The sequence below is a fragment of the Myotis yumanensis genome, unplaced genomic scaffold, assembly GCF_028538775.1.
Source record: "Myotis yumanensis isolate MYYU_CA2020_CCGP unplaced genomic scaffold, mMyoYum1.0.hap1 SCAF_20, whole genome shotgun sequence".
Lineage (NCBI taxonomy): Eukaryota > Metazoa > Chordata > Mammalia > Chiroptera > Vespertilionidae > Myotis > Myotis yumanensis.
The window spans coordinates 5,937,982-6,226,323 of NW_027223771.1; the positions used below are offsets into that span (position 1 = coordinate 5,937,982).

General features: G+C 49.0%; 1 protein-coding gene and 1 pseudogene across 2 annotated transcripts; one reads left to right on the forward strand and one right to left on the reverse strand.

The window, feature by feature from the left end:
* Positions 1 to 210: 210 nt before the first annotated feature.
* Positions 211 to 155,740, reverse strand: SLCO3A1 (solute carrier organic anion transporter family member 3A1). 2 transcript variants are annotated; one of them, XM_070400307.1, is made up of 11 exons: positions 155,381 to 155,740; positions 119,645 to 120,110; positions 45,765 to 45,863; positions 40,981 to 41,244; positions 40,103 to 40,267; positions 38,755 to 38,953; positions 37,394 to 37,532; positions 32,825 to 32,997; positions 31,580 to 31,644; positions 8,265 to 8,507; positions 211 to 798 (listed from the first exon to the last, which is right to left on the reverse strand). In XM_070400307.1, exons 1-11 carry the CDS (start codon positions 155,558 to 155,560, stop codon positions 716 to 718), a joined length of 2,076 nt encoding a protein of 691 aa, XP_070256408.1. In that variant the 5' UTR covers positions 155,561 to 155,740; the 3' UTR covers positions 211 to 715. The 2 variants fall into 2 exon arrangements, with proteins under 2 accessions (XP_070256408.1, XP_070256407.1); XM_070400306.1 differs by lacking the exon at positions 211 to 798 and having other exon boundaries at positions 7,133 to 8,507.
* LOC138998526 (F-box only protein 31 pseudogene) lies at positions 57,321 to 58,850 on the forward strand (annotated as a pseudogene).
* Positions 155,741 to 288,342: the final 132,602 nt, after the last annotated feature.

The window sequence follows — 288,342 nt, forward strand, 5'->3', positions numbered from 1 at the left end:
AATTGTTTTTGTTGCTACTTCATAACTGTAATGTTGCTACTGTGATGAATCGTCATGTCAATATCTGATATGCAGGATGGTCTTAGGCGACCCCTGTGAAAGGGTCGTTCGACCCCCAAAGGGGGCGCGACCCACAGGTTGAGAACCACTGGTCTAAGGAACCTGTTAAGGTCGTTCTAGCCACGGACACAGAAGAGAATAGAGGCCGAGGAAGAAGTAAAATAGTGCTTTTAATATAATTGTCAGCAGTCGTACAGCACGTACTTGACATCACGTCTCTCTAAACGGCTCATCTAGAAAATAGAAGCTGCAAAAATACAGACCAGCACACTCAGCATCTACGGAGCGTGCGCCCCTCCCTCCCGGACACGGGGACCCTGGGCCCCGATGGGCATCCGGCCTCGGGGATTCGGGAAGAGCCGTTGGGTGCCCGGGGCGGGAGGCATCCGGAGGGGGTTTGCTCAAGCGTGTCAGCGGGTGCTCCTCGCGGGCGCCACCGAAGGGAGACGGGGCCAGGGCACCGTTCCTCTCCCGTGACCCACGGAACGTGCCTGCTGGGAGGGTGTGGAGGCCTCCTGGCCCAGCCGCTCGGAGGGCTGGGCACCGGCTGGGCACGGCCCCGGGCTCAGGGCAGGCGGAGCTCGCTCAGTCGCCCGCGTCTGTGGGTGTGTGGGCGGCGGCGGCGGCTGCTGCAGAGACAGGGCCGGGTGGGCCCTCAGCTTCTCACAAAGGAGTCTTCCGAAGGCGACTGGGACCCGGGCCCGGCTTTCTCGGTCTCCATGTCCCGGTACTCGGTGCCTGAGGGGGAGGAAGAGCCAGAGGAGAAGAGAGGTCGGTCTTTTCTGGTTCTCCTACTTGAACATATATATCTATTCACTGATGTCAGAGAGGAAGGGAGAGGGGAGAGAGAGAAACATCCGTGATGAGAGAGAATCACTCATCAGCTGCCTCCTGCACGCCCCCCACTAGGGACGGAGCCTGCAACCCGGGCCTGTGTCCTGACCGGGAATGGGACCCTGACCTCCTGGTTCCTAGGTCCACGCTCAACCACTGAGCCACACCGGCCGGGCTCCTATGTTTGAGGCTTACACACCAGCACGTGGCTTTCCAGGGATGGAGAAGATGGAAGCCGTGTCAGTGAAAGGCTGGGTTTCGCTGTGTGACCCCAAGGACATAGGGGCCGAGCACGGAGACCTTCCTGAGCGTGTTCACCTGCGCAGCGGTGCCCACAGGGGAGGGAGAGATGACACCCAGTCAGGGACGCATCCTCCTCCCACGTGAATCGGCAGTGACGGGCCTTGCGAGGCGTCACTGTCATCGCCACGGAAGGGGCGGCCGGGCCCGAGAAGACACCGCGCCCCCTGTGGGCTCTCCTGCAGCCTCAGGACCAGCAGCCACAGGCATTCCCGCGGCCGAGGGACCATGACCTTGGAGCGCAGGCTTCAAGCCCACCAGTGAGCCCTGGCCTCCTTACAGGGAACGGGGAACCTGCTCGCCCCCGGCTGGCTTACAAGCTGCGTGGGGCTCACTGAGGTGGGCACAGCGGCCCCCGAAATCCCTGCCCGTTCACTTGTCCTGCAGGCTCCGACCCGGGACGCCAGGGGGCAGTGTGGACACGCACCGAGGTCCTCAGGACGTGGCCGCTGAGGTCTGGCCTACAGAGCAGCCCGTCCCTCCCAGGCTCACGTTCTTACAGTCGGGGTTCTGCCCCAGGTCCTGGGGGGCAGGGAGTTAGGGGGCTGGGATGGACGCAGGGGCGCTTGTGCACAGAATGAATGAGGCGGAGGGTCGTCCAGTGGCGGATTCGGCCAGGGTGGGAGGAGGGAGTGTTTTTTGAGCGTTCCGACGTTTATTGACTAAAGTAAAAAGGAGTTTTTGTTGTAGATTCCTGTGTCCATAGGCAACATGTTGCTGAGGTTTTCTCCCCCGGCTCTGGGCTTGCTTCTCTGCGAAAGTCTAGACTTCGGGGGGCTGGCGGGGGGCGGGGGGCGGTGTTTCCTGGTCGTGGGTGCCCCGCTGGCCTCATTGACGTTCCTCAGCGCCGTGCCCCCGTGTTGGTGGCCGTGTGTCCCCTGCCCTGTCACCTGTCCGCTTGCTCTGTGTCCCCTCGTGATGGAGCAGAAAGCGCGGGGTCAGGAGTCGGACGGGCCTGGCGGTGGCTCTCGGGGACTCTGTCACGAGCTCCGTGACCGCGGGAGCTGGGGTTCACTGCGCCTGAGTGGGCAGGTCGCACGGTGGGAAAATGCCGCCTTCCTATGGGGCTGCTGCGAGGCCGCTGCGGGGAGCACGGGCTCACGGCACCGGCACCTGGGCACCGGCTGTCCACGGCTCGAGTCTCCAGCCCCTTCCCCGTCACGTGCGGGACTGGAGTCCAGCTGATGTGCTACATGGGCTTGTCTGGTCGGGACACTTCCTACGCGGCTCACGTCCAGCCCCTCTGTGACCTGAGTCCACAGCCAGTGCGGCCGCTCTCTCCTCATGGGAGCTTGTCTGCTGTGCGTCGGCCTGAGGTTAAGAAACACGTATCTGGGGGATGTTACGGCGGTGCAGCCTCAGCCTGCGGGACGCTAACCCGCCAGGAAATGGGCCACGGGGTCCCAGTGGCCCCTGGTAATAAGGACTGTAGCATAAATTCTGAATACTTCCCTTAAGGTAATCCTCCACCACTGAGTGTTGGCCTGAGCCGTTCACGCAGACAGCGAAATGGCTAAAGACTGTTTCCAAACGCCCAGCATCTGCTCATGGAGTGAGGCCGGCAAGCAGGGGCCGGCGTCGGTGTCCGAGGCCCGGCCAGCGCCGCGCCCCTGAGGTCAGGGGAGTGACCCCTGGTGACACCAGGCAGGGGAGGTCTGGGGTTTGCGTGGAGCTGGGGCCCGGCACCGAGACCTTTCTGAGGGCGACTCCCTGCACCTCGCTGCTCAGAAGGGAGAAATCTCCCGCCTCCCCTCTCGCCTGTCGGCTTCTGGGCTCTGCGGGGGAGACACAGGCCCTGAGGGTTGCACCGGGGGCCTGGGCGGGTGTGTGTGCCCCACAGCCCATCGGAGCAGAGATTTCCTGCAGGAGGGGAGGGTCCCTCCGTCTTGCCAAGCCGGGGTGAGTGCCCAGGAGAAGAGCGTGGGCTCGGGGCTCGTAGACCTGGGCTGAGTCCCCGTCTGCCTTGCGACCTCGAGCCCCTTCGGGAAGCTTCTCAGGCCTCGCGTTCCTCTCACAGGCCGACATTCCTAACAGCTCCTGACTCAGGCCACCGTTGGGGACCCACGAGCTGATGCAGGCGGTGAGATGGGAAGCGCTAGATAAACGTCAGTGACCGTGATCAGTTTTTATTAGCGATGACCACCTCCCGCTTATGGGGCCGATGCTGCGGGCAGGCGGGCGGGATGGGACATGCTCATCAATAGCTCCATCCGCTCCTCCTTCTCTGGCGTCTACACTTTCCTCCCTCGCCCCTTCCCGCCTCTTACAATAGGAGGAGAAACCCTGGCAAGAGCGGCCACTTACCTCACTCTCGGGAGACGGGGTCCCCGAGCTAGACCCTGGCTTCAGGAAGGTCAGAGCTGGAGGTCACCTGGCTGGGACCCTCCCCGCCACGACCTCGGCTGCCCAGGCCCCCACACGCTGCCTCAGGCCCCGCCTGTGTGGAGGCGGCTTCCCTGGAGCGGCCCAGCCCCGTCCGCACCGCCTGCGGCCACTCCCTGATCCCATCTCAATGCTCTGGGCACCTCGAATGCTCTCCCGGCCCGCACGGGGCGTGGGAACTCTTGCTCCACAGGGGCAGGCACCTCTGCTCTTTCGTCCTGGTTTCTAGACCCCCCAGGCCTGCCTGATTCTCCACATCATGAGCAGAACTCACAGCCACGAATCACACAGCCCTTCCTGCCCCCAGACAGACAGACCCCCGTCTTTGTACTGTTCTGTTCCTTTTGTTTGTGTTCAGTTCTCTGTGGCTCATTGAACTGTGACGTCGTAGCAGACAGGACCTTGTTTTGTTTTGTTTTGTTTGTTTTAAACCTTTATATCTGGTCCAGAGCCACATTCTCATAAAGGAATGTGTATGTGCTTAGGAAACTTCAAGCTGGTCCTGGCCGGTTTGCTCAGTGGTTAGAGCGCCGGCCCATGGACTGCAGGGTCTCAGGTTCGATCTGGTCAAGGGCATGTACCTTGGTTGCAGGCTGGATCCCCGGGCCTGGTGGGGGCACGTGCGGGAGGCAGCCAATTGATGTCTCTCTCACATCGATGTTTCTCTCTCCCCCACCCCCCTTCCACTCTAAGAATCAACGGGAAAACATCCTGGGTGAGGACGTGGAGCCGCCACCCGGTGCTCTGAGTGGTGTGTCCGTCTCCACGGCAGCACAGGTCTCTGAGGTCCGGGCGTCTGCTTTTCCGAGTCCCGTTAGGCTTTCTGACTCGGGCCGTCCCTGCTGTGATGGCCCAGCCCTGAGTCACCGACCGGGGTGGGGAGTGGGATGTGGGGTCGCTGTGCACACGCAGGAGGTGCCCGGTGATGCCGGGCAGCGGCATCCGGACAGAAGGCCCTTCTCTGCTGTCCCAGCCGGAGCCCCGTCGTTCCCAGCGGGACTGGGACCAAAGGCTTCCTCGGGGCCAGTGGCTCTGAGATGAGTCAGCCCTGCAGCTGCTCAGAGCCCGGACCGAGCAGGGAGGGGCCAGGGCCATGGACGAGAAGATACGGGTGATAGTTACGCCCCAGTGAGGTTTCCAGGTGGAATTTAATGTCAGGAGCACCCTCTCTCGGGAAAGCTGGATTCTCGCCTAGAGTGTGACCAGGTTGTGGCTGAGGGGAGGCCCTTGAGAGGGTGGTGGGTAGACTCAGAGGAGCACTGAAGCCCTACTGTGTGTCCGATATGTGCTGCTCGACAGATACCTGCTTTTCCCATGTCCGTGCAGCAGGCGGAGGGGGAATCGGCGCCTGAGGCAGGGGCAGCTCCAGGCCCCTCCTGGAGGCAGGGAGGTGGGGTCGGGGTGTGAACCTGTGGGCTGCCGCCGACCAACCTCAGAAACCGTCTCTAGAGGACGCTTTGCGCTGCAAGGAGGCGAGGGCAGCGGGTGCATGGAGCGCGCACACGCCTTCCTTCCTACTCAGAGGACAGAGTGTGACAGGCTCCGCGGAAGCTCTAGGTTTTCCCTCTTTATTTGCCTGTTAGGCACGAGCAGACTCCTCGGGCCCTGAGAGGGGGCCGCTGTGGCCGTCTGCAGCGACAGGTCCCAGGGGCGTCCCAGCTCCCTGGGAGGCGTGGAGCAGGGGGCAAGCGCACAGTCTGGGTTGAAGGAAGGCAGCAAGCAGGTCCTCCCCACTCCCCCGCCCCCCTCCTTTGCCAAGAGAGAGTCTTAAGAACGTGTGTACTTCCTCTGCAGGAATCACGTCTGGGCTTATGGTCAGGAGTTAAAACCTGTCAGAAGGTGCAGCGAGGAGTTCCATCCATCCCAGGCTCGCTCGGCTAGGATGCTGGGGCGCTGGGGGCGGCAGAGGGAGGGCCCTGGCATTCTCGGTCTAGGCTGTCAGTCCCTGGCGTGTCTGTTTCTACTGGACCCATGGAGTCTGACCAGGAAATCTTTTCATTCAGAAATGCCACTCGAAACCAGACAGCCAGCCACGGGCTGGGCTGGCAGTGTGTGTCCACGGCTCTTTGTAGCACAAAGAGAAGCGTGTGTACGCTACGCTACGCTAGGCTTTCTTCCCGCAGCATCTGAGGAATTAACATTCTCAAAGGTGGCACACTGAGCCCTTTACATTTCCATCCAGTGGTTGCTAACACTGAGTCCGGAGTTGTTTTCCTTCGCTCCCATTCATCCTAAAATCGTAGGGAAAAACCCCAAAATGCAAGGAGTTTTCAAAAACTTAAAAAAAAAAAAAAAAGAAGCCAACAGCTCCGTGAAATGCCAGGTCATGGGCTTCTGTGAGTGCGCCTCGCGTGGGCAGCTGGTGGTACCTGAGGGGGCGGCAACCCATCAGCAACACCTTTTCCAGACAAAACTCCCAGCTGCACAGCGTGGTCGCGGGGCCTCTGGAGTGACAGCCTGCATAGGGTCATAGGGTGTCCCCCAAAGTGCATGCACACGGCAGCAGCTGGCAGCGCAATGTGAACAGGAAATGCACTTTAATCAGCACTGCCTTGATGATTACTTTTGAGCCACATTAGATTTTATGAATTAGCTGGAGAACAACACAACCTCTTGCTGGTTACACATTGGTGAGTGAACCAGGACAGACAGACAGGCTCCAGGGGAAAAGGCCGTTTCGAAGCATCCTGCCCCAGATGGCTGGCCCTGGAGACCCCGCACCCAGGCAGCGGACCCCGCACCCCGCACCAGCTCTCTTGGCCTGGGCTGTCCCTCAAGCCGCCCCCTGCACGGTGCTTGTTAAAAAATGGGCACAACACCCTTTTCCTCCCCGATTCTTTCATTAATCTTTTATTTTTTCCTTCTGTGTGACTGCAACTATGTACCTGAGGCAGAAAAGCAAAGCGAGCAACCAACCTTTGAGTCCTTGCCAGGGTCGAGGTCAGCCCGGACAAAGGTCACGGAGGAAGGAGGACAGGTCAGTAACCTGGGCTGTGCGTGTGCGTGTGCGTGTGCGTGAGCTGACACAGCTCTGTCCCGACAGTTCTGGGAATGGCCCCCGAAGGCCCAGTCTCCTGCTGCAAGAGGTTTTCCTATGACTCTTACCCAGACGGCGACAGGGCCGCTGTGAGCTGTTCGAGGTTGTCAGCTCACACACACGCACACACGCCTCTTAGTTCAAGGGCGACCCTGACACCAGTGCGCTGGACATGCAGTAGCGTCCAGGAGCCTGTGGGCTTATTCATGACCACACTCCCCAGAGGACAGGCCCACACCCACGCGTGTCTCCTCCACGGGCGGCCTGAGCGCCTCGCGGGACATGGAGCACACACACAGCGGCCTCTGTGACAGGCGTCACGGAACCGGGGAGAGAGCGGGAGGCGGATCTGCAGCTCATCGCATGGCCTCCCTTTGTCTCCCACGGGGCTCCTCCAGAGGCGGCTGCACAGCCACGCTCTCAAGCACTTTTTCTCTACTTGTCACACATTGTAAAGTCTTGTTTTTGCACAATGTCCGAATGAGGGTAAAATGATAAAAAAATTACAATAGATTCATCTCATCCCTTGAATCACATTGTATTTTTGGTGCATTAAAAAAGGGAGAAAGTGAAAGCCACCAGCGTAGGAAATCCGGCCTAAGAACTGTGTCAGTGACTGGAGGGTAACACAGGTTCAGTCGTTAAAAATAGTATCAGAGGGTTATACATACAACAGTTGGAAATTCATAGGCATTGCATTATTTTTTTAAAAAAAATGGCAAAATGTTTGGCAAATGTAAGCAAATGACTTGGGCTGGGTTGGGTTTCACCGGCTCTGAGAGAAGCCAGTCATAGCCAGTGAGGCCCCTGCTTCCTGAGGTCGCTCTGCGGGGCTGGGCCCCGCCCCTGGGAGGCGCTCCGGGGGCAGGCGAGGTGCTGGCCCTGCACCCGGCCCCTCGGGCCCTCGGTCGTGAACATGGAAATGGAGCTGGTGAGAGGTGCCAATTACAGACTCCAGCACGGATCACCCGTTAGCATCGCTGAGAGAGCTCGGGCCTTGAACCTCATGCAGACCGGGTGAGGCGTCTACACAGTGACCCATATTGCGAAAGTTAGAGTGGGGGAGGCTGCCCTCCTCCCGCCTGCAGGCTCCCGCCCCCACGGGAGGAGGGGCCCGGGGTGTCACTAGTGCTTTTCCTGGCCATGTTGTCAACGTGTGGTTTTAGTAGACTTTCTTTAAAAATAGTTGTCTTTTGTCTGTATGCTGTATGTGTGTTCAGGAATGTCCGTCCTCCGAGCTGGCCACCACTGTTCCCTGAACTTGGCAGTGCCCGTTGCTTGCAGCTGTCGGCATCCCGAGACCCCGCGCTGGATCCCAGAGCAGGTAGGTCACGCGTCAGACACGTGGTCCCAAGCTCTCATTCTGAATGCCGTCTGGCTCTGATTTGGAGAAAAGGATAAAGTCCTGTGTGTGTGTGCGTGTGTGTGCGTGTGTGTGTGGTTTTTGGAAACCTTTTTTCTTTTTGTAGGAAAATGACCCTTTGATTGCTAGACAGAGTTCGCCCCCTGAGTCACTATAGAACGGACTCCATGTTCTCGCACCACTCGTGGTCTTCGAGGTTATAGATAAACTTTGTCCTATGCGTCTGGCTGGCGGGCATGGGGTCCCTCCCCAGATTGTCTAGGGTCAGAGTAGAGGCAAAGAACTCACTGGTGCTCAGGCCGCCCTCGTGGTTCTTGATGTAGCGTTTGTAGTTCTTCCGCAGGCACTGCCAGGTGGTGGTGTAGAGCAGGAAGGCGAAGGACTTGAGCGCGATGGCGATGCTGACGTACAGGTGGCGGTAGACCACGTTGTCGTAGAGGACGCAGGCGCCCTGCTCCCCGCAGAACGTGCTCCAGAACAGGCAGGTGGAGTCGATGCCGGCCCCGAAGATGAGAGGAGGAGGGATGAAGCCTGTAGGGGAGAGAACACTCACTGTCTGGCTCCGACGGCCGCGCGACGGAGCCGGCCAGGTCACAGCTGGGGCTCCGAGGCGCACCTGTGAGGCGGCCAAAGACCTGAGTCTGAATCCCAGCTCTGCCCTCTGCCTGCTGGTCAAACCTGGGTAAGTGGCCTGGGTTTCCTGGTCTGCACCAGGGGGGCCACAACACCTGTCCTGGTCACCTCAGGGGGTGGGGCTCCCTGAGGGACACATGCGGTGTCACCGGGAAGGACATCCCTGCCGAGGGAAAAGCAGAGAGGCACCGAGCTGTGCGTAGGGGATCCCAGGGTGCGAGTGCTTTTCAGCGAATGAACTGGGAACCGGAAAGGACCAGAAGCTGAATGAGTCCCCGACACCGTGTGGAGGTCTACACACACACAGGTCCTATGTGCTGTGTGCACACTAACATGGAACTACACTGCTGTGGAGGTGAAGACGAAACACAGCACATACTGCACCGTCCCCCCCGGAGGGCAGTGCCGCTCAGAATCCTCTCCTGCTGAGCGGGGAACTGCTAAGCTCCGTACATGACAGCACCTGAGGCAGCAACAGCCGGTCACTGGAAAAGGCGGATGGTGTGGAGGCTGTGACCACAGTTAACGGACAGCTCCCTGGTTCTCTCTAGGTCAAGGCCACAGTGTGATGCCCAAGCTCAAAGGCCCTGGATGTACATGAAAATAACCGAGGTGTGACAACTGAGAGAAGAAAATCAAAGGTTGGTGTTGACCTGACACTATTACTGTGAAACAACACAATAGCAGGTGTTTCAGGCCTGTGATGGCTGGGAAGAGAGGTGTGTGACACAATTAGACTATGGAAAAGCAATAGATGGTTATGGAAAAGAGCAGGGAATTAGAGACAGGATGGACGAACAGTCTGCACTGCATTCACTAATAGATCTGCAGATAGAAAACTACACCCAACTTGACACTCCAATCTAATCTCATCTCGTCTACTATAGAAAAGTTTAGGCTAATCTGGCTATGCGCCTTCGTGGGCTCAGTGGGATTAGTCCTACCACCAACCTCACAGTCTACTGTAGTGTAGCGTAGTGTACTGTACTGTAGTCTGTCTGGCTCCATCATGCGGTCTGGGAAAAGCCCTAACACCTACCTCACACTCTAGTCCAGTCAGGTGTAGTGTAGTCTAGTGTAGTGTAGTGTAGTGTAGTCTGCCTGCTCCATCCTGGGCTCTGAGAAGAGGCCTACCACCTACCTCACACTCTAGTGTAGTCTAGTGTAGTGCAGTGTAGTGTAGTCTGCCTGCTCCATCCTGGGCTCTGGGAAGAGGCCTACCACCTACCTCACACTCTAGTGTATTCTAGTTTGGTGTAGTGTAGTCTGGCTGCTCCATCCTGGGCTCTGGGAAGAGGCCTACGACCGACCTCACACTCTAGTGTATTCTAGTTTGGTGTAGTGTAGTCTGCCTGCTCCATCCTGGGCTCTGGCAAGAGGCCTACCACCTACCTCACACTCTAGTGTATTCTAGTTTGGTGTAGTGTAGTCTGGCTGCTCCATCCTGGGCTCTGGGAAGAGGCCTACGACCGACCTCACACTCTAGTGTATTCTAGTTTGGTGTAGTGTAGTCTGCCTGCTCCATCCTGGGCTCTGGCAAGAGGCCTACCACCTACCTCACACTCTAGTGTATTCTAGTTTGGTGTAGTGTAGTCTGGCTGCTCCATCCTGGGCTCTGGGAAGAGGCCTACGACCGACCTCACACTCTAGTGTAGTCTAGTGTAGTGTAGTGTAGTGCAGTGTAGTCTAGTCTGTCTGGCTCCATTCTGGGCTATGGGAAGAGGCCTACCACCTACCTCACACTCGAGTGTAGTGTAGTGTATTGTAGTCTGTAGGGCTCCATTCTGGGCTCCGGGAAGAGGCCTACCACCTACCTCACACTCTAGTGTAGTCTAGTGTAGTGTAGTGTAGTGTAGTGTAGTGTAGTGTAGTCTGCCTGCTCCATCCTGGACTCTGGGAAGAGGCCTACCAACTACCTCACACTCTAGTGTAGTCTAGTGTAGTGTAGTGTAGTGTAGTGTATTGTAGTCTGTCTGTCTCCATCCTGGGCTCTGGGAAGAGGCCTACCACCTACCTCACACTCTAGTGTAGTCTAGTGTAGTGTAGTGTAGTGTAGTGTATTGTAGTCTGTCTGTCTCCATCCTGGGCTCTGGGAAGAGGCCTACCACCTACCTCACACTCTAGTGTAGTCTAGTGTAGTGTAGTGTAGTGTAGTGTAGTGTAGTCTGCCTGCTCCATCCTGGGCTCTGGGAAGAGGCCTACCACCTACCTCACACTCTAGTGTAGTCTAGTCTACTAGTGTAGTGTAGTGTAGTGTAGTGTAGTCTAGTGTAGTGTAGTGTAGCGTAGTGTAGTGTAGTGTAGTCTGCCTGCTCCATCCTGGGCTCTGGGAAGAGGCCTACCACCTACCTTACACTCAAGTGTAGTGTAGTGTAGTCTGCCTGCTCCATCCTGGGCTCTGGTAAGAGGCCTACCACCTACCTCACACTCTCGTGTAGTCTAGTTTAGTGTAGTTTAGTGTAGTGTAGTGTAGTGTAGTGTAGTCTGCCTGCTCCATCCTGGGCTCTGGGAAGAGGCCTATCACCTACCTCACACTCTAGTGTAGTCTAGTCCAGTCTAGTGTAGTGTAGTGTAGTCTGCCTGCACCATCCTCGGCTCTGGGAAGAGGCCAACCACCTACCTCACACGCTAGTGTAGTCTAGTGTAGTGTAGTGTAGTGTAGTGTAGTGTAGTGTAGTGTAGTCTAGTGTAGTGTAGTGTAGTGTAGTCTAGTGTAGTGTAGTGTAGTCTGCCTGCTCCATCCTCGGCTCTGGGAAGAGGCCTACCACCTACCTCATACTCTAGTGTAGTGTAGTGTAGTGTAGTGTAGTGTAGTCTGCCTGCTCCATCCTGGGCTCTGGGAAGAGGCCTACCACCTACCTCACACTCTAGTGTAGTCTAGTGTAGTCTAGTGTAGTGTAGTATAGTGTAGTGTAGTCTAGTGTAGTGTAGTGTAGTCTAGTGTAGTGTAGTGTAGTGTAGTGTAGTCTAGTGTAGTGTAGTGTAGTCTGCCTGCTCCATCCTCGGCTCTGGGAAGAGGCCTACCACCTACCTCATACTCTAGTGTAGTGTAGTGTAGTGTAGTGTAGTGTAGTCTGCCTGCTCCATCCTGGGCTCTGGGAAGAGGCCTACCACCTACCTCACACTCTAGTGTAGTCTAGTGTAGTCTAGTGTAGTGTAGTATAGTGTAGTGTAGTCTAGTGTAGTGTAGTGTAGTCTAGTGTAGTGTAGTGTAGTGTAGTGTAGTCTAGTGTAGTGTAGTGTAGTCTGCCTGCTCCATCCTCGGCTCTGGGAAGAGGCCTACCACCTACCTCATACTCTAGTGTAGTGTAGTGTAGTGTAGTGTAGTGTAGTCTGCCTGCTCCATCCTGGGCTCTGGAAACAGGCCTACCACCTACCTCACACTCTAGTGTAGTGTAGTGTAGTGTAGTCTGCCTGCTCCATCCTGGGCTCTGGGAAGAGGCATACCACCTACCTTACACTCAAGTGTAGTGTAGTGTAGTCTACCTGCTCCATACTGGGCACTGGGAAGAGGCCTACCACCTACCTCACACTCTCGTGTAGTCTAGTTTAGTGTAGTGTAGTGTAGTGTAGTGTAGTCTGCCTGCTCCATCCTGGGCTCTGGGAAGAGGCCTATCACCTACCTCACACTCTCGTGTAGTCTAGTGTAGTGTAGTGTAGTGTAGTCTGCCTGATCCATCCTCGGCTCTGGGAAGAGGCCTACCACCTACCTCACACTCTAGTGTAGTCTAGTGTAGTCTAGTGTAGTGTAGTGTAGTGTACTGTAGTCTAGTGTAGTGTAGTGTAGTGTAGTGTAGTGTAGTGTAGTGTAGTGTAGTGTAGTCTGCCTGCTCCATCCTGGACTATGGGAAGAGGCCTACCACCTACCTTACACTCAAGTGTAGTGTAGTGTAGTCTGCCTGCTCCATCCTGGGCTCTGGGAAGAGGCCTACCACCTACCTCACACTCTAGTGTAGTCTAGTGTAGTCTAGTGTAGTGTAGTGTAGTGTACTGTAGTCTAGTGTAGTGTAGTGTAGTGTAGTGTAGTCTAGTGTAGTGTAGTGTAGTCTGCCTGCTCCATCCTGGGCTCTGGAAACAGGCCTACCACCTACCTCACACTCTAGTGTAGTGTAGTGTAGTGTAGTGTAGTGTAGTGTAGTCTGCCTGCTCCATCCTGGGCTCTGGGAAGAGGCCTACCACCTACCTTACACTCAAGTGTAGTGTAGTGTAGTCTGCCTGCTCCATCCTGGGCTCTGGTAAGAGGCCTACCACCTACCTCACACTCTCGTGTAGTCTAGTTTAGTGTAGTGTAGTGTAGTGTAGTGTAGTGTAGTGTAGTCGGCCTGCTCCATCCTGGGCTCTGGGAAGAGGCCTATCACCTACCTCACACTCTAGTGTAGTCTAGTCCAGTCTAGTGTAGTGTAGTGTAGTCTGCCTGCTCCATCCTCGGCTCTGGGAAGAGGCCAACCACCTACCTCACACGCTAGTGTAGTCTAGTCTAGTGTAGTGTAGTGTAGTGTAGTGTAGTCTGCCTGCTCCATCCTGGGCTCTGGGAAGAGGCCTACCACCTACCTCACACTCTAGTGTAGTCTAGTGTAGTGTAGTGTAGTGTAGTGTAGTCTGCCTGCTCCATCCTGGGCTCTGGGAAGAGGCCTATCACCTACCTCACACTCTAGTGTAGTCTAGTCCAGTCTAGTGTAGTGTAGTGTAGTCTGCCTGCCCCATCCTCGGCTCTGGGAAGAGGCCGACCACCTACCTCACACGCTAGTGTAGTCTAGTGTAGTGTAGTGTAGTGTAGTGTAGTGTAGTGTAGTGTAGTCTGCCTGCTCCATCCTGGGCTCTGGGAAGAGGCCTACCACCTACCTCACACTCTAGTGTAGTCTAGTGTAGTGTAGTGTAGTGTAGTGTAGTGTAGTCTAGTGTAGTGTAGTGTAGTCTGCCTGCTCCATCCTCGGCTCTGGGAAGAGGCCTACCACCTACCTCATACTCTAGTATAGTGTAGTGTAGTGTAGTGTAGTCTAGTGTAGTGTAGTCTGCCTGCTCCATCCTGGGCTCTGGAAACAGGCCTACCACCTACCTCACACTCTAGTGTAGTCTAGTGTAGTGTAGTGTAGTGTAGTCTGCCTGCTCCATCCTGGGCTCTGGGAAGAGGCCTACCACCTTCCTCACACTCTAGTGTAGTCTAGTCCAGTCTAGTGTAGTGTAGTGTAGTCTAGTGTAGTGTAGTGTTGTGTAGTCTGCCTGCTCCATCCTGGGCTCTGGGAAGAGGCCCACAACCTACCTCATACTCTAGTGTAGTCTAGTCTAGTGTAGTGTAGTGTAGTGTAGTCTAGTGCAGTGTAGTGTAGTTGCCTGCTCCATCCTGGGCTCTGGGTAGAGGCCTACCACCTACCTCACACTCTAGTGTAGTCTAGTCCAGTCTAGTGTAGTGTAGTGTAGTGTAGTGTAGTGTAGTGTAGTCTGCCTGCTCCATCCTGGGCTCTGGGAAGAGGCCTACCACCTACCTCACACTCTAGTGTAGTCTAGTGTAGTGTAGTGTAGTGTAGTGTAGTGTAGTGTAGTCTGCCTGCTCCATCCTGGGCTCTGGGAAGAGGCCTACCACCTACCTCACACTCTAGTGTAGTCTAGTGTAGTGTAGTGTAGTGTAGTGTAGTGTAGTGTATTGTAGTCTGTCTGTCTCCATCCTGGGCTCTGGGAAGAGGCCTAACACCTACCTCACACTCTAGTGTAGTCTAGTGTAGTGTAGTGTAGTGTAGTGTATTGTAGTCTGTCTGTCTCCATCCTGGGCTCTGGGAAGAGGCCAACCACCTACATCACACTCTAGTGTAGTCTAGTGTAGTGTAGTGTAGTGTAGTGTAGTGTAGTGTATTGTAGTCTGTCTGTCTCCATCCTGGGCTCTGGGAAGAGGCCTACCACCTACATCACACTCTAGTGTAGTCTAGTGTAGTCTATTCTAGTGTAGTGTATTGTAGTCTGTCTGTCTCCATCCTGGGCTCTGGGAAGAGGCCTACCACCTTCCTCACACTCTAGTGTAGTCTAGTGTAGTGTAGTGTAGCGTAGTGTAGTGTAGTGTAGTCTGCCTGCTCCATCCTGGGCTCTGGGAAGAGGCCTACCACCTACCTTACACTCAAGTGTAGTGTAGTGTAGTCTGCCTGCTCCATCCTGGGCTCTGGAAAGAGGCCTACCACCTACCTCACACTCTAGTGTAGTCTAGTGTAGTGTAGTGTAGTGTAATGTCTGCCTGCTCCATCCTGGGCTCTGGGAAGAGGCCTACCACCTACCTCACACTCTAGTGTAGTCTAGTGTAGTGTAGTGTAGTGTAGTGTAGTGTAGTGTAGTGTAGTGTAGTCTGCCTGCTCCATCCTGGGCTCTGAGAAGAGGCCTACCACCTACCTCACACTCTAGTGTAGTCTAGTGTAGTGTAGTGTAGTGTAGTGTAGTGTAGAGTATTGTAGTCTGTCTGTCTCCATCCTGGGCTCTGGGAAGAGTCCTACCACCTACATCACACTCCAGTGTAGTCTAGTGTAGTCTATTCTAGTGTAGTGTATTGTAGTCTGTCTGTCTCCATCCTGGGCTCTGGGAAGAGGCCTACCACCTTCCTCACACTCTAGTGTAGTCTAGTGTAGTGTAGTGTTGCGTAGTGTAGTGTAGTGTAGTCTGCCTGCTCCATCCTGGGCTCTGGGAAGAGGCCAATCACCTACCTCACACTCTCGTGTAGTCTAGTTTAGTGTAGTGTAGTGTAGTGTAGTGTAGTGTAGTGTAGTGTAGTCTGCCTGCTCCATCCTGGGCTCTGGGAAGAGGCCTACCACCTACCTCACACTCTAGTGTAGTCTAGTGTAGTCTAGTGCAGTGTAGTGTAGTCTAGTGTAGTGTAGTGTAGTGTAGTGTAGTGTAGTGTAGTCTGCCTGCTCCATCCTGGGCTCTGGAAACAGGCCTATCACCTACCTCACACTCTAGTGTAGTATAGTCCAGTCTAGTGTAGTGTAGTGTAGTCTGCCTGCTCCATCCTCGGCTCTGGGAAGAGGCCAACCACCTACCTCACACTCTAGTGTAGTCTAGTGTAGTGTAGTGTAGTGTAGTCTGCCTGCTCCATCCTGGGCTCTGGGAAGAGGCCTACCACCTACCTCACACTCTAGTGTAGTCTAGTGTAGTGTAGTGTAGTGTAGTCTGCCTGCTCCATCCTGGGCTCTGGGAAGAGGCCTATCACCTACCTCACACTCGAGTGTAGTCTAGTCCAGTCTAGTGTAGTGTAGTGTAGTCTGCCTGCTCCATCCTCGGCTCTGGGAAGAGGCCAACCACCTACCTCACACGCTAGTGTAGTCTAGTGTAGTGTAGTGTAGTGTAGTGTAGTCCTCCTGCTCCATCCTGGGCTCTGGGAAGAGGCCTACCACCTACCTCACACTCTAGTGTAGTCTAGTGTAGTCTAGTGTAGTGTAGTGTAGTCTAGTGTAGTGTAGTGTAGTCCGCCTCCTCCATCCTCGGCTCTGGGAAGAGGCCTACCACCTACCTCATACTCTAGTGTAGTCTAGTGTAGTGTAGTGTAGTCTAGTGTAGTGTAGTGTAGTCCGCCTCCTCCATCCTGGGCTCTGGAAACAGGCCTACCACCTACCTCACACTCTAGTGTAGTCTAGTGTAGTGTAGTGTAGCGTAGTGTAGTGTAGTGTAGTCTGCCTGCTCCATCCTCGGCTCACGGAAGAGGCCAACCACCTACCTCACACGCTAGTGTAGTCTAGTGTAGTGTAGTGTAGTGTAGTGTAGTCTGCCTGCTCCATCCTGGGCTCTGGGAAGAGGCCTACCACCTACCTCACACTCTAGTGTAGTCTAGTGTAGTGTAGTGTAGTGTAGTGTAGTCTGCCTGCTCCATCCTCGGCTCTGGAAAGAGGCCAACCACCTACCTCACACGCTAGTGTAGTCTAGTGTAGTGTAGCGTAGTGTAGTGTAGTGTAGTGTAGTCTGCCTTCTCCATCCTGGGCTCTGGGAAGAGGCCTACCACCTACCTCACACTCTAGTGTAGTGTAGTGTAGTGTAGTGTAGTGTAGTGTAGTCTAGTGTAGTGTAGTGTAGTGTAGTGTAGTCTGCCTGCTCCATCCTGGGCTCTGGGAAGAGGCCTACCACCTACCTCACACTCTAGTGTAGTCTAGTGTAGTGTAGTGTAGTGTAGTCTAGTGTAGTGTAGTGTAGTGTAGTCTGGCTGCTCCTTCCTGGGCTCTGGGAAGAGGCCTACCACCTACCTCACACTCTAGTGTAGTCTAGTGTAGTGTAGTGTAGTGTAGTGTAATGTCTGCCTGCTCCATCCTGGGCTCTGGGAAGAGGCCTACCACCTACCTCACACTCTAGTGTAGTCTAGTGTAGTCTAGTGTAGTGTAGTATAGTGTAGTGTAGTCTAGTGTAGTGTAGTGTAGTCTAGTGTAGTGTAGTGTAGTGTAGTGTAGTCTAGTGTAGTGTAGTGTAGTCTGCCTGCTCCATCCTCGGCTCTGGGAAGAGGCCTACCACCTACCTCATACTCTAGTGTAGTGTAGTGTAGTGTAGTGTAGTGTAGTCTGCCTGCTCCATCCTGGGCTCTGGGAAGAGGCCTACCACCTACCTCACACTCTAGTGTAGTCTAGTGTAGTCTAGTGCAGTGTAGTGTAGTGTAGTGTAGTGTAGTGTAGTGTAGTGTAGTGTAGTGTAGTCTGCCTGCTCCATCCTGGGCTCTGGAAACAGGCCTATCACCTACCTCACACTCTAGTGTAGTATAGTCCAGTCTAGTGTAGTGTAGTGTAGTCTGCCTGCTCCATCCTCGGCTCTGGGAAGAGGCCAACCACCTACCTCACACTCTAGTGTAGTCTAGTGTAGTGTAGTGTAGTGTAGTCTGCCTGCTCCATCCTGGGCTCTGGGAAGAGGCCTACCACCTACCTCACACTCTCGTGTAGTCTAGTTTAGTGTAGTGTAGTGTAGTGTAGTGTAGTGTAGTGTAGTGTAGTCGGCCTGCTCCATCCTGGGCTCTGGGAAGAGGCCTATCACCTACCTCACACTCTAGTGTAGTCTAGTCCAGTCTAGTGTAGTGTAGTGTAGTCTGCCTGCTCCATCCTCGGCTCTGGGAAGAGGCCAACCACCTACCTCACACGCTAGTGTAGTCTAGTCTAGTGTAGTGTAGTGTAGTGTAGTGTAGTCTGCCTGCTCCATCCTGGGCTCTGGGAAGAGGCCTACCACCTACCTCACACTCTAGTGTAGTCTAGTGTAGTGTAGTGTAGTGTAGTGTAGTCTGCCTGCTCCATCCTGGGCTCTGGGAAGAGGCCTATCACCTACCTCACACTCTAGTGTAGTCTAGTCCAGTCTAGTGTAGTGTAGTGTAGTCTGCCTGCCCCATCCTCGGCTCTGGGAAGAGGCCGAACACCTACCTCACACGCTAGTGTAGTCTAGTGTAGTGTAGTGTAGTGTAGTGTAGTGTAGTGTAGTGTAGTCTGCCTGCTCCATCCTGGGCTCTGGGAAGAGGCCTACCACCTACCTCACACTCTAGTGTAGTCTAGTGTAGTCTAGTGTAGTGTAGTGTAGTGTACTGTAGTCTAGTGTAGTGTAGTGTAGTGTAGTGTAGTGTAGTGTAGTGTAGTGTAGTCTAGTGTAGTGTAGTGTAGTCTGCCTGCTCCATCCTGGGCTATGGGAAGAGGCCTACCACCTACCTTACACTCAAGTGTAGTGTAGTGTAGTCTGCCTGCTCCATCCTGGGCTCTGGGAAGAGGCCTACCACCTACCTCACACTCTAGTGTAGTCTAGTGTAGTCTAGTGTAGTGTAGTGTAGTGTACTGTAGTCTAGTGTAGTGTAGTGTAGTGTAGTGTAGTCTAGTGTAGTGTAGTGTAGTCTGCCTGCTCCATCCTCGGCTCTGGGAAGAGGCCTACCACCTACCTCATACTCTAGTGTAGTCTAGTGTAGTGTAGTGTAGTGTAGTCTAGTGTAGTGTAGTGTAGTCTGCCTGCTCCATCCTGGGCTCTGGAAACAGGCCTACCACCTACCTCACACTCTAGTGTAGTGTAGTGTAGTGTAGTGTAGTCTGCCTGCTCCATCCTGGGCTCTGGGAAGAGGCCTACCACCTACCTTACACTCAAGTGTAGTGTAGTGTAGTCTGCCTGCTCCATCCTGGGCTCTGGTAAGAGGCCTACCACCTACCTCACACTCTCGTGTAGTCTAGTTTAGTGTAGTGTAGTGTAGTGTAGTGTAGTGTAGTGTAGTCTGCCTGCTCCATCCTGGGCTCTGGGAAGAGGCCTACCACCTACCTCACACTCTCGTGTAGTCTAGTTTAGTGTAGTGTAGTGTAGTGTAGTGTAGTGTAGTGTAGTGTAGTCTGCCTGCTCCATCCTCGGCTCTGGGAAGAGGCCAACCACCTACCTCACACGCTAGTGTAGTCTAGTCTAGTGTAGTGTAGTGTAGTGTAGTGTAGTGTAGTGTAGTCTGCCTGCTCCATCCTGGGCTCTGGAAACAGGCCTACCACCTACCTCACACTCTAGTGTAGTCTAGTGTAGTGTAGTGTAGTGTAGTCTGCCTGCTCCATCCTGGGGTCTGGGAAGAGGCCTACCACCTTCCTCACACTCTAGTGTAGTCTAGTCCAGTCTAGTGTAGTGTAGTGTAGTGTAGTGTAGTCTAGTGTAGTGTAGTGTTGTGTAGTCTGCCTGCTCCATCCTGGGCTCTGGGAAGAGGCCCACAACCTACCTCATACTCTAGTGTAGTCTAGTCTAGTGTAGTGTAGTGTAGTGTAGTCTAGTGCAGTGTAGTGTAGTTGCCTGCTCCATCCTGGGCTCTGGGAAGAGGCCTACCACCTACCTCACACTCTAGTGTAGTCTAGTGTAGTGTAGTGTAGTGTAGTGTAGTGTAGTGTAGTCTGCCTGCTCCATCCTGGGCTCTGGGAAGAGGCCTACCACCTACCTCACACTCTAGTGTAGTCTAGTGTAGTGTAGTGTAGTGTAGTGTAGTGTAGTGTATTGTAGTCTGTCTGTCTCCATCCTGGGCTCTGGGAAGAGGCCTACCACCTACCTCACACTCTAGTGTAGTCTAGTGTAGTGTAGTGTAGTGTAGTGTATTGTAGTCTGTCTGTCTCCATCCTGGGCTCTGGGAAGAGGCCAACCACCTACATCATACTCTAGTGTAGTCTAGTGTAGTGTAGTGTAGTGTAGTGTAGTGTAGTGTAGTGTATTGTAGTCTGTCTGTCTCCATCCTGGGCTCTGGGAAGAGGCCTACCACCTTCCTCACACTCTAGTGTAGTCTAGTGTAGTGTAGTGTAGCGTAGTGTAGTGTAGTGTAGTCTGCCTGCTCCATCCTGGGCTCTGGGAAGAGGCCTATCACCTACCTTACACTCAAGTGTAGTGTAGTGTAGTCTGCCTGCTCCATCCTGGGCTCTGGTAAGAGGCCTACCACCTACCTCACACTCTCGTGTAGTCTAGTTTAGTGTAGTTTAGTGTAGTGTAGTGTAGTGTAGTGTAGTGTAGTCTGCCTGCTCCATCCTGGGCTCTGGGAAGAGGCCTATCACCTACCTCACACTCTCGTGTAGTCTAGTTTAGTGTAGTGTAGTGTAGTGTAGTGTAGTGTAGTGTAGTGTGCCTGCTCCATCCTGGGCTCTGGGAAGAGGCCTATCACCTACCTCACACTCTAGTGTAGTCTAGTCCAGTCTAGTGTAGTGTAGTGTAGTCTGCCTGCTCCATCCTGGGCTCTGGGAAGAGGCCAACCACCTACCTCTCACGCTAGTGTAGTCTAGTGTAGTGTAGTGTAGTGTAGTCTGCCTGCTCCATCCTGGGCTCTGGGAAGAGGCCTACCACCTACCTCACACTCTAGTGTAGTCTAGTGTAGTGTAGTGTAGTGTAGTGTAGTGTAGTGTAGTCTGCCTGCTCCATCCTCGGCTCTGGGAAGAGGCCAACCACCTACCTCACACGCTAGTGTAGTCTAGTGTAGTGTAGCGTAGTGTAGTGTAGTGTAGTGTAGTGTAGTCTGCCTGCTCCATCCTGGGCTCTGGAAACAGTCCTACCACTTACCTCACACTCTAGTGTAGTGTAGTGTAGTGTAGTGTAGTCTGCCTGCTCCATCCTGGGCTCTGGGAAGAGGCCTACCACCTACCTCACACTCTAGTGTAGTCTAGTGTAGTGTAGTGTAGTGTAGTGTAGTCTAGTGTAGTGTAGTGTAGTGTAGTCTGGCTGCTCCTTCCTGGGCTCTGGGAAGAGGCCTACCACCTACCTCACACTCTAGTGTAGTGTAGTGTAGTGTAGTGTAGTGTAGTGTAGTCTAGTGTAGTGTAGTGTAGTCTGCCTGCTCCATCCTGGGCTCTGGAAACAGTCCTACCACCTACCTCACACTCTAGTGTAGTGTAGTGTAGTGTAGTGTAGTCTGCCTGCTCCATCCTGGGCTCTGGGAAGAGGCCTACCACCTACCTCACACTCTAGTGTAGTCTAGTGTAGTGTAGTGTAGTGTAGTGTAGTCTAGTGTAGTGTAGTGTAGTGTAGTCTGGCTGCTCCTTCCCTGGCTCTGGGAAGAGGCCTACCACCTACCTCACACTCTAGTGTAGTCTAGTGTAGTGTAGTGTAGTGTAGTGTAATGTCTGCCTGCTCCATCCTGGGCTCTGGGAAGAGGCCTACCACCTACCTCACACTCTAGTGTAGTCTAGTGTAGTGTAGTGTAGTGTAGTGTAGTGTATTGTAGTCTGTCTGTCTCCATCCTGGGCTCTGCAAAGAGGCCTACCACCTACCTCACACTCTAGTGTTGTCTAGTGTAGTGTAGTGTAGTGTAGTGGAGTCTGCATGCTCCATCCTGGGCTCTGGGAAGAGGCCTACCACCTACCTCACACTCTAGTGTAGTCTAGTCTAGTGTAGTGTAGTGTAGTGTAGTCTGTCTGTCAACATCCTCGGCTCTGGGAAGAGGCGTACCACCTACCTCACACTCTAGTGTAGTCTGCATGCTCCATTCTAGGCTCTTGGAAGACGCCTATCACCTACCACACACTCTAGTGTAGTCTAGTGTAGTGTAGTGTAGTGTAATGTCTGCCTGCTCCATCCTGGGCTCTGGGAAGAGGCCTACCACCTACCTCACACTCTAGTGTAGTCTAGTGTAGTGTAGTTTAGTGTAGTGTAATGTCTGCCTGCTCCATCCTGGGCTCTGGGAAAAGGCCTACCACCTACCTCATACTCTAGTGTAGTGTAGTGTAGTGTAGTGTAGTCTAGTGTAGTGTAGTGTAGTCTGCCTGCTCCATCCTGGGCTCTGGAAACAGGCCTACCACCTACCTCACACTCTAGTGTAGTGTAGTGTAGTGTAGTGTAGCGTAGTGTAGTGTAGTGTAGTCTGCTTGCTCCATCCTGGGCTCTGGGAAGAGGCCTACCACCTACCTTACACTTAAGTGTAGTGTAGTGTAGTCTGCCTGCTCCATCCTGGGCTCTGGTAAGAGGCCTACCACCTACCTCACACTCTAGTGTAGTCTAGTCCAGTCTAGTGTAGTGTAGTGTAGTGTAGTGTAGTCTAGTGTAGTGTAGTCTGCCTGCTCCATCCTGGGCTCTGGGAAGAGGCCTATCACCTACCTCACACTCTAGTGTAGTCTAGTCCAGTCTAGTGTAGTGCAGTGTAGTCTGCCTGCTCCATCCTCGGCTCTGGGAAGAGGCCAACCACCTACCTCACACGCTAGTGTAGTGTAGTGTAGTGTAATGTCTGCCTGCTCCATCCTGGGGTTTCGGATGAGGCCTATCACCTACCTCACACTCTAGTGTAGTGTAGTGTAGTGTAGTGTAGTGTAGTGTAGTCTGCCTGCTCCATCCTGGGCTCTGGGAAGAGGCCTACCACCTACCTCACACTCTAGTGTAGTCTAGTGTAGTGTAGTGTAGTGTAGTGTAGTGTAGTGTAGTCTGCCTGCTCCATCCTGGGCTCTGGGAAGAGGCCTACCACCTACCTCACACTCTAGTGTAGTCTAGTGTAGTGTAGTGTAGTGTAGTGTAGTGTAGTGTAGTGTAGTGTAGTCTGCCTGCTCCATCCTGGGCTCTGGGAAGAGGCCTACCACCTACCTCACACGCTAGTGTAGTGTAGTGTAGTGTAGTGTAGTGTAGTCTGCCTGCTCCATCCTGGGCTCTGGGAAGAGGCCTACCACCTACCTCACACTCTAGTGTAGTCTAGTGTAGTCTAGTGTAGTCTAGTGTAGTGTAGTGTAGTGTAGTGTAGTCTGTCTGTCACCATCCTGGGCTCTTGGAAGAGGCCTACCACCTACCTCACACTCTAGTGTAGTCTGCCTGCTCCATCCTGGGCTCTGGGAAGACGCCTACCACCTACCTCACACTCTAGTGTAGTGTAGTCTAGTGTAGTGTAGTGTAGTGTAGTGTAGTGTATTGTAGTCTGTCTGTCTCCATCCTGGGCTCTGGGAAGATGCCTACCACCTACCTCACACTCTAGTGTAGTCTAGTCTAGTGTAGTGTAGTGTAGTCTGCCTGCTCCATCCTCGGCTCTGGGAAGAGGCCTACCACCTACCTCACACTCTAGTGTAGTCTAGTGTAGTGTAGTGTAGTGTAGTCTGCCTGCTCCTTCCTGGGCTCTGGGAAGAGGCCTACCACCTACCTCACACTCTAGTGTAGTCTGCCTGCTCCATTCTGGGCTCTTGGAAGACGCCTACCACCTATCACACACTCTAGTGTAGTCTAGTGTAGTGTAGTGTAGTGTAGTGTAGTCTGCCTGCTCCATCCTGGGCTCTGGGAAGAGGCCTACCACCTACCTCACACTCTAGTGTAGTGTAGTGTAGTGTAGTCTGCCTGCTCCATCCTGGGCTCTGGGAAGAGGCCTACCACCTACCTCACACTCTAGTGTAGTCTAGTGTAGTGTAGTGTAGTGTAGTGTAGTGTAGTGTAGTGTAGTCTAGTGTAGTGTAGTGTAGTCTGCCTGCTCCTTCCTGGGCTCTGGGAAGAGGCCTACCACCTACCTCACACTCTAGTGTAGTCTAGTGTAGTGTAGTGTAGTGTAGTGTAATGTCTGCCTGCTCCATCCTGGGCTCTGGGAAGAGGCCTACCACCTACCTCACACTCTAGTGTAGTCTAGTGTAGTGTAGTGTAGTGTAGTGTATTGTAGTCTGTCTGTCTCCATCCTGGGCTCTGGGAAGATGCCTACCACCTACCTCACACTCTAGTGTAGTCTAGTGTAGTGTAGTGTAGTGTAGTGTAGTGTAGTCTGCCTGCTCCATCCTCGGCTCTGGGAAGAGGCCAACCACCTACCTCACACGCTAGTGTAGTGTAGTGTAGTGTAGTGTAGTCTGCCTGCTCCATCCTGGGCTCTGGGAAGAGGCCTACCACCTACCTCACACTCTAGTGTAGTCTAGTGTAGTGTAGTGTAGTGTAGTGTAATGTCTGCCTGCTCCATCCTGGGCTCTGGGATGAGGCCTATCACCTACCTCACACTCTAGTGTAGTCTAGTGTAGTGTAGTGTAGTGTAGTGTAGTGTAGTCTGCCTGCTCCATCCTGGGCTCTGGGAAGAGGCCTACCACCTACCTCACACTCTCGTGTAGTCTAGTTTAGTGTAGTGTAGTGTAGTGTAGTGTAGTGTAGTCTGCCTGCTCCATCCTGGGCTCTGGTAAGAGGCCTACCACCTACCTCACACTCTCGTGTAGTCAAGTTTAGTGTAGTGTAGTGTAGTGTAGTGTAGTGTAGTGTAGTCTGCCTGCTCCATCCTGGGCTCTGGGAAGAGGCCTATCACCTACCTCACACTCTAGTGTAGTCTAGTCCAGTCTAGTGTAGTGTAGTGTAGTCTGCCTGCTCCATCCTCGGCTCTGGGAAGAGGCCAACCACCTACCTCACACGCTAGTGTAGTCTAGTGTAGTGTAGTGTAGTGTAGTCTGCCTGCTCCATCCTGGGCTCTGGGAAGAGGCCTACCACCTACCTCACACTCTAGTGTAGTGTAGTGTACTGTAGTGTAGTGTAGTCTGCCTGCTCCATCCTGGGCTCTGGGAAGAGGCCTATCACCTACCTCACACTCTAGTGTAGTCTAGTCCAGTCTAGTGTAGTGTAGTGTAGTGTAGTGTAGTCTAGTGTAGTGTAGTCTGCCTGCTCCATCCTGGGCTCTGGAAACAGGCCTACCACCTACCTCACACTCTAGTGTAGTGTAGTGTAGTGTAGTGTAGTGTAGTGTAGTGTAGTGTAGTGTAGTCTGCCTGCTCCATCCTGGGCTCTGGGAAGAGGCCTACCACCTACCTCACACTCTAGTGTAGTCTAGTGTAGTGTAGTGTAGTGTAGTGTAGTGTAGTGTAGTCTGCCTGCTCCATCCTGGGCTCTGGGAAGAGGCCTACCACCTACCTCACACGCTAGTGTAGTGTAGTGTAGTGTAGTGTAGTGTAGTGTAGTGTAGTCTGCCTGCTCCATCCTGGGCTCTGGGAAGAGGCCTACCACCTACCTCACACTCTAGTGTAGTCTAGTGTAGTCTAGTGTAGTGTAGTGTAGTGTAGTCTGTCTGTCACCATCCTGGGCTCTTGGAAGAGGCCTACCACCTACCTCACACTCTAGTGTAGTCTGCCTGCTCCATCCTGGGCTCTGGGAAGACGCCTACCACCTACCTCACACTCTAGTGTAGTGTAGTCTAGTGTAGTGTAGTGTAGTGTAGTGTAGTGTATTGTAGTCTGTCTGTCTCCATCCTGGGCTCTGGGAAGATGCCTACCACCTACCTCACACTCTAGTGTAGTCTAGTCTAGTGTAGTGTAGTGTAGTGTAGTCTGCCTGCTCCATCCTCGGCTCTGGGAAGAGGCCTACCACCTACCTCACACTCTAGTGTAGTCTAGTCTAGTGTAGTGTAGTGTAGTGTAGTCTGCCTGCTCCTTCCTGGGCTCTGGGAAGAGGCCTACCACCTACCTCACACTCTAGTGTAGTCTGCCTGCTCCATTCTGGGCTCTTGGAAGACGCCTACCACCTATCACACACTCTAGTGTAGTCTAGTGTAGTGTAGTGTAGTGTAGTGTAGTCTGCCTGCTCCATCCTGGGCTCTGGGAAGAGGCCTACCACCTACCTCACACTCTAGTGTAGTCTAGTGTAGTGTAGTTTAGTGTAGTGTAATGTCTGCCTGCTCCATCCTGGGCTCTGTGAAGAGGCCTACCACCTACCTCACACTCTAGTGTAGTCTAGTGTAGTGTAGTGTAGTGTATTGTAGTCTGTCTGTCTCCATCCTGGGCTCTGCGAAGAGGCCTACCACCTACCTCACACTCTAGTGTAGTCTAGTCTAGTGTAGTGTAGTGTAGTGTAGTCTGTATGTCAACATCCTCGGCTCTGGGAAGAGGCGTACCACCTACCTCACACTCTAGTGTAGTCTGCATGCTCCATTCTGGGCTCTTGGAAGACGCCTATCACCTACCACACACTCTAGTGTAGTCTAGTGTAGTGTAGTGTAGTGTAGTGTAGTGTAGTGTAGTGTAGTCTGCCTGCTCCATCCTGGGCTCTGGGAAGAGGCCTACCACCTACCTCATACTCTAGTGTAGTGTAGTGTAGTGTAGTCTAGTGTAGTGTAGTGTAGTCTGCCTGCTCCATCCTGGGCTCTGGAAACAGGCCTACCACCTACCTCACACTCTAGTGTAGTCTAGTGTAGTGTAGTGTAGCGTAGTGTAGTGTAGTGTAGTCTGCCTGCTCCATCCTGGGCTCTGGGAAGAGGCCTACCATCTACCTTACACTTAAGTGTAGTGTAGTGTAGTCTGCCTGCTCCATCCTGGGCTCTGGTAAGAGGCCTACCACCTACCTCACACTCTAGGGTAGTCTAGTGTAGTGTAGTGTAGTGTAGTGTAGTGTAATGTCTGCCTGCTCCATCCTGGGCTCTGGGAAGAGGCCTACCACCTACCTCACACTCTAGTGTAGTCTAGTGTAGTGTAGTGTAGTGTAGTGTAATGTCTGCCTGCTCCATCCTGGGCTCTGGGAAGAGGCCTACCACCTACCTCACACTCTAGTGTAGTCTAGTGTAGTGTAGTGTACTGTAGTGTATTGTAGTCTGTCTGTCTCCATCCTGGGCTCTGGGAAGATGCCTACCACCTACCTCACACTCTAGTGTAGTCTAGTCTAGTGTAGTGTAGTGTAGTGTAGTGTAGTCTGCCTGCTCCATCCTCGGCTCTTGGAAGAGGCCAACCACCTACCTCACACGCTAGTGTAGTGTAGTGTAGTGTAGTGTAGTGTAGTCTGCCTGCTCCATCCTGGGCTCTGGGAAGAGGCCTACCACCTACCTCACACTCTAGTGTAGTCTAGTGTAGTGTAGTGTAGTGTAGTGTAATGTCTGCCTGCTCCATCCTGGGCTCTGGGATGAGGCCTATCACCTACCTCACACTCTAGTGTAGTCTAGTGTAGTGTAGTGTAGTGTAGTGTAGTGTAGTGTAGTCTGCCTGCTCCATCCTGGGCTCTGGGAAGAGGCCTACCACCTACCTCACACTCTAGTGTAGTCTAGTGTAGTGTAGTGTAGTGTAGTCTGCCTGCTCCATCCTCGGCTCTGGGAAGAGGCCAACCACCTACCTCACACGCTAGTGTAGTCTAGTGTAGTGTAGTGTAGTGTAGTGTAGTCTGCCTGCTCCATCCTGGGCTCTGGGAAGAGGCCTACCACCTACCTCACACTCTCGTGTAGTCTAGTTTAGTGTAGTGTAGTGTAGTGTAGTGTAGTGTAGTCTGCCTGCTCCATCCTGGGCTCTGGGAAGAGGCCTATCACCTACCTCACACTCTCGTGTAGTCAAGTTTAGTGTAGTGTAGTGTAGTGTAGTGTAGTGTAGTCTGCCTGCTCCATCCTGGGCTCTGGGAAGAGGCCTATCACCTACCTCACACTCTAGTGTAGTCTAGTCCAGTCTAGTGTAGTGTAGTGTAGTCTGCCTGCTCCATCCTCGGCTCTGGGAAGAGGCCTACCACCTACCTCACACTCTAGTGTAGTGTAGTGTAGTGTAGTGTAGTGTAGTCTGCCTGCTCCATCCTGGGCTCTGGGAAGAGGCCTATCACCTACCTCACACTCTAGTGTAGTCTAGTCCAGTCTAGTGTAGTGTAGTGTAGTCTCCCTGCTCCATCCTCGGCTCTGGGAAGAGGCCAACCACCTACCTCACACGCTAGTGTAGTCTAGTGTAGTGTAGTGTAGTGTAGTGTAGTCTGCCTGCTCCATCCTGGGCTCTGGGAAGAGGCCTACCACCTACCTCACACTCTAGTGTAGTGTAGTGTAGTGTAGTGTAGTCTAGTGTAGTGTAGTCTGCCTGCTCCATCCTGGGCTCTGGAAACAGGCCTACCACCTACCTCACACTCTAGTGTAGTGTAGTGTAGTGTAGTCTGCCTGCTCCATCCTGGGCTCTGGGAAGAGGCCTACCACCTACCTCACACTCTAGTGTAGTCTAGTGTAGTATAGTGTAGTGTAGTGTAGTGTAGTGTAGTCTGTCTGTCTCCATCCTGGGCTCTGGGAAGATGCCTACCACCTATCTCACACTCTAGTGTAGTCTAGTCTAGTGTAGTGTAGTGTAGTGTAGTGTAGTCTGCCTGCTCCATCCTCGGCTCTGGGAAGAGGCCTACCACCTACCTCACACTCTAGTGTAGTCTAGTGTAGTGTAGTGTAGTGTAGTGTAGTGTAGTCTGCCTGCTCCATCCTGGGCTCTGGGAAGAGGCCTACCACCTACCTCACACTCTAGTGTAGTCTAGTGTAGTCTAGTGTAGTCTAGTGTAGTGTAGTGTAGTGTAGTGTAGTGTAGTCTGCCTGCTCCATCCTGGGCTCTGGGAAGAGGCCTACCACCTACCTCACACTCTAGTGTAGTCTAGTGTAGTGTAGTGTAGTGTAGTGTAGTGTAGTGTAGTCTGCCTGCTCCATCCTGGGCTCTGGGAAGAGGCCTACCACCTACCTCACACTCTAGTGTAGTCTAGTGTAGTCTAGTGTAGTCTAGTGTAGTGTAGTGTAGTGTAGTGTAGTGTAGTGTAGTCTGTCTGTCTCCATCCTGGGCTCTGGGAAGAGGCCTACCACCTACCTCACACTCTAGTGTAGTCTAGTGTAGTGTAGTGTAGTGTAGTGTAGTGTATTGTAGTCTGTCTGTCTCCATCCTGGGCTCTGGGAAGATGCCTACCACCTACCTCACACTCTAGTGTAGTCTAGTCTAGTGTAGTGTAGTGTAGTGTAGTGTAGTGTAGTCTGCCTGCTCCATCCTCGGCTCTGGGAAGAGGCCTACCACCTACCTCACACTCTAGTGTAGTCTAGTGTAGTGTAGTGTAGTGTAGTGTAGTCTGCCTGCTCCTTCCTGGGCTCTGGGAAGAGGCCTACCACCTACCTCACACTCTAGTGTAGTCTAGTCTAGTGTAGTGTTGTGTAGTGTAGTGTAGTGTTGTCTGCCTGCTCCATCCTGGTATCAGGGAAGAGGCCTACCACCTCCTTCACACTCTAGTGTATTGTAGTGTAGTGTAGTGTAGTGTAGTCTGCCTGCTCCATCCTGGCTCTGGGAAGAGGCCTACCACCTTCCTCACACTCTAGTGTATTGTAGTGTAGTGTAGTGTAGTGTAGTCTGCCTGCTCCATCCTGGCTCTGGGAAGAGGGCTACCACCTACCTCACACTCTAGTCCAGTCCAGTCTAGTCCCTGTCTCATATTTACCCCAAGTCTCATGAAGTTTTCAGATTTATCTTCCCATTGTTCTTAGCCTAACTGTTTTTCCTTCTGTTTGGAGCCCTGTATCTGTTTAGCATTCAGGCACCTCTACATTCACCGCTGCTGGGTGACTGCTCCCTTCTCATGTCAGCCTCCACGACTCCGCCAAAGAGCAGGGCTCTTCTCACGTATGGGAATCTCCTCCCGGCAGCTTTCCACACCTCATGTGCTAAATAAATGTTGTGTTTTCCATGAACATGTGTATGGAATGTTTTAAGCACTTTCTGCATTAAGGGTCCCATCCCGGCTGGCCTACCTCTATGGTTGAGCATCAACCTATGAACCAATGGTTCATGGTTGGATTCCTGGTCAGGGCACTTTTCCAGGTTGTGATCTTGATCCCCAATGGGCGTGTGCAGGAGGCAGCCAATCAAGGATTCTCTCTCAACATTGTTGTTTGTACCTCTCCCTCTCCCTTCCTCTCTGAAATAAAAAATATATTTTAAAAAAGTAATGCTCCCCAACTTGCTACCAGATATTACACATTCACGTACCTCTCCGTCCACCCTACCTGGAGTGAATGTGGGTAGAAGGGCATCTGACTTGTACCTTGTACCTCAGTGAACAGTCACCATGGTTATTCCCCTGCCGGGGCTGTCCTCATAACAGCACAACGTCAGAAAGGCTGCGATGCTTTACTTTAAGTTCTTGCTGTACCCATTCTTACCTGGGCGCTGTCACACCTACAACACATCTCTTTTCCATGACTTAGAAATAAGACGATTAAAAATCTGTGGTACGTCTACTCAATGGAGTACTACGCTGCCATAAAAAGGAAGGAACTCCTACCATTTGCGACAGTAAGGATGGACCTGGAGAGCATTGTGCTGAGCGAAATCAGTCAGAGAAAGATAAATATCACATGATCTCACTCAGATGTGGGATATAATGATCAACATAAACTGATGAACAAGAACAGAGACAGAGAAGCATTGATCAGATGCTCAAACCTCAGAGGGAAGGTAGGGGAGGGCGGGGGTAAGGGGAAGAGATCAAACAAAAGACTTGTGTGCATGCATATAAGCCTAACTAATGGACACAGACACCAGGGGGTGAGGACATGAGCAGGGGGTTGGGGGGGGCTATGGGGAGATAAGGACACATATGTAATACCTTAATCAATAAAGAAAAAAAATAAGAATACACCTTATAAGTGTCCCCGTGTGCGCCAACATCGTGTATTACTGACAGTGTTGGGGAGATTCTAAGACCTTTCCCTGGGCACTAGTAAAGGGAAATGACCAGGGCAACTGATCAGAAAGGAAGTGAAGGGGCAGATGCTATGTATTTGCCATTCCCCCAGGATCTCACCTTCCTAATGAATCCAGGGTGGATGTTTTCCTCTTTGATATACCCATTACGTGGGAATTGGTCTTATCATGAAAGTAGTAACCACACATATTACAGACCTCTTCCCCAACCATATCCTGTAGCCTTTTTTTTTTTTTTCCTTTTACAAACACGCTGATAGATATTTCTAAAATTCATTCTTTGTGCTCATCTGTGGCTTATACTTTGAATAATGAATATTTATTCTGAAAACAGAGACCATGGTCATTTCCCTTTCCACCCCGATTTGCCAATAAGGTTGATGAAAGAAGACCACTGCCCTATTATTCAAGAAAGAAAAAGTTATCCTCTCTTGACCTTGGCCTTGACCAAGCTCCGTTCCTGAAGCATCAACCATGTGTTAGAGGGAGAGGGTGGGGCATGGCTGAGAGCTGGGGTCCCGGGTTGGTCTTTCTGGATTTGCCCCAGCAGGGCCCGGCCCAGGACCCTGAGAGAATCGTGGGCCAGTCCCACGGTTTTCCCATCGTAACGAGGGGGCCTAACCTTAACCCCCTCTATCCACACCTCACCCTGGAGTGGAGGCTCTATAGCGTGAAGGTCACATGGCCCATCCCAGAAACCTCAGGGGCATGAACCAAATCAGTTTGGAGAAATTTAAAGGATGCAGTTTCCATTTGCAAGGCACCGAGATATCTCTCTCTCTCTCTCTCTCTCTCTCTCTCTCTCTCTCTCTTCCCCTCCCCCTCCCCCAGCCAGCAGCCCAAGTGAAGCATGTCACAGGATGCTCAAGGGTTGCTCTAGGAAGGTGCCAAATGACACCATCACTTTCCCCCCTTTGGTGCCATCACTTCTTCCTCCTCATGCCCAGGAGAAATCAGAGTTGACGTGAATGAAAACTTTGCCACTTCCTGAGTTGAGGTCTAAACCCTGGGCAAAATGCGCATACTTCAAGTTTCTCTGATTCTTCTATAAGGTCTCTAAAGTTTCTATAATGAAACGTCATAGGACAAATAAGACAAATTCAAGCAACGGGACCATTTCACTGATATCCACTCACCTGGGCCGCAGCAACCGACTCATTACTGAGGGAATAAGGAGAGGATACGTACCCAGCAAGCGGAGCAGGAGGAAAAGAACTCCCAGCGCGTAAGACTTGAGTTCAGGGCTGACTGTCCTACGTGCGCAGCGACGAGGAGGCAAGAGAGAGATTATCGTCACTCCACGCAGTGGTTCTCAACCTTCCTAACGCCGCGACCCTTTCACACAGTTCCTCATGTTGTGGTGACCCCCAACCATAAAATTATTTTCGTTGCTACTTCATCACTGTCATTTTGCTACTGTTGTGAATCATAATATAAATATCTGATAGGCAGGATATATTTTCATTGTTACAAATTGAACATCATTAAAGCATAGTGATTAATCACAAAGACAGTATGTAATTATATATGTGTTTTCCGATGGTCTTAGGCGACCCCTGTGAAAGGGTCATTCGACCCCCAAAGGGGCCGGGACCCGCAGGTTGAGAACCGCTGCTCCACGGTAATTAACAGGCCCTGAGCCACGCCCTGGGCCCAGCAGCGCCCTTCCTGGGAAAGTTATCTGGGTTTTTCCCTCCACTTTCCCTGCCTCGAGTCTGGAAAATAATGGTAACTGCAGTGACAAGATACATTTTTAATAAGCAGGGCTCATCTTGTCATGGAGACAGAATGCAAATCGGGCCCCTTCAGGCTTCACTGGAAGGCACCTCGCCTTGGCCAGGACAGGGAAGCATCTCGGGGTGACAGGCCCCACGTACCCGGGAACGTCCCCTGGGAAGACGTTCGCCCTGGGGGTCAGGCCAGAACCACGACACAGGGTCACTCTCGGGCCCTTTGAGAAATCGACGGGACTAGCACGACTTGGCCCCGGGCGGCCCAGGGCGGTTAATCCAACTCTCTCGTTTCGTTACCTGCCCCCCCCCACTTTCCCCAGGAAAGCACCTCACAGTGTCACGCTTCCTTGTTGTGGACAGTCCCCACCTCTGGCTCGGTGCCCCCAGAACAGGCCCTGGAAAGATCTCTCACTTTCTGAACCTCAGAGTGCCATTCTCTGGGGAAACCGCCCTGTACCATTTCAGCGAGGAGCTCGCAGGCCCGCTCTGCGGAATGTGCGTGGCACACAACCCAAGCTCTTCACCTGGGACCGGCTCCCTGGGTCCTATTTTTGCACGTTCAATTGCGGGGACTGACTCTCTCCCGTGGGCCCTGCTTCTACACGTGGTGTGAGGCCAGTGGGACCGATTCCCAGCAGCCTCGGACCGGCGGGGAGGGGCCGTGAGGCGGGTCACAGGCCCGGGGGCCTTACCAGCTCACCTGATGAGGATGATGACTGAGGGCGTCTGGGCCATGGCCCCGATCATGCTGCAGACACACATCACGCACAGGAAGGTGAGGAAGGCCTCTTGGCAGCCGGGACTGGGGCACTTGCCGGGGACCACGGTGGCGTTCTCGGGCGGGCCGGTCAGGCACGCACAGCCCGTGAGATTCTGAAAGGAAGCAGCCAGCCCTTCTCAGTGGCACCACCAGCGCCTCCATCCCAAGCCATCCATCAGCTGGAGCCGCGCAGCCCCATTACGCCGTCCGCAGCCTCCCATTCATCAGGCCTGAGCAAACGCGTTCGCGTTTTAAGGAGGCTGCAGAACGCACGCAAAGAAAGGAATATTTATGGGGGGAGAGCTGAGCCCCGTCTCCTGTGTATTTCATTTCCCTGCTCAGGGATCCCTCTGTCGGCTGCGCTGTAGACAAACATGCCCCCTCCATACAATTAGAGAGGAGATTGCGCTTCCACAATATGATAAAACCTTGCCAATTAACACTGTAATTACCTGCCAATTTGTCCTCTCCCTCTCCTTCATGCAGTTATAATTATACCGCAGTGTATTAAAAGAAGTAAATCAGGCAACCTGCATCCTGCTGCTGGTCCGGTGCCCAGTGTGGCACTTGGAACAAAGCATGCGCCCTGTCAGGTGTGACGTGGCTGCCATTGTGGGGCCCAGAGAGGGGGGAGCTCAGGGAAGGCTCTCGAGGGGCCAGAAGGCAGAGAGATGCCGGGAGCTCAGGGCGGTGCTGGGGAGCAAGCTACAGCCCCGGAGCACCCTGATCAGCGTATGATCAGAGAGGAGGAGGAGGAACAGCCGCTGTCGCCCACGTGGCTTCCTGGATTCCATGTGCCCAGCCGCCCAGTCCCAGGCACCGCGCTCCCGCTGCAGGAATTCCTGATGGCAACGGGAGGGGCAGGGCTGGGAGAGGCAGTGCCTGGCGAGCAGCAAGCCAGTTAAGGCTGAGTAATAACAGTGCAGGGCCCTTTAAGGGATGCGGCATGAAAACAATCACAAGCAATGCACTGCTTTCCTTTCCAGGGCTGCTCAGCCTTCAGGGCACACGGGTGCGTCCTCCTGAGGGTCACCCCCACTTTAACCTCCTCTGCCCAGCCCCTCCCTCCTTGCCTCCTTCTTCCCCCTTCTTTTCTTTCCCCACAGAACATGCGACAGGCTTTGCTTATCCCACAAAGTTACCTGGAGGCTTGCAGGGATGTCCAAAGCCGCTATGCCCGCCTCCAACAGGGCCTCCCTTTATGACTATGCCCTGCACACGGGCTTATCCAGGGGCTGAGGTTGGGGGACACTGTTGGGCTGGATCCTCTGTCCTGAGCAATCTGCCCAGAGCCGGTGCCTTTGTGTGATTACAGCACCAGAACTTACCCCCCAGACAGATCTGCCTGGGTACGAAATGCCCTAAGTTTAACGAGAGTCACAACACTGCGAGAGCTAAAGTTCTGCAGCCATCGGAGTGCCCACCTACAGGGGTTGGTTACACAGCCTCTAACAGATTCGCAGTGGAATACTATACAGCTGTCAAAAAGGTACGCGAGTGTTCTCTACATACTGATATGAAAAGAACTCCAAGATAAGTCACTGACAACAAACCCCCACAAACAACAGGTACAGAATAAGACCCTAAACATTAAAACCCAGAAGGATAACCTGTAAGAAACCAGTAATAGTGTCACCCACTGGGCAGAGTGGGGGTTGAAAAGTGGGAGGCCGAGGTAGAAAGGAGGGTTTTCACGCCCTCCTTTCTATACTTCCTGATTTTTGAACCGTACGAATGTATCATTTCTTTAAAAGATTAGAAAGTCTAGAACTTTAGAAAATAAAGAAACCAACAGACGAAGAATAACACAGTCACTGAGAATCATATGCCTGTGCCACGACTCAGACATTCATTTCCATTGAGAAATGTTTCTCTTCACATCCAATGATGGGGATAAATAATTACAATAAAGCCGAGACCATACAAATAGAAGAATGACTCTCTGGGATGTTGGATTCGTTTCTGCTGCTGAAGGAGGCAAACGCGTGCTATTTTGACAGTGCACATTACAAACACAAAATACGCGTCAGCAGTGTCAAAAACACTGGCGAATAAAGTTGTTTTTGTGTGGGTTCCCTGCACATTCAGTACGGATGGATCAATTTCCATTAATCGTACAAATAAACTAATTTCTAGGTTGGAAGATTACTTTTCTAAAGGGACAGCGATGGGGGAGATGATGTTCTATGTGTTGAATCTGATGTGAGACGTGGGAAGTGGAGCCCGGCCGGTGTGGCTCAGTGGTTGAGCATGGACCTAGGAACCAGGGAGTCACTGGTTCGATTCCCGGTCAGAGCACATGCCCGGGTTGTGGGCTCCATCCCCAGTGGGGGGCGTGCAGGAGGCAGCCGATCGATGATTCTCTCTCATCATTGCTGTTTCTACCTCTCTCCCCCTTCCTCTCCAAAATCAATAAAAACATAAAACAAAAACAAAATTTGGGAAGTGGAGAGTCCCTCCCAACAGTCTGGAATACGGATTTGCTTTTCTTTCTGAAATGCAGTCAGCTGCGAGGAAGGACTGGCAAGCCCTCGTCCTGTATCTGGAAAGGGTTGCGGCCTCCCCTCCTCTGTGTGACCTGCTCCTCACGGAGGCGGCAAAGGGCCAATGAACGGCCTGGACGCTGTCCTGAATGACACCTGCTCCCCTGTGTTCTAGATGTTATGATTTCGGGACCAGAGAATGCTCTGGAGTGGAGATCCGCTGGTCTCAGGGCACAGCCTCCACTTAATTCTCCCAACAGGACAATACCCAACACCAATTTATGATACAACTCCTTGAATATTAATGACATTGGTGTCATGAGGAAGAATAGCTTGTGTTTTTTACTTTCACCCTCTCCGGGCTCCTTCCCTTTTTAAAAAATTCATTTCCACTCACATCAAGAAACTGCTTTATCATCTAATTTAAGAATCAGTTCTTCTCCCCCCCCCCCCCAATCCACGGTTATTTATTTTCTCTATAGAAAAAAATGTTAATAACGGGCTAGGAATCTAAATGCTAAAAGCAAGGGAAATACATCTTTGGAAATGAAAATAAACGATCCGTGTTTCCTACCGCAAAAAATGGCTGTTCCCCAAAGACACGGGATGAGGCAAGGACAGGAAGCAGGTAATTTCGACTCTCGGTGCCTTGAGGGCAGCACTCAGCCCTCTTCTTCTCTGGCCTCCCACCGGGGCGGCTCTGGGCCCCCAGGAAAGAGCAGGGTGGATGCCAGCAGGCCACTCCGTGCAATGAGACAGCTGCCTCCAGGACAGACAGGCACCAAGAACCCCAAAGACAAAGGAGGGGAGGGAGGGTTTCACACAGGGGGGGCGGTTGGAGTCGTCCCGCTGCAGGGGAAGCAGGGAAGCATGTGTTGTGTGGGACAGGCTGAGCCTCACAGACTGAGAGGAGGCGCGGCTGGGACAGACACATGCTGAGGACGCGGCTGGGGACAGACACACGCTGAGGACGCGGCTGGGGACAGACACACGCTGAGGACGCGGCTGGGGACAGACACACGCTGAGGACGCGGCTGGGGACAGACACACGCTGAGGACGCGGCTGGGGACAGACACACGCTGAGGACGCGGCTGGGGACAGACACACGCTGAGGACGCGGCTGGGGACAGACACACGCTGAGGACGCGGCTGGGGACAGACACACGCTGAGGACGCGGCTGGGGACAGACACACGCTGAGGACGCGGCTGGGGACAGACACATGCTGAGGACGCAAACCCAGGGCCGGCTGGCTCTTCCCTCCCAGCTCACAGAGCAGCCTTGGCAAGGGGCCTTTAGCCTCACAGAAATCATTCTGGCTGCAGCGTGGAGGACAGACCAGAAGGGGGCCACCCTGAGCTGGGAGACCAGTTAGGCAACCACAGCCCTGGTCCAAGCGAGAGATGAGGAAGGCCCCTAGCAGGGTGGGGGTGGCGTGGATGCGGAAGGGCAGGAGAGACCCTGTAGGTAGGATCCCCTGGAGCTGGTGACCAGTCACTTGGCATGGGAGGCAGCAGGCTCCTGCCAGCTGCGTAATTCCAGCCAAGAAGGAAAGAGCCACAAAAGGTACCGTGGGAGATGAAGACGCAGAAGGCCAAGGGCGCTGTATGGGGAAGAAGCTGAATTGACGCCACAGTCTCCGCTGTGGAAGAGGGCTCCCTGTCATGGCTTCCTAGCCTTCCCTTGCATACTCCTGTTGCTGGGGAGCTCATTACCGCAGAGTCGTCCTCCCCCACTGACCCTGGTGAGTGCCTCGAGCCACAGTCTTTTTCTCTGGCTCCACATGGGCAGCTTCCTCTGACTGTTTTCTTTCCTTTGCTCAGAGACGCTTTTGGGAAACCAATTGGATTTAGCAAGAAGGGCCCAGCAGTCCCCTCCTCCTACTGATGGAAAACCCTTCGCCGGAGCGGGGAGGGCTGAGAGAAGACCCAGTGTGGTTGCCCACGCCTGCCCCTGACCTTCGGGTTTAAGCTGCTGCAGCTGCCCACGTCCCCGCTCCCTCCCGCGCCCTGAGGAAACCACATACCGTGCTGTTGCAGCCAGCGAAGCAGGCAGACAGGTAGGTGACGCCGTCCGCCCCGCACACGGGAGTGAAGGAGTCGGTTTGGCATTCACAGTTTTTATTGCAGGGTGAGTAGGGGTCCAGGGCTGCGCCAGGCGCTGAGCTGAAAAGAAAGAAAACACGGAGCGGGTCAGAGAAAGGCCGCCTTCCCCAGGACCCCCAGGGATATCTCTCTGCTGGGATAAGTCACCCCCTTGCTTTTCCTCCTCTTAACCCGCTTGTCCTGCAACATGCGGCCCAGAGCCACCGCTGAGCGTCTGGGGGCTGCTCCCTGCACCATGGAGCCAGGCTGGCTGGCTGGTGGGAGCTCTGCTCAGGGCCGCCTCCTCCATGCTGCCTCTCCGGATTACCACAGCCTCCACTGGGCCAACAGCTCCACCCAGCACAGCTGACCACTAACATCTCCCCTCTTCAGTCCTTATCTCAGTTTGATTCCTCCCAGCAGACAGCAAGCCTCGTGGTGCCTAACAAACTACTATGACGAGGCTGCTTCAGTAATTACTGTCTGCCTGAGTGTGCTGATTTCCTGCGAAAAATAACACTGAGATATTTTAAATTTGCTTTTGTACCACTAAAGGCACAGTGACCTTGAGCAAGCAAATTGCAAAGAGGAAGGGGCAGAAGGGGTGTTTTTAGTGTGTAAGAGGGAAGGGTCTCTCCTTGAGCCCAGCTCCACTGCAGCTTCTGGCTTAACTGCAGAAGTGGGCCTGGTGGCCTGCCTGGAGGAGGCGGCCAGGGAGGAGAGGAACTGCAGGCCAGCTGTGCCACAGTCTCAGCTCCAGGCCGGCTTCTCAAGGCAGCCTGAGTCCCATGTAGAAAAGGGGAAGCTGTCAACACCGGCATCTAAGGGTAGTAACTAGACAGTAAGAAAAGTTCCTTCGCTTCGCCTCTCCCTTCTCTCCTTTTTATTCTCCCTCCCACACTTACCAATTCCTACCCTGCCAGAGCCTGTAATTACCATGTGAGCGTAATAATAGCTCCATTAGTCTAGGGAACTGTTGATGCCTATTCCATCTTTTACTTGAAGCTGAATATTACAATAAAATCATTTTTATTTCCTATCTTCACATTATTCCCACAGTCAAACATGAGAAGCCGTAATGTGAGTCCTCCGGGGAGTGATGTCTGACCGACTCCCCGGCGTCTGTCCGCTGCCCTGGGCGAGCCGTCGAGGGAGTGGTCTGCCTTCCCCGCCCAGGGGTCACCCGATTCTCTGACCTTGGGAGTCAGATGCAGAGGCGCCATCCACTCCTCCGCCCGGGTCCCTACGCGTGAGAGGGAGCAGCCTGCGGGGCCGACGGGCAGAGCAGACATGCGGGACTTACGTGTTTCCATAGGGAACCGTGACCCCGGCCACCGGGCCCGTGTCGCAGCCCAGGAAGAGGAAGGAGACGTAGCAGGCCGTGGACACCAGGTTGACGAGCATGGCCATGCGGATGGCGCCCAGGGCGGACAGGCTGAGCTTCTTCACCAGCAGGCCGCCCAGGAAGATGCCCAGGCAGGCGCAGGGGATCGCCGTCATCCCTGGAGGGAAGGGGCGGGCCATGAGCAGGGGCAGCGGGGCCTCCCTCCCGGCCACCCTCCCGGTGCCCAAGTCTCCATCAGGGGCCTCATCTCGGCCCTCAAGGAGCTCACAAAAGCTGGGGAGACACACACGTACCAACTCCGTTGCCAGGCGTCTGAATGCCCCCCTATCGTGTGCATGGGGTCCCCGCACAGAAACACAGCTGGTGCGGGGATGACCGAGAAACAAAGACATATTCCAGGGACGCACATGCGCTCTGAGAAAGGAGGGCCAGGAGCCGGGGCGCTCTCTGAGCTGCTGAGTGACGGGCCCGGGGCTGCCACTCACAGGGGATGTCCCTCCTCTTCTAACCAGGCCGGGTGCTCCGCGGAGGGGCCAGGAGCTGTTTAGCCAAAGGGCCCACAACCGCCAGCCCCAGACAGCGCTTGAAGCAGCCCCAGAGCCTCATAGGAAATAGCACCAAGCCAGTCAGTATATTCTGGGGCTCTTGGTGAGTAACTGGCATACATTTCTCTCTCTCTCTCTCTCTCTCTCTCTCTCTCTCTCTCTCTCTCTCTCTCTCTCTCTCTCTCTCTCTCTCTCTTATAAACAGAGCCATCTGCAAGGCAGCAGGACCAAAACCTGTTACTTACGATTCCCAGAGACTCGTGGGATTTTAGGGGGACCAACGGGCTTCATTGAAAACTCGAATGTAAATGACCATGGGCGTCATTTGTCCACGTGGTGGATTGTGCGGCCAATTTCCCCGCCCAGTAGGCCTCCTCCCTGCCATCAGCAGATTCTAGGTCAGTCGACTGTATCAACCAGCTGCTACGTGCTCAGGGAATGCAAATTAATTTTAATATTAGAGTCAGAAAAATATAATCAGGGAGGTTGAGCTCTGTAAGAAAATAGCACAGAGTGGAAGGGAGAGGGGGGAGAGAGAGAAACATCAATGATGAGAATCATCGATCAGCTGCCTCCTGCACACCCTCTGCTGGGGATCGAGCCCACAACCCGGGCATGTGCCCTGACCGGGAATCAAACTTGGTTCATAGGTCGACACTCAACCACTGAGACACACCGGCAGGGCTCTGGACGCTCTTGCCGTATTGATTATGAGCAGGACACAGCCTCCCCCACTCCCCCGGGGGCTGAGGCGGACTCACCGAGCAGCTGGTTGGCAGAGGAGGTGGTGAGGTTAAACTGCTGCTCCAGGTACTTCCCCAGGAAGGCAGCGAAGCCGGCCACCACCGCGATCTCCATGCAGGCGGCCAGGACGATGCAGGTGAACACGGGGTTGGAGAGCAGGTGCTTGGTGACCTTGGGGATCACTGAGGGGAGAAGCAGGGGCCAAGGTCACACGCACGGCACTCCCAGGCCCTCTGGCCCTTCTTGCCTGGGTCAGTCAACAGCAGTGGAATCACCCGGCTCCTCAGGCCCAAATCTATAGCCCGTTAGTCACCCTCAGCTCCAAACTCAGGCTGACAAGTACTAAAACGGGAGACTATAACATGCCTGTTATTACAGTTTAGCGGGAACAGTGTATGTTTCATAAGCACAACTTACCAAAAATGTTTATAAGCAATCACAACTTATCCTCCCCCCCCCCCCAAGGAGACTGGGTTTCTCAAAAGGGAAAATACACCTAAATTACATGTTATAAATAAATTACAAGTGTATAACTATGTTCTACCAACATACCTATATCTATATAGGAGGGGGTGAGATATATAGAGAGATATATATCTATATCTATATAGATATAGATAGAAATAATTAACATTTACAACTGTATGTGCACTTAAACTGAACAATTCCAAGAAAGAAATGAAATTCCAGGCTCTCCCATGTCCATTCATAAATATATAACCTCCCCCATCCTTGCCTCCACCACCTCCACAGCCACCTCCCTGGACAGAGCCGCCAAGTCATGCAAAACAAGGTCGATTCTGCCTCCTGTGCCCCCTCAGCCTGTCCTGGTTACCAGCGTCCCCCTGCCCTGGATCCCCCCATAACCTGGCCGCCCGCGGACGAGGCGCCTTACCTTTCAGCTGCTGGAAGCAGGAGGCGCTGCTGTCCGGCTCCAGCGGGTGCCGCAGGACCCCGTTGCTGGGCGGGGGCCTCTCGTACTCCCTCTCGGGGAGCATGGCCTGCTCGCTCTCCACGGCGGGGTCGGAGTGCAGGGGCAGAGACTGGGGGAACCCGAACATCAAGAGGGAAGAGAAGAAGAGTAAGGCACCGCAGAGCAGAAAGCCGGCCCACCAGGCTCCAATCCAGCGGGGGTCGTCCGGGGTGATGTCCAGGTTACCTGCAACCAGGAGGAGTGCGGTCAGCGGAGGGGGCGTGGCGGGGCCTGCACTTGGCCGAGGTTTTGACTCAGTTGCACAGACGGGCCGGGAGCTCTGGGAAGGGCCTGAGGTAGGGGGACTGGATGCCGGCAAAGCAGCCTGTCGTTTCATATCGGTGCTCCCGTTCTTCCCAAACCCAAGACGGATCACGTTCCCCCTTCATTTCAGATGCTTATCTACCCTGTACTGTATCGGGCTAAACAAAACCAGCGAGAAGCCAGACACCTTCTGGATTTAGGCTGGAATTCTCTGGCTCGGTGTGCTAACACACACACACACACACACACACACACGCAAACATTTATTATTCAAGGGTATAGTTTTACTAGGTATACTCATTTGCACCTTCCCCTCCCAAAGCAGTTAATCTGAGATCCCATTCAACACCCCACTCCCTAAAAAAAAAAATTACACACACACACACACACACACACACACATTTAGCAAGAGGAAGGGAGAGGGAGAAGGAGATTGAACACCGGTGATGAGAGAGAAACATCGATCGGCTGCCTCCTGCACATCCCCTACTGGGGATCGAGCCTGCAACCCGGCATGTGTCCTGATCAGACTCAAACCATGACTTCCTGGTGCATGGGCCGACGCTGACCACTGACCCACACCGGCCAGCACCCCACTCTCTGTCTGAAATCTGGTTCAGAGATCGTAAGGCGTGGCACAGAAGTCAACAGCCCAGACGCCTGGGCTGAAATCCCGCCCACTTCTCGCTGTGTGACCTCAGGCCAGTGATTTGAAGCCCGGGCGTCAGCTGACCTATCCGTACCACCGTGATGACAACGACAGCATGTGCCGCACCACGCTGGGGAAGATCGAGTGACCACAGGAGAACTAAAGGGCTCAGAAGATGCCTGGCGCGAGCGTGAGCACTGAATCGATGAGAACGTCACATTTATGGCTGGGGCGCTGCCTCCAATCTGCCACGGGCAGGTTAATTCAAACCTCGTGGGGCCTGTGGTTTGGGGCCAGGCCTCTACTGGAGAGCTTGCAGCCGGCTCGTACGCTTAGAGGCAGCGGCCCTGAGTGCCGCTCTTACACTGTCGTTTCTTTGATTTAGGTGAAGGCATCAAGATAGAAACCACAGCTTACTCCCTGGTGCGGGTTTTTTCTCTCTCTCCATGGCAGCGCTCCAGATGAGCTGCTTAGAAATGTCTCTTTGCTGAGAATTTCATGTCCCCGGAGCCTGGGGGGACTCTTGGAGACCGGGCCACACACAGGAGCTAAGAACCAACAGGGCTGGGGCCCGGGCCGGGCGGATAGACGGACTTGGGAATAAAAAGGACCAGAGACGCCAGATGACCAGCATCTCTCAGAGGCTCTCCCTGCAGACTCTGTAGCCAGCACCGAGGCAAATGCCACCATCATTTGCTGCGGCTCAGGCACGGTGTCTTCACCATGCCTGCCAGCCCTGCCGACGGCCCTGGACAATAGTCTTCTATGATCCCCATTTTCCCCAGCTGGGGAGAGCGAGGCTCAGGAGGTCAGGGACCAAGCCCAAGTTCAAGGAGCGGAAGGTAGGATGCAGGCATTCAGGCGCCGGCATGCTCTGACCCCCGCCAGGTGGCTTTGTGCATGCTGCCGGCGGGGGGGGGGGGGGGGGGGGGGCGGTTCGTTCTGGTATCGGGGGTTCCCAAGACCACTGAGGCTCGGACCTGGTCTGAGAAACGCCTTCTCAGATGCCTCCTTTCTCTCCCCATCTGCACAATGAAGGGCACTGTTAGGGGGCATTTCAGCTCCTTATGGTGGAACTCCCTCCACCCGCACAGGTGACTGTCCAGCATTCTGGACGTGGAGGGGGAACTGTCCATGTCGGCTAGTGAGCAATGGTGCGGCAGACATCACCAAGGTCTACACTGGGGTCTTTTCTTCTGAAAACAAGGAGGACGTGGCCTTGCACCATCGTTTTGGCAGTAAAATCTGAGAGGCGGGGGGGGGGGGGGGGGGGGGACAGGTCACGCCCCTTCTGAGGGGAGGTAGGTACATATAATCCGGCGTGCCACTCGCCATGCTCCGTGCCTCTGGTCATGGGAGCATGTGAAGGCTCCTGAGGTGGTACCAGAGGCTGCAGGGAACAACTGTCCCTGCTGACCTGCACTGTGCTAGGCAGGCACGTTCCCTCCTTCATCTGCCCCCAGCAGGGCCCCCGAGGGCCGCTGGCGCCTCCCCACAATCCCAGGCCGTGCCCTCCCGGTCCCGCTGGCTCTCAGGGGAATTTCAGAGGCATGTGCTGGGTGGGTGGCCCCTTATATTCACGCTTAAGGACACACTCCCACAGACCGGACAGTCCTAATGTGGGGCTCGGGCTTGGTGAGGAAATGATAGGGGAGGGTCACCCCTAAAAAAACGGAGGGCCCCTCCTTCAAGCACAGCCCCAACCCACTCAGAGACAGAGCGCCTTTCAGTCACAGGCTGAGAACAACCATCGCTCCAGAACTCACTGGCTGTTTCTCCAACACAATACATTGGGTTCTCCTGCCCTCTGCAGGTGAGAAGCAGAACCACAGGCCCATGGCCTTCAGAGGGGAGGCAGACAAAGACGGGGAGTGACTCCCATTCCTGACACACACCAGGCAGACCCACCATGAACTTGTTAGGGGGAGGCTGTCGTCAGCAAGTCGGACATGGGAGGCTCCACGCTGCCCATGAGCCTGGGCCCCGGAGCCTGGACCACACTGGGCCCCGAGGGGTGAGATGATGGACAGAATGAAGTGGAGACAGCACGTGTGGCCACGGGGACAGCATGGTCAAGGCTGGCACCCCGAGGGGACCAGGAGCAGACAAGCTAAGCCGCCTCCAGCCAGCTGGCCAGCCCTCGCTACGAGGCACTAAGATGCCAGCTCATGCCCCGGGGGAGCGTGGGGACGGGCCTCCTGAAGTGGAAATGCCCTCACCCCGACCCAGGACGCCTGGGCTTATACAGACCCACCCCTTGGGTCGGCACGCCCCTGCCCCTCTCTCGGCCTCAGTTTCCTCATTTGCACAAAGGAGGAGCTGGAGAGAATGACGCCTGAGGTTCTCTTTGGTTCCAAGATTGTGTTTATCCACAGGCCTTGATTCAAGGGGCCGCTGCTCATATGCCAGGCCTGATGCTGCCTGGCCATGCGGCTCCCCCTCCCAGGCAGCTCCCCTCACTCTGGGAGGGCGCCCCTCCCCCACCCGCCTGCTGTCCCCGCTGGTGTGGCCTCTGGTGAGGCGGCGGAAGCTGGCTTTTTTATCATATAAGTAAGATGGCAGCCGACTCGCTTCACGTGTGGTTTCTCGGACCCTCGTCCCCTTGGAATAGGGTTCAAAGGGCCAATCAACTCCGCCAATGCAGCCTTCCTAGACCCAGGCCTTTGAAGAATAAAGAAGTAAGGCTGCTTTTTTTTCCCCCTTGGAAATTTGTAACATCATTAGCTACAAGTAAATATATCAGCGGGATTAATGGAGTGAATCACAGTGACTTGATTGGATTTAAAGCCGAATTATTTCTTTGGGGTGAATCAGTAAATTTGGCACTGCCGAGCGATGATGGATGGAGAACGCGGGGACTGGGAGTTCTTATTGATCCCGGGGATAGATCGGCAGGAAGAGGTGGGATTGCTTCCCGCACGCTGTTTTCAGAGAGGCCACGGGGCTCCACACTCGTGTGACGGCTCAGGAATAGAACACCCTCTCTCAGGCTTGAGGTAGAGCGGTGCCACCCAGGCAGGCAGTGACAAGGCAACCCCCAGCGGTCCCCACCCTTGGCATTCGCATCCTTGTATAGTCATCCCTTCTCTGCGTGTTGCACACAGAATGCAGCAGAGGCAAGGAGAAGTCACTTCTGAGACTGGGTTATAAAAAGACTGTGGCTGGCCCAACTGGTCTGGCTCAGTGGCTGAGCATCGACGCATGAACCAAGAGGTCCTGGTTCAATTCCTGGTCAGGGCACATGCCTGGGTTGTGGGCTCGGTCCCCAGTAGGGGGCGTGCAGGAGGCAACCGATCGATGTCTTTCTCTCATACATATTTCTATTGCTCTATCCCTCTCCCATCCTCTCCATCTAAAATCAATAGAAACATATTTTTAAAAGAGAAAAGAAAAAGGTGCAGTCCTCACATAGGTTAATGGACCAGCATTCGATGAGCACTCGCGCATGCCTGGCATCTCCACATCTAGTTTCTCATTCATTTCTCACAACAGCCCAGCGAGGAGGCTACAATCACCATTGCCATTCATTTACAGATGAGGGCAAAATCCACCTGAGGGAGCTACTCAGCCTCAGCAGATACTGGCAGAGCACGGACTTGAGTCCAGGCCCCCTGAACCCGACTCGTGCCCCTTCCTTCTGATCTCAGGCAGGCCGCCAGCTGCACCACAGGTGCACACAGTAGGGCTGCCCCCAGCTAGGACGGTCTCAGAACCACAGGCTGACCGCTCCATTCCCAGGCCCAGGCAGGGGGAGGCTTGTGATGGTGTTCAGAAAGCGAGGGGTATCTCTTACTTGTATCAATGAACACAGCGTCCACGTAGATTTTGGTACAGAAGGAGCCCAGGATGAACCCACAGGCGGGTCCAAACACCAGCATTGTGAACAGGATTCCTGGAGGAAGAACAGGAGACACAGATTAGATTACAAAGCCCAGGGCGTTCCATGAGCAACACAGTCAAAGGGCAAGGACACGGCTCTCTAATCAATAGGATGAGGTGTCTGATTATATAAATCACATTGTAGGAATCAGCCTAAGATCCTAGAGGGGAAAAGCCTGCATTTCTAATTTTCAGAAACCCCATGGAGTACTCTGTATTGTGCAGGTATCCTATAATATTTTTAAAAAATATTTTTATTGATTTCAGAGAAGAAGGGAGAGAGACAGAGATAGAAACATCAATAATGGGAGAGAATCACTGATCGGCTGCCTCCTGCACGCCCCCTACTGGGGATGGAGCCCGCAACCCAGGCAAGTGCCCTGACTGGGAATTGAACTGTGACCTCCTGGTTCATAGTCGACACTCACCCACTGAGCCACACCGGCTGTGCGAATCCTATAATATTTTGATTGGTCAATCAAAATCAAAATGTTTGTGGGTCCCCCATACACTTATTTTCCAAGAATTTCACCCCCAACACATGAAGCATATTAAAATACAGACATGTCAATCACCAAACCATTTTTCTGCCATAAACATTTTTGAAAGAATTTCTATAATTTTGCTTTTTCCTTTATTTGGCACTATGTAATTTGTTTAATTTACGGTTGGCGACGATTTCTCAGCACCCATTGTGCAAACTCAGGAACCCTCGGACGGAAGAAAAACTGAAGCCACAAATTATTTCCAAATGTGATGAGATGTTTATGGGCATGAAACTTAGCAAGAAACAAATCTGACATGATGGCGTGCTCTGAGAACATCGGATTAGGTAGGTGTCCATTTCGATGTTGCAGATTTTAGCCTTGCTATCTGCTGTTCTGACAGTGGCTCAGGAGTCATGCTTCCCTGCTGAGTTAAAAAGATGGTGCTAGCCCGGCCTGTGTGGCTCCCTGCCCGGGTCCCAGGCCCAGCTCCGGTCCCTGCGGCCACCGTGGCCTCATGGGACAGCCTGATTTGCTGGCCGTGACCGAGACAACACTGGCAGGGGAGGGACCAGAGGAGCTGAGGGCTGTGTGCGTGACACAGGAAAGATCACTTCAGGGGAAGCCCGTGCTTTCTTCCGAGGGGGGGTTTGCTGATAAAACCTCGAGGAAACAGACGAGGATCTGGCCAGTGCACGTGGGTGCGTGCTTCGGCCTCGTTATGACTGAAAGTGGTCTAGTTGGTCCTCTGTTTTGTCTGCGTATGACGGAAGCACTCAGAACGGGGCACAGCCCCCTATTAACCTGCCCTGAGGCAATGTCTTTCTTCAAGCCGTCCCTTCTGAGGTAGCTGAGCTCAAACAAAAATACTCATGACCACTGACAAGGTTCATGTCACCATACTCTTGTTATAAATGGAAGAACAGAGCTCAGAGAGATTAGTCAGTTGCCTCGGGGACACACGGCTCGTACATGATAGAGGGACCTTTGAACCCAGGCTCCAGGGCCACCGAGGTTCTAGAGAAAGACCAGGAGGGGAACCCTGGGACAGCAGTGAAGCCGCTGGGATCAGCCAGACCTCCACTGAGCGTGGGGGTAAGAAGAGCTGCCTTGCAGCACACTGGGGATTAGAGGCAGTGCAACACAACTCGTATCCTAGAGCCCTTTCTGTGCCTCAGGGATGGTGAGTCCCAGGAGGGCGGCCTGCATGCGGTCTCCCCGTAGGCAGGAGTCTGTTTCCTTAGCTGGACTCAGAGTCATTCTAAGTCCTTCCAAGTGGGTGGAGTGCACAGGGCGCCCAGGTCGGCTGTGGCTCTTCGCCACTAGATGGCAGCATCAGCCTAGAGAAGACAGTCTGGGCTGTGTCCGCCACTTCCTAGCTGCCCTTTGAAACATAATGCGGACTCCCCGACTGCCATAATACTGTTCTCACTCCCATGTGCCCTCCATTGATACAAGTGTGTTCCTCTGTCTTCGAATATGCAGGCTGAAATGTCCCCCCTGAGAAGGAGCGTTCTGCACCACACATGTATGAATAAAACACGCTCCATAAACAGCAGGAAGCCTGCGAAACATAGGGTACATATGACCCAGCCTGTGTGTCTCAATGGTTGTATGTTGACCCATGAAACAGAAGGGGCACATGGCCAGGTTGCAGGCTTGGTCCCCAGTTAGGAGGCGAGCAGGAGGCAGCTAATCAATGGTTCGCTCTCATCACTGATGTTTCTCTCTCTCTCTTTCTCTCTCTCTCTGATGAATAAAAATAAACTGCTGCTACTTGTTGAAGAAGTTCTTTCTGGTTATCACATGAACACAGCCTGACTCTTCAAAGGACCCCAGGGCCATGGGGAACTTTCCCAGGGGCCTCTGGGAGACAGCAGGGCCGCCCAGAGGCAGGCCCAGCCCCGGCAGGCGGAGCTGTTGGCCACTTCTTGGTATTTCTCATTCTCATTCACCCGAGTGCTCAGGTGGTCACCCCAAGGGCCCTAATTTTGTCCTCACTGCCTAGGACCCACCGCCACTTCTGCCTGGCCACACCGATGCCACTACCAACAGCGACGCAAAGTAAGTCCCCTCAAAGTGCCCTCGGGGCCAGGGTCCTCAGACACGTCTGTAACTTGGTCCTCACAGCTGCTCTGGGACGTGGGTCTCTCCCCCTCCAGTTTACAGATGAAGCAACTGAGGCACAGAGAAGTTAGGTTTCTGGCTTATGGCCCCACAACGGGATAGGAGCTCAGATTCTGTGGGCCCTCACGCCTGCACTTCCTCCAACCCACCATTTGGCAGGAGGAAGCGGCCCCAGAAAGGCTGTGGGCCATGGAAATCCTTCAAATAAATTCTGAAGGAACCCGTGTCTGCAGGGCTGAGTTCCCTCGCTGAGCTTTAGCCTGCCTGTCACTTGGAAGCCGAGTGGCCTGAAGGCGACAGAACGGACTCAAGCACATCTACATATACCCATCCCCTTGCTCAGCGTGGGGGGACCTCGGGGCCTTCCTTTACCTGCCCTCAGCTCAACAAGACTGTGGTCCCCCATCTATGGAAATGGGAGCATGCTCCGGCATTTCCTCTTATCTGCCACTAGAGGGCGCCAGATACCTGCTCATGCCAGGTACTGCTCTTCCCCTGTGGCTGGAGGTTTGCGTTCCAGGTCGGAGGGTTCCTGGCAGGAGGGCACTTTGGCAAATGATTGGGCAGATCTGTGGGCATTACTGAAGGGCCTCACACTGTGTCTGGCAAGAAAATGACCACTTCCAAATGCCCGCGCCTTCGAAATCATATTCTCCTATCAGACAATACGATAATAATCATATTATCCCAACCACTCACTGTGCCTTGACATCCTCAACTGGTATGATCTGTGGGTGATTAATCTTCCTAAAATCTCATGCAATCATACCCTCCCCCGCTTGGAACCACCAGGGGCGTCCTTCTTTACAACACAAAGGCCACACGTTGGCCTGGCAGCATCATGGGTAGGGGCAGACCCGCAATGCCAGGCTGCACAGCCACCGACCAGCCTTGGTGACCAGCCCCTTAGAGCAGAACTGGAAACTACCCCGATCTGGAGCAACACCGTGAGCCTCCTTTTCATGGCAAATCACTCCGGTTCTTCATGGAGAAGAGGGAACAGGAGGCAGCTATGCAAAGGCAGAGAGCAAAGTCTGTTCGGGCTGTGCCACTCCAGTGGGGTGAACTGAGGGGCTGGATGGCGCTCCTCCCACCAGAAGCCCTGGGCAGACGGCAACTGGAGCCTCCAGTTTCTTTCCTTCCTTCCTTCCTTCCTTCCTTCCTTCCTTCCTTCCTTCCTTCCTTCCTTTCTTTTTTAAAATGCATATGTTTATTTATTTCAGAGAGGGAGAGAGAGACAGAGACAGAAACATCCATCGGCTGCCTCTGCACGCCCCCCACGGTGTGCCCTGGCATGTGCCCTGACTGGCAATCAAACCGTGACCTCTTGGTTCATAGGTTGACCTTCAACCACTGAGCAACACTGGCCGGGCGATAGATATTTCTAAGGGATGAAAAACTTCAAATATACAGGTAGAGAGAACAGACTAAAATAATGAAGACCCAGAGACCCATCACGAACTCAACCTGTCGTCCATGAACTCATGGTCAGTATCCCACATGCACACCCATCTGCGTCTCCTACCTCTGTGTTACTCAAGCAAACCCCAGACACCATTCAGTCCCCTACCATTTCAGGACCCATCTTTAAAAGAGGAAGACACAACCACCACGCTATGATCACCACCCCCCCCGCCCCCCACATTGACAGTGACACTTCACATGCTGAGACTTTGCAACGGGGTAGGGGTGGGGGGCATGCAGAACAAGCCCTGCAGCTCCCAGCAGGGCTTTCCTAAGAACACGGTGTTGAGAAGGAGACTGAATCGGACCCTCGTGTGCTCCCCACTCCCCTTTGCCTCTGGGGCGGGCGGGGGGGCGGGGGGGCGGCTCGCAGAGCTGTTTCTGAATGAGCCTGAGGCCCACGCCACGGAGCCGATCTCCTTCACGCTCTGACCGCCCGGATTCTCATTTGGGCAGCCGCCCAGTTTGCCTTCTACACAATTTTCCGCTTTACTTTCTTAGTATAAAAGCATAAACTATGTTATCGTCGTAACATAGTCATCTTGACTAGTTTACGTTTTATTTTTAGCCCTTTGGGGAGGGGAAGGCAAGAAAGGAACGCAGACAGTGGGCTGGTGTCACCTGGGTGGCCCTCAGCCACCTCTGGGGAAGGAAGGCTTCCCCGTGAGCCACGCGGGGACGCATCTCGAACTGCAGAACTGTGGGGGGCTGGGGCTTTCAGATGAGAGAGGAAGATGAGTGGGACGGGACACGCTGCTAAAGGCCACCTCCTCCCCCCGCAGGCCTGGCCCCCTCGGCCCTGGGCCCCGTGGATGGGGGTGAATTCTGACGGAGCTGGGACCAAGGGCTGAACGGCACTAGATCACACGAGAACCCCCAAATCGATGCCCCTGTCCGCAGAGTATTTCATTTCATCCCGACACTCCTATGCTCTGGCCCTGGTTGGCCGACTCAGATCACCTCTCAGCCTCCCCACCACCGCTGGGACAGGTGCAGAATTCCTGCTGGGAGGGCTGTCCTGGGCCTTGTAGGATGTTTAGCATCACCCCTGGTGCCGACCTGTTGGGGCCCCTCGTCTTGACAACCCCAAACGTCTCTACTCCAGCTATTGCCAAGCCCCCTGGGGACAGAGTGCCCTGAGAACCGTGGGTTCAGGGCTCACTAGGGCAAGGAACTCCGTTTATTCCTTTTGCTTCCCTACAGCCCAGCACAGATGAGGGATCCCCAAAACTCGTGCATCCCTCAGAGTCACCCTGTGAGACAGGCGTGGGACCCATCACGTCCCAGACGGGGCCAACGGGGCCCAGCAAGGTTCCAATCTCCTGGGTCACAGGGCTGGTAGCCCCACAGCTGCCCTGTCCCCCAGCCCTGGGGAGCGGCGGGAGCTGGCTGGTAGGAGCGTCATCCGGGACTCTCCCACTTTCTAGCTCTGGGCGCCAAAGGAGCAAGGCAGCTAATGCCACTTGGGCCAGAACGTTCCACGTGCCCGCAGCTGTAATTAATGAGGAGAGTGGGGACCTCTGAGCTCCGGGATCAAAGTGCCTGGAGCCCCGTGGCCCCCCTGAGCATGAGAGGAGCAGGGTTCATTTAAAAAAAAAAAATCTTTCTAGCAGCTAAAGCCTGAATAAAGGACAATGATTTGAATGAGCTTCGCAACACGCGGCGGCCAGAGGAAGCCGGCACCCCAGTGCAGTCGGGCTGTGAATGAATTTAGTTACAGACTGAAGTGCTATCTTAATTAGGTTTAGAGTCTGGTTTCCTTGTGGAAGAGGAAAGTAGAACAGAGTAAACCGTCTGATTCATATTTGAAAGTGGGAGGGAGGCGGGGTGGGGGAGGGACCGCCATGGCTTGCGCTCTAGAACCGACAGGCTGAGCAGAAAAGCCTCATTTTTTAACTCCGCCGCTGCAGGCCGGCCGCTAGCCGACAGCGAGGACCACAGCGGCTTCCCGCGCCTGTACGCTGAGCGCCATCCTGCCTGCCCGCCGGATGTCACACGGCCGTGTCCAAGCAGTCAAGTGGCCACAAAGGAAAAAAGTGCCTGTGCCAATGCTCCCAGTTCTAGAGGCCCAGAGGTGAGGACTGTCCACCGGTGAGGCCGAATGAGCTTCCTGTAATGGCTGCTGCCGACGCTTGACCCCAGGCGGGTGCCTCGAGCACACCATGCTCGTAGGTCTCCCGGCTGCGGGACGCCCAGTGCTTGGAGACCCTAGTACAGCTCGAGTCTGAACTGCTCAGTCCACTTTCCCTGCCTTTGTTTCAATGGACAATTTGCAAACACTCTCAGATGAGCCGTGTGGCCTAAACCAGATGACATAAACACAGGACACTGATAAATACGTACAGCCCTGTAAATGTATTTGCTGTTCCTTATGATTTCCTTTATAACCTACTAGAGGCCCGATGCATGAAAATTCGTGCAAGAGTACGCCTTCCTTCCCCCAGCTGCCAGCATCGGCTTCCCTCCGGCACCTGGGACCTGGGCTTCCCTCCTCCAACCACTGGCAGGCACCCGGGACCCGGGCTGGCTTCCCTCCAGCCCCGGCTTCACCAGGAAGGACGTCTGGAAGACATCCGGTCTAATTAGCATATTATCCTTTTGTTATTATAGATTCTTTCCTCTGGCCTGCTTTACTGTAAGAATGTAGTATATAATACAAATAACATACAAAATATGTGTTAATCAGCAATGTTTTGGTAAGGCTTCCAGGCAACAGTAGCTATTAGCAGTGAAGTCTTTCCTTCCTCCCTCCTCCTTCCCTCCCTCCCTCCCTCCCTCCCTCCCTTCCCTAGACCAAGAGGGAGGCTGCTAGCCTTCGAAGGCATGGCTCCCTCCTTTAAACTCACCAGTCACGCTCGCTCACCAGGACTATCACACAGCTTTTCATCCACTTCTACACAGACACAGCAGGGGAGCCGCAAACATTTTAATATTAGACTGTGGTGATAGCTGAACAACTCTGTAAATTGTGCCCATAAAATGAGTGAATTTTATGGCATATAAATTATGCCTCAATAACAGTGTTTAAAAAAAAAGAAAAATGTTCTTAAAAAGAGCCGTAAAAGGGTTTGAGCACATGGCCCCTGGTTAATTACCCCGGGAAGCAGGCCACATGCTGATGGCAGCTCAACTACTGAATGGTGGAGCCACTCTCCTCTTCTCCAAAGAAAAACTGGAATTAGCCTGGCCGGTGTGGCTCAGTGGCATCGACCTATGAACCAGGAGGTCAGTGTTCGATTCCTGGTGTCAGGGCACATGCCTGGGTTGTCCGCTCGATCCCTGGGGAGCGGGGGGGTGGGGGGGGGATGCAGGAGGCAGCCCATCAGTGATTCTCTCTCATATTGATGTTTCTATCTCGCTCTCCTTCTCCCTTCCTCTCTGAAATCAATTAAAATATATATATATTTTTAAAGAAAAACTGGAATTAGATTCCAATCCATCTAACTGGAAGCTCTGGCAAACGTTCAGAAGGTGGGGGGAGGGAGAGGATGTTAGAATTTTAGTAAAAGGAGCCTTCCTCCTGGGCTCACACCGGGGCGGGGGCACTGCCTGGAGCCCCAGCAGGTCCCATTAGGCCTGTCCGTCCAATGCAGGACCCGTGGTCGGAACAGCTGCAACCCCAGTCACTAGCAAGCGCAGAGTAATAGAATTCCTAAGTGCCATTCATCTCATCTGTAACATGACCATACCTCATTACCTACCTCATAAGACGGGCCTAAAGCAGGGATGGGGAACCTGCCAAGGGCCATTTGGACATGTATAACACAATTCGAGGGTCGTACAAAATTATCAGCTTAAGCATTAGCTGCTCCGGTTGGTCAAACACTTCGTTAACTCACCCCTCATGACCTGGCAGGGGCAGACCCAATGATTTCTCGGGCCTTATACGGCCCGCGGGCCAGACGTTCCCCACCCCTGGTCTAAAGGGCTCAGTGAGATAATCCACGGGAAAACCAGAAACTTGGACAATGCCTGGCTCCATGATTTTTTTATTTTATTTCATTTGGGAACAAGTGTAGGCAGAGCCCTCACCTTGGCCCTGGCCATGAGTTTCTGTGATGTCATTCAATGTTTACAGTGATCCTTTGTAATGGCTCTGACTGTTCCCCTTTTATAGGAAAAAACAGGCTCCCAGAGGGTAGGACACGGACAGGCAGCACAGTGGGATCTGACTGGGGAGCACTTGTCACTCTCCTAGGCCGTGAGGACAAGAGCCCTACCCATGCGCCTCGGGTTTGGGCTGAAACGGGTCTAACTGGTTACCTACCCACACGAGGGGCCCAACTCAGCACCTGTCACATTCACAAAACACCCAGCTTTTCAGACGCCCACACCCTCTGTTGCCTTGTAGCCCCAGTGAACATCGCAGCACCTCAGGTCCCCACAGGGTTAAACCCTCCAGCGTGGAGCTCCATGCTGTGAGCAGGGCCTGAACTAGCCCTCGAGGGCTATTTTTAGCTCCCCATTTTCCCTGTCCTTTTTGGGTGATCTGATAGCGCAGGCTGAGCTCATGCTTTCGTCCTGGTGTTTTCTTCTCCCCAGCTCCCACCTGGAGAAATGCTGAGGCTCCAAAGGCCTGGCCCAGTTTCAGAGCCGCTCCTGACACGCAGACAGGCCCCGAAGGAGGCAGGCGCTCGCCCAGGGCTGCCCTGCTGGGAGGCAGGGTGGGTGGGAGCCCAGGGCGTCCAGACACATTGATTCCCCAGTAAAGCCTTCACGAGGATCACAGAGTGTCCTGGCGGAGGGACCACAGTAACCCCAGAGACCTCACTCGGGGGCTAGGCACCTGAGCAGGAGCCCAAGAGAGTGCCTGGCCTGTCAAACTGCTTCTGGGGGTCCCTGGATCTCATCACCCTAAGAGCTTGCTGGTGCCTGAGAACCCACAATTAGATATTCTCTCCTCGGGCCAACTGGTCTCCCGGTCACCTACCACCCTTTCCAAGTTTTGGCAGAGTCCAGCCAGAGTTATATTCCCCTGGACACACGGATCACACCAACCCTTTCCCAAATTCATCAGTGATTTGGCATTGGCTCCAGGAGAAATTCACACTTCCCTGTGTGGCTCACAGACACCCATCCTTGAACATGCCACACTCAGACCGCTGTGTCCCTGCACTTCTCAGAAAGGCTGGTCGGACCTGGACGGGGGTCTGGCTGCCCCGAGCCATCCCACAGAATCCCTACGGGACTCAAGTCACCTCCCTCAGGACGCTGTCCCTACCTGCCCCTCTGAGCCTGCAGACTCTTTATTCCTTTCCACGTAAGACAGGCTCAACTCAAGTTTGCTGCACTGAATTAACCTAAGGCATCTGCCTTCAATTAAAATATGCAAATCCACCTGGAAAAGAAGCCTTCCTTAGACTCTGGCACTCCTGTGCAACATGCTTGCTGGGTGCAGATCTGACAGCAGAAGAGGGGCGCAGGGAAAAGGGAGGAGGGCCCAGAGGTAACTCTGGACAGGTCCTGGGCAGCCGCCTGGTAGCCCGAGGTTCCCTCTTTTCATACCGGCCCCCCCAGCTGAGGGTGTTCCTGATCTTGTTGTGTATGATGGTGTGATGGGATGATACTAACCAAGCCATGGTCAGGGCACAGGCCCGGGTTGCGGGCTCCATCCCCAGTGTGGGGTGTGCAGGAGAAAGCCCATCAATGATTCTCTCTCTCCATTGATATTGATGTTTCTGTCTCTCCCGCCCTCTCCCTTCCTCTCTGAAATCAATAATAATAAAAAAGATAAGAGGAAAATGGGGCTCTTGAGAGTCCACATGTGGAACCACAGTGCCCCTTATGCAACTTCTGACTGACGTCTATCGTCCTCATCAAACTGTGAAGCCGGAGTGCAAAGACCGACAATTTAGTCCATGGTCACGCCGACCTCCGGGACTAGGGACTCCGGTGAACAGCCGTCTCCCAAGACGGGAGAATCCGAGCCGCAGCCCGTGGCTCCCTGCGGGAGGCCCTGAGAGAGGGCTCTTCATCGACTCAGAGTTTAGCCTGGACGAACCCAGGTTCCATCCGCTCCTTACACAGCTGTGAGCCTGGGGTCTAGGCCTTAGCAGCTGCTGCCACGGTACTTAACCTTCCTGTGATGCCTACAGGATGCCGCAGAGCACATGCTGTCACCTGATTCTTTCCCAGCTCCTCCGAGCAGAAAGCATTTTTTTTTTTGAGATGAGATAACAGAGCCTCAGAGAAGTGAAGAGGCTGCCCCTGTCCCCAGGGTGGACGCCATGCCACGCGGGGTCTAGGGACTCTGCCCAGAGAAACTCCCCAAGTCCCTCGGCAGTGGCCCTGCCTTTGCTCTGAATTTGCGGCCGGGAACACAGGGACCCGGAGCCCGGATCCTGGCTTCCCTCGCTGGGCGTGACTGTGTCATTTGCTCTTTCAAGTCCCACCCTTGAGGTCATTGCCCACTGCTGCCCGGAACATCTGCCCAAAATAACACTGACATCTGCATGTCACAGACAAGACTCGCGGCTGGGAGATCACAAAGTGCCTGACCCCGTGGCAGCTCCTTGTTTCTGTGTGACCTGGGGGGGGGGGGACAGCGTCCCTGGAAAATGTGTGTCTTCCTGGAGCAGTTACTCCCCCTGCACCAGCACACACAGGGGGCCACACTGTTCAGGTCAGGGTGGGTCCGGAGAAGACATCACCGCCCCTGAGCCTCTCCCTGACGCTCCTTAGAGTGCAGCTCTGACCTCAGCACTCCCCCTCCCCGGCCAGGCGTGGCTCCCCGTGACCTCTGCCTCTTGTAGAAAAAAAAGCAACTTCGTTGGCTTATGTGCACGCATACAAGTCCTTTGATTGACTGATCTCTTCCCCTTACCCCCACCCTCCCCTACTTTCCCTCTGGGGATTGGTAGTCTGATCGCTGTTTCTCTGTCTTTGGATCTGTCCCTGTTCATCAGTCTATGTTGTTCTCTGTAATCCATGAACGAATGGGATCATGTGGTGTTGTCTTTCTCTGACTGGCTGGTTTCACTTAGCATGGTGCTCTCCAGTTGCATCCATGTTGTTGCAAATGGCCGGTATTCCTTCTTTTTTACCGCAGCGTAGTATTCCATTGTGTAGATGTACCACAGTTGTATTTTTCTTTTTTACTGCATTTCTGTGAAATGTCCGTCCTCCCCACCCCCCAGAGGCATATCCCTGGAGGCATCTCCCTACAGAAAGCAGATTAGCGACTGCCTGGGGCTAGGGCGGGAGCACAGGGAGGGGGCACTGGGAAAGGGAGGCGACTGTTCATGGGTTTGGGTTTAAAGTCCTACAATTGGCTCCTCTCTGAGGGGGCGTGGCCAGGCCCTGGGGGGCGTGGCTGGGTCTAGGGCGGACGAGCCAGCTTAAAACCCTGCGGAGGCGCAGCGGCCCACACTGTGGTGGCTGTTAAGCGTGGAGGCATGGAGGAGTGCGCTTGCCTCTGCCGCGTGGGCTCTTCGCGGGGATGTCGGTGTTGTCAGGGGCGCCAGGGCCCAGCTGAGACGGCAGCGGCCCACAGCAAGCCGGCCCGGACCCCGACCCCGGCCCCGGCCCCGGCCGAAAAGCGCATCGAGGCGGACGCAGCAGCACGGTGCTGGGCGGGGAGTGGAGGAATCGCGAGCCCCATGCCGGCCCTGCCGACCCCGCGCTGCTCGCTGCAGGACCTGCCGGTGGAGCTGCTGGTGGAGATCTTCGCCTCGCTCCCCGGCACCGATCTGCCCAGCCTGGCCCTGGCCTGCACCAAATTCCACTGCATCCTGCACATCGACAGCATCTGGAGACGGCGCTGCCGGGAGGAGTATGGCTTTCGTGAAACCTTGCAGAACCTAGAGACGATCGGTATGTCTTATCTAGAAGTCTATGCAAAGCTGCTCCACCCATACAGACACATTTTGGGTTTGTGGCAGCTAGAGCATGGCTATAGAACACTGCTGAATGTAGCGGTGGATGGCTTATGCATTACTGGTTGGACGTACAGGCCTTTCCTTAATACCCAGGGGGATGGCCCAATTCAATTTGAGCCCTCATTTCGAATTCGCCTGACGGAGAGGAAATCAGCCACGGTGGAGTACATGGACGACTTCCACAGCTTTTCCCACCGCCGCCACATGCAGATTCAGAAGGACAGGTTCAGCATCCAGTGGATCAAGACAGACCACCAAAAGGATTCACCAACTTGGCTTAGGGGAGAACGGGTTCTGGTGCTGTCGCAGGAGGACAGACAGCCATGTGACTGCCTGACCTACCGCCGCCTCTACCTCCCGCCGAGCCACCCGGACGACCTCATCAGGCCAGGCCTCTTCCAGGACAAATACAGTCCCTTCGGCATAAAGATTGCCATGCTCAGCTTCCACGGGAAGCATGCTAGGGTCACGAACATCACGGGATTCTCCATCGGGCTGTTAGAGATCCACCTCAGGCGCCGCATCCAGCTGCCAGATGGCGGGTTCTTCCGCAACTTCAACGAGCTCTCCCGTGTGGTTTGGAAGATTAACCAGGAGGTAATCCGGGAGCAGCAGCAGCAGCAGCAGCAGCAGCAAGAAGACAAGGAAAGCGAGGGCCATGGCGGGCAGAGCCCTGCCCAGCCCAGCGTCGGGGAGTCCGGGGCTGCAGCTTCGGAGGAGCAGCCTGTCCCGTTTGTTCTGCCTGCGGGCGTGCGCTCAAGAGACCAGAGCTACCCCCGGACCTGCAGGATGTGTTTCTATGGCGTGGACATGGGTACCTTAGGATGTCCCTTCACTTACCCCAGGCGCTGCTGCCCTGGAGTCTTCATCCTGTTCGATGAGAACCACTTCGGGTTCATCTGGCTGGAGGCGAAATTCTTCATCCTGTACAGCAGAGTCCAGAACACCTTCCAGAATGTGGAGGCGCCGTCCCCGCAGGCCTTCCTGGACATGCTCTCAAACATTCAGTCCAGACCCCCTGGCAGGAGCAGCTTGTATGCACTTTGAAGATTTGACCTTCTGACCGGGTTACCCACCTTTGTTTGTTTGTTTTTTTAATCCTCACCCGAGGATATTTTCCCATTGATGTTTAGAGAGAGTGGGGGAGAGACGGAAAGACAGAAATAATCCATGTGAGAGAAACACATCAGTTGTTTGCCTCCTGTCCAAGCCCGGACCAGGACCAGCAATTGAGGTAGAAATAAACCTTAGACCAGTGGTCTCAACCTTCCTAATGCTGTGACCCTTTAATACAGTCCTTCATGTTGTGGTGACCCCCAATTTCACTGTTACAAATTGGACATAATTAAAGCATAGTGATCAATCACAAAAAAATAAAAATAAACTTAAAAAAAAGCAACTGCGCTTTCAAACCCCATTTGGTTCCATCAAGCAAACCCAGAGCTCTGGTGTGTTGCTCGTTGTGCTCTTCTTTTTTAAAATATGTTTTATTGATTTTTAGAGAAAGAGGAAGGGGGAGGGAGGGATAGAAACATCAATGAGAGAGGAGCATCATCGATTGATCGGCTGCCTCCTGCATACCCTCTCCTACTGGGCATGTGCCTTGACCAGGAATCGAACCAGCAACCTCTTGGTTCCTGGGTCGACACTCAACCGCTGAGCCCCACCAGCCAGGTCACTGTGCACTCCGAGCCCTTTCCTGTGCACAGGATGAAGTTCAAATGCTCTAGTGTGGGGTTTCAGCCCCACAGACTCCCATCCTGCCTTCCTGTTTGTTTGCTCTAAAAGCAAGCTGCCCAAAAGCTGTTTCCTGGCCCCTGTGTCTTTGTTTATGCTGTTCCCTCTCCTAAAATCCCTTCCATCCACATCCTGACCTGGCAAGTCACATCTCTGCTTCAAGTTCCAGGTCCAATGTCACCAAGGCTTTCCCCTCGCTGAGAACCCGAGCACAATGCACTTCCAACCTAGTTCTATCTGCAAAACCAGTGGCCAAGGTAACTCTGGAAATTATGAAGAGAACACGAGGAAAACTGGACAGGAGGACATGGGGTGGGAAGCAAATTTGGAAGAGTGGTCAGAGAAGTTTGCTCCAAGGAGGTGGATGTGAGCTGGGGCCTGACAGGCAAGAAGAAGGCAGTGTCTGGGGCTAAGGATTCAACGTGGAGGGAAGAGCCTAGGGTGGGCGTGCCCTGACTGGGAACTGAACCGTGACCTCCGCTTTCATGGGTTGACACTCAACCACTGAGCCATGCTGGCCAGGAAGGGCCCGTTTCTATGCGTCTCTGTACAGTGCACCTCGCCTCCCTGGGGGCAGGCTGTGCAAACACATTGCATCACAAGCTTATGTACATGGGAAGTCCTCCCCATGTGCATTACTTCTGTTTCTGTTAGAGCTCATAGTAGACGGCACTGCCATCTTTGCTGTAAACTATCATCCCTTTGGCCCCGCACACCCAAGGGCAGAGGGTGTGGCCCACAGTGGGGGCACTTTCACGCCTGCTCAATGCCCGATGGAGACCACCAAGTTCATAACAGAGGGCAGACCACAGGCACAGGAGGCCACGCTCACTGGGGTGTGACAGTCACTGAGTGTCGGTTAGAATCATCCACATTGTCACGGGCGAGGAGAGGACTAGCCCCCTGGGAACACCTGGATGACCAGGATTCTGGAACCGCTGGATCCCTTCTGAGCTCCAGGAAATTCGGCCAAGAGTCGCTGCCCCCTCTTCTTGGCTCTTGTACAATGAAAAGGCTCCACGGGCTGCTGTGCTCCTGCTGAGCGATGCCGCTGCCACGATGGGTGACCCCGCTGCCACTTGCTCTCCCCCCCCTCACTGTGAGCACTCCCCCTGATGTCTTCCCGAATGGCCCGAATGTCTGGAATCCCTCGGAAACTGGCCACTGCTGCTGTCACTGGTCTGTCAGACCCCTACCAGCCTTGGATTTGTCACTGGCTGTTAACTAGCTAACTTTCATTAAATGCTGGTAGAGATCGACTTCTGTGGGGGCTGATGGGACTCCACTTGTTCGCTAAATGGAACAACCAGGTGTGTCTGCTGACATCTCCTGCGGTTTCGCTGTGGCCAAGGGGTTGGTGGGTAAATTCCTGGCCTTTGAGGTATTGGGCAGATTGCTTTCTGTTGTCATGGTGACAGCCGAGCCAGGGCAGTGGCCAAAGATGCCCACCCCCTGTGAGTTCTCAACACCAGCACAGAGCACAGAGCAGTGGGGGGTGGGTTTGGGGTACAAGGTGGGGCCTGAGTCTAGTCCTCACTCATAACCTAGTCACTGTGTGACTTCAGTCAAGTGACTCGAGACATTGGTCATTTCTACTTTGCAAGATGCCTTCGAGGCTTAAGAAAGGAACTCACTAAGCTTAGATGCTGGCACCCAGAAGGAGCTCAATAAATGCAATTTGCTTGTGCATTATAAAAAATACTGAATCATAAGGTATAGAAAACAAATGGCTAGAGTTAAGGAACAAGGACATTTGTTATTTATAATGCTGAAAAGCTGGAAGCCACAAAATGACCTACGGTAGGAGACAGGGCAAATTAATCAACGGCACATTCATATGATGGGCTATTGTATGGGTCTTTAAAGCACTGCTTAAAGACAAAGTATTTGGGTTGGAAAAATTCTCATATCAGCGGAAAAAGAAAGATAAAATGTTTAAGTAGCAGAATCCCAATTATGTAAAAATATACCCTATATATGCACATGCATTTAATCTTTAAAAGATAAACACAAATTATGATAGTAATTTCTGGATGGTGGAATTGTTAAGTTTTTGAAAATCTCTTCTGATTTGGGGTGGTGAACACACAATACAATATACAGATGATGCATTATAGAACTGTACACCTGAAACCTATATAGTTGTATTAACCAATGTCACCCCAACAAATTCAATAAAAATGTCTTCTGAATATAGTTGACCCTTGACTAGCATGAGGGTGAAGGGCAATGACCCCTCCCCAAGCAGTCAAAAATCTACATATAAATTTCGACTCCCCCAAACTTAACTACGATAGCCTGTTGACCAGAGCCTGACAGACAACATCGTTGATGAACACATGTTCTATATATGTGTTATATATACATTCTTACCATTAAGTAAGCTAAAGGAAATGTTAAGAAAACCATAAGAGGCCAAGACCGGTTTGGCTCAGTGGATAGAGCGTCGGCCTGCGGACTGAAGGGTCCCGGGTTCGATTCCGGTCAAGGGCATGCACCTTGGTTGCGGGCACATCCCCAGTAGGAGGTGTGCAGGAGGCAGCTGGTCGATGTTTCTCTCTCATCGATGTTTCTAACTCTCTATCCCTCTCCTTTCCTCTCTGTAAAAAATCAATAAAAAAATATATATATAAAAAAAGAAAGAAAACCACAAGAGAAAATACATGAACAATATAGCATTTAATGAAAAAAATCCACGTGTAAGTGAACCTGCGCAATTCAAACGCATGGTGTTCAAGGGACCCCTGTCTCTCTCTGGACTTTAAAGTACCAATGAGCATGTAACATTTTAAAAGGCAACACATTCCCAATTTGTAAATGCAGAACTAAGGGGAAGCAGGATGGGAGGCTGGTACATGGACATTTTAACCATGTCCATATGGGCATGGAATATTCAGCCAGAAAAATCCCTAGGAAGGCAAAAATGGACCTTTTATAACGATAAAAGACCTATTTTTTAAAAAATATATTTTTATTGATTTCAGAGAGGAAGGGAGAGGGAGAGAGAGATAGAAACATCAATGATGAGAGAGAAGCATCGATCGCCTGCCTCCTGCACGCCCCCTACTGGGGATCGAGCCCCCAACCCAGGGAATGTGCCCTGACTGACAATTAAACCGTGACCTCCTGGTTCATGGGTTGGCACTCAACCACTGAGCCACACCAGCTGGACTGAACATATGCATCTTAAGACCTGCTGCTGACTTCCTATGCCCTAAACGGTCATCGGAGCCCCTGGCAGAGGAGGATGGCTCCCCGTAATATAACATTAACCTTGACTTCTCCTTGACCTCTGTCCTATGCTGGCGGGATTCTCAATGCGCTGCATTGTGCTTTTATGTCTCTGGTTTTGCATCTTGGCACACGCTTTGCATAGAGTGTCTGCCTCCTCGCTTGTCTAACTGGTGAACCCTTATTCACCCTTCAAGGCTTAGCTGAGGTGGCCCCTTCCTGTGAGGCCTCCTCTGAGCCCCCTGCCGGTACCCTCACGTGACGGTCCATGAACCCATCTCTGAACTCTTACTGAGCAGGGCAACACTGGGCCGAGGCAGGCAGGGGCTCCTGAACCTTGTGGTGCGGGCACAGTGCCCGCCACCAGCCTTACAGGGGTTCAGAGATACACGAACAAGCTGAAAGCCTCGCCCCGTTAACTGGCCCAACAGTCTTCTTGCTCCAGGAATCATTTTCCAGCTGCCGCAACGCAACAGCCACAGGATCTGTCTAGCTACCCTCCGCCCTCGTCTGCAACAACAGCCTCTTTCACTTTTCTGGTTAATTTTAGGTTTGCTGGGCAAAATGACCCGAAGAGGTTTTGCACAGCCCCTGCCTGGCACACTTCAGACACCAGGTAAATACATATTAAATGGCAACAGCAAAAGGAAGAGTAAGAACAAAAACAAGTGTTTTCCGAAGGAGAGATGGCAAAAGTTGGGTTGAGGTGGGACGTACAGGAAGTCCTCAATGCTGTCAGTAGGTTCTGTGACTTTAAGTGAAATGTGTAAGGAATCTAATTTTCCCACGGGCTGATCGATATCAACAGAGTTAAGTTCCTAAGGCATCTCATCAATGCGTAACGAGACAATGCAGAACAAAAGGACCTTATTCTGGAAGCTGCTGTTCTAGGAGACCACCTGGCTGAGGAGGACAGCCCGGCTTAGGAAAATGTGTTAAAGACACTCGGAGCTGCCTGGGGCTCACCCAGCGCAGACCTCTTACCTACCCCGGCCACTCGCAAGAAGATGCGATCTGCTCACTGTTTAAAGCTGAGCCCCGTGGCTATTAAATTAAATAAACCTCCCCACTCCATCCTGCCAGCATCCAATTAAATGATTCGAATGTGTTCAGCATCACTTAGCAGGGAATCTACGGTGCAGCGATGTTCTAATCGATTAAAATTAAGTGTTTAAATGTCATTTCACTCACCCTCCACGCGTATATGCTTCAAATCCTGAACCCCTTTGTGTATCTAAGACACGTGGGTCCATGATTGCATATGTGAGGCTCACTGCTCCTGCTTGCGTGGGACACCAGTGGTCCAGTGGCCTTGGTTAAGGACGGACCACCTTGTCATCCAACAAAGACCCGGGTGATGCCCAGCTGGCGGGGCTCAGGGGTTGAGCACCCACCTATGAACCAGGAGGTCACGGTTCGGTTCCCAGTTGGGGGAATCCCCTGCAGGAGGCAGCCGACTGATGACTCTCTCATCGTTGATTTTTTTTCTCTCCCCCTCGCTCTTCCTCTCTCTGAACTAAAAAACAAACAATCAAAACACAGAAGCTGAGAAGGAAGCCTCATGCATCAGCATGTCCGGGACACCTGTGAATGTTCTAGCCACGGCGTGAGCTGTGGAGCAGTAAAGCGTGCGCTGCGAGAACTTCCGGTGGCGGGCTGTGTCTGTAGGGGATTCCCCAGTGGCTTTCGCACCCAGAAAGGGAATGAAAGGGAATGAAGTTAACAGCACGCTTTTTGGCAACTCAGAAACTGGTGTTATAGCAGCAACAAGACAGCGTTAGGAATCTGCATGGCATTTGCCTGATGCTGGGATGGAGGGTCAAGGTTGGTCTATAGCAGTGGTTCTCAACCTGTGGGTCGCAGCCCCTTTGGGGGTCGAAGGACCCTTTCACAGGGGTCGCCTAAGACCATCGGAAAACACATATATAATTACATACTGTTTTTGTGATTCATCACTATGCTTGAATTATGTTCAATTGGTAACAATGAAAACACATCCTGCATATCAGATATTTACATTACGATTCGTAACAGTAGCAAAATGACAGTTATGAAGTAGCAACGAAAATAATTTTATGGTTGGGGGTCACCACAACATGAGGAACTGTATGAAAGGGTCGTGGCATTAGGAAAGTTGAGAACCACTGGTCTATAGGATCCATGACACAAGTTCTAGGCTGAGTGTTCTAGAAGCTGACTCCCTACTGAGGGGCCTATGACTTTGTCACTGAGATTTCTGTTGAGAGAAGCCTGGGTGTGTAATCAGAAGTCTGGGCTGGGTAGTGAGCTTCAACATTTCTTAAAAATGTCTCCACGCACAGCCTCTGAGCCTCTGGTTCCTACCTACTCACAAGTGAGTTGTTTGGAGGGTCTAATGACTCAGGCATGAATTTCCCACGTCGGGCCAAGAAGAAAAGACAGTTTTGTTTGGCAGGAAAACACAGCATTTGGCACAGACATTATTACCAAAACACCATGTGGTTGAAGATGACTGTGGGGGAAAGGCGATGGTTGTGAGCGTGGAGGATCCAGGCTCTCAGTCTTACAGATACAGGCAAGCACTGCAGGGTACGTTGCTACAGGAAAGCTCTGCGCACAGGCTTTCTGGTGGATTCGCTGCGGTGTCCGCAGACTCAGAACACAGCATGGCCCCCAGAACGCATTCAGGTCACTGTTTGTTGAAATAAACGCATTCAGGTCACTGTTTGTTGAAATAACGAGCCTCTGAGATGGCTGGCAGGAGAATTTGCACCAGGGCTCCTGAGGCAAGGTTAGCCGCACAGCCCCAGGCCTGCCCGCCCTACTGCCTCTCCTTGGAGGTCGCAGCCTAAAGATCTGGTGAGAGAACTGTGCTCTCCCTCCACACACAGCACAACCTGCACTCCACCGCCTTCTCCACCTCCCTCCCTTCTGCCTTCATCTCCTTTATACCCGCACCACCCCTCACTCACTCCTCCGCTCACTCGGGGGGTGGGGAAGCCCACCCAGCCCACCCAGCCCGAGACTCTAGGTGACACTGAACACTGCAGCCTCCTTTCCTGCTGTTCCCTCCACTGAGAACATCAGGCCCAAGTCCTCCCCTCTCCTTTGGCCCTGGGATTCCACATCCCCCCAGACACACTCCTAGATGCTCCCGGTGAGATTCGGTTCCTCACACCTGCCCCCCCCCCCCCGCCCCCGCCTCAACACATCTCCCCTCATCACGGTGCCTGCCCAGGGTGTGGCCCTCTGAGTTTGAGACAATTCTAGATGACATTTGTCACCAGCCTTCTCTTCGGAAGCTCTGCATTCTGGGCCTCGTCTTGGCCCAAGAGCGCTGCTGCACAGACCCAACGTGAAAGGAGAACCATATGGCTATGCCCGCGGGGGAGGACAGCTGTCTCACCACCACCAGCTACGATGACCACTGATTGACTAACTCGGCATTGTTCCTACGCCAAAACCTTAGATGCCAGAGCTGGCATCCGCTTACAGATGATCTATTGGGGCACAGAGGTCTTACCCACTTGCCCAGCGGCACATCACCCATAAGTAAGAGGCAGGACTCAGAGAAAACAGCTCAGTCCAGCCCCAAACACTGTGCCCTTCTCACAGCCTCGGCCACTCCCAGGAGTGAAGGTGGCTAAGGGAGACGCGGCACTGGCCCCGGACACTCCACATGGCTGCCCTCCACCTCGAGTCCAAGTGAGGGGCCCATGAAACCCCTGGGAGGCCTTCAGGGGCAGGACAGCTGAGAGCAAGGGCAGCGCCTTGTGTGGGGCTGTAGAGCGAGTTCATGGTCAGATGGCGGGTTTCGCCCAGACAAAACAGGCTCCCCAGCCTGCTGTGCACCGCACTAGCCCTGAAAGGTTAACGTAATTAACACTGTGGATTCCTTCTCATGCTTTTCAAATTCTTCTCCTACTGCTATTATTTCTCCACTGACTCATCTCTTGGAACAAACCCTGTTTAGCTCCTTGAATTTTCTTCTCATTCAAATCTCGACCGGCTCCCTGTGTCTTTTCTCTTCCTCACCCCTGGCTTTCGCTTTGGGCCCAAGCAGGCACTGGGAATCGGGGTGCAACATTTCTTTAAAGGGTAACAGACATTCACAGCGTTCACAAAATGCCTCCTGGGTGACCCAGCGTGGAGGAGATGCCCAGCTGCAGCTAGTCGTACATGTATGCGATTCCAACACTCATGTTGGCTACTAATGAAGTGGAAATTCCATAGGTTGGCACCTGCTTTTCAAGCAGTCAGACCCCTGAGCCAAGGGTGATTCTCATTTTCGTGGCACCGCAGTGTCCTCAGACCATGAGCACTAAGAGGCCGGGAGGTGGGGGTCATAGGAGTCATGGCTTGGCCTCTACTCCCCCCTCCCGTGGCCAGTGTGACGTCATGCATGCTGCTTAACCCTGGCACAGTCTCGCTTTCCTAATCTATCAATCCACTCTCTGGAGTAGATGATCTCTCAGACCCCGTGACATCTAGAATTTCCTAAATCTTGCTCCCTTAGGTCAGAGTTCTTCAAAGTTCGCCCTGGGTTTCCTTGGCTCAGTCAGCAAAAATGATAGAGAATTTCAGTCTCTTCTGGATTGTGCTATTTACCGGGGCTCTGGCACCAAACGCAGTCAGACAGGCCCATGCCCATGCCGCCGCCATCTCGCCTCTCCACTGTGGACGCCCAGGATGAAATTTTCTAATTTGCAAAGGTGTTTCCCCCGGGGATTTGTCTAAGGAAAGCATCGATGCATAAATCTCAAGGCCAGGGAAGAAAAAAAGAGAAAGGATCGGCTGTGTCTAACATGCAGCTTTCGAAAACCAACTAACCCTTGGGGGCATCGTGCAGAACAAAGTACACAGAGAGAATCAACAGGGCGGCGGCATTAAATTATTCAAGGCGACATCATTAAAGCAAACTTGGCTGTGCTGGTGGGGGCCTGGGCAGAGCCCGTGTTCAAGATAAATGCCCAATGCCTTTGGGACTCCTGTCTCCAGCTGCTGCCGAAGGATGGCCACGGCCGTTTTATTAGCGCGATAACGCACCTTCAGAAGTGTGGCCGGGTGACGGGCTGCCGTTCTGAACCACTCCTGGGTAACTGACCTGCAGCCTTAGGGCTCACGGACTCTCCACCTGAGCCAAGAAGGCGTCTGACTGAATCACACTTTTTTTTTTATCTTTTATCGTCCCAGGCAGAGCGTTCTGTTAAAATGCATGAAGGCCAGCGAGCAGCCCTCAGCCGGGACAGGGCCAGCTCCTGGGGCACAGGCCACGCACCTTTATCTTTAAGTGCATCCTAGAAAGTAACGCATTGACACAGGGCCAGCTTGACCACGTATATGTGTGTGGGGGGGGGGAAGACTGGGAAAACCAGACACGACTGTCCTTTATCCCTGCGTTGCAGGAAAACAGATGATTCTTTTTTTCCCTTCTCAGCCTTGCTTATGTTTCCAAATTCCCTATGTGGAGTATGTATGTGTTCCTTTATGAGAAAATATAAACATTTTCAAAAACAAACGCTCGCATGGGTCTCTGCCCAGAAAATGACTCTGTTTGGAGGAGGTAAACATGCACATTGGACCATTTGTATATGCAAACCGACCGAGCCCCGTGATAATCCTGCCTTGGTCCAATGCAAACATTTTAAAAGCCCAGCGCACAGGGACCTCGCCACTCATGCTCACTGCTGGGCAGGGCCTGGCCCGGGGGCAAAACAGTCCCGGACAGCCTTCTCTCCTCGCCAGGGACAAATCCCCAATTTGGCATCTTCTGGAAGCGAACCAGTTCCCTCTTTCCCGGGTCAGACATCTGATCTGCCAGCAATGGGCCGCCGAGCATTTTTATAAACATTTCCCTCCTGATGGAAGCCTCCCCGCCACCGTAGTGAAACTTCCCCAGAAGAGATCCCATTTCCTGCCTCTCCTTCAAGAAATTACTTGGCAACAGGACGTAATTTAATTAAAGGATTTACTTAAATATATACTCTCTGGGGCCTAAGCAAATGGGGTATTTTCTAAGCAACTGGCAGTTTTGGGGTTGTCTGACTGCGGGATTGGGCTTTCTCTGATGATTAAAAACATACATGAGCACATGTGTATAGGACCTATACTATACTATAGGTGCACGTGCATACACACACACACACACATACACCTGCTTCTGAAGCAAGAAGTCCAGATGTCCTGGTCAATATACCAGCAAAACCCCAAATGCCCTCATTTCCAGACCCTACACAACTCCTTGGGAATTCCCAACCTTCCGGCATTCTGCACTTGGCCTCAGAAAAGATGGAAAAAGCCCCCCTGGCAGGGTGTTCTCCATGAATATTAAAAGCAGTAATTTTCTTGTAGAATAAACTCAACTTTTTAAAAAATGTTTTTATTGATTTGAGAGAGAGAGGAAGGGAGAGGGATAGAGAGATAGAAACATCGATGAGAGAAAAACATGGATCGGCTGCCTACTAGGGATGGAGCCCGCAACCCGGGCATGTGCCCTGACCAGGAATCGAACCAGTGACCTCTTGGTTCGTGGGTCAACACTCAACCACTGAGCCACACTGGCTGGGCTCCACTTAAAAAAAAAAAAAAAAAAAAAGAATGAAAACTCCAATCCTGACCATTCCATAGCCTAAAACCTATCCTGTATATTTCTGCTGTTTGAATATTGCAGTAGGTCCAATATCCCAATAGTCTTTCTGGGTTAGGACATTTCCCAATATTGAGGGCTGGCATTTGTCTTGTCCTTCCCTTTCCTCCTTTTATTTATTTCTGTTTTATTAAAAATGTAACCCCAGGGCCTAGGGGCTGTAGGCCGTCAATACATATTTGTTGAATAAATGCATTTGCTGAATGGAGCGTGGCAGGGGACGTCCTGTGAGTGTCAAGGAACAGGTGCCTGTCTGTCTCCGGGGGCCAGGAGCCCAAGGTCAGGTTAGAGGACAGATTTCAGCTCCGTGACTTCTCTCTGCTATTATGGGGTCCGGAGGGGGAGGTGCTGGTGCCCACTAGACCACACCCCATCCGGAGATTTGAAACAAACCCCTGAACTTCCCGGGAGGTCTGCAGCCTGCACCTTTGTGCCATTCATCGCGGCTCCGTCATCACCTGAGGTACGACTGACCAGCTTCCCACGCCCGTGCCTTCCACTCTCCCTCTCTCCAAGGGGCTCAGCAGCGCGGGGTGAACAGCAGCAAACCAGCAGAACGGACTGGTCTCCTGCCCACTGTTGTCCTGGGCAGGAAATCTGAGGGAGATTCTCAAACAGGCGGTTTGTGTATGGCGAGAACACTGTGATGAGGAGTGAATATAGGCTCTTAAAAGTCCACTTAAAAAAATAAAGAAAACCCTTGTCCTGGCTGGTTTGGCTCAGTGGGTAGAGTGTCGGCCTGTGGACTGAAGGGTTCTGAGTTCGATTCCAGTCAAGGGCACATGCCCGGGTTGCAGGCTCATCCCCAGTAGGGGGTGGACGTGCAGGAGGCAACCGATCCATGATTCTCTCTCATCATTGATGTTTCTCTCTCTCTCCATCTCCCTTCTTCTCAGAAATAAATAAAAAATATATTTAAAAAAGAAAAAAAATGAGAACCCAAATCCTGACCACTGGATAGCCTAAAACCTGTATCGTATACTTGCATGCCAGATGTCCCTTTCACGCATGCTCTGATGTGTCTGCCTGACACGCGCCTGGCTTCCTTAAAAGTTAAACTCAAATCCAAGTTGCAGAAATGCCCACTTGGCATGGCCCTCCTGGTCTCCCCCACGGCTGAGATAGAAGAGATTCTCTTATGCTTCCCTGTGCGTGATGGGCTGTGTATGAACTGTTTGGCTTCTAAAGAAAACAGGCCTTTATGTTTTCATTCAGGTCACAAAGAAACATGGTGGACAGCGCCGCACAGAGGAAGACCCCTGTGGACTCCAAAGCAGAGGTCTGCCCAGGCTTCCGGGGCAACTCCTGCAGCTACTGTAGCCCCTGAGAGGCAGTGCGGTGTCGTGGTCCGGGGCATGTGTGAGGGAGACAGAGAAACCAGAGTGAGACTCCCGCTCTGCTTGCTGGCTGTGTGGCCTTGGGTGAGTTGCTTAACCTCTCTGAGCCTCGATTTGCTCATCCACAATATAGGAAAAATCATGACAGCACCCCCTTCACGTGGCTGATCTGAGGATTGTATGTGGGACAACGTGTAGAACAGCCTCAGCCTGTATCCAATAGCACTTCCTTCTCCATGAATGACAGCAATGCGTTGTTTAACGAGTTCACTAGGAGAGGAGATTTGTTTTACATCGCCAGGGGATCACTTCAGTTTGACATAACAGCAGCCCTGTCAAAAACGCAATGCACTTACTGGGCTTTGCTTGTTCTTAGAGAGCTCGTGACAACACCCAGTAATCTCCGAACAAAGCTCCCATCTGACTATAATCCACTCGAGACACTCCGGCGGGACAACTGTCACCGTCTCGCACGCACTGTCTATTGTTTTCAGAATCCATCTTTTCCTGCTTAATAAAAACTATGACAACTGCCACCTCTGTTTCCTTGTTCTTCCTGAGTATTTTTTTAAAAATATATTTTATTGATTTTTTACAGAGAGGAAGGGAGAGAGACAGAGAGTTAGAAACATCGATGAGAGAGAAACATCGATCAGCTGCCTCCTGCACATCTCCTACTGGGGATGTGCCTGCAACCCAGGTACATGCCCTTGACCGGAATCGAACCTGGGACCTTTCAGTCCGCAAGCTGACGCTCTATCCACTGAGCCAAACCGGTTTCGGCCTGAGTATTTTTTTATTGATTTCAGAGAGAAAGGGAGAGGGAGAGATAGAAACATCAATGATGAGAGAGACCCATTGATCGCCTGCCTCCTGCATGTCCCACACTGGGGATCAAGCCTGGAACCCCGGCATGTGCCCTGACCGGGAATCAAACCATGACCTCCTGGTTCATGGGTCGACACTCAACCACTGAGCCATATAGGCTGGGCTTCCAGAGTCTTTTTAAAGAGCCAGATAACGGGCCTACAAGCTCGTATCTCTAAATTCACTTAAGAATCTGAAAAGCGGAGCTCAGGGTGCGCTTTGGGTCCCCCGTGCTGTTTTTTTAATTACCATGCTCTCCAGTGGCTGTGTGACCCTGTTCGCCCCTCCTTTCCATTTTCAGGCATCCTCACCAATGAGAAAAATAAAGATGTCATAGGAGCTGGCCGGGTCTACTGTCCTCTGTTAAACTTACCACCTACTCTGGTCATTTCTGTCCCCTCGGTGAGAAACTTCTTAAAGATTCCAAAGAGGAAGAGCCCGTTCAAAAAACAAACAAAGATAAACAAAAAACTGCCTTTTTCTTCCTCCCATTCTGCAGATAAGAAAACCAAGGCTCTAGTGTGTTGCCAAACCTCTTTCACCAATCAAGCATCAGGCTGGCGCTGTCCTGCTTAAACTGTCTAGTGACACCACTTGAAGAGGCACTGGATGCACAGCCAGAGTCCTGTCCCCACATGTGGTGACCGGAGGTGACATTGGCTTAGACAGGGGCAGGGCAAAGAACCACACCAAAGCTCTGAGCGGTGTCACCCGTCCGAGCCTATGACAGGTCACCCTAGCCCCAATAAACGCCTTTATGAGCTAATTAACAGTTCATAAAATCTGCTAAGTAACTTACAAACCCCTGTCCTATTCCTTCAGCGTTTCCCGCTGGCAACGGGCCTTTGGGAAACATTAGCTCCCGCTCCGCGATGAATCACCCGGCACTGGCAAGGCAGATAGCAGACACTCGTGGACAGGATAACCTAGAAGGTTCTTTCTCCTTTGCTGGCTGAGAAGACAGTCTCACGTCACCCCGGTTTAGGAGCAACGCAAGGAGATCACTATGGGAATGGTTAGGGAGGAAGAGAATTGACAGTGACCTTAACCCCAGGCTAGTTTTCCTCCCACAATGAATGGGATGGACCTGCCTGGCAGAATTATGTCGAAGGTTAGAAACTGAGAATGGACAGTGCCGCGCCCAGTGCCCAGCGCTGTTCCCAAGCCACTGGTGGCTGCCACCAGCATGGTGCCGGGCTGGTAGTGTTGTTGTTTGCAGCTCGCCCCGACTGCTCTTCAGAAGAACCCTATGAACTGCCATCCACGGCCTTCAAATAAGAACCTAAGGCTGAAGGAGGGGCTGACTACATGGCTCACCTTTCAATCGTGATGGACCTGTCTCCCTTTCCCGTGTATCCATCGCGCCACTCAGCAAAGCAGCCTCTAACTGCACATCTGCCGTCCTGGCTGAGCCCCGTGGCAGACGGCAAGGGGTGTGGCTCCGAGACAGATGCCGTGAGTAAATAATTGATGGATGAATTCATATACAAAAGAACACATTTAGTTTTATGTCTCTTCTCACAGAAAGAGACATTTCTCACAGAACCATTCTAACGAGGCAAGAGCCTCTTCCTGCATCTCAGATCTTCCCCTGGTTTAGAGGGAGTGGGCTAAGGCCTCTGAGTTCCTTGCTGGTTTTATTGGTGACTACTTACCGGGGACTATAACCCTGGACCCGTGGTCGGCAAACCTTGGCTCGGGAGCCACATGCGGCTCTTTGGCCCCTTCAGTGTGGCTCTTCCACAAAATACCACATGTGGCCGCGCACGTATGGTGCGATTGAAACTTCGTGGCCCATGCGCAGAAGTCGGTATTTTGTGGAAGAGCCAGTATCTTGTGGAAGAGCTACACTGAAGGGGCCAAAGAGCTGCATGTGGCTTGCGAGCTGCGTTTGCCGAGCCGCAGTTTGCCGACCACTGCCCTGGACTATTATCTTGGTTCTCCCCTACCAAGGTGTTGCCCTCCTGGGATTAACCCCAGATTCAGGTCTTAAAAAACGTCCTGACCTCTAACGGGAGAATGTGGCTTATTTCTATTCCCAGGAATCCATCCTCTGGGACAATCAGTCCCCTCCTTGTAGTTGGGACTCATCCTGGGGAGGACAGCGACACATGGACAGTTCTTTGGGGACACATGTTCTGAGGTGCCTGCATCCACGCCTCTTCCCGCACATGGTCCCCTGTGATCTGTGCTTTGGCACCGGGGGTCTGAGACACAGGCTCCCTGCCCTGCACGAAGACCACTAAGACCCTCTTGCTTCGTCCACACCTGGGCAGGGCATCACCAAGCTTTAGGTCTGCCCCAGAGGGCACCCCGTAAAGGCACCCAGGCAAAGCGGAGCCACCCACGAGCAGTGGGCTGTCTTCCCACGTGACATGGCGGGATCTCCTGGCGCCATGGGCAAGCTCTGCGTGCGGCTCACCCGGACAGGGGTCAGAGGTCATTTTCACGCCAAAGGACAAAGTCCTCCCTTTCCCGCCTGCTCATGACACTCTGCCATTGGGAAGAATCTGGAAACTGACCCACGGGCCTCAGAAGGAGGGTGATTCATAGAAGAATCGTCCTCCCCCCAATCTCTGTCAGGAAAATCTTGATCACCCCTCAAGGCTCAGCTCACGTCTTCCTGCTGTTCTATGAGCACCACCTGGGCCTAGGGCAGGGCTTGGCCATGGCAGTGATGAACGAAGTTTATAAATAAAAAGAAGTCTCTAAGCCAAAAAAAAAGGGGGGGGGGGTAGGGGTAGCATTTAGTGGACACCAGACAATGACAAGCTACACACTTTATGGACCTCGCTCTGAATTTCATGTGATCAGCACTCTCCTTATCCCAAGTTCTACGTGAGCAAACCGAGGCTTGGAGAATGAGGTCAAGTGCACAGTTTGCCCAAGGTCACAGGGCTGGTAGGTGGCCCAGCCACAATTCACAGGGAGGCAGTCAGGCTCCGGAGCACCACAAAGGTCCCTGCTCCACTGTCTCCTCTGCAGCAGCCAAATGGGTCCCAGAGAGAGTCCCTAAGCGCAGAATGCTGACGGCGCCACAGTCCGGGGCCGGCCCCATACAGTTCTTCAGGACACAACCCTGGCACCTCCCCGACTGTGGAGGGAAGGAGGCCCCACGGAAGGATTTCAGACCGACCTGACTCACCCCGACTCAACTTCTGCCTGCACGAGTGAGACAGAGCGAGCAGGCCACGCTCAGAGCCAGAGGAGCGCCAGCCTCGCAGCCCCCACTCGGAACAGCGCCACCCTCTCAGGACACGCACACCTGCCCTCCTTGCTAAGGCCACGCGTGCTTCGGGTAAGATATGTGGTTCCCAGAAACAAGCCTTTCAGCTGGAGCCTCTAAAAATAGCCTCCGGGGAAAACGTCCCCACGTGGTGCCCTGTCCCAGGCTGGGCACGAGGGCGTGCGGCAATGGCACAGATGCTGCAGTCACGCTGCTGTGACAGGGACACGGGTCACACCCCGCAGCCGCAGGGGCCGGGCTCTGTGGTTTGCAGAAGTCTGGGGGGGAGGTGGAGGGGACACTGGGGCATCCCTGCACTCGGTCCCCCTGCCCCAAGGCTGCCCTCTGGGTTCACCTGGTCAGGTGCAGCCCAGGGTGAGACAGGGCCACCCCTCAGGGGTCCTCCTCCTGCCTCCCTCTGCCTGGCTCGCCGTGCCAGGGTGAGGTCAGGCTACCAGGGGTTGGTACGGGCGCCGATTTAAACCCGGCTTCGGAACTCAGAGCTCCCAATTCTTGCAGAAGGGGGTGGCGGTGTCACGGGTGCTGGCCGCCGGCTGCCGCTCCTGACGCACGGGCAAGGCTGTGGGGGCATGAGTATCGCATAGGCTGGGAGGCGGTGCCAGCCCCAGGCATGGACTCTGGGGGCTGGAGACCCGAGGTCACTGCTCTAGTCACTGCCAGGGCCCGGCTCCCCATTAGACCACCCGGCACAGTACCGGGGAACGGCGCTGACAGGAGCCCTCAGCCAGGACACCCAAGTGACTTGCCCAAGGCCACACGGCAGCTTCCCAGCAGAGCGTCTAAGTCCACAGTGTATCCTTGGCTCCCATCCAGGGCCCTCCCAACGCCCCCCCCCACCCCGGCCCCGCCCTGCACCTGTTCTCCTCAGTTCCCCAAGGCCTCCATCCTTCACATCTGGCTCTGCATGAGCCATGGTCTAGCCCAGTGGTCGGCAAACTGTGGCTCGCAAGCCACATGCGGCTCTTTGGCCCCTTGGTGTGGCTCTTCCACAAAATACCACATGTGGGCATGCACGTACAGTGCGATTGAAACTTCGTGGCCCATGCGCAGAAGTCGGCATTTTGTGGAAGAGCTGGTATTTTGTGGAAGAGCCACACTCAAGGGGCCAAAGAGCCGCATGTGGCTCGCGAGCCGTGGTTTACCGACCACTGGACTCTAGCCTGACCCATGTCATCACCTCCCTGCTCTAGCTCTGTGGCCTCCGTTTGGAGCTACCCTCCCCTGCAAGTGTGACCCGGCCTTCTCCACCATCACCCCCTTAGCCTCCCTCCAACCTCTTACTGTTTGGGGGCTCCCTCTGCACGTCAGCCGGCTCCTGCGTGTCCCAGACAGCTCACCCCCCTGGAAGCCTCCAGCCTTCCAGCCTGGTTTGCTGAACCAAACCCCAGCATGGGGTCCCCGTGAACATTTTCCAACCCGAGGAGTCGCCTCCCCCTCACTCTCCGCTCACCGATCCTGGAGCCAATCCTCCAGAGCATCACTCAGGAATTCCTCGGCCCCAAACGCCCCCTCGGGCCTTCTCTCACCCTTTCCCACCCCCACAGCCACTGCCCGCTGTACTTGTTCCTAAGACAATGGCTACTAGGTGCAAACACCCCTTCGCCATCCTCTGCACCCCCAAGTATCCACCTCGACTCCCATTCCCCTGCGCTCCTCCTGGCGGGGAGCCTCTCCCCCTTCTCCAGACCATGCTTCCTGCAGGACCCCCTCCTCCCTGCCCGGACAGCATCTGGTCCCCCTGACAGCTTTGGACATTTACTGGACCCTCAGCTTCCTTTTACTATCCACTTCTGCTCCCCCACCCCGTATCCCAGCCCCTCCAGCTCTACGGAAATGACATTCCTTACAATCCTCAGGACCTTTGAGGAATCAGCTCCAATAACCACATCGTAACCCTCATTGTCCCTCATCTCCCGGCAGCTCTCTCACTCCTTTGAAAATGACACGTAGGTGTCATTTGTATGGCTCCCTCTTAACCTTGGATTTTTCTCTGTCTGGTCCTTGTCCTTCTTCGGCCCATGATACAAGGTGTTGCGTGGGTGACTTCCTGTGTTCTTTTCTTAATACTCATCCAAGGATAGTTTCCCATTGATGTTTAGAGAGAGTGGAAGGGGAGAGACAGAGAGAGAACCATCCATGGTTTGCCTCCTGCACGCACCCCGACCAGAGCTAGGGAGCAAGCCTGCAACTGAGGTACGTGCCCTTGACCGGGAATCGAATCCGAGACCCTTCAGTCTGCGGGCCGACGCTCTATCACTGAGCCAAACTGGCTCCTCCCCCTCATCCTCCTCATCCTCCTGCTAGCAGGCCATGTTGCTGAATTCCCAGAATGCTTGGGGCGGAAGCCACCTGCCCCCTCCTCCCTCCAAGGAGGACAATGGCCTCACAGTGTCCATTCCCCTCCCTGCCTCCTGCACAGAGCCCAGCACGCAAGGCACCGAGTCCTTTCTGTTCCTTTGATTTTGGAAGGAAGGAGTGTGCGTGGGCAAGCGGAGCCGGAAGCAGGCCCTTCAGTGGAGCGGAGGGCAGGTTCCCTTCCTCCTGCTGCTCTGACCGCCAGCCCCGTTTTCTTTGTGCTGTTTGAACAGCACTTCTACCAGGCCTGGCTGCTCTCCTGTGTGTGCAGAGCCCGGGGCAAGTCCAGTCCAGGGCTCATAACAGCGATGAATTATGACTGTAATTGAAACTCCAGGCCTGGAAGGAGCCCCCCGTCGGTGGGCACTGCCGCCCATGCGGCCCTGCAGAGAGGGCCCGTGTTCCTTGCAGCTCTTTCTCCGCCTCTCTGTGCCCACGCTTCACATCCGTGCCCAGGAATTTAGCTCAAACCCGAGTGGTGCTTAAAGAGCCAGCAGGTGGCCCGTTCCCACTCAGCCGGTGACCTGGGGGAGCTGCCCTGGACCCTGATTTTCCCTTTTTCTTCGGTGGCAACAAGGGCACTGCCTTTGCCCCACATGCATCTCCTCGGCCACGGAGAGGAGAGGAAATGCAGCTACTGCCTGGACTGGAGAGATGTGGAGGCCTCGGGCGTGCTCTCTGGAGGCAGGCTGTGCCCTCGTGGTGCAGAAAGGATGGGCGGGGCAGTCCAGTGAGGCCTGGTCAGCACTGTTTCTATGTGGGTGAGGGCCTACAACACCCCTCACCTTTGCATAGTGTCCAGCTCAATGCCGGCTGGGCCTCTGCTGCCCATTAGGGAAGCACTATTTTTACATCGCTTGACAGAGTGAGAAACTGAGGCTCAGAGAGGCTCAGCGCCCTGCCCAAGGTCGCAGAGCCGCGTGGGACAAGCCCAGGAAGTAGACTCAGTAAGTGTGGCAAAGTCCAAGCCCTTCCCCGACACCCTCCTGTGAGCACCATCTTTAAGTAGGGATCGTTGTTATAATAACCACGGTTCCCTCCATGACTGCCCAGCGAGTCTCGTCCCATAATGCACAGCGGACTTGAGGCCGAAGGCAGCGAAGGTGTCATCATGCAGAGATCAACGGGGCTTTCCGAAGAGGAAAAATACATCTAGCCAAGTACTCCACGCCCCTGGCATCGCAACAGAGCTGTGCGAGAGGGGTTACACGCAGTGTGCTCAGCAGCCAGGCAGGGACGCTAGTTTCTAAAGGAAGCAAGTGCCTACACGGAGTCCCACAATTACACAAAAATGTCTGAGATTTATGATTCTAGACCCGTGGTCGGCAAACTGCGGCTCTCGAGCCACATGTGGCTCTTTGGCCCCTTGAGTGTGGCTCTTCCTAAGCCTTAGGAGTACCATAATGAAGTTAATAACAATGTACCTACCTATATAGTTTAAGTTTAAAAAATTTGGCTCTTAAAAGAAATTTCAATCATTGTCCTGGTGATATTTGGCTCTGTTGACTAATGAGTTTGCCGACCACGGTTCTAGACGAATACCAGTGAATATGCCAGTGATTACTAGTTCCCCATAAGCACATCCTAGGAAGAAGTGAAAACAGTCTCCTATACCGAATGAAGCTGGGAAAGGCCAGGCTGAATGAAGTGAGACTGGTTTCCTGTGCAGGACTTCTCAGGGCCTTTAATATGAAGCGCCATTCTCCCACAGCGATCTTTATCAAGGCCATGGATTTTATTGTTGCTGCTTCAATGGAGCCCCTTCCCAGAATAATATTTGAAACACTTCAAGGAAACACTGAACAGAGAGGTTACCACACTTAAGCATCCACTTAGTACACTAGCACCTATAATTCAACAAACATTTTCTGGGATCCTGTGGTCCATGCTGGGGGTACAAAGAAAAGCAGGGGTACCAAGTGCCACGGAGGTTTGCCGGCTCAAGGCAACTGCTCCCCTGTCCACCATGAGCCTGCCTCCTTAGCTGGCAAGAGCCGGGTGAAGCTGGGAGTTCAGAGAGAAGCAGTGGAGGCCGGGGGAGAAGCACCCAGCAGTGGAGAAGCCCCTGGGCCCAGGCCCCTCTCCATGAGCACGGGGCTTGGAAAGGTTGTGTGGAATGCACACGGTTACACGCGTTCCTCGTTTCCTATCCCTTGCACACCTGAATTCATCAGGAGGAAACGAAGGAACGCAGCATCTGTGGGGCCAGCTTTGCATGGCTCCTTTCTTCTTTCCCTTTCGCCCTCATTCCTACTCCACAGCCCCGGGCTCTGAAGTTTAGGAAGCTGGGAGTAGACGAAGAGTAAGCCCTCTGGTGGCGCACGGCCCCATTCAGACCTCAGAACATCCCTGCGAAGGGGATTGCTATTCAACCAGAGGAGAAAAGTGAGACTTGCGGCATCTGGGGGACCTGCCCAAGGTCACACGGGTCGAAGCGAATCCAAAGGCCGGTCTGGTGCTGAGGCTGCCTCCTCCCTGACATGCCAGTGCCTGGTTCATTGACTGCCCAGACTGCCCTAGAGCAGCAGGTCCTGCTGAGACCTCACCATCTGACCAGCACTCGGCGGAGACTGGGTAGGCTGGTGGCCTTCATTCAGCCCAGGGCGCCCATCAGGCCCCTGAGTGGCAGGAAGAGGGAGACGCAGCGCCAGGGCACTCATGTTATCTGTTCTGCTGCTGAGCCGTGTGCTCTGGGCCACAGCCCAGCAGAACGGCCTGCTGCTGATTTCAATTCCAGAGCTGTTCCTCTGGAAAACATTCTGATGGCGCTGCTTAAAGGCTCGCCGACCTCCCAACTGTAACTGAGCGAGTAGCTCGGCAAAGGTCAACATCAGGGGCAAACCGCGGCCCTGGACCTGAACTTGGGTGGTGGCTGGGGTCACCGAGAAGAAAAACAAGTCGGTGATGAGAAATGTCATCGTAAACAAGTGTCACTCCAGTAGAAAAGAGTGTCAGCGTAACACATTTTTCATTCTCCCTACAAGTAACTTTGTCTATGATAAAGTACAAACCCATTTTACACAACAGAAAGCCGTACAATCTTTTCAAATAAAGCCCCTGGAGCTGAAGCATGCTCTTCGGGGTGGGCAGGGCATTTATTTTGCTGACTTGACCACAACTGATCCTTTCAATTCAAAAAGCACATTTGCTTTTTGAAAAGATTCGCTGTTGGTTTCCGTTTTACATTCACATCAATGTTCTTAGCTCTAATTATTGCTTCCTATGCATAGTAATCACAGTTGCCAACATCGCTGAAGAGTATCCCTGCAAAAACAGCCTATAGCTGTTCGATATAATCCTTATGTGTGACGAATTCGAACCCAGAATTTTAAACCTAACTCATGATTTCAGTGTCATCGTTGATTCTCCAAACCTGTGAAAATCCATCTGGATTATTTTAATCGGTAGCTCAGACACAGGTTCAATGTTTACAAAGAAATATCCTAACTATGTGTTAGCCAAGTGTACATGCCAATCAGCTAGGTATTTCATAAATACTACTTTATCCTCACTAAACACATGAAAAGCATGTGTTAACAATCCTGACTTTGAAGAGCTGGATCCCCAGTAGGGGACGTGCAAAGAAGCAGCCAATCAATGATTCGCTCTCATCGCTGATGTTTCGATCTCTCTCTCCCTCTCTCTTCCTCTGTGAAATCAAGAAAAATATATATTTTTAAAGATTTCGAAAATAAATAAATTTGCACTCTTTTTGAGCTACTACCCTGCCAACCAGGAGAGCTTAGATCCTTGGGTAAAATACTCATATTAACTTCAAGATCTGCTTGTTTTATGCTTTGGGGATTATGTTCACACATTTAAGTGATGTCTCAAACATTACACAACAGGAAAAACAAATGCAGCACTCCCCCTCCTCCACCCACATCGCTTCTGACTTTCAGGGAAGACTGCTGATACCGAGGTCTCTAAAACCTCTGCGGGGTTCTTACCACCAAGCGAAACAGTCCCACTGCCTTATGCCTCTCTGCCCACCCGAGGCCACTTGTGCGCACATGTCCCTGAGCGGTTCTATGACCCGCCAGGAGGCAAGACCCCTTCCACCTTCTACCTTTTCAAAAAGACGCCCCGGCTCTGGTGAACCTTAAACTACCTCTGACAAGCCCTCTTCTTCTCTCAGAGGTTCTCCTTGGGGTCTTCACTGCGTCAACCTTCAAGAGACCTCCCAGCCTCAATACTGCAGCCTTGTACCCAACACACGTCAACTCAAGCTCCAAATCCGCAGTGATTGAACGCCGCTGCCTTTTCCCTAGGAAACAGCGACGGCATATTTGGTGTGTATATATTATCCGCCCAACTTGAACATGAACCAGACAGGGGCTAGGAGGGCAAACAGTATCTCCCTTCTTCTACGCAGCGTCTGGCATGAATCAGGCCTTTACCAAGAAGCCATGAGGAATGACGCTGTCCGGAGGGTTTAACGCAGACATACTCCAGCCCTCTTGCGTGTCAGCTGCTGGCATGCTCCCTGTTTCTAAATAAACGCTTGTACAATGCACACGAGGCTGGATCGGTATGATATGACTGGACAGTTACATAACTCAATGTAGCACCATTCCCAAAACATCCTTTAATGGGCCTTTCTGCTACTTCCTGTGGAGATTGCTTCGTCTCAATCAAGGAGTCTAGACTTCTACATCAGGGACCAAGCAAAGGGAGCTATTGCTAAAAGAATGATAGTGTGGGGTTTCGACAGGTGTCTTCACTGGCATTTTCTACAGCGGGAACTTCACCACTAGACGTGGTAGCTGACTGAGGTGGACTTCGTCAGTAAGGAGAAGACCAACATCGATCCTGTCTATTAAGTTCACTGGGCCTGGTCCTTTGGGATACTCGGCCTCACATTTTGGAAAGAGTGATGTCTTGCCCGGCCGGCGTGGCTCGGTGGTTGAGCGTCGACCTCAGAACCTGGCAGTCATGGTGTGATTTCCGGTCATGGTTTGATTCCCGGTCAAGGGCACATGTCCAGGTTGCAGGCTTGATCCCCAGTGTGGGGCGTCCAGGAGGCAGCCAATCAATGATTCTCTCTCATCATTGATGTTTCTAACTCTCACTCCTTCTCCCTTCCTCTCTGGAATCAATAAATATATTTTTTTTAAAAAAAAAGAAAAGAAAAGAGTGTTCCCTTTATCAACCACCGCAGTCATTTAAATGACCAGGAAATTGGTTTTCAGTTTGTCTGTCTTTTCTGCTGTTTTTTCTTTTTGTTTGTTGACTCAGCAAACCTTAAAATACTTGACAAAAAGGAGTCCTGGGAACAGGAAAGACAGGGTCAGGCAGAAATATATCTGATCTAAGCAGAAGACGGTCGCCAGCGTGAACCTCAGCACCTCTCTTTTCCTCTATCGGAAAAGCATCTTTCCCCTTGAACTAACTCAGTAGCTGTGCTCAGCCCCATACGACTCACTCACATCTGACGAAGGGACTGTGTTATCTGGTTCACACGGACTTTTAGCTCCTGTCACAGATCCTTCGCTGCTGTCGCCTCTGTGCAAATCGTGGTACGTACGGCAAGACCATTCAGTCTTAGAACGAGAATGAGGAGCAAGCCCTGCTTTGCCCAGTGCAGAGGGCACACGGCAAATTCTCAGGAGCTCCAGCTCCAGCAGGCAGATGTGAGACCTGATTAACCTCTCTGCTGACAGTTTTCTTAAGAAAGAAGAGAAAAAGCATTAAATGTGTTTATGCTATGCTGCTGTCAGCCGCAGGCTTCACAGACTTAGAAGAACTGTTGCCAGACTTTCACAAAGCCATCACTTCATTTGGATATGCCCTAAGCAAGTACAATGGGGCCTTGACTTACAAGTGTCCCGACTAACGAGTTTTTCGAGATACGAGCCGTCTCTCGGCCGATTTTTTGCTTTGAGTTGCAGCTAAAATTCGCGTTACGAGCCAGCTTCAGATACCCCACCGCTAGTTTGCGCAGCGAGCATCACAGTGAACGCCACAACATCAGCCCAGCATCACGTGTCTCGCTCGTTCACTTTTTGATTTGACATACGAATAATTTGAGTTATGAGCTCCGTCACGGAACGAATTAAACTTGTAAGTCAAGGCCCCACTGTACTGCGCTCACGTGCCTTTTCAGGGTGAAGCCCACTGGATGGCTTCTCCCTCTTGGTATCTGGGGCCCAGGGCTGATGCCCGGATGTGCCTGCCTAGGAGTAGAACCCCAGCCCAGTCAGGGACAATCGACACTGTGGCGGGAGGTGCCTTCTTCCCCTGAGAACGTACATTTGGACTTAAATTGATGGGCAAACCATGCATCCACTGAGCATGTGCTCCCGGGGCTGAGATCCCGAGTCCCAGCAGCTAAAGGCTCAACATTGACCTTCAGTTCCTCACCCAGGGCGCAGTGGGATGGTCTCTGAAGTGCGTTAGGAAAGGAGGCAGCTCTGAAGACCCTTAGTCACTCAACCTTCTTGGAACTCACACTTTGCATTTCTAAAATGCAAAGAGAAAGAGCTCAGTAAATACTGGCTGGCTGGCCGGCTGCCTCGGTTAGACCAGAAACCCTGAACATAGGCCCAGCGTTAACATTCTAAGACTTTAAACCGTCTGCGTTGATAAAAAAACACACATTTATTCTATGTCCTTTCGGGTAACCTTCAACTCACTAAGACATTTCCCTGCGGGTGTATCTGAGACCAAGAGCCTGCCCAGCAGTTAGGTCTCCTTATCACATCAGCGTCTGTCCTTCCGCTCCTGGCTGCTCCAAGAGATAGGCTGGCAGAGAGGTCCGCACACAGCAGGCCAGTGGGCCCAGGAGGTGGGGGGGGGGGGGGGGGGGGGGGAGGCGCCTGCATGCTGCCACCTGAAACCCAGGCTGAACAAGGAGCCATTCAAGCCAGAGGGTCTGGTGGACCCCAGTGACCCGAGGCAGGCATTTCTTCCCCGGCATCAACTTGGCAGCACCCCATAATGTGTGCTGGTGGGGAGCCCCCAGCAGGATGCTCTCCCCTCTGTGGCCCTTTCCCTGGTGGGAAAAGAGGGTTTCCAGAGATGATGCAAATACAGCATTATTTTCCCCTGGTCCTTATAGCATCGTCACTGCTTATTAGAGAAAATGGGTTAAGGTGCTAAATTTTCATAGGCATTTCTGATTAGGCATTCATAGTTATGTCTCAGGAATGAATGGCTGAGAATGAGATCTGTGAGCAGAAAATAGCTAGAAGATGATCATGACAAGGTGAATCACATGTTTAGAAGACAGAGGGACAAAGATAGACACACTGATCAGTTTTGCTCTAAATTATATTCCCTGAAGGGAAATGAACAGTCAGCGTGCAAACATCCTACCCAGATTCAGCAGATCACAGAGCATCCCAAGTTGCCAAGGCAACACCAGCTGCGCACGAGACGAATACAAGTGTACATTCCTTATTAGAATAAGAGAGTTCCCTTCTAGTCCAGCCGATGTGGCTCAGTGGTTGAGCGGCGACCTTTGAACCAGGAAGTCACTGGCCAGGGCACATGCCTGGGTTGCCAGCTTAATCCAAAGTAGGGAGTGTGCAGGAGGCAGCCGATCAATGATTCTCTCTCATCATTAATGTTTCTCTCTCTCTCTCTTTCCCCCTCTCCTTTACTCTCTCTGAAATCAATACAACTATATTTTAAAAAAGAGAGTTCCCTTCTATGTCTGCCTTGCTAAGAGGTTTATGCTTTGTTTTTTCTTGTTTTGTGTTTTTAATCATGAATGCATACTACACTATATTAAAAGTTTTTCCCCCCTACCTTATGCATAGATAAGATTTTTAAAGAAAAGATTTCAGGGAACATAACTGCTTTTATCTCGCAAGGTCAGAAACACAGACTTGCTAGGACTAACTCTCCAGTCTCCCAGCCAGGCTAGGCCTCAGCATCCAAGGCGAGGGTCTGCCCTCCCGCTGGGCACCTCCAAGGACACACAGGCCTGCGACTCCTCTGCGGCTGCCTGTTGGAATGCCTCAACACTGTTTTGGTCTAAAGTTATCCCTAAATTTCCTCTGGGGAGGAAAATTCTTACCTGAACTTGAACTCCGATTAGCTGCCTCGAACACTAACTGTCCAATGTGACAGTTAGGAAGGGAAAGGGAACCACATTTCCCCGCAGGATCCGTACAAAGAGTGAATGAGGTCAGCGGCAGCATCCTCATGTTCTATTCAAAACTCACACCTCTGGGAGGTTCAATAACTTGTCCCAAGTCTCACACCAGCAAGGGATGGGGATGGGTCTGTGTGGCTTCCACGCCCCGTGCTTTCCAGGGTTCCTGGTGCTGCCTCTGACCCTCCAGGTACCCAGACAGAACTACCGCGGGCTCCTCAATGCAGACCCCCAGGGCCGGCAGAGCCACTCTCTTTCCTCATTTCGGTCTTTCCAAGGACTTTATACATTAGTGGCCAGGGTTCCAAACCGCCTACTCTGTAGACTCCGGTGAATAGTATAATTAGGCACAGGAAATGGTTCATTGTTGTTAGTCTGCAACCTAACAATGAAGGTCAGGGGCTGCTCAGGAAGTTGATTTTTCCCTTGGGGACGAGGGGCTGAGTGTCCTTAGAGAGCTGTGAGCACCTAGGCTGGGCTGCCAGGCACCCTCCCAGGCTCGGAGAACAGGCAGCATCCAGGCCTGGCCCCAAGGCAGCAGGGCCCTGGGCAGAGAGCACCCATCCAGACTACGGGGTCCTCGGGTCCCCGTTAGAGGTGCTAAATCCAAGTACCTTGCAAAGGAGGAACTCAGGCACATCAGCCACTCCTCAGTTAAAGGGCTTTCATGACTTGTCTCGTTTAATCCTAGACACATCCCCAAATGGGAGCTGTATTATGCCATTTTTACAGATGAGTGGATGGAGGCTCAGAGAAGTGACTTATCCAAGAACCTCCCGCTCCCCAAACCCTGGGTGGTGAGAGCTGCATGCAGAGCCCAGCCACTCCTCTGCTGGTCCTTCACCCTGAACTCCATCAGTCGCCTGAGTTGACAACTGGCTTCCCACCACACGCTCCTCTTTGAGGACAACGCGGTGTTATTGTTGGGAATGTGGCCTCTGACCAGACTGCCTAATTCAAATCCCGGTTCAGCCTTTCACAAGTTCTGTGACTTTGGGAAAGTCATGGACACAGCTCTGGGCCTCAGTTTCCACTTGTGTAAAATGAGGACAACAACAGGACATTCTTCAAAGGGCTGCTATGCAGATTAATGGGATAATACCTGCAAAGGTCTTAAAACAATGCCTGGCACACAGCAGGGGGTGTGTATTAGTTATCTACCTCTGTGTAACAAATTACCCCCAAACCTAGAGGCTTAAAACAACAATAAACATGTATCATCTCACACAAGGAGAGGGCAGGAATTTGAGTGATGCCGGCTTGTGCTCTCTCAAGAGACCATAATCAAGACATCAGTCAAGACTGCGGGCATCTGTAAGCTCGACTAAAGTCGGAACGTTTTCCAGGAGAGCTTATGCACATGCCTGGCGAGCTGGTGCTGGCTGGGGGCAGGAGGCCCCCGTTCTCCATGTGGGGGTGTCCTTACCACACACAGCCAGCTTCCCAGTGGAGCAAGGGATCCCAGAGAACGGGGTGCAAGCAGCCACATCTTTCACAACCTCACCTTGGACATCACACGCCACCACATCTGCATTGTTCTGCTGGTTACACAGTCCGCCCTGTCCATGTGGGAAGGGCTGGACAAGGGTATGAACACCAGGAGACCAGGATTATGGGGGGCCAAGCTCGCAGGCTGGCTACCACAGGACCAGGTCTCTTAAATAAAGAAAGGACTTGGATCGTAACTATTCTAAATGCCTGGCATACAGCGAGATAATCAATACACATTTATCAGAAGAATGGCGGTTGGGACGAAAAGAGGGAAGGCGCATGTCATCCCTGCCAAGTTCCATTCTAGCTCTTGTTCGCTTTACTGTCTGCTTTCTGAGCCATTTCCAAGGAAGGGACTATGCGTTCTCCAGTTAGCCTCTAAAGCATTCTCTCCATACGTTCGTTCTCAAATTTCATCTCCGTATGAAAGTGTTTAGAGTGGTAACCTCAAACCCAAAGTGCTATGCAATCATCTTTTTCATGCAAATATACCAAAATGAAATGCTTCCCCTGATTCCAAAGACTTGGAGCAGAGCAGCCTGAAGTTTTGTTGGTTGAAAGGCCTGGACTAAAGGGACGATGCGGGCACTAGTGTGTGTCCCAGGACAATGGTGGGAAAATTCCTCCGCGCACAGAGGCAGCCTATCAGCTTCCTCCTCCCCCGCCAGGGCTGCACTCAGCAGATAAGCTGGCTGAAACCCACGGAAGGCTGCTCACCACAGCCCAGGACCCGGAGCAGGCCCGGGAGGGAGGACCAGGGGCGGGGGAAGCCTCCGAGGGGCCAAGATTCTCAGACTCCTGCTTCTTGGCAGCTGTCTCCCATCAGATCCCTGCCAGAGACCTTAGACCCGGGACATGTCCTAGCAACGGCCCTAGGACAGCCTTTCCCAGTGTTCCAGGATGATGCTGTCAACTGCACCCCTGCCCTCACCCACCAGAGGTGCCCCCGTGCCCCCCTGGGAAGCACCGATGGTGAGTGAGGGGGTGTGCAGGAGGCGCACAGCGCCACAGCTGGTCACCCCGGGCATTGCGCTGAGGCAGGCGTGGCTGACAGTCCTGAGGAGCTGTCATCCTTCCCAGGGTCCCCTCCAGGAGCCGAGGGCATACATGACACACCTTGGCTTCCGCTACGAGCGCAGAGGGCTGGGAGGGCACCGTGTGCGCAGAGAACACGTCACTCTATGCCACGCTGCTGAGGGCTCACTCCTGGAAGATGCCAACGTGGCTTCCATGATCACAGGTGTGATGTTTGCAGCCTCAACAAATCCTTGACTGTACAGGGAAGGAGTCATAAGGCAACAAAAACCACGGAACTGGGGCCAAGACAGTGGTCACTGCTGGTCATAATCTTCAGTAGGTCAAAGCTGATGACACCACCAGGGCCCTGCTCCCAGCACGAGTGCACAGTGAACACAGGTGACTATGGGGTAGAGATAGTCATCTCGGGCTGAGAGGGGATTTGCTAAATCTTGATTGCGTGACAAAGTCATCACGGAGTCCAGAAAATCTTCCTTCCCCATTTTACCCTGGCTTCTTTGATGCTCGTTTTGTTCACTGCCTCCTCCCGCCACCCCCCCCCCCCGCCACCCCCCCCGCCCATGACTTTCAAAATCTACTGTATGTGTAGCAAAGGGGTGACAAGCACTGTAACACAAAATACATGTAATGCCCGGCCAGTGTGGCTCAGTGGCGGAGCACTGACCCATGAACCAAGAGGTCATGGTTAGATTCCCAGTCAGGGCACATGCCCAGGTTGCAGGTTGGATCCCTAGTAGCAGGCGTGCAGGAGGCAACTAATCAATGATTCTCTCTCATCATTGATGCTTCTATCTCTCTCTCCCTCTCCCTTCCTCTCTGAAATCAATAAGAATATATATATTTTTAAAAGTTCACTTAAAAAAAATTATTCCAGCTAAGGAAAGCATGGATCGGATATAATATTAATAATACAAATGCAAGTAATTACAAAAAAAGGGCAGGGCAGGGCAGTTTGTTCTGCAAATAATTTGAAATGTGGATTTATATTCAAAATCATTAACCATGAGCATCACTCTAAGCGCATATTTTTATGTTTGGAGATAGCCTATAAAATACTGATTATTTCATCTCTATCTCTTTTTATGTACATTTCTGCTTGTTCTGTAATTACATTCTATATTAAGAAACACAAGTATGAAGTTTACATGGAAAGTGTTATTGGTACTCACTGAAACTTTCACGGATGGGTTTAAGCAAAAACATTAGGAAGCCCTTATCTACACGCACGCATTTCATACACCATCTTATCTCTCAGGAAAAAGGTGCAAAGGTATCTAGACTGTGGAAATGCTGGACTTAAAATTACTTGTAAATCTCCTGTAAGAGGAGCAGAAGCAGCCAGAAAATCCGCTTCAATAAATTTTCATTTTTTCCCCTGTGCTTGTGCAAACAGCGCTGGAGAAAGTTATCAAACGTAACGTTATCTCCCTCTGAAGCCGCAGAAATGGTCTGGAGGGAGGATTTATGGCTCCGAGATGGGTTCCCAGCCCTGCCCTTGAGAAAAGTCAACAAACTGGGGGACCACAAATCTCTCAGCTCGGCCAGGCCAGCAAGTCAAACGAAGGCGCAACCCTCTCTTTTCAGGGGGAATAACCGAGTGCAAATTGGACCCTGCAGCTCCCCATCTAGATAAACACAAGCCTTGTTTGGTTGGGAGAGGGTTAGGGGTTCAGCCGCGGGACTGAAATGCATGTGACCTGAACCCCATCCCCTCTCGCAGCGTCTCACCCTCTCCTAGCAACCATGGTCACTTTCCTCCATTTTAGTGGCTTAGTTTCCATAGACGCGTTTACTACACAAGCCACAGGAGCATCTGGCCCCACACTGGGCAAGGTCAGGATTCAGGAACGCAGCTCTGGATGAGTATCTGACACCAGGACACAAGCCAGAGGTCTGTCCACGTGCTCTGAATTCCACTTTCTTCCCCCGTTCCGGCTACTGTGGCCGATTTCCTGGCGATCTCACGCTCGTGTCCATGACGCTACTTTATTGCTTTTTGTCACAAATATTAAGCCTTGATTTTCACGAAGTTCCAGTCCCTATGGCCTCCCCGTGCCACAACCCGGCAAATGTGCTTTTACTGCCGCCAGAAAGCAATAAGTAATTTATTTTTCAAAGTGTGCTGAGCACTCAGGGGAAATTCCGCCTCCTGCTTCTTTCTGACTGGTTTCGGCGCTCAGTCCATCCAGGGGAGTCCATTCCAGATTAAGCCGGACTTGGTGAGGAAGGGTACACAGGGGCAGCTGAAGAGGATGTCTCTAGAGCAGCGGTTCTCAATCTGTGGGTCGCGACCCCTTTGGCGGTTGAATGACCCTTTCACAGGGGCCGCCTAAGACCATCCTGCATATCAGATATTTACATGACGATTCATCACAGTAGCAACATTACAGTGATGAAGTAGCCACGAAAATAATTTTATTGTTGGGTCACAGCATGAGGAACTGTATTTAAAGGGCCAGAAGGTTGAGAACCACTGCTCTAGAGCTAAAAGTGTGCCCACCCAGGGCTCTCAGGGTCACGCTTCTAATTCTTCCCCAGGCCCGGCTGGCATGGCTCAGTATCTGAGCATCGACCTATGAACCAGGAGGTCACGGTTCGAGTCCCCATCAGGGCACATGCCCGGGGTTGTGGGCTTGATCCCCAGTAGGGGGCGTGCAGGAGGCAGCCGATCCATGATTCTCTCTCATCATGGGTGTTTCTCTCTCTTCCTCTCCCTTCCTCTCTGAAATAAATAAAAATATATATTATAAAAAAGTAATGGAGGGAGTAGGGTTAGGGTTAGGGTTAGGGTTAGGATTAGGGTTAAGGTTAGGACCACCCAGAAAACGTCCATCTAGGAACCAGGAAGTGGGCCCCCACCAGACACCGAATCTGTTAAGTGCCTTGATCTTGGAATTCCCAGGCTCCAGAACGGGGAGAAATAAATGCTTGCTGTGCAAGCCACCCAGGCTGCGGTATCTTTGTTACAGTAGCCTGAACAGAGAGCGTTAAAGCCATTTACCGAGTTATTTGAAAGCGGAGTTCAAAAACACCAATTATGTCTGCTTTGTCACGCTGCCCCTCTCCCCCCAAAACCGACACAGATCTTTTGTCTTCTCCAGGACTAACGTTGCTATTTGGAAGTCAAATGTCATACAAATAGGACGTGCGGTGCAGCAGCCAGGTTCTCCGCAGAAGCAAGGGCCTGGGTTTTTAACCTTCTGTCAGTGCCACCTTCTTACTCGGTTTGAACGCACCTCCTCACAGGAGACGTGCGGGCTGCTGGCTTTGAGCAGTGAGCGTGGCCCAGGCCTGGCTGCCTTCCTCCCACCGCTGAGGCCTTCTAAGACACAGGTTAATTGGGATGTGAGAAGGTTACTGCTCCTCAGGGACCCCTTCAAATAAACGTTTCTAAAATTTGCATGTGAAAAGCACATCTCTGCCCAGTGCTTTAATACAAAGCCTAGTTTCCAAAATTCAGGTGTGGGGCTCAATACCTGGGGAGGGGGGGGGAGTCCAAGGCTCAACTGCAAAGAATTGTAACCCTGGGAGGTGGCTCCAATGGGCAAGCACCCCTTTCAGCCCAAGCACCTTGTGACCAGGGTGATGCTGCACTGTGTGTGGCAGGAAGGCCGTCTCGCTGAGACGCTGATGCTTGAATCCTGCTCAGCTTACACTCCGGGCTGTCTGCCTCCCCGCTCCCTGACTGCGAGCCCCATGGGCATCGGCGCCAGTGCTGGCCTCGGTCCGCACAACGCTCGTTGTCCCAAATCTGTCACCAGGAAGGAGAACCCTGACCTCATCTCAGGCCGAGGGGCAGCCGCCGTGTGGCTGGGGCCACCAGGCTGAGGCCTTGTTTCTGTCTGGGTCCTTTGTCCACCTATTCAACTCAGCCTGTTCCTTCAGATCCGACCTGCCCACAATTAGCCCGGCACAGATGCCTGCGCCTGCCAAAATGACCAGGCTCTGAGGCCTCGGGGGGACTCGCTGAGAGCCAGGCAAGCATGAACCACACCGCTTCTCAGATCTGCGCCTCCCTCCCCCTTTCAAAAGGAGCTCGGAGCTGGAATCAATATCCTCACAGCTGGACAGGCTCACAAGGCCACGGCCCACTCCTTGCTGATGCCTCCAGGAGGAGGTATGCAGCTGGAGGAGAGGCGATTCAGAGCAGACGTGCCCACCCTCCGTCCTAAGAACCGCCGTGAACACACACAGAGACACACACACACATGCACACACTCTCAGACACACAGACACACGCGCTCACGCACCCCTGCTAACTTCCCTCAAGGCCAGAAGTTCCCTTCCTATTTGCTGCTTCCCAGCAGGGTCTGCCTCCCGCAAGCAAGGCCAGGCCAGGGAGGAAGGAGGAGGCTGGCCAGACAGCAAAAGTGAAGGGGAGCATCCATCCGGGTTATTACACTCCGGGCTGTTGGTGCCGGATATTTCTGGAGAGCCCGAAGCGGAGAAAGCCTCGAGGCCCAAATGAGATTGTTCCTCCTGACGGGAGGATTTATTTCGACCTGTTGGGCCTGGTTTAAGGGCCCTTCTGCGGCACTACTTGAAATTCAGGGATTTGGGCCCTATCTCGGGCTTGTAACTCATAACAGGACATCCGGCATCAAGGAGGCTAAATGTGTCCCATTATTATTATTAGACAAATTGTATTTTATTTTTTAAAAAATGTATTTTTATTGATTTCAGAGAGGAAGGGAGAGGGTGAGAGAAACATCAATGATGAGAAGGAATCACTGATCAACTGCCTCCTGCACGCCCCCTACTGGGGATCGAGCCCGCAACCTGCATATGCCCTGACCGGGAATCGAACTGTGACCTCCTGGTTCATAGGTTGATGCTCAACCACTGAGCCATGCTGGCTGGGCCCTGCTTCATAACTTTTAAAGTTTCCCCTCCAGTCAGTACCTCCTGTGCCACCGGCTATTGTAGCTTGTGGCATTTTCGGAGAATTTTCAAATGACCAACAGAGAACATTCTTGGGCCCTGTAACTCTGGGAGGTGGCTGCCCAGGGATCCAGCCAAACTGAGCTCAACTCACAGCTGAGCCACATCCCACCTCGTGACCTTGAGTGACCCTCTCCGGTCACCTGACTCTGGGTTCCTTCCCCCACGTGCTGGCAGCGATAGTCCCTTTGCCCAAGGGTTTTCATAAAACTCAATGCATTCATTCATTCACTCCACACACATTTATTGAGGCCCTTCCAAGTTTTCAGAACCGTCTTAATTTTTAAAGATATGACCGTGAACGGTGCCCTGTCACAAGGCTTGCATCCCAGTGAGGAACAACAGATAAACAGATATGTAACATGCTAAGTGGAGGCATGTGCTGGGAAGAAAAAGAAAGACAAGTAAGGAGACCGACAAGGTCGCAGGGGGAAGGTATTCAGGAAGGCTTTATGACGGGGTGACAGATGGAGGCCTGAGGAAGTGGAAGCAAGTGCAAACCCTGGGGGTGCGAGCCATAATGGATTGGACAGAAAAATGCACTGAAAAGCGCTTGACAAATGGGAGTCATCTCTGGAACCCCACACTCGGCCTGAGGTGTTCCCAACCAACCTCCAGGCCTGACACACGCTGGTGCTATCTCCCCTCCTTTCCTCAGAGGGAAACCAGAGAGCCCCCGGCCATGCGCGTGCGCACACACACACACAGCCCTCTGAGAAGATCTGCCATTAATGCACGTGTCCTTCAGAGCAGAACTGGGGGAGCAGGCCCGCCCCCCTGATGCCAAGGGGCAGAGCAGGCCTGCGAAGTTCAAGGCTGGTGCTTGGCAAGGCGGGTCCTGGGGCTGCCTCTGTTATCACACCCTCGCCAGCAGTCAGGACTTAATGAATCTTCTGGAAACGCATTTTGTAATTCTACTGGGGTCGTGGATAATGTAATTAGGAGATAAAGAAATTGCCTGGAAGGAGATGAACTCCAAACTCATAGATCGCATTTCAGACAGGTCCGCTGGAAGCCGAGGGTTCTCGGAGCAGAATGGCAAAGTTCATTCAGAAAAGGGCCACTCCAGGGAGAAAGTAATGTACTCACTTCTGAGAACAGCGTGGAATAAAGCCGGTGGCTGAGCGGGTGCAGGAGAGGCATGAAGAGAATAGCTGGTAGGGGCCAGAAAGGGCGATCGCAGGTGGCAAAATCAGATGACGAACCAGCTAGTCATATAAAAAAGTGAGAACAATAATGGTGAATCACTCCTGTATCAAAAGGATGTCTGCTGGGCCCGGCCAGCGTGGCTCAGTGGTTGAGCGTGGACCAGGAGGTCACAGTTCAATTCCTGGTCAAGGTATATCCCCTGTTGTGGACTCGATCCCCAGTAGGGGGCATGCAGGAGGCAGCTGATCTATCAATGATCCTCTCATCAATGTTTCTATCTATCCCTCTCTCCCTTCCTCTCTCTCTAAAAATCAGTAAAAACATTTTTTTTTTAAAAAAAAAGGATGTCTGCTGGATGAGTAAGAACTCTATAAAAGTACAATCATAATTTAAAAGGACTGAGTTCAGGAGCTACGGGTGGACTTGGGAAATGGTTCAAGGTGTGAAAGTCACCCTGAGTCCGAACTGGTCTGAATACGTCCAATTAAAGCGGCCCTCGGCCACCTGGCGCTTGCACACAGAAGTTCACAGCAGTGCTACTGGTAACAGAGAGAAAGAGGAAGCCACCGAAATGTCCATCAATGAATGAATGGATGAACAACCGGTGATATATCCATATACTGGTATATTATTGGCATAGAAAGGAATGAAGTACTGAAGCATGTTAACACGGACGATTCTTGAAAACATTCTATTACGTGAAAGAAGCCAATCACAAAAGGCTACATACTGTATGATCCATTTACATGAAATGTCAAGAGCAGGCAACTCTGTAAGGACAGAATGTAAATCCGCTGGCGCCAGGGCCTGGGGGAGAGGATAGGGGTGATAAAAATGTTCTAAAACTGGATGGTGCTGACGCTGCGCAACTATGCATGACTAAACCAATGAACTGCACACCGGAAGGGCTAAATTCTATGGGGTGTGAATTATATCGCAATAAAGCTGTTTGATTTTTTTAAAAGGGCTTTTTCTCTGTTTGTCTAACAGTAAATTAATACAGCACAGCAGCTAACGAAACACCGCAAGCCGAACTTCCATTCCTCCAACAGCCCCCCAGGCAGGCCATGTTCCCGCCGTTTCGCAAGTGAAGAAATGAAGGCTAAGGTAGGGAACTTGCCCTGAAGGACCCACCGAAGACGCGGAACTCAAAGCCAGGGCTGCTTAACTGCATGCTCAGCCTTCCTCCAGGACCAGGCAGTGGAGGGATGCTGGGGGTGGATATGAAAGGGAGCAGGTGGGCACGCCGTCACTCACTCTCATTTATGCACCAGGACTTGGGGAGCACCTCTCATGTGCCGGACCCTGCTCTGTGCACTGGGAACACGCAGTGAATTCAACCCAGTGCTTGTCTCTATGGCACCTGCAATTTGGTGGAGCAGGAAAGAAACGAAACATATAAATAACTATGTAACTGTGTCTGGTAGCACGCAGTTGTGTGGAGAAAAGTAAAAGTGAGAATAGGGGTCAGGGAGTGCAGGGCTGGGAGTCTGGACACTAATTTATACAAGGTTGACAGGGAGGGCCTTTCTGATCATGTAATACCTGAGCAGAGCCTCCACCAAGGGAGGGAGAACTGCGAGGATCTGGGGAGTGGGTCGAGGGAACAGCACATGCAAAGGCCCTGGGGTTGGAAAAAGCTTGATGTGTGTGAGGAACAGCAAAGAGGCCGTTGTGACCGCAGCAGGGAAGGGTCCAACCTCGTGGGGCCATGGTAAGAGGCTATTACTCTGAGCTGGAGGTTTCACACTGGTGTGGGAGGCACCAGGGGCCTTGCTCGCCGAGGTCAGGGATCATATTCACTGTTGTTAGATCACACTGATGGCTGCGGTTTGCAGCTGAGACTGACAGGGTGCTGGGGCAGAAGTCAGGAAACTGGTGGGAGACTAGACCAATAGTCCAGGGGACAGAAGTCACAGGCTCCGAAACGAGGAGACACACAGTTGACTGGACAGAAGACACATAGGTCTCTCCCATCACATTCTCAGTCAGGGTGTCGGCTCTCTCCCCAGGGTCTAGGCCCAATGGGGAGACGGGCTCTCTCTCCTAGACACATAGAAGGCCGGTTCCCTTCTGCGGGTCAGACAAGGTTAAAGATCCGGTGCCAGAGGCGAGCTTCCTTTGCCAGATAAGCCATTCAGCCCGAGCTGTTTGCTTTTCATCCTTTGCAAAATGCTTCCCTTTGAAAAATTCCACTCACTCCACTTGCAGACAGATATGCCAGCCGACCTGCGGAACGGGAAGCAAAGACCCCCCGAGCAAGGGCAAGCGGCTGCCCACACGTGGGAGCAACCTTAACGGCTGACATTCGATTTTCAACCCCGACACCGGGGGCCTGTTTGGCCTCAGGACCCCCTCAATCATTTGCTCCCAGACACGGGCCAAGCTTCTGGGTCTCAGGCCTCCTGCTGGGAGGCCACGGAAGTGCTGTGAGCTCAGCCACCCGCCGGCCCCAGCAGGCAGGCAGAGATAAGGGAATGACAACGGCCAGACTGGAACTCATTTTCATCCTTCAAAGGCTGTCTCTGACCCCAGTGCACCCCTGAGCTGGGCCTTCTCACCATCTGCCTGGGGACCCCCTCTCTCCTCCTCCTGTCCTTGCTTTGAACCAAGAGCCCCAGCCCTGGGCTTGGAGAGTACATGCCCCCAAGAGGCAGCTGCTTTGCCAGCAGTAAAAACACTGCCTCCGGCTGACAAGGAACTTGACCTACAGGTCATCGCTGGAGCACCCTCGCCGGTGACTGGGATGGATTTAGAACCTGCCTAGTCATTATGGACTTGCACCTCTGCCCCGACAAATGCCGGTAATTACAGTCTCCAAACACCCTGACAGGTGGCTCTCATCTGTTTTTGGTCGTTACTCATTTCTTTATTAAGGGCATATGCACCAGGCATGGTGCCCAGGCAAGCGGAATATGAAGATGGCGTTCGTTGCCCAAACCTCTAATGAGCACCTGCCATGGGTAGCTCGGGAATACAAAATGCTGTCCCAGAGCTGGGAAGGGCACGCACGGGAGGAAAAGCAGCCCCGGGTGGCAGTGCAGAGCACAGGGTTCAAATCCTGCCTGGGTTCAAATCCCAGTAAAGCACTTCCCAGGCTGTGTGGCTTTGTACAAAGTACTTAACCTCTCTGGGCCTTCATTTTCCCACCTGCCAAATGGGGAGATTAGACCCACGCCACAGTACAGACTGAACAAGGGAACGTTTATACAGTCCTTGGGAGAGCAGCTCCTAGAATGAGAAGGAGCTGCTATGATTCTTAGGCCTGAGCTACATGGGAAGCAAGTGGAAAGGTGACGGGGACATGATGGGGGACAGACAGTGGAACCAGGGTATGAGGGTCACAGAGGGTTGACCAGGGTCCACAGGCAGAGGGAATGCAGCTCAAGGCACAGAGGCGGGGCAGGGCCTGCCAGGAATTGGGAGGTGTGACGGTGTGCAGCCTGCGGAGCCGGTTTAGGGCGCAGTGTCCCGGCTGGCGGTGGCCCCCCTCGGATCCTGTGTAGGAAGGGGCAGTGACCAGTGCTGTGCAGCCCCTCTAACCTGCTCACTCCATCCCCGACTCGCTGGGCTCTAACCACTAGAGCCTCCATTCTGATCCAATTCCTACAGGGCCACTTTCTGGGCCTGTGGTGTCAACCGGTCCGCTTCCCTTCCTCTGAAGCCCGGAGCCTGCGGCCACTTCCTCCGGGAAGCCTGCCGGCCCTGATTGGGCTCGGCCCCTGTCACCCTCCTTCACAGCCCCATCACAGTCGCCATAGAAACAGTTTTTGAAGTTTGACCTCTGGGAGGTGCAGAGGTGAGGAATTGGATGTGAGGAATGGGGTGAGGTTCAGCAAACACCTCTGCTTCTGGATTTGGCTAAGCTCGCGCTCCCCAAACCCCGCAGGCTAGCAACACCTCTCGGGGGCGTGACGCAGGATCACGCGTGGCCCTGAGGACGGCTGGCGATGACTTTCACACGCCAAGCGGGAGCAGAACCAGCTTGGCAGGGGGTGGCCCTCACGAGCAGGACGGGGATGGAACAATGCAGGGCCTCACACCCACTTGCTGGCTCCGGTCAAGCTTGCATTGGGGTGTGGAAGGTGGAGCAAGGAACACAGAAGTCACTCGTCACTCGGCTTTATCTGCATGAGGCTGAGTTCTGCTGCTGCTCCCACGCCCTGCTGGGAGCATAAAGAGCACTCACGGGGACCCCAGAGCCCCCTGCAGCCTGGCCGCAGCCCTTCCCGTCACCTGCTTGGGGAGCAAACGTAAGAAGCCTCCAGGGTGGCACTGCGTTGCATAGACCAACCACAGGCCACAAAGTCACCTGCCTGCCAGCCAAGCCCGGGGTACACGCGACGAAAGAAGATTCGGTGGGAAGCGGGCAAACAGAGAAAGCAAGTCCTGTCTGAAGTGCAGCCATTACTGCTCAAGAGAAGCCCAAGTCCAGAGTTAACGTTGAGAACTCACTTTTTTTTATTAGTTTTTAGAGAGAGAGGAAGGGAGAGGGAGAGGTAGAAACACGGATGAGAGAGGAACATCATCCATCGGCTGCCTCCTGCACGCCCCCTACTGGACATGTGCCCTGATGGGGAATCGAACCTGTGACCTCTTGGTTCCTGGGTGGAGGCTCCACGGCTGAGCTCAATAGAGGGTGACTAGACAGTATTTTAAACTTAAAAATGACACAGGAGAGAATTGTGTTGTTTTATTTTTTTTAAGCAAGTACAAGCCTAGCAGAGACTAGAAGTTATGTAACTTGGCCAAGGTCACCCAGCCTCAACTCTCAGAGTTGAGAAGCAGCTCTCCCCAAGGCCAGCAGAAGGAGGCCCCCTCCCAGGGTGACCCCAAACTCCCCCATGCAAAGCCACTCGGTAACCCCATCTCCCCCCTCCCCCCCTCCCCACTGCTTCCCAGGGACTCTCAGAGCCTGGGGCTCAGTCCTAACTGGTCACTTATTCCATGTCACACACACACTCTCTCTGGAGCGAAACGAGCTCTCGGTCACTTCCCAGGGGGACAGTACAACCCTGTCACCAGGCCAGTGGAGCAGGCCTGCTTTCTCCCTGCCCTAGAGCAGTTTCACCAACAAATGGGGGGGGGGGGGGACGCTGCAGAATTAATTTCCCATTGTAGCTGCCTAACGACCTCTAATTGCATGGCTGCAGGCTTGCACATTAATGCAGGGCGGGGGGGGGGGGGGGGGGGGGGGGGGGGGGGGACTGCCCATAAAGTTAAAAGGGCGATTTCCTTCCCACCATCCACCTCTGCCTCCCTTTCAATAAATCACTCTCCTAACAATGGCAGGTGGCGAAGTCCAAGGCCAGAGGTCAAGGAGCCCTGCCCTGGAAGGATCCCTCATTAAACCGTCAGCAGCCCCTGCCCGGGACGTACTCAAGGGCGCCAGGGAATGCCCAGGGCGGTCTTCAAGGGGCAAGAACAACTCCAGAGGCAGCGGTCAGGACACAGAATATGCACCCGGCCGCCCCCGAGAAAATGAGATGTCCTCACACCCACCGATGACTGGTGGGGTGGGGGGGTGTATGTTACAGGAGCCGTGGGCGCAGGAGGCTCTCAGGGTTGCCAAGGGAGCCCTGAGCCGTGACAGCAGCCATAGGGGCACTGACCGCACAGACAGGGGGCAGAGTGCTTTCCCGAGCGCATGTGCGTGTGTGTCTGAGAACCCAGACGGGGGGCAGGGCGGGGCCGGGGGCACTCTTGGATCACCTGGTGACACTTCTCTGCACAACACGAAGTGCCCTTAGTTCAAATATTGCTTGGAAATTCAGTTGCAATGACCGGTCCTCGCACCCTGGGAGAGACTGGCTGGCACTGGAAGGGCCCGGGTGTGGGGTCGGCTAGCCCGGGTTTGAGCCTGGCTGCAACCCCAGAGTCCCTGAGCCTCCCTCCCTCCCCTCTTGTGGACCCTGGACTTGGGGGAGGCGCCACATAGCCCACATGCACTTGGGCTTAGCAGATACTATTATGGATTGCCATGTTTTTTTTTACTGGCACCAGGCGGATGCCAGGCCCCTGTGGAAGGCACTGGAAACTGATCAGATGTGGCCGGGGAAGTGCGGAGACCCGACTCCTCCAGTGCCAGGCGGGGACTGCTGTCACCAGGAGTGGCCCCAGGAGGGACCCAGTTAGAAGGCATGGGGCCGAGACAGCAGGACAGCATGGGAAGGAAGGTCTTAGGCAAAGTGCGTGAGGGGAAGGTGCGGAGAGAGTACTGGGTGGGAGGGAAAGAGGGAGGCAGGGGTGGAAACGCAGGCCCCACAGCAGCCTGCCGGGGTGGCCAGCCTGCCTCTGCTCCTCCCCAGCTGGGTGGCCCTGGGCAAGTGACTTGGCCTCGAGGTGCTCAGGGCTGAGCCGGTACCTGGCCCGTGGGGAGGGCTCCGTGACTGTTGGGTGTGACACGCCAGCAGCAGGCTGGGCTGGCCTGGGCAGCCGGCTGTGGGATGTGGAGCAGGAAGAGGTCTAGGGCGGAAGTGTGGAGGAGGGAGGGGGGAGAGGGGAGGGGGAGTAGGCCAAGGAGGGGAGGAGCACCAGCTCTGGACCAGAACACGGGGGGGAGGGGGGGAGCAGCAGCCTGGCACCCCCTCTGGCTCCACCTGCTCCCTGGCATGTAGCCCATCAAAGGCTCCACCAAGGGGAGCCAGAGCTGCCAACATTCCCCGCCTCCGCCAGGCCTGCTGGGGCCAGTGAGCAAAGGGGACAGGAAGGCCGCCCTTCTGCAGAGCTGTGGGGGGACCCGTCTGGCCTGCAAAACCGGAGTGTGGGTGAGTCCTGCCGTGGAGCCGCATTCTCCCCCACAAGGCCGGCAGCTTCCAGGAGGGACCAGGGCAGGCGCCAGGCCCAAGGTCAGCCCAGGGAAGGGGCAGCATAAGGGGCTAAGTTTAGAAAACCTTGGGCCTGCCCTCCCACACCACAGGCTAAAAGCTACCGCTGACCTAAGCATGCTTCCTTTCTCCGTTCACCCTCTGGTCCATGCCTCAGCAGCTTCTCAGTGTGCCATGCTCCGTGCCACAGAAATGCCCAGTGTGGAATGCAGACCCTGCTGAATAGAACTGCGGGCCACTGAGGGGCAGGCTCAGACCTGGGTCTGTGGGCCTGGGTTCCAATCCCGGCACCAGCATACAGGAGCTGGGTGACTGTGGGCAAGTGACTGCATCTCTCTGTGCCTCTGGATTTTTATCTATAAAATAGGAACAACAGTCCTACTTCTTATGGTTGTCTTGAGGGTTACATCAGTACATAGTATGTAAAACATGTAGACAGCTTGGCATTTGTCACTGTAAAAGAAATCGTTCTGAAACCATGACGCAAATACCTCGATACCAAAAAGACTCTTCTATTTAAATTGCAGCGTTGCACATGAGCTGATCCAGCCTACACACAGCTGCTGGATTAATTTCCCTCAAATGCCAGTTCACCCCCTCATTTTTCAAGTTAAGGGGTTATGAAGTGAGTACGGGGAAAGTTGGTTGTGGGGGGGTGGAGAGGAGGAAACTGACATTTTCGAGAACCTTCTGTTTTCCTGGCCCTGTTTGAGAATTTGAGAGATGACACCTCATTCAACTTCACAGATAGGATGACCCCATGTTAATGATGAGCAAGTGAAGGCTCAGAAAGCTAGATGGTTTGTGCAGGGTCAGCGGCAAACCCAGCATCTGAACTCAATGACAAAGCCTATTTCTCTTCCAATAATAGTAATAAAAATACTAGGAGAAGGAAGGGAGCTAGTAATGATGACAGCTACTCTGAATGCTTCACATGCCTTCATCCTCAGAACAGCCCTATGAGCTAGATACTAGGATAGTCCCATTTTACAGATGTGAAAACAGAGGTTGAATAACTTACGCAACGCATAACTTGGAGGTGGTGGCGTTCTTCTAATAAGTTGTTCACCGTCTCAAATTAAAACTTTGCACAATCTGCTCTCTTGGAATGCACTCTTCCCTTCTCCCCTTCCCCCCAATTTAACAGCCTCACGCCCCTCTGTAAAGTGCAGTTTGCAAACCCTCTTCCACCAGGCTGCCTCCCCAGATAGCCTACGTGCTCCAAGGCAGGGAGCGTCACAGCTTGCCCCCCCTACACCTGCTCCCCGCAGGGCCTGGCACCCAGCGAGCACCGTCTCCACACCGTGTGCTCCAGAGGGAACGCGAACGATGCCAGCTGGGCACAGGAGTCCTTATTAACGCCACCACTAATGAGCCCTCCGGAGCTTAGGAGCAGAAACACACTTTAACGCAAGTGAGCTGTTTCCTTTTACATCGGAAGACCGTCGGTGATTTAGCTACAAGATGCAGCTCACACCGTTGACACGAAGACGAAACCTAAAGGAAAGGGAGACACGGGTGCCCAGCCCTTTCAGGACTGACAGGCCTGCTCTGCAGATTCTGGGAGCAGAGCCTGGATGACATGTCGGAAGTACCTGCACCGAGCCAGTGACTGGGAGGCCTTTGGTGTCCCATAATCCCAGGGACCGAACTTGAGAAACACAATTTGGGACATATAGTGCCTATGAAGGCAACAGCAGGAAATACTAGAATTCAAGAACGTCCTGGGGCCACAGCAAAGGAGGACGGGTGGCCTCTGTGACCAGGAAGGTCTGCAGGGACAGCCCATCCTCGCAGGGACAGGAGTGGGCTAAATTTTAAGGTGAGGGGTACCGTGTGGCAAGAATGACCTTTGCCCTCATTAGCCTGCCCTTCCGCCCCTACCCCGGCGCACTGGTGTCTGAGCCTCGGGCTCCCAGTTTTCCTTAGTCGATCCAAGATATATAGTAAGTCCTCATCTAACGCTGTTAATAGGTTCTGTGACTTTAAGGGAAACAACATAGGACAGTGATGGCGAACCTTTTGAGCTCGGCGTGTCAGCATTTTGAAAAACCCCAACTTAACTCTGGTGCCGTGTCACATATAGAAATTTTTTTATATTTGCAACCATAGTAAAACAAAGACTTATATTTGTGATATTTATTTTATATGTTTAAATGCCATTGAACAAAGAAAAATCAACCAAAAAAATGAGTTGACACGCGTGTCATAGGTTCGCCATCACTGACATAGGACAACACCAATTTTCCCACAGGCTCACTGATACAAGCAGGAGTTAAGTTCCTACGCTATAAAAAACGATGTTGAACCAAAAGATGTTGTGAGAGGATCTGCTGGACCACATTTCCAAAAGCTCATTATGTGGCTTCTCCTCTCCTAACTTAAAAGGCCACTCTCAGGGCTCAGACCCTTAGTATTTCTTTTTTTTTTTTTTTTTAAATATATTTTTTTATTGATTTTTTACAGAGAGGAAGGGAGAGAGATAGAGAGTTAGAAACATCGATGAGAGAGAAACATCGATCAGCTGCTTCCTGCACATCCCCCACTGGGGATGTGCCTGCAACCCAGGTACATGCCCTTGACCGGAATCGAACCCGGGACCCTTCAGTCCGCAGGCCGACGCTCTATCCACTGAGCCAAACCAGTTTCGGCAAGTATTTCTTATTTAACATAAGAAACCCGTTCAGGAAATTCACCGAGGATGCCAAACAGTGGGAGCGGCCTGCCTCCCAAGAGCGTCACCATTCCAAGTCCAAGGTGCTACTGTGACAAGGCGATGTTACAATCGGGGTCCGAGGAAGGGCAGTAATTGACAACATTACAAAAATCAGTGGCAAGAACAACTGGACTCCCCATTGAAAAGAAGTTTAGTGACAGAACAAAAAAGGGAATAGAAAAGAAACCTCCTATTATGCAGTAATGGAACTGCTCGATGCTTGTCAACCTCTTCCCTCTGCCGGCTTTGAAATAGTACCTGTCACAAATAACAAAGCCATAGCGAGGGTTTAAAATGTATTAAGAGTGGCCTTCAGAAGAGATCTCACTGGGTTTGTGGTTTTGTTTTTGCTATAGCTAGACTCTGAGAACTACAAACCTAGAGTAACTATGTCAGGGAATATTGCAATAGTCTTGAAAAGCAGCAATTTGTCAAAGAAATGGTGAGTGGTACCCAACTGGACTCTTTATTTTAAAACAAAGAAGAAAGGTGAGAACAAATGTTGGGAGAAGCGGTCCTCACTGGGTCTCCACACTCCTGCGTATCTTGCTAGCTGTGCCAAGAACACAGACAACGCCTAGCCAGTGTGGCTCAGTGGTTGGGCATCAACCTAGGAACCAGGAGGTCACGGTTCCCTGATCAAGGCACATGCTCGGGTTGTGGGCTTGATCCCCAGTAGGGGGCGTGCAGGAGGCAGCCAATCCATGAGTCTCTCTCATCATAGATGTTTCTATCTCTTTCTCCCTCTCCCTGCCTCTCTGAAGTCAATACAAATATATTTTTTTAAAAAGAATATATACACTGAGCAGATACCTGCTGATAGTAAGAAATTATTATTAATTCCTAAGGCATGACAACGGTATTGTGGTTGTGTTTTTAAAGAGTCCTTACCTCTGAGAAATAAATACTAAATATTTACAGATAAAATGAAATGTCTGAAATGATGGGGAGGAGAGACAAGAAAGGCCATGTGTTGAAATCATCGGGCGATGGGCTCAGAGCTTCATTCAAGTCTCCTTTCTGCGTCTGGGTAGGTTTCAAATTCCCATAACGCACAATTATCCCACAAAATCTCAGTGTTGGGGCCAAACCCAATCGGTAGACATTTTCCACTCTTATTACTAAGAAATATGACTTTGGCCTTAACGGGTTTGTCTTAGTGGATAGAGTACTGGCCTGTGGCCTGAAGGGTCCTTGGTTTGATTCTGGTCAAGGGCACGTACCTCAGTTACAGCTCGATCCTTGGCCCCGGCCGGGCGCATGCAGGAAGCAACCAATCAATGTCTCTCTCTCACATCGATGTTTCTCTCTCTCCCCTCCCTTCCACTCTCTCTAAAAACAATCAATGGAAAAATGTCCTCGGGTGAAGATTAACAAAAAAATACATAAAAGAAATATGACTTCGGACAAGTTACTTAATTCTGCGAGCCTGTTTCCTACTCTGTGCAATGGACGTGCCGGGGATGAAATGAGAAAACGTGAAGGGCCACGCTGAGCTCTGCCTGGCACAGGGCGTGCACTGGACCCAGGGAGGCCTCGCCCCCACGGCTAAGTCACTGCCGTTGCAGACGCCAAGCGGGGGCACCTCATCTTCCCCCCTGACTTTAAATTAAAAACCTGCTTAATGTTCATGGGTTATTGGCTTAATAGTCTCCAGCAGGAGCGAAATGCATTCTGTCTTCTGTGTGATAAATAATCTGTTTCCCCCTTCGTCTACACACACACACACACACACACACACACACACACACACTGCTAGGTGGCCCCTCTCAGGCTGGCCCTCCGTGACCCACAAGCAATCGGCCCCCCTCCCCAGCTGAGAATGCCCCCAAGTTCTGAACATGCTCCTCCCAGCCAGCCCGCCGGCCAGCGCCTTCCTTTCTGAGCCCAGCTGGGAGGCGGTCATGTTCTCTCCTAACCCGAGGACTGCATCACATCAAGAAACAGATGTGACACCTACGAAACCTGCAGTTTGCAGAGCCCTTGCTTTGAGAACACACAGAAGGCAGTTTTATTTTGTCCTCCAACAGCCGCGATGGTTGGAAGACGGCGCGTCTCTTTCCAAGGCACCGAGTCAGTACTCGCACCATGAACTACGCCTGAGCACAGGGTCAAGGTTTTCCGCTCGGCAAGTGCGCGCGCGTGGGGTCCTTCCGAGTAGCCTGGTGCCACGTTCTGCCCTCACTATGTGTCCAGCTCCTGCTTTTATGACAGTCACTGCCAGTGTGCGGGGAAGCAGAGGAAACGGACCCATCACTGGAGAAGGAAACCCCGGGCTCGGGTTCCCCTGCTGTCCCTACTGCTGGCATCTGGGCCCTGAAAAAGCAGGCAATGAAACCAAACTCAAATAACCGTTTTGAGAGTCACAGCAGATAAGATGTGCAGAGACCTGGTCCGGGCTCTGGCACACATAAAGTGCTTTCTCAACATTTGTTGATATTATTATTATTATTATTATTATGACTCTTCCAGGCTGGTGATAGGCCTGATTCATCTGAGTATCCTCAGCACCTTGCAGGGTGATTGGCACATGGTAAGTTCTTAAGGAATGTTTTAAATCCATAAGTGAATGAATGGAATGGAGACAATTAAATTTAACAAATCTATTAAGAAGGAGTCAAGTTCGCCTGGCCATTGGGGCTCAGTGGTTGAGTGTCAACCTACGAACCTGGAGGTCATGGTTCGATTCCTTGTCAGGGCACATGCCCGGGTTGCGGGCTCCATCCCCAGTAAGGGGTGTGCAAGAGGCAGCTGGTCCATAATTCTCTCTCCTCATTGATGTTTCTCTCTCTCTCTCTCTCTCTCTCTCTCTCTCTCTCCCCCCCCTCCCTCTCCCTTCCTCTTTGAAATTAAAAAAAATGTATTTTTTTAAAATGGAGGCAAGTTATTTTAAGTCTCAAAATGCAGTACTATTATCTAAAACATATACATTATGTTATGTTATTATACATAACCATATTGTTACTGTTCACTGGGCATGTAATAAATTTCCATTCCATTCCAGCAGATGCCTTTGCACTTTTGTAACAAAGGTTCCAGAACAATGTGCACGCCTCCAGGTCTGAAAACGCCCAGAGCCTGCTTCGGAGAGGTAGCAGGTGGAGGACAGCGTGGAGACAGGCCAGACTGGGCGCAATCAGACTCATCAAAGGTGGGTGAAATGGTCCAGGAGAGGGGTACAGACAGCCTGGCTGGGGGCAGTGAGGGGAGGTGCAGGGGGCACTGGAGAGCCAGACACACAGGATGTTTCAGGAGCCAATCTCAGTAAGAGGTGGTGGCTTTCAAATGCCGGGCGTGAGAGGGAAAGGACTATGTGAGTCAATAATAAAGCAAAATTGGGAGGAAATGAAGAAGTTGAAATTTGGACTCGGTGAGCTTAGCGCACCTTGGGACACCAAGTAGAGATGTCTTTTAACGAGCCTGAAACACAGCGCATGGAGACGTTCATAGCAACACTATTCACAATGGCCAAGAGGTGGAAGCAAGCCAAGTGGCCATCAAGGAGTGAATGGATACATAAAATGCGGAATATGCATACAATGGGCTATTACTCAGCCTTTCAAAAAGAAGACAATTCTGGCACAGGCTCCAACATGGGTGAGCCTTGAGAACACTGTGCTAAGTGAAAAAAGCCAGACACAAAAAACCACATGCTCTGTGATCCCACGTTTATGAGATAACTAGAGCAGGCACACCCGTAAAGACAGAAAGGAGGATGGTGGCTGCCAAGGGCTGGGTGTTGCTTGAATGGGTACGGAGTTTCAGTTTTGCAAGATGAAAGCTATGGGATCTGTTGCACAACCATGAATGTAAGTAACACTACTGAACTGTACATTTGAAACATGGTTACGATGGTGAATTTGGTGTTCTGCATTTATCACAATTAATAAACATTTTAAAATTATAAGGTTAAAGCTGGAAATATGGATCTGGAGTCATGAGCCAGGGGAGCTCAGTCCTCCAAACTGCCCGCTTGGCACCAATATTCCTTAGTCTCTCAGACCCAGTTTCTGCCTCTGAATCTGCTGTCCCTCCCCCCAGGCAGACCAGTAAGATGGTTTGTTGATAGGCCACCAACAAGGACTCATGTAGGTAAGAGTGCTCAGGTACCTGGACATCACCCCTCCAGGATGCTGTAAGGAGGCCTTGCTCCTTCCCATCTCTGTAAGTACCTTCTGCTGCTAACACAGTTCGTGTCAAAGAACATTCTATTTTGAAGATTTTCTGAACACCCCAGGGCTAAACAGTTGTGGAGGTGGATTATTTGCCTGTACTGAAAGGCCTTGGAAACTATATTATTCTAATTTACTGATCTCTACTTGTCCTTTAAGATTTCTGTCTTATGTGTTCATTCATGATCCATCAAGTGTGTGTGTGTGTGTGTGTGTATATAAATAATTTTTTTTTGAGGAAGGGAGAGGGAGATAGAAACCTCAATGATGAGAGAATCATGGATCGGCTGTCTCCTGCACACCCCCCACTGGGGATTCAGCCCACAACCTGGGCATGTGCCCTGACTGGGAATCAAACTGTGACCTCCTGGTTCATAGGTCGACGCTCAAGCACTGAGCCACGGCGGCTGGGCTCCATGAAGTCTTACTTATGCTATCTTCTTACCCTGTCTGTGGCAGGTGTGATCTAGTGAGTTAGAGAGTTGGTTTAGCCAAGCCTGGGAGTGAAGAAACTTAAGTCCAAGTTGCCAAACAGCCGTGCATTAAGCGCAAGTGGGCCTGAAACACGCACAAAGTCGTCCGCTGAGCGCATTGCCCGCACTTTACTGCAGGGAGGCTGTGAAAACACATCACGTGGGTGCTGAGGAGGCAGGCTTTATCTGATGAGAGTTTTAAAAATTCCCACGGAGAAGCCAGGCCCTGAGCGCCTTACACCCGGCAGAACTGGCCTGCCTAGAAACGCATCGCCAGAAAGACATCACATACAGTACTGCTGACATGGCAAACAGCTACCTATTCAGTAAGAGGAGAGGGAGGGAGAGAGAGTCACACACACACACACACACACACACACACACACACAGATAAATGCCTAGGTCAGTGGTTCTCAACCTTCCTAATGCTGAGACCCTTTAATACAGTTCCTCATGTTGTGGTGACCCCCAATTTCATTGTTACAAATTCAACATAATTAAAGCATAGTGATTAATCACAAAAACAATATGTAATTATATATGTGTTTTCTGATGGTCTTAGGCGACCCCTGTGAAAGGGTTGTTCGAACCCCAAAGGGGTTGTGACCCACAGGTTGAGGACCGCTGGCCTAGGTAGTTGAGTTAAGCTCATTTTATACTTAGCACAGCACACTTGGGTACTATGTTACCCTGGTGGGGGCATAACAGTGTCTAAGGATGTGGGAGGAAGGAAGCAGATGTGGAAAAGACATGGTCTATGGGCTAATGAAGACCAGGATAGTAATCCAGGCCTTGCCATGAACCAGCCCTGTGACCCCGGACAAACTGTGACCTCCTGGTTCATAGGTCGACGCTCAACCACTGGCCTCAGTTTCTTCACCTGTACAATGGGAACAACAACCCCTACCAGCCTGGGCTTTCTGAAGAAAGACTGAGAGACCACATGCAAAGCGCCCGTTCTCTGACGCCACATCGCAGTGACCTCATACACAGAGCTGGTATATTCGCTGTCACCACGGTCATTATTCAAACACACGTGTCTAAATAAGCAGGCAGCTGTTCAAGCATCTCCGTGACCGCAGTAAGTCCTACAACTCAACACTTGCTCACAACCAGTAACAAGGCCCACATTAACAATAAATAAATAAAAGCATCGAGGTGGGACACATTTGGGCTTTCTACAACCTGATGACCTGATCTTGTCTTTTACTCAGTCACAGTTACCCACGTGCACCTAAGCCAACGCAGTTCATCGGCGGGATCAAGCCAAGGTTCTGTCCCCCGGGATACAATGTGCAGACGGAGGCTGGAGTAGGTGAAGTGCTTTAGGTCTAATAATAGACACCACTGGGCTTTGAAAGGTTCCCAGGGTCCATGCACCATTTTAGAAGCTATTAGAACCTTGGTGTGCGAATGAGGCCTCTTGCTGGGCACCCGGATTCCCTTTGTCAAGTCCATGAACAACCCGCAAAGCAGGTGGGCCAATGTGACTGTTCCTATAGGTACAGGCCTTGCCCAGGAAGGGAGGCGGGGGAAATTGCACTCATTTGCACCACATCAGAGAACATGAGAGAGAGAGGGAGACAATCATCTCTCCGTGGAGAGAGGTCAGGATGCACTCGCCCCAAGCCCCCGGCACCTCCCACTCCTGAAACAGGAGACAGTGGTAAAAGGCAAAGACAGAAGGAGGTTTCTTAAATGCAGCAACTACCCCCCCCCCCCCCCCAACGCCCCCTCCGCTCAAAAAAAAGGTTGGGATAAGAAGTTTTGTCCAAAAAAGTCTGCCAAGTATATTCATATACTCAGATGATGGGGGAGGGGGGGGTCCCTCAAAACTTTCTGCCTATTGGTTAGTTGTGTTTTTCTTTAAATACATTTTTATTGATTTCAGAGAGGAAGGGAGAGAGAGATAGAAACATCAACGATGAGAATCAATGATTGGCTGCCTCCTGCACGCCCCCTACAGTGCTCAAACCTGCAACCCGGGCATGTGCCCTGACCAGGAATTGAACAGTGACCTCCTGGTTCATAGGTTGACGCTCAACTACTGAGCCACACCAGCTGGGCTGTTGGGTAGGGTTTTAATCGCCCCGAGAGCATTTTTCTCAGTAAGAACACATGGAAAATTTTGACTTTGAGAGTTCAGATTCTATTAATGATCCCGGCGCATTTTAAAAATGTTTTTGCTTTCAGAGCCAAAAATAAAAGTTTTGATTTTCCTATCTGTGCATCAGTTCAAAAGAGCACAGAAAATGTGCTGAATATTACCCAAAACACCCATGGTCAGGCTGAAAGAAGGGATGGAAAATTTCCACCCCAAAGGAGTTCCGGGGGGAAGGGGTTGGGTGGAGGAGGAGGAGGAGGAGGAGGAGGAGGAGGGCTGAGAGAGTATCTGCCTGTGTCTCCAACGCCACAGAGAACGCATCTGACGTTTCACCCAGAGTGACCTCAGGGCCGCATCCTGTTATAAGTACAGTGGCTCCCCAGGGGGCAGATGCTGTTGAGAGCTGAGCCCTGGACGACATTCCAGTCCCCAAGTGCCATCTGTCATTCCGCACTGCCTATCACCTCAACTATCTTGGCTTACCTCACCCCGAGACGCCTGCTATCAGGGTCTACCCAGCGTAAGGACTCTATGCGATCCTAACCTTTATTTTGCGCATGAACCTCTTTGAGAATTCAGTGAGAGCTTCCCCACAGGGTACAGATAGCTCCATGTAATTTTAGCCCCCGACACACATGCGAGAACCTTTAGACTCAAGTGGCGCTCGATTTTTCCTGACACATTTAACATAAATGCCTGTATCCCAGCTCTAAAGACTACACTCAACTTTTTATGAGTGTCCATTAGCCACCTAGAGCTCTGGTATCTATATTTATTTATTTTTAAATATATTTTTATTGATTTCAGAGAGGAGGGGAGAGGGAGAGATAGACAGAAATATCAATGATGAGAGAGAATCACTGATCGGCTGCCTCCTGAACGCCCCACACTGGGGGTCGAGCCCACAACCCGGGCATGTGCCCTGACCAAGAATGAAACTGACCTCCTGGTTCCTAGGTTGATGCTCAGCCACTGAGCCACACTGGCTGGGCTGCTCTGGTATCTTCAGATTTTTGTCTACATGTGGACTCAGACACACACACACACACACACACACACACACGCAGCTGGGCAGGAATGAAGAGGCAAAGCCAAGTTGAGAATGAAACGTGCTCATTTAGCTTATTCACTCCTGACAATATGAAGTCCTTCGAGGGAGGGAAGGTGGCTTGGCAATTGCCATCCACATAAAGGAGCCAGGGCTGCTCATGATTTTTCCATTCAATAAAGAGCACCATTGAATACGCTGAGCGTGCTCGACATTCTCCTGCCCACATAAGCCATTTGCTATTTAAACACTCACTGTTCCCGCACAGAGCCTGCCAACAGGTTATTTTTAACTGCTTTTGTTTGGTTTTGGTGGCTAGGGAGAAAGTGGAGGGGGTATTACTTTTGACCTCTGGGTCCCTGTCCTGCAACTTCAGTGTCTATGAAATAAGGAAATGAAGAACGAACCAGAACATCCAACCTAATCATTTTTATTGTAAAGGGTCGGGAGTTCTTGAGTTCATCAGAGTATCATGAGTGAGTATCTTTTTGTTGTTGTTGTTAATTCTCACCCGAGGATATTTTCCACTGATTTTTAGAGAGAGTGGAGGGGAAGGGGAGACAGAGAGAGAGAAACATCGATGTGAGACACATTGATTGGTTGCCTCTGGTTCGCACCCGGACAGGGGCCAGGGAACGAGCCTGTAACCGAGGTACATGCCTTCGCTGGAGTCGAACCTGGGACCCTTCAGTTCGAGGGCTGGCACTCTAACCACTGAACCAAACCGACTAGGGCATGAGTCCCTTGTCAGGACACCCTTGTGCTTCACTCATTTATCTTCCAGAAAAAGTCACAGCAAAGCCAAGTGGCTGATGTCCAGCTCACACTGAATCTACCTGAACTACCCCGAGCTTTTGAAGTTTTCAGCAAATGTGGACAAGGCTATGGCCACAAAGATGTTCGTTACCCTAACGTCCTAAAAGCAGATCCAAGTGTTTCTAGACTGACAAAAATCTTATGCAATTATCTGAAACAATGTTCGTTGTTCATGATAACACATCTATAAAAATAAAAGGGTAATATGCTAATTAGACCGGACGTCTTTCAGATGTCATTCTGGACATCCTTCCTGATGAAGCCAGGGCTGGAGTCCTGGGTGCCTGGGGGCGGCCAGAGGAGGGAAGCCCAGGTCCTGGGTGCCTGGGGGCGGCCAGAGGAGGGAAGCCCAGGTCCCAGGTCCCAGGTCCCAGATGCTGGAGGGAAGCTGGTGCCGGCAGCCGGGGGAAGGAAGGCCTACTCTTGCACGAATTTTCGTGCATCGGGCCGCTAGTCAACTGGTAAAAAGCAGGTTTGCTTATGGTATTGTGTTAACTAAGTAAAAATACATACAAAGAACAAAGGCTGAAATGAACTATACCTACATTTTGGCAGCATATTCTATAGGTACCTGCATTATGACTTATTATTTAAGTTTTCTTATTATATTTTTGTTTTTCCCAACTTTACATTCTTCTAAAAGAACGGAACCAATGTTCAGAAACAAATTCAGAAGCAATGTGTTGGAACCCGGAAAGCCAACCAATACATCACTTTGGGGCGATGGGAATACAAGGTGGGGTGCCTATAAACCAGATAGCCTGCTGGCTGGGTAACACCAGCACTTGATGTGTTTTGAGAGGAGCCGCAGGAAGCGGTCTGCAGGCAAAGAAGAGCCCTGCTGGTTTAATTCAGGACTGAAGAGGCTGCTATTCTCACATCTCCTTGATGGGTTTTCTCCGAGGCTGGAAATCGAGATCTAACTGCTTGTCGAAGACCTGCCTGTGTGTTTAAATAAGTTCAGCACTTCCCTGCCTCAGTTTCTACTCCTGGAAATGGAGATGATATGACCATCAAGACGACCAGGACAGTGTGTAATGATGTCCAGCATTAGCCGTGGCACCTGCTGCAAGAGACACTCAGGCAAAGCCTTGCGGGGTAGGTCCCAGCCTTGGTTTTCCTGATAAGGAAACAGGCTCAGGAAACGTGTCCAAAATTCCAGTGGCAGGTCCGTGGCGGAGCCAGGATTTGAATCTCAGGGCTGTCAGGACTCCAGAGCCCACGCTTGGAGTCTTGTCCAAGGTCACCCAGGCAGTGAGCACAGCAGAGCTTCCCCGAACCGCAGGGCATGAATTATGAGTGGCTGAAAATGAATGAGCAAGACCTACCAGCCGGGCAATATGGAATCGCCAGATAAGAGCCACACGCACGCCTCCTCGCACGCTGCTAACACACACTGAAAGTGGCATGTGACCAGCAGGAATGGAACGGCCAAAGCAAAGTGCCCGGTTTCACAGCGTCATTAATTTTAGAAAAAGAAATTAATGAGGGAAACTTCAATATCAATGAAGTAGCGAGAGTATAATGAGTTATGCTTGCCCCCACCAGGGACAGCTTTTTAATTATTTTTTCAGATGAACTGCAGTCACCGCGTATGCGATCCATACCCAACCCACACTCTCTTTGGAGAGTGAAAACACATTTTACCCAATGTCAAGTTACAATAAAAACTCATCAGGAGCAAAATAACTGTGGGCTCCCGGGGCTCGGGAGGGAAATTTGGCGCTCTCTGGTTGCTGGCTGGTATTAGAGTGACCTTTGTTCTAAACAAACAACTGGCAGATGAAATCTGGGAATAATTCTCTTTGCATCATTAACCGGAACATGGAGGGCTCCACTGGGTTTCAATGTGAGTGATGAAGAAAACATGACACATCCATGTCTAACGTACCTGCCTCCTGACTTGGAGCGATTGCTCCAAGTGATGTGCACGCAGGAAAGACCATGTGAAGGCCCGGGAGGAGCAGGCCCCCCTGTAAGCCAAGGAGAGAGGCCTCGGAGGAAACCAACTCTACCAATACCCTGAGCTTGGGCTTCCAGCCTCCAGGACTGTGAGACGTTAAAGCTACAGCTTCAGCCACCCAGTCTGAGGTGTGACGTTATGGAACCCTAGCACACTCATTCAGTTCTCATGCCTATTCATCTAGTTTATGGCCCCTAGTCCCAAGCTGCCCAGGCATGGCACCACCTTTAAGAGGAAAATAAATGGTGGCTGAAGTGAGGCAGGAAACCTCTTCATCAAGAAACACGGGTCCATCCTAGCCGGTGTGGCTCAGTTGTTAGAGCGTCGGCCTGTGGACAAAAGGGTCACAAGTTCAGTTCTGGTCAAGGGCACATACCTTGGTTGCAGGCTCAATCCCGTGTGGGAGGTAACCAATTGATGTGTCTCTCTCACATTGATATTTCTCTCTCACTCCTTCCCTTCCACTCTGTGTAAAGATCAATGGGGCGGGGGCGGGGGGGGCGAAGATCCTCAGGTGAGGCGAAAAGAAAGAGAGAGAGAGGGAGAGAGAGAAAGAGAGAGAGAGGAAGGAAGGTAGGAAGGTCGGCCCTGGCCCAGAGGAGGTAAGCTTCAGTCCATTCCCCATCCATGTAAGGTTAGTGTGCAGCAGTTTGAGGAATTAGCAAAACCTGGAAGAGGGATCACAATTTTTCAGGGCGGGCCTGAAGGCAGAACCAGAACCAGCATGTGGCCAGTTGTGAGGAGCAGATTTCTACCACAACCCAAGGTCCATCTCCTAATGGCTCTTGTGGTTCCAACACGGAATGACCAGCCATGCCAGGGCACGGAGCCCACAGTTCCGGAGAGGTGAGCAGAGCATGGAACGCGCCAGCTGTCCCACCTCAGAGTCTCAGCTCCGACCTGTGCCCATCTCTCCCCAAAGCGCCAGGAATCGGGACACAAGCCCTTTCTGAAACCCTAACCTAAACTGGTAGCTGTTCTCCTTCCTGCGCCCCTCTCTCTGCCTGGCTTTGAGACACACTGCTCTCTTCCCACCTCCCTGGCTCCTATAACGGTTATGTCCTGCGGGCCTCAGGCTGCCCTGTGGAGTGTCCTGACTTACACCTCACCCCTGGGCCACCCACCAGTCCCCTCCTCCGCCCCAGCCTTGTGACAGCATCCAGATGCACCTGCAAAGAACGCCACTCTCAGACCTGAAGCCTGGCCCCATCCAGCCAAGTTATTGGAGACAAGTTACTTAGCCTCCCAGAACCAGTTTATCTGTCTGCTTCATTCATAACAGCAAGAACTTTAAAAACCCATGTCCAACCACAGAGGGCATTAAATATTAAGGTATATATCCAGGAGGGAACAGTAAGGATGCAGTAATAACATCGCAGAATATTTAGTGACACAGAAATGCTCATGAAATATTAAGAGAGAAATGATCATTGCAAAGCACTACTTATTATAAACACATTTTTTGTAGAAAAGACTATCAATGCACAAAAAGACTTAAGACAATCATAAAGCTAAGAGTAATTATTTTCTAATTATAGTTTCTTTATACTTCCCAAGTTGTCAATGGTGATAATACTTTTTAACTAGAAATAAAGTTATTTTTACAATCTTTTCACACGCTCATCTTGGCCTATTCCTCCCTCAAAGATTAAAAACAAGACAAAACTAATTGATATAGAAACCTAAGAGGACACAGTGATGCCTGGCAGGTGGCTCAGGTGGTTGAAGCATCATCCTGTACACCAAAAGGTTGCAGGTTCGATTCCCAGTCAGGGCACATACCTAGGTTACCAGTTCAATCCCCAGTTGGGGAGTGTACAGGAGGCTACCGAACTATGTTTTTCTCTCACATCAATGTTTCTCTCTCACTCACTCTCTCTCTCTAAAAGTCAATAAACATATCCTTGGGTCGGGACTGAAAATAAAAAAGGACACAGTGAGTCCATGGCATTAGCTACTTATTCTTACCTACAATAAACGTGCTATGTCTTGAACTTGGAGAAACGGGGCAGCTAAGGACACTGGGCTAAGGGAAGGTCACCCCTTGGACTGGTAGTATGAGTGGACTCCCAAAGGGTCCACTTGGGCCCCCTTCGAATGGCTTCCCACTGCCACTGCCTGACTGTCCCTCGAGGAAGACAGTGAGTGCCACGTGTCACCCACGGGTCACTGTGTCGCCGCGCCGTGAGGCTTGGCTCCACGTTGGGCTGGAGCACAAAGCCTGCCAGCAGAGCCGCGGCCCCATTCACTGGGCTTTGTCCCCTGGTAATGAGCTCCCTTGGCTCCCTCCCCACGCTGGAAAGCAGCGACCTCAGAGCACAGCCAGCCAGAGAAGCCCCTTGAATGGCCCATCGAGGAATCTAGGCGTTTGGCAGTGGCTCGGCCGAAAGAGGCCAAAGCAAATTTGCAGTCATTTCACTGGAAAATGTCAGCCTGACTCGAGATGGAATGTGTCACCTCCCCCTGGCTGCAGCCGGGCCAGTGACATGGCCACAGACACGCAGCGGGCCCCTATCTGGTGACCCGCTCTGCGGGCGCCCCAGGGCAGGTCTTGTCAGCAGGGACGTGCTTGCGCGGCCTGAGCACCGCATGGCTTGGTCCCCTTCCGTGCTGACAGCCACGGGAAAGGGCCAGCTATGAACAAGCTGTTTGACACGTGCAGTATCTCTATTCCTTTCCATCTCCAAGCCACACTCACGTCTTCAGCATCTGACCCGATAGCTGCTGGCAGGCCTCTCTCTCTTACCCAGCTTTTCAGGAGCTGAGGCCTGAGGCACATGGCTACTCACCCCAACGCGTGCACATTTACACCCACAGTCCCAGCGACAGTCCCTTCAGCCTTTCCTCCTCTCTGCGGGGAGCTAAGAGGCCTTAATTCATATTGATTCCGTTCAGTGGGTTCCTCTAAACATTTCCCAAAGCAAATTTAGTGGCTTCCCATTACAGCCGATAAGTGCTAACATCTCCTCATGATCACTCACACTCTTTTATGACCTGGATAGTAAATGGATGGACCAGTTATGTCCAGCATATTCTATGGCCTTAAATTGCTCCTGGAGAATCCGAACCATGCATGGAATAAAGGGCCATCCGGGGAGGCCAGGGGTGCGGGAGGCCAGCTCTCCGCTGTTCCCTGGAAACAAAGACCCGTGAACCCAGCAGGGAGACCCTCGGAGGGTCCGTCGCCATTTGTTTGGGAAGCTGGCCAGATGGACCAGAGCCACCGAGATGCCCATGCACCATGCAAACAGTAGATGCTCTCTGCCTGCTTAACTACCACAGAAGAAACGGGTCCAAGCAGAAATCTGGCCGAAACATTCTTCCTAACAAAGACTCACAGCAAATCCTACAGATAAAGGCTCAGAGGCCCCTCTGCCCACACTCCACCTCCCACACCCAAAACCAAATGCCTCCCCACCCGAAAGCTTTGCACACACCAACCAGGCCCCATCCAATGCAGGGGAAAAGACACAGGCCCCCTTGTCATGGAAACTTCCAGAGAGCGCTGAGCCTGCTGCCCTGCGCAGGAAGCCCCAAGCAGACGTGATTGAGCACAGCCATGACTTGAGGAGGTACCTGGGGAGACATTTTTCTATTTGATTCTATCATTAGAGACAAGAACTCAGCTTTTCACTCTCTGTTTCCTTCTCTGCGCTCTGATTTATCTACTTGCTGTTGTCACTGCCAGAAAGCATCTCTCCCGGAGTCCTAGGGTAGCATCCGTCAAGTCAGAGACCAACTGTCCTGCTGGGCCTCAGGAGACGAGGCTGTGGCCCATGTCCTCGTCTGCAACAGTCACATGGAGTGGCTTTCACTCAAGCTTTAAAAGTAACAAAATGCAGCCCTAGCCGGTTTGGCTCAGTGGATAAGAGTGTCGGCCTGTGGACTGAAGGATCCGGGTTCAATTCCAGTCAAGGGCACATGCCCGGGTTGTAGGCTCAATCCCCACCAGCGGGCATGCAGGAGGCAGCCGATCAATGATTCTCTCTCATCATTGATGTTTCCCTCTCTCTCTCCCTTTCCCTTCCTCTCTGAAATCAATAAAAATATTTTTTAAAAAATAAAAGTAACAAAATGCACATGATTTCCTTGAACCCCTCTCCCCAGCTTCAGCCACAATCATGGAAGTCCCTCGCCACGTGGGGAGAGGAACAGGCCATGTCTGGCCTGAGCAGTCTCCTCCTCTACTTCTCAGCCCATGGTTAGGTCCTGACCAAGCTCACAGGTACTACCTTCCTCACCTTGAGCCCACCCGCAGAGGACTGACACATACGCTTATAACATATTTGTTCACCAAAAGCATCTCCTGCAGAGCGGGGACCGAGAGGCCCAGAGGAAAATCGGCTTTGAGGCGTATAACCCTCCCAGGCCCTCCTGGCTCAGAAAGCTTGGGTGGCTGGAAGCTTGGCAGATAGGAAGCCTGGTGTCAAATTCTGTTCAAATTCTATGGTAACTAACCCTCCATATTATAACAAACTTCATAGCTCAAGGCGCACTGCTTTTGGGAGGCGCAAAGCTTCCGCCAGCAGAGGTAACTTTTTCAAAGCTTAGCACTCGGGGACGGGATGTGTCATACAGTCCAACAGCTTGTGGAAAACAAAATTCTACTTGGCAAACAAGGGGTGGAGATGCTACGCAGGCCAGCCTTCACCATACAAATGACCTTGCAACACGACCCAAGGGCAGTGACACAACCAAGGAGCCATGCCACCTTGCCAAGAGCAGACACACCCATTTCCTATAAGAACAGATCGCCACTTAGATATTCCTTAGCCCCGTTCTGCAAATGGCTTCCATCCTTCCAGGATAAAATATCAGAAACGCATACGGCGCAAAGCAATTTTTAAAAACTCACATGCACCTTATTTCTTCCGAAATACCCAGTTTCAGCACATACCCCCGTTACAGAAAAAAATTACTTCAAGTCACCAACTTTGAATGATAACAAATGCCAACGAGTAGAGTACAAGTCTTCCCAGGTAGCCCCAAGTTCACAGGCACACAGAAGAGCAGGTAAATAAACACAAAACTCCTGACCACGCCTCCCCCTCGAGTCTCTAATGCTCAAACTCAGCACAGTGGCATCACCTGGGGAGCTTTTTAAAAATGCATTATGGCCCTAGCTGGTTTGGCTCAGTGGATAGAGCATTGGCCTGCAGACCAAAGGGTCCCGGGTTCGATTCCGGTCAAGGGCATGTGCCTCAGTGGCAGGCTCCTCCCTGGCTTGGGCCCTGGTCCAGGCTAGTGCAGGAGGCAACCAATCGATGTGTTTCTCTCACATCGATGTTTCTCTCTGTCTTTCCCTCTCTCTCCCACTCTCTATAAAAAAATAAATAGAAAATCAATGGAAAAATATCCTCGGGTGAGATTTTTTTTAAAAAAGCATTCAGCCCAGATGGCACCCCAACCCAACTACACCAGATTTCCTGGGGTGACACTCAGACATGAGCTCTCAAAATCCCTGTGTTTTGAAGCCAATTGTGAGAACCAGTGGCTCAGGAAAAATACAAAGTTCACGGCCCACCTTTCCTTCCTTTCTCAACACGCCCACGTTACTAACAGCATGAACCAGAGAACCACGCCTGGCGCTGGCCGGCTCCTACCTATATAGAGCGAGGAGTCCTTCCTCCGCACGTGGTCGTCGATGTAGGAGACGCCCAGGGGCTGCACGGGGGTAGCACCGATGCCCAGGAGCACCTGGGCCCCAATCAGCAGCAGGTACATCATGTTGGTGGTGGTCCGGTTGCGGCAGATGAGGTCAGGATCGGGCCCCTGGTCGCTGGCTGTGCCATTGGCGGCGCAGACGTCACGGCCCTCGGCGCCCCAGAGGATCTCGCCGGCCTCGTACTTGTACTGGTGGGTCAGGAACTCGGGCAAGGCGGATAGCAGCGCCCCCAGGGCCATGACGATGCCCCCGCAGCCGATGAGGCGCGGCCGGTGCCCGCGTGCCCCAAAGTAGCTGACGAAGAGGATGAGCGCCAGGTTCCCGATCTCGAAGCTGCTGGCGATCACACCCACGTCGGCGCTCTGCAGGTTGAACCTCCGCTCCAGGGTGGTCAGCACGCTCACCTGCAGGTGCCAAACAAAATCTCAGTGTCAATCCCGGTGGACACCACGGGGGAAGCCCTTTCTGGCCCCGTGGTACCCCTGCCCCTCTCGACCCTCACTGGAGGTTTGTACCAGATGCAAAAAGACACCTGTGCACGGGATTTAAACCCTAAGGGTCCAATAAGTGTTTACTCAGTATGATAAAGCTAATCACATGGTTAGAGAAGTTTTTCTCACTGGCAGAGAAGTTTTTCTGGGCCCCTTTCCTTCCAGAAACGTCCTGCCTCTGCCCAAGAAGCATACCTTCCCTTACTCCGTCGCACTTCAGGGCCCTCACATCCTGTTAAAGTCAGAAGTCACGGTGCCTTCATGCTCCCAACTCGAGCCTATTTATTTACAAAGCCCATCTGGGAGGACCCAAAGGAAATAAATAAAATGAAACAAAAACCTGGGCAAGCTAGCTGAGCTCCTTAGGATAAGCAGTAGCCCTCGCTTTCTTCTAGAGATTTCCAAAGGATATAGATGTCCCTAGAGGCCGCCAGGTAGTTCATTCCTGACTGTTCTATGCCCTATAGCCCCACCAAGGCCCCTAGGAAGGAATATTTTTATGCTTTCCCCCACCTCTGTATCCCTGTCCGCCTTCCATTGGTTTAACAAATATTTACTCTCTGCTATTGGCCTGATAAGGCTCTAGTCACCACAGAGAGAAATCCAAGGAAGAGATGACACCTGGCATGAACATGTCGCCTAGCATGGATCTAGCCTTCCTCCAAATGTATGAGCAGCCGCAAACTCTTCAAGTGCCCGGGCACATGTGCCCACACGCACACCCTGTGTACACCTGTGATATCAGCACACATGTGTTCTATTTGCTTTCATTATAAAAAAGAACTGCACACATTCAGACAGGCTCCGCTGGCCCTGAGGTTCCCCGGGCACTAGAAGTTTCAGGTGGCTGGGCCCTCGCAGTTTCGGACCAATTGGTCTGGGAGACACCTGGGCCCTGGGATGCATTAAGGAGCCCCAGGGGATTCTGTGAGCTAACACAACACACGTTCCTTGCCCAACCCTCCAGCTCTGGTCCTGGGAGCTCTGTCGAGCAGCATTCTAACACTGACACAGCCCGCCCCCATGTATGACCGGTGACAGGACAGCTGAGTACCCCTGTCACCTGCATTCCAAATCTGATGCCCGTTTCCACTGTGCTTGCTTTCTTTATATAATATATTTTTTTATTGACTTCAGAGAGGAAGAGAGAGGAAGAGAGAGATAGAAACATCAATGATGAGAGAGCATCATGGATCGGCTGCCTCCTGCATGCTTCCACTGGAGATCGAGTCTGCAACCCAGCCATGTGCAGTGACAGGGAATTGAACCGTGACCTCCTGGTTCATAGGCCGAGGCCCAACCACTGAGCCACACCAACCAGGCTCCACTGTGCTTTCTAAGCCAGTCAAGGCCAGCCCTAGGTGTGTGGCTAGATTATTATTTTTCAAACACCAAGTACTGGCAACGGTTAGGGGGTAAAAACAAAGGCTTCATTCATTCAGCCTGTTCCTTTGTAACACAAGCAAGCATGATGGCCTATGACAGCGGTTCTCAACCTTCTGGCCCTTTAAATACAGTTCCTCATGTTGTGACCCCCAACCTAAAATTATTTTTGTTGCTACTTCATAACTGTAATTTTGCTACTGTGATTAATCGTAATGTAAATATCTGATATGCAGAATGGTCTTAGCTGACCCCTGTGAAAGGGTCATTTGACCGCCAAAGTGGTCACGACCCACAGGTTGCGAACCGCTGGCCTATGAGCTCTAACCAAGGCTTATCATCAGTAACGCAATGATGGAGGGAACCCCATGGCCTGGGAGGTGGGGGCTTTGGGGTTCACCCAGGCCTTGGTGGTGAATCCAGAGATGCCCAGAAGAGGCCGGACGCAGAAACAAGCAGGGACCCCACCTAGGCAGGTCCCCTGGGTACACGAGAGTCACCAGGATCAGTCCGGTGGGTCTGCAGCTCAGTGACCTCCACCCTGAGAGTAGAGGACAGTGAGGGTGGCAGAAAGGGTGGGCGGGTGGGCAAGGCTAGAGCAGAAGCCCAATTTCATTCCTGCCAGGAGGCTTAACGACATACATACTTGGCAGCATGTCTGCAAACACAGCATCCGCTCGGTTTGAGCAGGTGCGCCCTGTCATGAAATATCACGCAGGTATGGACATCAACGATGACAGATAAGGGTGGAGGGGTAGGGACAGCTGTGGGCGAAAGAAAAACAAGCAGCTCTTTAGAGAGACTGACGCCGGGGCCTGCGGCTAGGCCTGCCTCCCACCTGCTCTTGGCAGGGCGACCGCAGGGGTGACAGGAGGCAGTGGGGCCTTCACCTCCTTGCCTCAGCCTCGGGGACGCCCATGTGGATCATGTTTTGTGGATCAATTAGATCAGAGCCTAATGTCCTCAGTCACTTAAAGCACGATTTTGAGAAGACGGGCTAAGTAAGCATGCAGGAGGCCACAGGCCTCGCTCCTGGCTTTTATGGGCAGCGACAACCCATCAAGGAGGAGGTGGTGCTAAAGGGAACCACCATCTTACTTAATGGGAAACAGAAGTGAGGGAAAACAGCTTGATCACTGGAGACCAAGGAGAGGAAACTACGGGAGGAAAACAAAAGTGGAAGTGTCCTTGCCCTGTGCCGAGTGAGTATGAAGTCATTATTAAAAGAATGCTTATTTATCAGGTTTCTACTGCAACCATTAGAAAGAAAAAAAGAAATGGGGGGCGGGGGGTGTATCTCAAAATCTCCTAGAGCACATGGTTAAAAAAATACAGATTCCCCGCCCTGGCCGGTTTGGCTCAATGGATAGAGCGTCGGCCTGCGGTCTGAAGGGCCCTGGGTTTGATTCCGGTCAAGGGCATGTACCTTGGTTGCAGGCTCCTCCCCGGCCCAGGCTCTGGTCAGGGCGCGTTCAGGAGGCAACCAATCGATGTGCCTCTCTCACATCGGTATTTCTCTCTGTCTTTCCCTCTCTCTTCCACTCTCCCTAAGAAATCAATGCGAAAACACCCTCGGTTGAGAATTCACAAAAATCCAGGTTCCCCGACCCTGAGATGAGGTCCGGGCGTCTGAGGTTCTACAAAGCACCGGGGGTCTCTGATGCCCACTGGGGGTTGAGGACCAAGCCACTGGCCCTGCGTGTACTCACCGTCCCCCTAGAGCTGTGGTTCTCACCCTTCGGTGGCAGCAAAATCATCCGAGGCTCCCAGCCTGCAGGCTCCAGCCACAGAGTGCGGGCAGGGGCGGGTCTGGACCGGCTCTAAGACCGCTCGTTCTCACAAGCTCCCAGGTGATGCCCATGTGCTCATCAGGGGCCCTGATTTGAGAACTCTGCTCTCCTGACCTCCCTCTGCAGCAAACCCAGCCCACGTGGGATTACAGAGCTTGGTGTTTAAATTAGGTGCCCATGGACAGCACCCCCTCATTCCCAGTTCATAGCCACGCTCTCCTGAATGGGAAAGGCGGGCTGTACTGAGGGTGTCTGAAGCACTGTCAGGCCAGCGGCAGAGATGGAGCCAGCCCAAAAGGGAGACCGTCAGATCACGCTGTCACAAATGTCAGAGGGCAGGAGGCCCCAGAGGCCATGGCTCACCTTCCAAAGGGCCAGGGTTGTCCGGACGCAGTAAGAAGGCAATATCTTAGGAGCAGTACGGGAAGCTCATTGCTCCCATGAGCCCTCTCGCTTTCTTACTCTGCCTTGCTCAGCGGGGCCTGGACCTGAACTAGCATCACCTGGGGGCAATTGAAACACAGGACTCTAATGCAGTGGTTCTCAACCTTCTGGCCCTTTAAATACAGTTCCTCATGTTGTGACCCAACCATAAAATTATTTTCGTGGCTACTTCATCACTGTAATGTTGCTACTGTGATGAATCGTTATGTAAATATCTGATATGCAGGATGGTCTTAGGCGACCCCTGTGAAAGGGTCGTTCTACCGCCAAAGGGGTCGCGACCCACAGGTTGAGAACCGCTGCAAAATGTAACCTAGGAGAGCTGGGCCGGGCATGAATGCTTTCAAAGCTCCCCCACCCAGGCAGGTGGAGGTATGTGTGCGCAGACCGTGTGCATGGACACTGCAGAGGGTGTACACGCATGGATGTTTGCAACAGTGCAACCTGGTCATATCAGTGTGGCATCAGGACAGAGGAGCCTCAAGTTCAAATCTGCCTCTGACAGATGGTGGGCACAGACGTGCATGCATGTCTTACAGTGCAACGACTTAAACTCTTACGATGGATCCACTTGCACGTTTTATTACATTAGTTGAAGCCTTAATTTAAAATTATTTTTAAAAGGAGAAAAAAAATCTAGCTTTGACAGCAATTGGCCAAGTCAAGTGTTGTGAGCCTGTTTTCACATCTGTGGGGTGTGGGACAATGTCTGAGTGAGTGCTATGCGACCGCAGCTGGTACACAGTAGGTACACCGGTGCGCATGCTCTGGGTGACTTCCGGTTCCATCCCGAGCACAATGCCTGCTTCGTGGCGCACACCAGAAACCTAACTATGACTGGAGACCATGCCTGGCCTGGGGGAGTTTACAGTCTGAGGAGAACAGAAAGACCATCGCAGAACAGCACAGCCTCTAATCAGGGGCATATGACAGAGTGCACAGGGCTCCAGGGAATCAAGCGTCCTGCACATGGAGAACAAAAACATGTCGGTGATACAACGCGGATGAACTGGGTGGTATCAGGTTTGCAGGGGGCATAGGGGGTGCCCCAACATTCCCAGAGCAAAGATCAGAGGCGGCTGCCGGAACCGGTTTGGCTCGGTGGATAGAGCGTCAGCCTGCGGACTGAAGGGTCCCAGGTTCAATTCCGGTCAAGGGCATGTACCTTGGTTGCAGGCACATCCCCAGTAGGAGATGTGCAGGAGGCAGCTGATCGATGTTTCTTTCTCATCGATGTTTCTAACTCTCTATCTCTCTCCCTTCCTCTCTGTAAAAAATCAATAAAATATATTTAAAAAAACAAAAAGATCAGAGGCGGGTGGGAGGAAAGTTCAGACAGCCCCTGGGGAGGGAAGGACCTTTTGATCCCAGAGCACTGTGAGGAGTCACCTGAGATGGAAAGGCCTTGAAGGCAGGCCCGCCCTGGATTTGGAAGTCAATGGGGAGCCCAGGGAGGTTCCTGAGCAGGAGCCATCTATCAGCAGCGTTACGCTGGCATCGCTGCCAAGCAGGGAGTGAGCAGAAACTGCCCAGGCAGCTATTTCAACAGAGCTGCTGAGAAACGGCGCCTTGGCAGGGCAGTGCTGGCAGGGCGTCAGAGAAGGTGTCTGCGGGAGAGAGGCCCCTAATACAACACTTCTGCTCTGGGGGGTGTGAGATGTGACAGAGCCCAGCAGGCTGCCCGGGACCTGGCGGAGCTGCAGCCTCACACCACATGCCTAGCAGCAGGGCTGTGTCAGGAAGGGGAGCAGGTGTGGGCCCAGTCCAGGCGACATCAGCCTCCGACACGACTGTAGTCATGCAGCCCAGCCGGTGTGGCTCAGTGGTTGAGTGTCGACCTATGAACCAGGAGGTCAGGGTTCAATTCCCAGGTTGTGGGCTCGATCCCCATGAGGGGGCATGCAGGAGGCAACCGAGCAATGATTCTCTCTCATCATTGATGTTTCTCTCTCTCTCCTTCTCCCTTCCTCTCTGAAATCGATAAAAATATATATTTTTTAAAAAACTGCAGCCACACAGAGGACCCACGGGTCTGGAACAGAGGAGGGCTCATTTTTTCTGAAAGGGGCAGAGTTAATATTTTCAGCTTCCAGACCACATGGTCTCAGTAGGAACTACTCCACACACCCCAGCACAAAGCAGCAATATACAGACGATGAGTACTATAGCCGGTTCCCATCAAACTTGAACCAAACATGCAGAGGGCTGGACTCGGCCCCAGGCTCTGTCAATAATAACATGGGAAACCACGTTACCCATGTGTCTGTAATTGGCCCCTCCCTGCAGCCGCAGCAGCCATTTCATCCTGCGAGGCACCTTATGTGGGTTTGTTTTTCATCAGAACAGCAGCCCCTTGAGTAATTCATGGCACAGGGGAAAGGGACACACAAGGCATCACTGGCGAATCCAGAGCCCAAGTTTGCAGAACCAGCAGATGACACAGCAGCACCTCCTGCAAGTGCCCTGGTGGCAAACTGATCGCTGACCTGGCTCAAGGTCAGCGGGTCAAGGTCGCTTTATCTCTGGTTAGCCTGTAGTAGGCCCACAGGACAGATACCTGGGTGTAACTTCACAACCGTTTTTCTTTAAAAGCCGAGTGAGAATTACATGGAGAATCTCTAATGTAGACCTGGCTCTGGACTCCAGCCCTCACCAGTGGCATCAGTGTGCATGAGGGGGTGGGGGGAGGGGCCCAGGGAATCCATGAGCGATTCTGAGAGCCACACATGAGCCGTGAACTTTGGGCGCCTGTACGCCTTTTCCCTGCGCAGCATGCAGATGGCAGATCTGACCTCGCAGTCGCCACAGGTTCAAATGCGGGGCAAGCCCTGCTCAACCTCGTCGCTGGCTCTGCCCTTATGCCGGGGGTTGCACATGCGCATCCTTGCAGCAGGACCCTGAAGCCCACCAGCTTCATCCGCACCCGTGTCTTTAACAGAAGCACCATCATTTCCTCTGGTCACCCTGAGAGTGAGCACCTCAGCCGGCCTTCCCTAGACAGGCCTCCGTCTCTCTTTGCCTCTGCGATTTCCTGCCTCTGTCTCAGACTGTTTCCCCCTCTACACCCTGTTTCGTAGTCTCTCTCATCAATCTATTCTCCCCCAAACTCGGTTCCCTGAATGGCCCTCAAGCGCATCGGAAACCTTATTTTATTGTTCTTTATATTTAATGAAATCTTATGTTCAGTTCATTCTACCAGAATGTGTAGTAGCATTTTATGATTCTCTTCTTTAAAAAAATATATCTCTAAATTTACTTGCTTCCCACTTACAAATCTCGTGATTGATTTTTCTCTATAGCTCAGTGGTCCATCATGAAAAACGAAAGCTCCCCATCTCTACCGGGTACAACTAATACAATTTTCTTCCACTCAGTTGCCGAGCTGTACATTTTTACATCAGAAAGTTTGACATCAGGCCGACGATTATTAATAGTTTGTGGTTAGCATCTTTCACACAAAAACTTCAGACTATTTTTCAGTTCACAATTTATGGGGTGCCAGGTGTCTTTTATTACAGAAACTTCAAGAACAATAGGAATTAAATGATTTCCTCAGCAGTCAACAAAAATGCAGGGGACCAGACACAGTCTGAAGAAAGAGATTTCTGCCCTGGCCGGTGTGGCTCAGTGGTTGAGCATCGACCTATGAACCAGGAGGTTCTATTCCCATTCGGGACATATGCCCCGGCTGCAGGCTCGAGCCTCAGTAGGGGTCATGCAGGAAGCAGCTACTCAATGATTCTTTCTTATCATTGATGTTTTTATCTTTTATCTCTCTCTACCCAGCTCCCTTCCTCTCTGAAATCAGTGAAAACATTTTAAACATACTTAAAAAACAAAAAGAAAGTGGATATTGCCTAACTCCATTTCGCTGACAGCATTTCGCTCTGTGCACTGGTGACGGGGGCCAAGATTTTTTAAAAAAAATATCCATGCGGGCTCTAAAGGGAAGATCTGCATTTATTAGAGGTGAAGAACATAATAAAAATGCAAAATACCACATGATAGCTTAATAACCTGTAATGACAAATGCCATAGCACGTGGGAAATCAAAAGATTACGCAGAAGAAAGCCAGAGTACAAGCGTAGTACAATAACCCTCAATGTTTAGACTGGAGGAGTCAAGAAAATAGCTTCCATATCTCATATCAAATGAAATGGGCCCGATGATTAAGAGCTCCTAGAAGCACCATGAATCAATGGCATTGGCCGGGAAAACCAGATGAAAAGTCACAGTCATTTTCTCCCAGTAATCAAACGTTGGTTTCATTTACAAAAAGCTTCCGTATGGAATCCTGCCTCCATAAAGCATTGTGCGCTGGCCCGGGACCATCAATACGGCTGAGCCAGCCCCTTCGACAAGGGAGTACATGCATTTCCAAACAGCCCTAAATGCCACAGCCTGGGAAGAGGTCTCGCTTATACTAATGCCCTGCGGGGGGGATGCATCATATTAAACTTCTCTCACTTCCTTTCCCTTTTCATTAAGAAATGGACCCACCTCTTGAGGCCCTGCTTTAAAGTCCAACTTCCTCTCTGCTGAAACAGGTCATCCCTGGCTAATATCTCATCCCCCTACCCCCCCAAACACCAAGTAAATGCATTGTGTTAATTGTGTTAATAACACAGTTCGGCTTATACGTTGGAAGTCACAGGCCTCCCTGCCCACAGGTCATTTTGCTTTAAAGGCTCCTTTTTCATGTAAATCACATCCCTTCGTATATACTAGCGGAGACTGACCCTGAAGAGATCTGCCTACACTGCTACAGGCTGTGAAATAATTGCCGAGGAGCTCTGTCCCCAAAGGACAGGCAAGGAGCAGGGAGCAAGTTCCGTGAGTCCCTGGAGAGGACTCGCAGCCACAGTCCGGGATGCCCATGGGGTCCAGTGAAACAGCCTCCACCTTGCGTCTCTGACTCTCGAGTTGCACTCCGCTAGCCACAGCCGGCTCCCGAGACACTCAGGCACCGGGGGTCCCTGCTTCGTGCCCCTGGGCAGGAGCGTGTAATAGGGAACCAGTCCTGGCTGGGTAAAGTGGGCGCAAGCGCAGGCATCACTGAAATCGCCTGAGAGCATTTCAGAAATGCAGACTCGCAGTCCCGGCCCAGGCCTGCATTGTAATGAGATCCCCAGGTGATGTGCACAGTGAAGTCAGAGAAACAGTGCCTGAGGCTGCGCGCTTTATCCGCCTCTAACCTCCCGCCTTGGGATCACAAGGCTCCCAGCAGCCTCCTGAGGGGGGAGGGGAGGGGAGCTTATTCAGCCAAACACCCAGTCTCACCGTCTAGCTACCCTGGGGAGGAGGGCACAAAAAACCCTCTCTGACCTTCAGCGTGTACCCAATCCATCCATCGGCAAGTTCCGTCGGCTCTACGTTGGTTGGTGGATCCCAACTGTACAGGCGTCCGTGTCCCAGCCACCAAGGTCCCTTCCCCTGGGCTCCCACCACCCTGCACTGCTCCTCCCCACCACCCAGGCAATTAAAGAGACACTTGAAGGACAGGAGGCATCACCTAGCACAGTGATGGCGAACCTATGACACGCGTGTCCGAGGTGACACGCAAACTCATTTTTTGGTTGATTTTTCTTTGTTAAATGGCATTTAAATATATAAAATAAATATCAAAAACATAAGTCTTTGTTTTACTATGGTTGCAAAGATAAAAAAATTTCTACATGTGACACGGCACCAGAGTTAAGTTAGGGTTTTTCAAAATGCTGACACGCCGAGCTCAGAAGGTTCGCCATCACTGACCTATCATCGTCCTACGGTTCCCATGGCACCCGGAACAAAACCCTAACCCCGGACCACAGGCTTCAAGGTGAGAAACCCCACCAGGCCTCCTCTCCAAGTTTAGTCCTCCACAATCCTCCGTGTCACCCTTCCAACCTCACTGGCCTCATTCCGATTTTGCAAATAGGCCAAACACAGTCCCAACTTAAAGACAATTTGTTGCTCCCTCTGCCTAAACCATCTTGATTTTTTAAAAATATTTTTTTATTGATTTCAGAGAGGGAGGGAGAGGGAGAGAAACATCAATGATGAGAGAGAATCATTGATCGACCGCCTCCTGCACGCCCCACACTGAGGATCAAGCCCGCAACCCAGGCATGTGCCCTGACCAGGAATCGAACCGTGACCTCCTGCTTCATAGGTCACCGCTCAACCACTGAGCCATGATGGCCAGGCTGCCTAAACCATCTTTTCTCAGGTCATGACAAGGCTGTCTCCTCACCAAACAGATCCTGAAGGAGGCATTCCTTAAACGAGCCCCTTCTATTGCTCATTGCACTCAGGTGCCTGATCGGAAAATTCCTCTAAGCCTCAATGGGCAAGGGCTCTCTGCTCTCTGCCTCGCTCACAGGTCTGTCCACCTCCTTTGTGACAATTCCCTGACACCTGGCTGAGAGCGTGCGGTGCGGGGCAGGGCCCCTGCAGACACCTCTGGGCTCTGAGGGTCTGCAGTCAGCTCCGCCTTTGGGGTGCTTTTCTGCAAACAGTGACTCAAACCTCTGCCCCGATGCTTCCCATGACTCACTGCTACATCCACACGCTCACTTCCAGGAACATCATCTCCTAAGACCAGGCACACCCCTCCTGGATCCTGTTACCTCACTTGTGAGACAGAAATCTGAGCCCCTTGTAAGGCTGCTGTGGGATTTAGAAATCATACCCTACCAGCGTCAGAGGGACCATGATGGCAGGCAGCTTGTCCTTTCGTTGCGACACTAGGACACTGTTTAAGGACTGACCCGAGGGTGGCTCCACTCTCTAGGCCAAGGGTCAGTGCGTGATGGTCCTCCAGCCAACACTCCGGCTCCACCTGCCTTTGTAAGCAGAGCTGCACTGGAGCACAGCCACCCCGTCTGTTCAGTCACCGCGGCAGCCTTCCTGCTGCCAGTGGAGCTGAGGGCTCGGGAGAGAGCAACAGCCTGCAAAGCCCAAAGCATTTACTCTCGGGCTCCTCACACATCAGCCAAACCCTGCTCTAGGGGAACATCCCTGAGTTTGCTTTTGGTAGGGACTACAGAGCGTGGGGCACAAGAAGGTTTACAGTTGCGAGTTCACAAAACAGTTTATTCTTTATTATTATTAACTAGAGGCCCGATGCATGAAATTTGTGCAAGAGTAGGCCTTCCTTCCCCTGGCTGCCGGCACTGGCTTCCCTCTGGCACTCTGGACCCGGGCTTCCCTCTGGCTGCCAGCAGGCACCCGGGATCTGGGCTTCCCTCGCAGCCCCGGCTTCGTCTGGAAGGTCATCCGGAAGGATGTCCGTTCTAATTAGCATCTTATGCTTTTATTATTATAGATCATTGTAAACCTACTTTTGCCCCATCCTGGGTCTCGGACTCTATGAAGCTGTGTGTTAACTTGGAGATTTATATACAGTAGAAAAGAGAACCCCAGCCTTTTTTTTTTTTTTAATCCTCACCTGCGGATATTTTTCCATTAATTTTTAGGGAGAGTAGAAGAGAGAGGGAAAGACAGAGAGAAACACTGATGTGAGAGAAACACATCAATTGGTTGACTCCTGCATATGCCCCAACCAGGGCCCAGGCCGGGAAGGAGCCTGCAACCAAGGTACATGCCCTTGACTGGAATTGAACCCGGGACCCTTTGGCCTGCAGGCCGACGCTCTATCCACTGAGCCAGACCGGCTAGGGCGGGTCCAGCCTTTATATACCCACCCAAGGATTAAGAGTTCTAGGCTAGTAAATTCATAAAAGAAGCCAGCACTGTATTTGACAAGGCATAACCTGCCACCAGTGCCAATGGCCACAATGACCCATGGGCGTAAGGAGAGGCACTGTGAGCTCAGGACCAGAGACCCAGGGCAACTTAGGGGCTGGGAGAGGAGCTGAGCAATGAGTTACAGCCTAAGGGGAGGCAAATGGGACTGTGAACCCCACAAAATGCTGCAAATGCCCTTCCACTGACAGCAGGACCCCACAATCCCTCCCTGTGACAACACAGAACTACTTTTATCAAAGGAGTCGCAGCTCGAATGTTACCACCTTAGTCAGGGAAGAACAGGGATGGCTGTACAGAGAACCGACAATGTTCATTTAGCAATAATATACTTGTTCCGTGATCTTAAATCAGGGGTGGGGAACCTCCGGCCCGCGGGCAGTAGAAGGCCCTGGAAATCATTCGGTCTGGCCCTGCCAAGCCATTAGGGGTGAGTTAATTAAATGCTTGACCAAATGTAACAATTTTTAAGTTGATGATTTTGTATGGAGCATGAATAATGTTATATATATATATCCAAATGGCCTTTGGCAGACAAAAAGGTTCCCCACCCCTATTATAAATGCTCAGACATTACCTATTACTAATATTAATGCAAGCAATTTTTACTGAGCACTTATTCTGAAGCAGGTTGTGTGCTAAGCAGGCACTTTTGCAAATTAATCCTCCTAAAGTGCAATGTCACTCGGCTGTTTTGCAGATAAAGAAATTAAGGTTTCTCATGCCCGGGGTCCATGAATAGGAGGTGGAGCCGAGACTGGATCCAGGCAGTGTGACTACAGTCACACTAAACACGCCAGGTAGCGGTTTGCTGCAAATCACAGGCAAGCGTTTGTCATTTGTGTAACTGGAAGCACACAGTGAAATTAAGTGAATGGAAAGCACAGAGCACAGCAAGTGTATGCACAGGGGCGACACACACACACACACACACACACACACACACACACTGAAGATGTAATGAGAATGCGAGCCGCCCGCACTAATTCAACAGGCCAGTCCCTGAACCACACCCCGTTCAGATGGCACTGCCAGCCCCGTCTCTGTGTCCAAGGCAGGGGGACTGGGAGTCCCAGGAGAAAGGACTGACTCTGCTTTTGACTCCCGGCCAGCCCTTCACTTTGCAGCAGCGGGAGGGCAGGCAGTCTTCTCGAATCAGTTAATAACCCGTCCAAACCAAACCGCAAACGAGGGCGTAATTAAAGTTCTTTTACTTGGGTTGAAGCGTATCTGAAACCTGCCAAGGGCTCAGAGCAAAACAGCATGTCTTGAAGTTGATTTGGCCTTTTCCTCTCCTGCCTGGGACCCTAGGTGCTGAGAAAGGGAAGAAAGTTAATTATCTGCTGGGCCCCTTGGCTTGCCAAGGCCTGGAAGAGGCGCTCTCCACAAACATCGTCTCATTAAGTCCTGGCGCGCACTGTGTGGCACGGGAATTACTGCCTTCCATTCCGAGATACGGAGGGAGAGGCTCAGAGAGACGAAGCCACTTGCGCAGGGCACACAGCTCGGGAGGCAGGGCCGCTATTTAAAACCGCGGCAGCGGCCTCCCGCCTGGTTTCATTAAACTGCGTGGCCACCTCTCACGCCTTTCGTCACGAGACAGTCAGAAGACAGGTGAGAGCAGCAGGCCCTCAGAAGGGCCAAGGATTAAAACCTGTTTATTAGTCCGAAGTGGCACGTCGCCTCTGCAGGGTGACCCAGCAACCGGGCACCAGCTGGGCTCTAAATGGCCGGAGCTGCCAGGCCATTCGGAGGCGCCAAGATGAGAATGAGCATTGTGTGGCGGCAGCTGCCACAGAGCTCCGTGTACTCAGGCGGTACCATGTCACTGGAGGGGGGCAGTGCGGCCGGCGGAGGGGAACAGGGTTTGCCACAGCCGTCTCAGCCGGGCGGGACAAGAGGAACTTAAAAAGCCTTAGGGTTGTGGCTGGGGGAACGGGATGGGCAGGGGTGCGTGGAGGGCCAAACACACTCAGGTAATGGCTCGAGCCATCTTGCACTATGAGGACAATGGTGGAGGGAGGGGGGAAGGGAGAGAAAGGGATGACAATATTCTAAATGAGAGAAAGGAATACTGATGAATAAAACAAAACATTGTGCCCTGTTCTGTTTAACTATGAATTCAAAGGCATTTCTTTATTTTTTTTTTAATTGATTTCAGAGAGAGAAAGGGAGAGGGAGATAGAGACAGAAACATCAAGGATGAGAGAGAATCGTTGATTGGCTGCCTCCTGCACGCCCCCTACTGGGGATGGAGCCTGAAACCCGGGCATGTGCCCTGACTGGAATTGAACCATGACCTCCTGGTTCATAGGTCGACGTTCAACCACTGAGCCACACCAGCCAGGCTCCAAAGCATTTCTGAGCCTGTCTGTAAGCCAGAGCCAAGGAAGTGGGTGCTTGACAAAGATAAAGACACCTGCCTCCTGAGCCATCCCATAAAGGGCCACACACCCAGCAAGGCGTCCACTGGAAAAGCGAGGCTTGGCCACCACACGGACACACGCAGAAACCCTGTCCTTCTCCCCTCAGCCACACTGTCAGCTGTGAGCGGAGCCCTGACCGCCACGCTCCGGGCTCTGAATGAGAATATATAACCGCCGGGTTGGAAATGAAGGATGTTAGGTGCTGTCAGCACCTGCCATCTTGCTGGGGCTCATTAAATACCCACCGTCCCTTATCCTCACAACCTTTAAAGAGAATCAGAAAGCACCATCACATCGCCTCCTAATTCTTGTCTGGAGTCAAGCCAGACAACTCTGATGTCGTTGGGCGTGAGGTCCTGAGAACACAGCCACAGGGCGGAGGGCGTTGAAGGCGTCCTTGCACCAGGATGACTTGGCGCACAAATATGGTCACGCTACGAAACAACTGCTGCTGGGAGCCTGCCTGTGACATCTCTCTTTGGAAGGGCAAAGCCTGAGGAGGCAAATCCCCATGTCCAAGTTCACAGTCACGCAGACCTCCTGGGCAGGAGGCCCTGGAGGACTGCACACACTCATCCCACAGGGAAGACAGATCCTGACCCAGGGCAGGTATGGTGAGCCAGGGCCCATAGGAGGCAGACCTGGCCTGATGGGAAAACTGAGGGGGGGAGGGTGCAAAGTAAATCTTAATTAAAAGAGGAGCACAAGAGATGAGCTTCCCAGCTGATAAGAAGAGTTAGCTCAGCCCTGGCCAGTTTGGCTCAGTGGATAGAGCATCAGCCTGAAAACTGAAGGGTCACAGGTTCAAATTCCAGTCAAGGGTATGTACCTTGGTTGCGGGCACATCCCCAGTAGGGGGTGTGCAGGAGGCAGCTGATCGATGTTTCTCTCTCATCGATGTTTCTAACTCTCTATCTCTCTCCCTTCCTCTCTGTAAAAAATCAATAAAATATATTTTTTAAAAAAAACACATACTTGGAACAAAAGTTTCTAAACACAAACCAGTAAAACACAAGAAATAATTAGGGGAGTATGAATAATTGTGAAAGAACCGTCCTACTACTAGTAATTATTAAGAGATACAAATCACAACTTGGAAGTTATCATCAACAGCAATGTTAAAGGTATCTAAATGGCAGAAAAAAAAATTGCAAATAACTCAGAAGGGGAATCCCTCCAGAAAGGACTGCTCTGGGTGAGGAAATTCTACGGGACAGAATGTTGACTGTGTGGCGGTTTCTAAACGTCCCCGTGAGCCAAGCGAGGCGGTCCCTTCAACCCAAGCCCCAGCCTCGGAAGCAGGAGGGCCAGGCAGAGACTGGACGTTCGGATCCCAAACGGGCTGAGAAGCCTAGGTTTCTGCCATTCCCCACAGAGCCTCGGTCGACGGAGAGAAAAGGCAAAAAAGAAAGGGGATTCTAGGGTCTCGCTACCAAGTTTCTTTTTACTGTCAAGACAAGCAGACTTCACAAACCCTGCGTACAGGCACCTGGTAAAAGTGGAACCAAGACCACATCCTGCCAACTGTGAAAAAAAGGGGAGGGGTGGAGTTATTTTATTAACAACCGGTCTCCAAGCATTTGGCAACCTGCAGATTAAGATGAGCTGATAGCCCGCCTGGAATCTGACCGGCTGGAGCTCATGGCTCCTTCCCAGGACCTCGCCGCTAGTCTCTCTGTTTACAGGGACGGCACCGGCCTGGACCACACCGTGGCTGGTGGCCTGTTCCCTGACTCACCAGGACCAAGAGCGCAGCCTGACAACTTCTTAAAGAACAGGGTGATATTTATTACAGCTCCTTGGGATGCCGGGGGATATCTAATTGCAAACAAATTTCTAGGTTTTTCTAGCCCAGAACTGACTGCTTTTTGCACAGACTCAGTAAAATCAGAGTGGGCTGAAAAGTCACATGCAGTGGCTCTGGGAGTGGCAGTTGGAAATGCCCCTTGGTGTCCCAGGTTAGTAAATGTCACCTCTTTCTGCTTGCTCGTTCATTCATTCGTTTAGGAAATGTTTTCTGAACACCACGGTCCCTGTGCTCAGCCCAGGACTGGGAGCTTGGAACACAAAGATAAGCCAATGCAGCGCTTCAACAATACATGTTTCAAAGAACAGAACGGTGTATTCCCATTCCACTCGGTAAAGGCAGGGCCTGCATGTGTGCGTGAGACGGCAGACGTGAACTTCACCAGTCCTCACGGGCCCTCTCCTGGGACACGTGTCTCAGGGGCCTTCCGCGTGGTTTCAGTTTAACAGCATGAGCCCTGAATGTACTGGTTACCTTCTAGGCAACCGAGGAATGTCCTTGGGTAATACCCCACCCACACAATGGTAACCTCTCTGCTTCTTTGGAACCAAACGCCCCAGTGAGAGGCAACCATACTTCAAGGCACTGATCTTAAGGGTTTTGGGTTATGACAGGGTCGGCTGCAAAGGAGACCCCAAAAGAAGGGCACCTGGCTTCGCCAGGGAGGGGGAGAAGGTGATTGTGGGGAGGAGCCAGGGTGACCCCACTCAAGCATGACAAGGAGATTGCCAGGCCAACTAATCACATGGCTTAGGCTCAGAAAAGCATCACCTAGTCTGGGCCAAAGGCACACATTTCAATTTCCCTTGTAGGCCGAGGGCACAGGCCGCTCAATTCCCGGGGACTTGGCTCCCTCGCTCACCTCTTAGGGATCTTAAGAGTTCAGTTGCACATCAAAATTAATCAGCCACTTCCTGGAACTCGGGTGTCACTCAGGAAGCCAAAGGCCTGCCCTATTACAGTGTTTTCACCGGAGAAAAATGGACCGTTACTTATAAAAACCACACTTACACAGGGAACTCTATCTATGCATCTGCAGTAACCATGAGCCCGGGGCAGTTGAAACCATTATGTCAATCCCCCACCTTCCTTTTCCTTTGCTTTGTATTTTTGTTCTTCATGTTCAGGCATATTTTCGTTGGCAACCTAAAAAACACTCAAACGCTAATTTTTGTTACATGCACACGCATCATGCTGGCTATCACTACACCGCATAAGCATGCCGCTCTTGCAAGCAGACTCGAAATTTTCCCCAAGTGCGGTATAAATTTCAAACCCATAAATACAATGGTTTTAAACTGTCCTTGTAGATGTTACTAACCTCACCCCCACCAATGATATCACTGTTTCCATAGTAACTAATGTACTTCAAAGTGGAAAATGCAGATGGTGGTTTTAGAAAGGGGGGGGGGGGGCAGACAAAATAAGTGGTAGAAACAAAGCACATCACTGTGTAAGTGGCGCTGCACCTGCCTCATGGGGCGCCAGCTCAGGGACAAGTAGTAAATATTTTAGTAGAAGCCTTATGCTAACAGATCATCTATATAACAGTGGCCGATCAAATTACCCCATCACTTTCGGAGACATGGCTGCCCGAGTCAATGCATGCAGGGAAAAATGCCTGTTCAACAGCACAGGTCCCATCACAGGCTGATGTTCAAGCGTCTCATACTCTATTTTACAGTGATGTTGTCATTATGCCTAACTGAGAAGAGCTTTTTCAGAAATATGTGAATGCCGGGTAGGAAGAATGCAACTGCTCACAAGAGAGAAATGGAGAAAATGGGTAGAGAGGAAACGAGCCTCAATTCTTACTTCCTGGATGTAAGAAACAAATGGTGTTCATCTCCACGCAATGCAGCATTCCTCTCTCTAGGCATGGTGCCTTTCAGGTGAAGCGTGGGTACGCTTACAGTTACTGTCGTTATTTCAATGTTTGGATGCTGGTGAACGAAGATTTTTTTCTGAACAGGAAAATCCATGCTCGGAGCTGCAAGGAAGGCGGCTAGAAGGTAACGATCCAGGATAATTTGACACAAAACTGGGGTCTGGTTTTAAAACATCACAGAGTGTTTGATCTGTCCCTGTCAAAATGTCATTCTTGACATGGAACATACTTCAGAGAAGCTCCGAGAAGTTCCACTGTTTAGTCTCTGTGCTGTGAAAGCCAATATTTAGAGACCGCGAGATGACGCCAAGTCCCGTAAACACACGATGAGCTACTTGCTTCGGCTGCCCGGTGGCTGTCACCAAGGGCTAGGACGTCATCTGGATGGTGGAGCCCATGGGACGTGCCCCCGATTGCCCCAAGGAAGATCTCCCAGGATGGTGGTTTCATTTCTGGGGTGCTCCATGTTGCCCCATTTTATCAGCACGGATTTCCGAGTTTCAGTGAAGCTCTGAGCGAGAGCTCTTCCCCTTGGTGCTGCCTGACCTCCGGCAGGGTCTCAGACCAGACTATGGTCTCCAGTTGCTCTCGGGCTCACTGAGTTGCTTCCTTCCTAAAACACCTGTTTCCACAGGTTACACCACATTTTTTAAAAATATATTTTTACTGCTTTCAGAGAGGAAGTGAGAGGGAGAGAGACAGAAACATCAATGACGAGAGAGAATCATGGATCAGCTGCCTCCTGCACGCCCCACACTGGGGACTGAGCCCGCAACCCAGGCATGTGCCCTGACCAGGAATCAAACTGTGACCTCCTGGTTCATAGGTCCATGCTGAGCCACACCAGCTGGGCGCCATCTTAAATATTTTTAAGGGAGAAAGTGAGAGAGAGAAAACAGGCGTTGATATCCGAATTAAACTATATATATGAGAACTGCCATCATCATTTCCAGAGGCTTCATGCCAAATTAATTAAAACATTAAATAGCCATTTAAGTGGTTAGGAGACAACATAAAGATGAAAAGGAACGGATTCTTCCGCAGCAGATTTGATTGTAATGCCTCGGATCAATAAACAGTATCTTAAAGACCAGGAAATAAATCAAGGGCTACCAGCCCCACAAAAAGGGCCTTTAAGAAAGTGGTCTGCTTCTGTCCAAATGCGGACGGAACGCACGGAAATGAGGCTGCTCGCTCGGTGGAGTTGAAGCGGTTCCATGTGGGCCAGGCAGCAGGACCCCACACATACTGGCAAACGTCAAAGATCTATAATGAGCTGGCGCCGTGCTCGTGGGCCAGGGCTGTGAATAGAGGGCAGGCCTGCGATTCTGCCACACACGCCCGCCGCCAGGGCCCGGTCCTCAGGGGCAGCTCACAGGAGCTCCCTGCAGGGCCATCTGGAAGGGGCTGTGTAAACACAAGCAGGCCTGTCCCCCCGACCGGCTGGGAGGGAAGTCCCACAAGTACGGGCAGGTCTCCAGTCTGGGGCCGCCAGAAGCACCGGGTACCAGCTGAGCGCGTCTGTGAGCACACCGGCCTCCTGTATCCAGGCCCCAGCGGAGACCAGGCGGAGAGACCACCCAGAGGAAGGAGTCGGCCTTGGGCTCTGGGGCGATGAGGCTGGAGGGATGATGAGGCTGTGCTCACCATCCCTGGGAGCACAGCGGAGGCAGGAATTCATACGAGGCACCAGCACCTTATCTGGGGAGCCAGGAGCCCTGGGTCAGAGTCCACAACTCTCAGAACTCGTACATATTTTAGGAAAGGGGTCTGCAACTTTGTCTTCTGCATCAGATACTAAAGACTCTAGGCTCTGCAGGCCATCTGGTCTCTGTCACAACCACTCAACTGTTGCCCGGCCAGTGTGGCTCAGTGGTTGAGCATTGTTCCATGCACCAAGAGGTCACTGGTTCAATTCCCGTCAGGGCACATGCCCAAGTTGTGGGCTGGATCCCCAGTAGGAGGCATGCAGGAGGCAGCCAATCAATGATTCTGTCTCATCACTGATGTTTCTATCTCTCTCTCTCCCTCTCCCTTCCTCTCTGAAATCAATAAAAAAAAAATATTTTAAAAATAAAATAAAGCTGGGGAAAAAAGAATGGTAGGGTGAAAATGCCCCACCTACCTCTCAGGGTTCCTGAAGGCTGAGATGACATATCCATGACAACACCGGGAGCCACTAAGCATTCCACACACATGAGACAACTCTGGACCCATTTATGTTGTTGATGGTAAAACCGAGACCCAAACAGGAGCCGTTAAATAAATATCAAAATTCTTGGTAAGGCCTGTGGAATACTTTTCGAATAAGGTACATGTAATTTTGTAGCCAGGTTTTGAAAAATGCCCATTTGTGGAGGAAGCGAACGTTAATTAGAGTGTTTGCGCATACTGGCATGGAGCAGTCTGTAATTTTGTAAGGGCTGTTATGGCTGAATTATTACATAATAGCCCTTGTTTTTGAGTGGCTGGCTGTTCCGAGCGAGAAGGCAGTTGAGGGCTGAACACGCAGGTTACAACATGCGCGGAGCAGGGGCCCTGTGAAGGCATGGAGGTTCATTTTCAGAGAAAATGAAATTCACAAAACCTGCAAATGCCATTTTACACCCGCAGAAGGAAAGAACAGATAACATGGTTCTCTGGCCCCAATGAAGTCATGCTCACCATGCGTTACCTTCGCTCTCAGTTAAAAAACAAGAAAAAGAACGGTGCTCGCTCACAAGTAGTAACGTATTAAAACGATATCAAAACACCAAGCATGCATCAACTTTCAATTCAGCTGTGACTTCAGGAGCTGTGGTCTGAGGAAAGAGAAGGGATCTTAGAGCAAGATAAAACTGACACCCGGGATCAAAACAGAGTGGGCAAGTTTACGTCTGGGAGCCCTACTTTTCTTCTCTGTAAATTGAAATAATGGCATTTCCCTAGCTGGTCTGGCTCAATGGGTAGAGCGTCAGCCTGAGCACTAAAGGTTCCCAGTTCCATCCAGTCAGGGCACATGCCCAGGTTGAGGGCTCAATCCCCAGTAGGGGGCGTGCAGGAGGCAGTTGATCAATGATTCTCTCTCATCACTGATGTTTCTCTTTCTCTCCCTCTCCCTTCCTCTCTGAAATCAATAAAACTATATTTTAAAAAAAGAAGAAGTAATGGCATTTCCTTCACAGGACTGTTGTGAAAGTCTAATCAGACCATTTATGTACTTCCTGGCACATAAGATCCTCGAAAATGTCTGTTCCCCTCCCGCCATCTACAGTGGTGACCAGCCCTTTTAAAACCAGGATCCCATTTTAGAATTCTGAAACTCAAAACAGAGAAGTGATGAGAAATTTAGATTTATATTAGCAAAGCGCTGACAACAACCCACCATACAAAAATAGGACAGTGAAATATCATAGAATACAGCAGAATATTATGCAATCCTTTAAAATGATGCTGGGTAACCAATGGACATAAGACACTGGGGGGTAGGGGGGGGCCAAGGGATTGTCAAGGGCGGGGAAGAAAAAAAAGGACACATATGTAATACCCTTTATAATACTTTAAGCAATAAAAATAAAATAAAATAAAATAAAATAAAATAAAATAAAATAAAATAAAAATAAAATAAAATAATGATGCTGGGTACGTCTCAATTAAAATGCTACAAACCTCCATCCAGAGCCTCACTCTTCCAAAACTTAAGTAAAGGAATTTTGAAGCTGAAATAAAATAGTCACCAGTCAAAAACAAGCAAGAAAATGAACACACCCAGTGTCATGAAATCCAAGTGCTGCTGCTAAAAAGAGTAAAGGAAGGTTTGAAAGCAAAGCAGAGTGGACAGTGGAGTCTCTAAGCTCCACCCCCGCAGGGAGATGAGCCAGTGAATGAGTAACACGCCTGAGAGTTCCCATTAGTGTTACCAACTCAGGGAGCAGCAGCCTTGAGTGGCTACCCAAATACTCCTCTTTTCTGATGGGAACAGTGAAGATGTCCCCTGGGAGGAAAGGATGGAACGGAGGCCACGAGCCATGGTGCTGATCCTCTCTGCCTGACACAAGGGAAGGCTTTCAGGAGAACACAGGGAAAGCTGGGCTGATCTGGGGCAGGAGCACACTGGGCGCCCCCACCCAGGAAGACTGAACCCACCCAACAGGACCTTCCAAAGATCCCAGAAGCATAAGCTGTCAATTCCGCATCTTCTGGCCAAGACGAGCAGCTCCCTCTACACCACCTGCTACAGCTCCGCTAGTCCTGCTACTCTGTATGTCTTCAGGCCACAGCAACATTCCAGGGCAGAAGGCAGTGACTTCAAGTTTTCATTAGGTCTTTGGTTAAAGGCGAGTGAAACTAAAGTTACTACCCTGTATTTTAAGAACATATATATTTAAAAGTATATCTAGCACTGGCCCTTGTAGCACAGTTGACTGGAGCATTGTTCTGTACACCAAAAGGTGACAGGCTCGATCCCTGGTCAGGGCACATACCCAGGTTGCAATGGGGCACGTGCGGGAGGCAACTATAGATGTTTCTCTCGCACATTGATGTTTCTGTCTCTCTCTCTCCCTTCCTCTCTCTAAAAATCAATAAACATATCTTCAGGTGAGGATAAACAACAACCGTAGTAACTAGGGAGCACAGGCTACGCACATTGAATGGATTATCTCACTTAGTATTCACAAGATCATCTGAAGTTGGTGTAAACACCGTCCCAATCTTAGATATGAAATAGAGAGTTGGAGAGGTAGAAGCAGTGGCCCAAAGCCACATTAAGATTAACAAGCAGCAGCCCTGAACTTCACAAAGTCAACACATACCCTCTACTCCTCTGTCCTTGAAATCATGAGGGAATGTGGGGAGAGCCAGAGAGACTGACAGGACACACACCAAAGTGTTCACAGTGGATCTCCAGGTCACAGCATTATGGATGATGTTTCTTTTTTGTTATTATTTTTTTTAATGTATCTATGCTTATCTGCATTTTCCAACTTTTCAACTTGTGCATTCCTTTTGTAAAAAGTAAAACAATAATGTCTTTATATTTATTTTTTTATAAAAAGCCACAAGCATAAACTTGAAGTTCAAGTGAATGGTAGAGCCAAGTGATGTGGCCCCATGGGCAGGAAGTCTCAGCCAGTGCCTGGAGCAGCCATCTGCGGGCAGCAAGTACGGCCAACAGGCCAGAGGCATCCTGGCCAGACTCCGCGCACCCTCTGCACAGGCTCTGAAGCTGAAGGGCAACCAGCTCAGTGAATCCCCACGCCACCCGCCCAGCCACGTTGCTGAGGCCTCGGCCCAGTAGCCAGTCAACCCTGCTCATAGCACAGCCTCTCTCTGGACCCCTCATGGCGATTCCCAGGAGGAGTGCGCCCTCAGCAGCTTGCCAACTTTTTCTCGAGGAGAACAGGAGGGGAATTTTGAATGGCCTCCATCCAATCTTTAAACTGTAAACCGCACGCCCACTCTCTGTTTGGAGACACTTCCTGTGCGTGAACACAGCTTGTTCTATTACCAGCTTTAAAGTTATCCAGAACCGATACATCCGAGGCCGAGCTAAAATGTTTAAAAAAAAAAAATCACACACACAAACAGTCAGATATGATAGGGCCTTTCCTAGCATAGATAACTCAAAAGGGAGGGTGAATACAGAGGTGCCATTGTGCATGGATGCCCCAGCCCCCCTCGCCTGCGCTGCCCCATCCTGGGGAGCACGGTGGGTGTTCCAGGACCACCAGCATCCTTCAGCCCCTGGGCTACGTCACACCAGGCAGCCCTGCTTGCTTCCCGCAGGGTCTGGGGACGCCTTGGTGTGGCCACTCTCACACGCTGGCAGACTGGCTTCAGGCACCACTTCAAAGCTGGGGGCGGGGGGTAGACAGAGCTTTGCCAAGAGAGGTGCCGACATCCCCCGCACTGCTGGCTAGAGCAGACTCCCCAGTGCCAGCCCCGACAGGCTCCCGTGTGGGGCTGGGGCCCTGTGTTCCCAGCCTGCCCTTCTCCACCCAGATGTCCACCACTGAGGGCTCTCCCCAGCCAACCTCCTTCCACACTGGCCTGGACCTACCCTGACCAAGGCTGAGAAAATCATTTGACATAAACGTCCAACCCACCCCCACCCCCTACCCTCCCGGCCCATCTCCAGCGCCCCTTCCCACCTTGGTGTAACTCTTTGATCTTAGGGTAGGAGACCACACTGTCCTGTGTAATTTCAGCTGGACAGCTGCCTGGCCCAGGACTGAGACCATCTCATGAATGAGCAATTAATAAAATTACACACATGCCATCCCCCCCACTAGGACATAGAAACTCCACGAGGACCAGGAACACGCCTTACTCTGTATGGCTCAGGGCGCGTACGAAAGCTGTGGAAGCTAATTAGTTTGGCAGAGACCAAGGTGGAGTCCTTTCAAAGGAGTCTGCGCTGAGAAATTCCAAGAATCCTACAGCTCTCGCCTCCACCCAAAAAGCAAGATGATGAATGAGATGAGAATGCAGATCTCTGGTCCTTACGTAACAGGTACCTGGACCAAATCTGAGACTGGCTGGCATGGCAACAATCTCTTTCAGTCTCAGCAAGTGGAATAGGCCTTCAGGGAGGAGGCAGGGCCAGGAGACAGGAAGGAGTCCCGATGAAAGGGGCGGGGGCATGTACTACACACGCACACTAAATACATACACGCAAAATGCTCACCACGTGTGTGGCTGGGCTTTTTTTACATGCATTTCCCTTAGTCAGATGATGTGATCATCCGGTCCAATGTCTGCCTTCAGCGATGCCCAAGACAGAAGAAGGACTTGTTCCCAGCGACACATTAATGCAACCAGGCTCACTCCCACAGCGTAACCCCCGCACCGCCCCTCTACGACCACCACCCTTGAGAGAAACATGGTTACCTTCTTCCAGAAAGGAGACAAGGCCTATCCCAGGGTAGCAGCTGTCTTCAAGCAGGGCTTCCTGCTAAGAATGACTCTCCAACCAACATTCCATCATCTTCCTACCCACCCCAAACCCTAAACAGGGCAAAGAGTTTCTCTTTTCCTTCCTTTCATTTTTTTTCTTTGTGCCCTGAGACCGTTTTAGGTTCATAGGTCGAGGTTCAACCACTGAGCCACACCAGCCTGGCAACATTGAGTATATTTAAAAGAGAGTAACTAAGAAAAATAGTGATATTTTTCCTAGCATTCACCTGCTGGCTAATGTGAGCTGGCTGGGGGTGAGGGGAACATGGGCTGCTCATCCGGGTAAGTTACTTACTTCTGTGCCCTGGTTTTGCCTAAGACAAACGCAAGAAATGTAGAGCGTCCTCAGTGTCGGAAAAGACCTACGACGGGGACACATGGAAAAGCTGCCTATGGGACCATCGCTGGCACCCACGCGTCTTAGACGTTTCACGGGGCTGCATCCGGACTCGGTCCAAGTGCTGCTGGCTCCCGGGCTGCCCTGAGCCCGGATGCAACAAGACGAACCTCCCCATCTGCTCCCACCAGCTCCAAGCTGCGAAGCAGCAGAACTGCTTGCTGGCTTTCTGGTCTATTTATATGCATCTCCAGACTGGCGAAGGTAAAGGGAAGGTAAGGGGAAGGTGCCAAATTACAGGTTTGTGGGGTTTTTTTTTTCTTTGTTTCCCAAAGATATCCTCCCTTTGGCTGGCAAATAAGCCTGGCAACCCACGTGGTACTCACCAGCACTGGGAGGAGCACAACACGCCGCCCATAAATTGCAAGGTCTTGCCCTAAATTTTTTGCATCGAGATAGGAGAGGCCTGTCTGAAGCTCTTCTCTATCTATTTCAACTGACTATTTCCTTTACATCTTGCTCACCCTGGCCTCTCGGTAAGTCCTTTCCTACAGTTCCGGAGGCCGGGAATCTGAAGTAGACCATACAGTGTGCTGTGTGGTGCCCCTCGGGAACACACATGCAAGTGACACAAAACAAGGCAAAGTACATGCCATCACAGCCGCGCTCCAGAAAATGGCCAAAAGGTGAAGCCCACCCTGACGGACAGCGTTTGTACTCCCGGGCGTCCCACTGAATCCCACGAGCAATCTCTCCAGCTGACCTCAGCAGATGCCTGCCCTTGAGAGTGGCCGTGACCGCAGGCCCGGGGCAGCCCCTGCGCCCCTGCAGGGAAGAGGGGCTGGTGCCGAGGTCCGAGGGGTAGCTCTAGGTGCTCTGAGGGTCTGCTTCAAACAAAGCCCTGACCCACAGAGCCAACGGAGAGAATAACGAATCAGCACCATTCTTTCCCTCACAGGTTGCATCACAATAATTGAATCTTCCATAATAAAAACACCTGGGTCCGTGCTGCCTAGAAATTCTTCCCTTCATTACAGGACTTCTTAGCAGGGTCAACAGGATTTCAGGTACAGTGTTTCGGAGCTTATATAATCAGTCAGAGGGCAGCTTTCCAATTTCAACTTTGCTTGTGTGCAAGGTGGCAATTTCTCATCCTCATCAGCTGGAGATTGGAGAGCAGCCGCAGCGTGAGAACGGCTGTCTAACAATTAGACAGCTAGCACGCCCGTTTCCCACAAGCCCTTTCCAAAGCGGGAGGAGGGAGAGACAACAGCCGTTCCCAAGAACGTATTACAATAGACTTTAATTGAACAGCACCATTGGGACACTGTTCTCTCTGGATGTGCAAGTGCAGAAACGAAAGCAAAAGTAATCATTTCTTCCTTCCTCAAGCTGCCGGAGCTGCAGGCGGTGATTCTGCGAGTACACAGTTTGCCCACTGTGCTGTTATAGCCCCCGGGACTATTTGTTGGAAACATGCTCAGCTCATCATTTCTGCTGACTCTGCATAACTCGGAGCTCAGGTGGCCACGAAGTGAGAGCCACAGCAGGCTCTAGACCAGTGATGGCGAACCTTTTGAGCTCGGCGTGTCAGCATTTTGAAAAACCCTAACTTAACTCTGGTGCCGGGTCACATATAGAAATTTTTTGATATTTGCAACCATAGTAAAACAAAGACTTATATTTTTGAGATTTATTTTATATATTTAAATGCCATTTAACAAAGAAAAATCAACCAAAAAAATGAGTTCGCGTGTCACCTCTGACACGCGTGTCATAGGTTCACCATCACTGGTCTAGACCCACCAGGGAAAGGTTTCAAAGGTAACCAGACAGCCAGGTTCATTACCATAGGCCCGCCCCCTTTAAAGGCAACTTGTGCGAGGCCGATATGGTTCAGTGGTTGACCTATGAACCAGGAGGTCATGGTTTGATTCCCCGGTCAGGGCACATGCCTGGATTGCGGGCTTGATGCCCAGTAGAGAGTGTGCAGGAGGCAGCTGGTCAATGATTCTCTCTCCCTCTCCCTTCCTCTCTGAAATCAATAAAAGTACGTATTAAAGGCAATTTGCCGGACAAATTAGAATCTGCCACCGCATCATACAGAATCTCACATGTGCATGGACAGTCACACAGATGCACAGACAGACCAGAGAGCACACTCTAGGCTTCTGCATGGTCCCAGGCTCTGCCACAGCCACCCAGACCTCGCACGCATACTCTCGATGCGGCCGTGGTCCCACTGCCGGCCCAGATGTGTCTGAGGGGCGTAGCCTGCTTCCGGGTCCTCAGAGCACTCACGGCCAAGATTTTAGCAAAAACCCACACTAAGGAGAGGAGCATCCTGTTGCCATCAGGATGCTCTTTGATTCCGTCACCAGGTGACTTAAAATGCCACCTGGGCCATGACACCCAGAAGGCATTATCGCCAGGGAATTTATGGAGGAAACCATGTGAGCTAAGGGAGTGAGAGTGGCAGGGCTTGTAGCAACCTACGTTGCCTTTTGCTTTTAAACATTTTCAGTGAGTGTGAAGTCACAAATGAGACTTTTGTTTCAAGTCCAGGAACATTCTAATGACCAACCGTCATTATCTCTCAGCCAGTGGTCGGCAAACTCATTAGTCAACAGGGCCAAATATCAACAGTACAACGACTGAAATTTCTTTTGAGAGCCAGATTTTTTAAACTTAAACTATATAGGTAGGTACATTGTTATTAACTTAATGAGGGTACTCCTAAGGCTTAGGAAGAGCCACACTCAAGGGGCCAAAGAGCCGCATGTGGCTCGAGAGCCGCAGTTTGCCGAACACGGTCTTAGACAGTGAAGTACTGCTCCCTGTTTGGAGAAGAACGCCCAGTCCGTTAGCAGCCGCTGGGTGGGCACCATCATTTCTACTAAAGAACTGAGCTGCTCAGCCCTCCATCAGAAGGGCTCAGCTCAAAGCCACAAAGAAGAACCGAAATGAAGAAGTTGGGAACAGCCAGCTGTGGGGATTCTGCCCGCGTCCAGGGGAACATCCGTTTTCTCCCTGTTGTCACCGGAATGCCCAGCCGGAAGCTGCCCAGGCCGCTCGCTGCCCAGCTGTGGCTGCTGAAGGACCAGCGCTCGGGAGAGCTGACAGGCTGCCTTCCTCGGTGAAGCCCAGCCTGACTCACAGAGAAGAGCCCAGGTCGCTCCCTCTCCTTACCCGGGACAGGCGAGACCGACCGGGGAGGCAAAGCTGCCTCAAAAGCTACAGATGGGCCCTAGCCAGTTTGGCTCAGCAGACAGCTTAGGCCCGAGGACTGAAGGGCCCGGGGTTTGATTCCGGTCAAGGGCACGGCACGTTCCTCGGCTGCAGGCTCAGATCCTGGTCTGGGTGCATGTGGGAGGCAACCAATCGATGTGTCTCTCACATATAAATGTTTCTCTCTGTGTGTCTCTCCCCTTCCCTTCCACTCTTTCTAAAAATCAATGGGAAAAATAGCCTCGGGTGAGTATTAACAAAAACAAAAACAAACAAACACTACAGATGGAGGAGAGTGGTGTTGTGCAGAAAGTAGACTCCAAAACCATTGCCATAACCCAGCGGTTCTCAACCTGTGGGTCGAGACCCCTTTGAGGGTCAAACGACCCTTTCACAGGGGTCACCTAAATACATCCTGCATATCAGATATTTACATTATGATTCACAACAGTAGCAAAATTACAGTTATGAATTAGCAACGAAAATAATTTTATGGCAGGGGGTCACCACAACGTGAGGAACTGTATTAAAGGGTCGCGGCATTAGGAAGGTGGAGAACCACTGCCATAACCCGTAAGCCAAGATGCCAAATCCGCAGGGAGGGAAATCAGACTGTACTCAGAGCTCGTTTGCTCTGCTTTAGAGAAACCAGCAAGGACCAAGTCAGGAAAATGCCCGTATGTGTGCCTGCTGGGCCCTGCCTGATACTGCAAGAGCACTCCGGTGAAGGCAGTGGGTGCGGCCAAAGACCTGAGCCCTTCCTGGCAACCAGGGCTGAGCTCCGAGGTCGCACGTCTCAAACAAGGCTGCCTGGCGGGCAGCATATGTCCACAACACATGTCCCTCCCTTGGTCCCCTCCTCCTACCACCCCAGACTGCCCTGAAGTGGCCACTTTTCATCCAGAGAAACAGAACAAGCTGCAAGGGCACAGATCGTTAGTTTAGGAAACAGTGCCCCGACCTCACTCAACACCCAAATCCTCAGGTTCCCAAGGGGGCGTCTACTGGGCCAAGATCAACGAGGAGGGTTATGCCATTATTAAGATGCTTATTGAATACTGCACCTATAAGAATCCCTCCATTACATGTCCATTCATTTAAATCTCTCAACTATCCGTAAGACAGGATCTCATTATGTCCATTTTTCAGATGGGAATACTGAGGCACAGATAAGTCAGGTCACCGGGAGCTGGTAAGTAGCCGGACCAGGTTCAAACGTAGGTCTTTTGACACCAAGTCCAACACTCTTGTCACTGCTCCTCAGCTGCCCACCAGCCAGAACACTGTCCCAGTCTTCTCCACCCTGTGGCCACAGACCAGAGCAGCAGGTACCGAGGGCTTCCCAGCCATCCCTGTGTGTCCCTGCCCTGTCCCTGCTCCACTCACTCCTAAGTACCACTGACTATGAATGATCAAGATAATCATGACTAGATGGGTTCCCCTCCCACATGGCCAGTATCGTTTATAGCATCTTTAAGATGAAACGGATGACTGTATTCATAATAAAGGAATAAAGGGAATTCGCAATTGGTACTCATTTCTTACTTTTAAAAGTGTTTTGCTCCCAGACAAAATGTTCATGCAGAATAAGAAACAACTTGAGCATACGGCTCACTACACCAACATCAAAGCGTGATGGAAACACTTATTTTTCACTTGTTGGGACTACAAACTTAGTCTGTTTGTAGTAAATATGTGTAACCATGTCATTATTAATCATCACAGCGCCCTGGCCAGTGTTCCCAGCGTCGGCCCATGCACCTAAGGGTCGCAAGTCCCATTCCCAGATCAGGGTAGCAGGTCCGCCCACATCTGGGGCGCCTGCGGGAGACAACCAGTTGATGTGTCTCTCTCACATTGCTGTTTCTCTCTCTCTCCTCTCTCCACTCCGCTCTCTCTAAATATCAATGGCGGGAAAAAATAACCTCACTCCTTGGGTGAGCATTAAAAATTAAATAAATAAATGAATAAATAAACAAATAAATAAAATACAGCAGACAATATTTGGTTTACATGACCCTGTACATGGGCATGTATGTAAATATGTAATGCAAGCAGTTATGTACAGACTGTATAATAGACTACATGTACAAAATATAAGTGAGTAGAAGTGAAGACAAACCCTTTTCTCTACTTGGGAGGAGTGTGGTTATTAAATGCAGTTATATCTGTGCATATGAACTGTGTCCATGAAGTTGGAAGTGAGGTGCTATAGAAATGTATACAGTTCTGTCTTCTACCACAGCAAGGGTGAGCACCTTCTGCATACCTGCCTACCATAGTCACCTGGCAGGCCCCACCTTCCTTGCCTGGCACCTCAGCGAGCACTCTGGAATCCAAGGACAAGGGTCAGCTCAGCATGAGTCCCTGCCCCTCCCATCGCCTCTGCAGCAGGCCTGGCACAGGCTCGGAGACCAATGCCAACCTCTGCTCTGTCTCTGTAACCAGCCGATAACATTCACAGATCTCATCTTTATGCAAGGCCCGCGTCTACGAGAAATAAGCCGCGTGCTCATCATTGCTTGTTCCGTTACACTGATCCCAAGGCCAGTCTGCTAAGTGAATCCGGTGCCTGAACAAGCTTGCTTTAAGATGAGCCAGAGAAATTCCCAGAGATCCTCTTGTTCAAGCTGCCTATCACAAGAGGGAACTTATCCAGCTAATGCTGAACAGCGCTGTTCCGGCAGCAGGCATCCCTAGCTATCTATGGTGGGGGCGGGGGCGGGAGGCAACCAATCCATGTGTCTCTCTCACGTCGATGTTTCTCTCTGCCTCTCCCTCTTCCTTCCACTCTCTCTCAAAACCAATGGAAAAATATCCTCGGGTGAGGATTTAAAAAAAAAAAAAAAAAGGTGAGCTTAAATGCTGAGCAATTGATTAGCAAGGCCCTGCCACAGTCAAGGGGCCTCTGGATCACCGTCTTCCAACTCAAAAGGGAGGGAGCTACAAAATTCAGGAAAAAGATCTTGCTCACTTTACAACTGATTCAGTTTCTTCAATTATTAAACACATGCGAAAACCCCTGCACAGAAACCAAGGTGTGTACACAAAGCTGGTTGAAAAGAACTTTCAGAAATAATATTCTCCCCTAAATACTTATTAGGTAAACATTTACAACCAAGCTGTAAGAAAAAACAACAACAGGGTAATCTTATTTCTTACGACCTGGGGCTATATAGTTATTATGCAAATGGCAGGGAATGTGTCACTGTGAGTAAACCGTTTAAGTGTGTAAAATAATTCGATTAAGTAAAATGCAGTCGCCTTAGTCATCATCCCAATTTAACAAGGGCTTCAAAAATGTCTCTCAGCTGTCAGCTGATGGGCTAGATATGCAAAACCCATCTTTTAAATGATGATTCTTTAGGAAAAATAATAAAAAAAATTCAGCAGGTTCACCGCACCCATTAATTGCCAGCCCACTGGATGCTCTCGGGCCTAGAAAAAACAAGGGACTCTCAAGTGAGCCGGCACCTGGTGAGACATGGTCATTCATCTCTGCCTGGTCACACAACCTCAGACCTAGTTTTTGCATAACTGTGCACAGGGAAATGCCCAGCCCTTGGTCACGGGGACCACCTGTGTGCCCGGAGCAGAGACGAAAGTGGCATTTTTTTTTTCCTAAGGTTTTATCCTGAGGAAATTCAAATGCATTTGAATGTGGGTGTTGATCACGGCTGCCCAGAGGTGGCGGAGCTTTAATTTCCTGTCCACATCCTTATCTGCCCCAGGCCTCGGTAACCTGATAACGCAGCCGAACCTCTCTGTGCACCACTGCTCTCAGCGAATGGCTTGCAACATCTCAGTGGATCTCCACAAAACACCCAACAGTGCACGTGACATAACTCCCTGCATGCCGTTCCCATAGGCCTGCGCCTTCTCCAAAGGGCCCCAGACTTAGGCAGATGTTACAACCTGGCAAGTAGGTCAGTTCAGACTGGCACTGCCAGGAGAGAAGACCCAAGTAAAGGGAAATTAAATTGCATTCTCTACTCCGCATTCAGTGACGATCAAACTGAACGGGTGGGTCTCTCTTCTTACACTTAAATTGTTTTTGCAGTTTAAGTGACTGAGAGAAGACATCCATCCCTGGGACTTTTGGCTGATCTAAATAAAGCATGATTTCCAATGAAAAGATACGAAATAGTAACAGATCTCAGAATCCACAGCTGGCCCAGGCTGCACCTGGAGTACCTTATCCACATTACCACTGAGTCTGGGCTTCAGGGTCAAAGTCAGTGTTCTGCACTCCCCCAGGAGACCCCCAACACCAGGCAAAAGTTGCTGGTCCCCTGGCTAGCTTAGTAATTGGTGGCTTTCTCATATCCAGGAGTAATCTGCGCAGGCTCCTTAAAGGAACACACACATACACACACACATACACACACCGAGAGTCCTGCTTTTCACAGTTGCTTCTCGAATCAAAGGCTACTTCCTGTTTCAGGTCTGCAGATGGGGAGACCACACCTGTGTCACTCAAGACACTGCGCAATCTGTCTTTCCAGAGAGATAAGGGAAAACCCGAAATGAAGCCTCCACATGTAAAACATCGCACTTGGGAGGGCTAAATTAAAGGTACTGCGTGGACTTCTGGAATCTAGTCGGAAATCATGCTACTGGCACAGAATTGGCGATCCTATAGGACACGCATCTTGCACAGGGACCCTGCGTGCGTGATCACCTACAATCAGCGGTTCTCAGGGTTTCCTAAACAAGCCTGCGATGGACTAAACGGGAGAAATGTGCCTTCCTGCAAACATCCTGACATGTAAATTGCCAAATTATCCATAACGAAGTCTCCAAGTCTCACATAGCTGAAGGAGTAACAAACTTTTCATTCCACCTGCCAAATAACAGATGAACACTCCCACGTGACCCAGAAGAGCAAAACCCCGTAGCAAGCTGACTCAGTCAGCCCTGGCGGACAAACTATTTTCATGAGGTTCCAACGGATGACGGCGGAGAGTGCAGGGCAGCCAGGCAAGGCAGAGCCCCGAGCACCTGATGGTAGTAAGCGCTCCTAGTAATCAGAATGAAGTCCGTTTCCTGGGCCTGTCCTCTCACGGGCCCCATCTGCTTTGTGCCAGTCACCTGTTGATTCCTGTCACCCGACCCCTGAACCAGGCTTTCCACCGGCCGAGGCTGGAAGGGCCAGGAGGCCCCACCAGATGGACTGAATGGCTCTGGCTGCCACTTGCCTGTTACAGGATTAAAGGCAACTTCCTATCCCCTGGTGCCAGCCCTGCCTCTACACAGCCACCACCCACCAGCCCTCTGCTTCTTCACTTTCGATCGGGCCTTGGCCCACTCATCTGATGGGAGACCAGCCTCATTTCTTTCTAAAAGCCAGAGATCATCGTGAGCTAAACCTAAGCCATGCCTGGCTCATTCGTGGTGTGAAAAGTTCTGGTGGTGATTGCCACACGTGAATGCTGCACCCGATTGAACAAAACTGGTTAGAGGCAAACAAACTGTTCCACTGGAGGCAGCTGTTAATACGCTAATTATCCTCTTTTAAACACAGACCCGCCTGGTTAGGAATTACAGACTTTGCATAGGGTACCACAAAGACCAACAGATATTTATTAACTCGAGTTTGCGTCTTAGTAATGCAGGTACCTATTTTAATCTTTTAACAGATATCCTCTAATAAACTGACCCCAAGCCATGGTCTGCCCCTACCCCCAAAAAACCCAAAGGCCACGGGTGCTGTGTGCAATTGTGTAGAGTAACTGTAAAAAAAGTGCATCTTATGAAACAAAAATCTAAACAGAACAAAATGTGCCTTTAGCTACAGGGTTCACCTGCAGCCAACAAGTCCTGGGTGCCCAGCGACAGGGTTTCACACGCCTTTCATCTCACCAGGAGCAAAGGAAGTGCACCTGATTTTCAGAAGCCTTGCAACTCGGTCACCCCACGAACAGAGCCGAGTTTGAACAGTCTTCTCTCAGAACCACATACCTGCCTACCCCACACCACAGACCAAGCCTGCGCCTACTTCCCTCTGACCGCAAGCCTGGAGTCCTGAGAGATGGTTTAGGAATGATACAGGGGATTTAGCGTCTGGCCCTCATGAACTGTAACCCATGGCCAGGAATGAGGCCTGAGGGGTACCATGGGGAAAAGCTCTCTCTCTGGATGTGGTTATCCAACAGCCAAAATCTTGTCCAATTCTACTTCCACAAACTTGCTCACTAACGCTGGAAGTCTGTGACATTCGATGCCAGTTTCAGGTCAACAGTCAAGTACTGATTTAACGCTAAACACTCGGAAAAATCGTCTCATGTTTAGGCAGGACTGTACATGGCTGGGGACATGCATCTCTGGCACTCAAGCTGGGACCACCTGCTGGGGCAGGAGAGCGCGGCAAAGTGGGTATCTGACAGTGCTGAGTCATTACAAGCTGTCTCCTCTGCTCTGTTAGGCACCCCTGGGCCTTTTGAGCACCAATATCCCCTTTTAGAAGGCAAATCAAATAGACGTATAGTGAGAAAAATGATGCGACCCTCTTGTGGGCCAGAGACAACAGTGGGGAATTTAGGTCTAAGCGTGGGTAGCAGGAACTACACAAACTCACAGCGGCTTCCCAGGTATGGTAACTTTATTCCGGCCGCCGAGATGGCTAGTGGGATTCGGAGCGGGGATGGTCCCCGCCTAGCCCTGTTGGGATCAGGCCACACTCGGGCGCATTTACTCTAAGCTGTTAGGTCTCCCCCCACCCCCCACCCCCCTCCATAATTGGCGGATGGAGAAAATGATGCATAATGGATTTGTTCTCCAGGCGGATGCAATGGAGAGTCAAGGACGCCGGATGCTAACTGGCTTTTCTTCCCATGTGCAGGTCACCCGAAATCCGCGATGCCTTCCTCTCCAAGGGGGCCCCTCAACTCTCCCTCTGGCTGCACTTTCCAGAGGGACAGGCAAGGCTTCCCGCCCACCTGCCCGCAGCCTCTCCTCCTGGGGTCCCCAGCCCCCGCCGGCGCAGGAGCAGCTGCCGGCATCCGCGGTCCCGCCCGCTCCTGGCTCGCTCGGCAGCCCCAGCCGGCAGCTCCGCCGGCAGCCGCCTCTGCACCACTCGCCCGCCAACCTCCACGCCGGGCGGAGGTCACGCCCGCCGTCCCCTCCTCGTGCCAGCCGGCCGCCCAGGCGCGGCTGGGGAAGGGGCCCCGCGGCGGAGTTGGCACGGCTACTCACCAGGTAGGCGCCCACCGTGCCCTGCGCCAGCATCAGGGCGCACTCGGACACCAGGAAGATTTTGATGTTGGAGAAGCAGGACACCTTCTTTTTCTTCTTCTTGTTCCTCTGAGCCTCGTCCCCCTGCAGCTCGCCGCTCCGGCCGCCGCCCGACGAGCCGCCCGGCTTCTTCCCCTGCATCCTGCTCCCGCCGCCGCCGCCGCTTTCCCGCTCGCCCCGGGGGTCAGGACCGCGGCCCGGCGGGGGTGCGCGCGGCGAAGCTCAGCGCTGTCCCCACCCCTGGCCCGCGGCGGCCGCCCCAGTCCTGCCGGGGTTGGAGAGGTGGAAACACAGCTCCTCACTGCCGCCTCCGCTGCGCTCGCCCCCTTCCTCCTCCTCCTCCTCCTCCTCCTCTGCCCTCCCCTCGCCGCCTCCTCCGGCTCGGGCTGTGCCAATCACAGGGGCTCCTCGCGCCGCCCGCCGCCGTCACCGCCTCGCCGCCCGCGGACACCGGCCGCTGCTCTCGCCGGCTTCCCCTGCTCCGCCGGCGGCGCCTGCCCTCGCCTCCTCTGCCTCTACCCGGGGCCGAGCCGGATCGCCTGTGCCCGCCCCTGCCGCGCCTCCCCGCGCTGCTCACGCGTCCCCCGGGGAGGCGGGAGGGGAACCGGCTTGGGCGCCAAAGCGGCCCCCTGGCCACGGCTGGGAAGTCCCGCTGCCCGAATGACCCGGGAGAGGGGGAGTCCTTGCGGAGTAAGCGGAGCGCCGGGGCGGGGAGTGCCCCGGAGGAGGGGAGGGAGGGAGGGAGGGAAGGAGGAGGTGCCCGGCCCCTAGGTGGCGCTGCGGGGCACGGGGCGCCCCCGCGGACACTGGGTGGTACTGCAGGAGGAACTGGCGGCGCAGAGATGGGGTGCGTGGGCGCCCCCGCGGGGTGGGGACCTAGAGCTCCGGCCTGGGGCGCTAGGCCGGGGGGGAGGGGCTAGGCCAGAGGGGAGCGGCTGTTTCTAGGAAGAGAGAACAAACCGAGTACCCAGAAAGAAGAGTTGCGGTCTCTCTTCGCCTCCGCCCGGGTGTTTCTGGGGACAGATGCGCTCTGGGGCTTGGGGAGGTGCCAGAGGTCAGCGCTGTGGAGGCTTCTGCAGCCTCCCGGCCTCTGCTCTCCCCCTAGGGTCCCAGGCCACAAGGAGAGAAAGGAACGGAAGCCCTGCGAGAGGGAAGTTCCCTTCATCCATGGGAGCCCCACGACTGTCAGTCGCCCCCACCCCCACCCCCCCCCCCAGCCAGTGTCGAGGCTGCTGCAGGGTCGCAGCGACCCCAGCAGAGGGCCCTGTCCGGCCCTCCGTCTGCCTGGAGCGCTTCCTCAGGAAGACGCAGCCTTGGCTGCAACTCTCAGGAAGCGATTAGACACCGCCCGCCTGGGTCCCACCCCTCCCGTAGATTTGTGGCTGGGGCCATTCTCCGTGGCCTTGCCCTGAATGTCCCCGCCCCTGGCAGCTGCTCTTTATCAATCATTGCCGGGAGTTTGGGCCGCAAGGCACTGCCATTGGAATCTGAAGCTCAGAGGAAACTGGGAAAGACTGGGCCACTTCCACCTGGGCTGTTGTGGGGGGGGGGGGGGGGTGATGATCCACTCTCTTAGGCTCCTGTGTCCCATGCACGCTTAAATTTGGAAACTGAATAGCAATTAACACTCATCATTTTCACTTACTCCCAAAGAACTTGAAGGAGAATGGGTGGAGTCATGCTGGGGGTGTTGCCTTGCGGGACGATGTGAACAAAAACCTTCATGCTCGTGTGGTTCTAGACGTGCTCTCACCGAGGCCCGCTGTCCCTTTAGGATGCTCCCCTCCTGGTGTCTGGGCCGTTTCCTAGCTGCACTGGCTCCCACCAGAGGTCTTTTTCCATCCTCCCCAATTCCTGTCACCATGGCTACAGGAGTCCCCAGTAGTCTGTCACCTCACTGCAACCCTCCCTTGCTCCCCCTACCTGTCCCTCGGTCATGGCCAACTTTTCTACAGAATCCCGTCCATCACCCTTGGCCTCCCTCCCTCTGGCATCAGGGTCTCCTGTGTCCTGAGAAGACCCGTGGTGAGCTAGCCCCTTCCTGCCCCCACACTGAGCCTCGACCTGAGCTGAGCCCATTTCCTTGTCTCTGAACAGCGATCCTGCTGCTATTGAAATGGCACTCAGACCACACTGTAGTCTTCCAGTCTTATTTGCATTCGTCCTTTGCAATAACAAGAGCTAATGTTTATTGTCGGCTTACTCTGGCCTGGCCCCATCTGTTCCAAGCGCTTCGCTGCACTTACCATTTAGTCCTCACAGCCATCCTCTATACTGGTTACTATTATTAGCCCCATTTTACAGATAAGAACACAGAGGTCCAGACAGGTTAACTCGTCTTACCAATGTCACACACCCAGCCTTTGAAACCAAGGTGTTTGATATCACAGCCATGGTGCTCAGTGACTCCCTACATAATATCTCATTTATCACCCAGTGGTCTGTCTTTGGAGGAGGGCAGGATTCATACTGTCCCTATATCATTATTACAGACTCAGAGTCTGGCTGGTGTGGCTCAGTGGTTGAGTATTGACTTATGAACCTGGAGGTCACGGTTCAATTCCCAGTCAGGGCACATGCCGGGGATATGGGCTTAATCTGGTGCAGGAAGCAGCCAATCAATGATTCCCTCTCACCATTAATGTTTCTCTCTCCCTCTCCCTTCCTCTCTGAAATCAATAAAAATATATATATTTAAAAAAATACAGACTCAGAGATGTGCAGTGACTAGCCCAGGGTCACACAGCTCAAAAGGGACAGGACTTGAATCTCAGCCCCGATCTCTGCTCTATACCTCATTGCCTCAAAAGGGGCACAGGCATTTTTCAGTTTTGACCTTTTATTTTAGGTAAAACATTTAAGTTCCTTTAGAGAAATCAGACACTTTAGCCACCAGGGAGCAGATTCCATATTAGGGTTGTAGATTCCTCCTATAATTAACAGTAAGCAGCCATGAAAATAATCCTGTGCTTCAAGCCGTAAGAATAATCACAGTTGGCCGGAAGGAAATTAGCTGTCAGCCTCATGACAGAAGGAATTTAACGTGTTCAGTTCCTTCCCTCTTGCTCCTCCTTTATTTACCTCTAGATCGGAGCTCCCGGGTGTGAGGTGGGTTATGGCCAGCCGGGGCTTCGGCTGGCTTCTCTCCCACGCAGACAGAGGGAGCAGCTGGTCGATGGTAACTGTCATCCCACCTGTACAGCACGTGATTGCCGCTAGTGCTTCGAGGTCCTGTGTCTCATTCAAACCCCCACCAGGGAGGGCTGATCATATTAGACCCATTTTACTCCTAAGAAAGAGCGACAGTGGCTTTTTGGAGCTCACAGCCAGCAAATGGCAGGAACTGAAAACTGCTTGTTCTACCCCAAAGTGGTAGGATCTCCAAGGAGGAGGGGGATCAAGAAGGAGTTTAGGCCTCCCATGATCTGTGGTGCCGCCTCCAACCAGCCTCTGAAATGGACAATGGACCATGATGTCAAACAGCTTAAACCACACCCAACACCTCACCTAGGCGACCTTACATGTTCGCCTTTGGAGGAACAATGAAGCCAGCGCTCTTTGTCATCCATCTATCCCCCTAGTAGTCGATGGTGAATTTAGGAGTGGTTGGTGTTACGAATGACGTGATTATTTTGGCCTCTGGACCACTTTACTGGGCCAGGAGACTTTTCTACGTTCGATGTTACTTTTGCTAGCTAAGGCCATGGTTCCACGATTCCTTACTTTGTTGGCTATGAGAGCTATTCCAAACATTAAGAAGCCAAGTAATCTGGGAATCTGATCTAGGGACGCACAAAGAAGGCTGGGTGATGTGGGAAGATAAGCTGCCTTTTTATTCCTAAAATATTAATAAGCTGTGATTAGGATTTGGAGAGCTTTTCTTCACCACGTTGGAAAGGACCATCAATTCATTTATGTGGGAGAGAAGCGGGTTAACTTGATGGGCATGGGGGGAAATGACAATATCACCCACTGTTCCTGGGCCGAGGCCAGATTTCACAGCGAGCAGCCTCAATGTAATTCGACACAAAGAGAAACTGTTGTTCAAATAATTCACATGGACCATCTTTTTGCCAGCTTCAATTTTGTTCAGAGGCAAATACAAAGTTGAATAAATGCGAAGAATGACTTCTGATTGTCGCTGGGATGGAAAATAGATGCTTAGATTCCTACCCCATGGGTGGATTTTTTTCTCTTTCTGAAAATATATTAATCATATATTGTGTCCAACAAAGGGCAGAATTGGGGCTAAGCCAATCTCTTTGGCTTGAAACTAATATTTGGGCTGAGTTGAAGCTTTTTTCCTCTTCCTCAGAGTTTTCTTTCTACCCCCTCCACTTTCCAATTAGCCTGGTCCATATGCTTTTGTACCATACAGCCTGTGTTTGCTACTTACAATATTCATAGTTCTATATTTTAAACTATATATCTCTTAATTTGAATATATCCTAAAGCTCAGCAAAGAAGTGAAAATGATAAACATCAGTGTAGATGCAATTTTTTAAAATGGTGAATGCAAAACCCACGTGAAGAAACAGAAGAAAAAAGAAAGAACATTCATGGAAATTAGAAGTAGAAAAGAAATATGGAATAAAAACAGGAGAATTTTAACAAATAAAATATTTTTTAAAAGTGTCAATAAATTCAAAAAAGTGAATTAAGTGGATATTTTCATGGCAAATTTTACCCTACCCTAAGATAATTACCTCTAAAGATGTTCCATTGTCTGAAAATTTTACCAGTGGCATCTTTCAGACTTTTACAAAGACAGCTAATTCCATATTATGTTTTTCCAGATATAAAAACAAAAGCTGGCCAGTGTAGCTAAATGGTTAGACCATCAGCCCCCACAGCAAAGGGTCACAGGTTCAATTCCTGGTCAAGGGCACGTACCCGGGTTGCAGGTTCGATCCCAGTCCCAGTTGGGGCATGTGCAGAGGCAACCAATAGATACGTTTCTCACATCAATGTTTCTCTCCTTCTCCTCCCTCCCTTCCACTCTCTCTAAAAATCAATGGAAAAAAATATCCTCTAGTGAGGATATATAAAGTGCAAGCAACAATGAACCAGCTCAACTGGCAGAAAGAGCTGGCAGACATATTGACAGACAAGAGCAATCAGCCCTGAAATAGACCCCAGTACATATCCCAACTTAACACAGAAAGCACAACGAGAAAACGGAGAGGTTCATCAGATGCCTGAGAAAATTGATTAACTCAAATCATAGCCTCACCATGCAGCAGCCCCAAACAGGAACCATAAAAACAGCTGGATTAAAGAACAACACATAGGCAAAAATATACTCCTCAGATCTCTGGGGAGGGAGAGGCATTCTCAGCAGAGAAGCAATGAAAGTAATTACAAAGGAAAAACTAGATAGATTTGAGTATTCCTCAATGGGCACTCCTCCACATCAAGAAACATAGTCATAAGCCGCCAGTGTGGCTCAGTGGTTGAGCGTCTACCTATGAACCAGGAGCTCACGGTTTAATTCACGGTCAGGACACATGTCCAGGTGGCTGGCTCAATCCCCAGTGTAGGGGGTGCAGGAGGCAGGCAATCAATGATTCCCATCATTGATGTTTCTATCTCTTCCTCTCCCTTCCTCTCTGAAATCAATAAATACATATTTAAATTAAAAAAACTCAACATGCCATCATCCAGAACAATTGCTCCTCAGGGCCAGAAGCACTTGAAAACATTTCCCAGGGGCCAAGAGGTCCCCTGGGCTGACATTGGAAATCAGTGCAATAAGGGTCACGAGGAGATGGAAGAACAAAGACCAAGTGCTCAAAGCCTTTGAACGTCAGCGTGACCTGAAGACCAGCACAAAGTCAATATCAAGGTTAGAGTGATGAAAGGTACAGGTTCAAGCTGAGGTTATCTGTTATAGCAATGTACTAGGACATCTTAGAGGTCAGTGAGACCTCATGCTATAAGAAGCGTTAAGTACAGCAATTTAATTATGTTAATAATACTAGAAAAAAATCAATGTGAACTCATGATGTTAAAAAGCAATATTTTCCAGTTAGAAGTGTCTCAGCAGTAGCATTTTATTCACTGCCTGTTCTCACATGAATTCCTAAATGCCCGGATTTGGATGTCTAATACTTCACTGGAAGGAAACTAGCACTCTCTGATATGTACATGCCTGTGCTTGCGTGTGTGTGTGCACGCACACACACACACACACACAAGAAGAATGAGCCTGGAATACCCTACTGTTGCCAGAAACAGAGATACTTTCAAAGATGCCAGGGACAGGGCTGAAAGGATGTAAGATCTAGCCTAGAGTTCTCCCACTGGCCAAATTATAATTTTAGCATCCAAAAGGGCATAATAATAGTGGCTAATTGAAATATGATGAGTTTGTGAAAGGCCATAACTTCATAATGATATTAAGAAATAAGTTAATAGAAAGTACACTAAAGGTAATGAGGATGAGCAAAGAAGTTTGGCTATTATGGGACCTATTTTAATTTTTTATTAATTTCAATGAGAGGAGGTTTGCATACATTGATGTTTTTACCTTCTATTAACTGTTTCTTATTTTATTTTATTGTTGTTAATCCTCTCCTAAGAATATTTTTCCATTGATTTTTAGAGAGAGTGAAAGGAAGGGGGAGAGACAGGGAGACAGAAACATCGATGTGAGAGAGACACATTGATTGGTTGCCTCCTGCATGAGCCCCGAGCAGGGCTGGAGACCAAGGTACATGCCCTTGACCGGAATTGAACCTGGGACAGTTGCAGGCCGACACTCTATCCACTGAGCCATACTTTTCACACAGCTACCATATGTTAGACACAATATTTATCATTTGGGATCATTATAATAACCCTTTATTATACTCAGTTTACAGATAAGGAAGTTAAAGGTCATAGATATGAAATGACTTTCTCAAGGACACACAATTTATACGGGAGTTGAAATTCGTCCCCAGGACTTTCTGACAACAATCTTTGCCTTTCATACTGCATTACTTTGTTTCTCTAGGGCAGTGGTTCTCAACCTTCCTAATGCCGCGACCCTTTAATACAGTTCCTCATGTTGTGGTGACCCCCAATTTCATTGTTACAAATTGAACATCATTAAAGCATAGTGATGAATCACAAAAACAGTATGTCATTATATATGTGTTTTCCGATGGTCTTAGGCGACCCCTGTGAAAGGGTCGTTCGACCCCCAAAGGGGTCACGACCCACAGGTTGAGAACCGCTGCTCTAGGGGCTTTGTTTTAGGCACATCCTGTCTTTTCCACTCTTGGTTTCCTGGAGAGAACATTTCCCTTCAACTCCTGCTCTCAGAAGCCAAACCCTGGATGTTGCCCTCGTAGGGACCATCCTAGTCCCTAAACTTAACAGGATTAAGTTTCTCCAATCTGCCAGGCACAGGTAATATGGCCTCCCTCTTGACTCTAAGGTCTTCCACACCTGCCGATTATGGGCAAGTCGGAGAGTGAGGTGGGATGCAGGAAGGAGGAGGTAGTTCGGAGAGTGATGTAGCAGGGCTGTGGGCGTGGGGAGGACAGAAAGACAGGGGATGACAGAAGAAACCTGTGCAGAATCCAAGGCTCTCTTATGTCACAATGACCCATTAAACTGCAAGACCCATTTCTAGTGGGACCTCATCCAAGGTGTACCTCTTTCATCACCACCCTTCCCCTCCTCCACCCTCACAGGGCCCTTGGGCATTCTTGGTGCTGAGAGCTCAAGGTCTTATTTCATAATTGACTGTCCCAGAGGGCCCGAGTGCAAGCAAGAAAGGCCAGCTCGCTTGAAGAGGCACAAAGACTAAAAAGCTTGTGGTTATTTTAATGCCTCTATTGAATGGACTGACCAAGGCACTGGGGACCGCCCATGATGGCACTTAAAGCGATAAGCCACAGGTAAATTTCAGGGCCATTTTCACCAAGCACAGTCCCACCATGGTTTCAAAATATCTGCTGTCCTTTGATGCCTCCAACTTTTCTGACCCACGAGCTACTCCCAAGCTCCAGAAAATTATGAGCTGCTTCCTTTGACCATGCCTCCTTTGGACACAGAGATGAGACCAAGATGACCTCTGTCTCGGCCTGGTTACCTCAGCAGACCTGCAGCAAAGGGCCCTTGAACTTGACCCGCTGCTGCCTAGGAGCATCCTGACAAGCCAAGCAGACGGGACTTTTCAATCCAGCCAGCATTGCTCCTACTCCGATTACCTGCTATCTAAATGCCCTGGACTTAACCACTCCCTCACTCAGTTTACACCTCTCAGTACATTTACAGTGAATGTGTTAGAAAATGGACATCTCTCTTGATTTGGACAAGGCCCAAGATACTGTAAATTCCTCCCTGGACATGCAAAAGCCCATGTGGTATCTGTTCTTAGTACTGCCATGGTGAGGAAGTGATGATCATGATGATGATGGCGATAGGATGCTGGGTTTGCAGCATAATTGCTGCTTTCCAATAGGCTTTTAGTGACATGAGGCTCATCCCAATAGCAAAAGCCAGAGAATTGCTCAGATGTGGTCTTTCCACTGCTTGTTAATTTCCTTTTCATAAGAATAAAACAGTGCAAGGAGTACAAATTTTGATGGACCTTATCTATGCCCTTAACTTCTTTTAAATATATATATATATATACATATATATATATATATATGTATGTATTTTTTAAATATATTTTTATTGATTTCAGAGAGGAAGGGAGGGGGGGAGAGATAGAAACATCAATGATGAGAAATAATCATTGCTTGGCTGCCTCCTGCACGCCCCTCATTGGGGATTGAGCACACAACCCAGGCATGTGCCCTGACCAGGAATCTAACTGTGACCGCCTGGTCCATAGGTTGATGGTCAACCACTGAGCCACACCGGCTGGGCAACCTTGTACAGATTTAAGTTGTACAGCATGTTGACTTGATACACTGATATGCTGAATATAATTGCCATTATATCTTGGGTTAGCACCCTTATGACAGCACATAATTATAATTCTTTTGTGGCGGGAATAATTAAGATATATTCTAGCAGCAAATTGGATGATTATAATACCACATTGTTGTCTGCGCATCAGATCTCCGGGATGTATTTATCTGCCAGCAGCCAGTTTGCACCCTTAAACAGCATCTTAGGTCCATTTACTCATTCACTGCAGAGTGCTCGCCCTCTAGAAGGCCACAGCCTGGTGCGGGACAAGGGCAAGGGTCAGGCAGCAGGGACTGCAGAGGGCACTGGGGTGCTGTCTTATGGTCCTACTCAAAGCACTTGGCCACGGAGGTAGCACAGTTCCCAGGAGTAAGGAAGAGACCTGGGAAGGGCCAAGGATGCCTTCATTCCAAGACCTCAGGAGAAATCCCTTCTCTTGCAAGGAGAGAATCTCAACTCGCATGAATGAAGATGGTAAAGAGGTTCTGATCATGAGGCCACACTGGGCTGGCAGCATGCAGATGAATGCAGAACCTTTCTCTCACCTTCCCAAGGTCTCAGCTGAGGTATCCACAGGCCGGTCCCTCAGCAGGAATCCGTGCCCGCCAGCAAAAATACAGGAAGGTAAGGCTTCATTACAATTATGTTTTGCTTTATAAAACCTCAACTTTTTAAAATATATATGTATATTTTTTAATTGATCTCAGAGAGGAAAGGAGAGGGAGAGAGAGATAGAAACATCAATGATGAGAGAGAATCATGGATCAGCTGCCTCCTGCACGCCCCCTACTAGGGATGGAGCCTGCAACCTGGGCATGTGCCCTGACCGGGAATTTAACCGTGATCTCCTGGTTCTTAGGTTAATGCTCAACCACTGAGACACACTGGCTGGGCAAACCTTAACTTCTAAAGCTCAAACATACAACACTGGGGAGTTATTTGCATTGTGAAACAATTCCACTTACTTATTAGTCTATTAAGATCACACAGGGCATGATTTGGGTTATGGAAGTTCAGTCAGAATCAACGTTTACACCAAAACATGGAAAAGAAAATGTAGGCCCAGTTTCCCCTGAGTTGGGAGCTCATGGCGAGAGAGCACAGCATGAACACAACAATACTGGGCCTATTTGCAACCAAGGTGCAAAGACGAAAATACACGCCTAATTGCTCTCCTGCGCACGGAGTTGACGGGGTTTCTAAATCTGTTTTGGCGTCCTTTCCTGGCCAAGACTGTGACATTTTCACCTCTTGTCATCTCACCTTCCCAAATCTGGGGCAGCCAGCAACACTATCCACGTTGGGGGTAGGGGAGAAGCCAGCCCCAGCCCAGGGGCACGACTGGGTGTCGCCTCCAAACCGTCTCACATAGCTGATTAAAATTTAAATCCACACTCAGCCCTCGGGCCCAGGCCCACACTGTCCAAAGCAAGGACACAGAGGAGCAACCTGAGCGGTGTACGTTGCTGCTACGTCAGGAGGATCAGATGAGCGAGTCACCCTGTCAGCACATGGGGCACACAATCTCAGCAGGAATTTACTTGGGGCCTGGTTCACACACACCAACACTAGCCACTTGCTTGCGACACTGGAAATATCAAGCCCTTACTAGAACCTCCAGATGGCTCCCAGGCAGCTCCCATCCAATAAAAACCGAGCCCTGCCTGGCTGGCCTGGTTGACTGTGGACCCATGAACCAAGAGGTCACGGGTTCGATTCCTGGTCAGGGCGCATGCCTGGGTTGTGGGCTCCATCCCCAGTAGGGGATGTGCAGGAGGCAGCTGATCAATGATTCTCTCTCGTCAGTGTTTCTATCTCTCTCACCCTCTCCCTTCTTTTCTCTCTAAAAATCAATAAAAACATATTTTCTTTAAAAAATAATGGTTTTTACGTTTTTAAATGATTACATCTTGAATGGTTCTGTAAGTGCCTACAACATGTCTTTGATTTTGCCTTTGGGCCTGCAGAACCTAAATTATTTGCTACCTGGCCCCTATGAAAGCGTTCACCGACCCTGCATGAGCTCAGAAGGACCCCTGTGCCCTTAAGGCACTAAGTAAGGTGCAAAAGGGGGTCGTTTATGATCACTGGGTTCCCATGTACAGTGGCAGGATCCATAGCTTGACTGTGTCAGGGATTCCCAGGCGAGGCTCTGCTCATTTTGGAACACAGACCAGATGATTTTCTGGGATATTCAAACTAAAAAATCACATAGTCTGCATATCAGAAATATTCAGGTATAAGTGGCTCCTTCACCAAAGTGATCACCACAGTCTCCTCTCTCATAAGTCACACAAGGTCAAAGACCCTACTGGACATGGAGCTGTGCATTCCAGTACACCATTGTCTTTCATCATCCATCCATCCACCCATCCATCATCCACCCACCCACCCAGCCAACAGCCATTCATCCACCCACCCATCATACAACCATCCATCCACCCACCCATCATACCATCATCCATCCACCCACCCATCATACAACCATTCAACCACCCACCCACCCACCTACCATCCATCCATCCATCCAACTAATCAAATATGTGCCAAGAGCTACACATGGCAGGCTACACACCGTGGACACAGAAATGAACACTACCTACTCCATTCACACAGAAAAGCCTGCTAGTCCTGAACAGAAGAAAGACAGGTGCATGAATAATTACACTGAAACTCAGTTAGTGATATGATCTGGTTGCCGACAAGATACGTCAGAAGAGCTGGGCGTGCGTGTTCTCCCCGAGGTGTGGCAGATGTTTCCTACCCCCGCGGGAGGCACAGAGCTGTGTGTGGCATCCCTCTCTCGTTGGAGGCTGGAGGAGACCCGAAAGGGGCTTGTTAGTTCTGTCTAATAATTGTGCTCTCTTTCTTTCTCGCGGCAACCAGGCGAAATGGGCCGGTGCAGCCCAGCCAGCACTGAGGTTAGAAACGGGTAAGTGAAGACCCTGGGGAAACTCTTACCAGCAGGTGTGTTTACAATAACAAGACACACTGATGTTAATTCCGTTTAGCAATGGTAATTCCGTAGTGAGGAGGGACTGGAAATTAATGCTGGAGGCACATATTCATAACACCTGCAATTCATTTGAGGCGTGGTGCATGTGTGTGTCCACAGAAGTACCCTCAGGTACAGAGTCTGCATATATAAGTATATGTGCACAAACATATGTTAGGAAGATGCGTCTAAGCTAGTCAGCCCTTTAGCAAACCAAATAGGATTCTGTACACTTGAAATTGTGCTTTTTTTAGAGCATGGGTTCAGTGTCTCTTAAAAATCATTTTCCTTAAAATTTTGAAATTCAAAGAAGGAATATTATATATATCTATCATTCACCAAGGGCTTGCTGGAATCCAGATTCATTTCATATTCACCACTTTCTGAAATTGGTACTGTTGATCTCATTATAAAGATATGAAGAGCCTGAAGGAAGATTACGTTTAACACTTTGCCCCACCATCCCACCCCAGCCAGTAATTGCCAAAGGTGCTATTTGAGCTCAGCTGCCTGATTTGGGGCACTTATTTTTTTTTCTTTTTTTAAAATTGATTTCAGAGAGGAAGGGAGAGGCAGAGAGAGATAGAAACATCAATAAGAGAGAATCACTGATCAGCTGCCTCCTACACGCCCCCTACTGGGGATTGAGCCGCAACCTGGGGAATCAAACAGTGACCTCCTGGTTCATAGGTCAATGCTCAACCACTGAGCCACACTGGCCAGACTCACCTTGTGGTTCTTCAAGCAAAGTTCTCATGTTCCTGGAAATATCACTGATCATCTCAGTTCCCCTCCTTCTTCCCTCCTCACCGGAAGTTCCTTCATTCTCTCATGAGGCAGAGCTGCTTCTTTGCTCTCCCACTGGGGTCCCTATCACGTGTGACCTGATATTACAACGTTCCCATCTGTGTCCCGTCTTCTCTGCTAGATCATCAACTCCCCAACTCGCTTCCCTAACACAGAGCATAACCTTTGTCCTTTTATACCAGAGCAGAACACAGCCCTCCGCACAGTAAGGCAGCACCAACTCTTAGAGGAATAAGAGAATTGTGAGGGCCCAAAAGAACATTTGGTGACTGAGTAACATGCTGACTCACTGAATGTGGAGGGAGTTAGTAATCCTGTTGGCTCTGTAAAATGCGGTAATATTTAGGCTCTGCTCAAGGCCTCCACGGGGTCCATGACCTTCACATCTCCACAATTTTCAGGTCTCTCAATCAGGCAACCTCGGTACCAGAGACCCTCCTGAGGGATCAGCCTATCCCAGAACTGAGCATAGAACCCAGGGATATATGCTTAGTGCTTCAGCATCAGGCTGGGTCTGGGGTAGGTCCCTCCCCAACCCTGAGGGTCTGGGCCAGCGACGGAGTGTTCCATCATCTGCCCAGTTCTCTGTCCTGCTCTCCATTTCCTGACCCTGAACATCAGCCTCCTTGGGCTCTGGACTCCCTGGAAGCTCTCTCCTGCCTCCCTGTGCCTCTCCAAAGGCAATAGGTGCATGTAGCGGCCACTGGGCCCTGTGCTGTCGGTCACCTTCCCCTTGCTTGGGCCAGCCCCTAACCTAGGCTTTGGATTTGGGCCACAGGGTGATGCATCTGTCTCTCCAAGAGCGACTCGTGACCTGACTCCATGAGCAGATTATGCACCTGCATCTGACCTGGGCCAACACTTGACTCCAGTCCCCGCAAGCGTGAGGTCGAGTGAAAGTCAGCACTTTGGAGATCACCTGACCAGCATTCAGATTTCCATTAGGTATGTGAGCTCAGAAGAGTTATCTGACCTCCTTGAGCCTCAGAATCCTCAAGTGCAAGAATATGGACATTTATATGTACCCAGAGGGGGATGGTAACAATTAAATAAGCTATTCTGAATTCAGAACCTAGCACAGTGTTGCCATGAAAAGTACGCAAGCCATGTTCTCTTCCCCCCTTGCTCGTTCATCTAATGATTCCTCCCAGCGCCAGTCACAATGGAGTCAAACCTAAGATTTTCTAAAAAGCTTTCATCTGCCTAAAAATATACTCTTAAATATCTAATACTAGCACTAAAGTGAGTTTGGGATTAGATGCAATAAAAGTTGACTGCTCGGACAGCATGGCCCCGTGTTTGAGCGTCGACCTATGAACCAGGAGGTCACGGTTCGATCCCCAGTCAGGGCACATGCCCAGGTTGCGGGCTTGATCCCCAGTGGGGGGTGTGCAGGAGGCAGCCAATCAATGATTTTCATTCATCATTGATGTTTCTATCTCTCTCTCCCTCTCTCTTCCTCTCTGAAACCAATTAATATATATTTTTTTCAAGTTGACTTTTCTGACTAGAAGAAATTCTCCTGTTGGCAGCAAATATTCTATTTAACTTGGCGAGTTAGCAGTCTGATAACCTCCATTCCTAACTTGTGAACTTTGGGGCAGCTAATGTTCAAGACTGAGGAAGCCCGAGGCCTGGGGATGGGGCAGGCAGCAGCGGGAGGGGTGCTCAGGGTTTCAGAGTGGGAGGAGGGGCCTGGGGGAGGACAGACACCTCGTTTACCTGGACCCACCTTGCCCTGATGCAATGGGTAAAAAACAAGACAGAAAACTTTCAACAGATGCTAAGGCTGGCAGCTGGCGAGATGGAGCCAGGGCTCGGTGAAGATCCGTGGCGTGCTCTCCAGGCAGGGGGATGGTGTCAGCGTTAAGCATGAATAATAAAAGGCCTGAGTCTTCTGTGAGCTCTAGAGAGGCAGAGTCTGGAACTGGGCTCTATTTTTAATAGCAATCTTCCCCCAGCCTTGCTCCCCTCTCATATTTAAGGCTGACCTCCAGGGCAAAAATCCGATCCCGCTAAAGTGCGAGAGCCAGACAACTTCTCGCCGATTAGACTTGGGGTTTTTCCTGTTACCGCTCCAGTTAAATGGCTATTGGCAAATAGTATAACCTGCGGGGAACCAAGCGGAGTGGGCAAGAGCCTGGCCGGTTATAATTAGAAATATACATCATCCCCTTTTCCCCAAAGAGCCAGAGAGTGGCATTTAAAGGGACAGTGAACCCTGGCCGGTGTGGCTCAGTGGATAGAGCGTCAGCCTGTGGACCGAAGGGTCCCAGGTTCGATTCCGGTCAAGGGCATGTACCTTGGTGGCGGGCACATCCCCAGTAGGGGGTGTGCAGGAGGCAGCTGATCGATGTTTCTCTCTCATTGATGTTTCTAACTCTCTATCCCTCTTGCTTCCTCTCTGCAAAAAAAAATATTAAAAAATAAATAAAATAAATAAAGGGACAGTGAGGCGCGGTACCTGAGCAGCCTTAACTTGGCAACACTTGAGAGCCACCTTGTAAATGATGGTACATTTTGCAAACATCTCAGAGCTGAATCTAGAGGCAGGTGCATGTCAACAGCAAATTCCATTCCTAAAGATGCAGCCCTCTTAGCTGCAGTTTGTATTGTGCCTGGATGTACTGATGAGAAAGATGATAATCCTGCCACTTAGGAAAAATGAGATTAGTATATTTAAACCTATACATACCTACCACCTGGCCAGTGTGGCTCAGTGGCTGAGTGTTGACCCATGAACCAGGAGGTCACAGTTCCATTCCTGGTCGGGGCACAGGCCTGAATGCTGGGCTCCATTCCCAGTAGGGGGAGTGCAGGAGGCAGTCAATCAATGATTCCCATCATTGATGTTTCTCTCTCTCCCTTCCTCTCTCTGAAATCAATAAAAAAAAATATTAGAAAACAAACAAAACCTACATATATGAAAAGACCTGTTCCTTTCCCCTGGCTCTGCTGAAGGCACCGGAATGTAATTTCCTTATCTATAAACAGCTTAACCCTTCAAAACCTTGCTCTCCATCTTTGCAAAGAGAACATAAAAATAAGGCCTAGGTTAGCATTAGGGTGCTTAATAATGCTCCCTAACTTTCAGCCAATAACATTGGCTTTGGGCCCATCTTGGAGGAAGTCCCCTGAGGTGGAAGTGAGTAGACAAACAGGACATCTCACCATCGCACAGTGAGTCCTGTGGTAGAGCTACACTCCGTCCACAAGGGCCACTCTGGGGCTTAGGGATTAACTCCCAGTTGCCTGGAGCCAGAACCAGAGTGGCGTCCCACAGGAGGAAGAAGAGACAGTCAGATAGAAGGAGCATCACAGAGACAGGTGGTAAGTGGAACAAAAGTAGGCGGCACAAGACCCTGGGGGGGGGGGGGGGGCGGTGCGAGGACACTGATGCGGGGAAAGCCGCCCAAACAGGCCCCCAGCTCTGTCACTCTGCCTGTGGGCTCAGTGGTTGAGCATCGACCTATGAACCAGGAGGTCACGGTTTGATTCCCCGTCAGGACACATGCCCGGGTTGCAGGCTCGATCTCCAGCGTGGGGTGTGCAGGGGGCAGCTGATCGATGATTCTCTCTCATCATTCATGTTTCTATCTCTCGCTCCGTCTCTCTTCCTCTCTGAAATCAATAAAAGTACACTTTAAAAATAAAACACATCAGGGGTCTCCTCCCCCTCAGTCAGGATGCCTGCATGTTCTTGACAAATAATTTCCACTTAGCAAGCCTTTGTATGTCTGGGAAGAGAAATCCTCGTGGAAATTTCATATACACATACTCCTCTACAAGATACACAAAATTGGACCAGGAGGCTCATCGTGCTCAGCGCCTTCTGGGTGGAGGAGCCCATAGTCCCAGCAGAGTTCAAGGGCTTCTATACCAGCTACCACAGACACAGGGCCCTGGACAGGGGCCCTGCATTGCATGTCCCCTCCAGGTAAGGGGCCCTTCTGAAAAGGACACCGATGCCACCGCGGATGCCAGGCAGAGGGTGTGACAATCTGAACTTTTGTTGTGAGAGCTGATCGAGGCCACTGTGTCCTGAGGTAGGGATTCAGGGTATCAGTGACTCTCTTACCTAATTAGAAGGGTCACAAACCCAGCAAATGACCTCATCGCACTTAAACCTGATATTGGGCTCAGACTTGGGAGCTGTTCCCGATTATAATTTCATGCACAGCTTCTGCTGTGACCAGTGGGAAATGAGAATTTGTGACAGGGGCTTATTTTCGATGTCCTTGCCAGTCAGTGGAGATTCAGGACCCTGGGAGATGCGAGGCTGCCATTTTCTTGGAAAATGCAGCTAATAAATATGTAAATCAGACTACCTATATTTATAACCTGGCAGGGATCAGACGTGAGACAACAGCCAAAAAACAGTATGCTACCTATAATGTTAAATGATTTAATATCGCAAAGCCTCACACACTGGAAAAATAGCACGAACAAAACCTTTTTTCCCCAGGTAACTTCTTGGCGAGCAATATTTAACGCCTGTCAATGCCTCCTGTGCGCAAGCTTGGAACTGGAAATGATATATATAGTTTTGCCTTTCCTACACCACCTTGTACTTTCAACTGTGCGTTGTGCTCAAGTCTTTCGAGAAAAAAGCCAAGGTTGCTCTCCTCTGAGAATTACCGCGCTGTCAGACGCCGATTCTTCAACGGTGACCCATCCTCCTAACTTCGTGATTAGGATGCTTGGGAGTACCAGCAACATCCCTCACGCTCTTGCTTCCTTCTTGGGTTGCAGGACCCCCCAAGACGGAAGGAGCCCTCTGAGTCCAAGCTTCGGCCACTCCCCCATTCATCCCGCCATCCGGCCTGCTGAGGTCTGTGTCCCCCGAGATGTATGTTGCCAGGGGAGCTGAGAAAGCAAGGAACTCATTTCCTCCAGAGCCGGGCTTTTCTCTGGGTCACCCAATTAGCCTCCACCAGGACAGTCAGCACCAAGACGTCGCCCACTCTTGGAATCAGCCGGGCTCACTCAGGATCCCCTGAGGAAAGAGCCTCAACAAGACGGAGATGGATCCTCACCTGGACTCCCCCAGCTCCATGACCTGAGCTGGGGTGGTCACTTCCTCGGAGCCTTGCTTTTCTCAGCCACAAAGTGAGATCATGATGCCCACCTTGGGGATGAGAGGCGGTCCCTGAGCTGAGGTGCTAACAGTTGTTGTCTAAATGAGGAGCTCTGCGGACTCAAGGGTCCCAGGTTCGATTCCGGTCAAGGGCATGTACATTGGTTGTGGGCACATCCCCAGTAGGGGGCGTGCAGGAGGCAGCTGATCGATCTCTCTCATCGATGTTTCTAACTCTCTATCCCTCCCTTCTTCTCTGTAAAAAAATCAATAATATATATATATTTTTTAAATTAAATAAGGAGCTTATTTTATTATTTCTTAATACATTTTTTAGTGATTTCAGAGAGAAAAGGAGAGGGAGAGATAGAAACATCAGTGATGAGAGAGAATCACTGATCAGCTGCCTCCTGCACGCCCCCTATGGGGATCAAGCCCACAACCCGGGCATCTGCCCTGAGTGGGAATGGAACTGTGACCTCCTGGCTCAGAGGTCAACGCTCAACCACTGAGCCACACGAGCCGGGCAAAGAATTTATTTTAAATATTGGGTCATACAGATGAGAGGCTTCTTCCTCAAGCAGTAAGCGTTCATCAAATGGTTTATGATTTGTAAGGTCCTTTGATCTGTATTGTCACATTCTTTTGGGGGAGGAAAGCAGCGGGCACCCCTCCCATGCACACAGGCCACGTGGAGTCTCAGAGAGGGGCCCCTGTGTGCATCCCCTTAGTCCTGCTTCTCCCACAGGACTTTCCTAACCTCCCTGATTACCACGTTCACGCTTCAGGGTCTGTCTAAGCCCATTGGAACCTGAGCTTCCCCAGGACAGCGTCTCTCTGCTTATTTCCTGTGCCAGCCCGAGGGCACAGAACAGTGCCTGGCACTTAGCAGACAATCATAATGAGCCGACCAAGCTTATGTCATTAGTGAGTGACAAAGAAAGACTCCAACCTAAGCCTTATATCTCTAAATCCCACCCACCAACTAGCAAGGGGATGATGAGTATTAAAGAGTGAGCTGGCCAGGCCGGTGTGGGTCAGTGGTTGAGCGTCGACCTATGAACCCAGAGGTCACGGTTCCATTCCCGGTCGGGGCACATGCCCAGGTTTCGGGCTTGATCCCCAGCAGGGGGCGTGCAGGAGGCAGCTGATCTCTCATCATTGATGTTTCTATCTCTCCCTCTCCCCTCCTCTCTGAAATCAATAAAAATATATTTTTTTTTAAAAGCTGACACTAACGGGTCTTGGGTTGTGGAGGGGGATTTGATGAGCACGAACAAATATTCTAGGCAGAAGAAACAGCCAGTGAAGTCTTGAGGGTAACGCCAGAAAGAAGGGGGGCCAGTGGGAGGCTGAGGAGAGCGCCAGGGGCCTGGTGATGCTAAGAAATGCCAGCCTTCTAATTCCAAGTTCCTTGTCCGACCCGCACCTCCCACCCCCCTGAGCATTGGCCCGAAGGCCTGCACAGTGACGGAGCGGCCTTAGCTGAAGAGTTGGTAAGCTGGACCATTCGTGTGGGTTTGAACTTGGCCTCTCAGAGGCCCTGACACCCTGCCTTGTTCAGGTCTCAGCACAGGGGCAGCAGCTGTGAACACTGATTGCTACTTGCCTTGGGCTTAGCTACCATTTACCTTCACCCTTGAGGTTTCCTTAGTTACAGTCAAGTGGTCTGACACGTCAGCTATAAGGGTTTCTTTCAGTTTCTTAGATTGCATGTCTATGAGCTCTATCTTCTAAATGCGTAGGGAAGTGCCTGGCACAACAGAAAAGGAAATGGTTTAGTATCCCTGTTGCTGGGACACAGACACCATCAGGACTGGGGGTGGGGGAGAGGGAGAAGGGGTCCCCGCACCCTGGGTGTGCATATACTCGGGTTCAAACCTCAGCTCTTTCCCTTTCACCCTAACCTTCACCTCAGGCTTTCTGGAGAGAAAAAGATGGAGAGGAAAAGAACAGCGCCTGCTTCAAGTTGAAGTCCTTGAGAGGTTAAAAGAAAATTACTGAGCAGAGTAGCTGGCCCTTAGGAAGCACTCAATTGCCGTCAAATAGCATTCAGATTATTATTGTTAGCATGGTGACTCCCAGCAGGAAAGGGGGTGGGGGAGGTGGAAGAGGATATAGAGGGGATGAATGGTGATGGAGGGAGACTTGAGCTGGGGTGGTGAATACACGATACAGTATACAGGCGATGGAGTATAGTACTGTACACCTGAAACCTGTGTTATTTTATTAACCAACGTCACCCCAATCGATTCAATAGCAATACTGCTATTGCTACATTAAAGCCTGCTGCCGTAGAGGCACGCTTGTAGACTTCGAGGTGACAAAGTACGTTTGCATATTCTTTGTGGGTAAGTAATTAGTGGCTGTGTTGTTAATTAACTCTCTCTAGCAAAGGGGGACCTTGAAGAACTCTGTGCTTAAGCAGCCGATTGCAATACAATAAGCTCTATTATATGGAGGCTCTGGTTGGGGGCTCCCTGCCTGCCACGCAGAGGAAACAGAAGTTAGAGAGCTAGAGGTTCACCACTCCCCTCCTTGTTAATTAGAAAGCACTAAGAAGATGAAACGCGTAATAAGGCTCTGCAGTAGTTAGGCGTGATTCCAGTGATGTGTGCCTGGGGACTCTCCATCATTACTCCTCCATCAGAGCGGTGCTATTAAAAAGTAGCATGTCAAAAAAAAAAAAAAAAAAGCCCAGCTGGTGTTGCTCGGTGATTGATGTCGACCTATGAATCAGGAGGTCAGGGTTCGATTCCTGGTCAGGGCACATACCCGGGGTTGCGGGCTCCGTCCCCAGTAGGGGGCATGCAGGAGGCAGCCAATCAATGATTCTCTCTCATCACTGATGTTTCTATCTTCTCTACCCCTCTCCCTTCCTCTCTGAAATCAATACAAATATATTTTTAAAAATCTTCAAAGTCAAGCAGGCTCTGTGAAATCAGGAATAAGAATGTGTAGAGGGGGTAATGCTGTTGCCCTGAATGTTAAGGGTCTATAATACAGATTCTGTACCACAGGGTCATGCCCTGAAGACACAGTCCATTGACAGCCATGCAATCCATAGAGAATTACCCCACATGGCACCTGCTATGATAAAGCAGCACGGAGTGCCACTAGGATGGAGAGAAAGGTGCGTATCAGACTCCTCGGGGGGATTAGAGAAAGATTTTCCCATGAGGTATTGCATGAGTAGGGGTTCACCTATTAGACAAGGTTGGGAAAGGCTGGCAGAAGGTGGCCATCATGTCCAGGGATGGGAAACCGCCACTGAGAAGTGTATCAATGTGTGGGGAAGGCAGGCAGTTTCCTGGCAGAAAGCCTATTTGGCTCATGGTTTCCAGTGTTTTGCAAGAGGTTTAGCACCAAGGTATGTCCTCATACAGTCCACTGTGGGAACCAGCTCTTCTTCCCCCCATTCCATCCGTACCCACAGGAAGTGTCAACTAAAGTGGAAAGCAGTGCCAGGGAGTAAAATCCCAACCGTCAGTATCCCAGACCCAGTCACTGTGGATGTGGGGCCACAGCAAGGAATCCTGGCCTGGTGTCCACTAGCCACCAGTGTGAGATGGGAGCATCATTCGACCTGTAGTGCCCACAGGGTTACCGTAGCAGTACTTCCATCAGAAAGCACGACCAGCCTGGCTGGTGTGGCTCAGTGGTTGAGCATCGACCCATGAACCAAGAGGTCACTGGTTCGATTCCTAGGCAAAGCACATGCCCGGGTTGTGGGCTGGATCCCCAGTAGGGGTTGTGCAGGAGGCAGCCAATCAATGATGTTTCTCTCATCGACGTTTCTATCGCTCTCTCCCTCTTCCTTCCTTTTTCTGTAAAAATCAATAAAAATAAAAATAAACATTTTTTTTTAAAGAAAAGAAAGAAAGCACGACCAGCCCACTGTGATGGTGGTGTGAGCCCACTCACACCAGCAGACCGACCTCTTGTAAACATACCTATCAATTTAATTTGCCTTTTATGTCCTTCTTTATATTGGGGTAATAATCATGCCCGCCATAGGGTTGCTGGGAGGATAAAAGGGGTTAATACATATAAAGTATTTAGAAGAATGGCCGGTTTATCTGTTGGAACCTCCAGAAAATGAGTTGCTGCTATTGTAACTCTCCTCAACCTGGTCTCCTTTTCTCCCCCGGCTGGCTGAGGAGAATGGAATAGCACTGAGCAGAGCAGGGAGTAACTAGAAAAAAGCTACGGAAGGGCGTAAACTCCTGAAATACAGGCCGTCTAGCGAGACGGAGTGCTGATGCGTGCGTCATCGAGCTGCCTGTGACACCGTTCAAGTTTCCTATAAAAACACCAGTTGTGCTTTTACCATGCTGGCCTGACTTATCTCACTTGCCCTTTCCAAAATGCATCGCACTTGTAGAACTTCTTAGACACCAAACACTCTGTGGTCATAAAACATGAGGGCATCGATAAGGGCTTTAACCCAGAAAAGAAACAATCCATGTGAAGCTCAGTATTAAATAGGAGCCTTGATATTGAAGATAAGGAAGGAAAGAGGCTGAAACTGTGTCAAAATAATGGGTTTAACCAAAACAGAAACCACATGAGGAGGCAGATTATAGTGGTGCCGAAGTTGAACTGTATTACAGACAGAGAGAAAGGGAGTTTCATGACAATGAGGGGAAGGATTTGCTGACGAGGCGGGGGAAGCAGGAGGAAGCAGCAGATGCGTGTAAGTGAGGACTGAAATTTTCAAAGTCATTTGAGGGTGTGTTAGAAGGAAGCCACTGATTTCCTAGACCTCAAACTGGGAGGAATTTGAAACACCATTCAGGCAAACAGGGAAAAGCACAGATGAGACCAAATTGGAGGCAGCAGTCGACTCACAAGTGAGGTTCAAGGGTGAGGGGCTGGCAGATAAATTCCCATAGAAAGCCAGTCCTGAAAAGTCAAAGACAAGGGCATATTGGGGATGAAGGAAGATGGCTTTAAGGATAGATGAGCCCTAGCCAGTTTTGCTCAGTGGATAGGGCGTCGTCAACCTTCGGACTGAAGGGTCTCTGGTTCAGTTTCCATCAAGGGCACGTGCCCAGATTGCAGGCTCGATCCCCACTACGGGGCGTGCAGGAGGCAGCCGATCAACGATTCTCTCTCATCATTGATGTTTCTATCCCTCTTTCCCTCTCCCTTCCTCTCTGAAAATCAATAAAAATATATATATATATATTTTAAAAAGGAATAGATGAAAGGAAAAAGTGTGTGATGGGAAGGAGGATCTCTCAAAACAATTTCATGAAAAGAACTCCCTGAGAAATAATGGTTCCATTCAACCATCCTTACAGAGTGCGTGATGGGCCATATGCTGACGTGCAGCCGGACAGCAACCACCATAATCATCATGGTTGACCTCTATTTGCCACGTCTAGTGGTGCTCAGTGGAAAGTGTCTATTTTCCATGCTTTTACAGGAGATAGCTTATTTGATTCTCACAACAGCCCCCCTGGGATATGAGGGAAGATATTGTTATTTTAATCTCACACACCAGGAATTGCAAGCCCGGGGCAGGGAGTGAATGGCCCATTTGGCACAGGGGCCAGATGCACAGTAGGCCTGGGCACCCAGCCTCCTAACTCCCGCTCCCAAACCAACAAAAAGCTGCCCCATAACTGGTTACCATTTTTCTAAACCCAGGGCATTTCCTCTGATCGTTATAAATCCATATTTCTATTATTTGCTTCTGGAACATTATTCTTCTAAGAAGCCTGAGGCATTTTACACATTTTAAATTCTGATTCATTCAGTCCTTCTTGGGAGATAGAGAATGACACCTAATTCCCAAGTGGCAGGAGTTTAATGGAAAAACAGAAAGACAGCGATTCACATTTCTTTACTTAAAAAACCGTCTGACCTCCTGGTAGGAAAGTAAATGGAAATTAGTAATGAAATGAGGTTAAAACTAATGATGAAATCTGAACATAATGAGAGGCCCAAGGAAGAACGAAAATATTTGTGTTCAAAGCCATGTGTCCAAAGGGTCCCAAGGCCAAGAACATGAAAGTGAGGCTGGCCACACAGAGCAGTGAAAGAGACAGGTTTGGAACAATGTCAAGGTTTGGACGTAATCCCGGAAAATCTGTGCTCACAACATGGCTCGTTTGCCTTCTTTTTTTAATTGCATGTTTCATGCCACGGGGTAGAAATTAATTAATTTGGTTTGTCAGAAGTTCATAGTTTCAGTGTCTTCTGATGGTAACTTCCCAAACAGATGTGTTTGCTTTCACAGGTTTGGTCTGTACTTTTAAAGAAGAACTAGATCTCTTTTTTTAAAAATATATTTTATTGATTTTTTACAGAGAGGAAGGGAGAGAGATAGAGAGTTAGAAACATCGATGAGAGAGAAACATCGATCAGCTGCCTCCTGCACATCTCCCACTGGGGATGTGCCCGCAACCCAGGTACATGCCCTTGACCAGAATCGAACCTGGGACCCTTCAGTCCGCAAGCCGACGCTCTATCCACTGAGCCAAACCGGTTTCGGCAAGAAGAACTAGATCTTATTCTGAAAAGGAAGTAACATGCACAGAAACATAAAATTCCTTCTTTTTCTGAAGATGCCTATCTGTGACTGACTTTGGTGTTTCCACAGCATAGCAGCAACGTGGATCACTGCTTCCTGTCCTTATCCCTTCCACTCAGCCTCACTCCTTCAGGACCCGAGTCCTGTCTTCTCCCCTGGCATGTGCAGCAGGGTCTCCTCTCTCATCCGTTCTCCACGTGGCCACCAAGATGCTAGTTCTAAATGCAGCTCTGATCGTATCATTTCTTTCCTCAAAATATCTCAGCGGTGCCTCATGACCTTCAGGGTCCTTCACTTTCTCACACTGCCCTCATGTGCTTCATGTCACTGGACACGTCAAGTTGTCTGACTGACGCACTCTTAGCTTTCGTCTTATTTTCTTAGGCCTCTGAACTCCTACACACCCCACCTAATAGATCTGACAGGATCTGGAGAGCCCGGATCTGAAGACAGACACTTAGCACGGCCACGTTGGGGACCATTTTCCTGCAAGTACCTATGAGCGTCCAACTCGACTCCCCAGGGTTGTGGAAGTGACACGATTCGCACCGCAGTAACAAGGACACGCTCTTGCACACGGAGTATTCTTTGAGGTTAGACAGAGCTCAGCTTCAGGAGAACACAGAGCTTAAATTGACTCAGGGGAGTGTGTGGGGGGGGGGGGGGCAATGATCAGAACAGCACACCAGGCACCAAGGGCTCTGCGACGGCTCAAGCTCCATTTAGGCACGAATGGTGGCTACATAGCTACACTGTGCTCACTGCCACAGAAGGTAATTTTGCAGCACTGGTTAATCACAGAAGTCGGCTGCAGAATGGCAAGCTTTCAGTTCCAAGTTTTCACTTTTTCCCTTTAAAACATGATTCCGCTCTCTTCTCTCTTCAACTTATAGTGACGGGAGTTGAGAGAGGAGCAAGGATAAAATTCTACCTCGCGTCGCTAGGAAGCATCACCTTTGCCACCTAAAACATACACTGGGCCAGAAAGCGCTGAGCAGGCTCTAAAAGTTGACACTATCGCTCTGTAACTATGGTGAGAGGACTCCGCTAGAACAAGATAAATATTAGCAGTGTGATGGCAGCTTCTTACTCCAAACACTCTGCACTGGTGTCTCAAGTCGTGTAATACATACATTAATTCAACTGGTGTGTATTTAACAACTGATATGCAAGTGAACATTTATGAAACAATGCAAATGTATGAAATGATGTAAAGCTTCTAAAGGCAGATAATCAATGAGAACAACACTGTAACAGCTCAGCTAGAGCTGCCCAAGAATAGAACAAGGATAATAAAGATAACAGTTGCCCAGCTGGCGAGGCTCAATGGTTGAGCATCACTGAGGAACCAGGAGGTCATGGTTTGATTCCTGGTCAAGGCACATGCCTGGGTTGTGGGCTTGATCCCCAGTGTGGGACATGCAGGAGGCAGCAGATCAATGATTCTCTCTCATCATGGATGTTTCTGTCTCTCTCTCCCTCTTCCTTCCTCTCCAAAATCAATAAAAATATATTTTAAAAAATAAAAAAATCTTTAAAAAAATGTGTGTGATAAAAGGATGTCACCAGAGGTGCTGATAAATTCTGTCACTCCTTTTCTTAAGGACGTTGCAGACACAACCAGAGTGAACCTTGGAGGTACACTGTAAACTCCCATCAACCATGAAAAATGACACTTGGCCTAGACAATGGAGAAAGCACCGGCCCTTCCTGGGCTGGCAAAGCTGGGGGAGCGGCCTGGTGTGGACTGTCCTCCCCTGGGATGGGGATGCAGCCCGGGAATCACTTAGGGCAGTGGTCGGCAAACTGCGGCTCGCGAGCCACATGCGGCTCTTTGGCCCCTGGAGTGTGGCTCTTCCACAAAATACCACGTGCGGGTGCGCACGTACAGTGCGATTGAAACTTCGTGGCCCATGCGCAGAAGTCGGTATTTTGTGGAAGAGCCACACTCAAGGGGCCAAAGAGCCGCATGTAGCTCGAGAGCCGAAGTTTGCCGACCACTGATTTAGGGGATGTGGACTCCCATGAGAACCCCTCAGGCGCGATGGTCTCTCAGAGCAACTCGCCAAATTAGCCCCAGGAAAGCATTTCCTCCCAGTTTCTCATTCCTTGGCAGGAATTTGGAATCAACTTTTCCTCTTTTGCTCCTGATGCCCAAACACCAAGACTGATTTTCATGACCATGTGTGACATTTACCTCTCAGTGGAGGCAGCTGCTTTCTGGGATTCAGGGGAAAAAATCACAACAAAACCTCATATTTCGGTGGCTATATGTAGGCCAGGTCTTAGCTTTCATAGGCCCATCTGCCTCCAGGACTGAATCTTATCTGATCATTTCCATGGCAACAGCGGTGGGATTAGAATAGGATGTGGGTTTAGGAAGAGTCTCTGGAATTCAGTCCCCCACAAGTGAGGATTATTTAACTATACACTTGTGTTACCATGGAAACGCAAATTTACAAATCAGGCAGGATTTTTGTAGCTCAGTAGCCACAGCATTATATTCTTAGGGCTGCATCAAATCCCCCAATGCTATCTCCTCTCCCACTAAGGGGCAGGTACCCCACCCGACACAATTTAATTATTCCTCAGATACTTTCTGTTTTAAATTTTTTTAAATTATTTTTTCCTAGTTGACTTCAGAGAGAGGAAGGAAGAGGGACAGAAACATCAATGATGAGAGAGAATCATTGATCGGCTGCCTCCTGCATGCCCCCTGCTGAGGATCGAGCCCACAACCTGGGCATGTGCCCTGACCAGAAATGAAACCATGACCTCTTGGTTCATAGGTTGATGCTCAACCACTGAGCCACACCGGCCCGGCTCTTTTAATTTTTGAAGCAGACATATGGATAGACTAAGACTAGAACTCAAATAATTGTCCTTTAAAACTTTTCTATTTTATTTTTCTGCTCTGCAAAATGGCTAGTTTCAGTCTCTGTATTGTTGGGGTTTTTGAGAAGTGAATACGCTAATTCTTATTAAGGGCCTGGCAGAGTGTGTGAGCCCAGTAAATACTTAATACAAGTGTAGCCACCATGATTCTTATTTTGTCCCATTCGGAATGGTACCTGTCAGAGTTGGGGCAGGCTGACAGGGAAAACACCCCAACAAGCTTGCAGCCCTGGGCTCTGTTGGGCCTGCGGGGTGTTGCACCCTCGCCCCTGCCTGGCAGCAAGCAGCCTCACTGAGAGGCAGCCACCCTGCGCCCTAGGTGTGAGGTCCCCTGCAGGCTCGGTCTCCCTGGCCTGCTGTGCACACGCAGGTCCCTGTCACCCTAAACCAACACCCCCTCACTTTATAGCTGCTGCCTCCTACCCTACCCACGAACTGCCCCTTCCTACTTATCAGTGTCAGAGCTGAGCCTCCACCCTGCATTTTTAGGACAGAGACCTGAGCCTAACCTGATCAAAAGCTTAAACACAGGGAGTGCTTTCTCTTCATCTGATGTCACTTCCGGGCCACTTATGTTAATGAAGCATCGTGACCAACTATCAGGACTGCTCCAGGGAGGGCTGGGATGTGACCCTGAGGGCAGGTCATGTGATGCAGCAGAGGGTCATACACCTGGGTGTGATCTGATAGTGTAAGTGAGGGCAGCCTCAGTACACTGGGGTTTTTCTATGTCTGTTCAGTCCTTTCTTTTTTTTTTTTTATTAAACCTCACTTGAGGATATTTCCCCATTATTATTATTATTATTATTATTATTAGAGAGAGAGTAGAAGGGAAGGGGAGAGACAGAGAGAGAGAAACATCGATGTGAGAGACACATTGATTGGTTACCTCCGCACATGCCCTGACCAGGTTGGGGATGGAGCCTGCAACCAATGTATGTGCCCTTGACCAGAATCAAACCCGGGCCCTTCAGGGGCCGAGGCCCTATCCTCTGAGCCAAACTTGCCAGTGCTATTCAGTCCTTTCTTCAGAATGACATCCCTACCTCACAGCTGAAACCACATGCCTTTTAGCTGTACCAGAGCATCTTCGAGAAAGCGAAAAATGCTCACAGTATTATTCTCGCCATATTTTCATGGGCTCCCTGCAAATTCAAAATCAGCTATGTAGTATCTGCCCAACTTCACGCCCTTTCCCACTGCTCCACACACACAAGCACTCAGAGCCCCACTCCTGGGGACACTGCCTTCTGCCACCACCACCCCGCCAGCCACTTAAGCCTGTGCAGGGCCAGGAGCTGGCAGAGGCTGTGACTTTTCTCAAGGAGAAGCAGGAATACAAGGGAGGACTGGGATCATCCATCAGAGAATCAGAGGCAGAACATGAGCTGACAGGGCCCTTTCTCAGACAAGACAATAATCGGTCATTTGCATGTTGATTGAGTCTCTGGGGCATGTCTTGGAGGCGTGGCTGTGAGAACTTCAGAGACCAGAGAGGAGCCAGCGCCTCCCGTGAAGAGGGCGAGTGCTCAGAAGAAAACAGGTCATTACCACGTTGGTCCAGGGCTGAGCCGGGCAGTGCTGGAGCGCGGGCAGGGCTTCAGGCGGAGAGAGGATGAAACATGTAACACTCGCACATCCCCAGAGGTCTGCATGGTACCTGCAGCACTATTTCGAAGGGCAGCCTGGTCACATATGTCCACATCCAAAGACACATGACTTTAACCGATAAACACTGCCTAGTGATTATCCTGCACCAACACACAAAGATGTTTCTCGTGGTATAGTTTGTCATAGCAAAACAGATCAAATAAAAATCGCCCACATCTGGAGACAATTTAAATATCTCTTAATAGGGAACGGATTATATAAATACGGCATAAATATTCAACGAACACGACGCTGCCGTTAAATAGATGTGATTGGTCTATATGTGCAAACACAAGAAGATCTCCAAATACACCACGAAATGAGACAAACAAGATGTAGAATAGAGTGTGGTCCAATCTGTGTAAAAATACAGGCACCATATGGATGCAGGCTACGAATGTGTAAGCGGTTTCTAAAGGAAACTGTGGACAACAGTTACTTCTCAGTTACTGTAACTCTTACACTGTGCACAGGTATTCCTTCTTAATAAAAATAAGTCTATTAGAAAATAACAGGAGGGCTTGCACTGGTGCAGGAGACCAACAAAAGGCTGGGCGGAGAGAGAGAGAGAAAAGAAGAGAGAGAAACAAGGAAGGACCTTAATTGGCAGGAGTGAAATGATCTCTTTAGGATCTTTGAAAAAAAAAAAACACACACACATTTTTTAACAGCTTGGTTGACATCTAATTTACATGCCATAAAATTCCATACTATTTAAAGTGTAGCATTCCATGGTTTTGAAATATATTTAGAGGACCATGCAATCATCACCATACTCACCTCAAGAGAAACCCTTTTCCCATTGGCCGTCACACCTCACTCCCCACACCTGCACCCCTATCCCTTGGCAAACACTCATTTGCTGTCCGTCTCTACAGATTCGCCAGTTCTGGCTGTTTTTATGGAATTGTACAATATGCGGTCTTTTGTGACTGGCTCCTTGCAGCTAGCAGAGGGCTTTCAAGCACAAGATGTAACTTCTGATGATCCCGGAGTGTGCACTGTGGCCCACTAGCCCCGGGAAATTCTCCTCTGAAAGGAAGACGATGGTCCTCCTGTCAGTTGGGATGTCAGTTGGGACAGGCTGCATCTCTGCATGCATCATGGAGACCAGAGACTCTGAGAGCTGCCCCTGCAAAGGTGCGTCTCAGCTTTGCTGAAGTCAGCAATTCCTTCGTATTCTGGTCCCAGTCCAGGCTGGGGAGTCCCTTCTCTGTGTGGAGGGAGGACGGAGACGAGGGATTCCCAGCAGGTTGTGGAGATGACATTGGAAAGGCGAGGTAAACCCATTGATCATGCACTAAGATGATTTGATGTCAATAATTTTCCTAATGAAGGCAAGTTTTGAAGATCCTGTGGGTGTTGGCTGCCTCGTAATATTCCTAAGCTGAGCACTTTTGGGCTCAGTGAACACACTGCTTCCTCCCTGCATGGAGCCCGTGGAACTTCAGGGGCTCACAAAGTGTTCTACCAACATCTTCACAGGGACGGCTCCTAGACAATTGCTGGAAAGTGTTTGGAACCCAAGCCAAGTCTTTTGCATCCCTTGGCTGAACAAACTAGGGATAGGAGCTCTCTGTCAATCCTGTGCACTGTGCAAAGAAATTCATTAAAATGCCAGTCAGCTTGTCTCTTGGCTGAGGTGTTTCAAGGTGGTGCACCTGAGACCCCGGGGAGGAATCCTTTCGTCTAGACTGGTGGTTCTCAACCTTCCTAATGCCGCGACCCTTTAATACAGCTCCTCATGTTGTGGTGACCCCCAATTTCATTGTTACAAATTGAACATAATTAAAGCATAGTGATTCATCACAAAAACAATATGTAATTATATATGTGTTTTCTGATGGTCTTAGGTGACCCCTGTGAAAGGGTCGTTTGACCCCCCCAAAAGGGTCGTGACCCACAGGTTGAGAACTGCTGGTCTAGATCTAAAATAATTAAAGGCCTGGGCTGGTTTTGCTCAGTGGATAGAGTGTCGGCCTGCAGACTGAAGGGTCCTGGGTTCGATTCCAGTCAAGGGCACATGCCGGGATTGCAGGCTCGATCCCCAGTAGGGGGCGTGCAGGAGGCAGTCAATCATTGATTCTCTCTCATCATTGATGTTTCTATCTCTCCCTCCCTCACCCTTCCTCTCTGAAATCAATAAAAATAGATTTAAAAAATAAGATAATTAAAGCATTGAGCTTGAAATTGTCCCTGCAGTTGGGTCAATGGAATGTCTTTCTTGGGCGCAGTGTCGCAGGCTGCACCTGCTAGAGATGTAGGCCAGGGAACAGACAGACTGCCGCCCACTGGGCTCTCCTGTTTGGTCATTTCCCTTGGTGCAGAGTAGTTCAAGGGCATATCTTATCCTCCCTTTTGCCCTGTTTATGCCTAATATTCTGTTACAGCCACGATTCATGCTCTGCCACTGATGAGCTATGAGAGCTTGAATCTGAGATCTCTGAGCCTTCTTGGTCTCATTGATAAAATGGACCTAAAGCTGTTCTGAGAATTAAATAAGAGAATGCATCTAGAGCACCTAGCAATGGTCTGTTAACACAGTGAGCCTTAAACAAACAATAGTTATTATTAATCACTAGTATTGTTATTCCACCAGTGTCTGTTGACATGGAGTAAATCCTAGCAGAAATTGGAGACTAATATACTCTAATGCTTATTCTTTTTTAAATATGTTTTTATTGATTTCAGAGAGGAAGGAAAGGCAGAGATAGGAACATCAATGATAAGACAGAATCATTGATTGGCTGCCTCCTGCATGCCTCACACTGGGGATCGAGCCTGCAACCTGGGCATGTGCCCTGACCGAGAAACAAACTGTGACCTTCTGGTTCATAAGCCGATGCTCAACCATTGAGCCACACCAGCCAGGCTCAAGTTTATTCTTTAGAGAAACAATGGCAAAGGGCAGGAAGTGGGCCGTTTGTCAGGTCCCGTTGGCCAGCTTAGAGGCATCGATATGTGAACATTTACTGAGCACCTGCTATACGCCAGGTACTTTCCTAAATATTGTGGGTGCAGCAATGAGCAAAACAGGCAAAAAATTACTGCTCTCATAAACCTTTCGATCTAGTGGGGAAGGAAGGACAATCAAACGTGAGTAAGCAAAGCATCCAGTATGCCAGATGGTGGTAAGTACTATGCTGAGAAACAATGCCACGATGCGGGGGGATGCATGCTCCAGTTTGGGGGAGAGCTTGCAGTTTCAAACAGGGTGGTCAGCGCCAAAAAAGCTCTCTGTGAAAGCGAGGCGGGATGTGTGCACATTCACAGGGTCTTCTGCTTGGGCCCTACCCTCAAAGCAGAGAGTAGGAGCCAGAAGGTGAGTAACTGGCAACACTCCCGGGCAGTGTCCTTGGGAGCGGATGTCCCCCACTTGAGTATTTTTGTTGTCACGGTGGGTTGGTCCCTTTGGAACAGGACTGTCACAGGCAAGCCACCCAAGCATGTCTGTGACCTGCTGCCGTCTGGACCGCACTAGGAGACAGAGATCCAAGTAACCGAGCCAGGGGCAGCGGGGGAGCCGCCAGGCACAGGCAGCTAGGGAACCTTCTCCTGTGCCAGAAATCGCTCTTCTCTCCTCACACAGAGTCCCGGCAAAGCAGGAAATGATATTCGGTGATATGTCCTGACAGCAGCAATGACAGAGGAACAGACTGGTCTCCGGTGGGACTTTTATTCTTGGTGGGACTTTTATTCCCCGAGGATTTCCCCTTCTGGGTGGAGAAAATCGTAATGCCGAGGAGATGGCGCTGTGATGCCTCGCTTTCTGGACTCACATACAGAAGTGGCTCCATCCACTGAGGAAACAGCTTTACAACATTCAAAACTGCCTTCTCAAGGCAGGGGAGGGGGGGTAAGAGATCAACCAAAGGACGTGTATGCATGCGTATGAGCATAACCAATGGACACAGACACTGGGGCGGTGGGGGCTTGTCCTGGGGGGTGGGAGTGCCGGGGGGGGCGGTAATTGCGGGGGGGGGGGGGGGATCAAGACATATGTTAATACTTTAAACAATAAAAAAAAAACTGCTTCTCTGCCCAAGGTATGAAGAAATAAAATGTTACTCAAAGCTGTGATCTCCTCAGGGAGATAAACGCTTAGCTGATACCTATCTCTTCCGCAGAAGTAGGTTAATTTTTTCCTGACTTATCGAGGGGAACTATCTCTTAGGTTCTTCTACGAGGTACCAGATCGAAACTTAACACAGATATCACTTAGGAATTAATTTAGCTGTGAGCAGCAGAACACCCAGTTTCCAGTGAACTACATGATAAATGCCTTTAATTATGTAAAGGTAGACAGTCCGGGGCCAGGGTGAGACACAGTAATGGTGTCAAGAACCCTAACTCTTTATGTTTCTGCTTTTGCCATCCTCAACCTGTTGAGTTTCTCAGTCCTCAGACCTTTCGTCTCTTGTTCACAAAACATGTCAATCAGTATCTGTGGCAGGAAGAAGGAAAATGGACAGCCCAGCTTCATCTCTCCTTTTTTAAAAAAATATATTTTTTATTGATTTCAGAGAGGAAGGGAGGGGGAGAGATAGAAACATCAATGATGAGAGAATCATTGATCGGCTGCCTCCTGCACACCCCCTACTGGGGATCGAGCCTGCAACCCAGGCATGTGCTCTGACTGGGAATTGAATGGTGACCTCCTGGTTCATAGGTTGAGGCTCGACCACTGAGCCATACCAGCCGGCCATAAACATTCTTATTCTCTACTCATCTGATCTATTGATTGTTTTTCTTAACCTTTTTAAGAAAACTTGGGGGAGCATTTGAAATTCTCTACAGGAAGTTTGAGAAATAACAATTTGTCTTCATGCATATCACATCAGAAAATTTGCATGTGGACACTCAGAGATAAAGTTTGCACTTTTATGACATTTTTGGAAAATACAGTGAGTGGCATTTTAAAAACTGATTACAGTCTGTACCAATTTTGGCTGTCTCCTTCTTCCTAAAACACCTTAACTGTACAAGAGAAATGTTTATTAATTGTTGCCCATCTTGCATCAGAAAAGGGATTTGCTGTCTTCTTCTGAGCCTCTCGTAGAGTACACAGTCAGTATGTCAATGCTTTCTTAAATGCCCACTGTGTACACAACCTTTGCTAGGCATTGTGGGAAGGTATGAATCAAGCAGAAGAAATTGCCTGTGCTCAGAGAAATTATCCTATATAATAACAGCATAATATGCAAATCAACCGAACGGCAGAACAACCAGTCGGCAGGGGGCGGGGCCGGTGAATAGTCGGCAGGAAGTGGGCCTAAGCCATCAGTAGAACATCCCCTGAGGGCTCCCCGACTGTGAGAGGGCACAGGCCAGGCTGAGGGACGCCCCCCCTCATGCACCAGGCCTCTAGTTTTATAATAATAGAGACAGGATCAGCCCAAACAAATAGGAAGAAACAGCAGCATTCATGCAGCAAGGGCACTGAAGTGAGAATCAGGAGAACCAGACTTGGTCTCAAGTGTCTCTCAGCTTTAAGAAAACACTGCGTTTCTGCCTCCTGGTTTCCTCACCTATAAACTATGTATTCTTTTCTTCCCACAATCCCCCCTCTCAGCAAACTGGGCATTAGGATGGCTAAAAGCTCCCCCAGGTGACTCTAATTAGCATCCAAGGTTGAGAACCAGGGGGTTATGGGAATGAGAAAAGGAACAAAAAGTTGTGAATTACACGTAGGGAGCAAGGGTCCCAGCGTGTAGGTCTTGGCAAATACTGAAAACTTGAGTCAAGACTGACATTTCCTGAGGGTAGGCAGGGCAAAATTTCCCCCAAAGGAAAATTGGGTTGCTGTTTCCAATTCTACAAGTTGGTATTATTTGGAGTAGGCACTATTCAAAGTAGGTATTATTTGAAGAAACTGATGTTTAGGAAAATGAAGTGATTTTCCTAACAACCTTAGAGGTAGTAAGGGACAAAGATCAATCTGCATGGCTCAGTAAGCTAGCCTTGTGTACATGAAAGGGCCCTACCATTTTAAAAAATATGTTTTTTATTGATTTCAGAGAGAGGAAGGGAGAGGGAGAGAGAGATAGAAACATCAATGATGAGAATCACTGATCGGCTGCCTCCTGCATACCCCCTACCAGGGATTGAACCCACAACCTGGGCATGTGCCCAGACCAGGAATCGAACCGGCAACCTCTTGGTTCATGGATCGATGCTCAACCACTGAGCAACACAGGCTGGGCCTACCATTTAAAAAAAATAGTCTGGAATCTATTTTCTCAGAGTGCTGTGATCACGCATATGCTTCAGATCCTCCCAAACCTGAATTTGATTCCTGCTTCTCTTTCCTCTTACACCTGAAGGCCTTTCCTGCTTGTCCTAACAGGAGGCTTTGGGCACCCATTTCCCCAATTCTGTACCTACACCACTGCTGACCTGACCCCTCCTCTGGCCTCCCCAGGAGAACATGACCACGCCCCACCCGGCACCTTCCCTGAAGTCCTGGGACGCTTGCACAGGCTCCTGGCGGTGTTGCCACGGTCTGTGTGCCCATCTTAGTAAAATGCAAGTCACTTTCAAGGCGACACGTCCTCTAGTCTCCATCGTGGTGAGTCTGTTGCTTACTAGAATGGATATACCCAGCTCACGCCTGGGGGCTGGATGGATAAACGGTGAATGTGTGCCAAGAGCTTCTCCGTGGAATCTTTCTGGAACTCTTGACTATTTTCTTGTCCATTTGGGCAACTCTTTATCACAGTTTCGCAAAAATTGAAAATGGGTTGCTCTATGTTGATGAATGTCAAGGATTTTCTAAGTAGGGACTTCAAAAAAAATAAAGGTAAGAAACATATTGCAGACCAAATATTCTCTCGTTTTCCAGGGTCATAAAGGACACATTAAGGGAATTGCTAGACATGCACCTCTCACTTCCCGGGTTTCCCTCCTCTGGGACACTTTCGTCACTTATCCGAATGCTTAAGAGGTGGTGGGGTTGTTGTCAAGTCCTTAATGGTAAATATTTAATCAGTAAAATCCTTCTTTGAGGCTCTCTAATGGTGTATGTAACAAGTAATGCAAGAAATACTAGACCCCTCTCAAATGCAGCCTGGACCACCTACAGAGCATGCGCAAACCTCCCCCGGAATTCAGAGAGCAATGTGCTGGTCTGACTATTCTGTTTCATGTTAGAAATGAAATTTCTTGAAAGCCTCCTGAATGCCCAGCTTCACCGGGCTATTGGCATGCAGACTCTAACATGAAAGGCAAGTGCATGATGGGAAGCAGTAGCTGATTTTAGCACAAGAGAACCAAGGAATGGCGTCATAGGAGCAATACCAGTCACCATTCCCAACAGGGGAAGCATGAGGCCAGAGGCAATACTGGACCAAGTCCTGTTGCTCATGGGCTCTGAGGGGTCCACCAGTCCTCATCGGAGGCAGGTGGGAATCTGTGACCAATATATTATTGATCAAAAAGGAATACAATCAAGGCAATTCTGAACTGATGCCAGAACCAATGGGTCAATGTAGGTGTATTTGGGAAAGATACAAGTATCATTTGTAATTATAGAACCAAGCTTTACTCCAACCACAAAAACAGTGCAGAGCAGCAATTGAACCCGGACAAAGGCAAGCATCTTACACTGGCTGTGATGTGTTCATTCTGCCAGTATTTTATAGGGGCCACAGCCCCTGATCAGATCCAGTCTGTCTTCCCGTTTATGGGGCCAAGTGCGGGATATCGCGAGATCTACCCCTGACTCTGACGTCTAGTGAAGCCACTGAGCAGCACCCAGGACCACAGAAACTGTACTGTCAACCTCACTGAAACACTGTTTTTCTTTGTTGAACTCGCTCCTTATACCACCGAAGTTGGGGGGAAAGCTTGTTCTTGCTTAGACTTCTTTCAAAAATATGGTTTTTATTGATTTCAGAGAGGAAGGGAGAGGGAGAATTAGAAACATCAATGATGAGGGAGAATCATCGATATGCTGCCTCCTGCACACCCCACAAGGGGATCAATCCTGAAACCCAAGCATGTACCCTGACAGGGAATAGAACCATGACCTCCTGATTCACAGAATGTTGCTCAACCACTGAGCCACACTGGCCGGGCTGCTAAGCCATGTTTATTTCCTCTGATCACAAGGAGAGCTCATGTTGTGCAATGCAGGGAAGTCCCTGTCAGACCTTGCCCTGGGGAACATTTTTTTTTATTTTCCCACTGCTCTATCTTGCTGACAGCAGGCTAGACTCAAGAACAGCAAGGTATTGGAACCAGAACGGCAGCAAAGGGGTATATGGTTCTAGAAAAAAGCCAGAGGGACCAGGGCTCATGCTTCTAAGTGGCAGGTCAGTTGATTTAAGAGCAAATAACAGAGCCAGATATCTGGGAGTAGGAGGGAGACTCATTGAAGGGTTTTATCATTTTATAAGTGTGTTAAAATACATTTTTTATGCTGAATAAGTGACCCTGGGAATCCTGGATAAGATTATATTTGACAACCCTGTATTATTAGTGGGACTTAAAAGCCAGTAATTTCTGAGTAATTATGGTATTATATGGATGACATTTCAATGCAACTCTTTACGGCATCTTCTAACATTTCTCTCCTGACTGGATAAGGCAGGAATATCTTCACATCTTGCAAGTTCTGTTTGTTATTCTGTGAGCTGTTACAGAGACTTGCATGTCTGGAACCCCTTTGTAATCAATTATTAATCTCTCCCACGATCACTCCCTGGTTACAGGAATTCTTACTCTCCTTTCCAGTTCTCATTGAAAAAGCTACATAGCACTAATATTAATTTTGTAAAATAAGTCACCCATAATCTCCAGACCTTATTATAACTTTTCTTATTAGCATATACTTTCTAGCTTTTGCCTTTATGAATACATATTTATTATTGCAACAGACCATATGCAAAATTTAATATTTCTAAGTTAGCACTGTGTCATGAAAATGACCTTTTTCCTATGTAATTTCGAGATGTAATTTCAATATTTAGCTATGTTTATGCAAGTTAATGTACCATCATATCTACAATAACTCTCCATTATTCATCATTAAAGGCTGTTTGCAGTTTTCATCATTACAGTGAGGGCTGAAATGAAGACTTTTGTGGAATGAATTTCTTATTCACCTTCATCCCCCCCCCCCACCCCCCGGATCCCAGCACAGAATCTGGTAAGCAATAGGCACAAACAAATATTTTAAAAGTGAATTAACAAATGATACTTTTGTTTCCTTCTGATGACATTTCTTTAGGATGAACTTTTAAGAATAAGAGAGATTCCTGGGACAGAGGGTCAAAGTTCTTCACATGTACTTGTACATCGCTTTTTAAAATATTTGTATCAATTCTTTAAAGCTTTCACTATTATTATTACTTCAAATTTTGGTCAGCAAGATGGTACCCTGGCGTTGTTTTAATTTGCACAGTACAATGTACACAGCGTCAGATTCTTAGTGGCTATTCTACTTGCCTTTCTCCCACTGGACGTCTGGAGAGCATCCTGATGCAGCTCCAATTCCTGGTGCTCAGCCTAGGGCTTGGTATGTAGTAGATGCTCAATAAATATTAAGCCAATGATCTGCCAAACACTTCTGACCACTGTGCTGCTGGGACATCTAAATAAAAATCAAAAAGAGTAGTGGTTAAAGCAAACGTTCCAACTCTGCTTTCTATGTCTATTGGGACCAAGTGGAGTCCATATAAAATGGAGATATTAATACCACTGTCTCATAGAGTTGAGATGCTCTAATATAAATATACATGAGCTAATAGAAATAAATGCCTGACTCAATGAAAACACTCAACAAAACACTCGCTTTATCTGGGCCCATTTAGCTAAGGAGTCTGCCTGTTTCCTTTATAAATCGAATGAGCTTGCCCTGGCCAGTGTCTTCAGTGGTTAGAGCATCGGCCCGCACCCTGAGGGTCTCAGGTTTGATTCCCAGTCAAGGGTACATACCTGGGGTGCGGGTTTGTACCCCACCCCTGGTTGGGATGCATGCAGGAGGCAACCAGCTGAGGATTAACAAAACAAACAAACAAAAATTGAGTGAGCTCATAATGTGTTACAAATATTAATTTGTTGATAGTTTTACCAAATTTCGGGCAAATTTTTCATATTGTGTACTTTTAAATTTTATTTTCTTATCAGATTAGTATGTTTTAAAATGTTTTATGTATTTGAAATGGTCCTCCTTTGATTTAGTATTTTTTTCCAGCTTCATGCTGAAAAGGTCTTGATCAAATGTTTCCAATGACTGTACTTTGAGTATGTTTTTAGACCTAAAATTTAAGATCTGTTTAACTCGGTAATGTAGCCAGATTTTATTTAGGTTCATAGCATAATGCACAAACGTAAATTCACTCTCCCCTTCTCAACCTGTTATCTCATCACTACTAATTCACATGGTAATTACTTAAACAATGTGTCACATACTGATCAATTTTGAGGGTTTATATGTTACCTTCAGTGTCAGTGCCATACCGCTTACCCGGTTTTGGTTGTATATACATCCTAATATTTAGTTGGTTAAGGCCCTCTCCGTGCCTCTTTCCAGCTTCTCAGTACCACAATGATCTTACTGTGAACTATCTTTTTATTGATAATTTTTCTATCATAGTTGACATGATATATTAGTTTCAGGTATAGTGGTTAAACATTTGTATGACTTACAAAGTGATTTCCCTGATAAGCCTAGTATCCACCTGACACCATACATCTATAATAATAAAAGCATAATATGCTAATTAGACCAGACAACCTTCCAGACAAAGCAGGGGCTGCGAGGGAAGCCCGGGTTCCAGGTGCCAGAGGGAAGCCGGTGCCGGCAGCCGGGGGAAGAAAGGCCTACTCTTGCACGAATTTCGTGCACTGGGCCTCTAGTAGTTATAATATGATTGACTCCATTCCCTATGCTGTACAACCCCCTGACTATCCTGTAACTACCAATCCGTACTTAAGCCCTTCACCTTTTTCACCCGAGCCTCTGTAGTCCTAGCCACCCCCTCCTCAAAGAGGACAGGGGTCATGGGCCATTGTCCACCTGCTCACACTGGTGTTTTCTTCATCTTGCACAAGTATCCCTCTGCTAATATGCGCTTATGAAAATAAAAAGGTGGACTTAGAGGGATGATGGAAGAGAGTATATTTCTTTGTGGATGTAAAGTTTCCATCAATGAGTCTAGCCTCAAAGTCACCTGCCTGGTGCTCTGATGGGTTCAGAAATTTGCAGGGTCTGAACAGTCTACTGGATCCTTGTAGGAGTCTCCCTGTGCATAACCAAATTTCATTGCCACTAGAGGAGTCTGCCAAATGTTTGTGTTGCCAAGAATTGAATCATAAAGGCAACTGGTTCAACGGGTATAAAGATGCTTTGTGCTTTAGAGTTTCAACCTGGCAATAACAACATGATTTTCCCTTCAGGAGTAGCAAGCAAAGGTATTTTTATGGCTATGAAAGAGCAGCTATAAAAACTTGACATCACTGGGCGGTCCAGCTTAATCCAGTGGAGTGGATATGTGAGTAACAACTTATTTTTCCTTCTGTTTTTCTGACACTATTATTGGTACAAAAACTTTCTCCTGTTCTTTCCACATTTGTTCCCAATGAACAAAGCTCAAAGCCACTTAACAGAATTGCCTTGTGACTAGCCCAGTGGCTTTCCCTAGTTTGAGTTGCTGGTTCCAAATGCTGATTATATTACCAATACAACGCCCAGTAATTCAAATCACTCCCCAATAAATCAAGTTACTGACAAGCAGTGTTATGAAAAAACATGTAAAAGTAACACATACTTTTAAATTTTTTCTCAATATTTTTCAATGAGATTATTTTGATCGATCAAGGAAGAAAGAATCTGGGAGGGAGGGAGGACCCTCAGGGCTATATTAACAAAGTTTCATTGATTGGGTGGCTTAAACAACAGAAATTTATTTTCTTATAGTTTCTGAGGCTAGAAGTTCAAGACCAAGGTGTCAGCAGGGTTGGTTCTTGTCAAGGGCTGCAGGGAAGATCTGTTACAGACCTCTCTCCTTGGCTTGGACATGGTTGTCACCTCCCTATATCTTTTTTTTTTTAATATATTTTATTGATTTTTTACAGAGAGGAAGGGAGAGAGATAGAGAGTTAGAAACATCGATGAGAGAGAAACATCGATCAGCTGCCTCCTGCACATCCCCCACTGGGGATGTGCCCGCAACCCAGGTACATGCCCTTGACCGGAATCGAACCTGGGACCTTTCAGTCCACAGGCCGACGCTCTATCCACTGAGCCAAACCGGCTTCGGCACCTCCCTATATCTTCACACGTTCTTTTCTCTGTGTCTCTGTGTCCTGATCTCCTCTTCTAAGGACACCAATTTGATTAGGGCTCACCCTAAGGACCTCATTTTAATGTATATGGGGTACTGTTTAAGAATGCGGATTTGGTGTACTGTTTAATAATGCAGATTTGATGTACCATTTAGTAATTCGGATTTGATGTACTGTTCAGTAATGCAGATTTGAGGTACCGGATAATAATGCAGATTTGAGGCACCGTTTAATAATGCGGATTTGAGGTACCATTTAATAATGCGGATTTGATGTACCGTTTAGTAATGTGGATTTGATGTACCATTTAATAATGCACACTTGGCATACCAGTTAATAATGCACATTTGGTGTACCGGTTAATAATGCACAACAAATGACCTCTCTAAAGACCCTATGTACAGTTAGGAAGATACTGAGAGTTAGGACTTCAACACGTGGTTTTAGGGGGTACATAACTCACCCATAACAGTCCTTACCACCCATCAACTTGCAGTGAGATTAAGAAATCTTTGAAGAGTAAAAGGAAATCACTCACTCAAATCAGAGTGAGGCATTCCTAATATTTTGACATTTTTCCTTCCCAGATTCATTTTTTGTAATGTGTAGTTTTGTTCCATGACTGAAATCATACTATATATACAATTTTGATTCTAGCTTTCTCCAATTAATGTTATAAAATGAGCAGTTTATAGGTATTACACATTTAAATTTTATGTTATTTTCTCTAAGTTTGGGGATCACAGTGAATTTGCCTTATGAAAAAGCATTTCATCATCTGATCCTATTTTTGCCATCAATTTGTTTCTGTAACAAGAGATGACTTATTTATTGAATGTCTAAACAACTTAAGAATGAGATTCTGCTTTTTTTCTTAACCAATATATTTTTTATAAACTGTGTATCTGTCCATTTTTTTTCTTTCTGGTCTTACAGCTGCCTAGGTTTTTTATTTTATTCATGCATACTGGTATTTATGGCTTTTAATAAGACATAATTCATTGCCTTTTTAAATTTTAATATAATGTAATATTTATATGAAGTTCATCTCTTTTATATTAGTTGTTTACTCTTCTCATTTTTAAATGGTTCATGAATTATTTTTCTCTGTTTCATTTGTTAGATTTACCAACAATCTATTTATTATGCTATGGTTTTCCAGATGTAGTCACGATATTTATTTATTATTTCAAGTATTTTGTATAATTATCTAAATTTGTTTCTTCTTTTATCTTTATTTACATCCTTTTAAATTCTCTTGAAATGTTTATTCTTTGAAAATTCTAACTAAATTCACAGATTAATTTTCTCTAAAAAATTATCTTACATACTATACTGTCACCTACTCATGAGTTTTATAAAGGAATGAAGCAATTTTACTTTTATTTTAAATATTCTGTCCTTATATCTTTAATGAATTCCTTAAATAAGAAGTTAAGCAGGAGAATGAGATTGCTGGGTATTTTTTTTTTCTTTTCTTCTTTTTCTAATCCTCACCGAAGGATATTTTTCCCATTGATTTTTAGATAGTGAAAAGGAGGGAGGAAGGGGGAGAAAGAAGGAGAGAGAGAGTTAATACATTTTTTCTTCTGTAGCTTATTTCTTTTTAAAAATATTTTTTTTTATTTGAGAGAGGAATGGAGAGGGAGAGATAGAAACATAGATAATGAGAGAATCATTGATCAGTTGCCTCCTGCATGCCCCCTACTGGGGATGGAGCCCGCAGCCTAGGCCTGTGCCCTGATAGGGAATCAAACCGTGACCTCCTGGTTCATAGGTCGATGCTCAATCACTGAGCCTGCCAGCTGGGCTAGAATTATTTCTTCAGATAAAATTCTGTGACTAGGATTAGAGAGGCAACAAACATGAACCCCTAAAAACCTTCTTGCAGTTAGAGCATACACAAGTCCAGGGAGTCCTCCTCAGGCTTACAATGGGAATGTCGCCCCCTGCGGCCCACTGCTTCACCTGCATGACCTTGAGTGGCAGCCCTGTAATGCGTCCCGAAATACCAGCCTATTGCTAGCTCACTTCTTAAGGATTAGCCCAAAAGAGTCTTCAGAATAAAACACCAGCCCTGGCCAGTTTGGCTAAGTGGTCAGAGCATCGGCCCTCGGACTGAAGGGTCGGGGTTCAATTTCCGGTCAAGGGCATGTACCTTGGTTGCAGGCTCGATCCCAGGCCCTGGTCCGGGCTCATGCAGGAGGTAACCAATCCATGTGTCTCTCAAGACACATCAATGTTTCTCTCTTTCTCTCAAATCGATAAAAATGTTTAAAAATGTACTTTTTTAAAAAGGGAGAGCTCAGCCTGGTGCTCCCTCCCTGGTTTACTATGAATAAATGTCTCTGTCCTTTGTCACAGCTTCCCTGTCTCCTTCCTGTCACTTGGTATCTCTGTGTCCCTGTGCATTTTCCAAAAGCCAGGATGCAAAGCCTCCCGACCAGTTAAACGCAGTCAGCATCTCGTGCCGAGGCCATTTCTGCTCTGCGACCAGCAGCGATAATCCACGAGAAGGCTGGCTTTCCTGCCGGGGAGTGGAAATGGGCAGCAGGTGGCTTTCAGTCATTTCGACAGCACCTCATTGAGCTGGTGCCTCTTTCTAAAGCACAGCAGGAAAATTGCTCAGTTGTCAATCCATACATGCCATTTTGTAAGAATTTCCCTTAAAAGCTTGCCTAATTGATGACAAAGCCATTGGCTGCCTTTGACCACAGTTAGAGCATTAAAATAATATAATCGGTTACTTGATTTCCTGTAGATGTTTCAAATTCAGTTATGTTTTATTTCAAGAGGCCAGGTTTTATGCATTGTAACGTATGCTGTGCATAGCTTTAAGAAACTATATATATAAAAGGCTAATATGCAAAGTGTCCCCTCAGGAGTTCCACTAGGAGTTCGATTGCTTGCTATGACATGCACTAACCACCAGGGGCAGTTCAGAATGAAGGAAGGCCCAGGCAGCAGTGGGCAGCCAGGGAAGGGAGGCCCCAGCTGGCAGCCAGAAGGCCCCGATCCACCTTGATTGCGGCCAGACCTAGGGACCCTCCCTGTGCACGGACTTCGTGCACCTGGCCTCTAGTTAATTATAAAGCAGATCCTCCAGATATGATCTGGGTTGATTCTCATTCTGATCCCAAGACCAGTATCCTGGTTAACATTAGTCCCCCAAAAGAAAGAAAATTCTATGTACAAAGAGGCAAGATTTAAAAAAAAAATGTTGAATTCCATGCTACAGTGAAGACATTGGGGATCATTAGGCCAAGACATATCTGAAGAATAAGTGTAAACATTTGATTCGAGGCTGATTTATTCCTCTGAAAAACAAACCCGCCACAAATGATAAACACCATGTCTGGACTCCGGTAAAATCCCAAACCCTGTTATTTAGAACTGATTGGGTGCTCTGTGGATGCTGATTTTGAGTGAACTCCAAAAAGAATCATTTGAAGAAATAATTACTTCTTCAGTTTACAAATTCGATGCAGTTGGTTGCCTCATGTAACCCCTGAGTTCTCTCTCTTCTGTGGTTTTCATCAATTTTATACTTAATACCTGTTACTAAAATGGAAAAATTTTCCAAATATGATCTAGAGCCATGACATTGATTTTAATGAGAAAAAGCATATCTTGCATCTATGTGAATAATGCATTCAGAAGTTCCCTGAAGGTCTGAACGTTTTTTGTATTCCTCTCCACTGCCCTATGTCCAGTCCTCCGGCCTTGACCCACTGGGGCTAGAGACACAAGTGAAGACAGACCTCTCCCCTGAGTCTGTAACTCCTGAATCATAAAGTTTCTAGGAGCAGAACCCCATGAGCATGTCAGAGCCAGAGAGTTGAGTCAATTATCCAAACGGACCAGCCAACTTGAGCAGACAAATAAGATGCAAGTTAGTGATGAGGGCATTTTAAAGGCCAATGTTTGGGTAAACACCAAGAGGTACAATTGCTAATCCTATGTTAATAGTATGTTTAGTTTTGTAAGAAACTGCCAGACTATCTTCCCAAGTGGCCGGACCATTCTGCACCCACCAGCCATGGATGAGAGTCCCTGTTGCTCCACGTCCTCGCCAGCATGTGGTGATGTCTGTGTTCTCGGTACATTTTATTTTAGTGTCTCATGAAATACTTGGGATGCAGTTGGAGTAAAAAAAATGGCATTTGTTTACCTGAAATTCAAATTTACCTGGGCGTCCTGTGTTTATCTGACACCCACAGTCTTGGGAGAGAGAAGTCGGTGCTGACCTCCTGCCCTGTGACCCCCCACCCCCCGTCCTAGTGTCCAGAGGAGCCAGCAGCCTGCAGCCATGCCCCGTTGGCTCAGTAATTGTGCAGGAAGATCGGTGGGTAAATTGGACATTGTGGAAATTTATAATCAGACGGTACATACAAACACCGTGAGATAAATTACCCATATTAGCTTTTACTTAAACTATAATTGAATATGTGAATAGAAAATTAGTGTAATGTATTGATACCATCTGGTGCTCCAATTTTATACCCGGTTTTTTCATCTGCGTTAATTTAAACAAGATTGAATTTTCCCCCTACATGTGGTTTTGTTTCATTAATTACTCTGTTTTCATTTAGATACCATTGTATTGACCGTGATCCTAGGTGGAGCTAATCATTTGTAGGTAACAGAATAAGCCAATGTTCTTACCAGTTATACACATGCTAAGACTCCATAGTTTATCTGAATACCAGGACTGAGCACTTTCCAACAGTACACTGCCTTCCCCAGAAACGCATGTCAATAGATTTGAATTCATTCACTCGTGTATCCTTCTGTATCTCTGTTTACTGCCTACTTACCTGTCAGGGACTTGCTGAGTCCTAAGGACAGAATGAGATATAGACATAGGTAGTCCCAGCAGCTGTGGCATCTCAGGCTGGTGAGAGATTCAGACCCATAAACTGATCAGGACAGTGCGATTCACTAAGAGTCAATTACAGTGCTCTGGGGACACACAGGAAAGAGCCCTTAATATGATAGAAAGAAGAAAAGTGAGTAGAGAGATAAATGAGCAAAGGAGAGGCAGTTAGAGAAAATGAGCCAAGAGGCCGCAGGAAAAGGCTTTTAACACAATTCGTGGCTCTATTGTTCAGCTGAGTGCTTTAGACGTGTACAGGACCAGAAGCACATTCAGAGATTTTCATACACACATCAACGTTTCTGCCTTAAACTTGTGTTGCTATGGTGTTATTTTTATAAGACAAAGAAAGGCTGTAAAATGTTCCAGGGTAAAGGAGGCTAGAGATTTGTAATTGAGTACAAAGCCTGACCCTGGGCCGGATCCCATAGTGGAGGGAGACGCTGTGAAGACCAGAATTGGGTCAACTGACAAAACAGGAACAGGAGCAGTGGGTTAAGCTATTGCATCCTGTTATGTTCAGGAAGCTGCTAACTGTACTGTGTTATATAAGAGAATAGCCTTATTCTTAGGAAATACAGACTGAGGTGTTCGCGTGTTAAAGACCATGATGTACGTGACTTATCTTCAAGTGCACGCGCCTGGGTTGTGGGCTGCTCGATCCCGGTGTGAGGCGTGCAGGTAGCAGCTGATCAATGTTTCTCTCGATGCATACATTAACATATATGTGTGTGTACATGTGGAGAGAGAGTACAAATGACAAATGATGAAGGAAATAAGGCAAAATGTTAATAGGTGAAACAGGGCACAGGATACCTGTGTTCTCAGTATTCTTTTTTTAAATGATTTTTCCATTGATTTTAAGAGAAAGAAGGGAGAGGGAGAGGGAGATATAATGTGTTGTCCCCTTGGTCGGGGACTTGGAAGAAGTGTTGTTTTGAAATTCAAATTTATCTGGGTATCCTATATTGTATCTGTACTAGAGGTCCAGCGCGTGAAATCACGCGAGACCCAGAGGTTCCGCCACCGGCGCCGCGGGACCCGTCAATGCACCTCCTGGTGACTGGTCATTTGGTCGCATCGGCATTACGGCGTTACGGCCACTGGCTTTTTATAATATAGATTGTATCCTATATTATGGCCAACTTCCCAGTAGGTTCTCGAGAAGTATTTATGAATCAAATTAAAAAGGAATGAAGTTTACCAAGTGCTTCCTACATCCTTTCCATCTCATCGCCCTCTCCCATGGGTGTGTAAGAGTTTGACACACTCACCCTTTTTCTCTGTGGTTTCTAGGGATGTCACCTTTGCCCTGGGGGAAGTTATGCTAACAGAGTCAGAGAATATAAAAGGTAAAGGTTTGCGTGTCAGATGGGAAAACTGGAGGAATCACTGCTCAGCCAACACTTTCTCCTCCATCTAGTCTAGGCATAAGCAACGGAGAGAGAAGGCAGATGACAGTTGTTCCTGAAAAGAGGGGCCTATTTTCCCACCTGGTGAAATATTGGGTCCAGAGGACCAGGAGGGTTCCCAGGCAGATGGGGGAATCCAAAAAGTGAGGAGCCCTCTGTCCTCCTTCCTGTCCTGCTCCATGGGAGCCTGGATTCACCAGCCATTGCTGTGAGCAGTAGCCCCCGGAACTCTTGGCATACAGCACTAGGCGTTTATTTTTGCGCGCAGGTCTGCATCTTGGTCTTGGCGGCTCTGCTTCCGGCTGTGGGTCTCTCTGCACTGTGGTCTCTTTGAGAGTTGTTCTCTGTCTTTTCCTGGGGTTGCTGAGAGCCCTCAGGCATCAGCTTCTGGCCTCGGCTATGCAAAAACCAGGAGGGAAACTTCATGGGTGAATGAAGCCACTTTCCCTGTAGGAGCCTGGTAAAGGACTCCCAACCGAGACCAGTGGAGTCCAGAAGAGTGTCTCTCCGGAGAGGCTTTGAGAACACACAGCTCGCCGCCTCCAGGCAGCCCCCCGGGAGTGCTGCTGAGGAGGAGGAAGGCTGGGGCAGTTGCTGGCTCTGGGGCTGGCAGGGGAGAAGCTGCTGGTGGACTCCAGCTGCAGCCTTCCAGTTTGACCGCCTCCATTAACACTCTATGTATCATGGCTCTGCACTGGGCTTTGTCAGCCTCTGAGTCAGTGGGGGGAGTATTTAATTAAAATCACTGTGGTGCTGTGGAAATGAGAGATTGGGAAGCCAGCCAAGCTCCCCAGCCCTTCTCCCTCGCTGGTCCTTCTGTGCAGACTGCCAGGCCGGGGCCTGTGACCCTCCCTCTGTCCTCTCTCACTGGGCAGATGGCACAATTGAGCTTCGAACATCAAGAGGGTGGCGCTGGTGCGTTTGACAGCTGTGCACAGGAATGGAGGGGCAGCTTCTGTTTCCTTTCACAAATCATTGCCGGGAGGCTGGTGGCCACAGTGGGAAGGGAAGTGGTGTTATTATTAGATTGCATTGGACCTGCTTCCAAAGGTGATGTGCACCAGGGAGTGTGGAGGATGGAGAAGCCAAGGATCCTTTTTCTTAGGAGTCTGAGCTGAGACAGGCCCACACCCGCCTGGTGAGGCCTCTGGGAATCTGGGCCATGCAGGTGGTCCAGGCCAACATCAAACGGCCCTTCTCGCTTTCTAAGCCCAAACCAAGAACTTGGGGTTTGATGGACCCCAGCGCACAGCACATGGCAGAGGGGAGAGTGTTGATCACGTGTGCCCTGGAAGAGAAGGCAGGGCTGGACAGGTGCTCAGGGCACCGGCTTGCGCCCGCCACTAATGTAACTGAATGATATGAGATGGAGAAGAGGAGGGCCTCCCAGCACTCCGCATTTGAGCCCCACGACCTTTGCATAGGACACCCTGGGGAATAAGAAACCAGCCAGCAATCATTCTGACACTTCTGTACATTTCTAACTCCTTACTTAATTGTTAAATTGCTTCTCAAGTCTAACCAGCCTCAGTACTTCACACGGACTATTTCCAGGAGGGTCTGTCCTCAGATACCTGCCTTCCCCTCCCAAATCCACTTGTGCAAACTGGTTGAATAGCAGTGATGAGAAAGAAGAAGTGGCTCTGAGGGGTGGAGAAGGTCCTGTGCAAAGGGCTTGAGTGTGGAGCACCCTGACAGCTCTCTCAGCTGAGAGTGGACTTATGGTATGGGGATGCTCCTCACTGGTGCTCGTGTGCAATAGGACATGAGGGTCTCACGGTCTGGGCTGTTCCTACTAAATGCTGTCTTGCTAAATGTTAAATGCTAAGATGCAGCTGCAAACAGGATGAGTTTGACAATGACTCAACCAGATAAGCGTAACCAACTGCAAAGAGGAAATCAATGTGTAATTGACCAGATAGTATAAGAAAGCAATGGGTCAGCTTCCCTTCCTGGGGACAGAGCTGCCTGGACCTGCTGCAGGTCAATAAAACCACCTTGTGACGACAACCACGGCTCATTCTTGAATAGAGCACACAAGTGGCCCCGCACGGCCACTCCCCGAGCCAAATCTGTCCCCAACATTCCACACACTACAAACCATCTATAAAAATAAGACTTGAGTCCTGTCTGGTTTGGCTCAGTGGTTAGAGCAGCAGCCGGCACACCAGAGGGCCTTGGGTTCAATTCTTGAGCAATAACATGGGCTTCAGTTGCAGGCTCAATCACCAGCTTGCAGGAGGCAACAAATCGATGTGTCTCTCTCACATCGATGTTTCTCTCTCTGTCTCTCTCCCTCCCTTCCATTCTATCTAAAAGCAATGAAAAAATATCCTTGGGTGAGGATTAAAAAATAATAAGACTTGTGACACTAAAATGATGTCCATGTAAAATGAGCTTAGCAGAGTGTCAGCAGTTTCACCAATGAAGGTGAATACAGGTCAAAGTGTTCGCTTCCCAGGAGTTCTGCTGCACACGCCACAGATATGTGCTTTTCTAAGATTCTCTGTGAGTTGTGTCCATTGCCACTTGGCCTTCCTCCCTGTGACAATATCCATCTCACTGTCCAGTGGTTCCTCATAGCGCCTGACTTCCTTGCCTGGCTGTGCCTTCTGGTCATCACTGCACCTGAGGCCTCTATAAAGATTTCTGAATGTTGTTCACATCACCAGGGAGGTGTGAGGGAGAGGATGTGGCTTTTTAAAAAGACCCGCATGATTCCCAGCTCTCTAACCTTTCGGTGCCTTCATTTCCTCATCTGAAAAATGGGCGCATTATTCTAACCCTGAAGGTTAATCATGAGGATCAAACTGACATTCACTACATCACTTCTGACTCAATCTTTTTACTCTCAATCCAGTTATTTACAGTGTGCATATTTTTCTTACTATGTCCTTCCAGAGTGATATCTATAATAATAAAAGCGTAATATGTTCATTAGACCAGACGTCCTTCCGCACGTCCTTCCAGACGACCTTCTGGACGAAGCCAGGGCTGCGAGGGAAGCCTGGGTCCCAGGTGCCAGAGGGAAGCCAGTGCCGGCAGCTGGGGGAAGAAAGGCCTACTCTTGCACGAATTTTGTGCATCGGGCCTCTATTAACAAATAAAATGGTTTCCCCAGCATTTTAACTTATTGGGTAAAATCCCAGGGTTTCATCTGGTTAAGACCAATATTTTATCTGTTTAGCATCTGCAAGACATTGACAGTGTACTTCTGTCTGCTTTTTATTCATCATCCCAGGGGGAAAATCTCATAGCACTGTGAACATAGCTTACTGTATTTATCCAGAACTGAAATAAGTAAATAAAAGTCGCAAATGGGAAACTAAATCATAGCCACAACACAGCAATTGCCTCTGGATGCCCGGTGTTTGGACATATCAATGTTTTGTATAAGTCTTAACTGCTTCTTCTTTTAAGTGAAATTACAAATAAATGCCATACTTACCAAGCATAAACTATGCAATTTCTTCCCATTATTCAATGCGGGATGAAACAGTGCAGTGAGAGTTCCTCGGGAGAAAATGAGCCGTTCTTGACAGGAAGAAAACTAGAAGCATGCCACTTTGTTCACAATCTGCAAGATTTGGCTCAAAGTGTTAATGCTTTTAATTCCCATCTGAGTAGCAATGGGAACAAGCAATTAGTGGTCCATTTCCTGTTCTCGGGGTTTGAGCAAGGGCCAAGCAATCGAGGGGTGTTATTCTGACTCCAGAAACAGTTCCCACAGAGGAGAGAGCTTTGCAGGCGCTAGGAGCACTTTATTTTTTGCGGTTTGTTATTCCTTGAAGTAAAAGGTGTGTCAGAGCGTAGGATGCTAAAAGGAAGGCAAGAGTCCTTACTTCCGCTCTAGGCACTCAGCCTTGGTCAAAACTCTCCCTCCATCAGTGGTGAGAAGACAGGGGATGAAGACCAATGTTTTTGTGCCTCTTACACTGTAGTATGTTTTTACAACGGATGTGCACTTCCTAGAGGCAGGACAGGGATGATAGGTCATCTGGACTCATGTCTACTTTGCCAATTCCTCCGACAGGAATCACCTCCCTGTTCTGGCTCTCAGTCCCCCAACTATACAATGAAAGACCTAGAAGAGAGGCTCTGTATGTGTGTCAAGATCTATGCTTCTGCAGTTCCAGGAAGCGACATTTCCGCTGGCCAAGCATATTTGCCCGAGAATTCTCTCGGCGGTGATGAAAAAATCATATTTAGATTTTTATTGATTTCAGAGAGGGAGAGAGAGAGAAACATTAATGATGAAAGAGAATCATCAATCAGCTGCCTCCTGCAGGCCCCCTACTGGAGATCGAGCCAGCAATGGGGCATGTGCCCTGACCTGGAATCGAACCGTGACCTCCTGGTTCATAGGTTGATGCTCAACCACTGAGCCACACCGGCCGGGACATTTTTTGACTTTTAAATGTGGCGAGGATAAGATGAAAGTCAGTGACTTCAAAACTGGTTGTACATGAAGATTATCGAGGGAGATATTTTATTTTTCATTACACGCTTTTATTGAAGTATGACTTACACTCATGCAGAAAAGCATACCAACCGGTGTGTTTTCACGAAGTAAGCACACCCCTGAACCTAGGTGGATTGAGAAATAACACATCACCGGCTCCCAGGGAGCTTTCAAAGCCCAGCTCCCCAGGTCCTAGTGGACCACTGAATCAGACGCAATAGGGCAGTGATGGCGAACCTATGACACGTGTGTCAGAGGTGACACGTGAACTCATTTTTTTGGTTGATTTTTCTTTGTTAAATGGCATTTAAATATATAAAATAAATATCAAAAAAATAAGTCTTTGTTCTACTATGGTTGCAAATATCAAAAAATTTCTATATGTGACACGGCACCAGAGTTAAGTTAGGGTTTTTCAAAATGCTGACACGCCGAGCTCAAAAGTTTCGCCATCACTGCAATAGGGTATGAACCAGGGATCATTATCTTTGCAGGCTCCCGGCTGACGCTGTCATTTGCAGACCTCTGAGGCAGAGGTCATTAATTTGTTGCTGTTGTTCAAATAAATAGGAGGGCTCTGATCATCGACATGGGAAGGACTCGGACTGCATCAGCGTGTCAGCCTGTCGGAAATCTTGTCAACCTGGAATAACCATCCCACAGGAAGAGGCCCAGCCCCAGGCCAGACATTCTGCTTGGAGCCTTATGCGCATTCTTCCTAATCCCCACAATGACCCTGCAATGCTTGTGTTAGAGTCTAACACAAGTGGTTCTCAACCTGTGGGTCGCGACCCCTTTGGGGGTCAAACAACCCTTTCACAGGGGTCGCCTAAGACCATCAGAAAACACATATATAATTACATATTGTTTCTGTGATTAATCACTATGCTTTAATTATGTTCAATTTGTAACAATGAAATTGGGGGTCACCACAACAGGAGGAACTGTATTAAAGGGTCGCGGCATTAGGAAGGTTGAGAACCACTGTTAGACTCTTACTTGACAGATGACGTAACCAAAGCTCGGAAGGGTTCAACAAAGTACATGAAATCATACAGTCAGTGTTAGGTTTAAAAGTCGATCAAACGCAAAGATCTACAGTCTTTCCAGCCACCTTGTCCCACAGACTTCAACCTAAGACGAAAACCTGTTCCAACACAACCAACACACAACCGCTGAATGCACGCCGGGGTGGGTAATGGCTGACACGGGTGGTGGTTCATCATATTTTTCAATCATTGCCTCCATTCCAGCACAGGTTAATTCTCACTGTATTGTGGAGTTTCTATATAAAACTTCCATAACTGTATCTGCTTTGTGAGATCGGATAAAGGTGTTTCTCCATTCATAGGCTTTATACAGGAATGCCTTCACTCTAGAAATGCAGTTTTGGTCAGATGGAAGGGTGAGGCGCTGCACATATTATTTTATTGATTGGAATTTTTGTTATAGCGGTTCTTGTTGGAAAAAAATGTTAGCTATCTTTTAGGGCTTAACAGGGTTACATAAATGCTCCCGACACACATACCCAGTTGTGTCTAATTTTGTCGTTAATTGTAGAAGCAAGTAGAATCAATATTCCATAAAAACCTTTGAAATTCACAATAGACTCTCCCATGGATTACGCACCCTACCCCCCCCCCCCCCCCCACTATCACTTTGTTTTATTTTATCATTCTTTTACTTTTCATATTTTGGGGCTGGAGGTTAGTACCTTCCATCTGACATGCATACTCTTTTTTGTTGTTGTTAATCCTCCCCCAAAGATATTTTTCCATTGATTTTTAGAGAGAATGGAAGGGAGAGAGAGAAACATCAATGTGAGAGAGACAAATTGATTGGTTGCATCCAACACATGCCCTACCCAGGGGCAGGGATCAAGCCTGCAATCGAGGTACATGCCCTTGACCAGAATTGAACCCAGGACCCTTCAGTCCCTGGGCCGATGCTCTATCTATTGAGCCAAACTGGCTAGGACTGACATGCATCCTCTTAAAAGAACTGCGAAGTGAGATAGTGAGTAGAAATGACAAAGGTGGAAAGGACTGAGGTCAGAAGATGGATCAAATCACGTCTTCTCGCAGCTAATCAAGACCCTGATGTTGTAATGACAAATACTAACACAATTAGATCTAGTGGAGGAAGCTGAAAGCGAGGACTGATTCAGAGCTAGTGGCAGTGACTTACTCATGGGATGACACGCCACCTTTTCTTGGACAACAGATCTGAACTAGGGCCATCTTGTTCCCCAGAGGAGGTTTGTCACTGTCTGGAGACCTGGTTGTCCTCTGAGGGAGGGGATCTGCTGGCATCTATTGGGTGGAGGCCAGGGACACTGCTAAACATCTGAGAATCCACAAGGCAGCCCCCCCACCCCCCACCCCACAACAAAGAACTACCCGGTCTCAAATGCCAATGGTGCCATCTTGAGAGCCTAGTTTAGGAAACGGTAATAAATCTCACGCAGAGACCAGATTTTCTGTAAAAACAATGGGAAAGACTAAGTTCTTTCTCCTTGGATTGAGTAACATGGTACTAAGGAGGCCATACATCTGACGGGTTTGCTGAGCTGCTAAATCAGTCCCCCTCGGGGCTGCACTGGAAAATGGAGCTAAGAGGAACCACTTCCGCTTTAGGGCTCGGGTTATTAAGCCTCTCTAATCTCCTCTACGCCAGCACTCCCCCTTCCCAACCAGCCTCCTCAGAGGGCAGCATTTGCTATTCTAATGAGAAATAACACACAAGCTAAAAAATGATAGCAGTGCAAAAATCATCTCTTCAGCAAAGTTAATTTAAGTGTATAAAATCTCAATTGAAAAAATCCCTATTTTTTTTAGGACTCTAACTTGGAATACATGAGGCTGCCATGGTGTCCCTAGGAGCTAGTTGCTAAGGAAACCAAAAGCCAACCCACCGCTGATGCGCTCCATCCCTATGGAATTCTGTTATGGCCCATCAGTCATTTTGAGGGTTAGAGACACCACAGCGAACAAAATGATGACTTTATCTGTTTATCCCAGGAGGACAGTTTCAAGAAATAGATTTACCCAATGCCATCAGATTATCTAATGACCCCTCCTGGTAATGAGACAGAAAATGGATAGCACTCACAGAAATGCTATGTCGGAATACATTTCCAAATTCTTAATACTGTGGTTGTAAAAAATGCAAAGTATACTTTCCGATAGGTTTAAAGACTATAACCACAATAATAATAATAGGCAATGCCAATTATATACTGCATATAAGTGGTTAGTGTGCGGGGCACAGTGCATTAACTTAAATATAACCCTTGCATCATTGCTTAAAAACTGATTTTAAAAATCCATGTAACTCTTCCATAGTGTGCCAGGCACAGGAAGTGGTGTGTGTGTGTGTGTGTGTGTGTGTGTATTCCTCCTAGTATAATTACACTTGGAAGACTGTAACAATGGCCAGGGAGAGTTGTCAGTCAATGTGACCAAGATGACAATGTGTAGAAGGAACAGTTGTCAGAAATTAAAATAGAAAAACCTGGCCCTTCTGTGGGGCTGCTAGGCTTCCTCACAAGATGGCAGCTGGATCCCTAAGAGAGAAAAAGACAGATGGGGGGTGGGGGGGGGGGGGAGAGAGAGAGAGAGAGAGAGAGAGAGAGAGAGAGAGAGAGAGAGGCAGTCTGGTGGTAGCTTGGACTTCCTTTTCTAACTTAGTCTTGGAAGCCGGCTGGCTGGGTTCTACTCATGGAGACCATCGCAAAGACTGCCGGATGGATGTCAAAGGGAGGAAGCAGAGACCCTACTGGTCATGAGGAGTCTGGACATCACCTGTGAGAACGTGTGGAAGCAGGTCTACTGACGCAGCTGCCTTTGGAAAGTAAACTCTGCCCCAGAGAACATGTGATTTATGTGTTTGGAAAGACACTCGGGCTTCTTTGAGGAGAATGAATTATTGGGGGGTGAGGGTGTAAATGGAGCCCAGCCTGGTGGCCCAAGCAGTCCTGGGGAGAGATGGTGGCTTCGACTACGGTGGAGGGAATGCATCTAAAAAGCAGGAATGGATTCAGGACTGAGGACTCCGTTTGGACACATTAAAGACCTAATTAGCTCTGAAGACTAAGGGGAAGAATGAGCAAGGGTGAGTGTGCTTTTCTCACCTTCCAAGGTGCAGCGGGGCCTGACCCTTGACGGGACCACGTGGTATATTTCCTCCCACTCTCTTCCAAATGTGTGGGCCTCGCTATGGCTGGCTACCTAAGGGCGGGCTTTTGGTCTGTTACATTATTATCATTATTACCAGCACTCGTCTTTGGAATGCGTGTTTTGGGAGAAGAACCCTATGCTAAGTGAGAGCTGTGGTAGACCAGCAGAGAGCAGCTCACGTTGAGGGGGAAGAAAAATCTGGAAGGTTGTCTCTGTTCCTCCGGAGTGCCTGCAGGAAGCCTGCTTTGGAGACACAGGCTGGGGTTCCAACACCTGCTCCTCTCCAGCCACACCAGCTGTGTCCCTTAATGAGCTTTTCGGGGAAAATGGTACCCATACCCATGGACCCGTGCATGTCAGTAAAGTCAGATCCCACCCTCTTCCCTGAGCCCTGCATTCCAGACCTCTTATAGTATCTCCTCGCTCCTGCCGCAAATCACAGAGCAAAGAGAACTGACATTGAAACCAGGCACACCACACTCCAATCTCAGCTCTGTCGCTTACAAGTTGTTTGACCTTGAAATAGTTCAACCTTTCTGGGTCTGCTTCCTTCTCCATAGAATGACGACGAGAATCCTGCCTCATGGGGTTTATTGTAAAATTAAATGAAACAGCAAAAGAGTAACAGAGTCTGACACATAGTAAGTGCTCAATAAACTGTAGTGATCACTATGATATATCAAAGGATGAGAACGCCACGCATTTAGAAATTCATTGCTAGACTCCCACAGCTAGCGCGCATGTCCATTATACAACTACTGGCACTGCCCGCTGGCTGTGGTCATGTCACATCTTTTCATGGCTCAGTGACCTAACATTTAGAAGACAAAACTTGCACATCAGGAGCAAGTGGAAAAGTCAGTAAAACCCCAGAGAGCACTTAGGCACAAACCGACTTAAATGAGCGCGGATTTCTCAGTTTGGCCTGCTGGCTGGATGCGTCTACATTCTGCCTGAGCAAAGCTACGCTAGCCCAGAGGTTGCTGCAAGTTCACCAGTGTTATATGCACGTCACACACTTGGGAAGAGGTGAGCTTTCAAAAGCTGACATGTTTGTACCTATCACCACAGCCTGGAGCAAACAGGGGTCTGAGAAACACTTGCGAGCCTTCAGGGGCTAATGAGAGAAGCTATCACAGACCTAACCCTCCAGGGGACGCCAGGCATGGAGTGTGTCATACGAGTCATCAGCGTAGTGGCGCTGGCAATTCCCTGATGGTTGCTTTTATTTCTTAACTTCCCTGTCCTCATCTTGTATCACATAGCTCAGTGCACTCTAACAATGCATCCTGAATGATGTGTCAAAATTAGTCTTTTCTGGGAGCTTCCCCTGGTACAACACCCTGATCTGAGATCTTGTAGCTATGTGACCACATTTGTGTTTCTTAAAAAAAAATTTTATATATATATATTGATTGATTTCAGAGAGGAAGGGAGAGGGAGATAGAAACATCAATGATGAGAGAGAATCACTGATCAGCTGCCTCCTGCACGCCCCCTACTGGTGGGGGTCGAGCTTGCAACCAAGGCATGTTTCCTGACCAGGAATCCAACATGGACCTCCTGGCTCATAGGCGGACGTTCAACCACTGAGCGACACCAGCCAGGATTAAATTCTAATTTTATATCTTTACACTAAAACCTAGGCATTCTATGATATTATCAAAATATTTAACAGATATTTGAGTAGCTACATGGTTTAATTCTAATTTGTTTCATGTCACCCTTATTTTTGGAAACAGTTTATTTCCAAATTCCAACATTATAAACAGCATTGCAATGAACGTCTTCAGCAGAAAACTCTTCATTTCAGTTCATTTCCATCAACAGAATCCCGGAAACAGGATTTTATGTAAAATTACAAATATGTTCAAGACTCCTGCAATGTTCGCCCCGCTCTTTTCCCAAAGGGTTAGAGTCGCTTTGTATTCCTGTGTTGAATGTGTCTGCGTCACCATGTCAGTCTCCAGTGTCGAATATTCTCATTTTTTACAGTTCCATTACTCTGATTGCTTAAAAATAGCATCTCATTGTTATTCTCATTTCCATTTCCTTGCTAATGAGTGAGGATGAAAAAGTGCTCAAATGTGTATTAGCCATTGATATGCCAGCGTTTTCAATGGTCTTTGTTCCTTTTCCCCTTTGTTTATGGGGAAATTAACGCTTCCATTACTACCTGTTGGCATGAGCTCTTTTCTTATTAAGGATATTGCCCTTTGTCCTGTTTGAAACGAGTATTTCCCCTGGTTTATTTGTCTGGCAAGTAATTTTGAGAGAAATAGTAATTGTATATAAAATACCTACTGAGTTTTTGCCTTTGTTATTTCTTCCACTCCTTCTGAGATCAGAAATTTCTCCCCCCAGTCCTTTGTCTAGATTTGATCACTCTTTATTTATGCTTACAATTTTGATGATTTGTATGTGTTTAAACAAGCTCCATTCTCCGAGGTCAGCCACCCTCTATACTGCTGGGATTTAATAGGAAGTTTTAATTCATATTTTGTCTGGCTGTTCTGCTTGGGAACTCTGTTACAGCTATGATTGGCCATTTTAATAAGAGGCTTCTGTTCCAAGGCAATTATGTAAAGGACACAATTGGAAACATAAATAATGAAGAATAAATGCTTTTCCTCTCACTTCATTATTCAGATAGAGAAATAACAATTTTTACCCAAGCATGAGACCTACCCCAGTTTTAAACAAATAAATTTGCTACATATATATATATATATATATGTATATATATATATATATATATATATATATATATATATACACACACACACATACACGCACACATTTCTTTTGCCTGGGTTCATGGTAGAAATAAATTGAAGTTTTGAATGATTAAATCTACTGTTTTCTAGGTAACTAGGCACAGTATCTGGCATCTGCAAGATGAATTCTATCCAAAGGGTGTCTTTGCATTGTTAACCAAAAATGCCATGACAAGGGCTAGAATAATTTTACGATGCAGAAGGAAACGCCAGGCAAACTCCCCGAACAACAGGCTATTTATCACACTTTGCAGAGGTGATGCCAGTGCACACTGTTTTGATCCGCTTGACATAGTCAATAATCTTCCAGAAGTTTTTGTCACAGGACTCCTTTCAGCCATTTATCGAGCACAACAGTGTAATCCATAATCACAGATATTTCATGTGCCTTCTATGCAAAGCCCAGCAGTCCTTTTCCGAGGCTTTCTGTCTTCCAGGCAAACCAGGGAAAGAAAACAAATGCTTGGCAATGAACACCTGCACAGTGGCCGGGAGGAGTAGGCAAGGAGCTAACAGCTGAAAACAAGGCAAAGATATGTACAACGCAGCATAGGGTTTGGGCTTGCCGGGGAAATGATTTGTTGTCTATCATAGACGCAGATGTCGGAGACCGAAAGGCCTTTTGTGAACATTCATTTAGTCCACCTCTGCTTTTAGCCACAATCAATAAAACGTTCTAAATCTATAGGCAGATCTTAAAGATCAAAATGCAATATGGTGAAAAAATTAAAGGCTATGTTTGAGGTCATTATTTCCGTAGGCGGTCATGTAATTAACCCCAAGCCTGGATTCTTTTCTGAATAGAAGGTTATTTACACTTACTGGCTGGGCTGCTGTGGTGTTTAATGGAATACTGTATGTGAGAATACCTGTTCTGTGTTAACCATAAATGTCACTAATTCTCTCCCTCCTTCACCCCTTTATACCAGAGGTTGGGAGAGACAAGCCGTCAACTTGTCTTGATCGTGTAACTTGGGGATATCAAGATATTTTAATATTTACCAGCCTCAGATGGAAACTTCCTCTATGCCCAAATAAACTTCTTCACGATGTAGCTTGAGCACTTTCCCTCGGGTTTATTAGCCAATGGAGTTGTAGAACACAGAGGAGCAAACTCGGCAAGATCATCTTTCATCTGACGTTTCCGTAGACTTGAGAGCTGCCATTCACGGTGGCTGTCCGCCCAGCAGAAGACTGTATTGCCAACTAATATCTGACAAGTCCCTTGTTCTTCCTCCCCTATCTCATGTCCAGCTCCCCTTCCTACATCCACGTGTTACATCTCTATGACTCTGGGAAAGAATTCCGAAGACACCATGCCTGGCTTTAGGTTGGACTGTCCTCTTCAGCTGCCTCTCCCATCATAGCAAGGGCCCGGGAATGCATTCTGAGAGTCATTTCCATTGTCCTGAGTTATTTCGTGGCTGAATTAAATCTGGCACTTCATCCCAGCCTTCCCTCTAATGAGCATCGACTGACTGTGTCAAATGCTTTCCTGTCTTGCTTAAAATGTATGAGACTGACTTGCGTGGCCAGAGTCCTTTCATTTGTGGAAAATAGTCAAGTAGGAGGAACGGAAGAGAACATCTTTTTATTTTTCAGATTAGGAAAACCAAGGCTCAGAGAAGTCCAAGGAGGCACCAAAGTTATGAGTTAGTCAATGAGCTGCATTTAGTCTGAGCAAGAAATGAGCTGCATTTCATTTGTCTGTCTATCCCCAAATTGATGAAAAGAATTTATACAACCCAGGTCATTGTCTCTGAATTTGTCCTTTAAAACCAGACACCGAGGTCACGAAGGTTGGGGAAAGCTTAACATTACCTGAGAGAGTGGCTAAGTCAATCCCTGGCACAAAATTGGCAACCAAGCAAAATCAGTGCAAAAAAAATCAATGATTCTTTTTCTACCTACCAATAACAATAAAAACAAACAAATGAATAAATGAAACATTATGATAGTGTGATGGTTGAAGTTACTGTTCATCAAATATTTACATCCTTCCCTATCCTACTGTGGGTAACATCTAGCCTATGCTATGGATGTTGGGGTCACCAGTTGACTTGCTTTGACCAGTGGAACGTTAGCAGATGTGATGCAAGGAAGGGGCTTAAGTGTGCTTGTGTCTCTTGACTTAGCTTGGTGCCCCAGCGATGTGAGAAGCCTGTAGCCCAGCTATTGAGTCTTACCCTTGGCCCTGGAATAAACACACAGGGAGCAGAACTGAACCCAGCCAGCATCCCAGAGCCAAGCCCAGCTGAACCCCAGTTTGAGCAGAGCTGCCCAATCAAGCCCATGGTACTGCAATCAACCTGCAATCTAGATAACAGAATACATGTGGATCATTGCAAGCCACTGCGTTTTGGGGCTGTTATGCAGCAGCACTGTGGCAGTCGTTACTCATACATAGAACTAGCCTTTGAATATGAACTATTTGACCGCCTGTGCTCAGCACTTTAGTGATTTCACTTCACTCTGATATTAACACCAATAACAATAATAGGCGACATTCTTGAACCCTGTATTATAGATGAGGACCTGGAGATATGATAACAAGTGGCTGGAATATTATTTGAATCAGTGCCTTCCTGATTCCAGCATTTTTGTTAAGTCTTAACTATGTATTCTTTTGTTTTTAAATCCTCACCTAAGGATATTTTTTCCATTGCTTTCTAGAGAGTGAAAGGGAGGGAGGGAGGAGGAGGAAGAGAAAGAGAGAGAAATATCGATGTGAGAGAGACACACAGACTGGTTGCCTCCCACACACGCCGACCAGAGGTGGGGAGTGAACCAGCAACCCAGGTACATGCCCTTGACCAGGAATCGAACCCTTGACCCTTCAGTACGTGGGCCAATGCTCTAACCGCTGCAAACACCAGCAAGGGCTACTGTGCATTCTTTTACTATGCACTTGGAAGGGGGAATGAAAGCTATGTTTTGGTACCTATCAGAACAGTCCTACTGTGGGCACGAAACCAAACCGCTGCTCAGCTCCGTTCCATCCTTTCCCACTGTTATCACACGTGAGTTTTTACGGGTTGCATTTCAACTTTTGCCAAGAACTAGGCTGACTCAGCTCTTAGAAGTCCTCTCCAAGAAGTGATTGATAGAGTTCTCCCAGGGAGACAAACTGGGAATTTCTCAGAGAACTTCCGTAGCAAAATACCCCTGAACCTAGGACATGCATGTCCTGGCCAACACTGTTTGAATCCTCAGTGTCTCTCCTGAACTCTCTGGAGCCACAGAAATTATTACATGTGAGGAATTTCCAGCTCTGAGGGTGGTGAAAGCAACCCAACAAAGTATTTTTATTTCATACGAAGAACAATGTTTTTTAGAATAACTTCTTCAGGGTCTTTTCATCTTTATGAGTATGTGCTGAGGGTTTCAAAATCACCTCAATGCATCCCCATTCTTCATCTCTTAGAATCTTAGTTGCTTATAAGAAGAAGGGAAACCTTTGCTCAAGCCCTGGCTATAGGCCTCTATTTGATTCCCTCTACTGGTGTCCTTTTATCCTAACTCTGACATCAATGAGTCTTGGTCAAAGTTATGGGGAATGGCCTACTCCTCTCCCCAGCGCCGGTGAGGGGAATGTCTTAATAGCTCCTAAAAGGCAGGGGTGGGATTCCTTTGAATGGTGAGCTGGGTATGGGCTCTCCTAAGGGGGTTTGATCTTCCCCCTGAGAACAGGAAGGAGGTGGGCAATGGATGGTAGAGACTGGTGCTCAGCGAGGATGCAACATCCAGAAGGGGTCAAGGTCAGGTGTAGGGCTTTTCCCAAAGCACATTCAGCTTCTGTGCAGCAGGCAGGGCGCTGGACTGAACGTAAGTGGGGTTTTACCAGGCAAGTATCACAAAGAGGAAAGGGGCGGAGGAGTTGAGTTAATAATCCACTCAATAGGTTTATGTTGTGAGAGAATTAGTTCAAACATATGTAGGCATTTTGCAAATTGTTCTTCCAAAATTAATTAATTGTACTACAATAGACAGAAAGATCAAGTTGTACTGTCTCATAAGCCTATGAGCCTATGGTTAGTTTCATTGTTGATATTAAACAGATGTATATTCATTCTATTTCACAATGCCATTAGCAGCATACCACTGCAGACAAAACTGCATAAATCTTACATTAAACTGATGACAATCTAATTGTATCAAGGTAATAAGTCTTATAACAAAAAACATTACAGATGTGCTAATAGTAGAGAACGCAGTAACTGACTGAACTAGTCTATCAATCTTCATAACGCACAAAGGTCAAAAATCAAAGAGAATCAAAACTCTTTCTCAGCCTCAACTCCACGGGCAGCACTTTCTTGTTATCAAGGATATTTCTTTGGAATAAATTGTCTTTGAGTCTTCTTTCCTTCCTCCCTTCTTCCCTTTATCCCCCCGCCCCTCATTCTTTCCTTCTCTTACTTTTTTAACTTTCTGTTTCTGCATCTTTCCCTCCCCACCCTCCCCGTTCCATCCCTCCCTCCCTTCCTTTCTCCCTTCCTTTCTTTTCTTAATATTCAAACTTAACATTAAAAAAGAGAGAGAGCCCAACTGTGGACTTCAGCTGTCCGTGTGTGCTCAATCCACCACCTTCCCTCTGCTCTCCAGAGCATCATCTGATCATATCACTTCAGAACTTGGAGAGTTACCATGGTAACCGTTTTCCAACCTTTCCCTCCGAAAAGAATCCCTCCTGCCCTGGGAGAAATCACCTGCATAGTAGCCATCCCGCCATGGGCTCTGCTCTGGTTTACGTCTTCACCCCTTATCTGCTGTCAGACTTAGGTCAAGAACCTTGCCAATGATCTATGAATTGGAACAGCATCCGGCTGATTCAGGGCGGGGCTGGAGCCCACTCTCCTCCATCCCTCTTCGCACCCCTCCCCCACCTGCCTTTACAGTGTTCGGGTTCAGTCCAGGAGGAGGGCACACAGCAATGTCTCTTAACAAAAAGACCTGGATTTTTTAAAAACTGCTGCCCAGGTGTTAAGGAACGAAGTCTCTGTCCTAGCATTTGATAGATGCCCTCCACCACGAAAGGGAAACTCCTTCTTTATTGGTTTGCCAAAAGTTAAAGTACCAAACCCAACCACCTGCCACTAACAAGAGCAAACGTGTTACATTTGGCACAAAGGAATGCTGCTATGACTGGAATTCTGTACCTGTCAGCCAAGAGGAAAGTTGGCCATGATGCTTTGCTAGGTTGGTGGATGGATGATGCCTCACTTACCCCTTTACTGCCTTCTTGCTGTCCTCATCCCTTCTTCCCATCACTGTGGTCCAGCGTTTGCCTGTAACCATAGAAAGAGGTTATCACTTAATGGGGAGGTGATATGTTAATTTGGTCTCTGACATGGACAGCAATTTCTTTGTATGGCTCACGTTTTACAAAATTGAGGGGCCTTGTCTGATTTACTTCTCTCTCCCCAGAAGTCAAGGAGAGGGTATGAGACTCAGCCATGGGTGCTACTTATATATTGAATGAAGTACTTTAGGTTTCACTTGCAAACCAAGTTAAACATTGAAATAAAGATACAATGAAGTCCATGATACACATGACCATGATTGTATGTCCATTAATACAAGTTTGGGCTAATCTGGTGTGTCATTAGTAAGTAGAAATGTAAGGAAATGTACTACACGTTTAAATTAACAGTCTTCAAGGAAACAGAGCCCAAAATAATAGTGACAATGACGGACAATCATTCATGTTGAGATTGACAAACCTGAATAGCAAAATCAAAAGGGAGTAAATGACTACCTTAGAGTTTTTTACAGGACATTAAACAAGAGAATTTTTCATTCTCCGTCTTATTTGGACAATGAGATTTGGGATTAGGGTAGCTTTCACCCCCAAAATAATAAAAATAAAGAGCGGTAATCATTGTTGGCCACATTATCTGCTTTTCCTACTTTAGAAAAGCTTACATAAGATAACTGCAAATAAGACAAAACACTGGGCTGTCAGATGCAAGTGCTTCCCACAGAGAAGATGAATGCTGGGGACACTGTGGGAAGGTTTGAGAAGAGGGCTTGTTGAATACCTGTGTGACTGACAGGACATGGTTAGAGACTTCCCCTGGCATCTTCATTGCATTTAGCTTCATTATATTGAGTTTTATGAGGATAAAAGCTGGTGAGACACTTTAGAAAATTGGATGGCATTTCAGGATTCAAAAAAAAAAAAAAACGTTTTAAGGGGCACAGGTGGAGAAATTATCTTGCCTATTCATCCCTTTGTTAACAGTGGGAAAATGTCTTGGCTTAAATATTATAAAACCACGAAATGGGAAAATGGAGCCACTGTATAATTTGGATAACAGATAACATTTAAAACCAGGAGAGTATTATGCTAAGTGAAATAAGCCAGTCAGAGAAAGACAAGTATTACTAAAACTACCATAATTATTAGCAAAAAAAAATATACAGAGAGACAAACAAATTGATAGACCAAGCTACAAATCCCAGGAGGTGTGACTGAGATGTATGGATGTATGTTTTTCTCCAGACCCTTCCTGACTTCCTTTGGGAACATATGCAATTAGCTACTTCCCTTCTCTGTTGCATTCTGCACACTATCACCACCACCTGGGTAAATGAGTCCAGAGAGGCCAACATTAATGACAGAAGGACTGGGAAATCTGTCTTTATTAAATAGGAAACAGAATAGCTGAGAGGGTCAAGATGGAGAAAGAAACTACCGTGAGGAGAAGGCTGATAAGAATCAATTGCCTAGATTTACAAACATTTAGAATTATTTGAAAGGCATGCCATATTGCGCTATTTCGCATTCTTTTGGAAAATGTTTCCACTTCCTTACACATTCCACCGGAAGTTCAGAAGTCAGTCATCAGGTCATTATCTTGGAGTTGGGTGTTTGAAGTTCTAAAGCCTGCAGGTGGACTTGGCACCTGGAATTGACCGCCTGGACCTCTTCTTCCCTCCAGTGGCTCAAGCAAAGCGTTAAATCGCCATGACTTTCATGTATAGTAACGGACCCATGTCAGCAGAGACTAAACACGGGTTTATAGGAATAGGGAGCATAAAAGCTGGGCAACTATGGGAAGCGAAGTGTGTTTATATCTCCCATAATCCCACCCTCCAGACAGTGGCTAACATGCGCATCGCTACACTTTCTTCCAGTCCTTTCTGTTTGCCTGCGCACATGTGCAGCTATGTCTGAGCACTGTTTTTTTTTAAAATATACTTTTATTGATTTCAGAGAGAGGAAGGGAGAGGGAGAGAGAGACTGAAACATCAATGATGAGAGAGAATCATGGATCAGCTGCCTCCTGCACGCCCCCTACTGGGGATCGAACCTGCAACCCGGGCATGTGCCCTTGACCGGAATTGAACCTGGGACCCTTCAGTCCGCAGGTCACTGAACCAAACTGGATAGGGTCACACTGAGTGTTTTACTGAATAGCCCCATCCCTTGCTCCCTCTGCTAACAGCACAGTCACCTTTCTGTAGGAGAACTGGTCGTTCCCCACACCATCCACATGGACCTGGAAAGGGCTGCCAGTCAGAGGATCCACAGCCTCTGGGGATAAAGCCAGAAACCACCATGTGTCCTTCCCGGGAATTCTATACATGCTCGTATTGGGGGAAGTTTATTTTTCCACATGCAATATGTTTATTATATTACAAATAAATGATAAATATTGTAAATGATATTATCAATGATATTTGTTAATATTGTTCCATATGAAGATGGAATGATGTTAGCTCATATTCATTTTAAACCCTATTAATAAATTATTTTAAAAGGTTTAAAAAAGCCCAGCCGGTGTTGCTCAGTGGTTGACCTATGAACCAGGAGGTCACAGTTTGATCCCTGGTCAGGGCACATGCCAGGGGTGCGGGCTTGATCACCAGTAGGAGGCATGCAGGAGGCAGCCGATCCATGATTCTCTCTCATCATTGACGTTTCTCTCTCTCCCTCTCCCTTCCTCTCTGAAATAAATAAAAACATATATTTTTTAAAAGGCTTAGAAAGTTTGAGAGAATTGGGAATGTTAAATGAAACAGAATTGTCTAATAATCAGAGTCCTCAAAAAAATGTCCGCAGCACTTAAAATGAGGTCATCATAATACGATTATATTGCAATAACTTTTATGTCATGTAAGTTCTTCCTAAACATTATTTATATGTTCCATGTTTGCCCTGATAAAGAAATGCTGCCGGGAAGACCAACATTTGCTTTATTAGATTCTGCATGCAATTCATGCTGGTGCTATCCAAGCCAATTTGCATATACAATTTACAGGATATTCTGCAACCTTTCTGGTTTAATGATTCAGTAGGAATGATCAAATTATCCTCTCTTAGTAACCGTCAAAAATAAGCAAATGATCCATTTTTCTATCATCATTTGGCCGTAACACATACACCTGTGTTACATTATGCTGGAAGCTAAAACAAAGGTACTTATTCTGTTGGGTGTTTTGTGGGAGTGAAACAATTGCCTCAGAAGAAGTTTCTTCCAAATACTTATTTTTCAGAAGTGTTACTGGAGATAAACTGAGTTTTAAAAGTTAACAAGATCTATGTCAAGGTCTTTGATTTTCTGATTTGCTCTGATGTTCTCAAGTAAGTATGAGGTCCCCAGGGTTTTATTTTCTCTTCTCTCTTTCACACTTATAAAAAAATTTTTGATTGATTGATCTGAGAGAGAAAGATGCAGGGAGAGGGGTAGGGAGGGAGAAGGAAAGAGACAGAGAGAGAAAAATTGCTTTGTTGTCACACTTATTTATGCATTCATTTCTTTTTAATAATATATATGTGTTTATTGATTTCACAGAGGAAGGGAGAGGGAGAGAGAGATAGAAACATCAAGATGAGAGAGAATCATTGATCGGCTGCCTCCTGCACCATCCCTGAGCCCACAACCCAGGCATGTGCCCTGACCGGGAATCGAACTGTGACCTCCTGGTCCATAGGTTGACGCTCAACTTCTGGGCCAATCTTCCAAATAAGGTTGCATTCACAGGTTCTGGACCTCTCTTTTGGGGAGCCTCCATTCAACCCACTACAACGCCTCATGGCCTTTCTTTCTTTGTTCAAAATATTGTTTGCAAATTGACTTACCAAGGAAGTTCTTTTTGGCAGTTACTGGTTTTGTCCAGGGCTGGGAACAGGTGAGGCTGTGGATCCCCTTTCCCACCTCTTCACTACCTGGTTCTATGTTACAATGAAAGCACCTCCCAGACCAAATTCTGGCACACACACAAGCATCCACTGGCACCCCGGCACAAAACACGTGTCCCATTTGTCCTGTAACTCAGTGAGCCCCCTCTTCCCCCCTGCTCCTCGCCAGATCAGTCCTTGCAATGAGTAGCTTGCAGGAAAGGCTCACTCAGGCAGAGCAACAATATTCTAGTGGCGGGATTCTGCCAGGCCTCTAGGCTAGAGTTTGGCTTTGGGGGTTTTTGGTTTTTGTTTTTGTTTTAATCCTCACCCAAGGATATTTTTCTCCATTGATTTTCAGAGAGTGGAAAGGAGGTAGGAGGGGGAGAGAGAGAGAGATTGGGGAGTGAGAGAGACACATCCATTGGTTGCCTCCTGCACACGCCCTGACCAGGGCCAGGATCGAACCCAAGTACATGCCCTGGAAGCGAACCTGTGACCCTTTGGTTGCAAGCTGATGCTCTAACCACCGATAAAACCGGCCAAGGCTAGGCTAGGATTTTTCAAACTGTTGTTTGCATCCCACTAGGCCGCAGTGGTTCTCAACCTTCTGGCCCTTTAAATACAGTTCCTCATGTTGTGGTGACCCCCAACCATAAAATCATTTGCGCTGCTACTTCATAACTGTAATGTTGTTACTGTTATGAATCTTAATGTAAATATCTGATATGCAGGATGGTCTTAGGCGACCCCTGTGAAAGGGTCGTTCGACCGCCAAAGGAGTCGCAACCCACAGGTTGAGAACAGCTGCACTAGGGTGTTCTGAAACTGAGTAGCTTGCAATCAGCAGTTTACAAAATGAAATATAGTAGAATTGAATGGAATAGGAAATAATAGACCACTTTATGAAGTGAGGGTCAGAAGTGCTTTCTCTGGAAGCTTTTACTTTCGATGTGTATGTGTATGCACTAGGACTAGGTCATGATATAAAATATATTTATTACTAAATAATTTCTTTTTTGTTGTTGTTAATCCTCACCCAAGGACATTTTCCATTGATTTTTAGAGAGAGAATGGAAGGGAGGGGGAGAGACAGAGAGAGAGAAACATCGTCATGAGAGAGACACATTGATTGGTTGTCTCCCGCACGTGCTCCGACCAGGACTGGGGATGGAGCCTACATACAAGGTATGTGCCCTTGACCGGAATCGAACCAGGACCCCTTGGTCCACGAGTGGAAGCTCTATCCGCTGAGCCAAACTGGCTAGGGCTAAGTAATTCCTTTATGTGATCTAAAATGAGCAAGACATTAGTCCTAGGGGGACCTGGGCACAGGATTTGATGGAGTCCCTTGGCTTGAGGCATCACCAACAGGTCGAGGCTGCCTAGGGCTCCAGGGTCTCAAACCTGCAGACGCAAGAGGCTGTCCTGTCCCATTAGTTCTAGTCAGTCTACAGAACTGAATACCACTCATTTCTCCAACACAAATCATTTTAATGTCATTCATGTGAATATTCTAAAGATAGTTGAAGGCTTTTAATAGCTTCCCCTTAGAATGTAGGCTTCTGATTAAATTCATTAAAATGCCAACTCCTCCTGGAGTGTGTATGCCTGATTAAAATACTTGAGCTGGTACCTACCCACCGCTAAAGTGTAAATAAAACAATAGTACACTCTGCACGCTGTAGTGTGTGTGTGTGTGTGTGTGTGTGTGTGTGTACACGTGAAACACATAGCATCAAGGTTACCCTTCCCCATCACACAGATGTGTTAAAGGAAGGTAGTGCTCTAACCCACAGCACAATATTGTGTTATGGTGATTGATCGTCAATGTAAAACCAACCACAAGAAAATCTACCCCTGGAAATCTCGCCTGCACCCGAGTTAATGGGGTTACAAAGCAAGGCCAAACCTGCGGGTTACAGGATGTAACCTCAGGTCTACATGCTCAGTTCTACCTCAAGGACTGGTTTCAGATTTCTCCCCTGTATAGGGAACAGTATCCAGGCCCCTCAAAGGATGAGCAGGTGTCCGTTATCTGAAACATAATAAACATGGCAAAGGCAAACACTGAGTGCAGACTCTGACCTCCCCATCTGCTTCTCCCTGTCGGGGAGCCCGCTGTTTGGGGCGCCTTTAAATCCATGCTATTTGGGGTGCCTCTAAGTCCATGCTGTTTGGGGGACCTCTACCTCCACGAAGGGAGCTGCTCTGAGGCCCTGGCCATGGCGCCCGAAGGCTAACATAATTTGCATGGCTCAATGCAGACTGAAAATGTGTGGCTCTTTTTCAAAAAGCATTTTAAAAGGCTCTTTTTTCCTCCCATGATCTTTCACTCAACCTCTATAGTGTGTTTTATTTGCTATTTATTCCTGAGCCCCCTGGGCGCAGGGCTGCTCCAGGCGAGAGGCCTGACATTTCACAGGTGCCTGGGGCGCCGCCCTGTGTCCGTGTCTCAGTGACTCGCTGGAGCCCATCCCTCCCCGAGCCTGTGCCCAGGGCAGCAGCTGCTCCTGAGCGGGGGCTGGGAAGGAGGCAGCCAAGACCCATGTCAGGGAGGGGGTGCGGGGGGACTGCTCCTGACCTGGGGCTCCGAGCCTCCGGTGCATGCTCCACTATCCCAGGGGCCTGCACGCACAAAACACAAACTCAGTGATAACGTCATTAAGAACTTCGAGGTGGCACCCACAGACCACGAATCCCAAGTGTGGGCCTTTGGGTGACAGCCCTGTGGGGCTCTACTGGCCGCGCGCTCGGGAAGCCTGCCCTGGGAGGATCTGCCATCTGCCAGGGGCTCTGGGGCCTGGGGTCTCCTTCCGGCAGAGCCGCCTTTGAGACCATGCAGACCTGCAGCCCGTGGTTCTTTCTCATACCTTCACCAGAGGCAGCGAGCAAAGCCAGTCTATCACCATAACAATCTTAAAAATAGCCGAAATGCCCAGCCAGTGTGGCTCAGTGGTTGAGCATCAACCTATGAACCCAGGAGGTCCAGGTCCGATTCCTGGTCAGGGCACATGCCCAGGTTGCGGGTTCAATCCCCAGTAGGGGGCATGCAGGAGGCAGCCAATCCATGATTCTCTCTCATCAATGATGTTTCTATCTCTCCCTTCCTCTCTCTAAAATCAATTTAAAAAAACATTAACAAATAGCTGAAACTTCAACAACATTCCCTATTTGAGACGATGGCAAGACTTCACAGGTTCTAACTCCTACGATCCAGAACTCCGCACCTGGAACTTGGAGAGCTGAGGTTCAAGTTTATCCTTAGACGTGTTAGGTCCAAGCCTGTGAAAGTCTCAACGGTTAATTTCTTTGGGTTTTACCAGCTCCAACAGCAAATTTATGGTGCAAATCAGAATTCAACCTAATGTGCCATTTTCATCCCTGCTGGACATTATTCCAAGAACTTCACACAAGATGTCACTCATCAGACCACATAGGGCGCCATTTAGCCGCTTAGGTTAATTTGCATAGGACTTTCCTCATTACAATGTCATTTCCATAAGTTGGGTGTTGGGGTGCACTGCCACCGCAGGACAATTAGGATTTGGGCTTTGCCCCACCTTATTCCTTTGGGGAGAAGAGACCTCTGCTTCATCCAGCACCCAAAAAGCTATGGGCAGGGGAGGCATTGAGCTATGAGGCGTAATATTTCATCTCATTTCATTTCACAGCGCCAGTGCCCCATGTTATAGTTGAAAAGGTTGAGTCTCAGAGCCGTAAGTGGCTTCTTGCTGGAAGCCTTGAGCTGGGGTCAAACAAGGTTATGTTGGAATAAGATTTCTCATGTGGACAGGGCTTAGTCTCGGAGATTGAACAACCTTCACCCCAATTTACTCTTTAAAATGTGAAATCAGCCACGGGGCAGCCCCTGACCTCTCAGAGCACAGCAGCTGGACACACAGCTGGAGGTCAGCAGTCCTACCTTCCCGGAGCCCAAGGGAATCCAGCACTGCTTTGGGGGGGATGGGGGGGATCGGGAGCTGATAAACTCTATCACTGCCTGAGGCTACTTTGTTCAAATCCTAGTCTCTGCGCCACTGATGGCCACATCTCTCAAGTCCAACAAGACGTCCAGGAGGGGAATCCTGCTTCGTCATAACCGGTCATGATTAAGAGGATTTGTCTCCTTAAAGAAGAGCAGAGACCCTTAAACCATCTCTGCCCACCACCCCTCTCTCCTCTTTGAGGTTAACATTGAACCTTGGTCCCAGAGATAGAAGGGGACACTTTGGGCACAGAGGTCTCCCGTTCTATCTGTCCCTCCAGGGTACCTATTGCTGAAAACAATGCACAGACTGGGGAGTGTCTGCAGCCAGAAGGCAAACTAAATACCCGTGCAAAATGCTTGAGTCTGAGAGGAAGGGAAGCTCCCCCACCTCTCCACCATCCTCTTGGGTTGCTCCACCTACACCCCCTCCCCTGGGCCAGCCACCACTTTCTAAAGGCCTGGCAGCTCTCTGCTGCCACTCCTGTCTCCTGGGCTGGCTCTGCCCTCCCCCACCCCCCACCCCCCCAGTAATTGTGATCCAGCAGCTCTGCCTCCCCACCCATGAAAAGAACAGCCTGAAAGACCCATTTGGATGAAATGGCTTGATTACAACAGGGAGACAACTGGCTAAATGAAGTCAATTATCTTTCTGGTGGCAGGTGCCCCCTTTGAAGTCGGGGCACCTGCTGGCATAATCACTGAGGGTGACATTTCCAGGTCCTTATTCAAAAGGGAAGAACAGAGTGCCCGGCCTGCATTTCTGTGGTTGTTTGTGGGGGGTTTTTAAAAGCAGGGCAGAAGGGTGAGAGTGACCCGCAGCTGCTGGGTCATTACCTTCCCATTAGCTAACAGAATGGTGAGCTGGGCCCTCCCTCCGCTGCTGCCGGGGCTGTGAGAGGCCCTACCCCAGCCAGTGCTGTATGACCAGGGATGAGAAGGGTAGTGAGCTCTGGGTAGCCGAGCAGAGCTGTGCTTCTAGGAGAGCATTCAGATCTGAATGTTTAGCGAGATGAGTGAGGGGAATGGGGACTATCTTGTGAAGACAATTAGAGAAACATCACATATGAATGAAAAAGATGCTGAACTCAGTGCCGGGGCGGTATTCCTACATCCCCTCCGCCTCACCTGTATTCTCAGCCTTATCGTCCTCCTGACCCAGTCTCCCTCCCTCTGCCACATCCCTATGTCTTCCTTTCCCACGCCTACCCGGACGGAATGGACCTGTGGTTGTTAGAGGAGCAGATGGCGAGAGTACCAGTGGGTGGTGGCAGCTGTGGGACTGTCTGGGGACTGAGGAGTAAAAGCAAAGTTGTTTACTCTACTCAAATATGTTACTGAGTTGGTTATGTTCAGAGAAGAATTAATTGAGGTATTTGCCCTCTAGGAGTTCCTAACTTAGATCAGAAGTCAAAAGCCTGCAGTACTTACAGGATCGGCAGGTGACATAAATGTGTCTACCCAGCTGACGTGTAATAGGGACTGGTGGAGTCTGCGGCCAAGTAGACAGCCCTTGCCCTAACCGGTTTGGCTCAGTGGATAGAGCGTCAGCCTGCGGACTCAAGGGTCCCAGATTCGATTCCAGTCAAGGGCATGTACCTTGGCTGCAGGCACATCCCCAGTGGGGGGCGTGCAGGAGGCAGCTGATCGATGTTTCTCGCTCATCAATGTTTCTAACTCTCTATCTCTCTCCCTTCCTCGCTGTAAAACATCAAAAAAATATTTTTTAAAAAACATTTTTAAAAAAAAGTAGGCAGCCCTTGCCCTCGAGGCTACCTCGGGTCAGCTCCAGCCAAGAGGCGTCATGTGGCTGTGTGAACACAATATTGACAAAGTTCCTAGTTATGCAAGAAAGTTGTAATCTAGATTTTATATGCCACCTTCTGAAATTTTTTTAAAATGCGTTTGCCTACAAAACACTTGAACAATTTGACTCCAGTCTGTGGGCCATCAATTCATGATCCCATATCCTGGAATAAGCTTATTTCTCATCTTGGAGAAGTGAAAACAAAAAAGGAGGGTCATCATGACCACCATTCTGACCACTGTTTATTAAGTCTTGCAATATGCCAACCTCATTCATTATCCCACTTAAACTCAAACTCTTGCTACATGCAATGAGGAAAACTGGGCCGTAAGTGATTTCTTTCTTTTTTAATCTTTTTAAAATTTATTGATTGGTTTTAGAGAGAGAGGAAGGGAGAGGGAAACATCCATTTGTTGTCCCACTTATTTATGCATTCATTGGTTGATTCTTGGATGTGCCCTGACTGGGGATCAAACCTGCAACCTTGGTGTATCAGGATGACATACTAACCAACGTGAGCTATTCTAGAAGCAAACACTTTCTGCCTAGAATTTGAATGTCTGCCTTAAAGGATATAAGTTGCTCTGCCTGAATCAAGAAAACTCATTTTGGCCCTGCTCGTGTGGCTCAGTGGTTGAGCGTCGACCTATGAACCAGGCAGTCATGGTTCGATTCCGGTCAGGGCACATGCCTGGGTTGCCAGCTCAGTCCCTAGTAGGGAGCGTACAGGAGGCAGTGGTTCTCTCTCATCATTGATGCTTCTCTTTCTCTTCCTCTTTGAAATCAATCAATATGTGTGCCTGCGTGTGTGCGCGCGCGCGTGTGTGTGTGTGTGTGTATTAAAAAGAAAAAAAATGATCACTAACAATGAGAGCTCAAGCAACTCACCTATATTCCAGCCCCACCCTCCACACACAGAACACACTCAATACAAGTTATTGACAGATGACATGTAGCAGCTAAAGATTCTGCAGATGTCGGTTGATGGGATGTTCAAATAGCATTATGATGACTTAGAGAATAATTTTTTCCTTCCTTAATATGATTTGCCTTTAAATGTCCTAAGAGAAGAACAAACTAGTGTCTGAACAGAGGAAGCAATCTGCCAACCGGTAGTCATTGAGGAGGTGGTGATAGACACTGAGATCTGCCTCCTGATACCGAGATGACATTGTCAGGCCCTGAAAACTAGCATGGCTCACGGGCCCCGTTGTTAGCGAGTCTGAAGTCACATTCTCCACCACAGGGTCCCAAAAGACAACAGCAGTCCTGTTCGCTGCCCAAAGAGCCTAATATAATAGAATCTTCTCAGGAAATCAGAGCCCTTGACTTTGAGAGTATGCACCACAGGTGCACGTGTGCACACACACATGTACACACGATGATGAGTGCTAGACTGCTGCCACCATCGATCCTTACTGCCAACTGTCTGGTTTTGGCCGGGGAGGCTCCTGTGGAGCTGCTGGCACCTGGCACACACTGATGTCAGCAGCACACACTTGACTCCCGGAAGTAGTGTCTTTGGGACTATTCCTCTTGGCAGTGACTGAACTGGGAGGCCATCATTTATGGTGATTGCAAGCTGAGTGCACTGGTGTGAGGGCCCCAGTGCAGAAGTGATGGGGAAAGGAGCGCACACCTGGAAATTAGCATATTAGAGACACAGGCCAGGAGCCAGAAGCTCCGCGCCCCCATCTGAGAGCAAGTCCAGCTCCTTCTCATCTGACCTTCCAGGGCCCAGGATGGCTTGGCGGGGGGCGGGGGGGGGACACCCAAGGATGGGAGTTAGAAATATCTGGGAGATGGATAGTTTAGAAAGCAGAGCAGCAAAACTGGAACATACACAATAATACTGTGTGAGAGGAAATACATATTTAAAAATATATTTTTCTGGCCCTGGCCAGTTTTGCTCAAGGGTTAGAGCACCAGCCCACAGACTGAAGAGTCTTGGGTTCGATTCCGGTCAAGGGCATGTACCTTGGTTGCAGGCTCAATCCCCAGCCTTGGTTGAGGTATGTGTGGGAGGCAACCGATCAATGTGTCTCTCTCACATTGATGTTTCTCTCTCTCCTCTCTCCCACTCCCCTCCCTTCCTCTCTCTAAAAAAAAACAATGGAAAATATATCCTCGGGTGAGGATTAACAAAATATATATTTTCCCCCCTGAAACTTGGAGAAATCCTATCACACAGAAGAATGAATAACACAGTTCACACAAGCAGTCTTTCAAAGCAAGCCAGGGCAAAAATGAACTTTTTAAGTCATGAAAAGCCACAAAGGAAACAAACGCACATTTCCAAGTAAAAGAAGCCCATCTGCAAAGGCTACATACTATGGGATTCCCACTATATGGCATTACAGAAACGGTAAAACTACGGACACAGTAAAAGGATCGGTGTTGCCAGGGGTTGAGGAGGAGGACAGGATGAGCACATGGAGCACAGAGGTTTTTTAGGAAGTGAAAATACTCTGTATGATACTATAATGATGAGTACATATCATTATACATGTGTCCAAACTCATAAAATGTTCAACATAAAGAACGAACCCTAATGTAAACTGCGGGCTTTGGGTGATGATGATTCATGAATAGGGGTGTATCAATTGTAATATGTATTACTCTGTTGGGGGATGTTGGTGATGGATGAGCCTATGCATGGGTGGGGGCAGGGGTATTTGGAAATCTCTGTACTTTTGGCTCAATTTTGCTATGAACCTGGACTTGCTCTAAAAAATAAAGTTTGTGTTTATTTTTTTTAAAGGTATCAAGTCACATGTTTAATTTGAACATCCCTGGTCAACATAAAGTCTAAGACCAGATCAAAAGCCCCATCTTACAGCATAACAACAGGAATGCCCTAACAGACTGGCTGAGAACCCCTTGGCCAAAGCCAAAATTCAAAGAAATTATGTATTTTCATTAGAAGGCTGGGGGAAAATGCTAACTTTCGGCCACTAAGCCCAGAAAATCAGGGCAGTTAAAACCCTTCCGGAGGAATCTGGAAAATATGCTGCCGACCCTCACTGCAGGCAGGATAGAGTGGAGTGGCTTCTCTGAGCTAAAAGCCTGCAGTTGTGACACCCCAGACCAGAAAGTCAAGTAGCCCGCGCCCTGGCACTTACACTGTGGCAGGTGCCATGGAGCCAGCCGGTCCAGCACTGGTGTCCCCGGACAGGTCAAGAATCACAAGCAGTCTTTCAAAATCCTCAGCAGATGTGTTTCCCTAAGAGGTGTAACTGTAAATTCTGTAGATGCAAAATTTAAAAATTTTTTTAAATACATTTTTTTTTTTATTTCAGAGAGAAAGGGAGAGGGAGAGAGAGATAGAAACATCAATGGTGAGAGAGAATCATGGATCACCTGCCTCCTGCACGCCCCCTACTGGGGATGGAGCCTGCAACCCGGGCATGTGCCCTGAATGGGAATCGAACCGGGACCTCCTGGTTCATAGGTTGATGCTCAACCATTGAGCCACACCGGCCGGACAAGAATTTAAATTTGAAGATGGTCTACTTTTAGAAGTCTCCTGACCAACCTTTCATAGAGAGCTCTTTGCGACTCTGCTGGAGGCTGTTTGTCACTCATCTCAGCAGAACGCCCCTGCAATGAGAAGGCTCAAATGGAATTGGGGCTGTAATTCCAATTGATATATGTTGATTTAAACCTTGGAGGCCAATCCAATAACTCATAAGGTTGAAAGGCAGAAGGGAAATGGAGCCTTCAGACTTACCGTGTGATTAACCTTCGACAGAAAGAAAGAGCATAATAAATGTGCAGCATTTGCTACACTCTTTTGATGATGAATTTTGATAAAAAAAATTAAGGAAAGTCTATCGATGTCAGGGGATTGTCTGGGAGACTCTGCTGAATTGGATTAGCGTGTCAACAAATCACCCACTGATGTGCTGATGAATTCTGTAACGACAGCATTTATCGCCCTGCACGTTGGAGAAAAACGCGTGCATGTTGAATTTGCTGTAACACACATGTTCAATGGGAAGGACACAGCTGAGGGTTGGGATACACTGTGTTTGCTGGGTGTAAGCAGAGCCTTCATTTCTCTGTCCCTCGGTGGAGCTCTGCGTAAGGGCAGAAGGAATTACATAAGCAGGGCTGAGCGCTGCTTGTTTCCAGGGAAAATGGCCAGAATTATGAGCTCTGTAATTCCATTACTCAGTTAATGTGGAATACACTGCAGGGAAGGTCTGGAAAGGCGACATCCAATTCCCTAGGCCTGTGCTGTACACGGGGTGATGGTGCATCCAGGAGGGATGTTCTCGCTGATGCCTAGCACGGGCTGCACTGGATGTTTCACAAATTGCTCCTTCCTTCAGAAATGTCTGTATTTTCACATCTCCTCTAATTGAGAATGACTAGAACATTTTCAAATTTATTTTTGAAAATAATATTGGGGGAGGTGGGTCCAAACTCTATAAAGATGTTACTAAGGGGAGGTATCATGGAAGGGCGTTAAAACGTGTCTTTGGCTTCGGTCAGTGTTGTTCAGTGGTTAGAGGGTTGGCCCATGAACTTAAGGGTTCGAGTTCAATTTCTGGTCAAGGGCACGTTGGGTTGCAGGGTCCATCCCCAGCCCTAGTTGGGGCAGTTGCCACGGATGGAGAAATAAAGGCTCTGCTTACACCCAGCAAACACAGTGTATCCCAACCCTTAGCTGTGTCCTTCCCATTAAACCAGTTGATGTGTCTCTCCTACATCAATATTTCTCTCTTCCCCTCCCCCTCCCCCTCCTTTTTTCCCTCTCCCTCTCCCTACCTTCCACTGTTTCTGAAAAGTAATGAAAAAAATATCCTCAGATGAGGCTTAACAACAACAAAAAAGAAAGGAAAGGACTGCTAAGAAGAATTTGAATAAACAGGTTTCCCCAACATGCTGGACAGAGTGTAGCTATGCGATAAATATTGGTTAATTTGATGTGACACCACCATCATTCTCATGCTCTGCAGATCCCGAATTAAGCCATGGATATTTCCTCAACTATTTTAATCAGAACCAGATGGAAGAAGAAACAGAGACAACACATCTAATAATCTCGTTTACATCAGAGGAACTCAGAGGTCTTTTCAATCTTCAGTTTCAATAACTCTACAGGAGCAAGGTTGCCAGGACAAAAGAGGCCGCTCTGCCTCCCCGGCCACAGGGTAATTCGATACAAACAACCTTTTCCCACCACAGAAGTTAGGGCCGTGACTCAGCACACCAGCAGGCAGCGGACTAAGAAAAAAAAAGCCTTCCTGTGCCCTTCTGGACTTGGGATTGAAAGCTGCCTGTTCTGTCTGGCCCCCTCCTCATCATATTACCCCACTGCAGGGGGAGTCCTGTGACAGCCTGGCCAGCCCCGGCCGAAGCTACAAGAATATCGATGTCAACACCGTGCTGAGTGAGGCTCTCTTTCCATGTCCCTAACACTTGTGCAGCGTGCACCTGCCAAGCATGACCGCAGATGTGGGGGCCGGGAGTGGGATGGCCCTCGTGCACTGGGGCAGAGAAACTCAATTTCTTCACGGAGCATCATCCGCGTGCAGGCTTAAGCATTTTTCCCACTTTGGAGTTAGGCTTACAGAATAAAGCAAAGCCAAAAAAGAAATTCTAAGCCACACAAGGTACCGGGAGACCACCTGTGACCACAGGATGCATCAATGTCCAAGAAGAACTATTTGGGAAAATGTGCCGGGTGGCCCAGCACACACACTGTTCCCCTTTATTTCCGCGGCTCACGCACCCACTCCAGGGAGCAAAGCAGAGCTGAGAAGGGCACACTGCACCCCGAAAACACACATGGGACTTGACCTTCCCTTTGAACCTACAGCCAACTCTGAGTTCACAGACATCAGCAGGGATGAGGGAAAGCCAGGTCCAGGTCATCCACAGGTTCTGGAAGCTACTGGTTTAAGTTTAATGTCATTTCATCCTTTTTTTTTTCCAGAGAGGAAGGGAGAGGGAAAGAGACATAGAAACATCAATGATAAGAGAGAATCACTGACCGGCTGCCTCCTGCACACACCTTGACCTGGGGCCAGGGATCGAGCCTGCAACTGAGGTTCGTGCCCTTGACTGGAATGGAACCTGGGACCCTTTGTTACACAGGCTTTATCCACTGAGCCAAACCGGCCAGGGCTAAAATTAAGTTTAAATTAATGCTGAAGTTAATCTTTAAACCGTATCAGCCAAAGATTCCCCACTTGTTGCCTAAAAAGAAAGTGGAAACATATTTAAAAATTCACTCTTCCACATTCTGCATCTCCTTTAGCTTTTCTTTCTCCTGTCTGGCTGTAAGTTTTGCAGGACAAAACGTGATTGTTCTCTCAAAATGGTTCACCTCCTCCTGATTCCAATTTTTCACTTGAATTCATGCTCCTCTGATGGGAAGAGAATTCTTATTCCTATGGCAACACAGGTTTGGTTCCCTGCCCCCTCCCTCTCAAAATCCAAGCAGATACCCTTTACTTCAGAATTGCAGTAAACAGTGGAAAGAGGTGACTCTATTTTTAAAACAGGTTTTGCTCCACAAATGGTCTCTTACCATTAAGTTAGAAAAAATATTCTTCCCCACTTCCCCTCCCCTTCCCTCTACAGTACTTGTCATTGGGGAAATGACAAGTTGGGCTAATGCTTTGTCAAAAGAGCCTGGCTCCAGGCTCTCTGGTTACTGCTCCATGCTTTTTGGGGATGGGTGGAGCAGTCCTTCAAGCTTGGCTGACCCCCTTTATAGAGTCTCTGCAACAGATTAGCGTGCCTGTGGTTGACAGAGAGATGTCTCATAAATTTTAATAAAAACTGGCGGAAGGACCGGCTGGTGTGGCTCAGTGGTTGAGCTTCAACCTATGAACCAGGAGGTCATGGTTTGATATCCCGGTCAGGGCACATGCCCGGATTGGGGGCTCAGTCCTCCATAGGGGGCGTGTAGGAGGTGGCTGATGTGTGCATGGACCGATGCTCAAACACTGAGACACGCCTATTTTTTGCTTCTCTTGATGAAAAGAAAATTATTCTGGTTCTTGGTGAAACGGGGAAAGCTTTACCAGGAAAATCTGGAACAAATGACTAGAAGGAAGCAAGGACCATACCAGCTCTTTCTGTGATGGAACAGAAAAAAAATAGGGATGGCTGAGTCAGAAAGACGTGGTGTACATTCTGGCTCTCCTTTTCCCAGTATTGTGACTTTGATGAAGTCACTGCTGTATTCTAAACCTTGTCTACAGAAGGGGACCAAGAGTGATCATGAGCAACGAGTTAGATAATGTACATGACTATGTCACACTACTCGGATGAGAAATATTTATTGGAGTAGAAAAAGGCATCACAGTTAGCTAATAGCAGTGATATGAGTCCTAAGTGCATGCATGGAAGAGCCTCCGGGTTAATGAAAACTTGCAGAACAAGGAGGAGACGGCAGACTTGCAACATGTTTTCGAAAACTTGAATCGTAAAAATTAAATTATCTAAAAGTACTCTTGGAGCGGATGGAGGGTGACTGGTGTTCAGTAGACTGAACTGGGTGTGCACCTGGGTCAGGGAACCTTCCCGCGTGACGATGCTGTGATGAGAAAACCTACATGAAAAGGAAAAGTTGAGCCCTAACCGGTTTGGCTCAGTGGATAGAGAGTCGGCCTGCGGACCGAAGGGTCCCAGGTTCGATTCCGGTCAAGGGCATGTACCTTGGTTGCGGGCACATCCCCAGTAGGGGGAGTGTAGGAGGCAGCTGATCGATGTTTCTAACTCTCTATCCCTCTCCCTTCCTCTCTAAGAAGAAATCAATAAAATATATTTTTTTTTTAAAGAAAAGGAAAGGAAAGTTGACAGAAGTGGAGGCAGAGAAACGCCTGGGAAAGCCAGCTCAGCCTTGGACGGAGATCTGGGAAGGAGCTTGCGTGGCAGATCAGAGGTAGGTTTATAAGACACTGGTTGTGTGAAAAGTACTTTTACCAAACATTCATGCTCAGATACTACAGTATGTCAGAAGAAATACGTTCAAATTGTGGGAGCATTCTCTTTTACTTTACCTTCTAACTGAAATTCTCACCTAGACTGGGGTGGGGGCCAACTTCTGTTAAGAAACCTGCCCGGCCGGTATGGCTCAGTGGGTGAGAGTTGACCTATGAATCAAGAGGTCATGGTTCCATTCCCGCTCAGGGCACCTGCCCAGGTTGTGGGCTCGATCCCCAGTAAGGGGCGTGCAGGAGGCAGCCGATCCATGATTCTCTCTCATCACTGATGTTTCTCTCGCGCGCTCCCTCTCCCTTCCTGTCTGAAAGCAATAAAAATATGTATTTTTAAAAGAAACCTATGCTTTGAGTAGTGAGTGTGACACCACTTGAGACGGCAGCAGCAACAGCAAGATCACTAGGAAGCGAAGGCCCCTCCCGAACACACCCCCTCACAGTCTCTTACCCAATGGTTATGCGATAAGGTGGCCTTTGGCAGAGAATAAACTGAAACCAAAACTCCAACAACAGCTGCTTCCCTAGAGCATCAAAGCCAAAGCCAAGGTATGCAGCCTCTCCCTCAGAAGCAGGGTGTGAGTTAATGACTTGTGTTGCCTCTGCGGCGTTTGCTACTATGTTTCATGGGGAGCATATGGTATTCCTCCTACTATGGCCGGAAGTGTCTTTTGCGGATTATCCTAGGAGCCTAACCACCATATGACATTGTTTCCATAGGTGAACTGCTTCCAAATTCTCAACAACTGGACTAGAAATCAACTTTCAGTTCCAATGATTAACAGTCACTAATGTTGGCTGAACGGACATTGGTGGTCAAAAATACCCTCATATTCCTGCTATTAACCTGCTCAGACAGATTTTTTTATTGAGTTTATTGGGGTCATTGGTTAACAAAACCACACAGGTTCCAACAAAACATCATCTGCATACGGCATCGTGCATCCACTTTCCCCAAGTAAAGTCTCTTTCCATTCCCATGTATCCCCCTTTGCCCGCTTCAACCTCCCCCGTCACCCTTTCCCTCTGGTTAGCACCATAGAAACCAAAGCAGATACAAAGAACAGACTGACAGCTGTCATAGGGGGGTTGGGAGGCTGAGTGGAAAAAAGGGTGAAGGGACTAAGCTATATATATACATACATACATACATACATACATACACACACACACACACACACACACACACATTATGTTTACTAAACAGAAGAGTTGCATAGCAAACGATGAGTTACTTTGATCTAATTGAAACGTGAGATCAAGAGGTCTTGTCCCTCCTATCAGCCACACCAGTCCCTGCACCTGCTGTAATTGCTCAGCATCTGTTGCCACAGGTCCTCCAAGTCAGATTCAAGAGAATGTCCTGCCTTTGGTTGTGTACAGCTGCTCTTAGGCCCTGTTCTTGAATTAACAGCCTAAAGCTCTGCGTTGGGGAACTGGCCTAGCTGGTTGTCCCACGTTTACCGCTGAGCTGCCATGTGGCTTTCCCCACACACCAGGGTCTGACGTTTCAGCTGTCCTGAGCCTGTTCTCTGCACTGGGTTTCTGCTTCATTCCTTCTACCCTCCCTATCGATGAAGCCCCCAGTCTTTCTTGACTGTGTGGTATTGAACACTAAGTTAAAATAAAACTTTATTTCAAGCTACATTTATTCCATAAGAAATGATATGAAAGGAGACCAAGTGAATGAGCCGTGAGTCTGGCTATTTAATCACCATCCTCGCTATTGCTAAGTGAGTCTTCAGTGCACATTGGCTTTGTTCCCTGAGGTACAGGAAAAGAAATACATAACACATGTCTCCTTCAGATGAAAGATTTCATGTGTTTGAAATTAAAAGTATCGTAAATTGCAGCAAAAGCAGAGTATGACATCTAAATAGAAAACTGGAATCCTGTAGGGAAGATGACAGTAGTCATTGAATCACAGAGGTTCAATGACAGAATCATTACTACAGGTTTTCCTGTGAAACTTAGAAAGTCTGTTTGGCCCAGCTGGTGTGGCTCAGTGGTTGAGCGTCGACCTATGAACCAGAAGGTCACAGTTTGATTCCTGATCAGGGCACATGCCCGGATTGGGAGCTTAATTCCCACTGTGGGGCCTGTAAGGAGGCAGCCGATCAATGATCCTCTCTCATCATTGATGTTTCTATCTCTCTCTCCCTCTCCCTTCCTCTCTGAAATCAAAATATTTTTTAAAAGTCTGTTTGTCCATGTTCTTAAGCAAAATAATGAAAGTAAACTGAGATGATCAGACGTTGTCTATGAGTTACCTTAAATCAGTCTTTCCTTGCTGCTGTTATTGAATCAGATTCATGATTCCTCTTGGGTTGTATCAGAGTTAAGTGATTTGGCCATTATGACCATCAAAATAACCAGATGTTCACATTAATTGCTTGGCAGTTGATCTGAAGTTTTTTTATGATATAGTTGATTCATCTGTGCATTTTGATTTGGTACCCAAGGTAGAGATGTTAACAGAGGAAAATTTTCAGCATTTGTAGAAAATGTTCATGGACACTTTCCAGCTAGTGTACTGAATTTCATTTTTTCTTCATCATAGAGGTAAAGAACACAGAAAAGCTAAGTTTTTGCACAAATAAGCCAAATTGTAGGGAGTGCTCATTGCTTTGTGCGGCACACCTGTTAATGAATATTAATCAGAACAGGAAGTGATTGTGAAAAGGCAAGCATCTGTCTTTAAAGTTCAACTAAAGGCTTCTTAAAAACATTTGTTCAAAATCATGACCAAGAACATTCTGAGTGAATATACATTGATTAACTTCTAAAGATGCATTTTGCCCCATTATGCTGTGATTCTGTGTGGTATTGGCTGTGATTAAGATACAGTCTCCATTATATACAAAAACATATTTTAGCCCGAGCCAGTTTGGCTCAGTGGATAGAGCATCGGTCTATGGACTGAAGGGTCCTGGGTTCGATTCTGGTCAAGGGCATGTACCTCAGTTGCATGCTTGATCCCCAGTCAGGGCACCAGTGGAAAGCAACCAATCGATGTGTTTCTCTCACATCGATGTTTCTCTTTCTCTCCTTCCCCCTCCCTCCCTTTCACTCTCTCTAAAAATCAAAGGTAAAATATCCTCGGGTGAGGATTAACAAAAAAACAAAAACAAAAAACAATGTAGAATAACAGAAGTAATAACAGTTATTAATTAATAAATTATAAACTTATAAATTATTAATGAATACTATTATTTTCTAGAATTTTCAGTGTAAGGAGATCAGGCTTGCCTTCTGTAAATAACCCTTCCCTGGTGATTTTTTTATTTCTCAGTTATTCTTCTGAAAGGACAAACTATGCTAATGGACACTCAGAGACAGGAGTATAGAAATTTCTCTATTCCTGTTAGTTCAAGAAGAATGAAATTAATGCATGCTTCATATTTCCCCTATAGGAGATTCCGCATCATCCTTATGACACGCAACACACAGTCAAGTTGTCAAGACAACAGAAAAAAACATCTTGGGTTTATAAGGCTTAGAAAACACACTCACACACTTGGCCTGGAAAAAAAACTGACTTCAGGGCAAAGTCCATCTGATTAAATCAGGGGTCCTCAAACTACAGCCCGCGGGCCACATGCAAATACAAATACTGTATTTGTTCCCGTTTTGATTTTTTACTTCAAAATAAGATATGTGCAGTGTGCATAGGAATTTGTTCATAGTTTTTTTTTTTAACTATAGTCCGGCCCTCCAACAGTCTGAGGGACAGTGAACTGGCCCCCTGTTTAAAAAGTTTGAGGACCCCTGATCTAAATGATGAGCACAACAGGACAGTCTAGTGGGAAAGAATTGGCGGGTAAGTAACAAGTTAAAATATCTTTAAAGCATGTGATTAAAAATATGACTATGGGATGAAGTCAACAAAATATTCATTACAGATAAGACACACAATAGGAACATTAGAATTCAATAATGATTCTCAGAGTCCCACATTCCAAAATGGCCTCAGATAAAAAAATTATCATCTTTCCAAAGACACCAGAGGCCGGTTAGCCTCTTCCTCCTGGTTCCACAGCCTCAAGATAACGATAAGAGAGCTCCCAGCTCTCCAAGCCAGGCAACAGTGATGAATCACTAACAGGGGTAACAGGGCTACGTACCCCACTTCCAGGCCTGGTTCACAAAGCCTACCCTGAAGTTCTCTTCTTTCTCTCTTTCTCCTTCCTTTCCTCCCTCTCTCTCTCCTCCTCCTCCTCCTTCATCTCCTCTCTCTCTCTCTCTCTCTCTCTCTCTCTCTCTCTCTCTCTCAGCGGTTTTCAACCTGTGGGTCTCGACCCCTTTGGCAGTCGAACGACCCTTTCACAGGGGTTGCCTAAGACCATCCTGCATATCAGATACTTACATGACGATTCATCACAGTAGCAACATGACAGTGATGAAGTAGCAACGAAAATAATTTTATGGTTGGATCACAACATGAGGAACTGTATTTAAAGGGCCAGAAGGTTGAGAACCACTGCCTAGAAGTAACATCCAAGGCAGTTTGAACAGTCACAGTCTGAGAATGGCAGGGCCCTCATCACTCTGGATTCCAAACTGGACTTCATGAAGCCACCCACCACCTCCATCCCCACCGCAAGAAGAATTTTACACAGTGAAACAAGCTTCTTATTGGGCTAAGCCACTGACACATTACAGTTTCTCTGCTACAACAGCCACCTTTACCTTAACTGCTACAATACCCTACTCAAATCTGGAAAATAAGTCTCTTTGTCAAGAACATCACTACACTTGGGGAATTGCTGGGGAAGTTCTGATCCATGGGCTACCAGGATTTATGAGAGCTCCTCTGTGACCTCTCTCAGAGGTCAGAGTAATATCAGAAGCCATGCGTGTCTTCTCACTGTTTTATTTTTATTTTTGTCCTCTGTATCATTTCATTGGCAGTGGGGGGGGGGGGGAAGGAAAGGCAAGACCACATCAGTATGATAAGAGGAAAAAAGCAATTTATTAACTCCTCCCTAAAAAAAAATATCGGACATGTCTACATGGAAATTGAATCCACAGAGGAGTGGTAAAGAGGAGAAAAGAACATGATTTAATTTATTCTTGGCTAACAGGAAACTGAAATCCATATGGCTTTCATCTCTCCTGCACACGAGGCGGGTTGGAGCGTCACATCTGTGAGAAATATGCTCTATGTCAAACTGATTAGGAGAGTCAATATTAGACATAACCTCTTTCTCTTCAAGGGAGGCAAACTCCATCATCCGTTCAGGTCTCTGGTGGGCTTATAGGAAGCCTTAATCAACTTGCCTTATAACCTGGAGGCATTTAGAAGAAAAATCTCTATTTGTTTCCTTAGTCAGATTGCTGAAGCATGAAATGGGATGTCTTGTCCCGCTGCCTTTGGTAGAAATGCCATCTATTCTGTTTATTTATTTGGATGAAGAAGCAGGAGAATTGTTGAAAAGTTTTATATATTGCCCACTGACTTTGAGTGATATGGTCCGAATTGCTAGAGAAAGATAGGCAAACGCTTTCAACCAGAGAAAATTTAGAGAACAACTTTTCCTTTACTGGGAAAACAGCCCGGCTGGTGTGGCTCAGTGGTTGAGCATCCACCTAGGAACCAGGAAGGTTTCTAGCTCAATCCCCAGTAGGGGGCGTGCAGGAGGCAGCCAATCGATGATTCTCTCATCATTGAGTTTCTATCTCTTTTCCTCTCCCTTCCTCTCTGAAATCAATTTTAAAAAATACTTAAAACGCACACACACACACACACACACACACAAATGGCAAAACATAGTCATTGAATTGGCATCTACCCAAGAATGACAAGAAAAAATTCTCAAATTACTTCCTTTTCACACAACTTCTCTGTGTTCCTTAATTGGCAATATTACAAACACATGTTCCAAGCATCATCTGAAAAGGATCTTGTGGCTGAATGGACAAGGGGGGATGCAGGCTGGTGGAGGAGCTGTGCGGGGACGGGTGAATGCACCTGGCCAGTGTTGCTCAGTGGTTAGAGTCGGCCCGTGGACCTAAGGGTCTTTGGTTCAATTCCTGGTCAAGGGCAACTGGGTTACAGGTATGATCCCCACCGCTGGTTGGAGTGGGTGCAGGAGGCAACCAATCGATGTGTCCTCTCACGTCGATGTTTCTCTCTCTCTCTCTCTCTCTCTCCGTCTCTCCCCCTCCCTTCCATTCTCTCTAAAAATCAATGGAAAAATACCCTTGGGTGGGGATTATCAAAACAATAACAACAAAACGAAAACCTTGGGTGAATGCATTATCAAACCTTGTGCAACGCCCTGCCTGCCTGCCAGGGGCTGGGAAAGTGTGTCTGGCCTTTGGACATGATAGTGGAGGGAAACTGTCCCCCAGCAGGACTCCAACTGGGGAGTTTCCAAAACATAAGAAGAGGTCCCTAGCAACAGCCATAACAATGACTAAAGCTCCCACGAGAGGCACATTCACTTTGCTCAACTGATGGAGAAGAACGAGGAAGGGGAAGGAGGTCAAGTGAGGTGAGGGTAAAAGTCCACAGACCAGAGCAACTCAGGAACAGCTCGTTTCGGAGACATCTGGAGTAAAGACGAGCTTCTACATCACTTATGTACATGTTTAGCGGCAGGAATAAGTCGTATTTGAACATAAAATAAACACTGACAATGGAGGATCTTATGGGAATATGCTGTTTTTATTTTTAAGGGCATTTTAGCTAATAATGAAATATGAATTTCAGGATCCATATTACAGAGTAAACTTAAAGATCTAGTCTGGAAATTTATTGTAAGACACACTTGAGAATCTGAACAGGTTACACAACACTCCAGAGCTTTAAGATTATATGTTTACATACAGAAATAACAGATGATCTAGTTCAACACAATCCACTGATTTCTAGAGAGAGGGGAAGGGAGGGAAGGAGGGAGAGAGAGAGAGAGAGAGAGAGAGAGAGACACTATCGATGAGAAAGAGACACATTGATTGGTTGCCTCCCACACCAGGTCAGGGATCAAGCCTGCAAGCCAAGAAGCCAAGTATATGCTCTTGACCGGGAATTGAACCCACAACCCATCAGTGCCTGGAATGACGCTCTAACCATCAAGCAACACTGGCCAGGACTCCACCTCATTCTTGAATACCAACTTTTTTTACCAACAGAAGACTAGTACCAGGTGCCAACACACTTCTGATCATTCTGGCCAATGGCAGCTCCAAATCTCATGAACACCAGATTCAATTACTTCTAAAGGAATCCAAGCAGGAAAGTCTTAACTGTGTCACCGAAATAAGATAATTTTTTCATATGACAGACTAAGTTATAGGATGGGAAATTTAGATTATGGATAGCTTAACTAACTTATACTTTAATAATTACAGTATACGTAGAATATTAACTGCCAGTTTTTAAGAACTCACAATGATTTACGACCTACTTAATTAATAAGAGGAAATAAAAAATAAAGTATCCATCTGTTGGAAAATGGAATGAGTGAACATGGAAACATGGATATTCTATACCCAGAACACAATTGCTTTGCATTCTAAGAGCAAAATCTTCACCCTGGCCAGTGTGGCTCAGTGGCTGGCGTAATGAGTGACCTGCCACAGGCACACACACAATGCTGAGGACCCAGAAGCCAGCTGCAGTGGGACCCCTGCCCACCGAAGGGAAGGCCTTCAGCGACCAGGCCCCTCCCCCCTACATACACACACGTTACTGGTCTGCTGCTGTGTTCTCTGGCTGCAGCGGTAAAAGAGAAGACCATTTTCTCTTTCAAAGTCAAGTACGACTACGGTAGCTCCACGTCATGGTAGACTTGCAGTCACCATTGGGAGGCTCTTTTGTTACCTGTGCACACACACAGCCATTTCCCCCAAAGGATGCCATGGAGCCGGGGCCAGGCGGTCCACAGAGGGTTTTGTTTTAAAACACAGCCTGTGCCTAGATGTTCCTGTCTCTCAACCTCATCATCCAGGTCTCCAAGATCAGACGCACTAACCCAACCCACGGTCCCTAGATGTCCCTTATCTGATTTTCACTCCCCGATAAGGGACATCTAGGCTGAAGATTCTCATTTGCATATACATTTTTTAACATACATCTTTTTTCTTACAACTTAGAAAAATGCCAATAAGGATATTGGCACTGCTCTCTGCCACTGCTATGTTGCTATCTGGTGATGTCTGAGCAGGCGCAACAATGACACAGCTTTCTGATTTCCTCCTCAATTCTGAAATGAGTGCATCTCATGGAGCCAGATGGGCCGCCTGTGAACTGTGGGATCACAGCACATCACTCATCATTGCTCGCAGCAAAAGCAATGGGGTGAGCCCCTGCAGGCGTGCTCAGCTTTTGTGGCAGAAAGCTATGGGGAGCTTCCCCTACACCTCGTGTTCTGGGGAGATGGAGCACAATGGGGGGCGGGAGGACGACGATGGAAGGGAACTGGCGGCAGGGGCGGGGGGGGGGGGGGGGGGGGCGGAGCCTGGAACTGAGCTTTCAGGAGGCTGTCCGGGCTAGCTCCTGAGACCCAGCCTTCTTGCAAGCTCAGAAATGCAGCCGTTCAACCTCAGCAGCTTCAGACCAATCCCTCTATTCTTCTGGAATTTCAAAGAGGAGGGAGCCCTGTGCCAGCAGCCTTGTGGCTCACGTATCCCTTTGAATTGTGAATTGCACACTGACCCACGGGCACGGATCGCATCTGTCTGGTCCATGCAGTGACCAGCACGTATCGGTTTACAATTTGAATGGATGATTTAGTGAGTCCCAGGCCCCAGCCCTCTCCTGTTTCAAGTGAACCAAATGTAGGAGCAGCTTGCAGTGCCCGCACATTAAGGCTTAGCACGTGCCTGTGCTGAGTCCTGTCCACGGGACGGTGAGCCAGAAAATCTGAGTTCAATGCCAAACTCTGCCACGCGGGCTCCCTTACTCGAATGCTCAAGCGCTCTCCCTCGGATCCTTCATTTAATGAGGGCAGGGATAGCCGCACGGCCAGGCCAGGCGAGGAGAAATAAAGGCTGTATAACGGTGCCTTTTGGGAGCAGTGAGGCTAGAGAGACCTCATAACGGATTACAACTCCTCAGAGAGCCAGGAGCAGGCTGGCTGAGTCCCCTCTGGCCCAGATTCCCAATGACTGGGGTGTTCAGAGCCCCAAATTCACACTGTTCACATCCACTGGGGACCCTCTTACATGCGGCCTCCTGGGAGGCTGTTGCTCTGATTTGAAAGATGTGTGCTCTGCCCGGCTCCCTGATGGTTACTGCAGGATTGGCGCAGTCCTCGCACTCACTTCTGTCTCTTAGCTCCTCGCATATTGATTTTATGTACCCCCAGCCCAGGACTCCAGCAATTATTTCCCTCCCCACGTTGAGGTTACATCCTCCGTGCACGGGGTCCCCAGGCCCCAGCCTGGACCGGCCAGTATTTAACCAGAAGCTGGGGCAGAGCTGCCGGTCCCTTACCTGCCGGCTTGGCCTCTCCGCTGACCATTTGTTGGGGGGGATTGTCAACTGGAAGATGAGCAGCTTAAAACGTCCTCCCCTGCTTCTCTAGCTCTGTCGCCTTCTCCAGACTGTCTTAGTTACCTGGGGCCTGTGGAAAACCAGGGAACAAAAGACAGGCTTAAACCCTTAGGATTATAGCCTCTAACCTCCACCTGTCCATGCCTCCCCCTGTGCGTCTCGGGCCACGGATTCGGCCTCTGTGATCAGAGATAACGTCACCAATGGATGTTCTGGGAACTTTGTAAGACTTGTCAGCCCAGCCGGTGTGGCTCAGTGGTTGAGCATCGACCCATGGACCAGGAGGTCATGGATTGATTCCCGTCAGGGCTCATACCCGGGTTGTGCGCTCGATCCCCAGTAGGGGGCGTGCAGGAGGCAGCCGGTCCATGATTCGCTCTCACCATTGATGTTTCTATCTCTCTCTGAAGTCAATAAAACATATTAAAGTGTTTTTCAGATGTCAAGGGTCTTAGGAGAGTTGCAAAAATTAGGCCCATGGAAATTTACTTTCTGAGCATTTTACTGGTAAAATAAAATCAAATGGTTTTTATCTTAATGTAATCAAGGGAATGAAGACATAGTGCATTCAGTTATGAGAGGCCTCTGGGCACCTGGTGCAGGGCATCTGCAGGGGATCCTGAGGATCAAGGCATTAGGGTAAGAAGGGGTCAGACTGGGAAAGGCCTTGGATCAGGCCCACATGGTTTCTTTCCTTGACTACAAACATGCACGGGCTGGCTTGCTGGCTGGTGTTTATTAGTTACAGGTACAAGAACTCTGATTTTCAAGCTGTAATTCCTTGGGGATAAGTCGCTTGTATTGGCAAGTCTGAATCTCTCTGCCAACTCCCCTTTTCTTCACCAAAACTCATGTTAGAAATGTTAGTAGCTGTGGGGTTTGTTAGGAGTGGAAGCGTCACCATAGGATCGATGAGATAAAAGCCTGCATGGGTTAGTCTATTACGGGAGTGAGTGGAGCTGCCTGTGTGTGTTACGTGCTCATTTCCGTCCCAGGTCGGGAGCCTGTGAGCAGATTGCTTCCTAAGTGGATCATTGCATTCCAGACAGGAAGTTCGATGCCTGGCACACAGTAGCTGCTCAATAAATAGCATGTCATACTAGGAAGATGGACATCTGTGTTGTAAGTGATCATTACTCATTTCAATGCAGCTGCTTCATGTTATGCATTTTAAATATGCTGTATGCCGGAGGAGTCCTGTAAATCATTGAAGGCAACTATCCTATTTTCAAGAGAACGACCTGAAAACGTAAACTTCTGTTCCTTCTGGATTTGTTCATTTCACACACGCCTTCTCTCCTCGGCTTACATGGAAATCTGTCTATTAAAGCTACAGAGCTCCCAGTGGGAGATTTTGAGCTGACAACCAAGATTTTAGAATCGAATAAAAAATAGATAAAACGGAATTTCAAAGAATGCAGCCTAAACAACTGTTCTAACGAAAGCACGCGTTTAAAACGAAGTGTATATTCCACATCTGCAAGGGGCCCTGAAGCTCGGGCCTGCGGTCATCTTTACAGAAATAAAGACCAGCCATGAAGAATGATGAAAACGCTGCCAGACATTTTCCATCTTCGGATGAATCCGAAAGGAAACCCAGTGACTACGCACAGCGGTGCCATTCACTCTTTGCTGCCCTCTTTAGGCCCCATCTTGGTTTGTTCCATCAGCTACCCCAAAGTTCCTCCAGCCCTTTTCCCAGCTCCCCCATAGCCCCGCTCCCCACCCACATGGGCCCTGGGTTTCCTCCCTTTAAAGCTTCTCCCACCTTTACTGTTTTGTTTTCCCACAAATCATTTTCCATTCTTCTCCAAACGACTCCCATCCTCACATTCCCCAGTTTTGTGTTTATTTCCCCGCTGACATGATCAGCCCAACCCAGGCTGCAAGGCTCCCCGTCCACCTGCGCGATGGAAACCTAAGGAACAGGAGTGCGGAGGCCAAAGCAGGATTCCCTCCCTTGTGCAGAGAAGGGGCAAACAGCTGTCATGTGAAATGTTTCCACATTTCCCTACCACATGCGCAGAACTGCTTCCTTATTGAACCTGTTCTAACATCTACAGCAAAAGGACGGAAAAAGTTCAGAAGTACCTTTTTAAAAAATATATTGTCACTCCTTAAAAGATGCCCCTGAGCCCTGGTTGGTGTTCTCAATGGTTAGAGCATCGGCCCATGCACCGAAGGCTCGCAGGTTTGATTTCTGGTCAAGAGCATGTACCTGGGGTGCAAGTTCCATTCCCAGCCCTGGTCCTGGCACCTGCAGGAGGAAACTGATAGATATGTCTCTCTCACATTGATGTTTCTCTCTCTCTCTCCCTCCTTCTGTCTCTTCTACTCGCTCTAAAAATCAATGGAAAAGTGTATCCTGGGGTGAGGATTAACAACAAGATGGCATGATTGGAATAGAATCCAGATATCAAAAATGGGATGACATCAAATGAACTTAGGGGCCGAGGGAATTCTGGGTCTGGAACAGGGAAGACAGGAGAAAGAAAAGAGGTGGTTAAAAACAAGGCCCTGGGGTCAGGGAGACCCCGTTCAAATCCTACACTCAGAACTTAAACATTGTGGGATTTGGGCAGGCTACTTAATTCTTCTAAACTTCTGTTTCCTTGTTGGGGGAAAAATAAGACTGATCTAAAACTGTCAAAGGCATAAAAAGAAAGTGCAAAATAAATGCTCCTTAAATATCAGTTATTACAATGATCATCTTATTACGATGACATCTCAGCACCTGGCCTCTATTTCCAAGGCACCACATTTTGGATGGATGAACCTCATAGAGTGTTTCATATTTTCTGTGAAACCCTCAGTTTTTATTATAAAATAAAATGCATATGTAGATATCATAGATTATTCTACAATGTATCCTTAAAATATCTTAGAGGGTTTCAAGTTGTAGGTCTGATAGGATATCATAAAGTTACTGTTGTATACTACACACACACACATAGATACACATATGTGTGCATGAGTGTGTGGGGGTATTTGTGTTGTGTTAATCCTCACCTGAGGATATTTTTCCATTGATTTTTAGAAAGAGTGGAAGGGAGAGGGAAAGACAGAGAGAGAAACGTCGATGTGAGATAGACACACCGATTGGTTGCCTCCCGGCCCTGAATCGAGCCTGCGACTGAGGTACGTGCCCTTGACCAGAATCGAACCCCGGACCTCTCAGTACACAGGTGATGCTCTGTCCACTAAGCCACACCAACAGGGTTGGGGGTATATGTTCACCTTGCCCTCATTATGAATGTAAGTGGCCAACTAGCTGCCACTTCTCTAATAGTGTCAGCAGAGTAAGCGAGCTTAGCTGAGGGTTTCCTAAGTGGGTGCACAAGGTTTTTTGATATGTTTGCCCATTTATAAAGCCACAGAGCAACAAAAAGCTATACTCCAGCCTCATGAAATTGCTATGATTTATTTCTGAGATACAGCACACCTTCCATGGTAATTGTTCCCAAATTTTAATAAGGGTGAAAGGAAGACTTAATTAAGGAGTTTGGGGCTCTTTTATAAACCACGACCATCTGCCAGCACTTCTTCAGGGTGTCTTATCGTCACCGTGCAGGCACCGTGGCACCTTTATTGTGTGTGGCAGGGGCAGAGTTGCAGAGACAAGAACAATGGCAATGCACATATTTTAAGGAGACTACGCCGTTGGCTCCTCTTCCAGGCATCTAACCCCAGATGGCGCTCCCTCTGTGCTTAGATGTGAGATGTTATTTTTACAGCATCTCCTTACCCTGTTGTCTAAGAATCCTGATCACTGCATTTGAAGGGTGGCCCCTTTCTAGAGCATAAGTTTTGCTAATTGGGGATGGGAGAAAGCTATAACGTAGAATCTTTTGGTTTCAAAAATTCAAATGGCGTGCCCTAGTCTGTTTGGCTCGGTGGATAGAGGGTAGGCCTGTGGACTGAAGGGTCCCAGGTTCGATTCCAGTCAAGGGCATGTACCTCGGCTGCAAGCTCAATCCCCGGCCCTGGTTGGGGTACATGCAGGAGGCAGCCAATCGATGTGTCTCTCTCACATCAATATTTCTCTCTCTCTCTGTGCCTCTCCCCCTCCCTTCCACTCTCTCTAAAAAAAATCAATGGAAAAGGTGAGGATTAACAACAGCAATAACAATTTAAATGGCGACTAAAGAGAATGTAAGAGCCCTTAGCCTCTGTTGTGATTTCTCCAGCCATTTACGCATTGGCTGCGACCAACATAAAAGTTGTAGAACTCGAATGTTTAATGATAAGACATTAGTTTTTAAAAAGTAGGGAACCCCCAAAGGAGGGCATGCTTGCCATGCAACTTTGAAAAGTGATTTTGCAGAAGAACATACATTGCCATGGAAATGAGAAGTGGAGGAAAAAGCCACAGCATGATCTAATTTTGCTTAAAACGCACATAAAGAGAAGTTACAACGAAGTGTGGTCATGAGTCATTTCACTGTCTTTTTTCCCTTAGCTGCGTATGTTGTATCATCCGCAATAAACAGGTACCAAACTGTATAATTACAGAAAATACCTTTAACATGTAACTACAGTCTGGTTGTAGAAAGACACAGTAAAACACTCCGCCCTGCCTCTCTCTGAAAGCAACTAGAAAGCTTGGGAAGAACTCGGGGAGAACGTGTCTGAGGACGCTACCCATGGAGGTAGCAGGTGGATCAGAGAAGGAGACCAGACTTAAAGTCCCACTGAGCCAGGGGTGAGTCTACCATCTCATTCCCTCCAAAAACATCCAGCCAGGAGTCAAAGGCAGCCTGGAGCCCAGAAATACATACCAGGTGGGGACACAAAGAGTACCAAGAGAAGACCCCTCCCCTTTCTTGTCCATTGAGAGGAAAGGGGCCAGACTAATTGAGGAAAACCCCAGGCTCTTTCTCCAGTGCTCACAGAATGACAGCGCCAGGGGCTTGGGACACATCCCTTCATAGGACATCTGGCCCCGTAACTTCGTGTCATGGGTTCAGATGAGTCAGAGCCCATAGGAGTCACCTTCCCTTCACCAGGTTGGCTAAGCACAACTTAATTATATGCAGAAATGATTGCAACGCATATAAACAGAGATGACTGCATTCGAATGACTACCTTCCCAACTCAGCTGTCCCTTAGCTGAATCCCGGAAGTGTCTGTGTTCACTCTACCACCATCCAGGAAGAGAGGACAGGGGAGGGAAGACACGCGTGATTTGCGCATGTCACGTACACTATCCTGTGACCACGCAGACACTCGGGCAGGGCTCCCCCTGGGGCCGGGAAAGGAGTGTGTGCCACGAGGGGCCCTGCCTCTTAAGCTCCATGAGCTTCATGGTAAACCTGCATCTCGTTAGGACAGAACTTGGAGGGACAACCACACTCAGGAAATGAAAGGCAGAGAAATTGCCACAATTACATTCCACTTTAGGATAATTGTTTCTTTCATGTGGGGTCAGAATGCAGGTTTTCTTTCCACTCACACATCAACCAGTCCTTGACCGTTTCCTAGGCACTGGGGTTATACAAGGGACAGGACTCTCAGGTCCCTTTAAGACCAGACACATAAACAAATACACTGCATTGTGCTCAGTGGTGGAGCCCCTGGCGGGAGGGCAGCCGGCTGTGCTCAGGGCTGGCGGGGCCCTGCAGACCCCAGGGAGGCCTCCTAAGGATGGTGCCCGCTTTGAGCACTGAAGGGGCACAGAAGTTTGCCAGGCAGACGAGGAGGGTGGATGCTTTCCGAGTAGAGAGCCAGGTACACATGAACCAAGGTGAGACACAGCAGGACGAGCTCAGGGAGGACTAAGGCCAGCGTGCACAGCCGAGCTTGGCTGGAAAGGAACTCAGCGCAGAAGTGGGTGTGACAAGATGCGTCAGAGCGCTTGGAGCAGTGAGCCCTTAGGCAGGAGGCCCCGGGAAGGAGAGACGGCTGCCTGAGCGCAAGTGGCCTATTCTACAGGCCACATTAGGATTTGGTGGTAACTGACTAGATACTGAATTTGAGGAACAGAAAGGCGTTCGAATATGAAGGCTTAGACTTCCTGTAACTATAATTGTAATGAAGTCATTTCACAAGAGAAAAATTTAGTACAAAGGAAAAGGAATAGAACCCTCATGATAAGCACATGTGCTCATTACCCAGCTTCTATAATGACCAGTGTTTTGCCAATCGTGTATAAATACTGGGCAACAGATTGATAAAAGTTATTGGAAAACTCCTGTAATTATTATTGTCATAATGTAAGAATTGATATACTTTTGGTAGCATCTCAGATAACTAAGGAGGAAAGAATATTCGGTAAATAGTATGGGCAATTAGTCAACAATTTGGGAAACTAGATTACATTGACACCTCATAGTATATTTAAAAGACTTATGGGTAAAAGAAGCTTTTCAATACAAAAAATCAGAATAAAATATAGTTGAATATCTAATTTAAGATTGGAAAGAACTTTAATAGAAAAATAATTACCACAAAAAAGGTGTATAACCAAATAGTTTCTGGAAAGCCTTCTGTAAATCAATGATGGTGTAAAATAAATTGGGTAGGGAGAATGTCAATAATAAAATGCAAAACAAATATTACAAGTTTATTTACATCAGGGGTGGGGAACATCTGCCAGTGGGCCGTATAAGGCCCTTGAAATCATTTGGTCTGGTCCTGCCAAGGCATGAGGCATGAGCTAATTAAATGTTTGAACCAATATACAGGCTAATTTTTAAGTTGATAATTCTGTATGGCCCGAGAATCTATATATATAAAAGGCTAAGTGTCCATCCATCCGACCAGTTACTATGATGCGCATTGACCAACAGGGGGCAGACGCTCAATGCAGGAGAGGCCATGACGCACACTGGCCATTTAAAAATAAATGGCACCGCGGACCTGGCGCCGAGAAACCAACACTCAGCTTCCGCCAAGTGGGACACAGGCCATGCCACCAACCCAGAGCGATACCCCACCAAATCGCAGCCAACGCTGCCAAGACCCCATGGCACAAAATGCGGCCCACAGCCCAGCCCAGCCTGGAAACGGTGGCTGTGGGCACTGGGTAATGACATCACATAGCAACGCTCGGCTTCCTTTCCCTAGCGACTAGCATCCTTGGAGTTTCTTCAGCCCAGGAACCCAACTTGCTTTATAGCCAGGTGCAAACATTTTACAGTTTAATCAAATGTTTGTGAAACATTTTCCCATGCCTCATCTCGTTTGATCCTCACAGAAGTCCTGCAATAGTAGATAGGAGAATCAATAGAATCCTATTTTCATTAGAAACACAGGAATAGCGATATTAAAATATTTCTTCTAATTAATTTCCTTTCAATGTGCACGAATTCGTGCACCAGGACACTAGTGTTGTTATAAATATCCAAATGGCCCTTGGCAAAAAAAGGGTTTCCCACCCCTACCTTACATTATGAAGTGCCCTTACAAATTAACAAGAAAAAGACAAATGCCGATGGAAAAATTAGTAAAAAACATGAATAGATAATCCTCAACAGAAAATATTAAACTGCATAACCATATAGAAGGAAAAAATAAGTCTTGCTAATAAAATAAATTATAATGAAATAGAAAGCCCACTTTGGCTTATCAAAATGGCAATATTAATTTTTAAAGAACATGTATAGAATTGATGGAAGTACTAGAAACTGGCAGCTTCATATACCAATGATGGGAATGTCAGCTGCTACAATATTTCTGGAAGGCAATTTGACAATTTATATCAAGAGGTTTACAAATGAGATGTACTGACCCTTTAATTCCAGGCTTAGTAATTCTCTTAATAAACAAATAAGTATACAAAGGTTTGTATAAGAGTGTAGATCATAGGATCAATCACAACACTGAAATGTTGGCAACACTGTAAATATTCAATGGGCAAATGTTGACATTTATTGTGATTGTGGTAAATTCATAGATGGATTATAATGCAGCTATTTTTAAAATTACCTTTTCAATTCTTGAATGATATAGTGCATTGCTCATAATGTATTATATGCTGTGAAAGCATATGACCCAATTTCAATTTAAAAAGGGACACATGTATGTATAGCTTTATAAATGTAGACAGACACATGCACATGGTTATTCATGGTAAAAAAGAATGTCATTCAAATCGCTAAAATGCTAACCACAATTAGTGTCTCTTAGAGATAGAAATCTGGGTGACTATTTTTATTCCATCTACTTTCTGTATTTTCTTCCATGAACATGCATTACATTTAAAATCATAAAAGGAGTGCTATTTTGTTTAAGGAAATGCATCTGTTTTTATTCTGTCCCTAAAATGATTTCAATATTGCAAAAGGAATAGACTCATTACTTCAGAAATAAGAAGAACATCAAAATCTAAAATGTGAATATTTTTTGCCTGGGGGCAAATTTTCCAAACCTGGAACTGCACAAATGAACAAGAATGCAGCAGAGTCAGGAGTGGTGCTATACTTTGGTTTCGTGCATAATGCTGCGACATGTATAGTTATCTCTGTGGGGTAACCTTGGTGCTCAGTCTCACAAAGCAGTCTGCTTCTCTGGCTTATGTCTTGCCATGCACAGGTATCGAAGGATGGCTGTCCCCTTAAAGCCTTACAAATATGTATTTTTGTAGCTTGAGATGGTCATTTCCAGAGAGGGGGGAGTTATTTTTCTGGGATAATGTTTTATTGTTTTTTAAATATATTTTTATCTATTTCAGAGAGGAAAGGAGAGGGAGAGAGAGATTGGAACATCAATGATGAGAGAGTCATTGATCGGCCGCCTCCTACACATCCCACACTGGGAATCAAGCCCGCAAGCCGGGCATGTGCCCTGACCAGGAACCAAACTGCGTGGCGACCTCCTGGTTCATAGGTCGACACTCAACCACTGAGCCACGCCGGCCAGGCAAGATTGTTTAAACTCAAATCTAAATTCCTTAAGGCCATGGCCATGTGCAAGCTATTAACTCTCCAAGTCACAGTTTTCTGATTTGTAGGGTAACTAGAAGTTTGGAATGAATAAATGACATAATGAATACAAAATATTTCTATAGTGCCCAACCCATATGAAGCCTTAATAAATGTTCGTGATTATTGTTATTATCCTTAATATCAAATAAGTACCAATCGAACCTAGTCCAAAATGTTTAAATCAGACCCTTGCTATGGGAGCCACAAGGTATGTGCATCGAATCCCTCCTGGTACTGCCGGGAAGACATGTATATCTAAGAAGGCCAACATGTGTTGGAGCATGAAGCCAGAACTTAGAAGTCTAAGATGCTAACCATATTTAAGGATGTCTTGCGCACTCATTTTCAATGAAGGGAAGAGCAGCTTGAGCATTTGGGGAATGTGAAGTACAGAGCATGGGTTTTCCAGCCGGTGTCCTTTGGAGGATAAGCTGCTACTAGTTGTCAGTGTTGGAATGAAGATTCATTTTGGCAAGGATGAGCTCATCTTCCTTCCAGATTCTTCAGAATTTAAATGCTGAATGCTAAGGAGCTTAGCTCTCGATGCAAAAGCACTAGTAATGGCATCTGGTGGGTCTCCATCTCCTTTCCAAGTGACCCATCTACCCTCCCTCTTTTGCTCTAATCTAATCCTCTTTTAGAATAGAGTCTACATTGAAGTCTTCTGCATTTCCAAAGATTTTCATTTCTGTGGTGTAGGAATACCAATGAGTACTCAACATGAAAGCTGGTAATGTGATGGGAAACGCCCAAGTTATCTAGCACAAGCAAATGTAGACCCACAACTCAGCAACATTTCCTCAAATAAGATTGCATTTTATTCTCCAAGAATTAATAATCCCCACTGAAAGTGAGCTCACAATGAAAAATTAGAAGCACATGAGGAAAAGAAATACCAAGAAGCATGTAGATACAGTATCAGAATTCAAATTTAAACAATAAGAGATAACTAAAATATGTATGTTTAAAATGATTACAGAGATGAAAGAAATAAAAATCATAATAAAAGAATGAGACAGAACTAAAATGAACAGGTAAATTGGAAAATGAACCAAATGAAGTTTCTAGAAATGAAAACATAATTAAGCTCAATAGAGAAATGAAATAGCATATTAGACATAGCTAATGGGAGAATTATGAAACGGGAAGCTAGAATTGTGAAGTAAAGAAACAGAACGTGTGAAAGGTTTAGAGACATGGAAGACGGAATGGAAAACTTCAACACATATCTAAAAATAGTCACGGAAAGCAAGAGTAGATAGGAGAAAAGTAACATTGGAAGATAATATCTTAGAATGTCCCATAATTTATAAAAGGAATGAATACTCAGTTTGATAAAGTACATTGACTCCCAAGCAGAATAAAGAAAAACTAAAAAAATCAGTTCCATAGACAGAGCTACATTAGAATTAACAGCAGACTTCTCATTAGTGATAATAAAGACCCTCTCTCCTTCCCTCTCTCCCTTCCACTCTCTCTAAATATCCTCAGATGAGGATTAAAAAAAAAAAAAAAGCCCCTGGCCAGTTTCCTCAATGGTTAGAGCGTCAGCCCTGGGACCAAAGGGTAAGCAGGTTTGATTCCTGGTCAAGGGCACATACCTCGTTTCGAGTTCATCTTGGCTCAGTCAGGGTGCATGAAGGAAGCAACCAATTGATATCTCTCTCTCTCTCTCTCTCTCTCTATATATATATATATATATACACACACACACACACACACACACCTCCCTCCCTTCCACTCTATCTGCAAATCAATGGGAAAAATATCCTCAGGTGAAGATTTAAAAAGGAAGGAAGGGAGGGAGGGTGGGAGGAGGGAGGGAGAGAAGAAGAAAAAAAGAAAAGAAATCTAAGTAACAATTTCAATGGCATCAAAGGAATATGCTCCTCTGGCAGCTCAAATGCCTGGCTATTGAGCTGCATGCATATTTGTTGCTTCTCAAAGAGCATGTGTAGCTTAGGTGCCGTTTTTCTTCATAAAAAAAACGTTTAATGTTGACATAATTGCAGGTGCCCCCTTTTCCCTGCCCTTTGCCCCAAACTGAACAATCAGATTTACACCAACGGTATGCCAGGGGCGACTCCCCTTTGATGCTGTTGTGTTGAACGTGTAATGAGGACTTGCAGCATTTTGATGTCCCACAGAGTCTAATCTGCCCTCCAGTCACGTTACAGGTTGCATCAATGGGTCCTGGGGCGAAACCCTCCTGGGGCCTGCGGGAGCCAGCGATGCTTCCTGCCATCTCCAGAAAATCCCCGCAAGGAAAGGAAAGGTTGGAAACAAAGTACTAATCCTCCTTACTCTGTATTAGTGAGGGTAACAGACATGAAACGCACTTCTCCCAACAAGGCAGTGGGAAGAATTTCTTCCTGCCCTGAGTGTTTTTCCATAGATTTTTTTTTTTTTTTAGAGAGAGTGAAAGGGAGGGAGGAGGAAGGGAGAGAGAAACATTGATGTAAGACACATTGACTGGTTGTCTCCCACACATGCCTTGCCCGGGGGCCGGGGGAGAACCCGCAACTGAGGTATGTGCCCTTGATCAGGAATCGAACCCACATCCCGACCCTCTAACCACTGAGCAAACCAGCCAGGGCTCTGTTTTTTGTTTTTTAATTAAATATATTGGAGTTACGTTGGTTAATATGATTATACAGATTTCAAATGTACGGTTTTATATATTGTATTGTGTTTATCACTCAAAGTCCAGGAGCACTTCGAGGCCAACGTCCTGGCTTCATCTGCAGGCCTTCCTCTGCCTACCCTTCTCTCCACAGACGCCTCAAAGCACAGACAGTCTAGTCCAGCCGTGGGAAAACTACGGCCTGCGGGCCGGATCCGGCCTGTTTGAAATGAATAAAACTATAAAAAAAAAAAAGACCGTACCCTTTTATGTAATGATGTTTACTTTGAATTTATATTAGTTCACACAAACACTCCATCCATGCTTTTGTTCCGGCCCTCCGGTCCAGTTTAAGAACCCATTGTGGCCTCGAGTCAAAAAGGTTGCCCACCCCTGGGCTAGTCTCTAAGTCTCTGTTAACACAACTTTGACTAAACCCTTGGTGAGAAAGAACACGATGGGCATTGCTGAACCAAGGAGCATTCTAGCAACTTTCTTGCATTGTTTAAATTACAAGAACTGCCACACGGGCTGAGATCGGAGTGGGCTACGGGGGAAAGGCGTACCATTCCCAAAGAAATGGTTTCTGGTCCCTACATTGTTCTCTTGATAGAAAGCAGCGATATCAGTTTACTCACACCTGTGTTACTAATAATCTTTCCCCCAGTGCTGTCTGCCCTTTGTTTTGTCAAGAGATCAACACAGCAACATCCATCAAAGAAATACAAATCACTTATCAAAGGCGTGCTCCTTTGAGAAAACCCCGCAGCGAAAGTCAGCTTCCACTCCCCCTTTGGCACAATCACTATTCTCAGAGACAGACTACAATACTGTATAGATACTTATTTTTGATGTAAGAATCTTTCATACTTTCCCTTAAATTCTTTATGTTTTAGATCCATATGTTTTTGAGACTTTTTTCCATTGCACCAAATGCTTCTTGAGAATAGGAATATTCTGGTTTTCATAACAGTACACCCTGGGTCAATACCACACCCAGCACATATGAGGGGCTCAAGCATTGTTTACAGGAATGGATAGAAGTAAGCATAAATATAGATGAATGGCTATGTGGATGGATGCATGGATGGGTGAGGGATGGATGCAGGGATGGGTGGGGGACGGATGCAGGGGTGGGTGGGGGACGGATGCAGGGATGGGTGGGGGACGGATGCAGGGATGGGTGGGGGACGGATGCAGGGATGGGTGAGGGACGGATGCAGGGATGGGTGGGGGACGGATGCAGGGATGGGTGGGGGACGGATGCAGGGATGGGTGGGGGACGGATGCAGGGATGGGTGGGGGATGGATGCAGGGATGGGTGAGGGATGGATGCAGGGATGGGTGAGGGATGGATGCAGGGATGGGTGGGGGACGGATGCAGGGATGGGTGGGGGATGGATGCATGGATGGGGGGTTGGGTGCAGGAATGGGTGGGAGGATGGATGTAGAGATGGGTGGGGGATGGATGCAGGGATGGGGGGATGGATGCAGGAATGGGTGGGGGATGGGTGCAGGGATGGGGGGTTGGGTGCAGGGATGGGTGGGGGATGGATGCAGGGATGGGTGGAGGATGGATGCATGGATGGGTGGGGGATGGGTGCAGGGATGGGGGATTGGGTGCAGGGATGGGTGGGGGATGGGTGCAGGGATGGGGGGTTGGGTGCAGGGATGGGTGGGGGGATGGATGCAGGGATGGGTGGGGGATGGATTCAGGGATGGGTGGGGGATGGATTCAGGGATGGGTGGGGGATGGATTCAGGGATGGGTGGGGGATGGATGCAGGGATGGGTGGGGGATGGATGTAGAGATGGGTGAGGGATGGATGCAGGGATGGGTGGGGGATGGATGCAGGGATGGGTGGGGGGTGGATGCAGGGATGGGTGGGGGATGGATTCAGGGATGGGTGTGTTAGGTCGGGATGTTAGGTCGGAGAGAGCGCAGGATCAGATACATACAGACATGGGATGAGACAATGGACTTCCTCTGGAATTTCTCACAGACCTGGGATTTCTCACAGGTCAACGTGCCAGACACAGATGGCTCCTTCTCCCTGAATACCTTGCTGACCCCCCTGCAGCTGAAGCCTCCTCAACTGAATACCTCAGCTCATGTCCCCGCCCCTCACCCAACCGCAGTATAAAAAAAGCGCCCCCCTCCATGTTGGCGTGAATCCACGTGCCCTGTCTTTGGGGGTACGTGGGTCTCCCGGGGACGCAGAATAAACTTTCCTTTCCTTTCTTTTCTGATTCACTGGACTCTATTTCTTGCGCCGCCTCCTGAGCCACCTAACCTAACAGGGTGGGGGATGGATGCAGGGATGGGTGGGGGATGGATGCAGGGATGGGTGGGGGATGGATGTAGAGATGGGTGAGGGATGGATGCAGGGATGGGTGGGGGGTGGATGCAGGGATGGGTGGGGAATGGATGCAGGCATGCCATGAGCCTAATGGGGTCCAGCAGGGCAAGGATCCATACAGTTACTCAGCAGGTTTAAAATCATAACTTCCCAGCTAGAGTGATAGGTGAAATGTGGGCCCTGGTTCTTACTTAGGAGATGTGATTGCCCTGTTCTGCTGATTTAAGCTATTGCCCAAGCCAAGCAAAGGCAGATCCTGCTCATAAACATGATTATACCAGATGGGCAACGGACTAAACAGTCCAGCTGACAGTATCTGTCCCCTTAATTAGGGCATAGCTTGAAGATGCCTGCCTGAAATTCAATTTGATCACAACCAGAAGCAATGGAAATTGCCCAACACACTGCTTCCTTCCTAAGAACATGAGTCTGGGATGACTGTAATTTCTTTAAAAAAATATCTCAGAGGAAAATTGATCTCATTTGCTAGGGTACCATTTGTTGCAAGTTCAAATTACAGGAGATAAATATGGAAAATGACAAAATCAATCAAAAGTTGATGATAAACTAACTAGAGTCCAACCTAGATTTCTAAACACTTGGAATTATTTAAAAGGAAAATGAGTGTCCACATTATTATTACGATTTATTTCTTTGCTCAAGGTACCAAAATGACTTTCAAAAATAAACAGATTTTAGAACTTGGTTCTGAACAAACCCTGCTACTTACTGACTGGCTATAACCTAGTGCAGAGCAATTAATCACTTTGAAAGTCAATTTCCCAATGTGGAAAACAAAACAAAACAGAAAACCTATCTGTGCTACTTTCCTATCTGCACATTAAAGGGGTATGCAAACCACTGTGCCAGGTGCCCTTGGAAGTCATCTGCATATTGTCATTTCTTTAACTTGGTTGGAGTGGGTGCTATTTCACAGGAGGACACTGAGGCACTAAGTTAAATAGCTTCCCGACTGTCACCTGGCTAGCAAGCAGAAGACCTGTGAAAACTCGGAAGTCTCACTCCAGAGCTCTCTGCTATACTGCCTCACATGGCTGGTTTTCAAGAAATATCTCTTGAAAGGATAGATGAGAAGGAGAGAGGGATGGAGAAAGGATGGAAGGCTTAGCTGAGGAGACACCTTTTAAACTCAGTTCAGCAATTCCCTACTTCTGAGGCAGGCTTACCAACAAACCTTCCAATCCAAACTTCACTTTCTCAGCAGGTCAGCCAATAAGGGCAGAATTTATGTAATTGAGCCAATTCGTGTGGTATATTCTACCTGAAGAATGCTAATGACGAATTAACACATTCAGATTAATGTTTATTCATCAGTCATTAGACTTGGTTCACGTGAGTCAGTCCAGGAGCGACAGCTGACATTCTGTGGCTGCCAAGTGACCTTGAGGAGCCTCCAGGATCAGACTGGGGGCTACGGGGACTCTGCCTAGGACATGCCAACCTCCGGGGTCTCTGCAGGGCCTTCCCGCCAGCCTGAGGCAGGAAAGACACCCTGCAGGCAGACAGGCTTTCCTCCCAATCTCTACAGCTGCGAGCCTATTTTTATCGTTATTAATTTTTAAATCTTAATTTTTCAATTACAGTTTACATTCAATATTGTTTCGTCTTAGTTTCAGGTGTACGGCATAGTGGTTAGACAATCCTTTACGAAGTGTTCCCCTCAATATTTCCAGTACCCACTGGCACCATACAGAGTTATTACAATATTATTGACTATAGTAGAGGCCTGGTGCACAAATTCATGCACAGATGGGGTCCGGCCAGCCCACCCCAAAGGGGGCCAATCAAGCCAAGCCAGCAGGGGGGAGGGGATGCGGGAAGTTGGCCAGCTGGCCCTGACCCCAATTGGGGGGGGGGCGGGGGGCTGATCGGGGCCAGGCCTGCCGGTGGGAGGGACCATGGGAGGTTAGGGGGGCCAATCGGGGCCCCAATGGGGCTAGCTGGCCACCGCAGTGCACATCATAGCGACCGGTCATTCTGGTCGTTCCGTCATTCTGGTCGCTTGGCTTTTCTATATATAGATTCCCTATGCTGTAATTTATATCCCCATGACTATTTGGACTTCTGAATCACTTCACCTCTTTCACCCAGACCCCCAGCCCTTCCATCCCCTCTGGCAACCATCAGTCTGTTCTCTGCATCTATGAGTCTGTTTCGATTTTATTTGTTCATTTATTATGTCCTTATAATTCCACATATGAGTGGCATCATTTGATATTTGTCTTTCTCTAACTGATTTATTTCACTTAGCATAATACCCTTTAGGTCCATCCATGGAAATCTTATCAGTAGGCTATTTTTTTATTTCCAAGCCTCTGCTGCAGTGAACACTAGCCCTGTGAGACTTTCTATGAAGAGATATATAGCCAAATAATGCACAGTAGAATATCAAAAGGTTTTTTAAATCCCATTTTTTAAAATGTATTCAAATAGAGCTTGATGATTCCCAATCTTCTTGGCAACAGAACCATTTTTTTCCACATAAATCTCATTAGCATTTTCTGGACCAGTAATTTCACTGCCCTAATTCAATTCAGCAAACAAACAAAACTTAATTGAGTATATACTTCATACGAGGGACTGTCCTTGGTTCTGGGAAGTCTCAAAGATAAATCTGGGAGAAGGGACTTATAATTTTGAATGCTACTTTGATCTTATTGAATATAATTGTGCCCCCCCCCAAAAAAGTCTCTGAAGGAGACATTATTAGCTTCGTTTTACAATGAGGAAAATGAGATTAAAAGAATTCAAGTCCTTTGCTCATTGTCACCCAGATTTTGGCTGGTGTGGCCTGGATTTGAAGCTGTGTTTGTCTCATGCAGATCTGATACTGTTACAGTTCTACAACATGGATCTTCTCTTAAGTAACTTATAACTGAGTATAAAGCCCAGTGTCCTCAGAGAGGGACAGAAAGTGTGCTAGTGGACATTCAGAGGAAGTGGACATCTCTGTCATCTCAGAAGACTCAAAAAAAGTCTTATGGCTCGGCTGCTGTGGCTCAGTGGCTGAGCATCAGCATATGGACCAGGTCACGGTTCGATTCCTGGTCAGGGCACATGCCCGGGTGCAGGCTCAATTCCCAGTAAGGGGCATGAAGGAGGCAGCCGATCTATGATTCTCTCTCATCATTGATGTTTCTCTCTCTCTCCCTCTCCCTTCCTCTCTCAAATCTATAAAAATATATTTTTTTAAAAAAGAAAGGTTTTATGCATGCAGTGGCATTCGAGCAGGACCTACATGGGAACAAGTCATTCCATATGGTGGAAATAGGGAAACAAACTTGGAAAATCTTGACCTGTATAGGGATAATTACCAATACCTTATATAAGGGTAAATGTTCTCTGTTTCATAAAGTAAATCATTGCGAACCTACTATGTGCAGTACCTAATATGGTGAAGACACTAAGTGGACAAAGGTCCCTGACTTCAAGGCTGTTTGCAACATAGTTGAGTCACCTCACACCCGGCATATCCCACACTCTACTGCTGGGGAATATTTGGATGGTCCTGAGTTACAGAATCACTCTCCCTTTCTTTCGTCTGCTTGTCACATCCATGTCCTTGTGTCACAGCAAGATCAGAGTGAAGCCAGGACAGAGGATGCCTTCCATTATCAGGTAACAGGTCTCTCAGGATGAAGTCATTTCTTTGCTCCAGCAAAGTAATAAGATGACCAATGCTTCAAACCAGGATGAATATCTGAATGACCTGGAGGCCACCCCAGGAATAGATTATGATAGAAAATGTATCTTCCTTAACGTCCCTCCTTCGTCTTTGATTCCTTGGAGTTGAAGTGGTATGTTTTCATTGATTTTTAGAGAGAAAGAAAGGAAGGGGGGATAGAGAGATAGAAACATCGACGAGAGAGAAATATCATCAATCGGCTGCCTCCTGCATACCCTGTACTTGGAACTGAGCCTGCAAACCTGGGTATGTGCCCTGACCAGGAATCAAACCAGTGACCTCTTGGTTCATAAGATAGAATCAAATTAAGATGCTATCTTAATTTGGGTCGACTATTAGGAAATGTTATTTACCTATTCTGCTATCCCCAGTACCCAATTCAGGAGCATATGAAAGGGTACCTGCAATGGGAAAACCTAACGCCACTTGGCTCTAGATACAGTTTAAGAATTGCCACCAAATCACTGAGATGTTGCAAACAAGAATATAAATTGCCCTTTCAGCTTCAAACGCTCTCTCTGGGGCATGAGCAAATGCCATAATGAGTATAATGAGTAGCAACAGCAGCTCCCAGCAGGGTTCCCGAATGCTAAGATTTCAATCCGCAGGCCCCAATGCCAATATTCATAAACTCACCAATACGGAAAATGTATTCTCTCTTTTGAAAGATCATATTCAAAGTTTAATAAAGGGTAGGAATCAATGGACAAATGAACCAGTTTGGGGGCCTAAGAAATAAGGATTTTCAAGTCAAGTGAGTTAATTTAACTCAAACATGAATTTTCTAGTGAATAAGATTAACTCAATAGTAGAGCTTTGCCAGTAAACATCTGCATGTCAGAGAGGCAGCATGGGGTGGCCTACCTGTACTACTTTCCAGCTATTGGGTGTCCTGAATATTTGCCTGTCATTCCTCCCATTCATGCCCATCCTTCTCTAGTCTGTTCATCAGGATGGGGTGTCTGCAGCCTCCATTTCTCAGGCTCCCTTGCCCCCAACTGCCCGGTCAATCCTACTAACAGGAGGCCCTGGAAAGAAATGAGAAGGCAGGAAGCCGAGAGAGGCTTTCTGCTTCTAACTTCAACAGAGTGGCAGTTGCCAGCAATTACTAGATGTTTTCGTGTGGATCATTCCAGAATCTGGCAGTTCGAGCCAATTCCAGACCAAGTGACAGAGGTGCCTCTGCAGTGGATTCGAAACTGACCTCTCCAGTGACCCAGAAGCTCAGCAGCTGGGTCAGGCTTGTGGACTCCGGTGAAGGGGCCGATGCAACTTCTCATTTGAGCATCACCTCCTCTGACTCTTTGTCCCTCTGGTGACTCCTAGTAATTCAGTAGCTATCTAACCTCTCTCGGTTTTGATTTCCTCGTTTCCAAAATCAGGCTAATATCTGGGAAATAGGTGGATGTGGACACTTTATAAAATCCCATGCACACAAGAAGTTAATAATGACCCCATGTGTAATTGAAATTTTAAAAAAAAAATAATAAATAAGTATAAAGAAGTTCACAAAATTCTGCTCTCTAGTATAATGATTTCTGAATATTTTTAATATAAAAAATACTGTTGCCTATCATTTCAGGTATTCTAATTACATACCTTGCCCACCTACTGTGTATCTAGCATTATAATATCCAACTTATAGGCTCATTTTGAGGATCAGTAATAAGGTATGTATGCCCTGCCAGTGTGGCTCCGTGGTTGAGTGTCAACCTATGAACCAGGCCGTCACAGTTTGATGCTGTCAGGGCACATGTGCGGGTTGTGGGTTCGATCCCCAACAAGGGGCGTGCAGGAGGCAGCCAATCAATGATTCCCTTATCACTGATGTTTTCATCCCTCTCTCTGAAATCAATAAAAACGTAAAGATATGTAAAGCCCCTAGCACAGTGTCCGGCCTATAATGAGCACAAAATACATGACAGCTATGCTCACTTGCTGTAGACCATTTTGGCAGCAGCCGTATATTCTCAATACTTCCCACACTTTCTGTTATTGCCATTGTATCTGGGGTTATATAGCCTCGTTACGCCTCCTCACTGCTGAGGATGAGGATCTTAGCCTCACAGTAGAGCCTGCACAGAAAATAAAGGCTGAAATCTCTCCTGATTCATTTGAATTTGCTACAAGCCATAAACAGACAGTTGATACCCTTCCTAATAAAATACAGTGCATAGCCTACGAATCCTGAGGGGAAATAACCTCACATTTCTCGTTGACTATTATAGGTCAGGTGCTCCGCTAGGTGCCTTTATGTGGGTTATCTCATTTTGTCATGTTACACTAACTAGTTAGACGATGATGTACTTCATTAATTGGATGAACATAAACGAAGGCAATGGATACTGTCTTAATTAACAAGCGAGAGTGTGTTTTATTAGGAAGAGACTCATTCATGTAAGGAAGCTTTATGGCCACTTTTCTGAATGCCAGGAAACAAGAAACCAAGAAAACAGAAATGAAAATAAAAGGATACACATGGAGGAAGTGACCCCTACGCCCTGATGCCTCCATGGTGGCTGCCAAGGACTCACAAGCGACATCAGAGGTACAGCCTCACCCAGAAAAGCCTGAGAGGTTATTCACCCCCAAGAGCAGTCCAGGCCATGGCTGACATGAGGGTACAAAAAGCCCAGCCCCGCCCTGGCCGGTTTTGCCCAGTGGTTAGAGGGTCGATGGGTTTGATTCCTGATCAAGGGGACATACCTCAGTTGCAGGTTCCCCGGCCCCAGTAGGAGCATGTGCAGGAGACATTCACATGCAGGTTGCAAAATGTAGTTATATAACTTCTCTAAAGTTTCTGATACAGTTTTATCCAGCAAGTGATAATAATAATAATCATCATCAGAGTTTATTCTTCACAGTGACTGGGATAAAATTTAACAGGACCTGGCCGGTGTGGCCCAGTGGTTGAGCGTCAACCCCTAAACCGGGAGGTCTCAGTTCAGTTCCCTATCAGGGCACATACCCAGGTTATGGGATCAATCCCCAGTAGGGGGCATGCAGGAGGCAGTCAATCAATGATTCCCTCTCACTATTGATGTTTCTATCTCTCTCTCCCTCTCCCTGAAATCAATGAAAATATATTTTTTAAATAAATAAAAACATATTTTTAAAAAATTTTAACAGGAAATACTACATGGTGAAGTACCCAGAAATTCACAGGCAGGCATTGCATACTTGATATGGAGCTGAAAATTTCCCCAGCATTATCTCACCCATTGCTTGTGGCACAATTCCTCCACATTCTGCCTCAGATTTGTCCCAAGGTGGACCACACTGGATCGTACATGACCCTGCCTCTCTGGCTATTTTTTCAAGATGTTTCTCATTCAAATATCACTGGCAAAAGGTGGGGCTGTTATCAAGGTAACAGCAATGGAGTGTCCTCAGTTCATTCCAGCTGGAACTTCTGCTTCACCTGTTCCAGCTCCAACTGTGCTCTTGGCGCCCCTCCCTCTTGTCTTTCCAAGAATGTAAACATTCTGCCCTTTCCTCCTCCTTATTTTGTCTTTCTCCACAAGATCTCGTTGAACTAGACTTTTTCCCTTAAATTCTCTCAACTCATTTTCTTTCTTCTAAGTAACCTCAACACCGTTCCCTTCTCTAACATGATAAATCTTCTCATCAATACTACCCACTAAACAGTTATCTGTGCGTGTACTGTGCGCATGGAGAGTGTTAATCATAAAACATGTCCTTTAATTTTGCACACAAATATTATTTCTAGGGATTGACCAGTCAACTGTGAACTGGGGGTTATCTGGTCTACCAAGCTTGCCTGTGTACAACAACACTGCATCATCGAGTGGAAATGGTTAACGTGAGATCAGGCTGAGGAAGTTCAAGAAGACACAAGTCAAGGGTATGAGTAAGTGACTCAGATTCTCAGGGCATCTCCTTCTGTAGCTGCCACCCTTCCCTCACGCTACTCCTATGCCTACTAGTTTCCCATGACTAGTTGGTGAAGGAAGAAAAACTTGGGCCTGGTGCATCAATAGGTCTGTGATAGGCTGACAACAGCAGGAAGTGGGCTGTTTCTGCTTTACAGCTGTGTTTAGGAAAAGGGCATCCTCCAAGTGGGTGAGCCTCTGACATTCTAGAGGCAGTAAAAAGATCAGTGGCGACCAAGGCTGGGGGTAGGAGAGAGGGATGAATGGACAAGCACAGAGGATACTTCGGACAGTGAAACTACTCTGTATGATACTACAATGGTGGATACATGTCTTATCCACTCGTCCAAACCCATAGAACGCACAACGCCAAGAGTAAACCACAGGAAAACTATGGATTGTGGGTGATTATGCTGTGTCAACACAGGTTCATCCATTGTAATAAATGTGCCACTTTAGTGAGGGATGCTGGGAATGCAGAGGCTATGCAGGGGCTGGTGCAAGGAGTATATGGGAAATCTCTGCACCTTCCTCTCAATTTTGCTATAAACCCAAAACTGCAGTGAAAAATAGTCTATTATTTTTAAATTGAGCCATTTGGTAGAAACACAATGTCGATTTTCATGCCCAGAAATTTATTTTTGAAACCCATATTGAATAATGTGGATCTTCAGCAGTGATTTCTTTTTAATTGGAAAAGGCTTTTACATTACTCCCTGACTCAAAATATCTATCTTAAAATTATTTTCTAAATCATTTATCTTGGTAGGTTTTTCTGTGTTAACTATACTTAAAAATCAGAACTACAGACTCTAACAATATAATTGAAAAAAAACTTTAAGAAAATCACTTCTTTATGATGGGATGACAGGAATTTTTTTTATAGCTCCTTTACAATTTTCAGTATTTACAACTTCCCTATGGCAAATATGTATTACAACCCATAATAAACAGATAGCATTTCAAAGAGATATGTTTATGGACTGCATATATGTGAATATACACATTCATGTACACATCATGTTATCACCATTATGGGTGAGGGTATGGATAGTAAAAACAGTAAATTATAACAGAATATATTAAAATGAGAGCAGTGATTTAACTGTGGCTAGCTTTGTGTGATAAGACTAAGAGAATATTTTTTAAATCTACTTTTCTGTGCTTCCTGTTTTATAATTAATCTATACGTTTAAGTAGAAAAATAAACCTGGATATATTAAATAAAAATTTAATAACACTATATAAACACCTCCTAAATAAACTTCAGCATGAAGAAATTGTTATGACTGGTGCAGCGAGCATTTTGAAAGGTTGACAAAAGCAGAGATAATGTGACATTTAACTGATGTTTCAAGGGAAGTTGGACATGTAACACTTTTTAAAAAAAAAGAGAGAAAGAAAATAGTAACTAGTGAAGAAACATGGTATTTCTAGTGTGATTCAGAGGGAAGGTGTCAAATTTTTCTGCAGAAAATTTCAACATTACCAAAACCCAAGAAGGCACCAACTTCAAATACAGAAGTGAACGTATCTTGAGTCACTTGTTTAACCCTGCTCCACTGTCTATCCCAAAAAGCCTATTTTGAAAGAAAGCTGACTCATTTGCAGTGAGCTGGACAAATGAGAATCTAATGTGTGCTGAATACCTAGCACGCTTGGAACACCTCACATAGGTCATCTTTAATCCTTATACAGCAGTGCAAGGACGGTATTCTGAACCCCACTTCACAGATTAAAGAAAAAACAACTGAGTCTACAAAGAGGTAACGTACCTTCTCCGAGAGCACACAGCTAACTTGTGGCAGAGGTGGGATCTTAACTACTCTCTGTCTGCCTCTAGAGTTCATGTTCTTTCTACCCCTTTGCCTTAACCTAACCCTTCTGGTTTCTCACCAATTCATAATGTACTTTTCATGAAGTTTTGAAATCAAGTATTAGAACCCAGCAAGACTCTTCAGCTAATTTTCAAAATGTGACTTCAAAAACAAAATGGGATCATTTCCAAAAGCAAAAGTCCAACCACAAAGGATAAAGACGGGGGCCAATGGTGCTTTGCAGAAAGAAGTAACCTACACAATAAGGACATTTCAAGAAAGCACTGAGCCAGAGGAATCCATGCACTGCTTGTTAGAAACAGTACTGTGTGGAAGCAAAATTTCTTGTGTGTACATTTAAAATAATAGTCTTGCCCAGCCAGTGTGGCTCAGTGGTTGAGTATCAACCCATGAACCAGGAGGTCACAGTTGTATTCCTGGTCAGGGCATATGCCCAGGTTGTGGGCTCAATCCCCAGTAGGGGGTGTGCAGGAGGCAGCCGATCAATAAGGTTCCTCTCTCATCAACGTTTCTATCTCTCTATCCCTCTCCCTTCCTCTCTCTCAATAAAAATATATTTTTAAAAAGAGAAGCACAGAACAGAAAGTTAAAAAGAAGCAAGTTTCAGACCCAGTACAACCCTAAGGAGCGTGGGTACCAATGACAGCCTACCCTTTGGAAGCATATAGAACAGCGGTTCTCAATCTGTGGGTCGTGACCCCTTTGGCAGTCGAACGACCCTTTCACAGAGGTCGCCTAAGACCATCCTGCATATCAGATATTTACATGACGATTCATCACAGTAGCAACATGACAGTTATGAAGTAGCAACAAAAATAATTTTATGGTTGGGTCACAACATGAGGAACTGTATTTAAAGGGCCAGAAGGTTGAGAACCACTGATATAGAACATCCCACAGGCTTGTTCTGGGCTGTAAACACTGCTCCTCGATTCTGGATTTTTACCCTGATTCTGCCACTAATGAGTTAAATAGAACCCTGTGGGCTCTCATTTCTGATTTTCAAATCAGCACACTGGGAAGGTAAGAAAAGGAGGAGAAGAAAGGGCAAGGGTGGAAAGGAGGAGAGTTAGAGAGCCCTCTGCCTGCCTCTACAATGTCCAGATTTGGACATATATCAGGGTTTGGCTAATTATGGCCCATGGGCCAATTTAGTCGATGGCCTGGTTTTGCCAAATCCATGAGCCTTATAAGTTGGCTTTCCACATTTTTATTTTTATTTTAATTGTTTTATTGCTTAAAGTATTACAAAGAGTGTTATATATGTCTCCTTTTTTTCTCCCCTTGACCTTCCCCTAGCTTCCCATACCCCCCAGTGTCTTGTGTCCATTGGTTATGCTTATATGCATGCATACAAGTCCTTTGGTTGATCTCTTACCCACCCCCCACCCCCCCCCACCCCCCCCGCGCAACCCTCCCCGGCCTTTCCGGCTTTCCACATTTTTAAATCCTTGGGGAAATTCAAAAGAATAATAGTATTTTGTGACATGTAAAAACTAAATAAAATTCACTTTTCCATGTTCATAGATAAAATTATATTGGAACTCACTCACATACATGTCTACGGCTGCTTTCACACTGCAACAGCAGAGTTAAGAGCTGTGACAGAAACCATATGGCCACCAAGCCTACTATCTTCACTCTCTGGCCTCTACAGAGAAATGTTTGCTGACCTCTGACATAGACAAGCAACCACATCATCGCTTGAGAAAACAGAAATATGAGTGTAGGTTAAGTGGGGGCTGTATAAACTAGGGGGCGACCTTCCCAAGCACTTAAGCTAAGAAAACTCATATTAGAAGAACAGTTATGTGGCTTGGAGGCAGCACTGTTACTACCTGTCCACATCTCCCCTCACCCATGCCCCTCGGGTGGCCAACATTTCCCAGGCATCCATGGAGAAGGAGAAAGCATTGTGAGGGTGCCCCACGCCTTCCCTTCCTCCTACTTCCTCACAATCTATTTTCTGAGTGGTTGTCAGAGGAACGCTGAGTCCTCCTGCCGCTTCTTCAGACCCCAGAGCAGTTTCTGACAGCGCTGGCACCAGGAAGCATTCTGCGCTCCTATCTGGGCTCTGCAGCTGCCTGCTCCTCGTTCCGTCAGGATCCGCTCCCCACAATGCATCTGTTCTTTAATCTCTCCCTATCTCCTTCTCTCTCTGTCTTCTGTCCTCTGTCTCTGTCTGTCTCTGTCTCTCCTTCTCTCTCTCCCTCTCTCTACACACACTTCAACTGCATAGAGAGAGAAAAACCTTTCAGCTTCTTGCCAAGTCTAATACAAAATCCCTTTCGTACCAGAGCTGCCCTTGTCATTTAGAAACGTGTAGCTGCCCCTCCTGCGGAACTATAGTATTATTTTTCTTTGGCCCATCGTGTGTGTGTGTGTGTGTGTGTGTGTGTGTGTGTGTGTGAAGCAGGTAAGGTGGGAATGAAGGAGAGGATGTGAGGGAGAGAGCAGCACAGGGTAACCAGACAGACGACATGATGTGGACACTGTGAAGTTAAAATATGGGGTTCCCAAGTCAATCACCTTCAAGCTGAGGAAAATGGGGCGTGAGAAGAGAGGAGAGTGGGTGGTCCTCTCTGACAACTTACTCATCATCTAAGACAATACCATGACCAAAAATATCTTTGAAGAAGAAGTACCTAGGGAAAAAGTATATGAAAAGAATATAGGTTAAGTTAGCAATGGTTGTCCTGGGGTGGGAGGGAGAGGAGGCAGGTTATGGGAGACCTGTTCCTTTTATTTCAACTATTCTGCATCTCCACATTCTCGATGATAAGCTGTAGAGAGAGAACATCACTTAAAAGAAAACTAACTGACCGAGAAAAACACAGTGAACCCTGACTTAGCCAAAGACACACGGGCTACCTTCCGTGCCTAACTATTTTAGGATTAATAAGAACATACCCCTTTGTAGAAACTCTTCTTAAAATGTGTTTTATAATATTTATTCTTTTGGCCTATGGACTACAAACTGAACACAAATGAATCTTCCCCAATGCTCCAAGACTGATTCATCCCCCCCATCAAAGCACAATGCAGCCCAGCTGGGGTGGCTCAGTGGTTGTGTGCTGACCTATGAACCAGGAGGTCACAGTTTGATTCCCAGTCAGGGTACATGCCCAGGTTGTGGGCTCAATCTCCAGTGGGGTGGGGGAGGGAAGTGTTTGCAGGAGGCAGCCGATCAATGATTCTCTCTCATCAATGATGTTTCTATCTCTCTCTCCCTCTCCCTTACTCTCACAAATCAATAAAAATATACTTAAAAATCCTTTTTAAAAATTCTAACTCATTGAAACATTGAATGATGGAGATTTTACTCTAAGAGAAACATACAGACGACTGAGTAAATGCACACGCCTCCACCTTTTCATGACATCACATTAAAGTAACAATGAGGTTTTTTTTTAAGCCATAAGGACAAGAAGGAGAGAAAAGATAATACCTGCAACACCTACCAACTGGAAAAAGAAAGTATAAGTGACATGTGACATAGCAGACCCAGGAACGCTGAACCCTAGGCTCGCAATGGGAATGCAGCCAGGATCCCCCAGGAGCTCAAGACTTGGCACCATAATTCATTTCTGGAGGCAGAGGTAAGGGCAAGGATGAAACACAGGACTGCATTCTACTTAAGTAGCAAGTAGAGCCCAGATGTTCTATCTCCTCTGGATGATTACACCTCCCTGACAGTGGCAGCAGCACCCTGGAGTTTCTTGTCTGCAGGCTAAGATGCAGTATCTCTGTGCAGGAGCTGTCCATCTGCAGGGTGCTGAAGACACTTGAAATAAGGCACCATTTACATAGCAAATACTGAGGCCCTCCAGCCTTTCCTCCCACTTGGTTGAAAGAGGATAACAGACACTCAGGCAGGAGATAAACAGATTCTTCTCTGGACGAATCTCACCTGCTGCAGTGAAATGTCTAAAGATACTGGTATCAAGGTGGGGAGGTGGGTGGTTCCCAGAAAACTGACCCAGCCAGATTACCTTCCAAGGAAGCCCACGAACACACTTTCTAACAGCATTTGGGTGATCGCTTCACTAGCAGAAACAGACAGCTAAGGGTCATTAGACAACCTGAGAAAGCTTCTACCATGAAAGGCAGAGACCAGAGCAAACAGACAAATAAAAACAACCTGGATGAAAAGGGACTGTGTGAGGAGATAAAAACCTTTATGAGTATCCTTGAGATATCATTTTCATGAAATAAGAACTTAACCCATAGGAATAATAAGGTTCTATACAGTTAAAAATATGACAGCAGAATTTTTTAAAATTCTCATTAGAAGGTTAGCAATACAAGGTTGAATAGAACACTTTTGTCTCCTCCAGAAGTAAAGCTAAAAGAAAGAATTGCAAAATATTAATAAAGCATAAAAATTAGAAAAGGTTCAATGCTATCAAAATGATCAGAATTTCAGAAAGAAAGAAAGAGATAGAGAGAAACAGAGAGAGGAAGAACAGATACACACACACCCCCAAAAAAGAAAAATTCTCAAAGTTGAAAAACATAATTTCTCAGATTGAAACAGATGAAAATAAGCTCATATCAAGGTACATCATCTTAAAAATTGGAGAGATAGAGCAAAGAGAAGACCCCAACATTTTCCAAAAAGAAAAAAACACATTATTTACAATCAGAATGATTTTAGTCTTAATAGCAGCATCAGAAGCTATAAAATAATGAAGCAACATGTTCCAATCTGAAGGGGAAATTGTTTCCAAATGAGAATTCTATACCCAACCAATCACTTAAGCATAATAATGAATAAAGTCATTTTTCTCTAGAAGAGATAACTCCCAGCAGATAAAATTTATAGAATACTTGGTTTGCTTTAATGTAACTACAGGGAGTGGTCAAGGATGATTTAGCTACATAAAACCATAATACAACTCAGAAAAGAATTATTAACTCCAGAAAAAAATAAACATTATGCCAGAACAGAAAATTTATCATAGTACACATATATGACTATGCTATGAATAGCATTTATATAGTCATAAAATTTAAGGGGTGAATATTGATCTCACCAAAACGATCCAATTGTTTGGGGAGCACTGAGGGGAGGATGTGTAATGTGTCTGTCTACAGAAAAGCAGTGAAAGGAGAAATTAGAGAATGCTTAAATCCCCCCCCCCAAAATGGAGAGGTAATTGAGTAAGCATATTATTTAGAGTTTTGAAAGCCAGTAGCAAAAGACATATTTACAAGAATTTAAAGTAACTATCTACGAAGAACACAGCACGGGGCACTGGAGGCAGGAGAATGCTAGGATTCATAATAAGCTTTAGGAAATGACTTGACCCTTTAAACAGTATGCATGCTACAAGTTTAAACTTAACAGTCAATTCTTTAAAATCTCCACATAAACCCCATACCAGGGTCGGGGTGCACTGGGAAGAGGCTTCTCCAATACCCCCTGGAGCTTACACCTCTTTCCCACTTCCAATGTCCTGTTGCTGCCTGTGAATTCTGATCACATGTCCTTTTTAGAGAGGCATTTAGATCACTGATTAGCTTAGTCAAGTGGCTCTTGCTGGGGCTACAGGAGGTATTCCATTGCCTTTCATTAAATGTCAGTTTGATTAGCTTAACTGCGAGGTCAATGCTATTATGGCCTTTGTCTCCAGGTTCTCAGGGGAAGGTCTTCTCTGGGATCGAAGGACTTGGACGCTCTAACTCCGCCTTGGGTGATTCTGGGCAAGTTAAGTAACCTCTCGACTGTAAAAGAAAATACAGTATCAAGGCTGCCTTATATGAAATGAAATAATAAAGTTCGTAGCCTGGGGTCCACACACACAGAGTTTTGAATATAATAGTCTGGTTCCTGCCCCTCTGAGGGCACACCATAAGGAGAACCCTACGACAGCCATAGCCTGGTCAGGATCAAGGCAAGGCTGGCCACAAGAGGGCACTATTGCAACTCCTCCTTTACTAGACTAAGAAGCTGAGACTGAGGTTACAAATGATCTAAGGTCATACAATTGAACAGAAAGTTAGGAATCCAGCCAGGACATCTCCCCCGGGTCCCTAAATAGTTATAATTTCTTTGTTATGGCAGCCAGCCTCAAAGACAGCCGCCAATGACCCCTATGCACTAGTATTCACATCTTGTATTACCTCCTCCACACTAAAGAAGGCTGACTTTTATAACCAATAGGATATTGCGGGAATGACATGTGACCTATGAGGCTAGGTCATAAAAGACATGTGGTTTCTGTGTTGCTCTCACAAATCATTTGCTCTGAGGGAAGTCAGCCACCATGTGCGAGGACACATGGCAAGAAACAGAAACCTCCGCTCTGACCGGTTTGGCTCAGTGGATAGAGCGATAGCCTGCGGACTGAAGGGTCCTGGGTTCGATTCCGGTCAAGGGCATGTACCTTGGTTGCGGGCACATCCCCAGTGGGGGGTGTGCAGGAGGCAGCTGATCGATGTTTCTCTCTCATTGATGTTTCTAACTCTCTATCCCTCTCCCTTCCTCTCTGTAAAAAAATCAATAAAATATATATTTTAAAAAAAAGAAACAGAAACATCCTGCCAAGGGTCAGTACCAACCTCCGAGCTGTGGACCCTCCAGCCTGTTTAAGCCTTCAGATGACTGCAACCTCAGGAGAGAGCCTGAGGTAGCACCACCTTCCAAATGGCTCCTGAGTTCCTGACATACAGAAACCGTGTGAATAATAAGTGTTTACTGCCGGCTGGTGTGGCTCAGTGGTAGAGTGTCAACCCATGAACCAAGAGGTCACTGGTTCAATTCCCGGTCAGGGTACATGCTGTGGTTTCTGGCTTCATCCTTATAGGGGGCATGCAGGAGGCAGCTGATTGATGATGTTTCTCTGTCATCAATGTTTCTTATCTCACTATCCCTCTCTCTTCCTCTCTAAGGATCAGTAAAAACATATTTTAAAAAATGAATGTCTATTGCTATTTAAATCACTTAGATTTGAGGACATTTGTTATACAGCAGTAAATAACTAATATAGTTTCCATTATAGGCAGTACTTTCACCAAGAACTGTGCACCTTCTACTTTCTCCTTCTGAATTCCAGGCTTCTCTTTCCAAAACGGACTCATAAATCCATTTTTCAGTAGTTCCCTAAACTGGCTGTGAGACATCAATCAGAAGAAGTTACTGCAATAATCTGATCACCCCACGGCCTTCCCCCAGCTGCCCCAGGCTTTCATTCTCTCCCCAGGCAATTTCCTCACAGAGGAGTCAGGTCTAAAGCCCGAGATAAGGTTGGCTGGGCAGAGTGACTGTCACAGACTCCATATCTGATCTGTCCTCCAAGGAATATTATCCGATCTGAGAGGCACCTTGTTGAAATATTGCATCCTGAAATGATAGGGTCATGGCACTTGAATATACTCTTGTTTATTTAGTCCAGATCCCATGCTTCTCTCTTCTTTAAATGCTGCTACCATCCGCCTGTCTCTCATGATGTATCGACCTTATTACTTGGAAACCAAAAGCACAGACGCTGGTTGTTACAATAAGCATACTTACCCTTCTTTTAAAAAAATGTATGTATGGCCCTGGCTGGTTTGGCTCAGTGATTAGAGCGTCGATACTCCAATAAATTTAATTTTTTTAGAAAAAGGAGCTGGCTGCCCTGGCTGGTTTGGCTCAATGGTTAGAATTTCGGCCTGTGGCCTGAAGAGTCCGGTGTTCGAGTCTGGTCAAGGGCACACACCTCGGTTGCAGGTTCCCCAGGCCCCATAGGGGCATGTGCCAGAGGCAACCAATTGTTGTCTCTCTCTCATTTCCATGTTTCTCTCTCCCCCTCCTCCCTCCTTTCTACTCTCTCTGGAAATCAATGGAAAAAATACCCTCAGGAGAGGAGTTTTAAAAAAGGAACAGGCTATGCTGGGAGCACAGTTAGGCCGAAGTTTATAGTCATTATGCCATTGGCCTACCAGCTCAGTGACTTCCCTTGTGACATTTCAGCCCCAACATCTTAAAGACTCTGGAAAATAATTCCAGCAGAGGAGCTACGGACTCATTATGGCTTCCCTCACATTACCACATGCTGCGGACTTCTCAGGTTGCCAGAAAAGGTCTGTCAGCAAAGACAGACTCAATACGAAATGAAAATTGAAGTTTAATTCAGCCTGGGAGGAAAAAAAGATTAACCAGGAGACAGGAGATTAGCCCCCGGGGCCACATCTCAGGGGTGAGCGGGGCTGACTGTTCTGTGTTCATTAGAAACAATTAAGCGCTGTCTGCCCCAGGACCGCAGGGAGGAGGCTCCCTTCTAAGACCGAACAGGCCCAGGGACATGGGCAGGGCCTTACCTCTCACGGCTTCTCAGGACAGGGTTGGACCTGAATACGCAGATATCTGGCTTTCTAGAGGGCGTGAGGAGGCTGGTGAGACCAACCTAGTGTTATTTATTATTTTCCACTTGCAGCACTTCCGAGGCAAGAGTGCTTTGCGTTTTTACCAGTTTCTCTTAAACAGGCAATAGTCATGAGATCAATTCTAGAAAGAGAAAGAAGTGGGCAGGCCTCACATTCTAAAACCTGGTGTCAGACCCTTTAGAAAAGGTGTGCGTACAAATTGGTAGTTTACAAAATAGTCACAGGGATGTAAAGTACAGCATGGGGAATACAGTCAATAATATTGTAATAACTCTGTATGGTGCCATGTGGGTACTGGAAATATCAGGGGGAACACTTTGTAAAGTATATGACTGTCTCCCACTATGCTGTACACCTGAAACTAATACAAAGTAATACTGAGTGTAAACTGTAATTAAAAATAAAATTAAAAAGAGCATGCACAAAGAATTAAGTGCCCATGCACAAGAAATGGTGTGTGCTGGAGCTGGAGCTGGAGCTGGAGCTGGAGCTGGAGCTGGGGCTGGGGCAGAAGCTGGAAGTTTGAGCCTAGGGAGGTCCTTGCAACCACCACCAGTTTGAAGTGGACTAACAGGAGTGATGACTAAGCACAAAACAGAAGAGCTACTGCCCAGGATCCGGTGCTGTGTTGAGCACAATAAATTCAGTAAGTCTTTCCAGTAGTCCATGGAGGAGGATGGATCTGTGACCTTTACTTTACAAGAATTAGAGGGATGTTACGGGTCTGCTTCCACAGGCAGAGGCTATGCCGCAAACAAATCTATTTTCTGTATCAACTGACTCTTTTGGTAGAGACAGAAGATTCAGTACCGATCAGATTGCATAATTTGAGAGAGAATCAAGACACAAGAGAATGGAAGGACCTTGTCATCGTGGACCAGGATAGAAACACTATCTCCCGGTATTTTTCAGTCACACCAAGCAGCCAATAGAATATTTGTAAGCTTTATTGGTGGGCAGTGTACTAAAGATTCCGACCAGTTCTAGATGTGGCTACAGTTTCTTAACAATGCTTCCCTCATACCTCCACATCTACCTGAGAAAGGCAGCCATGACCTGATGGAACTGTCACCAGGTTTGGGGACACAGCTAACCTTTCTGATCCTATATCCTCATCTGTTAAATGAGGCTAATTCTACTACTCTACAGGACCACTGAGATGAGCAAACAAAACAATACTTGTGGAAATAACTCCAACTGTGGAAGTGGTAGGTGCTATCCTTAAAGGGAAATGGCTCTCCTTTTTCCTCCAGAGAAATTGCCCCATCTTAAGCCATCTTTAGTTTCTCGATCTCTCTCAGATGGGGATGACAAGGGATGCATGAATCATCAGCACTGCGCAATCTCTGCTTCCTTTTATTCCTCTTTCTCCTCTTTTTTAAATATATTTTTATTGATTTCAGAGAAGAAGGGAGAGGAAGAGAGAGAGATTGAAACATCAATGATGAGAGAGAATTATGGATCGGCTGCCTCCTGCACGCCTCCTACTGGGGATGGAGCCCGCAACCCGGGCATGTGCCCTGACTGGGATTCAAACCGTGACCTCCTGGTTCATAGGTTGATGCCCAACCACTGAGCCACACCAGCCGGGCCTTTGTCATCATTTTAAAGATGAGAAACTCAGAGCTATTTTTTCATTAGGTTTGGTCTATCAGAATTCAGAGCCAGCCCCCTTACTCTTTATACTATTGGTTAAGGCTGATAAATGCTAAATGACAATAATGCATGCAGTAAACATGATCAGGTGTAGTAAGTGTGTCTGCCTCATTTCACTAGGTGTGAGGTCACCTGGAACACAGCGCCCTTTGTATCAATTCATGTGGAATCACAGCTTCGTCGATCCCTCAGGGCTGCCTGAGATCTTTGCCAGAGAGTGTGCCGTGAATCATGGGCATGTTTTATGCGGTGCAGTCACTTGCTTCCATCCAGTGAGGATTAGAGTCTTATTGGAACAGTCTTACAGTCTTCAGCAAAACCAGCTCAAAGCCCAATTCTCATTCCGTGATCCTATTAACAGACCTTGATATGGTGCTGGAACCTGCCTGTCACTCCGCAATTAATCTTTCTACCTCCTTCTGAGCCTGGGCCAGTTCCTCTAAAGAATTGAAAGTTGTTCATTTCATCCGAGTCTTCTTACTTCATCAGCTGTCCTGTATGTGGGCCATTAGAAGACCTCACTTTCTTCATCAATCCACACTGCATTTCAAATAAGGGCAAAGATATTTTTTCTCCTCTGAAATTTTCCCTCCTGTCCATGTCCTGCAGAACAGAGGCTATGCAAGAAGCACCTCGTTTGTTGGTTGGTTTTCATGAAAAAGAAACCCAGAAAATGGATTTTATTTTCCCACCACTTATTTCTTAAGCCACACATATCTGCTTGTATATTTTTATTTCCATAAAAAATGTTTTAAAATTGGAATTAAACACACTGAAATAATAAAGGAGATTTTCAGAGTCAATGAGATTATGGATATTTTTGCTTTGCCCTATATTTAAAAATATTTTCTAATTTTTCTGCAATTCTCATAAATGCTATTTCTTATCTGAGAAAAAATAAACTCTACTTTTCAAAGAAGGAAAGAAAAGCAGACTGTCAAAAAAATATCTGGCCAGAAATAGCCTTTTCCTTTCTATTGAGAGCTTCATGTTATGATAAAAGTTAACTTGAAATATACCGGTTATGGCCATCTAATTGCATGCCAAATGGAAATTTAAGGTATCATATAATGCCTGAAAAATCTAGAAATGCTGTATTATTGTCTGCCGTAAGTCCTCCCAATGCCTTCAAAGATCGCTTTTATAATCCCCAGTTTGGAAATAAGCTAACAAACAAAAAAACACAATGGCTTTGGAGAAGACACAATGACCCACAAAAAAGATGGCAAAAAATTGCTTATCATTTCACAGCCTCCATTTAGAAGCAATTAAGCATCTGGCCTTGTGCTTTTGTTTGTGATGTCAAATACCGGGGCGGGGGGGGGGGGGGGGATTACATGAGAAATAGACAACCAACAGCCTCAGCTTGACTCTGTGCAAGCGTTCCAGGGAACCACTCCACAAGATGCGCACCCTTAGAGAAGTCCAATACTGGAGAACCCGTATGATGAGATCTGACCTTCTGCAAGTTCCATCGGCCTCAGTGTCCCCATCTGTAAAATAAGGGCTTGAGAGAAATGACCTCTTAAGGAGCCTCCTCCGAGTATTAAAATCTTATGACTGAAGCCTGAACAACGTACAGGAGGACCGATCTTAGGATAAAATCAATGGAGCCGATAACAGCACTGAGTATTCCGCAACATTGTAATCTATTACAAGGCTGTTTCATTTATGCTCATCTTATCCAAACCAGCTTCTATTTGTGTGTGGGAATAAAAATATCACGATACCTATCTTGGGAGTGAGAAAACGGAATCGAAGTGGATATTGACATAATGCAAAAGGAAGTAGGGAACGACAGTGTGTTCTGAAAACACAGGACCTGGCATTACCCAGCTGTGAGCTCCTGAGCTTTCCGGTTTTCAATGTTTTCGGGGGTTGTTTGTTTTTTGTGCTCAAGGACATTTTTTCCATTGATTTCTAGAGAGAGTGGAAGAGGGAGAGAGAGGGAGGGAGAGAAACATAGACATGCGCCACCACGGCTGGGCGACTCCAATGTTCAAAAGGAAAGAAGGGCCTGCCCATTTGCTCAGGCTGACATGCTCCATCTCCCGCCCTGACTGAAACTCCAACCAGCCTGCAGAGGGACCATTTCAAGAACACGCAGGAGCAGTGGAGCCTTTGCCCAACCAAGGCCTCGGGCTGGGACCTTGCTCTGGCTGTCAGTCCTCGGCCTGTAAATGAGTCTTGTCGGACAATATTAGCCTTTCAGCTTCCATTGTTCACTTATGTCCCCTTTATTGGACCATGGCCTTCACAAAATTGACTTTAATTGATTCTTTGAAGTGGCTTTTGTAGGGTGGGAAAGTGCAAAATTCTGCACAGAGTAACAAGAGAGGTGGTCTGTCTCAGGAAAGCCTTAGAATAGAGAGGGAGACGAGCCGGCGTGGCTCAGCGGTTGAGTGTCCACCTAAGAACCTGGAGGTCAGGGTTCGATTCCTGGTCAGGGCACGTGCCCAGCTGTGGGCTCGATTCCCAGTAGGGGGCGCGCAGGAGGCGGCCCATCCATGATTCTCATCATTAATGTTTCTACCTCCCTCTCCCTTCCTCTCTGCCATCAATAAAAATATATTTAAAAAAAAATAGAGAGGGAGAAGGGAGACCAGGAGAGGTTCAGAGGGTTCAGAGTGGGGCACTTGCCTTTCATTTAAAGACCCCCTAGAACAGGGGTGGGCAACCCCTGGCACGCGTGCCAAACATGGCACACCAGTAACTTTTGCTGGCATGCAAAACCCTCTCTTATAATCTTCCATTTACAATTGTGAATCTTTGTTCTCAGGGATGAATTTTGTTAAGTCTCCTAATAGGAGTAGCCTGACGGATGAAAGTCGTAGCGCGTGCATATCTCTGAAGGTCGCGAAATATAAACCTGATGTAAAATCTCTGTCATCAGTGATGCGGCAGCAAAAGTCCCACTGATAATATCAAACGGAGCCATAAAGTTTTCTGTCAGACTATCAGTGTACATGTATACATTAAAAAATAAATGTATTTTTCATCATCGTCTACTGTGTTTTTGTCGCTCGAATGAATTTTATTATTTCTTCAAGGTTCTTCACATACGTTACACCTTAAAAGATATCAAGTAGGCGTAACATGTTCTCAAAAGATGAGGGTTGGCACGCGGAGGAATTTTGAGTCAGAGATTTTGCTGGTTTTGGCACGCACTCACAAAAAGGTTGCCCACCCCTGATATAGGAGGTTCCAGTTACTTTTTGCATTCGCTCGCCCTATGAGTTCTCTTGCTTAGCTGATCCATCCTGCCTTAAACGTGACACTCCAGCCAGGCCTGTGTGGCACAGTGGTTGAGCGTCAGCCTGTGACCCAGGAGGTCAACCTTCGACCTACCACCCAGGAGGTCATGGTTGGATTCCAGCTCAGGGCACCTGCCCGGGTTTCGGGCTCCACTCCCCAGTAGGGGGCGTGCAGGAGGCAGCTAATCCAGGATTCTCTCTCACCATTGATGTTTCTATCGCTCCCCCTCCCTTCCTCTCTGAAATTAATAAAATGTATCTCTTAAAGTATTTATGAGACGGCCCTAAACAAAAGAAGCCCCCTTTTCCCTGCCCGAACCGAGCCTCTAGTCCAGCGGTTCTCAACCTGTGGGTCGCGACCCCTTTGGCTGTCGAAGGACCCTTCCACAGGGGTCGCCTAAGACCATCCTGCACATCAGATATTTACATGACAATTCATCACAGTAGCAACATGACAGTTATGAAGTAGCCACGAAAATAATGTTATGGTTGGGTCACAACATGAGGAACTGTATTTAAAGGGCCAGAAGGTTGAGAACCGCTGCCTGAGTCTGACATGCGCCCCCTGGAGTCTCGTCAGGGAACCAGTCCCAGCGGCAGGAGCCCCGCCCACAACACAGTGGCTTTGCTGCCGAACTTTCTTTCCTTGGACCAGCCCCGCCCTGTGAGGGGCGCCACCTGCTGCTCCGGGTCCCAGGTGAGCCGCTTGCTCCTTAGCCAAGTCTAGGTGTGTTTCACTTACGGCTTTTCAGTTCAACACATGAGGGGGGGTCCAAGATGGAGGGGTACCGGGGATGGGGGGGAGGAGGACGCTGAGCCCGCCCCCCGTGAGCAGAACCAAGGCCCCGCGAGCACAGGGAGCCGTCACCCCTGAGACAAAAGCGCCCAGTGACGCTCTGACGACAAAGGACGGGGAGAGACGCAGAGAAGCTGGGCCCAGGGCGCCCGGAGCCGCGGGACCTGGGCCTGAGGAGGCGGCTCCCGTCCCTCCACCTCCATGGCGGCCGCCCTCTCCTGGGCCTGGGCCTACCTGCAGGGTCCCCTCAGCGGTTCCGTCACACGGCCCGGAGCCTCAGGCCTCGGAGCACAGGGAGCAGGCGGAGCAACAGGCGTCACCACAGCCAGGGCCTCGCCGACGAGAGCCCTCCTGTCAGGCTCGTGCCCGGCTCGTGCCCCGACCCCCAAAGCGCATGCTCAGCTCCTCCCATCAGGTTCGGTGCCCAGGAGCCCAGAGCGCATGCTCGGCTCTTCCCATCAGGTTTGCTGCCCAGGCGCCCAAAGCGCATGCCCAGCTCCTCCCATCAGGTTCGGTGCCCAGGAGCCCAGAGCGCATGCTCGGCTCTTCCCATCAGGTTCGGTGCCCAGGTTCCCAGAGCGCATGCTCAGCTCCTCCCATCAGGCGCATGCCCAGACGCCCAGAGCGCATGCTCAGCTCCATGCAGCTCCCACCACCACCTGGAACACAGAACCACCTGGAGGTCCTTCTACGGGGTCACTTTCGGATGCAATAAACCAGAGAGAGAGACTGCACAGAAAAGACTGGGGAGTCGGCGAACCTCTCCAGGGTTAGAGGGGCTGGTGATCTCTGTAGTTGTGTCCCCTCCACCTCCTTAGGGTGAGCGAGAGCTCTATCCAGGTGCTCTGGCCTACCTGCAAGGTCACTGCCCTGTTTTTCCGGACTCATCGCTGGAGCTGTGTGTGTAGCCTATGCGTTCATTAAAGATTTGTTTAAATGAATAAATACATACATACATACATTTATTTAGCAAATGAGTCCATATGGCTTCTTCATCACATTTATAAAGCCACACATTCAGTCCTGTCCTCCATATGGCTAAAACATTTTAGACCACAGAATAAACTTGGGGGGGGGGGGGGGGCGGGGGCGAGGCCTGGACCGGGATGCTGTGTGTCATTGCCCTGGACGAAGCCTGCTGATGGCTTCGCTTTTCCTGCCACAGGCACAGTCACACTAATATAACATGGAGCGCTGTATTGCCTTTCTAGGATGCTGGCTTGTCTTCTCAGAGAAGAGAGGGTTTACAGTCAAGAGCTTTATGCCCTGAGGTACTCCCTGCCATTCCTCAGCAGGTGGCAATGCTCTGATACCCACAGGACACCAGCCCAGGTAACTGATGCTCAGCCAGGAGGCCTTAAACCTTCCCATGAAATAGTTTACGTCGCCCAGATGGTGCAACTCAGTGGTTGAGCATCAACCTATGGACCAGGAGGTCATGGTTCGATTCCTGGTCAGGGCACATGCCCGGGTTGTGGGCTTGGTCCCCAGTGGTGTATGTGCAGGAGTCAGCCAATCAATGATCCTCTCTCATTATTGATGTTTCTCTCTCCCCCTGCCTTCTCTCTCTCTCTGAAATCAACAAAAATTTAAAAAATAACAATATTCACCAGTTTCACTGGTGAGTGGACCAGCAGAGTACCTCACCCTGTCCTGCTGAAAGTGTCCAATCAACTGACCTCCTGTAGCATTGGTAATTAATGAAGATGTAAATTAAAAAGCAAAAGACCTGGAGGATAGTTCACTCCAAACCTCATCGTTTATAGATGTAGAAACTGAGGCCCCAGGTCCAGTGATTCCTCCTCATGATCCTTCCTTGGGTTATCTCTCCCCAATGCTGTGGCATCCTTGGGAGCCCAGGCAAACCCAGAAAAGCTGTGGCTGGCACAGATTAAAGGACATGAGAATCTCCATGCTGCTCAGCCTGTCCTCCCCAGTTCAACCCAGCAGTTCCAAGGAAGGGGAGGGATTTACTTATGTAGTCAGAGAGATCCCCGCCCCCCCCCCCCCCCCCGTGCCAGCTAAACCAAACACCCCTGTACAGCCAATTCCCAGGTTCCCGTAGAATTGTGACATTCAGTCACTGCTCCTCAAATCTTGTGTAACTAAAGATAACTCTGCTTTGTTTGACAAAAATGCATCTGGAGTACAGAATCTTTAACGAGAACGTGCCCAGATGGTCGTAATATTTAAGGAAATACTGTTTCCCAGTTAGGGAATGAGTAACCCCCTCTATTTTTCATTGGTATGATTTTTCAAACCCCCTTCTTGGCCGTATACAGTTCAAGTTGTCAGGGGAGTTTCATGATGTAGTCACGGTAACCGTGAAGCCTCACTGTGCTACCCACCGCCACCCAGCCAAGCGCCATACACACACACACACACACACACACACATACACACATGCACATACACACACATACACACACGCACACACATATACACACATACACACACACACATACACACACACACACACACATACACACATACACACACCACTTTACCCACAATCCATAATTCACTCAAACTCCACAAACCATTTATATCCTGCAGAGGAGCTTAAAATAAATACCAAAGTTGTATGAACCTCCACATGTTGTGTTTTTTGTCACTATGTGTAATAACTTTTTACAATAGATTTTTATTGATTTGAGAGAGGAAGGGAGAGAGAAACATCAATGATGAGAGAGAATCATTGATCAGCTGCCTCCTGCACGCCCCCTACTGGGGATGGAGCCCGCAACCTGGGCACGTGCCCTGACTGGGAATCGAATTGTGACCTCCTGGTTCATAGGTCGATGCTCAACCACTGAACCACGCCAGTTGGGCTAGGACAGTGTGTTTAAATATGGTTAATGTCAGCAGCCACCTCCCATATGTGGAAGAGTTCAATTTTTGCACAGACACCTTGTGACTATGCAAACACCACTCACTTCTACATCCTTGTTTATAACACTTAATCTTCACAAATCCCCAGGGCACACCCAGAGAGTGTTTTGCCTACATGCAATTACCCAGCAACAGTAAATGGTGAGGGACCGGTTAAATAAGCATGGGTCAAATGCCAGCAGTCTGCTACGGTGCGCCAGGCGTTTCCACCTGCGCATTTAATAAATATTTTCTGAATCTGGACAATTGCCCCCAAAGATTAGAAAAGTCTCCGTATTTCAGGCCCAAGCATGTGACAACAGGTTGAAGGACACCCTGAGCCCTCCAACAAATGTCCTCGGGAATCATCTCCACATGTAGATGCATCCTAAAGAATAGAGAGAAAACACTCGGGTGTTTTTGCAAAAACTGCCTCATCTCCCTTGACTGAAACTGGGAGAGCCCCGCTCACCAGCCCTGGAGTAACAGGCCTGTTGCACATTTCCAAGGTAGCTGCTGCCCTCTAGTGTTCATAAAGCAAAATGCATACCTGGTAGAATCTAAATCCGACCTCAAGCTTTTCGTAAGTCCTTGGAAACCTCTACTAGCCGAGGATGCTGCACTGGGGTTGACAAGTCCTTCTACGGTTTCTATTCAGCCAGTTCACACTGGCACCTCCATACCTATTAAAACACTGAAATGATTCCATATCAATTGGCAAAGAGCCACTAAAGTCCCCGAATGCCCCCTACCACCACCACTCAACCAGGACCCTCCCCGAATCCCGGTGCTCTCCACTATCTAATAGCCTAACCCAGTGGTCGGCAAACTGCAGCCCCTTGAATGTGGCTCTCCCACAAACTACCACATGCAGGCGCACACGTACAGTGCGATTGAAACTTCGTGGCCACACTCAAGGGGCCAAAGAGCCGCATGTGGCTCGCGGTTTACCGACCACTGGCCTAACCCATCGTGCTCAGCAAAGCAGGGCCTCTAAGACCCTCTCCCACCCAGAGCTGTGGCTACATTGTTGGGTTGGCATTCAGATCAATCCTGTGATGAAGTATTTTGAATGTCACATGTTCATTGCTCCTCACCATTTAAGTAGGGGAGCACTTTTCAACCTTGCTCATCTCACGGCACACATAAACTAATTACTAAAACTCTGCAACACACCAAATATATATATATATATATATATATATATATATATATATATATATATATTATTTGCCTATCTGACAAAAGAAAAAATAGCTATAAAATAATGATTCATTCACACCAGATGGCTATTGTTGTATTGGCTGTCGTCATTTTTTAAAATATCTATGTATACTTTTTATTGTTTTCAGAGAGAGGAGGAGCCCACAACCCAGGCAT

Excerpts from the sequence above, each read along its gene's own strand:
- SLCO3A1 (XM_070400306.1), bottom strand. The coding sequence starts at position 155,560 with ATGCAGGGGAAGAAGCCGGGCGGCTCGTCGGGCGGCGGCCGGAGCGGC. Across the intron at positions 120,111-155,380 it reads GCACGGTGGGCGCCTACCTG|GTGAGCGTGCTGACCACCCT; the intron begins GTGAGTAGCCGT and ends TGGCACCTGCAG. Across the intron at positions 38,954-40,102 it reads CTCTGCCAACCAGCTGCTCG|GGATGACGGCGATCCCCTGC; the intron begins GTGAGTCCGCCT and ends CCTTCCCTCCAG.